We start from the raw sequence: 277,418 nt of genomic DNA on the forward strand, positions 1-277,418 counted from the left end.
ATATTCAATCAGCGGCTAAGCCAAATAGATTCTTCTTACCTTCAAGGTGCCTATCAAGTCTGTCTTATGCTTTTCTTTCCCATTAGAAAAAAAAATTCCCTGATCATTTCTTCATTGTTTAGAATGATACAATTACACGTTTGAAAGCAATAAAGCAATATTGATTTTACAGATCCAAGCCAAATCACTCATTTTACAGATGAGGTAAATGAAGCCAAGAAAAATTAAATAACTTGCTGAACGTTGCATGTACAACTAGCTTGGTGACAGAAATAGGATTAAAATAGGTATCTCCTTGTTCTCTTACCCCCAAATCTTTTCACTGTAAAATGATTATCCCTTTTTTCACCTGGCCCTATCATTTATCTTCTGCTTCTCCCCCACTTCAATCCATCCTACACTCTGTGACCAGATTAATCCATGTAAAATGTTACGTTTCTCAAAATATTTTATTGTTCCACCTTGTTTTGTAAGGGAAGCACAAATTCCTTTTTCAATGACACAACATGGTTGCAATCTACCTTTCTAATATAGTTTAAAAACAGAAAATATATCAATGTAATTTTCCACAGTAATGAAAGAGAAAAATTATGTTTATATGAAGCATTTCAGAAAAATATTTGCTAAGTTTTAATATTTATATATATAAAAGATAACCAACTGAACTCAATAATTTTTCTCAGAGCAATGAAAATTTATGTTCACACAAAAACCTGTGCCCTAATATTTAAAGCAGTTTTCTTAATAATAACTAGAAACTGATATCAATCCAGATATCCTTTAATAGGTGAATGGTTAAATAAACTGTGGTGCATCCATACAATGAGATGACACTCAGCAATAAAAAGTAACACTATTGATTCTTGTAACAATCTAGATGAATTCCGGGGGAATTACATGGAGTGAAAAAGTAAATCCAAAATATCACATACTGTATGATTCTATTTAAATAATATTACTAAGGTAACAAAATTAGAAATGGAGAACAAATTAGTGATTGCTAGAGATTAGGGTGAAGGATATGGATGTGACTATAAAGGGGTACCATGATGGAGCTCTGGGAAAAGTTCTGTATCTTGACTAAGGTGGTGGTCGTGTAAATCTATACATGTAATAAAGTCGCATAGGACTACACACATGCATATGCACACATAAACACACACACAAAGGAGTACATGAAAAATTGGTGGAATTTGAATAATTTCTGTGGGTTGTACCATTGATATCCTGGTTTGATATTGTACTATAGTTACACAGAATGATACCACTGGGAGAAAGTGGATAACGGGTACACAGACAGGAATTCCCTGTACATTTTTTTGCAACTTTTTGTCAAAGTATAATTATTCCCAAATAAGAATCTTAAAAGCGTTAAATTAGATTTTAAGCAAAAAAGGTCTGACTTGTTGATGTCCTTTTGTGTTAATCACTAAAAGTCGAATCCTGCTCAGTGTGAGGAAAGTTTAACTCAGAAGATAATTTAATGTCATATTGTCAATTAACGTGCAGGTAGTTAAAGCTTCCTCAATGATAGAAAGAGCAGACATTGACAGAAGAGCTCAGTGGACAGTAGAATAAAACTTGTCAAGTAAACCAGAAGACGCCGTCATCCTTGAGGATGCTGACTCACGTATGAAGATACTCAGTTAATAAAAAAGAAAGAAATAAGGACCAAATGAGATAATTGCAAAAAATTAGGGCTTAATAAAAAAGTACTTAATGATGCCTCATGATAGCATTTCATTAAAATTCTATCTTTGCAATTGGACCAACCAAGCTTTGAGTACCAACTTTCCATCATTCTTTGGATAATGTATTAAAATTTAACTTCTCTTGAACCTTCGTTTCCTCATAGATAAAATGGAGATTAATAATAGTCTTTATTTCCTAGAGGTGGCTCTGAAAATAAAAAGGAACAATATATTTAAAATGCATAGTATAGTTTCTGAACCATAAGCACTAAGTAAAAGATATATATTATTAAGCTATCAGTCTTCTATAAAAAATAAAAATAAAAAAGGTAAGCAATAAAAAAGGAAGGAAACAAGAAACTCAGAAAACTAAAAATAAAAGGAAAATTTCTTAATATTAAAGGTTATACATTTTTAAATATATATTTTTTCAATTAAAGTTGTTATACAATATTATATTGGTTTCAAGTGTACAACATATTAGACACTTCTTTAATTTACAAGGTGATCCCCCAATAAATCTAATACCCATATGACACCTTAAATAGTTATTACAATATTATTTACTACATCCCCCATTCTATACTTTACATCCTCATGACTATTTTGTAACTACCAATTTGTACTTCTTAATCCCTTCCACTTTTCACTAACCTCTCCAAACTCCAACCCATCTGGCAACCATCAAATGTTCTCTGTCTCGATTACATTGTTTCTGTTTTGTTTGTTCACTTATTTTGCTTTTTAAATTCTACATATAAAGGAAATCCTTTAGTATTTGTATTTTTCTGTCTGATTTATTTGACTTAGCATAATATCCTCTAGGTCCATCTATGTTGTTGTAGATGGCAAGATTTCATTCTTATTTATCCCTCGGTAAGTATGTGTGTGTGAGTGTGTGTGTGTGTGTGTGTGTATAATCACTTTTTTATTCATTTACCCACTGATGGGAGACCCAGGTTGCCTTTATATCTTGGCCATTCTAAATAATGCTACAATGAACATATGAATTCACATTTCTCTTTGAAGTAGTGTTTTGAGTTTCTTAGAATAAATATCTAAAAGTGGTTTCACTGGGGCCCTCCTTGTCCCTTGTTACAGTCTCTTATAAAGTCAGTCTTATCAGAGGTAAGCATTGCTACCTCAGTTTTATTTCCATTTTTATTTTCATTAAATATATTATTATTTATTTTTAATTAAGTTTATTAGGTTAACATTAGTTAATACAATTCTATAATTTTCAGGCATATGTTATCATTTGACATCTGTATATTCTATTGTATGTTTACCACCCAAAGCCCAGTTTCCTTCAGCTACCATATATTTGATCCCATTTACCCGCCTCTCCCTCCCCCTACTTCCCTATATTTGACCCCCTTTATCACATCGACCTCCCATCTCCTCTCCTGCCCCACTAGTAACCAATACTCTATAGTCCTATGTAACCACTAATCTTTAGTCCATGTCCATGAGTCTCTGTTTGCCCTGTTCATTTTCAGTCTGGCTTATTTAACTTAGCATGATTATCTCAAGGTCCATCCAGGTTGTCACGAATGACAGTATTTCATCTCTTCTTATGACTGAGTAATATTCCATTGTACATATATACCACAGCTTCTTTAGCCAATCATCTATTGTAGGACATTTCAGTCGCTTCCATGTCCTGGCGACTGGGAATAATGCTGCTATGAACATCGGTGTGCAAATACCTTTTTGGATATGGGTTTTCAAGACTTTGGGGTAAATATTCAGTAGAGGGATTGCTGGATCATACATTAGATCAATCATTAGTTCTTTGAGGAACCTCCATACTGTTTTCCATAGTGTATGTACCACCAATAAGCTGTGACACCAGCAGTGTATAAGGGTTCCTTTTTCTCTGCAATCTCTCCAACATTTGTTATTAATTGTCCTGTTAATGATAAATATTCTAACAAGCGTGAAGTGGTATATCATTGTGGTTTTGATTTCCATTTGCCTAAGAGCTAGCAATGTTGAATGATATTTCTTGGCTATTTGTATGTCCTCTAGGGAGAAGTGTCTGTTCAGGTCCACTGCCCATTTTTTGATTGGATCATTTGTTTTCTTGTTGAGTCATATGACTTCTTTGTATATTTTGGATATTAAGCCCTTATCAGAGGCATTGCTTGCAAATATATTTTCCCATTCAGATGATTGTCTCTTTACCTTGTTGACAATTTCTTTTGCTGAGCAGAAGCTTTATAGTTTGATGTAGCCCCATTCATTTACTTTTGCTTTTACTTCTCTTGCTTTTGAGGTCCAATTCATAAAATATTCTTCAAATCCAAGGTCCTTGAGTTTATTTCCAATGTTTTCTTCTATGCATTTTATTGTTTCAGGTCTTAAATTTAGGTCCTTAATTCATTGTGAGTTAATTTTGGTATGTGGTGATATACAACAGTCTAGTTTCATTCTTTTCCAGGTGGCTAACCAGTTTTCTCAGCACCATTTATTAAAGAGTCTTTAATTTTTCCACTATATGTTTTTGGTGTTTTCGTTGAAAATTATTTGTGTGTGTGTGTGTGTGTGTGTGTGTATTTACTTCCAGACTCTCGATTGTGTTCCACTGGTTTGTGTGTGTGTGTGTGTTGCCATCAATACCACACTGTTGTGATTACTGGCAGTTTAGTATAATTTGAAGTGGGACAGAGTGATGCTTCCAGCCTCATTCTTTTTTCTCAGCATGACTTTGGCAATTCAGGGTCTATTGTGCTTCCATACAAATCTGATGATTTTTTGTTCTATTTCTTTAAAAACTGCCGATGGGATTTTGATGGGGATTGCATTAAATCTATATAATGCTTTAGGTAATACGGTCATTTCAACTATGGTGATTTTCCAATCTAATAACACAAAATATATTTCCATTTATTTTTATCATCTTCTATTTCTTTTAATAGAGTCTTATATTTTCATTTTATAGGTCCTTCACTTGTTTCATTAAATTTATTCCTAGGTATTTTATTCTTTTTGTTGCAATTGAAAAAGGAATTATTTCTTCCACTTTTTTTTTCTGACACTTCATTGTTAGAGTATAGGGATGCTATTGATTTTCGAATGTTGATTTTCTGTCCAGAGATTTACTGTATTTGCTTATTGTTTCTAGTAGTGTTCTTGTGGAGTCTTTAGGATTTTCTATATAGAGAACCATGTCATCCACAAATAGTGACAGTTTGACTTCTTCATTTTCTATTTGGATGCCTTTTATATCTTTCTCTTGTCTGATTGCACTCGCTAGGACCTCCAATGTTATATTGAATAACAGTGGCAATAGCGGACAGCCTTGCTTTGTTCTTGCTCTTAAAGGGATGGTTTTTAGTTTTTTACCATTAAGTGTAATGTTGGCTGAGGGTTTGTCATAGATGACCTTTATTATATTAAGGTATTTCCTTCTATACCTATTTTAAGTGTTTTGTTCATAAATGGATGCTGTATCTTGATGAAGGCTTTTTCTGCATCTGTCGATATGATCATATGATTCTTATTTTTTAATTTGTTTATGTGGTGTATTGCATTAATCAATTCGTGCATGTTAATCCATTCCTGTGCCCCTGGGATGAAGCCCACTTGATCGTGTTGTGTAACCTTCTTAATATGTTGCTGTATTTGGTTCAGTAATATCTTATTTAGGATTTTTGCATCTGTGTTCATGAGAGATATTAATCTGTAGTTTTCTTTTTTTATGTTATCTTTACCAGGTTTTGGTATCAGGGTAATATTGACCTTATAGAATGAGTTGGGAAGTTTAAGTGTTCTTAGATTTTTTGGAAGAGTTTAAGGAGAATAGCTATTAAATGTTCTTTGAATGTTTGATAGAATTCACTGGTGAAGCCATCTGTCCTGGAATTTTACGTTTTGGTGATTGTTTCAATTTCTATAATGCTGATCGGTCTATTGAGATTTTCCAGTTCTTGATTCAGTCTGGGAAGGTTGTATTTTTCTAAGTATTGGTCCATTTCTTCTAGGTTATTCAATTTGGTATTATGTACTTTTTTGTAGTATTCTTGCATGATCCTTTCTGCAATGACTGTCATAATTTTCCCTCTTTCATCCCTGATTTTGTTTATTTGTGTCCTTTCTCTTTTCTCTTTATTGAATCTAACCAGGGGTTTGTCAATTTTATCATCCTTCTCAAAGAACCAGCTCTTTGTTGCATTTATTTTTTTATCATTTTTTTTGTTTTCAATTTAATTGATTTCTGCTCTAATTTTGACACTTTTTTCCTTCTGCTGACTTTATGCTTCATTTATTTTTCCTGTTCTAGTTTTTTAAGATGAAGCATTAGGTTGTGTTTCTGGGCTTGTTCCTGATTTGGAGATAAGCCTGTAATGATATGAACTTTCCTTTTATGACCACTTTTGCCATGACCCAAAAGTTTTGATATGTTGTACTATCATTATGATTTGTTTCTATGTATCTTTTGATCTCTCTTTTTATTTTCTGTGACACAGTTATTCTTCAGTAACATGTTGTTTAATCTCCATGTGTTTGTGATTCTTCCTGATTTCTTTTTGCAGTTGATCTCTAGTTTCAAAGCATTATGATCAGAGAATGTGGCTGGTATGATTTCAAAACTCTTATATTTGTTGAGGCTATCTCTGTGTCCCAGTATGTTGATTCTTGGAATTTTCCATGTGCAGTAGAGAAGAATGTACAAGCAGTTGTTTTCGGATGGAAGGCTCCGTAAATGCCAAATACCAGTTGGGCTAATGTGTCATTTAAGTATGTTACTTCCTTATTGATGTTCTGTTTGGATGATCTGTCTATAGCTGACAGTGGGGTTTTTAGGTCCCCTACTATGTATGATACTGTTTTTGTCTGTCTCTCCCTTTAGTTCTGTTAGCAATTGCTTTACATATTTCGGGGCTTCCTGATTGGGAGCATAGATATTAATAATTGTTATGTCTTCTTGGTGCATGAGTCCCTTTATCATTGTAAAGTATCTTTCTTTACTTTTTATTTTGAAGTCTATTTTGTCTGATATTAGTACCGCTCCTCATATTTTTTCTCTGAATGTCATTTGCTTGAAATATTATTTTCTACACTTTCAATGAGTCTACATTTGTCTTTGGAGCTGAGATGTGTCTCCTGGAGGCAGCATATGGTGGGGTTTTGATTTTTGATCCAATCTGCAATTCTGCACCTTTTTATTGGTTAGTTCGGTCTATTTAAATTGAGGGTGATTATTGAAATATGAGATCTCCTTATAGCCATTTTATCTTTTGCTTTCTGGTACCTCGGTTTTTTTAGTGCTTTCTAATACTTGTGTTTCTGTTTACTTTATTTTGGTTGTCTTTTCTGAGTTTTGCCTCTAGTTCATCTTGTTTTATGATATATACTTTGTTTCTGAATCTTTGGTGTTTGGTTATCATTATGAATATGAAAATTATACGCACGCACATACAGTCGTGTATTTTCTTCTGCACATGCCTTATCTCCATTCTCCTTTGCAAATTTGGATCTTTGAATCTCCCCCTATTCAGTCATTGCTATCTCAATTTGTCCCTATTTATGCTGAACTTTCATTACTGTCTTTCAGTAATTCTCTTCTTATTATTTAAGCTTATAATGCCCTGTTCTTAGTAAAGGTTTTACTCTTCTGTCTCTATTTGCCTGATAATTACTTTACTCCTAATTATGTATTTTTTTTGTTTTCTTATTTTGTTTTAGATGAGCTGACACCTTTCAGTATTTCCTATAGTGCAGGTGTCATAAGTGGAGAATTCCCTCAATTTTTGTATGTCTGGAAGGTCTTAACTTTTCCTTTATATGGAAAGGAGAGCTTAGCTGGATATATTATTCTAGGCTGGTAGTTCCTTTTAGTAGTAGTTGAAATATCTGATTCCATTCCATTCTGACTTTTAACGTTTACACTGAGAAGACCGAGGATAATCTAATCGGTTTTCCTTTATAAGTTACTGTATTTTTCTCCCTGGCTACCTTGAGAATTCTATCTTTGTCATTGATTTTTGATAACTTTAATACAATGTGTCTTGGTGAAGGCCTTTTTAGGTTGAGATAATTGGGTATTCTGTTGTCTTCTTGAATTCCAAGCTCCAGCTAATTCCTTAGATTCAGGAAATTCTCTTCAATTATTTGTTTGAAAATGCTTTCTAGTCCCTGCTACTTTTCCTCATCTTCAATAATGCCCATTATTCTTATGGTTCCTCTCCTCATAGTATCAGCTAGTTCTTGTATTTCTCTTTCACTATTTTTCATTTTTCGGTTTCTCTCTTATTTTTTCTGATTTATTTCTAGATTTCTGTCTTTGATATCACTGATTCTTTTCTCCATTTGGGTGACTCTACTTCTCAAGCTTGCTATTTTATTTTTCAACTCTTGCAGTGTGTTCTTCCTCTCCAGAAGTTCTATTTGGTTCCTTTTGAGGGTTTCAATCACCTTTCTCTGCTCACCTAGTTGTTTTTTCAGTTCCTGAAATTGTTGATATGACTTGTTTCGGAACTCACTGAGTTTTTTCAGAAGTACTATCCTGAAATCTCTGTCATTAAGTTACATATTTCTATGTCTGTAAGCTTATTTTCTGGAGATTTTTCTCTTTCCTTCTAAGATGCCTTTTTATCTTGGTTGTTCATGATGTTTAATAGACTATTTCTTCTCCTGGACATTAATGGATTTCTATTCTACCTTTTTCCAGAAAGATGGTTTATTATATAAAGTACTCTCTTTAGCCTGTTGCAAAGAAACTTCTTTTCTTTTGGTTTCTGGTAGGTGGCATGTAAGCCTCTTGTATATCTGCTTTATATAAACCTTAAAATGCCTTTTTAAAAAAACTTTTGTATATATTTAATGATGCTTACTACCCTCGGTTTCAGTCCCTGTCAGTGACAGCAACAGTCTCAGCATTGTTTGCTCACATTCCCCTGGGGCTATGTGGTGATTGTTCTCGCAGGCTATGTGGGGAGTGGCCCTCTGGGTTGAGGTTGGGGGCTGTGGCTCTGCCTTGGTTTTGCAACCATGGCCGGTAAAACCAACTGTTGTTTCTCTGTGATTCCATCTCACTTCTCTGTCTTCTGCCCTTTTGACAAGGCCGTTCCACCCAGCACAGTGATCTCGCAGCAGTTCCAGGCAAGGGTGTTCAGGGAATTTCCCTCACCTTCACCCCTCCCCTTCCTCCTGCAGGGAGCTCGGCAGCTGCGAGAAGCAGCCACTTAATTTCTCCCAGTCCACTGCCTGACATCTGGGGTTCTGACCTGTGGTAGTTCTTATGCTCAGATGCCATTCTCAGATGAGTGGATGTGCAATTTGGGTGTTTTTTGTTGAGTTTTAGATGCTCAACTTATTGTTGTTTCAAGGGGAGAGATCTTGGGACATCTTTCACTTTGCCATGTTTCTGCCCAAATCCCTCATTAAATATATTATTATTATTTATTTTTTTAATTTTAATGTCTTAATTAAGTTGACGTTTAATATTATTCTATATTTCAAGTGTTCAGAATAGTGGTTTGATATTTACATAATTTGCAAAGTGATCATCCTGAGTAATTTTGTACCCATCTGTCAATATACATGTACTTACATTTTTATTGACTCTATTCCCTACGTTATACTTAACATCCTGTGACTATGCTGTAACTTCCAATCTGTACTTCTCAATCCCTTCGCCTTTTTCACTCAGCCCTGGAACCTCCTCCTCATCTGGCAATCACCAATTTGTTCTCTGTATCTATGAGTCTGTTTTCTTTTTGTTTGTTCATTTACATTATTTCTTAGATGCCACATATAAGTGAAATCACAAGGCATTTGCCTTTCTCTATCTTACTTATTTCCTTAGCATTGTACTCCCTAAGTACATCTATGTCATCGCAAATGGTAAGATTTGTTTTATGGCTGAGTAATATTTCATTATATATATATATATCACCACCTTTTTTTTACCAGTCACCTATTGATGAGCGCTTAGGTTGCTTCCATACCTTGGCTATTGTAAATAGTGCTGCAGTGAATATAGGGGTGCATATATCTTTTTGAATTAGTGTTTTGGGGGTTTTTTTGTGTGTGTAAATACCCAGAAGCGGAATTGCTGGGTCATAAGGTAGTCTTATTTTTAATTTTTCAAGGAAACTCTAAACTTTTTTACATAGTGCCTGTACCAACTTGCAATCCCACCAACAATGTTCGAGGGTTCCTTTTTCTCAACATCCTTGGCAACACTTGTTGTTTGTTGATTTATTGATGATTACCATTCTGTTAGGTGTGAGATGATTTTTCATTGTGATATAATTTGCATTTGTCTGATGATTAATGATGTTGAACATCTTCTCACCTGCTTATTGTCCATCTCTATGTCCTCTTTGGAGAAATGCCTATTCGGGCCTTCTGCCGTTTTTTTAATTGAATTTTTTTTCGGGGTTTAGTTGTAGGAGTTCTTTATAAATTTTAGATACTAACCCCTTATCAGATGTATCATTGGTACATATATTCTCTCATTCAGTAGTTTGTCTTTTCGTTTCATTGATGGTTTCCTTTGCTGGGCAAAAATATTTTAATATGATGTAGTCCTATTTGTTTATTTTTGCTTTCGTTTCCCTTGCCCAAGGTGATGTAGCAGAAAAAAAATATTACTAAGAACAATTTCAGAGAGTTTACTGCCTATGTTTTATTGTAGGAGTTTTTTGGGTTCAGGTCTTATATTTAATTCCTTAATCCATTTTTAGTTTATTCTTGTATATAGTGTAAGTCTAGTTTCCATTTTTTCATGTATCTGTCCAGTTTTACCAACACTATTTATTGACAAGGCTGTCTTTACCTTATTGCATATTCTTGTCTCCTTTGTCATAGATTTATTGACCATATAGGTGTGGGTTTATTTCTGGGCTCTCTATTCTGGTCCATTGATCTATGTGTCTGTTTTTATGCCAGTACCATGCTGATTTTATTATAATATCCTTGTAGTATAGTTTGATATCAGGTAATGTAATACCTCCAACTTTGTTCTTGTTTCTCAAGATTGCCATGGCTCTTGAAGATCCTTTATGGCTCCATGTAAATTTTTAAATTGTTCATTGTAGTTCTATGATAAACACCATTGAAATTACGATGATAATTGCATTGAGGACTTTGAGCCTCTCTTCTCTTGCTCAGAACCACTTTCACATCTGGAAGTGTACTATCACTTCTAATAAAGCTATTCATTTCTACTGTAAAAAAAAAGAATTAAATTGAATCTAAAGATTACCTTGTGTAATAGAGAAATTTTAACAACGTTGATTCTTCCTATCCATGAGTACAGTATATGTTTCCATTTATTTGTATCTTCAATTGCTTTATTCAATGACCTATAATTTTATGAGTACAGGTCTTTTACCCTATAGTTAAATTTATTCCTAGGCATTTTTTTTCAATGCAATTGTAAATGAGATTGGTTTCTTAATTTCTCTTTCTGACAGTTTATGATTGGTTATAAGGTGTATAAGTACTTATATACTTATACACCTTATTTAAAAAATTTTCAAAATTTTTAAAAAATTGTATTTGTTTCAGGAATACAGCACAATGGTTAAACATTTATATCATTTATAAAGTTATCACACTGATTACTCTAGCATCCATCTGGCTCCACAAAAGCTATTACAATAATATTGACTATATTCCTATGCCACACTTTATAACTGTTTTGTAATGACTGAATTGTACTTCTTCATCCTTTAACCTTTTTCACACAGCCCTCCGCCACACCTCCCCTCTGGCAATCACCAGATTGTCTTTTGTATCTGTTAGTCTGCTTTTGTTTAGTTTCTTCCTTTTGTTTCTTAGATTTTGCACATATATGAAATCATATGGTATTTATCTTTCTCTGTCTGACTTATTTAAATCAACATACCTTCTAGGTCTATCCATGTTGTCACTTCTACTTTTTTGTTTCTGATTTTATTTATTTGGGAACTCTTTGTTTTTTTCCTGATGAGTCCGATCTAAGGTTTATCTATTTTGTTTGTCTTTTTAAAGAACCAGCTCTTGGTTTTATTAATCTTTTCTATTTTTTTTACTCTATTTTGTTTATTTTCACTCTGATTTTTATTATTTCCTTCCTTCTACTCACTTTGGACTTTTTTTGCTGCTATTTTCTAGTTTCTATAAGTGTAAGGTTAGATTGTTTATTTGAGATTTTTCTTGTTTCTTGAGGTAGACCTGTATTATTATGAATGTCCCTATAAGGATTGCTTTTGCTGTGTCCCATAAATTTCAATTATTGAGTTTTCATTTTCATTTGTTTCAAGGCATCTTTTGATTTCTTCCTTGATCTCATTGTTGCCGTTAATTGTTTAATAGGATGTTATTTAGCCTACATGTGTTTGCGTGATTTTCAATTTTTCCCCTGTAATTGATATCTGGTTCCACACAATTGTGATCAAAGAAAAGACTTGATATGATTTAAATCTTCTTAAATTTATTAAGATTTGTTTTGTGGCCTAACATGTGGTCTGTTTTGGAAAATGTTCCATGTGCACTTGAGAAGAATGTATATTCTGCTGCTTTGGGATGAAATGCCTTAAAAATATCAATTAAATCCATCTGGTCTAGTGTCTTATTTAAGGCCATATTTTTCTTATTGATTTTCTGTCTGGACAATCTGTCCATTGGTGTCAATGTGGTGTTAAAATCTCCAACTATGAGTGTATTACTGTCAATCATTTTTTTATGTCAGTCAATAATTGCTTTATATATGTAGGTGCTTCTATGTTGGGTGTGTATATGTTTACTAGGGTTCTGTCTTCTTGTACTGTTCCCTTTATCATTATGTAATGTTTTTCTTTTATTCTTATTATAGCACTTGTTTTAAAGTCAATTGCTACTCCTGCTTTATTTTGTTTCCATTTGCATGAAATATTTTTATTCATCCTTTTACTTTCAGTCTGTTTGTGTAATTTGATCTGAAGTGATCCTCTTATAGACAGCATATGTCTGCGTCTTGCACTGTTATCCAGCTACCTTATGTCCTTTGATTGGAACATTTAACCCATTTACATTTAAAGAGACAACGGATAGTAATTTAGTTATTACCATTTTATTATTTATATATTTTATATTTTTTCCACCTCCTTTTCTTAAAGAGCCTTTTTAAAAAATATTTCATGTAATACTGGTTTAGTGATGATGTACACCTTTAGCTTTTTCTTGTCAGGGAAGCTCTTTATCTATCTTTCAATTTTAAATGAGAGCCTTTTAGGGTAGAGTAGTCTTGGTTATAGGTCATCACTTCATCTCTTTGAATATATCATACCAATCCCTTTGGCCTGCAAAGTTTCTGTTGAGAAATCAGCTGACCATCTATGGAAGCAACCTTGTAGTTAACAAATTGCTTTTCTCTTGCTGCTTTTACAATTCCCTCTCTGTCCTTAACATTTGGCATTTTAATTATGATGTATCTTGGTGTGGGCTTCCTTGGGTTTATTTTCTTTTGGAATCTCTGTGATTCCTGGGTTTGTATGTCTACTTCTTTTGCCAGATTAGGGATATTTTCTGTCATTATTTTTTTCAAATAGGTTCTCAATCCCTTGCATTCTCTATTCTCTTTCTGGTACTCCTACGATGCAAATATTGGTATGCTTGGTATTCTTCCTTTTAAAAAACTTCTTCTTTACTGTTTTGATTCTATGTTTTCTGCTACTTTGTTTTACAAACTGTTGTTTTGATCCTCTGTTTCATTTAATTTGCTTTTCATTCCCTTTAAAATATTCTTCATTTCAGTTATTTTATTCTTCATTTTTGACTAGTTCTTTTTATGGTTTCTATGTCCTTTTTTAATACTTATTATCTCTGTGTTGATATTCTCACTACGTTCCTTGAGCATTCTTTTAACCACTGTTTGAACTCTGTCTGGTAGGTTGCTTGCCTCCATTTCATTTAATGCTTTGCGGTGGGCAGTTCTTTTGTTCTTTCATTTGGGACATGTTCCTTTTTTTCTCATTTCGACTGCCTCTCTGTTTTGTTTCTATGTATTAGGCAAGGTAGCCTTATTTAGAAGGTGTCCCGTGAGGATCAGTGACACAGTCTCTTAGATCATCTGAGCCAGGAAATCCATGGGTATCCTTTGTTGTAGGTTGTGTGTTCACTCCTATTCTAATTGAGCTTTAGTTTCTGTTGGCACATAAATGGGTGGGATTACCCTTCAAGCTGAATGGCCTTAAGATTGGCGATACCTACCTTGAAAGAGCTTTTGTTCAGGGGCTGACCCTATGCAGCAGTGCTTATTTTAGAGGAGCTCTGGTTCTATCAGGTGTGTTTTTTGAGTGTGTCATTTGTGGGGATGTTTGGATGGTGTACTATTGTGGTCTTAAGTTGGCCACTGGGTGTGAAGATTCTGGAGCCTCTTGGCAAGTGGTCCCATGCAGGCCCAGGCACTTCCTGTGACTAGAATAGGACTACTTGGTAGGAGGTACAAAGTGATCTGTAGTTAGTTGCTAACTTTGACAACTAACTCTGACAATCTTGTCAGAGAGGACATTATAACCAAGGGTGGCTACCACATATACTTGGCCTGCATTAGCTTACCATCATATACAGGGTGCACCAAGGCCTGTTGCCAACTGCTGGCTCACAGTAAGACTCAGCCAATGAAAAAACATTGGGAGTACTTGAGTTGGGTTGTGTGGGATCCCAGGGAATCATTCAGTGGAGTGAGCAATTTCACCAGGCAAATGCAAATTCATATTTGGCTATGTGGTGTGTGGGCTTAACAATGGAAGAATGGTGTATGCCTTCTAGCTGTGCAGAAAGAGGGCTCAAAACAATGATTATGGAGGCTGTCCCTCTGGCCTCTGCCCTGAAACCACACAACTCAGGCTCTCCCTGTACATCTCTGGCAATTCACAAGCCACTGTGCATCCAACAGAGCTCAGGGTGAGTGCCTGGGAGAGAGTAAGTCTGTGTGCAGGCCCTTTAACAAGACATCTGGATTTGTAGCAGCCTTCCAGCTCACCCGGGCAGATAGAATCCCTACTGATTTGCACAGCTAGATGTCGCAGGGTTTCCAGTTCTCGAAACCGGTTCTCTGGGCAGGGGATGCTAATGTGGGACAGGGACCCCTCACTAATCAGGGGTCTATCTGCAGCTGAAATAGCTATACTCTTGATTTTCAACTGCCACATGTGGGTATAGGGCCAGTTGGTTTCACATTTCCTCCCCACTTACTATTCTCAACTTGGTTTCTTCTGTATACCCTTAGTTTTAAGACTTTTATTCAGCTAGCCTTTAGATGGTTCTCCATGCTGATTTTATATAATCTAGTTGTATTTTCAATGTGGTCAAAGGAGGAGGGAAGCACAGCATGTACCTAGTCTGCCATCTTGATCAGAACCATGCAGGAGGGCTTTTAAATTATTCCTGGATGTAAGTTTTAAAACAAACATTTTCTAAAAAGGAAAATTCAAAAACAAAGACACCCAAATGGCAAATAAACCTATGAAAAGTTATTCAGAGGAATTTCGGAAGCATGGCGGAGTGAAAGACGTCCCCAGATCTCTCCCCTTAAAACTAAATAAGCTGAATAACTAAAACTGAACAGAAAACAGCTAAACTGCACACCAACACATAGGAGCCTGGGATTTACATATAAGAGCTACCATGGGTCAGAACCCCAAGTATTGGGTGGTGGACTTGGAGAAACAAAGAAGCTGCCTCTTGCTGCTGCCAGAGTTACCTATAGGAGTACAGGGAGGGGAGAAGGAGCTGCAAGTTCCTTGGACACCCTGCCTGGGAGGGTTGTGAGTACCACAGAGCCAGCACCAGGGCCCAATAATCAGGGCAGAAAGCAGAGAAACTGGACAGCAGAAAAACAATACTTGATTTTTACAGGCCAAGCTTGCGAAATCGAGGCTGAGCAGCAGTCCCTATCTCCCAATTCAAGGGTCCCTTACTCCACCCTACAAGACTGAATGTCGTAGACTCCAGGGGAATCTGAGCAAATGCTACCGAAACTGTTGCTAACACTGACAGGCACTAAAACTGAGGGTAGCAAGCGTAATTAAATATCAACAACAAAAAATAAACATCGTTAACATTTTATATAAGCAGGGATCCAAGAGGTTTAGACACCACCTACTGGAAACCAGAGGAAAAGTGCCTTCCTTGCAATGGGCTAGAGAGACCATTACATAAAAAGTCTTCTTCTGGAAAAAAAGAGCAAAATATTTCCATTATTACCCAATCAGAGAAATAGTCGATTAAACACCATGAACAACCAAGAAGAAAAGGCATCTTAGAAGGAAAGAGAAAAATCTCCAGAAAATAAGCTTACAGATATAGAAATATGTAACTTAATGACATAGATTTCAGGATAATACTTCTGAAAAAACTCAGTAAGTTCCAAAATGAGTCATATCAACAATTTTAGGAACTGAAAAAACAACTATATGAGTAGAATGAGCTCTTTAGCAAGGAGATTAAAACCCTCTAAAGGAACCAAATAGAACTTCTGGAGAGGAAGAACACACTGCAAGAGTTGAAAAATGAAATAGCAAGCTTGGGAAATAGAGTCAACCAAGTGGAGAAAAGAATCAGTGATATCAAAGACATAAATCTAGAAATAAATCAGAAGGAATAAGAGAGAAACCGAAAAATGAAAAATAGTGAAAGAGAAATACAAGAACTAGCTGATACTATGAGGAGAGGAACCATAAGAATAATGGGCATTATTGAAGATGAGGAAAAGTAGCAGGGACTAGAAAGCATTTTCAGACAAATAGTGCATGAGAAGTTCACAAATATAAGAAATGAGCAGGAGCCTAGAATTCAAGAAGTCAACATAACACACAATTATCTCAGCCTAAAAAGGCCTTCACCAAGACACACTGTATTAAAGTTATCAAAAAACAATAACGGAGATAGAATTCTCAAGGAAGCCAGGGAGAAAAATACAGTAACTTATAAAGGTAAACCCATGAGAATATCTTCAGACTTCTCAGCGAAAACCTTACAAGCCAGAACGGAATGGAATAAAATACTTGAACTATTAAATGAAACGAACTACCAGCCTAGAATAATGTATCCAGCTAAGCTCTCCTTTAGATATGAAGGAGAAATTAAAACCTTTCCGGTCATATAAAAATTGAGGGAATTCTCTACTACAAGGCCTACACCATAGGAAATACTGAAAGGGGTCAGCTCATTGAAAATAAAATTTTAAAAAGCACATAATTAGAAGTAAAGTGACTATAAGGCAAATAGATGCAGAGGAGGGCCAACCTTACTAAGAACAGTGCATTATAAGCTTAAATAATAAGAAGAGAATTGCTATAGCAAGATAATAATGAATACTCAGCATACATAGGGACAAACTGAGATAACATGACTGAAAAGGGGAAGATTCAAAGTTACAATTTCACAATAGGAAATGGAGATAAGGCACATGCAGAAGAAAATGTACGACTATATATATGTATATCTATGTGTATGTATGTATATATACACACATATATTATATATATATATACATATAACTATCTTTTCCATATTCATAATGGTAACCACACACCAAAGATTCAGAACCAAAGTATATAACATAAAACAAGAAGAAGCAGAGGCAAAATCCACAAAAGCCAAACAGAATAAAGAAATCAGAAACACAAGGACAAGGAAGCAATGGAAACACCAAGCTACCAGAAAGCAAAAGATAAAATGGCTATAAGAAGACCTCATATTTCAATCGTCACCCTAAATGTAAATGGATTGAGCTCACCAATAAAAAGGCACAGAGGCGCAGAATGGATCAACAACAACAACAACAACAATACCCTATCTGTATGCTGTCTCCTGGAGACACATCTCAACTTCAAAGACAAATATAAACTCAAAGTGAAAGGGTGGAAAATGGTATTTCAATCAAATGGCATTCAGAGAAAAGTGAGAGTAGTGGTGCTAATATCAGACAAAATAGACTTCAGATAAAAAAGGTACAGAAAGATACTGAGAGACACTTCATAATGATAAAAGGAATCATGCACCAAGAAGACATAACACTCATTAATATCTAAGCAATTCCTAATAGAACTAAAGGTAGAAACAGACAAAAACACTATCGTAGTAAGAGATCTAAATACCCCACTATCAGATATGGATAGATCATCCAAACAGAAAACCTATAAGGAAATAACATCCTTAAATGATACATTAGTCCAACTGGACATAATGGACATTTACAGAACCTTTCATCCCAAAACAGCTGCTTACATTCTTCTCTAGTGCACATGGAACATTCTCAAGGATCGACCACATACTGGGACACATAAATAGCCTCAACAGATATAAGAGGGTTGAAATCATATCAACTATATTCTCTGATCATAATGCTTTCAAACTAGAAATCAACTACAAAAAGAAAGCTGGAAGAACCACAAATACATAGAGATTAAACAGAATGCTACTGAAAAATGACTGGGTCAAAGAAGAAATTAAAAGAGAGATGAAACGATACATAGAAATGAATCATAACGAGAGTACAACATATCAAAACTTTGGGACATGGAAAAAGCGATCATAAGAGAAAAGTTCATATCATTACAGGCCTATCTCCAAAAACAAGAATGACCCCAGAAACACAACCTAATGCTTCATCTTAAAAAACTAGAAAAGGAAAATCGAATGACGCCTAAAGTCAGCAGAAGGAAAGAAATAATCAAAAATAGAGCTGAAATATATGAAATTGAAAACAAAACAAACAATAGGATAAACAAATGCAACAAAGAGCTGCTTCTTTGAGCTTAATAAAATTGACAAACCCTTGGATAGAATCACCAAAAAAAAAAAAGAGAGAAAGGACACAAATAAACAAAAAAGAAAAGGATGAAAGAAGGGAAAATACAACTGACAATGCAGAAATACAAAGTATCATACAAGAATATTATGGAAAAGTATATAACACCAAATTTATTCACTTAGAAGAAATGAACCAGTACTTAGAAAAATACAACCTTTTAGACTGAATCAAGAAGAGATAGAAAATCTAAATAGATTGATCAGCAGTACGGATATTGAAACTATCATCAAAAACCTACCAAAAAGTAAAAGTTCAGGACCAGATGATTTTATCAGTGAATTCTACCAAACTTTCAAAGAAGATTTAATACCTATTCTCCTCACGCTCTTCCAAAAAATCAAAGAGGACTCAAACTTCCCAACTCATTCCATAAGGCCAATATTACCCTGATAACAAAACCTGGTAAAGATAACACAAAAAAAGAAAACTACAGGCCAATATCTCTCATGAACACATATGCAAAAATCCTAAATTAGATACTAGAGCACCTAATACAGCAGCACATTAAGAAGATTATACACCTCGATCGAGTGGGATTCATCCCAGGGGCACAGGGATGGTTTAACATACACAATCAACTTAATTTGATACACAACATAAACAAATTAAAAATTAATAATCATATGATCATATCAATAGATGGATAAAAAACCTTCAACAAGATACAGCACCCATTTATGATCAAAACACTTAACAAAATCGGTATAGAAGGAAAGTACCTTAACATAATAAAGGGCACCTATGACAAACTCTTCATGGTGAACAACTAAGAATCTTCCCTCTAAGATCAGGAACAAGGCAAGGCTGTCCACAATTGCCACTGTTATTCAATATAACATTGGAGGTCCTAGCAAATGCAATCAGGCCAGAGAAATATATAAAACCATCCAAATAAAAGACGAAGAAGTCAAACTGTCATTATTTGTGGATGACATGATTCTCTATATAGAAAACCCTAAAGACTCCACAAGAACACTACGGGAAACAAGAAGCAAATACAGTAAAGTCTCTAGACACAAAATCAATATTCAAAAATCTATAGTGCTCCTATACTCTAATAATGAAGTGTCAGAAAAAGAAGTGAAAAAAATAATTCCTTTTGCAATTGAAGCAAAAAGAATAAAATGCCTAGGAATAAATTTAATGAAACAATTGAAGGAATTGTATAATGAGAACTACATAGAAACTAAACTCAGGGTCCCTGGACTTAAAGCGGATTTTATGAATTTGACCTTAAATGCAAGTACAGTAAAAGCAAAAAAAAAAAAAATGAATGGGACTACATCAAACTAAAAAGCTTCTGCTCAGCAAAAGAAATCATCAACAAGGTAAAGAGACACCCATCCAAATGAGAAAATATATTTACAATCAACGCCTCCAACAAGGGCTTGATATCCAAAATATACAAAGAACTGATACGACTCAATAACAACAACAAAAAAACAAACAGCCCAATCAAAAAATGGGCAGAGGACCTGAACAAACACTTCTCCCTAGAGGACATACAAATGGCCAACGAATATGTAAAAACATGCTCAACATCACTAGCTATCAGGGAAATGCAAACCAAAACTATAATGAGATGCCATCTCACACCTGTTAGAATGGCTTATAATCAGCAGGACTAGTAATAAAAAATGTTGGAGAGGATGTGGAGAAAAAGGAACACTCATACACTGCTGGTGGGACTGCAAATTGGTACAGCCACTATAGAAAACAGTATGGAGGTTCCTCAGAAAACTAAGAATTGATCTACCACATGATCCAGCAATTCCTCTACTGAGTATTTACCTCAAAGACTTGAAAACCCATATTCGTAAAGATATTTACACACCGATGTTAATATCAGTGTTATTCATAGTGGCCAGGACACAAAAGCAACTAAAGTGTCCTATGATAGGTGATTGGCTAAGGAAGCTGTGGTACATGTATGCAATGGAATATTACTCAGCCATAAGAAGAGACAAAATACTGCCATTTGCGACAATCTGGATGGACATCAAGATAATCATGTTAAGTGAAATAAGCTAGGCAGAGAAAGTTGAAAATCACATGATATCACTTAAATGTGGTATATAAACCTAAAAGTAGCAAATGGTCAGGACAAACAAACAGAGACTCATGGACATGGACGAGTGGTTATCAGAGGGTAGGGTGTGATGGAGGAGAGGGGAGGTGGATGCGTAAAATAGGTCAAGTATAGGGGTCTAGGGGGAGAGTGAAGTTGATAAAGGGGATCAAATATATGGTGACTGAAAGAAACTGGACTTTGGGTAGTAAATACACAATAGAATATAGAAATGTTAAATTATAATGTACACCTGAAAATTATATAATCGTATTAGCCAATGTTACCACGATAAGCTTAATTTTTAAAAAAGGAAAAGATATTCAATCTTACTAATATCTGGAAATGCAAATTAAAAAGAAAAAACAAAATAACATTTTCTGTACCCAATGTTGGCAGAAAATAAAAAGTTTGTTGAGGATTTTTAGAAAAGAGAATTCTTATAAATTATAAAGTTTGCATGTAAATTGATACATATTAAAAAGCATTTCTGTAATATTTTGTAAAGTTGAAAATACATATACACTATGTCCTAGCAACTTTGCTTTGTGGTTTGTATCTCAGAAATATTTTAGCACATGCTCACAAGTAGACATGCACAGAAATGCTAAATGCAGAATTATTTGTAATATCAGGCATTGGAAGTAATTTATATGTCAGTAAAGAGGAGAATGTATAAATAAATCTCACATTGATACAGTGGAATGGTCTACAGAACTTAAAGTGCAAAAATAAAGGCAATGTACATCAAATAAATTTCAATAACAAAATGTTGAGTGAACAAAACAAGCTGCAAAATAACATACATAATATTCTATTTATATAAAGTTTGAGAACAAGCAAAACAATACTATATGTTGTATATTGATAAATATGTACTTAGCAGTAGTTTCAAAGCCTGTAAAGGAATGTTAATCACTAAATTTAGGATAGTGGTTACTTTTGAGGAGAGTTGGAGAGTAATGAGATCTGGGAGGGCAACAAAGTGGTCTTCAACTATGTATATAATGTATTGTTTCTTCAAAATAAAAATATGTAGCAAATTTGGTAAAATGCTAAGGATTGATTTGGTTTTGTATTTCTTGTATGTTTCACAAAAATGAATAACTAGAAAATTATTCATGTTAAGATGTTCATTCATCATCTTAAATCATCTCTCATGGTAGCAATGGTTTATGTGGCAATTTTGCGAAACAGTGCCATAAGAGTCTTAGTATTTAGACCACAGAACATGGGTTTGAATCTTGCCTCTACCATGTACTAGCTGTATAGTGTTAAGAACGTTACATATTTTTTTTAGCTGCAGTTTCCTCTTTGGTTGATTGGGTTAATATCTACCTCATGATGTAGTTACAAGGATTAAATAATGACTTGGGAATAGTCGTGAAAGATAATGACTTCGAAAAAGTATATTTTCTAATAAGTAGTGCTACACAATGGGAGTTGTTATTGAATCATTTATTACCTATAGGGAGATGTCAAGGAAGACATTCTAGAATAAGCGACACTTGATTTTAATCTCAACGGACTTTGAAGAATTAACCAGTTGTGCAAGGAAATCGAGGGATGTTTAATACAAAAAGGACGGAATAGCATGTGGCAGAAACATGAATATACATAATTGAATTAGAGAAACATCTATGAACGAAGTCAAACATTTCATTTTTGTGTTCAGTCTCATAATATTTCACCTCCAACCTTGGATATATCCTTTCGAAGTGCAGTATAAGTCAAAACACACTTTGGGTATGATGATTAATGGCTTTGAGATGAGCACAAAGAATGATGATGACCTGTGGGAAGCAATAATTTATCGGGACTTGAACAGATTGTGCAGTCAAATGCTAAAAACAGAAATGAAGGCAAACATGGTAAATACATCTGAAGATGATCCTCCTTTTCCTTACTTTTATTTCTGTTTTCAATAATATCTCCATTTTCCAGACACACTTTCCAGATGCACACTGGAAAACTAGTCTGTTAGAAAAGCATTATTCAAATTATAAACCTTTAAACAAAATTGCTATAACTGATTAAATTGGTTTTTTGTTGGGGTTCAGTTGCTGAGCAATGGACTGAATCTGTGCCTGACTGGAGGAATTACATTAATAACCAGACTGGAAATTTGTATGTCTGGCTATTTTGTTGTAGTGAGGAGAAAAACTAGTAGGAATGATTCATATAAGTGCATTAAAGCTTGGACTTTATGAGAGTCAAAAATTAAATTTGAATAGAAAATAATTGTTAATGTGGTGGTGCCATATAGCTATAACCTTCCTGCAACAATTTTCTTTTTACAAATAAAAAAATCAACCTGAATAGGGAAAGTAATAGTATAGCAATAGGGCCTGTGGAATAAATCAAAATTCTGTGGCTGCGCTGGCACAACCTCATACCCAAGCTGTCTTGTTAATCATATCATATTAGCAACCATATGTCAGATGGGTAAGACCAATTAGCTTGAACAAATTCTTTTTTCAGTACCTATGTTCTCAGGGAGAAAAGGAGAACCAAGACTCTAGTAGAGATCACATGCTCAGTACTACAAAAGAAACTAATATTGGAACCAAGGCATTTTTTCTCCCTTCTCCAAATCTCTGAAAATGGTAATTGTTCAAAAGCATCAGAAATCAACAAGAGGCAAGGAGGGAGATGGTTACTCAAACTCCAGTATAGTAGAAAACTTAGCAGAACAGCTGTGCAGCTTGTTTTAGCAAGTCACACATACTAGCATCCCCAATAATACAGGGTACAATTTCATGGTTTGGCTTGTCCCTTTTCCTGAATGCTGCCATAAATTGGTTTCCTAAGTATATTTGTTTGGCAACCCATGAAAACATTCATAGAGTTGTTCTTTTAGGAAACATAAAATAAAATTGTTGGTTTTTAACAGGTAAAAATTTTCATGAAATACATTTTTTTAAGGTTGAGAAGCAAATTTTACTAAAATACATTAGTTTTTTTAATTTTTAATAAAACTTCAAAGATTAATTTTTATTTCATTTAATCCTTAAAGCATACCCTCTTCTTGAAATAAATAAGCAATTTCCCATTTTAGATAGAAAGACTAGAACAGAGTCCCCTTGACTAATCAAGGTCATGCAGCCAGGGTCTAAAGTCCAAGTCGACCAGGCAGCCTGAGCCCAGGGATGACCTTGGCCCATATTGAAGTTCTGTCGTCCACAGCCATGCTGGTAGGACTGATTCTTCTCCTAGGGGGCTGCATATGCAATATTTCTGCTATTCTATCTGCTAGAGAGCCAGAGTACTTACTTCAAAAGGTGAACACTGTGGCCAGATTTGCCACCAAAATGCTTCTGTTGGGACAGCAGGGAAGTGAGGTACATTGCAGAGCAGTGTCTGGATCCTTGTTTGAAAGTGATGATTGTGGGTCTCTTCCAGCAGAAGCAAAGGAAGTCCCTGCTCTCTTGCAGATGTAGGAGCCTCAGATTCTCTTCAGTCACTACCCACCAAAAGTCCAGCATTATGCAGATGACAAAGGGGGCTGGGCCAGCTCAGAAATGTAGGATCAGAACCCCAGGCTTGGGCCTTTCTTGACAATACTTTGGCAGTGGAAGTCCTTCTTTTCTTAAATTTTAATAAATTTATTGGGGTGATATCGGTTAATAAAATCATATAGGATTAAAGCATAAGATTCAATATTACATTATCTGTATGTTGCATTGTATGTTCACCATTGAAAGTCAAATCTCCCTTCAAGATATTATCCTCAGTGACCAGGCAAAATGGTGCAGATGATAGAAGATTCGTTTATCCCCTCTTGTGACCACATTAAAGTTGAGATGGAAACACAGAGCAAACAACAAGCAGAGTCACCTGGGGGTCTAGACAAACAGAAGCACTAAGATTAGAGAGAGAAATAATCAATCAACCTGAAACAGTAGAAGTTAGGAGGGAGTGAAGATGCAATGCTGCCCGGTCTCCAGCTGCTGAGTGGGACAGAGGCTACAGCAGCTGCAGCTGGCAGCTGTGGACATTCCTTTTAAAAGGGTCATGACTGGGACCAGGATTTCGCCATGATGGACCTGCTCACTCTGAGCAACAGCACCAGGTCGGCTGCATAAGGGGCACCAGGAACTTACAGGAGAACACTGAGTTGACTGAGTGAGGGCAGAAGTGCTAGCAGTATCGATTATTTCACTGCCGAGCCCTGCCCCCTCCCAGTGTGCTTACCCAGTGCTGCCATAGTTGAGATTTCATCAGACTAGATAACAGAGGTAGCTCAGCCCAGAAGATTCCCTGAAACTCCGCCTCCCTCAACTCATGGCTCTGACCAAGCAACATCCAGGTGTGTCCTCTGAGCATTCTGTGCCGCTTGTGGAACAAGCTCCAAGACCCACACTGGTGGCAGCTGACTTCTGTTATTGTCATGGCTTCTTAAGGCAACTATAAGCACAGCATCTGTGGATTGCTTGCTGAATCTAAACAGGTAGCCCCAGAGGGACAGAGGCTAGGGCTAAACTTTGCCTGCAGCTGAACCCTTCTAAGGACTGTGCTGCTGGCCGCCTAATACACAAAGCCACACTAATAAGATCGAGAGACTTAGGAACTTTGCTTAGTACATATAAACAGACACAGAAAGGCAGCCAAAGTGGGAAGACAAAGAAGCAGAAAATATATGAGAAAAGAGAACAGAGATCTAGATATAATGGTGTTAAGAAATCTAACGGATGCACATCTCAGAACACTGGTTAAAAAAATGCTCAATGGAGATGGCAAGGAAACATGGTGGAGGGAGAGATGTCCTCAGATTTCTCCCCCTGAGACAACAATAAGCTGAACATCTAAAACTCAACAAAAAAAAACACTCAACTAGACAACAGCACATCTGAGCATGGGATCTGCGCATAAATAAGAGCTACCACAGGTCAGAACCCTAGGTGTCAGGCAGTAGACTCGGAGAAATAAAGAAGCTGCCTCTTGTAGCCATCGAACCTCCTTGCAGGAGGAGGAGGAGGGGTGAAGGTGCAGCGACTTCCCTGATCAGCCTGCCTGGAAGTACCCAAACTTTTTACACAGCCTGCAGCAGGGTTCAGTCATCAGGGAAAGCAGAGAAGTGGGATGGGACAGCAGAAAAACAACAACTAATTTTTTTACTGTCTCTGGTTGCAAAACTGAGGCTGAGCTGCAGCCCCTAACCCCCAACCCAGAGGTCTCTTCCCCCGATACGCATCGAGACTGATCACTACAGAGCCACAGGGAAATCTAAGCAAACGCTACAGAAACTGTTGCTAACACTGACAGGGACTGACACCGAGAGTGGCAAGTGTGATTAAATATCTGTAAGAAAATTAAAAAGGCATTTAAGCTTTATATAAAGCTGGGATCAAGAGGCTTAGGCGCCACACACTGGAAACCAAAAGAAAAGTGCCTTCTTCACAGCAGGCTAAAGAGAGACTTATATATAATAAATATTCTTTCTGGAAAAACACAGAATACTCTTCCATTAATTCCCATGAGAAGAAATATTTCATTAAACACCATGAACAACCATGGTGACAAGGCAGCTTAGAAAGAAAGAGAAAAATCTCCAGAAAATAAGCTTAAAGACATAGAAATATGTGACTTAAATGACAGAGAATTCAGGATGGTACTTCTGAAAAAACTCAATGAGATTCAAAACAACTCAAATCAACAATTTCATAATTGAAAAAGCAACTAGATGAGCAGAGCAAGGAGGTAGAAATCCTTAAAAGCGACCAAATACGACTTCTGGAGATGAAGAACATACTGCAAGAGTTGAAAAATGAAATAGCGAGATTGAAAAATAGAGTTGATGAAATGGCAGAAAGGATCAGTGATATTGAAGACAGAAATCTAGAAATAAATCAGAAGGAAGAAGAGAGAAAATGAAGAATGAAAAATAATGAAAGAAAAATACAAGAACTGGCTGATACCATCAGAAGAGGAAACATAAGAATAATGGGTATTTTCAAAGGGGAGAAAAAGGAGCATGGATATAAAAGAATTTCAGACAAACAGTAAATGAGAATTTCCCAAATATAAGGAATGAGCGAGAGCTTCGAATTTCAGAAGTAAACATAACACCCAATTAGCCTTTTCCAAGACACATTGTATTAAAATTATGAAAAATCAAAGACAAGGAAAGAATTCTCATGGTAGTTAGGGAAAAGAAGATGGAAAACTATAATAAAAAACCCATTAGATTATCGTCAGACTCCTCAGCACAAACTTTACAAGTCAGAGAAGAGTGGATGAAATATTCAAACTATTAAATGAAAGGAAATACCAGCTAAGAATAATGTACCCAGCAAAGCTCTCCTTTTGATATGAAGGAGAAATAAAGACATTTTGAGACATACAAAACTTGAGGGAATTCTCCACTACGACACCTGCAGTACAGGAAATACTGAAAACTGTCAGCTCATTGAAAAAAAATAACAAAACAAAACAAAAATACATAATTAGGAGTAAAGTGACTATCAGGCAAACAGAAGCAGAGGAGGGCAACCCTAACTAAGCACAGGGCACTATAATTTTAAATAATAGAAGAGAATTGCCATAGCAAGATAGTAATGAATGTTCCGAATATATAGAAACAAACCGAGATGACAATGACTGAAAAGGGGAGGATTCAAAGATCCAAATTCACAAAAAGAAAAGGAGATAAGCCACATGCAGAAGAAAATGGATGATTCTGTGTGTGTGTGTCCTTTTCATATTCATAATGGTAACCACACACCAAGATTAAGAACCAAAGTATATAAAATAAAACAAGAAGAACCAGAGGCAAAATCCACAAAACCCCCCAAAAATAAAGAAAACAGAAACACAAGAACAAGGAAGCAATGGAAACACCAAGCTACCAGAGAGCGAAAGATAAAATAGCTACAAGAAGACTTCATATTTCAATAATCACCACAAATGTAAATGGATTGAGCTCACCAATAAAAAGGCACAGAGGTGCAGAATGGATCAACAAATAAAACCCCAAATGTATGCTGTCACCAGGAGACATATCTCAGTTCCAAAGACAAATACAGACTCAAAGTGAAAGGGTGGAAAATAATATTTGAGCAAATGAAATTCAGAGAAAAACAGGAGTAGTGGTACTACTATCAGAAGAAATCGTCTTCAAACTAAAAAAGAAAAAGAAAGATGCAGAAGGAGACTTCGTGATGATAAAGGGAATCATGCACCAAGAAGACATAACACGTATTAATATCTATACTCCCAATAAGGAGCCTTGAAATATGTAAAGCAATTGCTAACAGAACTAAAGGGAGAGACAGAACAAAACACTACCGTAGTAAGGGATCTAAATACCCCACTGTCGGATATGGACATATCATCCAAGTAGAAAATCAATAAAGAATTAATATTCTTAAATGACACATTCGACTAACTGGACATAATTGACATTTACAAAGCCTTTCATCCCCAAACAGCTGTTTATACATTCTTCTCTACTGCACATGGAACACTCTCAAAAAATAGACCACATACTGGGACCCATAAATAGCCTCAAAAATGTAAGAGGGTTGAAATCAAACCAATCATATTCTCTAATCATAATGCTTTGAAAGTAGAGATCAACTGCAAAAAGAAATCAGGAAGAATCACAAATACGTGGAGATTAAACAACATGCTACTGAAGAATAACTGGGTCACAGAAGAAATAAAAAGAGATTAAAAGATACATAGAAATGAAACATAATGATAGTGCAACATATCAAAACTTTTGGGACATAGAAAAAGCAAACATAAGAGAAAAGTTCATATTATTATTACAGGCCTATCTCTAAAAACAAGGACAAGCTCAGAAACACAACCTAACACTTGATCTTTAAAAACTAGAAAAGGAAGAACAAATGAGGCCTAAAGTCAGCAGAAGGAAAGAAACTGTCAAAATTAGAGCAGAAATAAATGAAATTAAAATAAACGAACAATAGAAAAAATAAATACAACAAGAAGCTGGTTCATTGAGGTTAATAAAATTGCCAAAACCCTGGCTCGACTCACCAAAGAAAAAAGAAAAAGGACACAAATAAAGAAAGTAAGGGATGAAGGAGGTGAAATTATGACTGACAATGCAGAAATACAAAGGCTCATGCAAGAATAATATGAAAAAGTATATAACAAGTTTAATAATCTAGAATAAATGGACCAGTACTTAGAAAAATACAATCTTCCTGGACAGATTGAAGAACTGAAAAATCTAAATTGACCAATCATCAATATGGAAATTGAAACAATCATCAAGAATCTACCAAAAAGTAAAGTCCATGACCAGATGGCTTCACCTGTGAATTCTACTAAACATTCAAAGAAAATTTAATCCCTAGTCTCCTCAAACTCTTCCAAAAAATTGAAGAGAAGTCAAAACCCCCTAACTCATTTTATGAGGTCAATATTACTCTGATACCAAAACTTGGTAAAGATAACACAAAAAAGAAAACTACAGATTAATATCTCTCATGAACACAAATGCAAAAATCCTAAATTAGATACTAGAGAACCGAATACAGCAACATATTAAAAAGATTATTCGCCATGATCAAATGGGCTTCATCACAGGGGCACAGGCATGGTTCACCATATGCAATTTGATTAATGTGATACACCAGATAAGCAAATTAGAAAGTAAAAATCATGTGATCATATAATAGATGGAGAAAAAGCCTTCAACAACATACAGCACCCACTTATGATCAAAACACTTAACAAAATCAGTATAGAAGGAAAGTACCTTAATATAATAAAGGCCATCTATGACAAACCCTCAGCCAACATTATACTTAATGGTGAAAAACTAAAAACTTTCCCTCTAAGATTAGGAACAAGGCAAGGCTGTCCACTGTTACTCCTCTTATTCAGTATAACATTGGAGGAGCTAGCAAGTGCAATCAAGCAAGAGAAAGATATTAAAGGCATCCAAAAGGGAAATGAAGAGGTCAAACAATCACTATTTGAAGATGACATGATTATCTATATAGAAAACCCTGAAGACTACACAAGAACACTACTAGAAACAAGAAGCAAATACAGTAAAGTCTCTAGACACAAAATCAACAGTCAAAAATCCATAGTGTCCCAATATTGTAATAATGAAGTGTCAGAAAAAGAAGTGGAAAAAATAATTCCTTTTGCAATTGCAACAAAAAGAATAAAATACCTAGGAATAAATTTAATGAAACATGTGAAGGACTTATGTAATGAAAGCTGCAAGATCCTATTAAAAGAAATCAAAGAAGATACAAATAAATGGAAAGCTATTCCGTGTTCTTGGATTGGAAGAATCAACATAGTGAAAAATGACCATGTTACCTATAGCATTATACAAATTTAATGCTATCCCCATCAAAATCCCATTGGTATTTTATAAAGAAATAAAACAAAAAAATCATCAGATTTGTATGGAAGCACAAAAGATCCTGAATTGCCAAAGCCATCCTGAGAAAAACGAATGAGGCTGGAGGTATCACTCTGCCCAAATTCAAATTACACTACAAAGCAACAGTGATCAAAATGGCATGGTATTGGCAGCAAAACAGACACACAGACCAGTGGAACAGAATTGAGCATCCAGAAGTAAGCCCATATTTATATGGGCAAATAATTTTTGACAAAGAAGCTACAAACATACAGTGGAATAAGGAAAGCCTCTTCGATAAATGGTACCGGGAAAATTGGCAGGCCACCTGCAAAAGATGAAACTAGACTGTTGTCTATCACCACATATCAAAATTAACTCAAAATAGATTAAGGACCTGAATATAAGATTGGAATCAATAAAATGCATAGAAGAAAACATAGGAACTAAACTCAAGAACCTTGGACTTAAAGAGAATTATATGAATTTGACTTTAAATATAAGTACAGTAAAAGCAAAAAAAAAATGAATGGGACTACATCAAAGTAAAAAAAAATTGTGCTCAGCAAAAGAAACCGTCAACAAAGTAAAGAGACAGTCATCCTAATGGGAAAATATGTTTGCAAGCAATGCCTCCGATATTGGCCTAATATCCAAAATATATAAAAAAAACTCATACAAATCAATAACAGTAATAAAAACAAACTGTTCAATCAAAAAATGGGCAGAGGACCCGAACAGACATTTCTCCCTAAGAATACATACAAACGGTCAACACATATATGAAAAGATGGTCAACGCTGCTAGCTATTAGGGAAATGCAAATCAAAATCACAATGAGATACCATCTCATATCTGTTAGAATAGCTATAATCGGCAAGACAAGTAATAACAAATGTTGGAGAGAATGCGGAGAAAAGGAACTCTCATACACTGCTGGCGGGACTGCAGATTGGTACAACCACTATGGAAAACAGTATGGAGGTTCCTCGAAAAACTAAGAATTGATCTACAATATGATCCAGCAATCACTCTACTAGGTATTTACCCCCAAAACTTTAAATCTCATATCCGTAAAGATATTTGCTTGCCGATGTTCATAGCAGCATTATTCACAGTGGCCAGGACATGAGAGCAACTGAAGTGTCCTACGATAGATGATTGCCTAAAGAAGCAGTGGTACACATAAACAATGGAATATTATTCAGCCGTAAGAAGATATGAAATACTGCCATTTGCAACAACATGGATGGACCTCAAGATAATCATACTGTGCAGAATAAGCCAGACAGAATAAGTTGAAAATCACATGATATCACTTCTGTGTGGGATATAAACCTAAAAGCAGCAAATGAACAGGACAAACAAGCTGAGACTTATGGACATGGACTATATACTTGTGGTTACCAGAGAGTAGGGAATAGGAAGGAGGGGGGTGGTAGACAGGGTACAGGGGGTCAAATATAGGCAGGTAGGTGGAGGGATAAGTGAATAAAGTGGACCAAACATATGGTAGCTGAAGGAAACTGGACTTTGGGTGGTAAACACACAATAGCATATACAGATGTCAAATTATAATGTACACCTGAAAATTACATAATTGTATTAACCAATGTTCCCCCCAATAAACTTTTAAAAAATGAAGAAAAAGAAAAAAAAATAAGCTTAACAAAATTCGTGTCATAAGGATACCTGAAGACAGACAAGTAGTTGAATATATATTTGAAGAAATGATCGAAAACTTTTCTAATCTGGTGAAGGAAATAAACATAGAACCACAGGAAGTGCAGAGTCTCAAAAAACATGAACCCAAAGAGGCCAACACCAAGACACATCATAATAAGCATGCCAAAGTTTAAATACAAAGAAAGAATCTTAACAGCAGCAAGAGAAAAGCAATGAGTTACCTACAAAGGAGCACTCAAAGACTGGCAGCTGGTTTCTCAAAAGAAACTGCAGAACAGAAGAGCATGACACAAAATATTCAAAGTGATAAAAACCCAGGATCTAAAACTAAGTATGCTTTACCCAGCAAAGCTATCATTCAGAATCAAAGGACAGATCAAGATCTTCCCAGAAAAAAATAAGCTAAAGGAATTCATCAATACTAAGCCAGTAGTAATACAGGAAATGTTGGAGGGACTTCTTTAAGAAGAAAAATCATGTATCCAAAACAGGAATAAAGAATGGTAATAACTACATATTTACCAACAAGTACCTAAAATGGAAAAGGATTAAGTGCTCCAATCAAAAGATAGGGAAGATTAATGGATAAGAAAACAACACCCCTGTGTATGCTGCCGACAAATGACTAACTTCAGATTAAAAGACATATGCAGACTAAAAGGATGGGGATGAAAAGATATTTTCTTGATGGACCTAGAGGGTATTGTGCTGAGTGAAGTAAGTCAGATGGAGAAAGACAAATGCCACATTATTTCACAAGCATGTGGAGTCTAAAGAACAAAGTAAACAACAACAACAATGGAAACAGACTCATAGATACAGAGAATATTTTCAGGGCTACTAGATGGGGGAGTTGAAGGGATAGTGAAAAGGTACAAAGGGATTACATATGAATGGATAGATAGAGAATAGTCATGGAGATATAAAGTGTAGCATAAGGAAAATAGTCAACAATGTTGTAAAAAAATATGTAAGGGGAAGAGGGGTACTAGGTTTGGTAGGGTGACCACTTTGTGAGTTACATAGATCTCTAATCACTGTGCTGTACAACTTAAAATAATCTATTATTGTATGCCAAATATAATTGAAAAAAATAACTCATTGAATTGTACAATAAATAGGAGCAACTAATTGTCTATTATACTTCAATAAAGCTGAAGAAGAAGAGATCTTATTCTCATCCATGTTGCAGAAGCACAACTTGTGCCACTTGGTGGCTGTCAGGCTGCCAGCCATACAGCCTTGCACTCCTGCTTGCCCAAGTTCCAACTTGTGAGCATTGTCCAGTCTAGGATAACCCTTTATTCCAGAAAGTGAATGTGGTGGGTCTAGATAGATGGTGGTGTTGAGGACAGAGTGGGTGGCCACATACTGATTGCGGCAGAATAGAAGCTCCACTCAGATTTCCCCACTGACCTTTCTGAGATGATGATATGAGAATAGCAAGTCCTCTGGCACACTCTGAATGAAAGAAAGAGAAGCATCAACTGTTGCTGGCATGTTGAGAATTTTTCATCCCTATTGTTGAATCTAAAGGCAAGCCATTTCAACATTAACTAGAGCCCAGAACACCCTAGATGATTTCCAGAAGAATATACACAGATATAATATGAAAATGTATACTTCATTGCCCACATCGTTAATGATCTCCCAAACATTTTGCATATATATTCATTAATTTCCATATCTGATTCTGAGTTGGCCAAAGAAATAACAGAAAATGAAATAAGTAATATACATTTTCACTCTCCCATTGTGAGCTAGCATTAGGGGAAAGAGAGAAGTTAAGCGAGCCACTTTTAGATTTCTCTGAGATATTAGAAGAAGCAGATAGAGAAATCCTTGAGGCCTGGATATCAGGAATCAGTATATGGGAAAGAATTTAAATGGAAAATTCTTTATACTTTTAATTAAACAAACCATATAAATAAGAAGTGTAAATAGAGCTACCAAAAGGAGAATGTTCTGTCTTAGGAGTAGAAGCTGCTTGTTTTACTTTGCTGCCTTACAAAGAAGAAAAAAAGGATAGTTTGGCAGAAATGCTAAAAGCTCAGTGTTTTCAGTTGAAACATTTTTTCCAGAACCACCCCCAACAATAGCTTCTATGCATAAAATGTCTTACATTCTTCAGTGTCTTAGGCATATAAACCAGAGAAACAGGAAAAAATCATTTTAGAATAGCGGTCCAATTGCCCCTTGTCATGTGCCTTTTCCATGCCGTGTACAGCTAAGATTGCATTTGTATCTAAGGGGTGATCATGGGCCTTCTGATTACAGAAAGAGAACAGGGACCATGTGCACTGTGCTCCAAAATGTCATCTGTCACTATCTCCCAGGAAAGAAAGATAGCCTGTGTAAGGCTGTAAACAGCTTGCAGTACCACAATAGGAGTATTTTTGGCAATCAAGATCTAAAGCAAATATCCAAGACCACCAAGTTAAAGGATCTGACTGTTGCTTCCTGAAGGCTTATCTTCTGGTGTTTAAAGCTTGGAGTTGCCTTTTTAATGCAATCCATCTTTTGGTCTGCTATCAACCTGCCTACTATGCTATAGTCTTGAATCTCTTTTTTCACTGATATCCATGTGATAGATCAACTCAATGTGCTGAGTACAGCACATTTCTGAAGTCGTGGAGGGCAACATCTCATACATCAATATACCTTGCAAATGCTCCACTCTACCTAAAAGGAACAAAAGTTCTTGTCTCAAAACCACAGTTTTGGAACATTAAACTCTACAACCCTTTATTGAACTAATTTGAATATTTGTTTATCATTAATATCTTTAGATTGAATGATATACATATTCTTCTGGTAAAGAGTTCAAATAATAGCAAATGTATTGATTTTAAAAAAATAATAACGAGTACATATTCCCTCCATAGATACTGCTTCCCCAAGAAAACAGTTAATAGTTTGGGGACTAGTTTTTTAAAATAACTTTTTATTTTTCAATTACAGTTGACATATAATATTATATTAGTTTAAGGTGTATGACATAGTGATTACACATTTATGTAACTTATGAAGTGGTCATCCTGATGAACCTAGCCCCATCTGACACCATAGATAGTTATCACATGATTATTATGCATATTCCCTATGTTATACTTTATTTCCCTGTGACTGTTGTTATAACTGGAAATTCGTACATCTTAATCCCTTCTCCTTTTTCACCTATCCTCCAACTTCCCTCCTGTCTGGCAACTATCAAGTGTTCTCTGTATCTATGACTTAGTTTCTGTTTTGTTTATTTTGTTTTGTTTTTTAGATTCCACATTAAGTGAAATCATATGGCATTTCCCTTCTCTGTCTGACTTATTTCACTTAGCATAATACCCTATAAGTCCATCCATGTTGTCACAAATGTCAAGATTTTTTTTTTATGGCAGAGTAGTATATATTTTGTATATGTAGTACCTCTTCTTTATCCAATTGTCTATTGACGAACACTTAATGTTGCTTCCATATATTTGGTTATTGTAAATAATGCTGCAATGAATATATGGATTCATATGCCTTTTCATATTAATGTTTTGGATTTCTTCGGATAAATATCCAGAAGTGGAATTGTTGGGTCATAAGTAATTCCATTAATAATTTTTGGAGGAAACTCTAGACTGTTTTCTATAGCAGCTGCACCAGTTTAAATCCCACCAACAGTGCACAAGGGTTTCTTTCTCTTTATGTCCTCACGAACACATGTTGTTTGTTGACTTTTTGATAATAGTCAATCTGAATGGTGTGAGGTGGTATCTCATTTTGGTTTTGATTTGCATTTCCCTGATGATTACTGATGTTGAGAATCTTTGTGTATGTCTGTTGGCCATCTATATGGCTGTATAATATGTCTGTATGGGAGTATCATTATCCATTCAACTGTTGAAATTTTAGATTATTTCTCATTTTTAATTTAAATTTATAATAAAATTTATATGGATAAATATTCATTTCGGTTACATATTTGTTTTCTTAAGGTATCTTTCCAGGACTGGGATTATGATGTCAAAGATAAAAACAATTTTTCAACACTTTAACAAGTATTGTGTCCCTGGAATATTTTTCTCAAGTTAATTCTTCAAACAGCAGCAGTGTGTTAGAAAAGCATTTCAAAACATATTCACCAACACATAGAATTTTTTTAGTCATTAACAATCAGAGAATAATGGTATTTAATTTTTCACTTACTAATTATATGGAATATTTTGTCTCCTTCATTTTAATCTCTTCTTAACACATTATAAAAGCACAAACACATTGTGAAGTCTCTGACCATGTTACATCTTTTAAACACACTACTATTAAAATTTATTACAGCATCTAATAAACCCATGGTTTCCCTGAATGTTTAACAAGTGAATAAGTGATTACCGCAGTTCCTAGGTAATTACTGGATTTGTTTTGATGTCCGTTAATCTTCACATACACATTTATCTTCTCTGAATATGTCACTAGGATATTTCCCCAGATAAAGATAATTTCATAATAACAACTAAAATATAGTGCCTGCTGGGAGCCAAGTACTATCTTAAGTAGTTTTTTATATTAGTCCTTTCAAACTTCATAACAATCCCATGAGGTAGGTACTATTAGTATTCTCATCTCATAGATGAGGAAACTAAAACAGAGGAAAAGTAACAAGACCCAGGGTTAACACTTTATAAGTGGTAGAACTAGCTTAAGGAACTCTGGCAGGCAGGTTCTAGAGCCCAAGCCGACAATCATGATGCTACACTGTCTAATCAATCAGTACTACTATTTTATTAGAGTTACCAAACAGCTGGAAAGCCTTTTGTAGTGTATTTGAATGTTATCGCAACTCTGCACTTAGTGGTAGCCCACAGAGGTGGCCTTAAATCACATTCTTCCATTCATAATCTTGCTGTATAAACTGAGACAAACTCTTTAATCTCTCTGAATCCATTTTTTTTTCTTTCCAGTACAACATGTCTGGCCATTTTACTGGTCTTGTGTCTGAAAATTATTTACTTTATTGTGGTTCAAATACCTACTCTATAATCAGTACCAATGATAATTAGAAAAACCCCAAATCTATCTGAAAATTATTGATTGTGTAGCTCCTCATAGACATGGCCCTTAGTCTCACTGGAGACCTTAGTCTCACAGCTAGCTCAGGAGAGCTGGTTGCTCCCTAGAGCGGAAGAACTATCAGGAGGGAACAATAGGAAGGGGGAGCTTGAGCAGGACCAAGAGAGGGGGCAGTCCTACTGCTGTTTTATGATGAGAAATAGACATTGAAACTCTCATAAGAGCATCCTTTTCTTTAGCACCATGGCCCCATTTCTCATTGTGGGCCTTTTAGGAACTTGGATTTTATAGGGTTAAACTAATTTTTATGGAAGTCACTATATCACAGTTCTTTCTGTACTTCAAATTAAAGTTCATTAAATTCTGAGGAAACTTCACAAAAAAGCAACTTACTGGTTCTAACAGATAAGATGATTGGATAATAAATTGAGATTTTAACTAATTTTTTTCTCAGTATATCCCCACTTTCTCTTCTTTCTCTCCAAGTGGGTAGCTGACTCTGTTCTCATTGCCTTGGGGGAAAAGTTAGGGTAGATCAGCAAAAAACAGAAGTAGCTTGCAAATTAATGATTCATAAAGTCTAAACTCACAGAAGAAAAAATTCCACAGAGATAGAGAACTTTTAAAGATAGAAAGAGAGAAGGATTTTCCTTACACTAAAAATGAGTTCTTCCAAGCTTGGGGAGAGGAGTGGAGCCAAAATATAAGAGATTCTTGAAGAGAATCAAGGACCTTTCCTTCATTTCATGACTGTTGCAGAGATGGTTAGGAAGAAGAGTCGGAGTCTGGAAATGCTTTTACTAACACGGATAAGGGAGAGGAGGGATGGCAATGCTAGCATTCCCCACCCCTGCCTCCATGGCCTTTTATTAAGTTTCACAACAATGCTGGCTTTGTAATTAAATAATACTTACTCTAAGGTCAGCAGATACAAGCTGTATACAAGTTACAGCTAACTCCCAGATTCAGCCTTAAAGCCGCCTCTGTGTTCTCAGCTATCTCCTCTTAAGTATCTTTTTTCTAGTCCCTACCACCATGTTATCAGCTATCTCTTTTTATTATCCTTGTCCCTAGAGCAAGAAGTCCCAGAATAGGTCAGGTGTGTGCGCCCTCCATGCAATGTGTCCTTGTGTGCAAGTCCACATCTGCTTCTGATGACCATGTTGCTCCAAGCACCAGGCATCCTGCTAGGACTGCAGACGTTTCTCACAACACATGACATCTCTAGTAGGGAAGCATCAAGACCCTAGAAAGCAAGGCCTATAATGTGGTCTTAGGCAGGCAGGTCTGTGTGTAGAGTTAGCAAAGGTTCCTGAGCCCCAAGAGCAGTAGGAAAGCAGCCAGGGACTTCTGAATTGAAGGGACAAAGTGGGCCAAGAGAGTGTACATCTCAGCAGTTATCTATATAGAGCTCTGATTAATAATGATGCCTCTTCTCCCATTACTGTTCCTCACCCAGATTCCTCCCAATACCTTGGCACCGCATAAGATGTTAACAGTATAATGTTTACAACCTTGTGGTGAAGATTCTAAGATCTGAGGTTTTTTTTTTTACCACCACTCCCCCATCATTAAGCTCGTGGGGTTCAATGTCTGAAATATAGTTGTTATAAAAAAATAGTTATTTTTTTGTATGACAGTGAAGTCTGAGAGTCATACATGGTATAAAAGTTTTAAGGGTCAATTCTCCTAAATCTACTTGTTTTTATCATTCAATGATGCACTATGATGTTTTCTGATCTGGTCAAGGAGAAAAATACATTCTGACAGAAAGAAATTTATTTTATACTTATGAAAAGGCTTAAATATCTGTGTCTTAAGATTTTGGCATTAACTTCTACCCCTAACTCAGACCCACATTCAGGGATACACAAAGCTATACCCAAACAAAAGTCAATTTCAGATTGCTCAACTTATTATCAGCTGGCTCCACCAAAGTTCGACATTATGTTGCCAGGAAGTCTAGATATTTCCAATATGAAAAAGAATATCACCAAGTCACACATTTTAAAAAATATATTATTAACATGTAATTCTTTGCTAAACAAGGAAGAGGCGAGATGTAGTTGAATTCACAAAGAATGTATGGAGACTGCTAAAAAGCAAATAATTTTTGGAAGGCATCTTTATTTGCAAATTTTCTAATCATAGAACTATGGTTGTTTAAACAAAAGCATTTACCATTACGCCTTTTGAAAACACATAAAACCAAAATATAAAGAAAGAATTGAATACTATATTACTCAGTTCTTCTATGATTTACTTGAAAACAGTTAAGGTTTTAAAAAAAACTACCAAGAACTGCAAGTTTCTTCCTGCAAGTATTGCAATGTAGCGGAAAAACCATAGCCTCTGCAGTGGGACAGACATACATTTGAAACTGCGGAGGCCTCCCTGAAGAAACATAAAGAAACATGAAGCCCCATACAGGGGTTTCCCAGCCCAGGGTTCCCATCCTAGGAAGAGGAATTCCTACAAAATCTGACTGCAAAATCAGTGGGGATTCTGGCCATCTAGATGAGAAAGAAGGAACCTGAAAACCCAAACGTCCCCTTTCAAGGGCTTGCGCATAGACTCGCTCACTCACAGGCACACAACATGGCCATCAGAGGACAGTCAGCAGCTGAGAAGGCACAAAAGATATAAGAGGAAAGACTGAGTTGTGGTACCGGGGCAAATACTAGAGGGACAGCCACTATCTTTCCTTTATCAGGCCCTCCCCTGGGGCAGTCTGCAGATGGGTACCATCATGCTTGTGTTGACCCTCCCCCTGCATGGTCAATTCTGAAGCCACATCGGCCCAGTGACATCAGCCCCTATACCCTATTTCTCCCTGACACCCAGCCCCACCCAAACCACAAATTACCCACAGCATAACCATAGCCAGGCAGCCAACTTAGTCCTGCATTTGTTTCAGGCAACAGCCCTTGGGCTTGCATGGCCTGCACATTTCAGGGAAGACCTTCAGTGGTGGCACATTGATGGCAGCTCAAAATTCAGTGTCTCTTAGGAGGATCATGGGGTCTGCAGGCCCTACCCTGATGGCAGCTCAACTCACTGTGATCCATGACTTTTGCTGGAGCCCTTGAGCTCAGCACAGGCAATAATTCTGATTCTGCATTAGCATGATAAGAATGGCCCACTCTACCTCATGTCTCCCTGAGACCTTGTACCACCCTTTACCAGATAATGGTACATGAGATTTACCAAGCCCATAACCAGGTATCCAGACCCACCCTGTGCTTTCCCTCCACTCTGAATTTGACAACAAACAACAGCTCTCACTTCGTGTACCCACATGCAGCCCATGCTTCTTGGGAGAGCCTTTTAGTGTTGGGACACAAACCCCACCCAGAACTACACTATTTTTTTTCAACATATCTCAGGTGTCTGCAGGCCTGAGGTAAGAAGCGGCTGGCCTTGCTGCAATCTGAGACTTTTACAGGAAACCACAGATTTAGCACTGGCATGAAAACTGACTCCGCATGCTCTGAGGAAAATCTGCTTGCTTTACTCCAGTGACTCCATTGGTCCCTGCACCACCCAGAATGAGTACCACCGGAAGGCTCTTACAGCTGTGGAGTCTAAGAGGCATCTGGCAGGCAGCCTCTGGCCTTAAGGCACACTAGACCTTTAGTTAAGCCACCCCAGGCCTGGTATGGAAGGTAACTGACTTCGGCTCACACTGTGGTCTCTTCCACTTGCCTTAAAATTCAGCACAGGCAGCAACTATCTGTAGAATGCTTTGTAGCTCCTGCCATGTGGCCACAAGCAATCGAAGGCAGCAGCTGAACTTGGCCTACATGGGAGCCCCTCCCAAGGGGCCACAGGACCAACATATCTAAAGACCAGAGTCAAACTACAACAGAGCAACTCCTGACTAGTCCCATAAGCACCTCACTCAAAGAGTGGTCTCAAAAGGTAAATGAGACTTCTGGAGTGGATCCCACTCTGTGGGGTCAGCCCCAACACAGCAGCTCATACCATGTGGGTGTGGCTAACCCCCATAACCAGTCAGCTCAAGAGTCAATTCCATCCACTGATATGCTAACAGCAATCAAGGCTTAGCTAGAATAGGAGAACACAAAGAACAACACAAGGAACACACACAGAGCCCCCAGTGAAACTGTGCCACTGGGCCACACAAGACACCTACTACATAAAGCCACCTGGCCGAGGCTGGGAGATGTAACAAATCTTCCTAATACATAGAAATAAACACAAGAAAGCAACTAAAATGAGAAATCAAAGACATATGCTGCAAATGAAACAACAGGAGAGAACTCCAGGGAGACAAGCAATGTACGAGAGACAGAGTTCAAAACACTGATTATAAGGATACTTAATGACCTTAGAGGAAGAATGATGATCTCAGTGAGGACTTCAACAGAGATATAGTAAGCATAAAAAAGGACATAGAAATCACAAAAAAAGAACCAGTCAGAAGTGAAGAATGAAATAACTGAAATGAAGAATACACTAGAAGGACTCGACAGTAAATTGGATGAAACAGAAGATAGAATCAGTGAACTGGAAGAAAAGGTAGCAGAAAACACCCAATCAGAATGACAAAAAGAAAAAATAATTTTTTAAAATAAGGATATTTTAAGAGACTTCTGGGACAACAATAAGCATAAAAATATTCACATCATAGCAGTACCCAAAAGAGAAGAGAGAGAGCAAGGGATTGAGAATCTATTTGAAGAAATAACGACAGAATATTTCCCTAACCTGGCAAAGGAATTGGACATACAAGTCCAAGAAGCACAAAGAGACCTAAACAAGAGGAATTCAAGCAGACCCACACCAAGCCTCATCATAATTAAAATGCCAGAGGTAAAAATCAGAGAGAGAATCTTGAAAGCAGGAAGAGAAAGGCAGCTAGTTACTTACAAGGGTACTCCCATAAGAATGTCTGCTGATTTTTCAAAAGAAACTTTGCAGCCCAGAAGAGACTGGAAAGAAATATTCAAAGTAATGAAAAACAGAACCTAAAACCAAGACTACTCTAACCAGTAAGGCTAACAATGAAAATGGAAGGTGCGATAAATAGCTTTCCAGACAGGAGAAACCTTATGGAATTAATGACCAACAAGCCAGTAAATGTTAGAAATGTTAAAGGGTCTTCTGAAAAAATAAGGAGGAGGAAAAACCCATAAATATGAATAATAAAATGGCATTAACTATGTATCTATCAATAATCACTTTATATGTAAATGGATTAAATGCTCCAATCAAAAGCCATAAAATAGCTGAATGAATAAGAAAACAAGACCCATACATATCCTGTCTACAAGAGATGCACTTCAGATGAAATGACATGCACAGTCTGAAAGTTAAGGAATGGAAAACGATAGTTCACACAAATGGTAATGAAAAAGAAAAAGCTGGGGTAGCAATATATAGACAAAATCAGCTTTGAAACAAAGGCTATAAAAGAGATGAAGGACCCAGTAATCCCACTTCTGGGGATTTATCCAAAGAAACTCAAAACACTACTTCTAATGGACATATGCACTCATATGTTCATTGCAGCATTATTTACAACAGTCAAGATATGGAGGCAACCTGGGTGTCCATCAATGGATGAATGAATAAAAAGAGGTGGTACCTAAATGCAATAGAATATTATTCAGTCATAAAAAATGAAATCTTGCCATCTGCTGCTCAGGAGACACAAGGGACTTATAGTAGGACACTGAGTTGTCAGAGTGAGGGCTGGAGATAAGGATCTCTCCCAGACAGGATTGCAAGTGGTATCCATTGCTCCCCTTTTGAGCCCTCCACACACCCAGTGTGTGGACCCAGAGCCACCATGGCTGAGATGTCATCTAACTTGATAACAGAGGTCACTCCTCCCAGAGAACTTCCTGAAACTCCTCCTCCCCAACTTGCGGCCCCACACAGACCCAGCTGTGTCCTCGTGAGTCAGATGCTCCTTGCTGAGCAGAGCCAAGACTCATACTAATGACAGCTGGCCTCGGTTTCTGGTGTGGTTTCTTGAGGCAACTATAAGCACAGCATCTGTGGATTGCTTGCTGAATCTTAACAGGTGGTCCAAGAGGGACACAGGCTAGGGCTAAATTTTGCCTGCAGCTAAACCCCTCTCAGGACTGTGCCTCTGGACACCTACTACACAAAGCAACACTAATAAGGCTGGGAGACTTAGGAGCTTTGCTTAGTACATAGTAACATACAAGAAAGGGAGCCAAAATTGGAAGACAAAGAAGCATAAACCATATGAAAGAACAGAGCAGAGATCCAGGAAAGGAGTCAAACAATCTAACAGATGCAGAGTTCAAAGCACAGGTTATAATGATGCTCAATGAACTTAGGGGAAGTGTAGATGAATTCAAGGAGAAATTTAACAAAAAAATAAAAAACATAAAAATGGAAATGGAACCAGTCAGAAATGAAGAACACTTTATCTGAGATAAAGAGTATACTAAATGGAATCAACAGAGTGGATAAAGAAGAGGATCTAACCACTGATATAGAGGATAGGGAAGCCAAGGACACTCAATAAGAATGACAGGAAAAAAGAAGCCAAGACTATAATAACAATTTAAGGGTGCTATAGGGCACTTTTAAATGTAAAAATATTGTGTCATCGGGATACCTGAAGGAAAACAAGATATCAAAGAGCTATTTGAAGAAATAATGATGGAAAACTTTCCTCATTTGGTGAAAGAAATAGACATACAAACACAGGAAGCTCAGAGAGTCCTAAGAAAGAGGAACCCAAAGAGGCCCACACCAAGATACATCATAATTAAAATGTCAAATTTTAAATACAATGAGAGAATCTTAAAAGCAGCAAGAGAAAAGCTGCTCTAAGGGAGCACCACTAAGACTGGCAGCTGATTTCTCAAAATAAACCATGCAGGACAGAAGGGCTTGACACAAAATATTTGACATAATGAAAACCCAGGATGTAGAAGCAAGAATACTTTATTCGGCAAAGCTATCATTTAGAGTTAAAGGACAAATAAAGAACTTCCCAAACAAAAGTAAGCTAAAGGAATTCATCAATGCCAAGCCAGTATTACAAGAAATGTTGAAGGGACTTCTTTAAGAAGAAAAAAAATATGTATTAAAAACAGGAATAAAGAATGGTAATGACTGCATATCTATCAATGAGTACCTCAAATGGAAAAAAATTAAGTGCTCCAACCAAAAGATAGAGTGGCTGAAAGGATAAGAAAACAAGACCCCTACATATGCTGTCTACAAAAGATTCACTTTCAATTAAAAGACACACAGAGACTAAAAAGAAGGGGATGGAAAAGATCTTGCCGTGATGGACCAAGAGGGTATTGCGGTGAATGAAATAGGTTTGACAGAAAAAGAGAAATATCACATGATTTCACATACATGTGGAATCTAAAGAACAAAATAAACAACAACAACAACAACAAAAGTGGAAATAAACTCATAGATACAGGGACTATTTTGAGGTTTACTAGATGAAAGGGGGGTGGAGGAGGACAGTGAAAACAGGCAAAGGGATTAAGAAGTACAAATGGATAGTTACAAAACAGACATGGAAATGTAGAGTGTAGCATGAGGAAGATGGTTAACAATGTTGTAATAAATATGTAAGGGGGAGAAGGGGGTAACTAGATTTAGTGGGGTGATTGCTTTGCAAATTATGTGGATCTCTGATCACTATGTTGGATGACTGAAACTGGCATATTATTATATGCCAACTACAAATGAAAAAAAAACTCATCGAATTATACAATGTAAATGTGAACAACTAATTGTCTATTATATTTCAATAAAGCCTGAAAAAAAATCTAAAAAAAAATAACAAAGCAATGTTAGTTTTGGTAATTTAGTTTCATTATGCCTACAACAAAAATAAAGCACTATCCATATTTTTCCCAATATGTTGAAGGTTTTAAATATATTTTCAAATAAAATTAGTATAGGGGAGCTTTTTAATAAAATGGGATCTAAATAAATGCCAGTAAACTGTGGAGTCTGAGCATTGACAAAGGGGAATTTTAAATGACAAATTAGTATATCTTTAGCAACAAAGCAACACACAACGACATAGTTTCATACATTTCATAGATAGCTCTTACTTAATTTTGAATCTGATGCTGCCATTAGGTTGGTGAAAATCTTTACTTCTCAGTTTTCCTCTGAGAGAGAAAAAAAAAGAATGAAAGCTATTCCTAGGATAACATGGTACTTTGAGGACTCTTAAATTCTAAATTGTGTTATGAGCATACCCAGGTATTCATTTATCTTTTGGGAGGAAAATAAAGAGATACTTTTACCATAGTCCCTGTGAGGTTATTTGCAAATATGCTTTGACACAGAGGTCTCAGAGCAAGGCAATAGGACAAGTCTCAGGGTACCAGGAATTCCATCATTGGGTCAATACTTATTTTAGAGCACCCAAAAAATGAAATGCCACCAGGTTAACAGTGACGGAGTGACACATATATCCTACTCGTAGACTTAGGAACAGGAAGAACTAGAGTTGCAGAATTGGCATGTGTACATAAAGATAAGTAGGCTACTTTCAGCCAGACACTGATGAAGGGACTTGTTTCATGTCCACCAGAAAGGAAGACATGAACAGTAAAACACTAAAGGCAGAGAACTGGAATACTACTGAATTTTCCTGAGGTCTGCACTTAAGGTAACTTCGCCCAAAATAAGAAGACTTAGGTCTTTTCAGGAGGTAATGTCAACTCATTATCAGGAATTGGGGGGCCATTTTAACCTGTCAACAGACAGGAGCAAGCAGAGAAGTGTGTGTATGTGTGTGTGTGTGTGTGTGCACGTGTGTGCGTGTGTGTGTGTGTGTGTGTGTGTGTGAGAGAGAGAGAGAGAGATGACTTCTGTTCCACCACATTTGCTCATTAGTTGCTTATGTGGTCAATGTGAACAGTAAACCGAGCATTTTTTTTAATTTATTAAATTTATTGGGGTGACCTTGGTTAATAAAATTATATAGGTTTCAAGTATACAATTCGATAATGTATCATCTGTATATTGCATTGCCAGAAAGAGGTTTGACTTGGGGTAGAGAACACATAATACAGAGGACCTTTCAATTGTAAATCAGATTATTTAAACCAACCCCCTGTTCAATCTTTTTAATGGATTCTAATCACTTTTAGAATCAAATCTGATATCAAATCTGGGCCAATTTAACCCTACATGTTTTTTATTCTGTTCAACTATATGACCTCATGTCTCACTGCTTTGAACAGCTTATTCCAGCCACACACTTCTCCTTGCCATTTCTAGAACATACCAAACTCATTCTCACCTCAGAACCTTTAGATTTACCACTCTCATAGCCCAGAATGGTCTTCCTTTGGACCTTCACAAAACTTATTCCCTCACTACCTTAATGTCTTTACTCAAACATCACCACCTAAGAGTGGCTGCTGCCCCTGACGACCTGATATAAAATTCCCCCAGTCACTCTATGTTCTCTTATCTTGAATTATTTTCCTTCTAATAATTATCACCAAGTGATGATAGTACATATTTATTGATTAATTATCTAATCCTCACAAGACTGCAAGTTCTGGGAGGGCAGGGATTTGGGTTTATTTCTTATCCTTGAGGATTAGAATAGAGCCTGGCATAAAATGAGTACTCAGCTAATATTTGTTGAATGAATAGGTGAATTGAAACAGATATTCATATAAAATCAACTTTTGTAGAAATTTGGCTTCCAGATTGTGCTAGACTTAAAATATTTCAAACAGTTAAACATATTAAAACCAAGTTTTTAAAGACTTTTGGAAAAGGTAACTCCCTAAGTGACCTTTGCCATTCCACGATTTAACTTAAATTGCTCACATTTCAACTTTGTCCTACATGTGGCCATTTAAGCTTTGGTTGAGCTTTAGTAGCAAGACATAGGGTTGGTATAATGATGATTATTGGTGTCAGAATATCCAGACACACTTCATTTTGCAAGGTTGGAGAAAGATTTAAATATCTTTTGTCCAGAAGAATCCCAGAAATAGAAAACATAATCATTTTTTATTACCAATATGTATAGATTTTGATTTATTTATTGTTAATTAAGTTTATTTGGGTAACATTGGTTAATACAATTAAATAATTTTCAGGTATACATTATAAATTAAAATCTGTATATTCTATTGCGTCTTTACCATCCAAAGTCCAGTTTCCTTCAGCTACCACATATTTGATCCCTTTTACCTACTTCGCCCTCTCCCTACCTCCCTATATTTGACTCCCTTTACCCCATCTACCTCCCCCCTCCTCCCCTACTCTCTATTACTCTTTTGGAATATTTGACCCACAGAGATTGTTTATCTATTTAAACAAACTCTAGTCCCAACTTATTATTATCCTCACCTAGAAAGAACTACATAATTGCATACTCTTGTATCTGAAGCAACTTGTGCCACTTAATCAGTAGGACACCCTCATACTGTTTATAGAGTATCTGAGATGGACTGAACTAATCCAAGCACTTACTCTGGAGCACCTTGGAGAGAAATTTTGCAGATTCTGTATGCTATGTGGGGCCATGGGGCAAAGATTTTATCTGCATCAATAAAACTCAACAGCTCAGCCAAGTATAGACAGTGACACCATTATAGGTTCCACTGTGTGCCTAAGTGAACAAATGTTTTCTGCTTTATTTTATGTTACTCCCTTCTGGCATTCTATATTCTACTCTGGTCAAACTGGATACTTCATTTTACTGATTGTGCCCTGTGTTTTTCTGTCTTAATAACTTTGCTTCTACAATTCTCTATCTTGAATTGTAGTTTTTTTCATGTGTCTAACGTAACTATTCTAGTAAACTATAAGCCCATTCATTCATTCAAGTGCAACCTCGCATAAAAGAAGAAAAGAAAATAAGTAATCTAAAGATCAAAACAGGTTTTATTGCTAAAACTTGTAGTAGAAATATGGTAGTAGGAAGTTTTGATGTCAGATTGAGTTGCTGAGAGTCTTAGATTCACAGTCAAGTTCCAAGAGGTTCTGTCTCCAGTATTAGAGATCAAGGTGACTTAGTTCTACTAAATCTGGATTAGCCAAAAACATAGTTCAACAAATAATTTTAACACTTATATACAAAGTCAAAGAAGGCACATTTCATGCCACAAGGAGTGAAAAAATACACATGAACCAGAAAATATGATAAATGGGATACATGATAAAATATAATATGTCCTCAGCTAGGAACATGTCATATTGTTCCTCTAACTCCACCGCAGTGTGTAACAATGTCTTGCACATAATAGATACTTAATAAAAATTTATGAAATTTATGGAATTCAATTTTCCAAAGTAGAAGGCACAGACAAATTATATCTTGATATATATATTCTTTTTTCAACAGATTTGCTATAGAGTATATGAAACATGGGAAGCTGTTAAACATTACTTTCAGGTGCTAGGTCAAAAAATTATGTTGAAAAATCAGCCCAACATAGACTTTTGTGCAAACCTCTACACTAAAATGGAAATTGAAAAATAAGTTAATATGTACTTAAGATACAAAGTGTCAAATGAAATATACCTTAAACTATATTTTTCACCTCTAATGTTTTCAAAAACCTTTAAAAAATTTTCACAGATTAAAGGCAAATAGGACATCTTTCACAATTCACAGTTATTCTTTTTTAAAGATTTTTATTAACATATAACTAACATAAAATATTGTATTAATTTCAAGTGTACACCATAGTTATTCAACATTTATATACCTATAGAAGTGATCACCATGATAAGTTCAACAACCATCTGACGCCATACACTGCTATCACAATATTATTGACTATATTCCCTAGGCTATACACCACATCCTCATGAGTTATTTGTTTTATACCTGGAAATTTAAACCTCTTATTCCACTTCACCATTTATTCTCACTCTTTTGGTAATTTATTTATAGGAGACAGTCGATATTATTTCATATTGGTTTTAGGTGTATAGCATAGTGGTTAGACATTTACATACTTTACAAAGTGGTGCCCCTGACTCACCGGGCCCTATACATAGTTATTATCATATTATTGACTATATTCCCTATCCTTATGTTACACCCCCATAACTATTTCAGAACTATCAATTAGTACTTAATTCCTTTACCTTTTAAACCATGCTCCCTAACTCCCCTCCCCTTCGGCAACCATCGGATTGTTCCCTGCACCTATAAGTCTGTTTGTTTTGTTCTTTAGATTCCACATATTAGTGAAATCAAATGGTATTTGTCTTTCTCTGTCTGATTTATTTCACTTAGTGCAATACCTTCCAAGAGCATCCATACTGTTGCAAATAGTAGAATTTCATTTTTTATGGTCAAGTAATATTCCACTGTATATATGTACCACCTCTTCTTTATTTAATCGTCTATTGATGGACACATAAGTTGCTTCCATATCTTGGCCATTGTAAATAATGCTGCAATAAACGTAGAAGTGCATATATCTTTTTCAATTAGTGTTTTGGTTTTCTTCAGATAAACACCCAGAAGTGGAATTGCTGAGTCATAAGGTAGTTCTATGTTTACTTTTTTGAGAAACCTCCAGATTGTTTTCCCATAGTGGCTGCACTAATTTGAAATCCCACCAACAGTGCATGATGGTCTGCTTTTCTCCACATTCTTACCACACATGTTTTTTGATTTATTGGTGAAATCCATCCTGACAGGTGGGAGATATCTCATTGTGTTGTTTTAATATACATTTGTCTGATGAGTAGCCCTGTTGAGCATCTTTTCATGTCTACTGCATATCTGTATGTCCTCTTTGGAGAAATGCTTGTTTAGGTCCTCTGTCCATTTTTAAATTGGATTGTTTACTTTTTGTTATTAAATTGTATGAATTATAATTTTGAATATTAATCCCGTACCAGATTTATTATTGGCAAAATTTTCTCCTATTCATCAGGTATTTTTTTGTTTTGTTTTCTTGATGGTTTCCTTTGCTGTGCAAAAAAAAATTTAGTTTGATGTAGTCCATTTGTTTATATTTTCATTTGTCTCCCTGACCTAAGGAGGTACATCAGAAAAAAATATTACTAAGAGCAATGTGAGAGAGTTTACTACCTATGTTTTCTTACAGTAGTTTTATGGTTTTAAGTCTTACATTTAAGTCTTTAATACATTTTAAGTTTATTCCTGTATATGGTTTAAGAATGTAGTCTCTATTCATTTTCATTTTTTTCTTTACTTTTTTATATTTTTAATTAAAAATTATTGGGGTGGCATTAATCAACAAAATTCAATAAGTTTCAAGTGCACTATTCAACGGTATGTTGTATAAATATTGCATTGTATGTTTACTACCAATAGTTAGATATCCTTCCATCATGAAATGTTTGACTCTTTCTACACTTATCTACCTTTCTCCTTTCCCCTTTCCTTCTGGGAACCACTAATCACTGTCTATGTTCAAGGATCTCTTAATTGCTTTTAAATTTATATCCCACATATGAGTGATATCATGTGGTTTTCAACTTTTTCTATCTGACTTATTTTGCTTAGCATGATTATCTCAAGACCCAACCAAGTTGACGCAAAGGGCAGTATTTCATCTCTTCCTATAGCTGAGTATTCCATTGTATATATGTACCACAGCTTCTTTATCCAAGCATCTATCATGGGACACTTCACGTGCTTCCATTCCTGGCCAGCTTGAATAATGCTGCTATGAACATTACTGTGCATATGCCTATTCAAATAAATGTTTTCAAGTCTTCAGGGTAAATACAGTATAGAGGGATTGCTAGATCATGTAATAGCTCAATTCTTAGAGGAAAGTACATACTGTTTTCCACAGAGGTTGTTCCAACTGGCAGTCCTACCAACAGTGTCTGAGGGTTCCCTTTTCTCCACAGCCTCTCCAACACTCCTTATTACTTGTTCTTTTGATAATAGCCATTCTTACAGGTGTGAGATGGTATCTCACTGTGATTTTGATTTCGATTTCCCTAATAGCTACTAAAGTAGAGTATCATTTCATATGCTTATTGGCTATTCATAAGTATTCTTTGGAGAAGTGTCTATTCAGAATCTCTCCATATTTCTAATTAAATTGTTTTCTTTTATTTTGTTGTTGTTATTGACACATGAGATTTTTGTTTTGTTTTGGTTTTGGTTTTGTTTTTTTTTTCATATTTTGGATATTAGGCCCTTAACAGAAGAACTGTTAGCAAATATATTCTACCATTTGGATGGTTGCCCCTTTACCTTATTGACAGTTTCTTTTGCTGTGCAGAGGCTTTTTAATTTGATATAGTCCTACTCATTTATTTTTGCTTTCATTTCTCTTGCCTATGAGGTCAAATTCATAAAATCCACTCTAAGTACAAGGTCCATGAGTTTAGTAACTATGTTTTCTTCTGTGCGATTTTTTCTTTCAGGTCTTATATTCAGGACCTTGATTCATTTTAACTTAATTTTGGTGTGTGATGAAAGACAACATTCTAGTTTCATTCTTTTGCAAAAGACATTCCACTTTACCCGCACCATATATTGAAGAGGCTTTTTTTTCTCCATTGTATGCTTTTGGTTTCATCATTGAAAATTATTTGCCCATATGTGTGGGGGTTTATTTCTGGATCCTTGATTCTTTCCACTGGTTTGTTTTACTGCCAATACCATGACATTTTGATTATCATCACTTTACATTATAATTTGAAGTTGGGAGAGTGATGACTCCAGGCTTGTTCTTTTTCCCCAGGATTGCTTTGGCTATTCAGGACCTTTGTGTTTCCATACAAATATGATTTTTTTCTCCTATTTATTTAAAAAGTGCCAATGGGATTTTAATGGGGATTGCATTGAATCTATATAAAGCTTTAGGTAATAAGGTCATTTTAACTATGTTCATTCTTCCTATACGAAAACACAACACAAGGAATCCAATAGGAAACGAAGACGTCAAACTGTCACTATTTGCAGATGACGGGATTCTCTATATAGAAAACCCTAAGGTCTCCACAAGAACACTACTAGAAACAACAAGCAAATAAAGTAAAGTTTCAGGATACAAAATCAACATTCAAAAATCTATAGCATTCCTATAAAATAATAATGAAGTGTCAGAAAAAGAAATGGGGAAAAAATTCCTTTTGCAATTGATACAAAAACAAAAAAATACCTAGGAATAAATTTAAAGAAACTCGTGAAGGACCTATATAATGAAAACTGCAAAACCCTATTAAAAGAAATTGAAGAAGATAAAAAGGAATGGAAAGATGTTCTGTGTTCTCTTAGGTCCCCTATTACAATAGTGTTTCGGACTGTTTCTCCCTTTAGCTATGATTGCAATTGCTTTACATATTTCGGGGATCCCTGAATGGGAGCATAGATATTAATAAGTGTTATGTTTTCTTGATGCATGATTCTCTTTATCATCATGAAGTGTCCCTCAGCATCTTTCTTTACCTTTTTTATTTTGAAGTCTCTTTCATTGACATTAGTACCACTACTCCCGCTTTTCTCAGAATACCATTTGCTTGGAATATCATTTTCCACTCTTTCACTCTAAGTCTATATTTGTCTTCAGAGCTGAGATGTGTCTCCTGGAAGCAGCATATGCTTTGGTTTTGATTTTTGATTTGTTCTGCAACTCTGTGCTTCTTTATCAATGAGTTCAATCCATTTATATTTAGGGCGATTATTGAAATATGAGATTTACTTATAGTCATTTTATCTTTGCTTTCTGGTAGCTCATTGTTTCCCTTGCTTCCTTGTCCTTGTGTTTCTGTTTTCCTTATTTTGGTTGGTTTTTGTGGGTTTTGCCTCTGGTCCTTCTTATTTTATGTTGTATGCCTCAGTTCTGAATCTTTGTTGTTCGATTACCATAACGAATATGTAAAGGATAGTTATATATATATGTATATATATAGTAGTCCATTTTCTTCTGCACGTGTCTTATCTCCATCCACCTTTGCGAATTTGGATCTTTGAATTCTCACCTTTTCATTCATTGTTATCTCAATTTGTCCCTATGTATGCTGAATGTTCATTATTATCTTGCTATAACAATTCTCTTATTATTTAAGCTTACAATACCCTGTTCTTAGTAAGGGTTGCACTCTTCTGTTTCTATCTGCCTAATAGTCACCTTACCCCAATTATGTATTTTTTGGTCATTTTTTAGAGGAGCTGATCCCTTTCAGTATTTCCTGTAATGCAGGCCCCGTAGTGGGGAATCCCCTCAATTTTTATATGTCTGGAAAGGTCTTAATTTCTCCTTCATATCTAAAGGAGAGCTTAGCTGGATACATTATTCTATTCTGACAGTTCATTTCACTCAATAGTTTAAATATTTTATTCCATTCCTTTCTGGCTAGTAAAGTTTGTGCTGAGAAATCTGAGGATAATTTAAAGTGTTTACCTTTATAAGTTACTGTTTTCTTCTCCCTGGCTGCTTGGAGAATTCTATCTTTGTCGTTGATTTTTGATCATTTTAATACAACATATCTTGGTGAAGTCCTTTTTAGGTTGAGATAACTGGGTGTTCTGTTGACTTCTTGAATTCCAGGCTCCAACTCATTCCTTTGATTTGGGAAATTCTCATCCACTATTTGTCTGAAAGTGCTTTCTAGTCCCTGCTCCTTTTCCTCACCTTCTACAATGCCCATTATTCTTATGTTTCCTCTCCTGATGGTATCAGCTAGTTCTTGAATTTCTCTTTCATTATTTTTCATTCTTTGGTTTCTCTCTTCTTCCTTCTGGTTTATTTCTAGATTTCTGTCTTTGATATCACTGATCCTTTCCTTTCCTCCATTTGTTCGACTCTATTTCCCAAGCTTGCTATTTCATTTTTCAACTCTTGCAGTGTCCTTTTTATCTCCTGAAGATCTATTCTGTTCTTTTTGAGGGTTTCAATCTCTTTGCTCTGTTCATCTAGTTGTTTTTTCAGTTCCTGAAATTGTTGATATGACTTGTTTCAGATCTCACTGAGTTTTTTCAGAGGTACCCTCCTGAAATCTCTATCATTTAAGTTGCATATTTCTATGTCTGTAAGCTTATTTTCTGGAGATTTTTCTCTTTGTTTCTGACATGCCTTGTCATCTTGGTTGTTCAAGGTGTTTAATGGACTATTCCTCCACCTGGGCATTAATGGAAGTGTATTCTGTTGTTTTTCAGAAAAAAAAATATTTACAAAGGTCTCTCTTTACCTTGTTGCAAAGAAGGCACTTTCTTTTGGTTTCCAGTAGGTAGAGTCTAAGCCTCTTGGATCCCTGCTTTATATAAAGCCTTTAAAATGCCTTTTTATTTTCTAATACTTAATCACACTCACTATCCTCAGTTTCAGTCCCTGTCAGTGTTATCAATAGATTCTGTAGCCATTTGTTCAGATTCCCCTAGGACTCCGCAGTGTCCATCTCGGAGGGTATTGGGGGAGGAGCCCTCTGGGTTGGGGAATCGGGGCAGTAGCTCAGCCTCTGATTTGCAACCGCGGTCAGAAAAAATCAACTGTTGTTGTCTGCCTTCCTGCTTCTCTGCTTTATGCCCGGATGACCTGGTCCTGCCGCCAGCCTCAGGGAGCTCACAGCTTTCCCAGTCAGGGCTGTGAAGGGAATCCACTCCTCCATCTCCCCTCTCCCTCTCTCTCCTCCTACAGGTTGATCCTGTGGCTGTGAGAGGCATCTTCTTTATTTCTCTTAGTCCACCACCTGACACCCAGGATTCTGACCCATGGTAGCTTTTATTTGCAGGTCCCATGCTCAGACATGCTGGTGTGCAGTTTGGGTGTTTTTTGATTGTTTGTTTGTTTTGAGTTTTAGATGTTCAGCTTATTGTTGTTTCAAGGGGAGAGAGCTGGGGACATCTCTTACTCTGTCATGTTTCCAAAGATCCTCCAAGACTGTTTCTATGGTTTGTACCATTTAGAGTAGGATCTTCTATTCATACAGCTGAAAATATACTTAGAAAGAGATTTCAAAACACATATGGACAAGTCAGTTACTGGTTCTTTAAACTCAGGGAGCTTAGCTTAACTGTCATGTGAGCTACAGAATGCAATTTTATATACATATCTATCCTCATTTGTGAGTCATCTGCTGGGTTCACATCGCTGGTCTCTGATTCCCAGAACTGTGCCTCATCTTCTAATATTTGGTTTTGTCTCCTCTTTGTCTTTTGCAATTTAGCTTCATGTTCAACTTTCAGCTTCCATTAGCCCCTTGAATTCAACTGCTCTCACAGTTTCTTAAGAAACCCCCAGATCCCCCTGAACCCCAAGTAATACCAGGCCAGTATTTCTCAGCACCTTCTCTGATAACTAACTGGCTCCTCCTCCTTTATTTCTTGTTTTAAAATACAATACCCACTTCTATGCATATGCCCAATGTAGAAATTGTCATAGCTTCTTCCTTTTTTCCATCCTAATATCTATTCATCAAAGACCTACTTGTTTTAACTCTGTAATGTTTCTTCAATTCTTCTCTCTATTCTCACTGTCATCACCCTAGTTCATATAACCATCATCTCTCCTAACTACTTCCCTACTGTTGCTCCTGTCTCCAGTCTTATCATTTCAATGAACTCTGCATTTTCAGTGAGAGGAAACATTCTGAAATGCTTACCTGTTACTTCCATGCTCAAAACCCTTGGCCCCTGCTCCCACCCATTATCAACAGGAGAAAGTCTTTAAGTTAGAATATAGGGCCTCCATGATCAGGCACCCTCTTACTTCTCCAACTTCATGCCTCATCACTCCTTGACTCAAACTTCATTATCCAGTTACTGTGAATGCTTCATTTTTCTTTGTAATATACCATGTTATTATTCATTTCAATTTCTTTGCTCATAGTCTTCTCTGACTAAAGTGCCCCTTCTCCTTCTATACTATTTTTTCTACTTATTTTGGGGGCCTCCTGAAAGATTTATTTGATCCTACTCAATCTAGGTTTCCCTCCTTGATGTTCTTTAGTAGCACCCTGTATTTCATTTTTCCCTTAACACATATTATTGTCTATGTATATGACCATATCTCCCCACCCCAATTCTCACTAGAGTTTGAACTCTTTGAGTGCAGAGGTTATCTTTTATTCATTGCTATATCCACAGCACCTGTCTTAAATGAGTTTATTAGTCTCATCATCTGAAAATAGAACCTTTGGCCTCCTACCTCCCTAATCTTCTTTGCAATGATATTAGACTTTTTCCCTTGAACCCAACATTCTTGAGGATTGCTACCATTCACTTAGAGACAGTAAATGAGGTGTTAGGTACTTAAGGAATCTAGTAGTGTGGGGCCAAGATTAAGTCACACCGAACAAGCTGGTTGTACTTACCACTCAGTTGGTGGAAGAGAGATTATTGTTTAGCCTGGATTCAAACATCTATCAATCAAATAGCACCTCCTTGACCATTGAATTTGCACTTGGAAATATTTGTATGATTTCCTACTTAATTATTATTCTTTCTGAAAATGGAAATTTTCCAAGGCTCTGAATTAAAAAAAAATCAAAAGTGGTATGATTTCTCTACTTACTGAGCAATGGAATCATGAGAGACCCTTTCTATCCTCTGTAACTTTTTCAGTGGCTCCACCAACCAAGAACTCACAACTACTAAACTGCATGGTAGGAGAGTCCCATTCTTCAATCCTATGCAACTAATAGTAGGAAACCCTCATGTCCAAGAGGGTGTTGTGATATGTTCCCAGACATCTTGTAACTTAATCAGTACATTCCTGGTTCCTCACAGCTGTTAATCTGGACCACACTCATTCCAGTGAAGGCTCATATCAACAAAATGCACCACAGACTTAAGAATATGATAACTGATAGCCTGCCCTTCCCTTTGTTCCTCTACTTCTTATCCTTGGAATCTCATTCTGTTATTTCCTTAGTTCCAAGGGGTTTTTTGGTTGTTTTAAAAGCAGCATTGCTCTTCCTAGAATTCAGATAAGTGTGTTACATTTTAGAACATGAGGAATTGTCTACGGGAGGGGGCATTATGCAGAAATAATATATCTAACAAAAAGTATTGAGCACCTACTATATGCTGGGTTCTGTTCTAGGTCCTACATTTATGACAATGAACAAATCAGGCAAAATTTTTGTCTCATGAACTTACATTACAACTGGGGGGCAGACATTAAACAACATAAATAAGTAAAATATATGTTAAATGGTGATAAAAAATAATTCAGGAAAAGTATGATTAAAATGGTGAGTATTCTATTTAGGTAAGATAGTCAGATAAAGTCACATTAAAAGATTTGAAAGAAGTGAGGGAATGAGTCATGTGGATGTCTCTGGGAAAATATTACAAGTAGAGAGAACAGCAAGTGAAGAGGCTCTGAAATAGGAAAATAACTGAAGGGTTTCAGAAATAAGAGGCCAGTGTGGCTAACCTAAATTCAGGGTTGAATTTAGAGAAGAAACAGAATGGGCTCTGATAGGAACTTATGGGTCTTGTAACAACTTTGGATTTTACTCTGAGAATTTGGCTTTTGAAAAAACAAGCTATGGGTTCTGACTTACATTTAACAGACTCTCTCTGGTTGTTGTGTTGAGAGTAGACTCTGTGGAAAGATGATCAAAAATGGAAGCAGGGAGACCAGTTTGGAGAATATTGTTGTAATACAGACATAAATGATAATAGTTTGGATCAGAACAGTGGCAGTGGAGGTGGTAAGAGTGGTTGCATTTTAGATATGCTTTGAACGTATTTTTGACAGGACTTGTAGATGGATAATACATAGGTAATGGGGAAAAGAAAGAAATAAGGTTGACAGAATTTTAGCTTAGATAACTGGAAAGATGGAGTTGTGCTTTGCTAAGATAAAAAAAATGTGGGAAAGACAGGTTTAAAGGCAATATCAGGAATTGATTTTCAGTCTGTTATTCAAATAGAGATGTGAGTAAACAATTGGATATGTGAGTCTGGATGGAGTTCAGGGGAGAAGTCTGATTATATATATTTGCAAATCATCAGCGTACGGATAATATTTAAAGAGTGGATGAGATTACCAGAGAGTGACTCATGGTTCAATAGATAAAGAAGAGACTAAAACCAAGGACTGAGTCCTAGGGCACTCTAGGAACTGGGTTAATAAGAAGAATCAGCAAAGGAGAGAACAAGAGGCCAGTGAAAAGGAAAAGTGTGGGGTCCTAGAAGTCAAGCAGGAAGGAGTGATCAAATATAGCAATTACTATAAGTGAGGTTAATAAGGTTGGAACTGAACATTGGATTTATTAACGTGGAGGCCATTTGCAATCCTGAAACAAATAGTTTTTGTGGAACAATGGTGGCAAAAACCTGACTATGGCTAACTCAACAGAGAATGTAAGTATGGCCAGTTTTATTTTTCAGGGGCTTTGCTATAAAGTAGAGAGTAAAAATGAGAGGAGATGGTAGAAGAAGATGTGGAATAAAGAATTTTTCAGATAGGAGAAATCATAGTATTTTTAAAATACTATTAGCACTATTAAAATGCTGATGGCAATCATCCAGTAGAAAAAAGAAAATGGATGATTCAGGAGAGAGATGGGTGAATTTCTGGGGTTATGTCTTTGAATAGGTGAAGGGATTATGAGATCTAGAGGACAAGTGGAAGTGTTGGCATTAGATAGGAAGATGGCAAACAGGCATAGTTCCATGGTATGTAGTTAGAATGATGTGGTGATGGGGATTGTGGGACTTTTTTCTCTTTTCCTTTTTCTTTCAGGTGAGATTACCAATGAGAAGAGGACATGTTGAAAGTTCGAAGAGAGTAGAAATGTGAAATACTAATTGATGAGAGTGGAAGAATGAACGGATTAAGAAAATGTAGTGTGACTCTTGACCAGCATTAAGGATCTATTTGAAGTGGGTGGTTGTGTTTTTTCCCCTTCATCTACATTCAGCTGTAGAAATGCAGATATGGAAATAGGCAAAAAGATTTAACAAGAGTTGGGGTTTTGCCAAGTGTGTAAGATGAAACAAGGGATAAGCTAGTTGAGCTTGATGTGAGGGGGTAATTATAATGATTGGTCACCACAATAGACTATTTGGGAAGTCGAACTGTGAAATGATTGTTAGAGTGTGAAGGCTAAAAGGCTGCTCTTGAATTAGTGTACACAACAAACTTGTTAGAACACAATATACTTAGTGTCTGAAACCCATGTTATTAATAAAAGTTGTATCATCGCAGACAAATGAATTAATTCTCACAGTGACTGCTTTGACTATAACAACATTTATTTGAAAATATAAGTCCTCGCATATGTGTTTTTAAAAATCCAATAACATCACTAAAGTAATGTACTAGTCTCACCTCATTTATTTATAAACTACTTTTCCTCTCAAGGGCTTTAGCTGCTGAACAAGAATCTATCAAAAACACACATTCCTCCAAGGCTATAATTCCTAGAAGAGTCAAGGTTTGAGAAAAAGTAGATGAAAGATTAGAGATAATAGAACAGGGAATGAAAAGAAAGGTGGACTAGAAAGGAAGTAGTAGCCCTTGAGGATAAAAATGCCATTGGTAAATCAAACTAGTAAAGAAATAATACATTAAAAAGAATTAAGAGGATGAACAAGAATAATAAAGGAGACAGTACACTGAAAAGTATAAAAGATATGGATGTATGATAAAAAGAATATATAAATATTAACTAAATTCTTCAGTGATGCTTCTGATAGAATGAAGATGAATTTACTTATAAATGAGGCATTCGAAAAGAATATCTATTCAGTAGTTACTATGTACCAAGCATTTTATTATTTTCTTACTTATTTTATTTTATATTAGTTTAATGTATATAGTAAAATGGTTAGACAGTTAGATAATTTATGAAGTGATCTCCCCAATTACTTTTGTACCTATAGCATAAGGAATACAGTCAGTAATACTGTGAAAAAAAAGAAAAAAAATATTTTAAAAAAGTAGAGCTGCTGTGAACAGCACTATTATTTTTAAAATAATTTTTTCTCTTGCTTTTTTCCCACGATATTATTGACTATATTCTTCATAGTATATTTTACATCCCCATGGCTATTTTGTAACTACCAATTTGCACTTCTTAATCCCTTTGCCCTTTTCAGCCCCCTAACCCCCCTCCCATCTGGCAATGATGGTCCCTATGAGTTTGTTTCTGTTTTGTTTGTTCATTTATTTTATTCTTTATAATTTACATATAAGTGAAACTATATGGCATTTTTCTTACCCTTTCTGACTACTTCAGTCAGCACAATACCCTCTTGGTCCAACCAGGTCACTGCAAATGGTCGAGTTTCAATTTTGATGGCTAATATTTCATTGTATATATGAACTAGAAATTCGTTATCCAATTGTCTATTGATGGGTATGTAGGTGGCTTCCATATCTTGACTATTGTAAATAGAGCTGACATGAATATAGGAGTGCATAAATATTTATGAATTAGTGCTTTTGTATTTTTAGGTAAATACCCAAAAGTGCAGTTTCTGGGTCAAAAGGTATATCCATTTTTAATTCTTTGAGGAACCTTAAAACTGTTTCCATAGTGACCGTACCAATTTGGAATCCCACCAACAACGTACAAAGGTTCTCTTTTCTCCACATCCTCCCCAATACTTGTTGTTCGGTTTACTGATAATGGCCATTCTGAGAAGTGAGAGGTGATATCTCATTGTGGTTTTAATTTGCATTTATCTGATGATTAGTGACCTTGAGCATCTCTTCATATGTCTTTTGGCCATCTGTATTATCTCTTTGGAGAGATCTTCTGACCATGTTATAATTTGATTGTTTGGTCTTTTATTGTTGTGTGGTTCTTTAATCTCTTTACAAATTTTGGATATTAACTAATTATCATATTTATCAAAGACAAATATATTCATTGTCTTTTTATTTTGGTAATGGTTTCCTTTGCTGCACAAAAACTTTTTAGATTTTTTCTGTTTCTATTGCACAAGGAGGTATAACAGAAAAAAAAATATTACTAAGAGCAATGTTAAAGATTTTACTGCCTATATTTTCTTCTAGAAGTTTTATGGTTTTAGGTTTTACATTTAAGGCTTTAATCCATTTTGAGATTACTTTTGTATATGGTGTAAGAAGGTAGTACAGTTCCATTTTTCTGCATGTATCTGTCCAGCTTTCACAATACCATTTCTTGAAGAGAATGTCTTTACATTGTATATTCTTACCTACCTTGTGATATATTAAGTGAGCATATAGGCATGAATTTATTTCTGGGCTCTCTATTTTGTTCCATTGATCAATGTATCTGTTTTTTATGCCAGTACCATGCTGTTTTGATTACTGTAGTCTTACAGTTTACTTTGATATCAGGTAGTGTGATACTTCCAACTTTGTTCTTCTTTCTCAAGATTGCCGTGGCTATTCAAGGTCTTTTATGGTTACATATAAATTTTAGGGTTATTTGTTTTGGCTCTCTGAAAAATGCCACTGGTATTTTGATAGGGCTCACATTGAATATAGAGATTGCTTTAGGTAGTTTGGCCAATTTAATGATATTGATTCTTCCTAACCATGAGCATAGTATATGTTTCCATTTATTTCTATCTTCTTCAATTTCTTTTTTCAATGACATAATTTTCTTAGAACAGGTCTTTTACCATCTTGGTTAATTTGATTCCCAGGTATTTTATTGTTTTTGATGCAACTATAAATGAGATTGTTTTCTTAATTTGTCTTTCCAAAAGTTCATCATTGGTGTATAAAAATGCCAGTGACTTCTGAATATTAATTTTGTATCCTACTACTTTCCTGAATTCATTGATCAGTAGTTATTTTGGTAGAATCTTTAGGGTTTTCTATATATGGTATCATGTCCTCGCCAAATATCAAGAGTTTTACTTCTTCCTTTCCAATTCGGATACCTTTTATTTCTCTTCCTTGTCTAATTGTGGTGGCTGAGACTTCCAATACAATGTTGAAGAAGAATGGCGAAAGTCAGCATCCTTGTCTTGTTCCTGATCTTAAGGAAAATACTTTTATCCATTCCCCTTTGAGTATGATGTTAGCAGTAGGTTTGTCATATATGGCCTTTATTATGTTGAAGTATGTTCCTTCTATTCCCACTTGGCTGAGTTTTTATCATAATGAATGCTGGATTTTCTCGAACAGTTTTTCTGCATCTATTGATATGATTATATGATTTTTACCTTTTGATTTGTTACTGTGTTGTATCATATTAAATGACTCGTGGATACTGTACCAATCTTGCATCCCAGGAGTAAATCCAACTTGATCGTAATGTATGATATATTTAATGTATTGCTGAATTCAGTTTGCAAACATTTTGCTTAGGATTTTCGCATCAATGTTTGTAAGAGATATCGGCCTATAGATTTCTGCTTCTGCTGCTGCTGCTGCTGCTGCTGCTGCTGCTGCTGCTGCTGCTGCTTCTTCTTCTTCTTCTTCTTCTTCTTCTTCTTTTTCTTCTTACTTCTGCTGCTGCTGATGCGATGCTGTTCCTCCTTCTCTTCTTCTTCTTATTCTTTATTTCTTTCTTCTTCTTCTTCTTCTTCTCCTTTTCTTCTTATTTTTCTCTTCTTTTCTTCTTACTTCTTATTCTCCTCCTCCTCCTCCTCTCCTCCTCTCCTCCTCCTCCTCCTTTTCCCCCTTCTTCTTCTTCATTTTTTTTTTTGTAATATCTTGGTTTGGTTTTGGAATCGAGGTAATGGTGGCCTCATAAAAGGAGTTAGAGAGCCTTCCCTCTTCTTGAATTCTTTGGAATAGTTTGAGAAGAATAGGTGTTAATTCATCTTTGAATGTTTGGTAAAATTCAGCTATGAAGTCATCAGGGCCAGGACTTTTGTTTCTTGGCGATTTTTGATTACTAATTCAATTTAGTTGATTCAGAATGTCTGTTTCTTCTCGATTCAGTCTTGGGAGATCATACATTCCTAGGAAAGCATCCATTTCTTCCAGATTGTCCAATTTGTTGGCATATAATTGCTCATAGTATCTTCTTATGATCCTTTGTAATTCTGTGGAGTCTGTAGTTATTTCTCCTCTTTCATTTCTGATTTTATTTATTTGAATCCTTTCTCTTTTTTCTTAATGAGTCTGCTTAAGGGTTTGTTAGTTTTGTTTATTCTTTCAAAGAACGTGCTTTTGGTTTTATTAATCTTTCATATTGTTTCTCTAGACTTTATTTCATTTATTTCTGCTCTGATCTTTATTATTTACTTCTTTATACTCACTTTGTGCTTGGTTTGCTGTTCTTTTTCTAGTCCTTTTAAGTGTAATGTGAGTTTGTTTATTTTAGCTTTTTCTTGTTTCTTGAGATAGGCCTGTATTGCTATGAATTTCCTTCTTGGAACTGCTTTCACTGTATCTCATAGATTTTGAGTAGTGTTTTCATTTTAATTTGTCTCTAAGTATCTTTGACTTTTACTTTGACCTCATTATTAACTCATTCATTGTTTAGTAGTGTGTTATTTAGCCTCCATGTGTTTTGTATATTTCCAGTTTTTTCCTGTAGTTGATTTATAGTTTTATACCATTGAGTTCACAGAAGATGGTTGATATGATTTCAAACTTCTTAAATTCGTTGGGACTTTTTTTCTGTTCTAACATGTGGTCTATCCTAGAAAATATTCCATGTGCACTTGAGAAGAATGTATATTTTGCTGCTTTGGGATGATGTGATCTGATCATATCTATTAAATCCATCTGGTCTTGTGTATATGTTAGGTCCATTGTTTCCTTGTCAATTCTTTGCCTGGAAGGTATGTCCATTGGTGTCCATGGGATGTTAAAGTCTCCTACTATGAGTATATTACTGTTGATCTATTCTTTTATGTCAGTCAATAATTGCTTTATGTATGTAGGTGCTCCTATGTTGGGTACATATACGTTTATTTACTAGGTAACCCTTGTCTTCTTGGTTTATTGATCCCTTTATCATTCTGTAATGCCCTTCTTTGTCTCATACTGTAGCCTTTGCCTTAAAGTCAGTATTACAAGAAATGCTAAAGGGACTTCAGTAAAAAGACAAGGGGTAAAAAAGACAATAGAAAAAACAAATACAAATAATATAATGGCAGTAACTATGTACCTATGAGTAATCACTTTAAATTAAATGAATTACGTGCTCCAATTGAAAGACATAGGGTACATGAATAGATTATCCAAACAAGACCCAAACTCATGAGCTCTACAAGAGAACCACTTCAGAGCAAATGATATACACAGACTGAAAGGAGAGTTGGAAAAAGATATTTCATGCAAAGGGAAATGAAAAAAAAAAGCCAGGGTAGCAATACTTATATCAGACAAAATGGACTTTAAATACAAGTTGCTGTCTACCTTGGGCCTACAAACACCGGAGCTCTGTTTAAGAATTACTGAAGCCTGGGGTTGTGAGTTTGTGGCCTGCCACCAAATGCTTCACCCAGATAAACAGGTTTTGCATGTGCTGCGTGAATTGAGTGCTATTGTTTGCTGTTCAGTTCACGACCCACAGAAAGCACAGGATGGGACTGGGTTGCCTGGGAGCAGGCTTGCCACTAGTAATTTGTGGGTTAGGTGGGGAATCGTCTCAGTGAGGCACGGGGCCGTCAGGTCTACACATCACCAGCTACAGCACTGCGAGCTCCCACCAAAGTCAGATACCATTATGTGACCTATTGTCTTCTGTGATGGGCCTACAAACCCTTGAGATCTCTTTAAGCGATACTGTATCTTGGGCTGGCAGCAGTGATCTTGTCACTGCATTCCCTGAACTTTACTCACTTCTCTATTTGAGATCTGTTGACCCTATCGGTGTGCCCATAAGTGTGCCCTGGGCACTTAGTGTATTAAATGGAGCAGGATTTCAGGGAATCAAGAGCCGTCAGGCCAATTTTCTCTAATTTGTGTGTCTGCATGTTCTCATAGTTGTCATAGATGAGAGGGAGGCAAGCTACTGTCTGGAGCAGTCACACAGACCCCTGTGATATCCCCAAGAGATGTTGCAGCTCGTACAAGCAGCAGTGGTCTATCCTCAGCTGTTTTCCCCGAAATGCACTCACTACTCTAGCCAAGGTCTGTCGCCTGTGCAGAACGCACAATCCTAGAGCCAAACAGGGCAAGGGAAGCTGTCTGTTAAGGGGTTGCAAACACTTTGTGGCTTGGGCGAAGTGGAATCTCAGGGAGACAAGGGTTATCAGGCCAATATGGCCTCAATTTCACTCCAACTTCTGTGCTTTCATGTTCTTGCTGTATTCAGATCACAGTGAGACCAGCTGCTATCTGGGGCTGGATCACAGACCTCTGTGATCCCCCCACATAATATTGCAGCTCTTGCAGGTAGCAGAAGTCTACCTGCACCTGATTATTCAGCAAAGCCTGCACTATGATAGCCAAAGTTTGTGGCCCCTGGGAATTGCAAGGGGGAGGAGCTGTGCTGTGGTGGTTGACTGTCAATGGATCACCTGGAGCGATTTCTAGGTTGGGTGGTGTGGGTTCTCAGGGAGATAACGGCCTTCAGGTCAATACAGCCTCAGTCTTGTTTCAACTTCAGTAACCAGTCATGCATTACCATGAAAATCCCAGATCACAGCAAGACCAGGTGCAGTCTGGGACTGGCCCATAGATTTCTGAGATCTGCCCAAGTTCATGTTGGCAGTAGTGATCTGTCTGAAACTGCCCCCGAAAGGCACGCTCACAGTGCTGGCTGCCTGCTGCCAATGCTTGTCCCTGAAAAGATGAAGGGTGTGGTATCCACCATGCAACAAAACTCCAGGCAATCTACAGGTTTGGTGGGGCAGTCCATTCTCCTCAAGGAGTGCAGCTTCCTAGTTGGTCCTGTGGGAGGGATCTGCACCAGTAAGCTGGCCTATAGGGAGCCCCAAGAAAGGCACAATGGCAGCTGCTTGTCCAGTCCTCCTTCTGGTGCTAGGTAATGCAGTCTTTCCCCATATGAATCTTGCATGAGCTTCTGACCTAACAGGTGAGTATTCATGGGTGAGAGACCCTGTGCATGGACCCTTTAAAGGGGCATCTAAGATTTCAGTCTCCTTCTGTATCACTCGGACAGCCAGAATCCCCTCTAACTATACAGAGTTTTCGGGAACTCCTCTTCCGTGACGGAGAGTAGGTGTCATCACAGGGGCACAGGGATGATTCAACGTATGCAAATCAATTCATGTGATACACCGCATAAACAAATTTAAAAAAATGAGAATCATATGATCATATCAATAGATGCAGTAAAAGCCTCCAACAAGATACAGCATCCATTTATGATCAAAACACTTTAGTAAATCAGTATAGAAGGAAAGTACCTTAACATGATAAAGGCCATCTATGACAAACCCTCAGCCAACATTATACTTAATGGTGAAAACTCAAAACCTTCCCTCTAAGACTAGGAACAAGGCTAGGCTGTCCATTATCACCACTGTATTCAACATAATATTGGAGATCCTAGCCTATGCAATCAGGCAAGAGAAAGATATAAAAGGCATCCAAATAGGAAATGAAGAATTCAAACTGTCACTATTTGTGGATGACATGATTCTCTATAAAGAAAACCCTTAAGACTCTACAAGAAGACTACTAGAAACAATAAGCAAATACAGTAAAGTCTCTGGATACAAAATCAACATTCAAAAATCCATAGCATTCCTATACTCTTAACTACAAAGTGTCAGAAAAAAAGTGGAAGAAATAACTCCTTTTGTAATTGCAACAAAAAGGAAAAAACACGTAGGAATAAATCTAATGAAACATGTGAAGGACCTATAAAATAAAAACTAGAAGATCCTGTTTAAAAAAATTGAAGAAGATACAAAACATAATAAGGTATTCCATGTTCTTGAACTGGAAGAATGAATACAGTTAAAATGACCATATTACCTAAAGGAATATAATGCAATCCCCATCAAAATCCCATCGGCATTTTTAAAAGAAATAGAACAAAAAAATCATCACATTTGTATTGAAGCACAAAAGAACCTGAATTGCCAAAGCCATCCTGAGAAAAAAGACTGAAGCTTGAGGCATCACTCTTCCTGACTTCAAATTATACTACAAAGCAACAGTAATAAAAATGGCATGGTACTGGCAGCAAAACAGACACACGGACCGGTGGAACAGAATGAAGATTCCAGAAGTAAACCCATATATACATGGGTAAATAATTGTCGGCAAAAAAAGCCAAAAACATATAGTAGAGAAAGGAAAACCTCTTCAATAAATGGTGCTGGCAAAACTGGAAAGCCACCTGCAAAAGAATGAAACTAGATTGCTGTCTATCACCACACACCAAAATTAACTCAATATGGATTAAGGACCTGAATATAAGACTTGAAACAATAAAATGCATAGAAGAAAACATAGGAACTAAACTCAAGAACCTTGGACTTAAAGAGTTTTTTATTAATTTGACCTCAAAAGCAAGAGAAGTAAAAGCAAAAATAAATTAATGGGACTATATCAAATGAAAAAGCTTCTGCTCAGCAAAAGAAACTGTCAACAAGGTAAAGAGAAAACCATCAAAATGGGAAAAATATATTTGCAAGTAATGCCTCTGATAAGAGCCTAATATCCAAAATATACAAAGAACTCATACAACTCAATAACAACAAAAAAGCAAACTGTCCAATCACAAAATGGACAGAGGCCCTGAACAGACACTTCTCCCTAGAGGACATACAAATAGCCAATAGATAAATGAAAAGATGCTCAACATTACTAGCTATTAGGGAAATGCAAATCAAAACCACAATGAGATACCATCTCACACCTGTTAGATTAGCTATAATCAACAGGATAAGTAATAACAAATGCTCAAGACTATGCAAAGAAAAAGGAACACTCATACACTGCTGGTGGGACTGCAAATTGGTATAGCCGCTATGGAAAACAGTATGGAGGTTCCTCAAAAAACTAAGAATTTTTCTACCATATGATCCAGCAATCGTTTTAGTGGGTACCCTAAAGACTTGAAAACCCATATCTAAAAATATATTTGCACACCAATATTCATACTAGCATTATTCACAGTGGCAAGGATATGGAAGCAATGGAAGTGTCCTTTGATAGATAATTGGATAAAGAAGCAGTGGTACATATATACAATGGAATATTACCTAGCCATAAGAAGAGATGAAATACTGCCATTTGAGACAACATGGATAGACCTCAGGATAATCATGCTAAGTGAAATAAGCCTGATAGAAAAAGTTGAAAATTACATGATATCACTTATATGTGGTATATAAACCTAAAAGCAAGAAATAAACAGGACAAACAAGCAAATACTCATGGACATGGATAATGGACTAGTGGTTACCAGAGTGTAGGGGGGTGGAGCATGATGGGAGATTTAGATGGTGTGAAGGGGGTCAATTATAGGGGGATAAGGGAAGGGTGAAGTGGTCTTTGGGTGGTAAACACACAGTAGAATATACAGATATCAAATTATATTGTACACCTGAAATTTATATAATTGTATTAACCAATATTACCTCAACAAATTTAATTTTTAAAAACAAAAAATAATAAAATAAATAAAATAAAATGCAGCGCTCAAATTGTCATGCAAGTGCAAAAACAACCAGCAGAGTTGGAAAATATATTAGCTAACCATATATCTGATAAGAAGTTTGCATCTAGACTATTTAAAGAACTATTACAACTCAATTATAAAAAGACCAATCACCCAATTTTAACACAGACAATGGATCTGAATAAAAATTTCTCCAAAGAAGATATGTAAATGTGTAATGAGCATGTGGCCAAGTGCTCAACATTGTTAGTTATTAGGTAAACAAATGTAAATTAAAATCACGATAACACTGATATAGAAGCTCAGTAAATATTGGTTGAAAGGAAATATAAAAAATTAATTCATCAAAAAAAGCTATCAAACTGGGAAAAGACATGGAGGAAACTTGAATGCATACTGCTAAGGGAAAGAATCTAGTCTGAAAAATCTACATACTCTATGTTTCCAGTTGTATGTCATTCTGGAAAAGTCAAAACTATAGAGATAGTAAAAGATCCGAGATTGTCAGGTGTTCTGGGGGAGAGGTTGATAAATAGTTAAAGCTCAGGGGAGTATTAGGGTTGTGAAACTATCTTCTTTGATACTGTAATTGTGGATACATAATATTATACATTTTTCAAAACCCATAAAACTTTACAACACAAAGAACCAATCTGTACGTTAACTATGAACTTTAATTATTATTTATATTCAATATTGACTAATTAATTGTAACAAATGTACCACATTGATGCAAGATTTCAATAATGGGAAGTCGTGTATTTGTGGGGTATATATGGAAACTATCTGTACTATCCGCTCAATATTTCTGTTTCACACCCACCAAGATGGCTATAATTTAAAAGACATAATAATAGGTGTTGATGAGGATGTGTAAAAATCAGATCCCTCATGTATTATTGGTGGGAATGTAAGGTTGTACAGCTGCTTTAGAAAAGTTCATCAGTTCCTCATAATGTGAAACAGATATAATATGACCCAACAATTCAACTCCTATAGCTATATCCAAGAAAACAGGAAACACATCAACTAAAAAACTTGTTCCCAAATACTCATAGCAGCATTATCCATAATAGCCAATGGTGAAATCAACCCAAATATTTATCAGCTGATGACAAACGTATATCCATACAATAGAATATTATGTGGCCATGAAAAGTAATAAAGTACTAATACTACAACATGCTTAATCTTGTGAAAGAAGCCACTGACAAAAGACCACATATTATATGATTCTATTTATATGAAATGTCCAGAATAGGTAAATCCATAGAGACAGACAGTAGATTAGTGATTGTGAGAGTCTGAGGTTAAGGGGAGAATATGGAGTGACTGCTAATGGAACAGTTTTTTTTTGGAGGGGGTGATTAAAATATTCCAAAATCAAATAACGGTGATGATTGTACAACTCTATGAATATACTAAAAATCATTGAAATAACACTTTAAAGGCATAAATTTTACTGTATGTAAGTTATATCTCAAAAGTAATATAAAAATGCAGCGCTAGCTACCTCTGCTGTAAGTTCAAGTTGTCTCTCAGTACTTCATCGTACAGTATCTAGATAACATGTGGATGATAGTTATCTGTTTTGAATTTTTTATTAAGTTTATCGGGGTAACATTGGTTAATACAATTATATAGTTTTTAGGTGTACATTATCATTGACACCTGTATATTCTGTATTTACCACCCAAAGTCCAGTTTCCTTCAGCTACCATATATTTGATCCCCTTTACCCACTTCACCTTCCGCCTAAATCCTATATTTGACCCCCTTTACCTCATCCACCTCTCCCCTCCTCCCAACCCCCTACCCTCTGATAACCCCTAGTCGATAGTCCAAGTCCATGAGTCTCTGTTTGCTTGTCCTGCTCATTTGTTACTTTTAGTTTTATATCCTACATTTAAGTGATATCATGTGATTTTCAACTTTTTCTGTCTGGCTTATTTAGCTTAGCATGATTATCTCACACCATTTTTCACAGTGGCCTGGACATGGAAGCAACCGAAGTGTCCTACGATAGATGATTGGCTAAAGTAGCTGTGGTACATATATACAATGGAATGTTATTCTGTCTTGAATATTTTTAAGTGAAACCATGTGAAATATTTGTATTGCTTAATGTTCTGTTGATATCTGGAATTTGATTATTCCATTTCCTCAAGCAAATTTTAGTTCTGTGTGTATATATACATATATAATTTATTTTGATGAAAAATAAATAAAAAGCATATATAAATAACTATGTATCAACCAGCATGCATTTTCAGTAAATTATGATGTAACCTAGATCTTAACTGGAAAATTTGAGAGATTTGGTTAACAATTTTAAGTGCTCAGAGGCTTATGTATTAAATCATTGATACAGTAACAATGCACTAAGTGGCATTCTATTTGTGGGATATAAATAACGAAATAAACAAATAAAACAGAAACAAACTCATAGATACAGAGAATATTTTGAGGGCTGTCAGACGGGAGGGAGGTTTAGGAAGTGGGCGAATAGTGTAAGGCAGGGGTCCCCTGCCCCTAGGCCATGGACCAGTATTGGTCTGTGGCCTGTTAGGAACCAGGCCACGTAGCAGGAGGTGAGTAGCAGGCAAGCCAGTGAAGCTTCATCTGTATTAGTAGCTACTCCCTAGCACTGGCATCACAGCCTCAGCTCACCTCAGACCATCAGGCATTAGGTTCTCATAGGAGCATTGGTCGTTGGTCCAGAAAAGTTTGGGGACTGCTGATATAAGGGATTAAGAACTACAAATTGGTAGTTACAAAACAGACATTAGATATAAAGTATAGCATAAGGAATATAGTCAATAACATGGTGTTAACTATATACGGTGTCAAATGGGTACTAGATTTATCAAGGTTATCACTTCATAACTTATATAAATGCCTAAAAACCATGTTGTACACCTGAAACATATAATATTGTATGCCAAGTGTAATAAAAAAAATTTAGTTATCTGAAAAAAGTACAAATTGATAGTTACAAAATAGTCACAGGGATGTAAAGTATAGCATAGGAAATATAGTCAATAATATTGTAATAACTATGTATCATGCCAGGTGGGCAGAAGACTTATTGGGGGAATCACACTGTAAATTATATAAATGTCTAACCATTATTCTATACACCTGAAACTAATATAAAATAATGTTTAACATTAATTTTAACTAAAAAATAAAAATTAAAAAAAATAATGTGTTCAGTGATAATCACTGTAATTTCCTCATTATAGCAAAAAAAAAAACACTAGAAACACTATGCACGTTTAATAATAAATTAGTAAAATAAATTGTGATACACCTTTAAAATGTATTACTATGTAGAGATAAAAATAGTATAGTGAGTGAATATTTATTGTGATGAAAAGTATATAAAATATCATTAAATGGAAATTAAAATTGATTAAAATACAGTAACTGCATATATATAACTGTTCATGCATAGAAAAAGATCTTACAGGATGTACTCTGAGTTGTTAATTGTGACTCTCTTTGATGGTGGTGATGTTTGTACTTTTATTTTCTTCTTTTTGTTTATATTTATTTTCTAAAATTATTTATAGAATAAACAATTATTGCTTTTTAATTTTTTTAAAGTTATTGGGTTTTTTTTAGTAATAAGTAGTCTTCTTTTTCTTAAAGGTCAGAAATTATTGTTTTAGTCTGTTTAAGTCTCCAGTACCAATCTGTCTATCCTGTTAGCTGACTTCCCTGTCCTTGACATCTTGCCTCTCTATCTCTAATTTCTCTCTGGTACTTCTCATTAAAGTGGGCTACACTTTCAAATCAAATGATTCTACCACACAACTCTTGCCTATTGAATATATCCATCAAAGGAGGTGCGGGGGTGGGACATGACTGTCGCAGTGATCATTTTTCAGCCTAGATTAGTCCTCATTTCTGTTATAAGTCTCTGGTTAAGTTAATCAGATAATTAGTCTTTATTTTGAGCATATATTCCAAAACTGTGTAATTTTGACTAGTGACTTATGGAGGCATTGCAGAAAGTTGAATATGCTGAGAGGTAAGATCAGAAGTGAGGAATAAATGCCCTACCAAGATCTTTGTTTCTGGTTAAAAACAATGTATGAGATCCAACATATGTAGTAGTAGCAGTTGCTCTCTAACCTAGCAAACTTCTGTTCTTATTAGTTTTATGAGTGCTGATTATGAAATTGTATTGCTGGATATGATCGCCCTTAAACAGTTATGCTCAAATCTTTGGATATGGCATGCTGATATGCAACCAACATTTAGATATTTTTCTCCTTCTTTGTATTTAATGGATTCCAGGAGGCCTGATCTCTTGCCAATGTTGTCTTTGTGATTCCATCCAATGACTAAGAAGCAGACACAGAGTCAATTTCTCAGAATCTCATTCTCTCTCTCTCTCTCTCTCTCTCTCTCTCCCTCCCCCAATCTTTCCCCTCTCCAACCTCCTCTCTCAAAAAACTATTATTAACTGTGGGGCTTATAAATTGAAGAGTGTCTAATTTTTCTTTATTAAAATATATTTGTTTTTCCAAAATGATAACTCTACTATTTGAATTAATAGTTGGGATGAAATTCAGTCAAAGTTATCAGTAGTTTGTATCTATTCAGCTAATTTTTACTATTTTTCCATCTGGACTGCCACTGAGTTCTTCTCCCTATTATTCTCATCTGTCAGAATCTTAGTCACAATGCTAGTTTTTCTTTTTAGCTTAAGCTGTTTTCAGCCAGTTTCCAGATAATCATTTGAAGTAAGTAAGATCATTTTTAATATCTGATCTGGATTGAACTCAAACTTTGTGTACACTTCATTCAAAGGGCTTTCCATTCCCAGAAATCCACAAAGTTTAGGGAGTTTTAGCTTAGTAATAATTTTTCAGTGTTTTCTACTCTTTGATCTTTCTCCTGTGCCTGTTTGACAAACATGAACATACTATCTGTACTCCCGTGGACATTTCCTCCCCAAATTGCATTTCTTTCTCCCTTAGAAAGAATCTAATTCTTTTTGTTGAGTTCAGTGTGTTTAGCAAATATAGGTGCTAATAAATCATAAAAAGGAAGGCTGATTCTCATGTCAAAGAAAGATAGTTTATCATATGCCTGTGGAAAAATGCCCAGGGCATTTCTTTATCAGTTTATTAGTTTCAAAAAGAGAATAATTTGTCTACATATGTACTAGTCCTATAGATATAGTGGATGTAGTGCCAGTGTATCTGTACCATATAATTCATGTAGAAGAGTGACGGCATGAGAGGACTCCTCTCACTCATCCAAATAAAGAGAATCTTACATGTGGCACTCTTTCATTCTTCATCTTAGAAGGTAAAATCCTCCTTCTAGAAACAGTTTTCCCTTGATTTCTATGACACCACTTTCTTATAGTGTTCTTCCTTTTATCTTGTCACTCCTATGGCATCTTTGTTGGTTTTTCCATTTTTAACAAAATTTTAAATATTAGAGTTATTCACGGTATGATTTTTTTCTCAGATGGTTTTAATCATTCCCAGTGTTTCAGTTATGTGCCAGTGATATTGTACTAAATTTTTTATTAGTATTATTTTATATTAAGTTCAGATGCCCAGCATATTGGTTAGATATTCATGTAATTTACAAAGTGATCTCCCACTTAATCTAGTAACCATCTGGCACTATACATAGCTAAGACAATTATTATTGACTATATTCCCTATGGTGTATTTCACAACCCATAACTGTTTTATAACTACCAATTCGTACTTCTTAATTCCTTCAATTTTGCACACAGCCTCCCAACTCCCCTTCCACCTGGCAATCACCAGTTTGTTCTTGGATTTGTGAGTCTATTGATGTTTTATTCATATATTGTGTTCCTTACATTCCACATATAAGTGAAATCATACCGTATTTGTCTTTCTCTGTATGATTTATTTCACTTACCATAATGCTTTCTAAGTTTATCCATGTCATTGAAATAAGATTTTATTTTTTTATGCCAAGTAATATACCATCGTATATATGTGCCATAAACTTTTTACCAATTGTCTATTTAACATATCTTGGCTATTATAAGTAGTGCTGCAGTGAACATAGGGGTGTATATATCTTTCCAAATTAGTGTTTTTGTTTTATTTGGATAAATACCCAGAAGTGCAATTGCTAGATCAAAAGGTAGTTCTATTTTTAAATTTTTTTTTTTTGAGGAAACTCCAAACTGCTTTCCATACTGGCTATACACTTTTGCAATCCCACCAACAATGTACAAGGGTACCCTTTTCTCCACATCTTTGCCAATAATTGTTGTGTTTTGATTTGTCGAGGATAGCCAATTTGACAGGCGTGAGGTGATATCTCACTGTGGTTTTAATTTACATTTCTCTAATGATTAGTGACCTTGAACATCTTTTCTTGTCTTTGGCCATCTGTATGTCTTCTTTGGAGAAATACCTATTCAGGTCTTCTACTCATTTTTAATTGGATTGTTTGCTTTTCTGATGCTGAGTTCTTTGAGTTCTTTTAAATTGTGGATATTAACCCCTTATAAGATGTATCATAGACAAATATCTTCTATTCAGTAAGTTCTCTTTTAGTTTTGTTGGTGGCTTCCTTTGCTGAGCAAAAACTTTTTGTTTTGATGTAATCCTATTTGTTTATTTCTGCTTTTATTTCGTTGTCCAAGGAGATATATCAGAAAAAAATATTACTAAAAGCAATGTCAGAGAGTTTACTTTCTATGTTTTCTTTCTAGAAGTTTTATGATTTAAGATCTTACAAATAAGTCTTTAATACACTTTGAGTTTATTCTTGTATATGGTGTAAGAACATAGCCAAGTTTCACTTTTTTGCATGTATCTGTCCAGTTTTTGATAAATAGGCTGTCTTAATCCCATTATATATTCTTTACTCATTTGTCATAGATTAAATGACCATATACGCATGGGTTAATTTCTGTGCTCTCTATTTTGGTCCACTGATCTATATGTCTGTTTTTTATGGCAGTACCATGTTGTTTTGATGACTACAGACTTGTAGTAGAGTATTATATGAGGTAGCATGATACCTCCAACTTTGTTCTTCTTTCTCAAGATAGCCATGGCTATTCGAGACCTTTTATGGTTCCATATAAATTTTTTGATTATTTGTTCTAGTTCTCTGGAAAAAAAGATGCCATTGGCATTTTGATAGAGATTGCATCAAATTTATAAATTGCTTTGGATAGTATGGATATTTTAACAATGTTAATTTTTCCTATCCATGACTACATTATATTCTTCCATTTATTTGTATCTTCATCATGTTCTTTCTTCAATGAGTTATAGTTTTCCAAAAACAGGTCTTTTACCTCCATGGTTAAATTTATTCCTAGTTATTTTATTGTTTTTCATGCAATTGTAAATGGAATTGTTTTCTTAATTTCTCTTTCTGATAGTTCCTCATTGGAGTATTAAAATGCAACCAACTTCTTAATATTAATTTTGTATTTGCTACTTTACTGAATTCATTATTCAGTTCTAACGCTTTTTTGGTGGAATCTTTAGGGTTTTCTGTATACAGTATCACGTCATCTGCAAATAATGACAGTTTTACTACTTCCTTTCCAATTCAGATGCCTTTTATTTCTCTTTTTTGTCTCATTGCTGTGGCTAGGACTTCCAATACTATGTTGAAGAAGAATGGCAAAAGTGAGCATCCTTGTCTTGTTCCTGATCTTAAGGAAAATGCTTTTAACTTTTACCAATGGAATATGATGTTAGCTGTGGATTTGTCATATACAGCCTTTATTATATGGAGATATGCTCCCTCTCTTTCCATTTTGCTGAGTGTTTTTATCATAAATGGATGTCACATTTTGCTGAACACTTATGGCATCTGTTGATAGGATTATATGATTTTTATCTTTCAGTTTGTTAGTGTGGTGTGTCATATTAATTTATTTGCAGGTATTGAACCATTGATCATGATGTATGATCTTTTCAATGTATTGCTGAATTCGATTTGCTTATATTCTGTTTAGAATTTTTGTATTTATGTTCATCAGGAGTATCAGCCTATAATTTTTTTTATAATGTCTTTCTGATTTTGCAATTGGTAATGATGGCCTATAAAATGGTCTTGGAAGTCTTCTCGAATTTTTTGAAATGCTTTAAGAATAATAGATGATATTCTTCTTTAAAAGTTTGGTAAAATTCACCTGTGAAGTCTTCTCATTCCAGACTTTTGTTTGTTGAGTTTTTTAATTAGCGATTCAATTTTATTAGTAGTAATCAGTCAGTTCAGATTTTCTTTTTCTATTTGACTCAGTCGTGGGAGATTGTATGTTTCTAGGAATGTATCCTTTTCTTCCAGATCATTCAATTTGTTAGCATATAATTTTTTATAGTATTTTCTTACAATCCTTTATTTCTATAGCGAAGTCAGTAGTCACTTCTCTTCAATTTCTGATTTTATTTACTTGAATCCTCTGTGGTTTTTTTTCTTGATGAGTCTGTTTAAAGGTTTATCAATATTGTTTATCTTTTCAAAAAACTAGCTCTTGGTTTTACTGATGTTTTGTATGGTTTTTGTTTGTTCGTTTGTTTTTTTAATCTGTTTCATTGATTTCTTCTCTGATCTTCATTATTTCCTCCTACTCACTTTGGGGTCGTTTGCTGTTCTTTTTCTAGTTCTTTTAAGTGTAAGGTTAGATTGTTTATTTGACTTTTTGTTTGTTTCTTGAGGTAGGCCTGTATTGCTATGAAATTCCCTTACAGGACTGTTTTTGCTGTGTCCCATAGATTTCGAGTTGTTGTGTTTTCATTTTCATTTGTATACAGGTATCATTTGACTTCTTCTTTGATCTTATTGTTACCCCATTCATTGCTTAGTAGCATGTTATTTAGCCTCCATGTGTTTCAGTGTTTTGTAGTTTTTTTCTTGTAATTAATTTCTAGTTTTATACCACTGTGGTTGGAGAAGGCGCTTGATACGATTTCAATATTCTTAAATTTATAAAGACTTGTTTTGTGGACTAAAATGTGGTTTATCCTGAAAAATGTTCCATGTGCACTTGAGAAGAATAGATATTCTGCTTCTTGAGGGTGAAATGCTCTGAAACCATCAATTAAATCCATCTGGTCTAGTGTATCACTTAAGGCCACTGTTTCCTTGTTGATTTTTTGTCTGAGAGATCTGTCCATTGGCATAAATAGGGTGATAGAGTCCTTTACTATACTGTGTTGCTGTCTATCTCTCCCTTTATGTCAGTCAATATTTGCTTTATATATGTAGGTATTGGGTACATAAATATTTACTAGTGTTATGTCCTCTTGTTGTAGTGGTCCCTTTATCATTATGTAATGTCCTTCTTTGTCTCTTATTATAATCTTTGTTTTAAAGTCTGTTTTGTCTGATATAAATATTGCTATTCTTCTATCCATCTACTTTCACTCCGTATGTGTCTTTTGATATGAAGTGGGTATCTTGTAGACAGCATATGTATGTATGGGTCTTGTTTTCTTATCTGTTCAGTAACCCTATGTCTTTTGATTAGATCATCTAATCCATTTACATTTAAAGTATTATTGATAGGTACATAGTGCTATTTTATTATTCACAGTTATGTTCTTTTTTTTCCACCTCTTTTTCCTAAAGAAGTCTCTTAAACATTTCCTATGATACTGTCTTGGTAGTGATGAACTCCTTTAGCTTTTTCTCATCTGCGAAGCTCTTTATCTCACCTTCAATTTTAATTAATAGCCTTCTGAGTAGAGTCTTGCTTGTAGGTCCTTGCTTTTCATCACTGTGAATATTTTGTGACAATCCCTTCTGGCTTGCAAAGTTTCTATTAAGAAATCAGCTGACAATCTTATGGGGGGTTTCTCATAAGTAACTAGCTGAGTTTCTCTTGCTGCTTTTAGGATTCTCTGTCTTTAGCCTTTCACATTTTAATTTTGAAGTGTCTTGGTGTGGGCCTATTTGAGTTCATCTTGTTTGAGACTTTTGTTCTTCCTGGGCTTATATGTCTATTTTTTTTTTTCACCAAATTAGGAAATTTTTTTTTGTCATTATTTCTTCAAACAAGTTCTTGATCCCTTGCTCTCTCTCTATCTCTCTCTTTTCCTGGTACCCCTATGATGTGAATACTGTTGCCCTTAATGTTTTCCCAGAGGTATCTTATACTTTCCTCATTTAAATTTTTTTCTTTTTGCCATTCAATTGAGTTTTTTCTACCTTGTCTTCCAAATCACTGTTTTGATCCTCTGTTTCATCAAATCTACTGTTGATTTCTTCTAGTGTATTCTTCATTTCAATTATTGTATTCTTTATTTCTGACTGGATCTTTTTTATGGTTCGTATGCCTTTTTTATGCTTACTATCTCTAGTTGAAGTCCTCACTGAGATCATCTATTCTCCCCCTAAGGACATGAGCATCTTCATAATCAGTGTTTTGAATTCTGTCTCTGGTTGGTTGCTTACCTTCATTTTGTTTAGTTTTTTTTTCTGGAGTTTCCTTCTATTGTTTTATTTGAAGCATGTCTTTCTATTTTCTCAATTTAGTTGCCTCTCTGTGTTTGTTTCTATGTATTAGATTTGCTACATCTCCCAGTCTCGGCCAGGTGGCCTTATGTAATAGGTACTCTGTGTGGCCTACTGGTGTAGTCTCCCTGATCACCTGTGCTGGGTACTCCAGAAGTGTCGCTTGTGTGAGTTGAGTGTGCTCTCCTATCGTAGTTGAGTTTTATTGATGTTAGCATGTTGTTGGATGGGACTGACTCTCAGGCTGACTGGTTGTGAGGATTAGCCACACCCACTGGGTATGAGTTTTTGTGGGGGCTGACCCCATGGAGTGGAATTTGCCCCAGCAAGCTCATTCATCTGTTGAGACCATGCTTTGGGTGTGCTGCTTGTAGGGTTAATCAGGTGGTGCACTATAGAGGTCAATGCCAGCTTCCAAGTGTGTTGGTTCATACCATATATTCATGCTGAACTTAAAACTGGCCTATTGTACGTACTTGATAGGCACAAAAAAATTCAACAAGACAAAAGTGTATTCACAATTTATACCACCTTCCCCAAGTTCCTGTTTTTCCTTCAGTGCTTTGCATTTCAGTTAAAGGCACCACTATCCGCCCAATTACTCAAGTTAGAAAACCAGGAGTCAACTTCAACATTAGAATTTCCTTTCTGCCATCAATTAATTATTAAACTCTATTGATTCCACCTTTAATATATTCCTGCATCTTCATTGCCAGTACTCTAGGGCAAGTCGAAAGGTTTCAATGCCTCTAGCTCTAGCCTTATTCAGCCCTCTTTTTCATTTTGCACACTGTATACCTAGCGACCTTTTAAACACACAAATCAGATTATGTCATTCTTAAAGATAAAAACCATTAAGTAATTTCCTGAGGTTCTTAGGATAAAGCCCAAACTCTTGCCCTTACCCATTGTCCTTGAACTAGCTGTCCTTTTTTTATATCCTCCGCCATGTAAGTTCCTTACCATCTAAGATCCTCTGCACATTCTATTCTATTTGGAATGTCCTTCATCACCATCTCCCTCCACTCCCAGTTTCATTTTCAAATGAATGAATAAAGGAATCAATGCTGCTAGAACTGACACTATGTAAACTATGTATTGTAGCAGTTAGGAAGTTATTTTGTTCACTTAATAGCAAACACTCAAAACAGAAAAATATAGAAGTCTTATATGAACTTCTTGTTCCTGTCAGGCCCACCTACCCGAAATAATATAAATAGAACTGTGTTTGTTATTCCTGTTGGTACAGCAATAACCTCTTCTATACAAAGAAATTAATAACAAAAAAAATGTTTTTGCAGTGTCCACATGGTTATGGCTAAAATTTTACATGAAAAATGGAAGTTTTACTCTGTCATCATGTAGATGTAAGTCCAGATTTTTGACTAAATGTTTCCATTTTTATGTAAATATTCATGGCTGTCTATACATATTATCTGCTTTATAAGCTATCATTTATTTTTCATGAATCTTTAAAATATGGTACTTATGATATTAAACGAGATTCCTGTGGATCTAAGCCATCTGTAAGACTGAAGATGAAAGAATTGTTTTAATAACAATTAAAGATAGTATGTTAGAAAAGGTTAACAGTGAGATTACATTCATGTAGGATGGTTAGTAACTCAATAATTTTCTTTTTCTTATATTATTTACATTTGATTCATGTATTTTAAAAGACAAATCACCTTTTCTTGGTATTTTGACTACACACACACACACACACATAATTTCTTTGTCTCATAATACAGAAAGGATATTGCCAATAGGAAATGTTAGAGCAATACCCCATCTTAGTCCAATTTTATCCCTAGATCACTCAGAGTTTAAAAGAAATAAAAGGCAAATTGCCCTAGGCATGTAACTGAATACTGTCCAAGGCCTGTTTTCTAAGATAACAGGTGTGCTTTCGATAGCCACTTATTGCTCTTTTTATCCCACTCATGTTCTGTTGTCCCCTAGAGTCAACAGCTGTGACTACTGTTTGGTCTCTACAACACCCAGATTCTGTTCTCCTTTAGTCTTTTAGCAATTTCATTTTCTAATGTCTTTGTTTTACTGCTACTGATTATGCTGTAGTTATATTGTAGATATTAGAATCTGAAGGTCTATTTAATCTAGTTTTAGTGCAAATAACTACAAAAGTTTGTATAAATTATACAAAGCTAACTCTTTCTGAGCATAGCTTAGAAACACCCAGCCTCCTTATGTCATGGCGAAAGCTTCATGGCCTCTTAGTTGGGAATGATCCAGAACCAAAAAGTAGATACACTAAGTCTGACCTAGGCCAGAAGTGCATTCTCGTCCCTAACTTTCATTGTTCACTCAATTGAAAACTTTATGCAAGGCATTATACTAGGAAGTGGAGATATAGAGATAATTAAGACAACGTCCCTGCCCTTAAGACTTATAAGTCTTATGGTTGAGACAGACACAAACACAGATCATTACTAAGAAATATGATAAATAAGACTGGAGGAGAATTGTGGGATCACAAAAGAAAGATATTTTCAAGTGCAGCATCTGTGGAATGCTTGCTGAATCTTAACAGGTGGCCTCGGAGGGGTACAAGCAGGAGCTAAATTTCACCAGCAACTAAAGCCCTCTCAAGATTGTGTCACTGGACACCTACTACGCAAAGCCATGTTAATAAGACTGGGAGACTTAGGAACTTTGCTTATACATAGAACAGACACAGAAAGGCAGCCAAAATGAAAGACAAGAAGCAGAAACCATATGAGAGAACAGAACAGAGATCCAGGAATAATGGAGCAAAGCAATCTAACAGATGCAGAGTTCATAACACTGGTTACAAAGATGTTCAATGAACTTAGGGGAAGTGTAAATGAAATCAGTGAGAATTTTAACAATGAGATTTTTAAAAAACATAAAAATTGAAATGGAAATTATAAAAGGGAACCAGTCAGAAATGAATAACATGTTATCTGAGATGAAGAGTATACTAAATATAATAAACAGAGTGGATAAAGAAGAGGAATGAACCACCAATATAGAGGATGGGGAAGCCAAGGAACTCAATCAGAACAGAAAGAAAAAAGAAGCCAAGACTATAATAATAATTTAAGGAGCCTCTGAGACACTGTTAAATGTAAACATGTCCATGTCATAGCGGAACCAGAAGGAAAACAAGATATCAAAGAACTACTTGAAGAAATAATGATGGAGAAGAAAGAGGGAAGCTGTCAGACTAGGTAAAAGCAGGGTTTTCCTCCTCCCAGATATGCAGTGAAATTACAACCAGATTACAAAATAATCAACATAGAGAATCAGCTAAAGTCCAGCTGATCGTAACACCTACGTCTGATAATATAAAGGAGCCACATCAAAGCTGGTAGGAGGGGCAAAGTCACAGATCAGGCTGGACCCACACCCGTGAGTGGTGGACGATCACTGGGAGAGACAGCGAGGCTGCAGTGGCTCCCCTAAAGGAGTTAGAGTTCTGGCCTCATGTGGGGCCTCCCCATCCTAGGGTCCCAGCCCAGGAAAGAGGAGATTCCAATAACTATGATTGTATAAACCATAGGGCATATTGGCCATCTGAGTGAGATGGAAAGGGACTGAACTCCTAGACGTCCCTTCAAAGAGCCCACGCACAGGCATTCTGACCTTCAGACACTCACCCAGGACGCTAGTGATGGGTTAGAGGCTTGTGCAGGATTCATACTGAGACAGTCTGCATTATCTGGCACCAGAATGAGGGCTGGATGGGCAGCCAGCATTGTACCTTATTCCCACCCCCCTACCGGGCAATCTACAGACCATGCCAGCTTGACTGTGCAGACCCTTCCAACAGAGCCATTAGGAAGCACTGGCCTGAGGAGATCAACCCTCCCACCCAACCTGCAGATTGCCCAGGGCTTTTGTTGCTGGATGGATGCAACGACCTAAATAGATTTTGAGCCAAGCATTCGCAGCTGGTGCCCAGCTCTGTGAGCACTTATTTCCGAGATAGTTTCAGGCAGATCACTGCTGTGAACATGAACTTGGGTCAATCTCAAAGAACTGTGGTACAGTCCCAAACAGTAGCTGGTCTTACTGTGATCTGGGTCTGCTGCAGGAACACACAAATGGTTACCAAAGTTGCAGCAAGACTGAGGCTGTATTGATCTGATTGACATTGTCTACCTGACACCCTGCCTCATCCTACCCACAAATTGTCCCAGGTGGCCTATTGACAGTGAACCACCACTGCCCTGCCTGTCCCACTGGGGTTTCCTAATCCACATAGGCAACAAACTTTGGCTAGCACAGGACACACACTGCACGAAAATCAGTTACACACAGACCTCTGCTCCCTGCAAGAGTTGCAATATTGCTTCTGGGAAGTGCAGAGGTCTTTGCGACTGCCCCAGATGGCAGCCAATCTCACTGTGATCTCCAAATACAGCAAGAATGCCTGGGCACAGAAGTTGAAGCAAAACTGAGGCTGTATTGTCTAGATGGCCCTTATTTCCCTGAGATCCAGCTTCCCTCAAACTACAAAGTGCCTGCAGCCTATTGACAAGCAGCCTCTTGTACCCTGCTTGGCTTCGAGACTGCACACTCTGCACAGGGAACAGACTTTGGCTAGCACCACAAGCATTTTTTGGGGAAAACAGTTGTGGGAAGGCCACTTCTGCCTGTACGAGTTGCAATATCTCTTGAAGGAATTGCAGGGCTCTGTATTGGCCCTTGACTCCTGAGCTCCTGCCCCATCCAATACACAAAGTGCACCCCACACATTGATAGGAAGCTGCCCCTGGTCTGAGGTGGTGCATTCAGGCCCAAGGTGGGCAACAGCTCCCCTTGCTATGATTGAAACCTTGTCCAGGGAGCCACAGAGACAGTGCTGACATGTAAACTGACACTGCAGCGGCAGGGGGAAATTTGCTCAATAGACCCAGGAAACTCCCGAGGTCCCTGTACCACTCAATACGCATATCACCCAGAGGCTTTTCAGTTTCAGAGACTAAATGGCAAATAACAGTGTCAGACCTGGAAGTGCACTTATCCCTCTGCTAAACTTCCCTAGGTCAGGGACAGTGGATAACCAGACCACTACTACAGCATTATCTCTTCCACTTACCTATAGAGCCAACATAGGCAATAACCATCTGCAGATTATTTTGTAATTCCCACCGTGAAGCGTTGAGCAATGAAAAGCAGTGGCTGACTTCAGCATACTGGGGACCCCTCCCAAGGGGCAACAAAACCAATGCAAATGAAGGTTTGCACCAAACTACAGCAGAGCAACTCCTGACTACCCCATTAGTGGTACACACAAGGTGGCTGGAACAAGTACACAAGCCTGCCAGGGCAAATCCCACTCAGCGGGGGCAGCCCCCAAACAGCAACTCTTACCCTGTGGGTGCAGCCAAGTCCCATAAGTAGTCACTCTGAGAGTTAGTACCATCCTTGGATTTACTAACAACAATAAATGCTTGGCGACAACAGAAGATCACACACGACCCACACAAAGATCATGTTTAGAGCCCCTGACCTACAGGATCTGGGAGGGTTCGCTACTGGGCCACACAGGACCCCTTCCACATTAGGCCATCTGGCCAAGGCTGAGAGATGAAAGAAATATTTCTGACACATAGAAATGAAGACAGAGGCTAATCAGAGGATAAAACAAAGAAAAATGCCACATATAAAACAACAGGAGAAAACACCAGGGGTATTGTGACATGGCAGCTTGTGCTTGTGTCCACGTCAACAATAACCCCCATCATTTCACTATATTCCATGGTATGAGCCATCTGTGTACCAAGCATCCTCGGGGATGGGAGTCTGACCCTCTACATAGGGACTCGGTATGTCTCACATCTCAGCAGGCTCCACTAGGAGGTCTACTTGAACAGTGTAAGGGTCTGTGAAATTCCTGTACAAGGAGTCTTCCTTAAGGCCGCAGCCACCCCTCCACAGGTTAAATGGACTGCATCATTACAGAATTATGGCCATTGACGGCCTCACTGGCCAATAGGGCTGTATATATAGCAGCCAGTTGCTTCTCTATCAGAGAATACTACGCTTCCATGCCTTTCCATAACTGGGACCAGAATCCTATTGGTACCTTCTGAGACCTATGCTTATGCCACAAGCCCCATCCAAACCCCGCATTATCCACCAGCACCATAAGCAGGAATAGGAGGGCTGGATCTACAACACGTAGAGTTTGGGCTTGTGCTACAGCTTGCTTTGTAGCCTTAAAGGCCTCCTCTATCTTGGGGGTCTAATCCCTCTATGCACTCCATCGCACTAGATGGTACAGGGGTCACATCAAGGAGGCCAAATGGGGAATAAACACTCTCCAAAACCCCAGCAGTCCCAAATAGGTTTGGAGCTACTTCAGTCTCAGGTTGGGGATATGCCTGTATCTTATCAATCACCATCTCCGGCATTACTTTTGTCCTACCTGACCAGACAACTCCCAAAAATTTAACAGAGAACCTAGGTCCCTGAACCCTGTCCTCATTGACTACCCAACCCCAGTCAGCAAGAGCTTCTCCCAGGCCGGTCGCTGCTGCTTCTATTTCTGTAAGAGAATCAGAGGTTAGAATTATGTCATCAATGTAATGATAGAAGTGCACTGTGGGCAGTCATTTCCACGTGGCTAAATTTTGAGCCATGAGACCATGGCACAGGGCAGAGCTAGAGAAAAAGGCATGTACCAAGTCCATCGCATAATGGTATCGTCCAACTTCATGTGACAACCTGTCCATGATGTAGTGACATTCAGCACGGCAGCATTCAGGGGTGTCTTAACCTTATTCAGCTCCTGCAGCTTCAGGTCAACCAGCTCCCCCACTAACCAGGTGTCCCGGCCCAATCCCTAATCAGAGAGATAATCAGCCAGCTGCACCTCATGGATTGTGGCCTTCCTGGGAATAGGAGTGAATTGCTGGTCAGGGAGCAGCTGATTCCACAGCACCAGCAGCACTTCATTAGGTTGCTGCTCAATCTTTTCTGCAGTGACCCCTACCGGGAGGAGGTCAAACCACATTTGCCTGCGGCTCACTCTCACAGCCCAATGGACTGAACACTGCTCCACTCCCACTTTTCGGCCACACCTCCAACTGTGCACTAGTAGATCTGGGAGTGCGTCTGGAAGTAGGGCGCGCACTTAAATGGAACGCTCCTTGCATTTCACTTTCACATCCTTCAACCTAGCCATAGCGAACATCACCTACCTCATGGATCCGCCTACCCACGTAAGGGGGAACAGTGCCGCCATGACGCCTAAAGTCCCAGCCAGGCTAGAAGTTAAAATCAAGTCCTTCATATGGATTGTAAATACCTTTTCTTTGGGACTTGTATACTGGGTGCGAAACATCATCTGTCACATGCCTATTTCCCGAATTATCTGGATCAGATCTAAGTACGTGATCCATCTGCGCACTGTCTCTGGCAGCTCCCCCTGGCCAGCCCACACTGTGCAGCAGACATGAGCCAGTTGATGAGGACTGGTTGCCTACACCCTGTGCCGTAGATGCCACATTCTGGAGGTGCTGCTGGAGGGATGGTATCATCGTTATGTAGGCCAGCTGAGCCATCTCTTCTGGAGAGAGTTTAGTCCCTTCGACCCCATCATTCCACAGGCGAAGTAGCCATGCCGGAATTGTTTCCCCAGCTCTCTGCCAGACCTATTTTGTCAGGTCCCAGAGTTCCACAGGGTTTTACTGGATCAGGTAATTTGTTTTTAATCTGGAGTGTGCCATCTACTTGACCTTTGAGGCCAAATGCCATCCCACTTTAACCTGCTGCCGTAACACCCAGCAGTGTCTGCTGTGGTACCAGTGGTGGGCTCCCAGACTGGGACAATGGCAGTGACTATTCGGGGTCCACAGCTTACATTCCGCTGCCATCAGCCACCTTTCAAGCACTTCTTCCTGGTGCTGTAGCTGCTACACCCACTAAGCCTGACCCTGAACCTCCAGGCTGCTCAGGAACATACAGGCCACCTGACCCACTGGGTCCCAGTAAGTAGTCAGGACATTTGGCTCCAACATCTCCAGGGATTTCCAGATGTCCTCCTGACAGGGCTTCACTCCATCCCCAATCCTCCATGGCCTTCCATGTAGCCATATTTGTGGCCACAGGGTACCACTGGGAGGCAAGGGAGAAGGCAGGAGGGTCACATGTCTTCCACCTGAGTCTCCTTCACCTGGGAACCATCTGGAGTTCCAGGGACTATACAACCCTCATCCTGCCAACTGCACCAAGTGTCAGTGCTGAGCTTATAGAGAAGGAAAGATTTGATGATGAGATGCCCAGTTAGAAGAATGCACAATAGATGGACACCAACTTTATTGTGGAGAGCACAGTATTACACACACTTCTCCTGTTCTTCTACTTGTGCTCCCCTTCTGCTTTCCAGAGGACTGCATGGCTCCACAGATAACAGAGTACAATAGTGGCATTCAGCCACACATGCATAATACAATAAGCTGAAGTATGTTTATATATTATAAGCACAAGAACCCTACTACACCAATGTAACATTCTAAATATGCAGTCCTATTCCTAGCTATGAGCCTGGATTATAACCAGACCTGGGACTCACCAGGCCTGGGACCCACACAGAAAGAGAAAAGAGAGAGTAAGGGATTCAGAATCTATTTGAAGAAATAATGACAGAAAAATTCCCTAATCTAACAAAGGAATTAGACATACAAGTTTAGGAAGCAAAAAGAGTTCTAAACAAGAGGAATTCAAATAGACCTACACTAAGACACATCATAATTAAAATGCCAAAGGTCAAAAACAGACAGAGAATCTTAAAAACAGCAAGAGAAAGACAGTAAGTTACTTACAAGGGTACCCTCATAAGATAATCTTCTGATTTTTCAATGGAAATTGCAGGCCAGAAGGGACTGGCAAGAAACATTCAAAGTTATAAAAAAGAAGAATCTACAATAACGAATATTGTACCCAACAAGACTTTTAATTAAAATGGAAGGTGAGATAAAAAGCTTCCCAGACCCACCCCCCCCCCAAAAAAAAAGTCAGTATAACAAAAAATGTTAAAGAGACTTCGGTAAAATGAGAAGAGGTAAAATAGAATATAAAAAAATCAAATAAAGAATAATAAAAAGGCAGTAACTATGTACCTATCAATAATCGCTTTAAATGTAAATGGATTAAATACTTCAATCAAAAGATATAGGATAGCTGAATGGATAAGAAAACAAGACCCATACATATGTTGTCTATAAGAGACCCATTTCACATCAAATGACACTCACGGACTGAAAGTAAAGGGATGGCAAAAGAGATTTCATGCAAATGGAAATGAAAAAACAGTGGGGATAGCAATACTTATATCACATAGACTTTGAAACAAAGGCTATAATATGAGACAAAGAAGAGCATTACAGAATGATAAAAGGATTGATAAATCAAGAAGACATAACCCTAATAAACATATACACACCCCACATAGGAGCACTTACATACATAAAGCAATTGTTGACTGACATAAAAAGAAAGATTAACAGTAATACACTCATGATAGGAGATTTTAACTCACCATTGACACCAATGGACAGATCTTCCAGACAAAGAATCATCAAGGAAACAATGGGCCTAAAAGATACACTAGACCAGATGGATTTAATAGATATTTTCAGAGCATTTTACCCCAAAGCAGCAAAATATACATTCTTCTCAAGTGCACATGAAACATTTTCCAGGATAGACCACATATTAGGACACAAAACAAATCCCAATGAATTTAAGAAGATTGAAATATTATCAACCGTCTTCTCCAATCACAATAGTATGAAATTAGAAATCAACTACAAGAGGAAAATTGGAAAATACACAAATTCATGGAGCTAAATAACATGCTACTAAACAATAAATGAGTAATTAATGAGATCAAGGAAGAAATAAAAAGAAACCTAGACACAAATGCAAATGAAAACACAACAACTCTAAATCTCTGTATGGAGCACAGTGAAAGCGGTCCTAAGAGGGAAATTCATAGCAATACGGGCCTACATCAAGAAACAAGAAAAAGTTCAAATAAACAATCTAAACTTACATATAAAAGAACTAGAAAAATAACAGGAAACCAAGCTCAAAGTGAGTAGAAGTAAGGAAATAATAAAGGTCAGAGTGGAAATAAACAAAATAGAGTCTAGAAAAATGATATAAAATATTAATGAAACCAAGAGCTGGTTCTTTGAAAGGATAAACAAAATTGACAAACCTTTAGCCAGATGCATCAAGGAAAAACAGAGAGGACTCTAATAAATAAAATTAGAAATGAGAGAGGAGAAATAACTATAGACTGCACAGAAATACAAAGGATTATAAGAAAATACTATAAGCAATTATATGCTAACAAATTGGATAATCTGGAAGAAATGGACATATTCCTAGAAAATTACAATCTCCCAAGACTGAGTGAAGAAGAAACAGAAAATTTGAACTGACCTATTACTATCAAGGAATAGAATCAGTAATCAAAAACCTCCCCCAAAACAAAAGTTCTGATATAGATGTCTTCATAAACAAATTTTACCAAACATTCAAAGAAGAATCGATATCTATTCTTCTCAAACTCTTCCAAAAAATTCAAGAAGAGGGAAGGCTCCCTAACTTTTTTTATGAGGTCACCATTACCTTGATTCCAAAACCAGACAAAGACATTACAAAAAAAAGAGAGAGAGAAAGAGAGAAAACTATAGGCCAATATCTCTTATGAAAATCGATGCAGAAATCCTCAACAAAGTATTAGCAAACTGAATCCAGCAATACATTAAAAATATCATATACCATAATCAAGATGGACTTAATCCTGGGGTGCAATAACGTCCTCAAATCAATTAATGTGATACACCACATTAACAAATCGAAAGATAAAAACAATATGATCATATTGATAGATGCAGAAAAAATGTTTGGCAAAAACCAGCATCCATTTATGAGAAAAATTCTCAGAAAAGTGGAAAGAGGAAACATACCTCAACATAATAAAGGCCATATATGATAAAGCTACAGCTAACATCATATGCAATGGGAAAAGGCTCAAAGCATTTTCTTAAGATCAGGAACAAGACAAGGTTGGCCACTTCCACCACTCCTCTTCAACATTGTATTGTAAATCTTAGCCACAGAAATAAGACAAGAAATGGAAGTAAAAGGCATCCAAATAGAATAGGAAGAAGTAAAACTCTCATTATTTGCTGATGACGTGACATAATATGTAGAGAACCCTAAAGAGTCCACCTAAAAACTGTAAGAACTGATTAATGAATTCAGTAAAGTAGCAGGTTACAAAATAAATATTCAGAAGTCAGTGGCATTGTTATACACTAATGATGAACTTTTGGAAAGACAAATTGAGAAAACAATCCAATTTACGATTGCATTGGAAACAATAAAATGCCTGGGAATCGAATTAGCCAAGGTGGTAAAAAAACCTTTTCTCAGAAAATTATAAGTCATTGAAAAAAGAAATTGAAGAAGATAAAAATAAATGGAAGCATATACCATGCTCATAGGTAGGAAGAAACATCATTAAAATGGCCATACTACCCGGTGTAATCCATATCAAAATACCAATGGTATTTTTCAGATAGCAAGAACAAATAATCCTAAATTTTACATGGAACCATAAAAGACCCCGAACAGCCATGGCAATCTTGAGAAAGAAGAACAAAGTTGGAGGTATCACACTACCTGATGGCAAAGTGTACAATGAGGCTACAGTAATCAAAACAGCATGGTACTAGCATTAAAACTGATACATTGGTCAATGGAACAGAGTAGAGCCCAGAAATAAACTCATGCCTATACATTCACTTACTATATGACAAATGAGGTAAGAAATACAATGGAGTAAAGACAGTCTCTTCAGCAAATGGTGTTGGGAAAATTGGACGGATACATGCAATAAAAAGAAACTGGACCATCTTCTTACACTGTATACAAGAATACACTCAAAATGGATTAAAGACTTAAATGTAAGATCTTAAATCATAAAACTTCTAGAAGAAAATATAGGCAGTAAACTCTCTGATATTACTAATAGGAATTTGTTTTTAGATATATCTCCCCAGGCAAGGGAAACAAAAGGAAAAATAAACAAATGGGACTGCATCAAACTAAAAAGTTTTGTACAGCAAAGGAAATCACTAACAAAACAAAGACATCCAGCTGATTGGGACAAGATATTTGCATATGATACAACTGATAAGAGGTTAATATCCAAAATATATAAAGAACTCATACAACTCAACAACAAAAAACAAACAATCCAATTAAAATATGGGCAGAAGACTTGAACAGATACTCTCCAAAGAGGAAACACAGATGGCCAATAGACCTATGAAATGATGCTCAAGGTCACTAACCATCAGAGAAATGTAAATTAAAACCACAATGAGATATCACCTGATACCTATCAGAATTGCTCTCATCAATAAATCAAAGAGCAAGTATCGACAAGGATGCAGAAAAAAGGACACCCTCATACATGGTTGGTGGGGTTGCAAATTGGTACAGCTGCTATGAAAATAGTCTGGAGGTTTCTCAAAAAAAATTAAAAAGGGATATACCTTTTAACCCAGCAGTTGCACTTCTGGGTATTTATCCAAAGAAAAACAAAACAATAATACATAAAGATCTATCTACTCCGACATTCATGGCAGTACAATTTACAATGACTGAGATATGAAAGCAACCTAAAGCCCATCAACAGATGATTGGATAAAGAAGTTATGGTTCGTATATACAATGCAATATTACTCAGCCATTAAAAAATGAAATATTACAATTTACAATGATATGGATGTACCTAGAGGATATTATGCTGTAAAAAATAAGTCAGACAGGGATAGATAAATATCATATGATATCACTTACTTACGGAATCTAAGGAACAAAAAGAACAAACTCATCAAAAACTCACACAAATATAGAGGACAATTTGGTGACAGACAGAGGGGATGGAGGGTTGGGGGATGGAATAATGGGGTGAAGGGTTTAAGAAGTACAAATTAGTAGCCGATGGTTGGTCACAGGGATTCAGAGCATGGCATAGAGAATGCAGTTAGCATTAATATATTGACTGGATGTAAAACCAGAGGAGAAAGAATGATGGAAAACTTCCCTAACCTGGTGAAAGACATAGACATAAAACCTAGGAAGCTCAGAGAGTTCCAAAAACCAGGAACTCCAAAGGCTTACACCATGAACCATCAGGATGAAAATGCCAAAGGTTAAATCCAAAGAGATAAACTTAAAAGCAGCAAGAAAAAAGCAGTTAGTTACCTACATGGGAGCACCCCTAAGACTGGCAGCTGATTTCTCAAAAGAAACTATGCAGAACAGAAGGGCTCCCCACAAAATATTCATTGTGATGAAAACCCAGGATATACAACCAAGAATACTTTACTCAGCAAATTTGTCATTTAGAGTTGGACAGACGAAGAGCTTCTCAGACAAAAATAAGCTAAAGGAATTCATCAACACCAAGCCATTATTGTAGGAAATGTTGGAGGGACTTCTTGAAGAAGAAAAAACATCAAAAATATGAACAAAGAATAGTAATAACTATATTTCTATCAAAGAGTACCTCAAATGGAAAAGAATTAAGTGCTCCAACCAAAAGATAGAGTGGCTGAATGGATAAGAAAATAAGACCCCTACATATGCTGACTTCAAGAGACACACTTCAGATTAAAAGACACATAGACTAAAAGAAAGGGGATGGAAAAAGTTATCGCCTTGACGGAACTAGAGGGTATTGCGCTGAATGAATTGAGTCGGATAGAGAATGACAAATATTGCACGATTTCATGTACGTGTGAAAACTAAAGAATGAAATAAACAACAACAAAAAAAATAAAAATAAATTTATAGATTCAGAGAATATTGGAGAGCTACTATATGGGAGGGGTGTTAGAGGGACAGCAAAAAAAGCAAAGGGATTAAAAAGTACAAATGGATAGATATGCAGAATAGATATGGAGATGTATAATGTAGCATAGGGGAGTTGGTCAGTGATATAATAAATATGTAGGGGGAAGGGGGGAACTAGATTTAGAGGAGTGATCACTTTGTTAATAATGTGGATCTCTGATTACACCTGAAACTGGTATACTATTGTATGGTAACTATAATTGAAAAAAAAAACCTCATTGAAGTGTATAATATAAATATGAACAACTAATTTTCCATTACATTTCAATTAAGCTGAAATAAAAAAGAAAATAATAGAAAGATACTTTCATGTCAAGAAAGCTTCCTGGAAGAAAGTGACATCTAAATGAAGATCTAAAAGAGTTGTGGGAATTAACTTCACTAAGTACTAGAGAACAGTTATCTCAGGTAGAAGAAAAACCATTTACGAAGGCACAAAATCTTGAAATAACATTGCTTATTAGGTACTCCTTCATGATTGGAATATAGGATGCAAGGGCAGGGTGAGGGTGTTGGGGAATGTCATCAAGAAGATGTGATTGCCAATTTGACTTTCAAACAGGACATGAGGAATTGGAGGCTCCCCACTCTTTCCTTGTCTTTGCAGTGTGTGCCTAGCTTGCCTTCCCTGCACTAGAAGCTACCCAAGGACACAGCCTTGAGATAGAAATGTGATGTTAGACTATCTGTACTGTGTATGTGACTAAATCCAATTAAGGTCCCCCGTGTACATGGCTGACCCCAGTTAAAGCCTCTATAAACTTTTAAGATTTGGCCAGTGGGTGTGAGAAACTACTATGTAGTTGCCTAAGAGAAGCCTTATAAGTTCCCTTGCTTATTAAACCTGCTACCTATCAATCTGAAGTCTCTCTCTACCTTTTTTACTTGGGATCAGTTTTAGATTATACCTGGAAAGCTCCCAAAGAGGTTGCAACCCCACAGAAGCACATAGTAAATAAAGCCTAAGGAGGAAAACAGGGACAAGTTAGCTAGACTATGAATAATAGGCTTGATCATTTGGAGAAATGGGGAGCCACAAAATGTTGTATGTAGGGGCATAATATAACAAGAATAGCATCTTAGATGGGTCACCTTGGTGGCAGTATGCAAAAATAGATATTAAAGAGTCACAACTGAATGCTGTTGCAATAATCCAGATGAAAGATGATGGTAAACTAAATTAAAGCATTGGTAGAGGGGATGGAGAAGAGAAGACATACTCAAGTGATATTTGGAAAGTTGAATTGCTAGTACATGTAATAATATAGTCATAATATAACATGAGAAGCATTATAATAACAATTAGTACAAAATACGATCTAGAAGAAAAAGCAAATATTCTTTCTGTGGAAGTGCTGGGCGAGACTCTTCTGAGAAGAGCTGTGATTATCCAAGCTAGAAGATACGCGTACAAGAACACAAATGAGTGAAAGTAATTATTTGTTCAGTGAATGGCTTGAGTGATGTCTGTGTGTTTTCAGCAACAGAGGACTTTTTACCAACTAAATTTTTCTCTAAACCTTAATGTTTAAAATGAACAGAAGTGATGAACCAATTCCCCTGGCAGTTTAAAAATTTTGGCAAAGTATGTCATTGTTTGCAGAACGCTGGAGTAACCCCTGTGAATCCCTGTGAAGTCCAGTTGAAAACTTGTTAGGGTAGAACTCTCTCTACTGGAGTCCAAATCACCAAGCTAAGATATAAGTAGACCATTAAACTACTTAAAGAGAAGTTGTATGAGGTTCATTATTCCCTTGATCTAAGCTGTGTGCAATATACTACCTAAAGCACTTCAAAGATTCACTTCATCTCTGAAGTTAAGGAGAATCTGAAAACCCAGGTGAATGGGTAACTTTATTTGTGGTTCTCATCCTTTCTTTTCAGTACTGAGTTTCCTTGTCCAAAGGCCAGTTGCATTTCTACACCACCCCCCAATCTCTGTACCAGTCTTCTATACTTCGTTATGAATATAAGTAAATGAATATGTAGACTGAGTATAGTATATGGGTTTTGGGGTCTAATAGCAAGATGATTCAACACTGACTCTTTTAAAAATCATATTATAGTGTCTGTATGGGATCAATAAGGATAATGTCTTCCTCCCTACTCCAATCTCCTGCTTTTCACATTATTCCATTCTATAGGTGAATGTTGTTCAAATTGTATATTCGTAGGACACATGAAGATTTTAGAGATATGTCAACAGGTTTTATTTGTGTGGCTTTTCGTTTTTAACCAATCTCCAGGTTTTTAACTTCCATGAGCACTGTTTCCTAAACTTGATCTCATGAAAATATACCTGATGTTTCTACTTTCCCACCTTCCTTTCTGAAATTTATAAAAAGAAAGGTATGTCTCTAACTCTTCTCAAGGTTTGATGCCTGGCCCCAAGGTATGAAAGCCTGGTGGACACCAAAGAGACCATTGGAAACATTGGTGCTGACACTGAGAAAGTGCATTGCATTAATAGTGAGATGATAAATCTTTTTGTAAAGGCAAATAGGTTTTCATGCCTTCATTTCAATAAAATTGGAGGAAGGCCTAACCAATTTGTCATTAAATCAATCATTAGATATAATTTTGATGATAGCTTGTTATGTAATTTTTTGAGATATTATACAGCAAGTGATCAGTTGGATGATATTGTTTTCCCCAAAGTTTTACTGATCTATAATAGACAATTAGTTGTTCATATTTACATTATACTATTCAATGAGCTTTTTATTAATTATAGTAGGCATACAATAATATATTAGTTTCCCTCATATAGCATAGTGATTAGAGCTCAAGTGTTCACCCCACTAAAGCTAGTACCCCTCTTTCCCCTTATATATTTATTAAAACATTGTTGACTGTTTTCCTTATGCTACAGGATAAATCACCATTACTATTTTGTAACTATCCATTTGTATTTCTTTATCACTTCTCCCTGCTTCACCATCCTTCGAACTCCCTCCTGTCTAGTAGCTCTCAGAATCCTCCATATCTATGAGTTTCCTTGCATTTTTGTTGTTATTGTTATTTTTTTTCTTTAGATTCTGGATGTACATGAAATCGTGTGATATTTGTCTTCCTCTATCAGACTTACTTCATTTAGTACAATACCTTCTAGGGCCATCAAGGCAATATCTTTTCCTATCGACTTGTTTTTAATCGGGGTGTATATTTCAATCTGAAGTGAGTCTCTGGTAATGAGCATATGTAGGGGTCTTGTTTTCTTATTCATTCGGCTACCCTATCTTTTGGTTGGAGCATTTAATTCTTTTCCATTTGAAGTAGTTGTTGACAGATATGTATTTATTACCATTTTTATTAATGATTTTGATATATATTTGTTTTTTTCTTAAAGTAGTTCCTCCAATATTATTTGTAATATTGGATTGGTGTTGATGAATTTCTTTAGCTTATTTTTCTCTGGGAAGCTCTTTATCTGTCCTTCAACTCTAAATGATAACTTTGCTGGATAAAGTATTCTTGGTTGCAGATTCTGGGTTTTCATCACATTGAATAGTGTGCCAAGCCCTTCAGTCCTGCATGGTCTTTATCTTTCTTTTTCTTTTTAATTGGGGTAACAATGGTTGATACAATTATATAATTTTCAGGTGTACATTATAATTTAAAATCAGTATATTCTATTGTGTGTTTACCACCCAAAGTCCAGTTTCCTTCAGCTAACATATATTTGATCCCCTTTACCTCTTCACCCTCTACTACTCCTCTATATTTAAACCCATTTACCCCATCTACCTCCCCCCTCCTGCCCAACCCTCTACCCTCTGGTATCCACTACTATATAGTCCATGTCCATGAGTCTCTCATTGTTTGTCCTGTTCCTTTGTTGCTTTTAGGTTTATATCCCACATAGAAGTGATTTCATGTGATTTTCAACTTATTTTGTCTGGCTTATTTCGCTTAGCATGATTATCTTGAGGTCCGTCCCTGTTATTGCAAAAGCAGTCTTTCATCTCTTCTTATAGCTAAGTAATATTCCATTGTATACATGTACCACAGCTTCTTTATACAATCATCTATCACAGGACACTTCTGTTGCTTCTATGTCCTGGCCGTTGCTATGAAAATTGCTGTGCAAATATCTTAATGGACATGATTTTTTAAGTCTTTGGCATAAATACCCAGGAGAGGGATTGCTGGATCATATGGTAGATCAATTCTCAGTTTTTTGAGGAACCGCCATATTGTTTTCCATAGTGGCTGTACCAATTTGCAGTCCCACCAGCAGTGAATGAAGGTACCTTTTTTTCTGCATCCTCTTTAGCATTTGTTATCACTTGTCCTATTGATCATAGCTATTCTAAGAGGTATAAGATGGTATCTCATTGTGGTTTTGATTTGCATTTCCCTAATAGCTACCGATGTTGACCATCTTTTCATATCTTTGTTGGCCATTTGTATGTCCTCTGGGGAGAAGTCTCTGTTCGGATCTTCTGCCCATTTTTTGATCGCATCGTTTGTTGTTGTTGTTGTTGTTGTTGTTGTTGTTGTTGTTGAGTTGTATGAGCTCTTCGTATATTTTGGATATTATGCCCTTATTGGAGGCATTGCTTGCAAATATATTTTCCCATTGAGATGATTGTCTCTTTACTTTGCTGATGGTTTCTTCTGCTGAGCAGAAGTTTTTACTTTGATGTACTCCTATTCATTTATTTTTGCTTTAACTTCCCTTGCCTCTGAGGTCAAATTCATAAAATCCTCTTTAAGTCCAAAGTCCTTGAGTTTCATTCCTATATTTTCTTTTATATGTTTTATTGTTTCAGGTCTTATATTCAGGTCCTTAATCCATTTTGGGTTAATTTTAGTGTGTGGTGATAGACAAGAGTCTAGTTTTATTCATTTGCATGTGGCTTTCCAGTTTTCCCACCATCTTTTATTAAAGAGGCTTTCCTTTCTCCACTGTATGTTTTTCACTTCTTTGTCAAAAATTATTTGCCCATAAAAATATGGGTTTACTTCTGGACTCACAATTGTGTTCCACTGCTCTGTGTGTCTGTTTTTCTGCCAAGACCATGCCGTTTTGATTACTGTCACTTTGTAATATAATTCGAAGTTGGGCAGAGTGATGCCTCCAGACTCGTTCTTTTTTCTCAGCATGGCTTTGGCAATTTGGGGTCTTTTGTGCTTCCATGTGAATCTAATGATTTTTTTGTTCTATTTCTTTAAAAACTGCTGCTGGGATTTTGATGGGGATTACATAAATTTGTATAATGTTTTAGGTAATATGGTCATTTTAACTCTGTTGAGCTTCCGATCCAAGAACATGGAATAACTTTCCATTTCTTTGCATCGGCTTTGATTTCTTTCAATAGAGTCTTGAAGTTTTTACTATATAGGTCCTTCACATATTTCATTAAATTGATTTCTAAATATTTAATTCTTTGTTACAATTGTGAAAGGAATTATTTTTTTCCAATTCTTGTTCTGAAACTTCATTGTTAGAGTATAGGAATGCTATAAATTTTTGAACATTGATTTGTAACCAGAAACATTACTGTATTTCCTTACTGCTTCTAGTGTTCTTGTGGAATCTTTAGGGATTTCTATATAAAGAATCATGTCGTCCACAAATAGTGACAGTTTGAATTCTTCATTTCCTATTTGGAAAAAGCAGACATAAGAGTAAATTTCATAGCATTACAAGCTTACCTCCAAAAAAAAAAAAAAGAATGAGCCCAAATAAACAACCTAACACTTACTTCATCATAAAAAAACTAGAAAAGGAAAAACAAATGAAGCCTAAAGTCAGTAGAAGGAAAGAAATCATCAAAATTAGAGCAGAAATAAATGAAATTGAAATAAATAAATAAGCAAACAAACAAATAAATAAATAAAATGCAACAAAGATCTGGTTCTTTGAGAAGGTTAATGAAATCGAGAAAGCCCTGGCTAGACTAATAAAAAAAACAGAAAGGACACAAACAAACAAAATCATAGATAAATGAGGGGAAATTATGACTGATATGGCAGAAATACAAAGGATCATACAACAATACTATAAAAAGTATATAACAGCAAATATAATAACCTAGAAGAAATGGAGAAGTACTTAGAAAAATACGACCTTCCTAGACTAAATCAAGAAGAACTGGAAAATCTAAATAGACCACTCAGCATATGAAAATTGAAATAATCATCAAAACCTACCAAAAAGTAAAAGTCCAGGACCAGGTGCCTTTACCAGTGAATTCTACCAAACATTCAAAGAAGATTTAATACATATTCTCCTCAAACTCTTCCAAAAAATTGAAGATGAAGTAATAATTCCCAACTAATTTTATGAGGCCAATATTACTCTGAAGAAGTCAAACTGTCACTATTTGTGGACGACATGATTCTCTATGTAGAAAACCCTAAAGACTCCACAAGAACATTACAATAATCAAATAAAGTTGCTGGATACAAAAATCAATGTTCAAGAATCCATAGCATTCTGATGCTCTAACAATGCAGTGTCAGAAAAAGAAGTGGAAAAAATAATTCCTTTTGCAATTGCAACAAAAAGATTAAAATACCCAGGAATAAATCTAACGATACATGTGAATGACCTACGTAATGAAAACAATAAGACCCTATTAAAAGAAATCAAAGAAGATACAAAGAAATTCAAAGATATTTAGTGTTCTTGTATTGGAAGTATCAATATAGTTAAAATGAGCATAGTACCTAAAACCATGTACATATTTAATGAAATCCCCATCAAAATCCCATCAGCATTTTTTAAATAAATTGAACAAAAAAAAATCAAATGTATATGGAAGCACAAAAGACCCCAAATTGCCCATGCTAAAGCCATCCTGAGAAAAAAGAATGAGGCTGGAGGCATCACTCTGCCAGACTTCAAATTATACTACAAAGTGACAGTAATCAAAATGGCATGGTATAGGAAGCAAAACAGACACACAGACCAGTGGAACACAATCAAGAGTCCAGATGTTAACTCATATTTATATGAGTACATAATTTTTGAAAGGAAAGCCAGAAACATACAGTGGAGAAAAGTAAGCCTCTTCTATAAACAGTGCTGGGAAACTGGAAAGCTACCTGCAAAAGCATGAATCTAGAGTGTTGTCTATAACTAACTACACACCAAATTTAACTTGAATTCGATTAAGGACCTGAACATAAGACCTGAAACAATAAAACACATTAAAAAAAAACTTAGGAAGTAAACTCAAGATCCTTGAACTTAAAGAGGGATTTTATGAATTTGACATCAAAGGCAATGAAAGAAAAGCAAAAATAAATGAATTGGACTACATCAAACTAAAAGCTCTACACAGCAAAAGAAACCATACAACATAAAGAGACAGCCATCCGAATGGGAAATATATATTGGCAGGCAACGCCTCCGATAAGGGAATATCCAAAATATACAAAGAACTCACACAATTCAAAAACAACAAAAAAAGTCAAAAAATGGACAAGGACCTGAACAAACACTTCTCCCTAGAGGACATACAAATGGCCAACAAACATATAAAAAAATGCTCAACATCGCTAGCTATTAGGGAAATGCAAATCAAAACCACAATAAGATATCATCTCACACCTGTAAAATAGCTATAATCAACAGGACAAGTAATGACAAATGTTGGAAAGGATGCAGAGAAAAAGAAACCCTCATAAACTGCTGGTGGGGCTGCAAATTGGTACAGCCACTATGGAAAACAGTAGGGAGGTTCCTAAAAAAAACTGAGAATTGATCTACCATATGATCCATGAATCCCTCTAATTGGTATTTAGCCCCAAAGACTTGAAAACTCATATCCAAAAAGATATTTGCACACTGATGTTCATAGCAGCATTATTCATGACGGCCAGGAAATGCCAGCAACCGAAGTATCCTACGATATACAATTGGATAAAGAAGCAGTGGTACATATATATATACAATGGGATATTATTCTGCCATAAAAGAGATGAAATACTGCCATTTGCAACAACATGGATGAACCTCGAGATAATCATGCTAAACAAAATAAAGCAGAGAAAGTTGAAAATCACCTGAAATCACTTATATGTGGAATATAAACCTAAAAGCAACACACGAGAAGGACAAGCAAATGGAGACTCATGGATATGGACAATAGACTAGTGGTTCCCAGAGGGTAGGTAGGAGGGAGGAGGTAGGAGGGTTAAAAGGGGTTAAATGTGTTGTGACAGAAAGAAATTTAACTATGGTAGGTGAACACACAATGTAAATATGTATATATGCCTTACTGTTAAAATGTACAGCTGAAAATGTACAGCTAAAGCTTACCATATTTCCTTAATAATGTTAGCATAAAAAATAAATTAATTAATTTAAAAAATTCCTGAACTTGGTTTTATTCTAAGAATAACTTTCATCTACAAATAAATGAATTACACTTTCTAAAAAATTCCCCTTCTCATCACATTGAGAGACATGTTTCCAATAATACTGTACATTTAATTGTAAGTTTTGGTAATATAGTTGCATTACTTCAATCAGTTGTATACTAATAATTATAATAAAAACAGTCCCAAAGGCTCAGAGTCTTACAGTCACAGGAAATAAGTATTTTGTATAATGTGAGTTTAGGCATGCTTTTATGATAGATATTAGGATGTGATGATCAATGATTTTTAAGAATAAAAATATATTACAATAAGACAATTCTTTGGAGTCAGTAGAATGAAAATAAAAGTTTAAGAGAAAAATATGGGGTATAAAATTTCTGACTACTCAAAAAGAGTTTGTTCATGTATATTTTAAATGGATAATAGTGAATATTGAACTGCTGTGGTATTTGGTTCCAAATAATACCTTTAAAAGAGGAATGTAACAATTTTATTTTTATATATCAATATTTGTATGCCAGAAATTACATCATTTCCAATATTTAAACTTTCATACATCTTGCCATAAAAAGTTGTTAGGTGTCAACTTTAAGATGTGTTATGGGACATACAGTTTTTCAAAAATTCTTTTAAAAGCTATGCAAGTAAAAATATTTGAAAACTACTGTCATAGGTGGAGAATTAAGTAGGGGCTGTTTAAGCCTACCTGCAGCTTCAGGGTTCTTGCGAGCTATCAAGGATGAAGCAAATTGGAGCCATTATGTTACTAATTTATTCACTTTGCAAGCCAGAAACAGGGACTCTTCCTAAGCCAAACACGGAACCATTTTTCCCCTCTCACTTTTCCAGTCTCTTCCTTTATCCCCCTCTTTCCTACATGCACCTTCACTCCCATTCAGTTCTCTTTTAGCTAGCTTTGTCTCCCGTATCTTAACTCAAACTTTCATCAGGGCTTCTCGCCTCCCACTGCTTAAATACAAATACTCCTGTAATTAAGGAGAGGATAAAATCAAAAGAGCTATAAGTCGATTTGATCAGATGTCAAAAGAGAGGTTTAAGACAAACAGCTGCTGTGTCATCTGCTGAGGGCTAATAGCTGCCCCTCTTCTCTGGAGAACTGCCTTGGGCTGATAGAAGCTGCCCACCACAGAGTTTATACCTCAGTCTGGAAGCAGCACTTTACCTGATTAACTGATTAACTGATTCAAAAAGCTGTTCCCTAGTCTCAACAGGGAGCAACACTGCTGTGTGGTTTATGCTCAAGAATCTTCTACCATAGATCAAGTCAGTTTGGGGCTGCCCTTCCCAGCTCTGAAACCAAGTACACGGGTCTCCTTGTTAATATGTTCTATCAGGCATCTTTCCCCCAAACAGACCAGTTCTGATCAAATTGAAAATCTGTTACAGTGAATTCCTCCTCTTAATGCCAGCCTCTATGATCTCATGTAGTAGCTGGTGTCTTAGAGACCTCTGTAGAAAGTTAGCCCTTCACCACCTGATCTCACTTTCATGTGTAGATTCAAATGACCTTAAACTCAGGGAACCTAGAGCATAGGGAAAAATCCATTGCTTGTGAAAAAGTCTTTATTAATTAATTTATTCAAAAATGTGTTACAAATGCAAATTCTTGAGCTCACCGCAGCAAACCAAATGAATCAGAAACTCTGGGATTGGGGCACAGAAATCTGTTTTAACACGCCCATCAGGTGATTCTGATACATACTAAAGTTTGAAAAAGACTGATACAGAAAGCTCTGTTAATGTCACGCCTAGATCTCACCAGAGCACCCATCATGCAGCTGCTAAAGAGTTGGCTGCTGAAGTCTCACAGTTGTCCCCTTTCTCTGGGGAATTGCCCTCAGCTGTCAGAGCTGCTACAGCGCAGCTGTGTCCCAGATTGAGGGTGGCCCTTTACTTTTGAGTCACTGAAAGAGATACAAAAGCCTGACTTCTTGACAAAAATGAGGACAACTCTGAAGTGTGCTTTATGTTCCAGACCCATAACCCTATATGTCAGACCAAGGCTAGACTTTATTTGAGACTACATCTTTTCCTGGTACGTTTTCTTTCTCTGCACTGCTTCTCTCACTCATTTACAGATGTTTCCTAAAGTATTACCTCGACACATCATCTGCAACCAAATCCCTGCTTCTGCAGAATCTGACCTTATAAGGATGGACCTCAAAATGTTCATAAAATACTCTAAACACAGCAAATTCAGCAAGCCAACTAAATAACCAGACTAAACTGTAACCACTGATGTTCTTTGAAGACAAGAAAAACTGCTGCAATATTTTAAGCATCTTTTTTTCTTATTTATTTTTTTGACATTCAACTTTATTTTATCAGTTTAAGCTGCACAGCATAGTGGTTAGACATTTACATAATTTATACTGTGATCCCCCCAATTAGTCTAGAACCCACCTGGCACTATACACAGTCATGACAATATTATGGACTATATAATCTATGCTGTACTTTACATCCATGTGAATATTTTTAACAACCAATTTGTATTTCTTAATCCCTTCTCCTTATTCACCAAGCCTCCCAAACCCCCATCTGCTGTGAACATAGGGGTGCATAGATATTTATAAATTATTGTTTTGGTTTTCTTTGGATAAATATCCAGAAGTGTAATTGCTGGGCCAAAAGTGATTCTATTTTTAATTTTTTGAGTTATCTCCAGGCTGTTTCCCATAGTGGCTGCACCAACTCGAAATCCAACCAACAGTGCACAAGAGTTCCCATTCTTTCACATCCTCTCAAACACTTGTTTTTTTTTAAATTCCTTGATAACAGCCATTATTGCACATAGTATAAGAAGGTAGACCAGTTTAAACTTTTGTCTTTTTCTTTTTCTTTCTTTCTTTCTTTCTTTCTTTCTTTCTTTCTTTCTTTCTTTCTTTCTTTCTTTCTTTCTTTCTTTCTTTTTTAGGATGACTCATAATTTTATAAACTAAAGGCCAGGCATTGCAGATAAAAACAGTAGAGAGTATGAATATGACATATTTTCTTTAATGTTTTTAAAAATTGATTTAATTATTTTAATTAGTTTCAAGTATGCAGGACATTGGTAAGACATTTGTATAGTTTATAAAATGATCCCCCTAATTGCTCCTTATCTCCTCTGGTTTTCCACCTAATCATTATATTAATGCCAACTACATTCCCTAAACCATGCTCCCCATCCCTATGACCATCTATCAACTACTAATTTGTGCTTCTTTAACCCTTCACTCCATTCTCTCAGGCCCACAACCCCCCTCCCCTCTGTCCATCACCAAATTGTCCACTATATTTATGAGTCTGTTTTTGATTAGTGATTTCTTTTTGTTCCTTATTCTGAATATAAGTGACATCATACAGTATTTATCTTTCTCTGTCTGACTAATTTCACTCGGCATAATAACCTCTAGGTCTATTCATGTCGTTGCAAATGGTAGGATTTCATTCTTTTAATGGCTGAGTAATATTCCATTGTATATATGAACCAAAACTTCTTTATCCAATCATCTGTTGATGGGCATTTAGGTTGCTTCCATATCTTGGCTATTGTAAATTGTGCTGCCATAAATATAAGAGAGCATAGATCTTTACATATTATTGTTTTGTTTTTCTTTGTATAAATACCCAGAAGTGCAATTGCTAGGTCAAAAGGTATTTCCCTCTCTAAATTTTTTAGAAACCTCCCAACTGTTTTTCTGGTGACTGTACCAATTTGCAATCCCACCAACAGTGTATGAGGGTTTCCTTTTTTCTGCATCCTTGTCAATACTTGTTCTTTAATTTACTGATCAGAGCCATTCTGACAGGTATCAGGTGATAACTTATTGTGGTTTTAATTTGCATTTCTCTAATGGTTAGTGACCTTGAGCATCATTTCATAGGTCTATTGGCCATCTGGGTTTTCTTTTTGGAGAGTATCTGTTCAGGTCTTCTGTCCATATTTTAATTGGATTGTTTGTTTTTTTTGTTGAGTAGTATGAGTTGTTTATATATTTTGGATGTTAACCTCTTATCAGATGCATCATACATGAATATCTTCTCCCAATCAGTTGGTTGTATTTTTGTTTGGTTGATGTTTTCCTTTGTTATACAAAACTTTTTAGTTTGATATAGTCCCACTTGTTTAATTTTTTCTTTTGTTTCCCTTGCCTGAAGAGATACATCTGAAAAGAAATTACTCTTAGTAATATCAGAGTTAACTGCCTATGTTTTCTTCTGGTTTTAGGGTTTCGGGTCTTACATTTGAGTCTTTAATTCATTTTGAGTCCATTCTTCTATATGGTGTAAGAAGATGATCTAGTTTCTTTTTTCTTTTTTCTTTTCTTGCATGTATCTGTCCAATTTTCCCAACACTATTTATTGAAGAGACTGTCTTTACCCCATTGTATATTCTTACCTCATTTGTCATATATTAAGTGAGCATATAGGCATGGATTTGTGTCTGGACTCTCTATTCTGTTCCATTGACCAATGTATCTGTTTTTATGCCAGTACTATGCTGCTTTGATTACTGTAGCCTTGTTGTACACTTTGATATTAGGTAGTGTGATGCCTCCAATTTTGTTCTTCTTTCTCAAGATTATCATAACTATTTGGGGTCTTTAATGGCTCCATATAAATTTTAGGCTCTCTGAAAAATGTCATTGGTATTTTGATAGGGATCACATTGAATCTAGAGATTGCTTTAGGTAGTATGGCCATTTTAATGATGTTGATTCTTCCTACTCATGAGCATGGTATATACTTCCATTTATTTTTATCTTCTACAATTTCTTTTTTCAATGACTTATAATTTTCTGAATACAGGTCTTTTACTGCCTTGATTAATTTGATTCCCAGATATTTTATTGTTTTCGATGCAATTGTAAATGGGATTGTTTTCTTAATTTGTCTTTCCAAAAGTTCATCATTGGTGTATAAAAATGCCAGTGACTTCTGAATATTAATTTTGTATCCTGCTACTTTCCTGAATTCATTGATCAGTTCTAACAGTATTCGGGTGAACTCTTTAAGGTTTCCTATATATAGTATCATGTCATCAGTAAATAATGAGAGTTCTACTTCTTCCTTTCCAATTTGGATACCTTTTATTTCACTTTCTTGTCTTATTGCAGTGACTAAGACTTCCGATACAATATTGAAGAGGAGTGATGAAAGTGGGCATCCTTGCCTTGTTCCTGATCTTAAGAAAATGCTTTGAGCCTTTTCCCATTGAGCATGATATTAGCTGTAGCTTTGTCATATGTGGCCTTTATTCTGTTGAGGTATGGTCCCTCTATTCCCACTTTGCTGAGAGTTATTATCATAAACAAATGCTGGTTTTTGTCAAACACTTTTTCTGTATCTATCAATTGATCATATGGTTTTTATCTTTTGATTTGTTAATGTGGTGTATCACATTAATTGATTTGAGGATGTTATTGCACCCCAGGATTAAGTCCACCTTGATCATGGTGTATGATATTTTTAATGTATTGCTGAATTCGGTTTGCTAATATTTTGTTGAGGATTTTTGCATCAATGTTCATAAGAGATGTCAGCCTATAGCTTTCTTTTTTTGTAATGTTTTTGTCTGGTTTTGAAATCAAGGTAATGGTGGCCTCATAAAAGGAGTTAGGGAGCCTTCCCTCTTCTAGAATGTTTTGATATAGTTTGAGAAGAATAAGTGATAATTCTTCTTTAAATCTTTGGAAAATTTCCCTACAAAGCCATGTGGTCAAAACTTTTCTTTTCGTGGAGGTTTTTGATTACTGATTCTATTTCATTGGTGACAATAGGTCAGTTTTGATTTTTTGCTTCTTCTTGACCCAGTCTTGGGAGATTGTAATTTTCTAGGAATGTATCCATTCAAGACAATTCTTCCAGATTGTCCAATTTGTTGGCCTATAATTGCTCCTAGTATTTTCTTACGATCCTTTGTATTTCTGTAAATTTTGTAGTTACTTCTCTTTTGCTTCTGATTTTATTTATTTGGCTTCTTTACCTTTTTGCCTTCATGAGTATGGTTAAGGGCTTATCGATTTTGTTTATCCTGTCAATGAACCAATTCTTGGTGTTCTTAATCTTTTGTATTGTTTTTCTATACTTTATTTCATTTATTTCCTTTCTGATCTTTATTATTTCCTTCTTTCTACTTACTTTGAGCTTCATTTACTGTTCCTTTTCTAGTTCACTTAAGTGTAGGTCAGATTGTTATTCTAGGGGTTTTATTGTTTGTTTCTTGATGTAGGCGCGTATTGCTATAATTTTCCCTCTTAGGATTGCTTTCTCTGTGCCCCATATATAGATTTAGAGTTGCTGTGTTTTCATTTTCATTTGTCTTTAGATTTCTTTTGATTTCTTCCTTGATCTCATTGTTAACCCATTCATTGTTTAGTAACCTGTCATTTAGCTTCCATATGTTTATGTATTTCTAGTATTTTTTTTCTTGTATTTCATTTTTACTTTATACCACTATGATCATAGAAGACAGTTGATATGATTTCACTCTTCTTAAATCTATTGATACTTCTTTTGTAGCCTAACAAATTCTACCCTGAAAAATGTTCCATGTGCACTTGAGAAGAATATACATTTTCCTGCTTTGGGATGAAACTTTCAGAAAACATCAATTAAATCCATCTGCTCTACAGTGTACTTTAAGCCTGCTGTTTCTTTGTTGATTTTCTTCCTGGAAAATCTTTGCATGGAATTCAATTAGGTGTTAAAATCTATTTTGAATGTGTTTCTGTCAATTTCTCCCCTTATTTCTGTCAATAATTACTTTTTATAGTAGGTGCAATTGTGTCAGGTGTGTATATGTTTACTAGGGTTATGTCCTCTTGACTTGTTGATCCCTTTATCATTATGTAATGCCCTTCTTTATCTCTTATTATAGCCTTTGTTTCAAAGTCTATGTGATAAAAGTATCACTACTCCCACTTTTTATTTATTTATATTGCGTGAAATATCTTTGACCATCTCTTTACTTTCAGTCTGTGAGTGTCATTTAATATGAAGTAGGACTCTTGCGGACAGTATGAATGAGTTTTGTTTTCTTATCCATTAGTTACCCTATATTTTTTGATTTGAGATTTTAATCAATTTACATTTAAAGTGATTATTGATAGGTACATAGTTACTGCCAGTTTTATTATTTATGTTTATGGCTTCCCCTTTTCTTTATAGAAGTCCCTTTAACATTTGTAATAATACTGGGTGTTTGATGATAAATTTCTTAAAATTTTCCTACCTGGGAAACTCTTTATCTCAGCTTCAGTTTATTTTTTACATTAATTTACTATTTTAATGGTTACAACTTTTCTTTTGTCTTATTAAATGTAACCCTTTGTTTTATTATTTTAGCGGTTGTTTTATCTATGTCGATTCTTCCAATCGAAGAACATGGAATATCTTTCCATTTCTTTGTATCTTCTTTGATTACTTTTAATAAAGTCTTGTAGCTTTCATTATATAGGTCTTTCACATGTTTCGTCAAATTTATTCCTATGCATTTTATTCTTTTTGTTGCAATTGAAAAAGGAATTATTTTTTTCTACTTTTTTTCTGGTGCTTCATTATTATAGTATAGGAATGCTATGGATTTTTAAATGCTGATTTTGTATCCAGAAACTTTACTGTATTTGCTTACTGTTTCTAGTAGTGTTCTTGTGGAGTCTTCAGGGTTTTCTATATAGAGAACCATGTAATCTGCAAATATTGACAATTTCACTTCTTTGTTTCCTATTTGGATGCACTTTATATCTTTCTCTTGCCTGGTTGCACTTGCTAAGACCTCCATTGAATAAGAGTGGTGATAGTGGACAGCCTTACCTTGTTCCTGATCTTAGAGAGAAAGTTTTTAGTTTTTTACCATTAATTATAATGTTGGCTGAGAGTTTGTCATAGATGGCCTTTATTATGTTAAGGTACTTTACTTCTATACCGATTCTGTGAAGTATTTTGACCATAAGTGGATGCTATATCTTGTCGAAGGCTTTTTCTGCATTTGTTGATATGATCATATGACTCTGATTTTTTAATTTGTTTATATGGTGTATCACATAAATTGATTTGCATATGTTGAACCATCATTGTGCCCCTGGGGTGAAGCTCACTTGATCGTGGTGTATGATCTTTTTAATATGTTCTTGTATTCGGTTCACTAGGATCTTATTTAGGATTTTTGTATCTGTGTTCATAAGAGATTTTGTTGTGTAGTTTTTGGTAAGTGTGTTATCTTTACCAGACTTTGGTACCAGGGTAATATTGGCCTCATAAAATGAGTTAGGAAGTATTGCCTGCTTTTGGATTTTTTGGAAGAGTTTGAGAAGAATAGGTTTTATGTCTTCTTTGAATGTTTCATAGAATTCCCTGGTGAAGCCATCTGGTCCTGATCTTTTACTTTTTAGTAGGATTTTAATGATTGTTACAATTTCCATACTGCTGATTGACTCTTTAGATTACCCAGTTATTGATTCAGTCTAGGAAGGTTGATCTGGTCCATTTCTTCTAGATTATTAAATTTGATGTTATATACTTTTTCATAGTGTTCTTGCATATTCTTTTGTATTTCTGAGGTGTCTGTCATCATTTCTCTTCTTTCATCACTGATTTGTTTATTTGTGTTTTTTTTTGCTTCAGTAAGTCTAGCCAGGGGTTTGTCAATTTTATTAACCTCTCAAAGAACCAAATCTTTGTTGCAGTTATTTTCTTGTTGTTGTTTTTAATTTCATTTAATTCTGTTCTAATTTTGATTATTTCTTTCTCTCTGCTCACTTCAAGCTTCATTTGTTCTTCCTTTTCTAGTTTTTTGAAATGAGATATTACATTGTTTATTTGGACTCATTCTTGTTTTTGGAGATAGGCCTTTAATGATATGAACTTTCCTCTTATGACAACTTTTGCCGTGTCTCAAAAGTTTTGATATGTTGTCCTATCATTATCATATGTTTCTATGTATGTCTTCATCTCTCTTTTTATTTCTACTCTGACACGGTCATTCTTCATAGCGTGTTGTTTAACTTCCACGTATTCGTGGTTCTTCCCACTTTCTTTTTACAGTTGATCTCCAGCTTCAAAACATTATGTTCAGAGAATATCTTTGGCATAAATTCAACCCTGTTATATTTGTTGAGGCTATCTCTGTGTCCCAGTATATAGTTAAACCTTGAGAATGATTCATGTGCACTAGAGAAGAATGGGATGAAAGGCTCCATAAATGTCAATTATGTCCAGTTGGTCTAATGTGTTATTTAAGGATGTTATTTTCTTATTGATTTTCTGTTTGGATAATCTGTCCATATCCAGCAGTGGGATATTTAGGCCCTTACTATGATAGTATTGGAATGTTTCTCCCTTTAGTTTTGTTAGTAATTGCTTCATATATTTTGGAACTCCTTGATCGGGAGCATAGATGTTAAGAAGTGTATGTCTTCTTGGTGCATAATTCCCTTTATCATTACAAAGCGTCCCTCAGCATCTTTATTTACCTTTTCGATTTTGAAGTCTAATTCATCCAATATTAGTACTGCTACTCATGCTTTTCTCTGAAAGCCATTTGCTTGAAATATCATTTTCCTCCCTTTCACTTTTAAACTACATTTGTCTTTGGAACTGAGATGTGTCTCTGGGAAGCAGCGTTTGGTTGGGTTTTGTTTTTTGATTCAATCTGCAAATCTCTGCCTTTTATTGTTGAGCTCAGTCCATTTACATTTAGGCTGATTATGGAAACGAGGTTTTCCTATAACTATTTTATGTATTGCTTTCTGGTAGCTGGTGTTTCCATTGCTTCCTTGTCCTTATGTATCTTTTTTTGTTTTGGCTTTTTTTGTTTGTTGGTTGATTGGCTTTTGTGGTTTTTCCCTCTGGTTCTTCTTATTGTATGATATATATATATATGTGTGTGTGTGTGTGTGTGTGTGTGTGTGTGTGTGTAAACAATCCTCTACGTATTTATAATGGTAAGCACAAGCCAGAGATTCAGAACTGAAATATATATATATATATATATATATATATATATATATATATACACATATATATATACATACACATACACATACACATACACAGCCATCCATTTTCTTCTGTGTATACGCCTTATCTCCATTCCTCTTTGCAAATTTGGATCTTTAATTCCTCCCCTTCTGTCATTGTTGTCTCAATTTGCCCCTATATATGTTGATCTTTCATCACTATCTTGCTATAACAAATCTCTTTTTATTGTTCAAACTTGTAATGCCCTGTTCTTAGTAAGATTGCACTCCACTGTTTCTATCTACCTACTAGTAGCCTTGCTCCTAGTTATGTATTTTTTTTGTCATTTTATTTTAGATGAGCTGACCCTTTCCATATTTCCTGTAATGCAGGCCTCATAGTGGAGAATTCCCTCAATATTTGTATGTATGTCTGGAAAGGTCTTTATTTCTCCTTCATATCTAAAGGAGAGCTTTGCTTGGTACATTATTCTTGGCTGGTAGTTCCTTTCATTTTATAGTTTGAATATTTGAGTCCACTTCTTTCTGGCTTGCAAGGTTTGTGCTGAGAAGTCCAATGATAATCTAATGGAGGTTCCTTTATAGGTTATCATCTTCTTTACCCTGGCTGCCTTGAGAATTCTATCTCTGTTGTTGAGTTTCGATAACTTTAATATAATGTGTCTTGGTGAAGTCCTTTTGGGGTGAGATAATTGAATGTTCTGTTGACTTCTCGAATTCCAAGCTCCAGCTTATTCCTTAGATTTGGGAAATTCTCATACGTTATTTGTCCAAAAATGCTTCTAGTCCCTGCTCCTTTACCTCGCCTTCGATGATGCCCATTATTCTTATGGTTCTTCTCCTGATGGTATCAGCTAGTTCTTGTATTTCTCTTTCATTATTTTTAATTCTTCGGTTTCTCTCTTCTTCCTTCTGATTTATTTCTAGATTTCTGTCTCGATATCACTGCTCTTTTCCTTCATTTGGACGACTCTACTTCCCAAGCTTGCTATTTCATTTTTCAGCTGTTGCAGTGTGTTCTTCATCTTTGGAAGTTCTATTTGGTTCTTTTTGAGAGCTTCATTCTCCTTGCTAAAGAACTCATTCTGCTCATCTAGTTGGTTTTTTTTTTCAATTTCTATGATAGTTCTTATGCACAGATCCCACACTCAGACAGGCTGTTGTACAGTTTTAGTGTTTTTTCTTGAGTTTTAGATGTTCACCTTATTGTTTTTTCAAGGTATGAGATCTGGGGACTTCTCTCACTCTGCCATGTTTCTGACTTCACTCTATTCTTTTCCTTTGTTTAACTCTCCTCTCCCACTTCACAAGATCCTTAAAATAAATATGTGTCTTTCCATGTTCACTCTCGGGCTCTGTATTCTTTTGCTAACTACCAAAAGATAGGTTTGAATTAGATAATTTTATCTCTGGCTAATGCATTATTAGTTAATTACTTACTATCTCTCACAGTATGGTAAATGTCCTGGCAAATAATGGTCTATCAGGCTTCAGGGCAGCTTCTGTGTAAAGTGTGGGTGGGGTGGGGGGAAGGAGGAGATTTAAAATACCTTTCAAATTTCATTGTGTACAGTGACCACCTAGTGAGTTAGTAAGTATGATAAGTTAGATATAATACATCAAGCTGTAAAATCCCTTAGTTTTAAACCTGTCCTTTTAAATATGGCAAATTAAACCCAACAATTCTAATCCATTCTCTGCTTTGAGCTTGGGAATGTTCAAGTAATGACCTCCTATGGAGCTGGGAAATGTCTCCACTCTTCCTACCTCCCAGATTACATGAAGTGGCCCCCACTTTGTTTCTGTTTACCCATCAATAAAGAAGGGACCATTTCCATGCTGATTTTAATATGGAGAAATTTGGGTTCTAGGTGGGTATTCAGCTATCAAGTAGTGTAATAGAATTATCTCTGTCCAATCGGTCTATCAATCATATTCAACGCAAAATTAATATGGATGCCTAAGATTCTTTGGTATTTTTTCGAGCTAGGTTCATTTTTATTGGGGTGGGTCAGGTATTCCAGTATGTGCCTCTTTCCTTTTCAGTCTTTTAATTACCAAAATTAACCCCTTCCAAGCCATCAAACAGTTAAGGAAGGAATAAAAAATTTGTATTATGATTACAATTTAAAATTTTTCAAAAAAAAACCCTTTCTGTTAAAAAAATTCACAAATAATAATGGTGCTGTGTTGATCAATTGGTGATCAGATGGTACAATAAGAAATGTTCTAATCTAAGAGTCCTAAATTAAAATGTAGTTAGACTAAAAAATGTTAGTAAAATATTTCTTTTACTTTATTCTGATACTGGATTTAACTACCTTCAAATATCTATGTTCCTAGATATTGTTGTCTTTACTCTGTATCCCCTTCTTTCAATTAGGGAGACAGATAAGCAGTATTCTTGAGAATATAAGGTCACCATCATTCCATAAATGGATTCCAGTGGCTGCTACAGAAACAAGTGGTGAGTGTTCCCTGTTACATGCAAACTATAAATTAATTAAGTTGACGACTTTTCTTTCTTTACGTTATATTTTCAGAGTGACTTTTGAAATACCATGTGTTGCATTTTCTGATTATAAAAGTAACATATGGTCATTGTAGAGAATTGATAGTACAGAAAGGTGCTAACAGGAGAATAAAATTCTCAGCATCTAGAGATAATAGCTGGTAGTATGATGTATTTATTTATAAGTTTTAATGTGTATATAAAATATTTTTAATTGAAATAATATTATATATAAAATGCTGTACATTGGCTTTTCAAAGTGTCCTTAAATTTGAAACATTTTAAAGTATCAGCAAGTATTCGAAAACAATTTAAAAGTTATATAACATTTTGTTTTATGAATATACCATGGGTTATTTATTAAAAATAACATGCTTTCATTGTTGGAAATACAGTTTGATTCTAACTTTTCCATCTTAAAAATAATTCTATACTTAAACTTCATCTGAATTTCTGATTGTTTTATTATACTATAATCTACAAAGGGAATTACTGGGTCTAAGTGTGTGATTTTTTTCAAAAAACATTCATGATAAGAATTTTTAAATTATTTTAAATATTTGTACCAATTTACCATTGTCAGTGTTTGAGTGTGTCCATTTCTCCCTAATAATCATTTAATAGTGCTTAATTTGATTGACAAAAATCACTGGTGCTTAATTTGATTGACAAATATCACTGGTATTTTAAAAGATTGAACATTTAATAAATATGTTCATTAGGTTCTTGAACTTGTTCATGCATATTTATCTCTATTCTTCGTTATCCATTTTCTTTTTTTATTTTATGAGCTTTTTAATCTTTCAAATCTATTGTCCCTTTTTAATGTTTGTTGCAAATATTTTTTTTCAGGTTTTCTTATTTAGTAATGGCTTTTGAGCTTCACATTTTTTTTCGTTTTCATATAGTCGAAATCTATTGATTTTTCCATATGTAATTTCTTCCATTGCTTATATGCTTTAAAAAATATATTCTTATTTAGTAGAATTTTTGTTACTTTTAATTAGTTAGACTTATAATTTTGAAGGCAGTGGATTTCTTCTACGCAACTGAAAATATAACTATAGCTGTACTTTGTTCATTTTAAGTATTTTATAGACAGATTTGGAAGTGTGAGTTACAAAAGTAGGAGCAGCTGTAATTCCTTTTACACAGGACCATGTGTGGAGAAGAGAATCTTAAGAAGTCTTTTTTGAAAAGACTTGAAATGTTGACGTTTTATTGCACTGAACAACTGTGTTGATTGAATGTTTCACATTATTCACTTCGCACTGTGTAAGAGCTCTGTAACTCAAGGCAACACAATACTCACGCTGAAGAATACCCCAGCAATTTTCACTTTGAGGCTTATTCAACTGTAGTCTTATCTCAGAACAGCTAAAACAGTATTTCTCAAAGGGTGGTCCTTAGACTCCTTGCAACATAATCACTTAGATTACTTGTTAAAGTGGAGATTCCTGTATCCTCCCTCCAAACATAATAATTTAAATGGCTTGGGGTTGGGATCTCAGAATGCACATTTTAACATGAATCACAGATGATTCTAGTATACTCTAAAGTTTGAGAATCTCTGGGCTAGAAAGGAATATTACTTTAAGAAGTGGATCTTGGAGGTAAAGAACAAAAAGCAAGCATGTGAGACCTTGTGATCAAAGACAGATCTGAAACCAGTATATCGGCCAACAGGCAGAAGGGACAGTCAGAATGCAACAGGGTATAGGTGGAAGAACACTGGCCTATTAATGAGGAAAAGGAACTCTGCTACTTAATATCTTGTGTCCTAGGGGAAGTCACAACTCTTCAGGCTTCTTATCCTTAAAAATAAGAAATACTTGTACCCAAGTATAGTTATGAGTCATTTAACAACAGAGATACATTCTAAGGAATGTGTTGCTATGTAATTTCATTGCCGTGTGAACATCATGGAGTGCATTTACATACACCTAGATGCAATAGCCTACTACACACCTAGGCTATATGATATAGCCTATTGCTCCCAGATAAAAAAAACCTATATAGCATGTTGCTATACTGAATACTATAGGCAATTGTAACACAATGGTAATGTAAACATATCTAAACATAGAAAAGGTACAGTAAAAATACAATATAAAAGATAAAATTCATACAGTTGTATAGGCCACTTACCATGAATGGAGCTTGCAGGATTGGAAGCTGCTCTGGGTGAGTCAGTGAATGAGTGGTGACTGAGTGTGAAGGCCTAGGCCATTACTGTATGCTGCTGTAGACTTTATAAATCCCACAACCTCTCCCTCTGCTTCCTTGTGACAGGGTTAGAAATAAACTTCAAAGTTGTCAATGCTGCTCCATGAACAGGGATGAGGGCCAGATTGATTGGAAATATTGAGGAGAAACTGACTGAGTGAGGCATAGATCTCCATAATAGTGACTTTCAGGAGGAAGTGAAAGTTGGCCTGAGGATCAGTAGGAATAAGGAATCAAGATGGAGACATAAAGGAATATAGAGATTGCCATGGCAATGTGGTTTTGGCTATTGCATGTTGGAGCTGTGGTCAGATTAAGGAACTTTGTGGTATTCATTTAAAAAAAGAAGGTATTTAATGTGGAGAGGATATAGAACTGAGGACTCAATATTTTGACTTCAGATATTTGATTTTGGTTCCATGACCTTACCTGGCTCTCTCTGGCATGAAATTGATGAAAGAAACAAAACTCATCTATGCTTTACATCATTATAACCTGAACATGTTTTTAAAGTACAGGGACAGGCTGGCTTAACACTACTACAGAAAGCTCTTACTGGAGCGGCAGTGGCACTTAATACATCTTAAGGTGGCTCTTGTAGACCTGTGTCCTTGTACAGGATCTTAAGTCCTCAACAAAGAATTTACAGCAACATACTCTGAAGACCATGAAGCTAGATCTGGGAGGGCTATAGCATACTCTGAATATGTAGTGATGGGGGGCAAGATTCCCTGTGCTGACTGGTGAGGATATAATCTGTGCACTCAAAATTGAGGTGCTACGAGTGAAAAGGACTCTATTTACAAGCCCCCACAGATATTGCTCCCATCTGAGAAAAAAATTCTCCTAAATTACATATTCTTCCATTTCTTACAAGAAATTCAGCTCTATTATAATCTTATGGGACCATCATCGTATATGCAATCCACTGTTAACTGAAACATCATTATATGATGAATAACTGTATACAGGATTATAAGGATTGAGTGAAATAACAAATTTAACTGTGCTTTGTAAAGTTCACAGTTTTATTGTTAATAATAGAATCAAAGGAATTTCTAGTGCTAATCAGTACCATGTGGCTCCAGGTACCAATGACTCAGTGTTGACAAGTTTCAGAGTTCAGTGTCAAGAAATGCAGTCCCTGGGAGGACTTGAAGTGTAGCTAAGGGTAAAGGAAAGGAGAAGTTAGTGTATCAATTGAAGGACTATAGTAGAAAGACCGCTAGTTATTAAAAGACCTATATCAGACAAAACAAAGCTGTAAGTGATCTCAGTCTTACTGAGTGATGTGAATAACAGCCACCAAGTTCCTTTATCAGGCTTTATATTCCCCCTCTCCTCCTCATTTGGAAGCAGAATTGGGTCTGAGTATGAGGTGAAAGCACAGCTGTAAGAGGTGGTAAGTTAAACTGGTTCATAGAATTAGAAGACTGATAGCTATGAAAATTGAGTGGAGGTGGAAGGAGTCCAAGCATATACCTTTTCTGTTGTCATAACTTCAGGATATGAGAAATATGCCTTTTAAACAGTCTAATTTCCCTTTAACTTCTTTATAATATTTCAGTGGCATTTATGTATTACAAAATTAATATATTCCAATGTTATGAAATCTTACAAGGTAAAAATAGATTATAAAGCAGTAGATAGAGATGTGCATATTATTTGAACCAGGCTGATGCAAGGTCTATTCATTAAGTATAGTGGAAAGAACATGGGTTTTGGTCTATTAAGAACCATCTGAATTATTCCTGAATTGAAATTCCCTTTAAATTTCTTATGATCTGTGTAATCTTGAATATGTTATATATGACCCACCATTTTTAAAATTTGGAAAATGGAGATAATAATTTCTACTCGAATAGTTATTTGAGGATTAAATCAGTTATAATTGTAAAAGAACCTGGTACAATGACTGGTACATAGTAAGTGCCTGGTATCCTTTTTTAATTAATTAATAAAATTTCAAGAGTTTTTATCTGATTTTCTAATATAGTGCCTAAGCTCATTGTTTTATCTCTGATCCTACGGAGTCTGTTATTCTTCCTCCCTTAGTTTTAACCTTTTTTGCTTGATCCATCTTTTTGATCCATTTCTCTTTCATGTTTTCTCACTCCTTCCCACCTTTATTTCTAAGAAAGTGAGGTTTCATTGTTCTGGAATTTAGGACCACTTCTCTCTTGATGAAAAATTTTGTCCTTAGCTTCCTGAATACTGAATAGTTTCCCCTAGTCTTCTACTCAGATGTATCTCTCTGAACTAGCCTTCCACTTTGTGAGCCCTTCCGAAATTTTTATTCTGCATCATTTACCTGCTACTGTATTCAAGGTTTTATTTATTTGTTTTTTAATTTTTAATTTTTCCAATTAGAGTTGACATTCAATATTTTATATTAGTTTCAGGTATATACTATAGTGGTTAGTTTAGTACCCACCTGGTACCATACATAGCTATTACAATATTATAGACCATATTCCTTAGTCTGTACTTTATATCCCTATGATTATTTTGTAACTACCAGTTTGTACTACGTAATTCCTTCACCTTTTTTCATCCAGCCTTCCAACCCCCCTCCTATCTGGAAACCATCAAAATAGTCCCTGTATCTATGACTTTGTTTCTGTTTTGTTTGTTCATTAATTTTGTTCTTTAGTTTCTACATATAAGTGAGATCAAATGATATTTGCCTTTTTCTATCTGACTTATTTTACTTAGCATAATACTCTCTAGGTCCATCCATGTTGTCACAAATGGTAAGATTTCGTTCTTTTTATGGCCAAGTAATATTCCATTGTATGTATGTACCACCTCTTCTTTATCTTGGCTATTGTAAATAATGCTGCAATGAACATAGGAATGCATATATCTTTTCAAAATTTTTTTTTGATTTCTTTATGTAAATACTCAGAAGTGGAATTGCTGGGTCATACGGTAGTCCTATTTTTCATTTTTAAGGAATCTCCATGCTGTTTTCTATAGTAGTTGCACCAATTTGCAATCCCACCAACAGTGTTTGAGGTTTACCTTTTCTTCAAACACTCACCAACACTTGTTTGTTGATTTTGATGATAGCTACCCTGACAAGTGTGAGGTAATATCTCATTGTGTTTTTAATTTGCACTTCACTGATGATTAGTGACATTGAGCATCTTTTTATATGTCTGTGGCCATCTATATGTCTTCTTTGGAGAACTGCCTATTAAGTTTCTTTAAAGTTTTTTTAATATCCCTTTCCTTTATTCTAGGGTAATTTTTCTAGCTCTTCAATGTTTATCATTCCTTTCCAGCCACATTCAAGTCTTCCCAGAGATACGCAAAAACACAGTGACATAAATTCCAACTAGTAATAGATGATATCCCAACCAGGCTGGAATTTTCACCAGTTGGCTTTGCAAGTATGACAAAAGACCTCTTTTAAGACTCTAGAATATACTGTACTTAGAGCAAATATTCACTTCAGCTAAACCCCTATTTACCTAAAAGGGCCCAGTAAGTTATTCTAGTTACTGCATTATCAATATTTTGGATTTTTTTTCAGTGGGGAAAAAAAACCCTTTCTCTTCTTTCTCTCTGCATCTAAGTAGCTCTGGATAACAGAATTGCAAAGTTTTTTTTTTAGTTTGAGTTTACGAAAGGGAACAAGCTTCTTTCTGAGATATTTGTTTGGAAGCCCCACACATCTGGGTATGGTCAGTGCTATAGTTGGTAGAAAATAAAAATAATTCGCCCACTTATTCATTCAACAAATTGTTATCAAGAACTATATAAATATGTAAAGCTCTAGATGAAGGAATTAAGATGGATAAACATAGACCCTGCTGAAATCTCACAGAGTTTATCATTGAATAGGAGACATAAACCACAAACAAATATAATACATGGCATAAAAGGATAAATATCATGTGAGTGGTAAAGTGGAAAAGAATGTATTTTCCGAGAAGGAAAAGATTTCTCCAGGCATAAAACCTCATGTGATTAGTTTCCCTCTGTGACTGACCAGATGGTATGTCAGGCTCATAAAGAATGCTTCAGCAACAAGAATTTTTTCAATATTTCCTCTTTTTTTATGCCTACAGCACCCGGTCTTCCTAGGTTGTCTCCCATCCAAGTACTAACCAGGCCTGACTCTGCTTAGCTTCTGAGATCAGATGGGATCAAGTGTGTTCAGGGTGGCATGGCCACAGACTCAATATTTCAACTCAGTATAAAGAAAAAATGAAATTCAATTGTCTCAACAATAAGAAGAGTGTCATTGGATGAAGGCAGCCCATGAGCACCAAATACCCTGACAATTGCAGTGCTCCATCTGTAAAGGCTTCTTTCTTTTCCTCAGGTTGTGGAAATAAAATAAAACGGTACTCAAAAAAAGCAAAGTGGAGAATTTCCAATTTTAGCCTTTAAGAAATGGTTTGTTGACATACAATAGAATGAAAATAATGATAGACCTTTTGTTACCAGAGTATAATGACCCTCGTGGCCTTTCGCCTCACTCCGTATCCTGTACTTTAGATGGTAAACAGCTATTTGAGTGGCAATATTGAAAACGATTTTAACTCTCTCCACAAGTGTGAAGCAGGGACAGAACCCACATTTATTCACTGACCTAAGACTACTAGCAAAAGAATGTTCCTGAATTTTCCCTTTCCCCCAAGCTCGCCCAAACAGAAAGTCTGGTATTAATAAATAAAGGGCCTCAACTGAGAAGGCAGAGAATCCATGGATAGCTAGAAAACTTATCAACTTGGAACTTACTCTTACATTGATATTGATATTGCATAGGAACTTAGATTTTAAATTCTGTAGATTAAATTGCCACCATCCCAAGCCATTAGAAAAGTAATGGTCAAGGAAAAAAAGCTTTTTTTTCTTCATATAGTACTGTAAAAATTCTGACTGTTTTTTAAAAAATGTTGGGTTACAAAACCTGACTCTGAGTTTTAAATGACACCGATGTGATGGAGAAATACCTTGCCAGATTTAGAAAATAAAATTACAGGATGTCTAGTTGAATTTTAATTTGAGATAAACAACAAACAAATTTTTTAGTATAAGTATGACCCATGCAATATCGCACAACCCTAACTTTAGAGAACATTGTTTGATTATATAATATTCTTATGAACTGGATAAAGTTTAGGAGGTAGGTTTGCTTTTAGTTCCAGAGTTTTCATCATTCTCCATGCCTGCATGTCTTCTCAGTATACAAGATTTCTTTGAATAAATGCAAAGATCTTCTGTGAAGAAGACAATTCATTTCATGAATGAATTACTTTAAAGCCCACCACCCTTCTGCAAAAAAAAAAAGTGAACAAAAAGCCTTTTTTTAGTCCCCTCAATTGCTCTTCACTTGCTGATCTGGGTTGAATCATTCACACAAATGTCTCAACTATAAATGCCTCAACACTCTGCTGTTCTTGCTATGAAGACTCAACCAGAATGAGGTGGGGTGGAGCGGGGTGGAGGATGGGGAGAGTCTAGGAACTGAATAAAAAAAAAACAGTAATATTTTAAATGAGAATTTGGAGAGCATCCAAAATGAATATGTAATAAACTAAAATGTAGACTTTGCAAGATTTTCCCTTAAATAAAGAATATCACCTCCCCAAATATAATTCAGATGCTTTACCTTTTTTGATAATTTCAGTGGATATTCAATTTACTTTTCCATCAGAGGGTTCAAAAATGTCTGAAAAGCTGATGATTCTGCATGTAGTTCTTAACCAGTTTTACAAGAAAAAAATACATCTTTATATTTGAATACCTTGATGTCTGCTTCCAGGATTACTTAATTACTCCTTATCTCAAAAAGAGATTAGTTTCCTCCACCTCAGACCATCCTGAAAACAGATACTAAGTATAACAAATAGAACAAATGAATATAAATGATATAGGCTGTTTCCTTAAATTTATAACAATCTTAGAAGGGCATCAAGTTATGCAAAAAAAAATACTGTAAGAAATATTATTGATTTTCAGTATTTCCTTTATTGTATTATAAAAAAACATTTTCATGAAACTCTGAGACAGATTATCAAGATTTTCACTCTAGTAGGACAGGTATCCTGGGTGATTAAATAACATTAAACATCATATTTAATTTTAAAAATTATTGCTTTTCAAACAAGTCTCATAAATTCTTTAACTTTTTAATTAAAAATGTGATTTACACACTCTTGTTTTTTGTTTATATGCTTTGTTAAAATAGACAGTATTTTTGTGTACTGTACTTACTTGAAACCCTATGAGTTATTGAGTTACATAGGTAACATTATTTTACTGATGAAAAATATTGAGGTTCAGAGAGGTTAGGTGATTTGCAGAAGGATACACAGAAATGATTGCCTAAGCTGCCTTTAGAAATGAGTAAGAACTCTATTTAGGCACTTTCACATATAATATCTGCCCTCTCAGGATATGGAATAATAATGGAAAAATATTGGTATGCTTCTGTTATGATGACTATAAAAGCTTTTGTTCAGCCCCAAAACCTACAAAGGTTCAAAAAGATACCATACTCCTAGATGCTGACATAAGAAAAGGCACAACTTTGGATAAAGTTTCCATGTTGATTGAGAAAATATTTTTCTATATCTGACTTTATACCGTATACATTATATAGTATGTCTTTTGTGCAAGGAAGCTTCAATTACAGCAACTAAATTAAAATAAAAGCCTATATGCAGACAAAAAATATTTTTAAAGTAATTAAAAATTTTTTCCACATCATGAATTACATATATTTGACAATAATGTTGGCATGCAAATATGTACAGTAAAACTGCATTAACTGAGATTCTAATAATATAAAATATATAATAATCAAGTTATATGTTAGCCTTAAATATATTTTTTCACTGTAATTAAAAAAAATTGCCAAGCAAATTGATTAAGTCCACAATTCTTAATACATGTACTCTGAGAACTTTCAAGCACACATACACATACATATGCACATATATATTAGTATGCTAATTTAGAATATTCTTTTCAATAAAAAATCTTGATAGGTTTACATAAAAACTTCATTAGTTTGGCTTAACTTAATGTACATCCTCAAACAAAAATTTCATATTTTAACATACTTGAAGTTCTAGACAGGGCAATTGGGCAACAGAAGAAATAAAAGGCATTCAAACTGGAAAAGTAGAAGTAAAGCTATCCATATTTGCATATGTGAGTGTATGTATAGAAAATACTAAAAAATGCACAAAAACATTACAACTAGTAAATGAATTCAACAAATTTAAAGGATACAATATCAACATGCCAAAATTAATTCTATTTCTATACACTAGCAGTGAACAATTCAAAAACGAAATTTTTAAAGAATTTTAAAGAACTCTTACAACTTTACAAAAAAAGTTTATTCCTTGTTAAAGTTTCAGAATACTAGTAATAGAAAAAACTTTCTCAATTTGACAAAAGGCACCTACAAAAACTCTGTAGATAATATCACACTTAATGGTAAAATAAAAAATAAAATAAATTTAAAAAAAAACACCTGAACACTTCGCTTTTAAGATCAGGAACAAAATGAGAAATTCTGTTCTTTCCACTTCTTTTCAACATCATACTGGATGTTCTAGCAAGTATGACAAGGCAAGAAATAAAAGGCATACAGATTGGAAAGGAAGAAGTAAGACTCTTCACACATGATAAGATCATCTATATAGAAAATCTTAAATCTACAAAAAAAAACTATAAGTGAGTTTAACAAGGTTATAGGATACAAGATAAAAATAGAAACATCAATGTTCTTTTTATGTACTAGCAACTAACAATTGGAAATTTTACTTAAAACAATACCGTTGACAACAGCACAAAAAATAACCATGAAGTACTTAGGTGAAAATCTAACAAAAGATGTTCAAGACCAGTATACTGAAAACTACAAAACACTACTAAAAGAGGTTAAGGAAATTATAAATAAATAGAGAGATATATGGTGTCCATAGATCATAAGACTCAATTTTGTTATTTTGTCAATTTTCTCCAAGTTGATGTATAAATCCATATTTATTCAAATTGATATGGAAATACAAAGTATCTAGAATAGCTAAAACAACTTTAAAAAAGAGTACAAAGTTGTAGAAGAGTATCTGTTTTGAAAACTTTATAGAAATCAAAACCTTGTAGCATTAGTGTCTTTACACGAGTTTATCTTTATAAACATGTAGAATAATGAAACAGAATTAGAGAGTTCAGAAATAAACCCACACGTATATGGACAGCTGATTTTCAACAATGGATTAAATACAATTAAATGAAGAAAGGATAGTATTTGCTACAAATTGTGCTGAAAAAATTAGATATCTGTACGTAAAAACACTAATGTGGGTCTACACCTTTTATCATATATGAAAATTAACTCAAAATGTATCATGGATTTAAATGTAAAACCTGAATATATAAAGCCTCTAGAAAAAAAATATAGGAGAGTTTTTCATCCTTGGATTGGCAAAGACTTCTTAGATATGACACCAAGGTACAATCCATAAGAGCAAAAATTGATAAAATAGACCATCAAAATTTTAAAATTCTGCCCTTTGAAAGACACTATTAAAATAATGTAAAGACAAGCCATTGACTGGGTGAAAATTTCACATATAGATGATAAAGACTTATATAGAGATGATCTAAAGCACTTTCAACCCAATTTAATATGGGCAAGATTTGAATAGACACTTTACTAAATAAAATATATGAATGGCAAATAGACCCATGAAAAAGATGATTATCATTAGTCATTGAAGAAATGAACATTAAAACTACAATAAGATACCACTACACATCAATTAGCATTGCTAAAATAAAAATAACTGGCCATACCAAGGATTAATGAGGAAGTGAAGGGACTGGAACACTCATATACTGCCACATACTATGGGAATGTAAAATGATACAACCACTTTGGAAACCAGTTTAGCAGCTTCTTAGAATGTTAAACATACACATAGCATATGATACACCCATTTGACTCCTAAGTAATTCAAGAAAAATTAGAGCATATGTTCATACGAATACTTGAACACGAATGATCATAACATCTTTATTTGTAAAATAACCCCAAATAAGAAACATCCCAAGTATCTACCAGCAAATAAAAGGATAAACAAATTGTAATATATCCTTACAATAGAATATTACTGACTACTACAAAGAAACAAACTTTTGATACAGGCAAAAACTTGGATGAATCTCAAAATGATTATGCTGAGTGGCATAATCTAGTGAAAAGAGTTCAGACTGAATGATTCCACGTATATATAAAATATAATATGCAAACTAATCTATAGTGACAGAATGCAGATCAGCGGTTGCCTGGGAATGCAAGAGGCAGGGATTGAGCATGAGGAAAGGATTTCAGAAGGGCACAAGGGAAATTTTGAGGGGTGATAGATTCGTTCAGTATATTGATTGTGGTAATGATTTTATGTGTATATGCATATGTCAAAATTTATTAAATTGTACAATTTAAATTGTACTCAGTTTATTGAATTATATCCTAATAAAGCTATTAAAAATTAAATATTAACTTATAATATTTTTTCCTGGAAAGCTTTCATAGTAAGTCATATAACTGTCTCACTCTCACTGGCATTTCTGTGTTAATTTGGAGCCAAATAACAGGACTTCCCTGAATGAATACATTAAACTTTCACGAATTTAACTGGTTATTTAATCCTAAAAAAAAAAAAATGAGAGCAGAATGGCCTAGCAACTGTTCTGAAAAACTGAAATAAGTTGAGGCCAAGAACAGTGTTATCACAGAGAATTGATTTTACCTAACTAGTAAAAGAAACCAAGTATTGTCTAAAAACATAAACGGAGAGATATACAGCACTCATTGGTTCGAAGACTCATATCATGATATCAATTCTCCCGAATAATATAACTAACACTGAGGAGGGCACCTACCAGGCACTCAGTAAATTGTTACTTTTGTTGTCACTTTAATATCAGAAATTTCTATAAAACATAAATCATACTTTTGATAGTAACCAATTAAAACTTGAGACAGTCTCTTGAAGACAGAAACTACGCTAGATTAGAAAACTGGAGACCTAGTTGTACTTCAGCTGTGCCAACATTTAGTTTTGCAATATTGTGACAAGTCATTTCACCTTGCTGGGCTTGAGTTCTTCACTTATGAAATCAGGTGATTAATAGATGCTTACTCCCATTCTACTTCTCATACTTATCTAAAACATAGAGAGTTTAACAATAAATTTATAATTATCACTGCTGCAACTTGAGCATTAAGGAGCAGAGTAAAATGTTATATAAATGCAAGCTAGAGTGAGCTTTTTGTCTGAATTATTTCAAATAATTGCCTTAACTATCAATTGTCATTATAGATATATCCATGCTGTGTTAGTAATGTCCAAAAAATAATAATAATAAATGCTCAGAATTTTGTACTTTCTCAAATCAGATGACTAAGAGAAAGCAAAGAATTAGTTTTTATGGTCTTCTGATTTAGACTTTCAAGGCATTCACAATGCAAACTGATAACTGATAACCGAAAAGCCTTTAAAGTAGCATTTTTTAAAAAGTCCTTGTTGTTTTATTCTTATGCTAAATATTTGGGCACTGTTTTGAGGATACATACAATTTTACACTCAACCAATTAGACAGGAAAGTTGTCAGTTTACATGTCTTATCAACAGTGTTATTTTTATTTCCCTACAATGGTTTCTTTAGCACACTCAGGTGTTACAATCCAAAATCATTAATAGCTTACTTTTTCTTTGGGTACGTTAATATTTCTCAAAAGAACAAAAAATGATGTAGTATGCACTGTTCTAAATAAAACATGAACCTTAGAATTGTCCTTCTTTTCCTTTAGGATGAACCTCTTTTCCTATTCACTCATACCAGTTCATTTGTTCTAGTCACCTACTCATATCCAATAATAAAGTTTTGTTTATATTTAGTTTGCTAAATGACTGCTAAGGGATTTTATATTCATCAATATATATAGATAGAAATATTGTTCTTCTACCTATGTTCTGAGAGTTCAAACTCTCTTGGATAGTTAAAATTTTAAGAAATATGAAATGCTTTGCTTCATTTTCATGTTTTTAGTGAATTTTAATATTTCACTAAGATTGAGAGCCTTGAATGTATCAAGGTCTCTTCAGAGTTTTCAATGGGTAACAGACTTCTTTATATCCATATATATTCTGCTTTACAATTTCTACAGTGTCACATTTAAACTATGGGTTAATGTTTCTGCATTCTAGTTTGACAATGAGCCCTAACATGGTACCATTTCATTCCATTAAAAGAGAAAAAAACACCTATTTGCAAAGCAAGTGGCTCATATAAAGTAATCTGACTGATAGAGAAAGAACAGTTCCCAGCACGTAATGAAAATATCTTTCACCACAGGTGAAGTAGAATCGTAGAAGTCTTCCATCTGTAGCTGCTTTTGACAGTGCCGATCTTACTTAAATAAAATTTCTCTTGGATCCCCCATAGTATTTTGACCACTAAGATTTTAGAGGCTGAAACATGATTACATTTACAATATGGGCTATCACAAAGAGAGCCCTACACTTTTTCAAATTTGAATGGGATGGGCATTCTATCATGCCTATTCTATTGGTTACCTTGTCTCATAAAAATTCTTTATAAATTTACCATCCAAATGTCTAGATATGTTTCTTTCAAATAAAAACTTCTCTGAAATATATAATTTGTCTTGTGTTTTCAAGATTGTTTAGGTGATCCTAACAAATAATTAAGCAGTCTAGCATTAAATAAGGAGTCAGACTTCTGTTCTCATACCAGCTTCATTGCATATTTACTGTGTAGCATTAGAAAAGTCCACTCACTTTTCTCATCAGAGTTATTGTGAGAGTCTATGGTCATACCACCCTGAATGCACCTGCTCCTGTCTGATCTCAGAAACTAAGCAGGGTTGGGCCTGGATAGTACTTGGATGGGAGATCACCTGGGAATACTGGGTGCTGTAGGCTAAAAAAAAGAGAAAGAAAGAAATGACCAATTCCAGAATTGGGCCAGGGAGAGAGTTACTGTGAGGGTTAAATGCAGATATATGTGAAAGACCCTTTTAAACCATAAAGTATTACGTGTATATGAGGTGTTTTCTCTAAATAACTACCCAAACGAACATTTCCATCAACTTATCTCTATTCAATTTTTTTCTCAAATTACATCCATATTTTCCCCTCTGCAATGTCCTCACTGATCCATCTCTTCAAGCATGTTTTAAAATGATGAGTTCTGAGCTGTTACATCCTAAGAAAAGGAGCCAAGTCCTTATAGATTGTTCCTGAGGATAGCTGCCCAAGTGTTGCTTTGGCTAAAATAATCAGGAAAATGTTTAATATCATTATGAAAAACAAGAGAAAAAAAACAATAAGTAGTCATCTCACACTTCCAAAATCCTTGAGGTCTCTGCAGCTGGCCTGTTTTATTATAGTTCCGGTCTGCGTACAAGACAGAAATAATAGAGTTGGAGAAGATGCAGAAAAAAGTAACTCAAATGATGAAGAGGATTATAGAAAGCAGGGAAGGTGGCAGTAGGTAAGGCTATACATCAAATGACAACTCTTCTTAATGAAACTGGCTAAGGGTAAGTCTTATTGAAGAGTTCTGTGGTTGGCAGTCTTTGTTACTGGTATCTTATCAGAGCATGTGTGCTAAACAGTTTCTTCTCCAAATGGCCTCAGCCTTACAGCTGAAGTTTTACTCTTCTTTCTCTGTTCAATTGAAATTACTATATTCCAATATATCCTCATGTAGCAGGAGCTTCTCCTGGGGAATGTCAGGATGTCCTTATATACCAGTAAGGGGCAGATAAAGAGTCTTATTTACTGAGCTTGAAAGGTCATTCATAATAGTTCTGGTTTGATGCCCCCTCCAGGCCAGTCAACTTACTCTTAAGGCTCCATGTGTCTCGACAAGTTATGTACATTAGAATCACCTGGGGAATTGTGGTGCTATTAATCACTTAGCACTTAATTTATCTATTGTGTGACATTAGAATGTCATATGTGCATTTTTTAATACAGAACATAACTAAACAGACAGTAAGAATGCATCAGTAAATAGAAAACTGCTCTTGGTTTTATGTTATATTTAAATTTCTCAAACAGAAAGGCATCCAAGGTTGAATCTGCTCAGAAGCCAAGGTTGGCTTTAGTTGTCAAAAGGTAAGAGGCAAATAACCACTTACATAAGCATCTCCATTAGGCAAGGCTAACCCCCATTCTTTAAAATCCTGCTTCTACAGCTTTCTACTTACAACACCTATCTCAAACCACTTTCACATATCATACAAATCATTGCCTATTTAAAATAGGAAGGAAAAAAGCCAAATCTTAGCAAGTCTTCAAAAATGAACGCTTCAATTCATTTCCCTCTCCCTCTCCCTCTCTCTCATCTAAATATTCTCTTATTACTTGCATCAATTATACCAAGTGACCCCCTGCTGATTCCCCTAGAACAGACAGGGCTGCTGCCGGTCCATACAGTGTCTTTGCATAATTTAGAAAACAACACTCTCAGAACACAGACCTAGCCCACTGCTCTTCATGGGTTATATATCAACCCCATTTCATTCTCTCATGCAGATGCCCTTGTGCAATGAGTAATGTGACAGCTGTGAGACGAGTGATGCTAAACGGGTTTAATTTTTGGTGTCCATTCTAATGAATCAATAATAGCTGTCTAAAAAACATGATGTTGAGAAAAATTCTATAGCTGTTTTCAGGGTCAACAGATAAATTGTATTGTAAGTAATGATGATTTGCCTGGGTTGGGAGAATGGCACTAGATGTGACAGGAATTTGCTATCTAAGGACTAGAGGCTTCTAGCCTGTCCTAAAGAGGTAGGAGGCTTAAGATAGGCAGAAGTTGATGTAAAACGTAGCCTCAGACAAGTTATATAATTTATAGACTATTAGTTTGCAATACCCTTGTAATGCAGTGCAAGGATCCTACTTCTTCATGTCTGTAACACAACATCTAGCTGAGCTAACATTTTTCATGAATACTAAGTCTAAGGGTAGTGGTCACATTTGGTTTAAGGGAACAGGGAGAAAACAGAGGCTAAGAACCTCTCAGTAATCTAAAATTACAAGTAGATTCACATATTCAGGGGATGACCTGATTCTAGGAGATGGTCCATATGCACCATTTTACAAATAAGAAAAGAGAAGTTCCAAGAGTTTAACTAATTGGTCAAAATCAGACAGCCGGTCAGCGTCTGAGATGTAACTTAAACCCATGTTTGTCTGACAATAATTAAATCAGTGATTTTTTAATTATTTTTGATATGATAAAAGCAATGGATTGTCTCCCCAGAAAAATAAACTTGTGCAAATGCAAACCAGACCCTGCACTTTGGTACTGTTCTTTAACATGACCTAGGGCTCTGTAGGTGATTTTGGTAGATAATTTTACCCCAAACACAGGACTAGATCTTCTTCAGACTCCTGATGGTTCTAGAGGGGGTGAGGGCAGGGAATATTATTTGCTAATGAAGGCATCTCCAGAACCCAATGTAGCATTTCGAAGGGTTAGCAGGTTTTGCCAAACATTTTCTTAGAGGGTCAGAAAACAAACATTTTAGGCTTGTAGGTATATGGTCTCTGTGACAACTACTTATTTCCTCAGTTGTAGACCATACGCATGGCTATGTTCCAATAAAACTTTATTTACAATATGAGGTTGTAGGCCTTCAGGCCATAGTTTGCTGACCCCCAGATTAGAAAGTGGCTACGCTCTGTTGTAATGATATAATGCTATAGAATCTAATGTGTGCTTTTGTCCTCTTATATATCTCTCCCTAATTCCCGGGAGCCAAATATAATTATTCCTAGTGAAAAAAGTACAAAATATTACTTAGGTAAGGACAATTGGAATAGGAAGACTTGGTTTCAAATCCTAACTCTCATTTACTTGTCTATGTAGCCTTGATCCTGCTACTTTAACTGCTTGAGCATTAACAAAATAGAGTATAATACCAGTAAAATGAGTATAATAATGGCAACTTTGCAAGGTTGTTGTGAAGCACGCAGTGGGTATTCAGTAATGCATTATAAACTAAACTGTTCAATGAATTTCACCTCCCTGTCCTTATTCCTTTCTTCTGACCACCCTATCATAATAAAGAACCCCATCATCAACTTAAGTTGTGTTTATTCTAAAAGTAAGGCACAATATTTACTCTTTCTGAAGATACTATATTTCATAATCCTCTGAACTTTGGATGTGGATTTTTCCCCCAGCAGCATCATTCTTCATGTGGTTTTCCTCCCTTAAAGCTCCTCTTCATGTCTTTTGTTTATCTAAAGTTTCACTTTTAGGCCAATTTTCTTCTAAATTGTAGTTTATTGGATTCAGGCACAGGTATGCTATACTAGGGAAGTCTTTCTCAAACTTGCTCAAGTATCACAGAGTATACTTGGAAGTCATAGTGCTCTTTGCGGGACTTCAACAAACAATATTTTTTCCTTTAATTCCATCACTTAATAGTGAGAAGAATGAAATAATAGCAGTATCACAGCACCTGCCACTTGGGAGCAACTTATTATGTACCAAACATTCTGCTGATCCCTTTACGTGCATGTCTTTGTTCCCCTCTCACTATAAACCCGTGTAATGTGTGCTATGTGAAGATGGAGGCTCAGAGACTCTCAGAGGCTTGCCCAAGGTCACACAATCAAGAAGTAATGAAAACCAGATTTGCACCCTGGACTTCAAAGTTTATAATCTTAATCACTGCACGTACTGCCTTTCCTTATCAACAATTGTGCTAATAGAAAACATAACTATATGACAAGAGGGCACTATTAAATACAAATCTTAGAATGTGCATTCAAGCACACACAAAATAAGATGACAAATACATATGTTCCACTGAGTATTTCATGAATATTTCTTTGCACATCATAGTAACGCAGTCTTTTTGTCCCCTTGAGCTTGTTTACAGTAATTAGCTGTACTTCTTTATCTCTCTGAGGTTCATTTAGAAGCATCAGTTGATACCAAATGATGTTTGTTTGTAATTAGCAACTAATACAAGGAAAGAGAATTATTGGTCTTAAGGGTGCATTTCTGATTACTTCAAGAAACTGTTCTGAAAGCAACGAACAAGCAAGACAAACAAACAAAAACTCATAGACACAGACAACTGTTTAGTGGTTACCAGAGGGAAAGGGGAAGGGAAGAAGGTAGAAAAGGATAAAGGGGGTCAAATATATGGTGACAGAAGGAGATTTAACTTTGGGTAGTGAACACACAATACAATATACAGATGGTGTATTACAGAATTGTACATTTGCAACTTATATTATTAACCAATGTCAACCCAGTAAATTTAATGAAAAAAACCCTATTCTTTGAATAGTAAATTTGTTTTCATACTTCTTTTTCAATTTCCTTCACATAACTGAGATCACAGTTTTAAAGATCAAAGTACTGAAGACGATCACTAGAACAGCGATTCTCAAACTTTTTGGCACCAGGGACTGGTGCTCCTATGAGAATCTAATTCCTGATGATCTGAAGTGGAACTGAGGCAGTAATGCTAGCGCTGGTGAGCGGTTGCAAATACAGATGAAGCTTTACTCGCTTGCCAGCCACTCACCTCCTGATGTGCAGCCCAATTTCTAACAGGCCATAGACCAATACCAGTCTGCAGCCCGGAGGTTAGGGACCCTTGCACTAGAAAGTTGTCTGAGACATTTTGCAATCTTTCTTTGGCCAAAAATACCAGGACTACTCAAGTAACAGAATAGTCTCTGTTTTTGTCATCAGTCTCTTATCACCATTCTTCAGAGGATGAAGATTTTCTCCTTCTGGATATCAGTAACCTCCTCAGAACTAACCCAACCGTGAAGGATGCACATGGACAGCCACACTGAAAAATCTCAGGTTACAAAACATACTCAGGAAAACAAATGATAATTACCTGGGTAAGTCTAGAGCCGAGGTTAGGTTTATCTTCTTAGTTTCAACCTTCTTCACTCTGAAGCCAACCAGAACGACTATTAAGACCCTAGTAACTATAGGAAAATAGGATTTTGTGACTGAACCTTAGGATTAAGCCTAAGCGTCTAGACCTTATAATATAACAATTGCCCTGATGGCCAGATTGGACTGCTCTCCTCCAAATCCTCTGAATAAACCTTAACCTGGATACTTGACCTAGGGCAGGTTACATGAATTGCTTTTGAGTCAATTGCCTAGCTTCTCCATCTTACTTTTGACAGTCTTTTCTTCATGTTACTTGAGTCTTTTATCTTCTTGTCTTCTTAAGGTTTCTACATGACTCAGTCATTGGTTGTCTGTATATTTGAATTTATCTCTCATGAGCCAACACCACATTGCCTACATTTTCTCCAGAACACATAGAATTGCTTTTCTTAGAATAAAAAGGCTACATAGACAATACAGATGGTTCTTGGGAGGCATAAGTCATCCCATCCTCAGTATATAACATAATTGGTGCATAATATAAAGAAATATGCCTCTGAAGTCTCAGACCATTATATGTGCACCAAAACCTGATAGGAGAGAAGGGACAGTTATAGGGAATGAATTTTTTTAACTTAGCCTTAAAGATAGCACTTTAAAAAAATCTTAAGCAGTGAATTAGAAATCTTATTTTTCAGTGCAAAGATTCATGTGTAGCTGATTCATAAAGTATCAGTTCAAATCACTTTTGGTGAAACCTAAGTTGTCAAAAAATATGTGAAAACCCACAGACTAACTGAAATACAAAGCTCTTCCAAGGGAAAAGTTAAAGACCAATGGCTTTTTATCTTGATGGGTCTAATCTTCTCAAAGTTGTTGCCTGGTGAGAATAACTTTCTTCCATAATTGCTTACTACACATAAACATCTTTTGTTAAATTGAAAGTCCATTACCAAAAAATTTCCTTAAATAAAATTTCTAGAAGATCATTCAGAAGAAAAAGCAGCTACACATTTGTGTTTAGCAATTTTATTTTTCAATTTTTAAAACTGTGATCAGATGCCTAAGCTTCATGCCAAATTATGAAGACTGAGTTTATGTGAATGACATTGCAATCATGGAAAACCGCCTCTCACCTTTTTTGGCACACCCTTTCAGCTATCTATAGACATCTTCATTTGAGTTTCTGAGATTTGGATCACATCAAACACTTTATTTAAAAATAAATTCATCATCTTCCCAGCTTTTTATATTCCCGAATGTATTTTATCAATGAGTACAACCTAGAAATCTTGACATCACTTTCTTCCAATAACAGACATTTATCGAGTACTGTGAGCCAGTAACCATGCAAAGTGCTGGGTATATGGTGAAAGCTCTCAAGGGGCTCTATCTTAAGATTGTAACTGAGGTAATATCTATGCTCCCAATCATAATTGGTGCATAATATAAAGAAACATACAGTGGAGAAAGGAAAGCTTCAATAAATGGTGCTGGGAATGCTGGAAAGCCACCTGCAAAAGAATGAAACTAGATTGTTGTCTATCACTACACATCAAAATTAACTCAAAATGGATTAATGACCCCAATATAAGACCTAAGACAATAAAGTGCAAAAAAGAAAATATAGGAACTAAACTCACGGAACTTAGAATTATAGAGTATTTTATTAACTTGACCTCAAAGCAAGAGAAGTGAATACAAAAATAAATGAATAGGACTACATCAAACTAAAAAGCTCTGCATAGCAAAAGAAACCATCAACAAGGTAAAGATATAATCATCCGAATGGGAAAATATATTTGCAAGCAACACCTCTGATAAGGACCTAATATCCAAAATATACAAAGAACTCATACAACTCAATAACAACAACAACAAAAAAAACAATCCAAGCAAAAAATGGGCAGAGGACCTAAAGAGACACTTCTCCCAAGAAGACATACGAATGTCCAACAAACATTTAAAAAGATGCTCATCATCGCAAGCTATTACATAAATGCAAATCAAAACCACAATGAGATACCATCTCATACTTGTTAGAATAGCTATAATCAACAGGACCAATAATAACAAGTGCTGGAGAGGATGCTGAGTAAAAGGAACCCTCATACACTACTGGTGGGACTGCAAATTGGTACAGCCATTATGGAAAACAGTATGACGGCTCCTCAAAAAACTAAGAATCGATCTACTATGTGATCCAGCAATCCCTCTACTGGGTATTTACCCCCAAAGGCTTGAAAACTTCTATCTATAAAAATATTTGCACACCAATGTTCATAGCAGCTTTGTTCACAGTGGCCAGGACATGGAAGCAACCGAAGTGTCCTACAATAGATGATTGACTAAAGAAGCTGTGGCACATATATACAATGGAATATTATTCAGCCATAAGAAGAGATTAAATACTGCCATTTACGACAACGTGGACTGATCTCGAGATAATCATATTACGTAAAATAAGCCAGACAGAAAAATTGAAAATCACATGATATCACTTATATGTTTGATATAAACCTAAAAGCAACAAATGATCAGGACAAACGAACAGAGACTCGTGGACATGGACAGTAGTTACTAGAGGGTGAACGAAGTGAGGTAGATGGGGAGGTAGATGAGGTAAAAGGGGTCAAATATGTGGTATCATTAAAGAATTAAAAATAAATAATTATTTTAAAAAGCAAAGAATGCGTGTAAGAACCCTAAAGTCAGATTTTGCCTACATTAATTTAACAGACATTTATTGAGACAAGCACTGAGTTGGTGTTACAAATGCAAAGAAAGAGGCCTTCCCTTAAAGATTTCATGGTCTAATGAGGAAGATAAATATGTGAATTTAAAATATAGTCAATTCCTACATTCTAGTCAAAACTGTGTTAGACAACTACCAGAAAGAAGAAAGAATCTTGGACAACTGGCTCTAGTCCTGCACATCCTTTCTGTGCATCTGAGGAGCTGCGACACAACCATATGTTTTGGGGAGATAGGAGAGGCTAATGTTCATATTTGAGTTTAAAGAAGGTACTGCAAATACTTTGCACTCTGTTACTCTCTCTGTTACTCTGTTGCACTCTCTCTTCTTCGTGAGTTTTCTGTTCTACTAAAGTTATAGCTTAAACCGATTCAGAATTGTCATACCATTTTAATGTGCAGTATCTGCTTCAATCAAGGTAAAAAAGTTTGGAAAGGATTTGAAGAGAAAAGGCTTCCTTAGCCTTTAACAGAAGAGAAAGAATTTTGTATACTCAATAATATAATAAGGAAGAAAGGAGAATTAAAGAAGCAAACTAGATAGTTATTCTATTGTGTGGCAGAATGACCTGACAAGTGACTTCTTTGCAGACACTGAATTGTTCCTAATGATGTGAATAATTTACTCCAGCTTCCCAAGGAATGACTTTTATGCTTCTTAGAATCCAAGCAAATGATTAGAGAGCCAACACAAAGAGCAGTCCAAATAAGGGGTCTTTGCCTTGTATGATCTGTAGGGGGCACTGTCTCAAAACTAGCAAATAGTCACTCTACTGAGTTTCAGGATTCCCTTGACGTCCCTTGCATCTTGTCAAGCCCTCACCTAAAAGCTTGAATTTTGCGTTTCATTAGGTTGACAGAATTCCTGATCTTGGTCAGTCCTTGCCCTACTTTTACTCTCTAGATGTGACTTTGGAGACCAACTTACACATTATCTGCTATTTGACCTTAGCCAGCACCCTTTTGTTGATTTCCATTCTCCAGGAAACTGACAGCTAGAATGGATTCCACCCTACTACAGGGCACATTATGGCTATGTCACTGGAATGCATCATTATCTAGCATATTTGCAAATCCACACGTAAAAACCGAATTACATAGAAACAAATTATAATCCCCCAGATGAAACCTGGTAAAGTAACTTTATAAAATGATTTTGAAAGTACCAAAAGATTAGGGCAAGTCATTTCACTCTTGTGGGCCTCAGTTTTACTAATCTGTAATGTGAGGAAGATGATTTATAATGTTCCTTCTAGTACAAGAATTCTACAATTTTTATTATCAAATTATTTTAGTTTTTAAATTTGATGTTTCGGGAGACCCTATTATTAAATGAAATTAAAGAAAATGTCAGCCATATGCTATAGGTTTTTTTGGTTACCAAGACATTTATTTTAAAACATATTTAATTTGCTTAAAACAATGATTTATATGACCCATAATTGAGAGTTCATCAGGTGGAACAATTTGTGCTATAATAGTGTATCTTTTGGAAAATTTGATAAATTTTGTCTTTGTCTATGTCCTACCTAGAGGATAAAATGAAAATCAAAAATTATCCTATAATTTAATAGCCTATAGAATAGTGGTCCCCAACCTATTTGGCAGCAGGCGCTGGTGCTCCTATGAGAATCTAATGCCTGGTGATCTGAGATGGAGCTGAGGCGATGATTCTAGTGCTGAGGAGCAGCTGCAAACATCGCCACAATCTATTTTAGAACATTTCCACGACCCCAAAAGGGAATCTTGTTAGCAGTAATACCATTTTCCTCCAAATCTGTCCCCTCTGCCCCAAGCCCTAGGCAACAACTAATGTACTTTCTGTCTCTACATTTTCCCCTTTTGTACATTTCATATAAATGGTATCCTACAATATAAGGTTTTATGTAACTGACTTCTTTCACTTAACACAATGTTTTCAAAGTTCATCCATGTTATAACACTGTCAATCTCCTTTTAAGGTCACAGTTTACATATTTAGTAAATAGAAACGCAAATATTTGTAACATTTTTAAATTATATATTCTTTAGCTCTCCGTCTCTGGTTCACCCTCTCTCTTTCTCACACACACATATGCACATATACACTCACAATGCAGGAACCTCCTAAATTCGCCAAAATCTGGCCTGACATATTTGAGAATCAAACAAACATAACAGGCTAGACATGACTATTACTTTAGGAGCATGACTAGAGGTGTGAAAAATTATGAATAATCCTTATAAATTTTGAAATATGCTCTATAATTTATTTTGAAGAGCTTTTAGTATAATTTTAACAGAACTTTTCATAGGAAAACTCTAATATATTTTTAAATTTTTAATTAAGTTTATTGGGGATAACATTGGTTAATACAATTATATAATATTCATGTGTACATTATAATTTGACATCTGTATATTCTATTGTGTGTTTACCACCCAAAGTCCAGTTTCCTTCAGCTACCATATATTTGATCACCTTTACCCACTTCACCCTCCCCTAAACCTTATATTTAACCACCTTTACCTTGTATACCTCCCCCCTTCTCATCCTTTTCCACTAGTAACCATTGGTCTATAGTCCTCTGATAAACACTAGCCTATATTCCATGTGCGTGACTCTCTGTTTATTTCTCCTGCTCATTAGTTACTTTCAGGTTTATATCCTACATATAAGTGATATCATGTGATTTTTAACTTTTTCTATCTGGCTTATTACTCTTAGCATAATTATCTCGAGATCCATCCATGTTGTCGCAAATGGCAGTATTTCATCTCTACTTATGGCTGAGGAATATTCCATTGTACATATGTATCACTGTTTCTTTAGTCATTCATCTATCGTAGGACACTTTGGTTGCTTCCATGTCCAGGCCACTGTGAATAATGCTGCTATGAACATTGGTGTGCAAATATATTTTTGGATATACGTTTTCAAGTCCTTGGGGTAAATACCCAGTAGAGGGATCACCAGATCATTTCGTAGTTTTTTGAGGAACCTCCATACTGTTTTCCATAATGGCTGTACCAATTTGCAGTCCCACCAGCAGTGTTTGAGGGTTTCTTTTTCTCTGCATCCTCTCCAACATTTGTTATTACTTGTCCTGTTGATTATAGCTATTCTAACAGGTGTGAGATGGTATTTCATTGTGGTTTTGATTTACATTTCCCTAATAGCTAGCCATGTTGAGCATCTTTTCAAATATGTGTTGGCCATTTGTAGGTCTTCTAGGGAGGAGTGTCTATTCAAGTCCTATGCCCATTTTTAATTTTTTTGTTGTTATTCAGTAGTATGAGTTCTTTGAATATTATAAATATTAGACCCTTACTGGAGGCATTGCTTGCAAATATATTTTCCCATTCAGATGGTTCTCTCTTTACCTTGTTGACAACACCTTTTGCTGAGTAGAAGCTTTTATGTTTGAGGTGCTCCCATTCATTTATTTTTGCTTTTACTTTTCTCGCTTTTGAGGTCAAATTAATAAAATCCTCTTGAAGTCTAAAGTCCTTGAGTTTAGTTCCTATATTTCTTCTATGCACTTTATTGTTTCAGGTCTTATATGTGGGTCCATAGTCCATTTTGAGCTAATTTTGGCATGTGGTGATAGACAACAGTCTAATTTCATTCTTTTGCAAGTGGCTTTCCAGTATTCCCAACACCATTTATTGAAGAGGCTTTCCTTTCTCCACTGTATGTTTTTGGCTTCTTTGTCAAAAATTATTTGCCCATATAAATATGGGTTTCCTTCTGGACTCTCGGTTTTGTTCTGCTGGTCCGTGGGTCTGTTTTGCTGCCAATACCATGCAATTTTGATTACTGTCACTTTGTAGTATAATTTGAAGTCAGGCAGAATGATGCCTCCAGGCTCATTCTTTTTTCTCAGGATGGCTTTGACAATCCGGGGTCTTTTGTGCTTCCATACGAATCTGATGATTTTTTGTTCTAATTTTTCAAAAAATGCCAATGGGATTTTGATGGGGATTGAATTAAATCTGTATAATGCATTAGGTAATATGGTCATTTTAACTACGTTGATTCTTCCAATCCAAGAACACAGAATATCTTTCCATTTCTTTGTATCTTCTTCAATTTCTTTTAAAAGGGTCTTACAGTTTTCATTATATAGGTCTTTCACTTGTTTTGTTAAATTTATTCCTAAGTATTTTATTCTTTTTGTTGCAATTGCGAAAGGAATTATTTTTTCCACTTCTTTTTTTAACACTTCATTATTAGAGTATAGGAACACTATGGATTTTTGAATGTTGATTTTGTGTCCAGAGACTTTACTGTATTTGCTTCTTGTTTCTAGTAGCGTTCTTGTGGAGTCTTTAGGGTTTTCTATATAGAGAATCATGTCATCCATACATAGTTACAGTTTGACTTCTTCATTTCCTATTTGGATGCCTTTTATATCTTTCTCTTGTCTGATTGCACTCACTAGGATCTCCAATGTTATATTGAATAATAGTGGCAATAGTGGACAGCCTTGCCTTGTTCATGATCTTAGAGGGAAGGTTTTTAGTTTTTTACCATTAAGTATAATGTTGGCTGAGGGTTTGTCATAGATGGACTTTTTTATGTTAATTTACTTTCTTTCTATACCAATTTACTTAAGTGTTTTGATCATAAAGGGATGCTGTATATTGTTGAATGCTTTTTCTGCATCTATTGATATGATCATGTGTCTTATTTTTTAATTTGTTCAAGTGGTGTATCACATTATTTGATTTACTTATGTTGAAACATCCCTATGCCTCTAGGATGAAGCACACTTGATCATGGTGTATCTTTGTAATATGTTGCTGTATTCAGTTTGCTAGTATCTTATTTAGGATTTTTGCATCTGCGTTCATGAGAGATATTGGTCTGTAGTCTTGTTTACTTGTGTTTTCTTTACCAGGTTTTGGCATCAGAGTAATATTGGCCTCATAAAATGAGTTGGAAATTATTGCTTCCTCTTCAATTTTTTGGAAGAGTTTGAGGAGAATAGGTATTAAATCTTTGAATGTTTGGTAGAACTCAGTGATGAAGCCATCTGGTCCTGGACTTTTACTTTTTTATAGGTTTTTGATAATTGTTTCAATTTCCATACTGTTGATCAGTCTATTTCGATTTTCCAGTTCTTCTTGATTCAGTCTTGGAAAATTATATTTTTCTAAATACTGGTCCATTTCTTTTAGGTTATTAAATTTGGTGTTATATACTTTTTCATAGTATTCTTCTATGATCCCCTGTATTTCTGTGATATCAGTCATAATTTCCCCTTTCATCCCTGATTTTGTTTATTTGTGCTCTTTCTCTTTTTTCTTTAGTGAGTCTAGCCAGTAGGTTGTCAATTTTATTAGCCTTCTCAAGGAACCAGCCCTTGGTTGCATTTATTTATTCTATAGATTTTTTTTGTTTGTTTTTAATTTCATTTATTTCTGCTCTAATTTTGATGATTTCTTTCCTTCTGCTGACTTTAGGCTTCATTTATTCTTCCTTTTCAAGTTTTTTAAGATGAAGCATTAGGTTGTTTATTTGGGCTTGTTCTTGTTTTTAGAAATATGACTGTAATGATATAAACTTTCTTCTTATGACCGCTTTTGACATGTCCCAAAAGTTTCGATATGTTGTCCTATCATAATCATTCATTTCTGTGTATCTTTTGATCTCTCTTTTCATTTCTTCTGTGACCCAGTTATTCTTCAGTAGCACGTTGTTTAATCTCCATGTATTTGTGGTTCTTCCTGATTTCCTTCTGCGGTTGATCTCTAGTTTCAAAGCCTTATCATCAGAGAATATGGTTGGTATAGTTTCAATCCTCATATTTGTTGAGGTTATCTCTGTGTCACAGTATGTGGTCAATTCTTGAGAATGTTCCATTTGCACAAGAGATGAATGTATAAGCAGCTGTTTTGAGATAGAAGGTTCTGTAAATGTCAATTATGTCCAGTTGGTCTAATTTGTCATTTAAAGATGTGATTTCCTTATTGATTTTCTGCTTGGATGATCTGTCCATATCCAACAGTGGGGTATTTAGGTCCCATACTATGATAGTGAGGAAACCTCTAATATTTGAAATTACATTCTAATAAAGATTTAAGTTGAATATTTCCTCCAAATAAATGCATTTATAACCCAGACACACAAAATGGTGAAGTCAAAATATGTATGTAGGCAAATGCACTCACTTACCTTGCCCTGTAGTTTACAGTCATGTTCTTTTTTCCTCTAAAAACAAAGTGACGTGTATCAGTGTATAAACCTCATGGGGGGAGATTAATATGGCTATATCTCAAGTAACTGTCAGAATTGCTGTAACCAAAAGAAAGACCTTCTGTAACTTGCAGTTTAATCATTATAAATCAAGGTTTAGAAGTCTTTTCAATATCTAAAGTAAGTATAACAAATATTTTATTTTAAATAGATTAAATAGATGAGATCAAAGCAACCTTAATGTCTTTTTTGATTATTTCAGCGTAAAATCCTCATTCTTTTCAGAATTCCTACAGTTTCCTTTATATATTACCTTGAATTGTTTTATCATTATTTTATATATGTTGGTTTTGCTATTGAATTGTTATTAGACTATTAATTCCATGTGTGTTAAAATGATACTTTTTCTATGTTGCATATAATACCTAATTCAATGCTGAAAACATAATAGGCACTTAAAAGAATATTGTCGACTAATCACATATTTAACAGACAGAAAAAGGGGAAAACATTTTAATTTTGAGTATTTACAGTGAAGATACATGACCTTCATTGGCTGTACATAATAGAAGGTTAACATTAATCAACTATATCTTAATCCCAGTAAAGACATCATTTGATTTTTTTTGTCTTTTATTTATTTTTTTACCAAGTAAAAATCTGAAAGCACACTTAGACATGTCACAATAATTTCTTTATTAAAATGTGTTTGTTAAATAACTGGAATACTTTTGCAGACATTTAGATTGATAGTAACATCTGAGGTTTGAAAAATATTCAAAAGAACCTATTCAAGAAATTACTATTCATGTGTTAATACATGTGTATATTTTGAGTCGAAAACATTTCTCACTCAGTAAACAATGGAAATAACCATCCGAATGTTCACATTCTGGATCTAAAAATTTTAAGAATTTTCCAAGTCTACCAAGATTTCCTCCATGCCCAATATTTTAAGGATAAAAGAAACATTTAAAATCGCATTTAATTTTTTAAAAAAATTCTGTTACTATTTTCTGTGGCTAGTAAATTGTATTTTTAACAAAATATAACATATTAAATAAAAAAGAGAATAGAAGTCCCAGAATCTAAAATATTATAACATGAAATAGAATTATCATATAAACCATAAGAGAAAAGAAAACTAGATTGGTTCCTAGAAAGCTGACAAATTAAGAAACAATTAATTAAAATAGATTAGCACACAATAGATTAGACATTGAGGAAACGGGCGAACTAGAAGAAATTATTTAGTATTGAATTAATCAAGATTCTTGATTTCTTATAATGGTTGTGTAGCTAAATCACATTTAATAGACAATAAATAGGAGGATCTAAAATGAACAAAAGAAAAAAATTAATTTACCTTAGAAAATTTTCAAGAAAAAAAACTCACACTATGTGCACATGATAAATTGTGAACTGAGCTGGATAGAGTATTGGGTGGAGCTACAAGCAAAAAAGCCAATAAAGGGAGGATGTGTTTATTAAAAGAAGGAAAAAAGGTAGATTGGACAGAGGTAAAACCTAAGGGGAAAACGGGAGCCTCCTATGATATCAAGGAAGTACAGGAAGAAGAAATGGTTTTCAAATTTTTGTAATATTTATTTAAATTTATTTATTACAAAGGCCCATGGAATTCAAATTTGGAGATGGAAGTAATGGGCAAAAACTTTTAGGCTATTGATTCACAGCATTTGTGAGAGACCTATATATATATAGGTTTTTTGGTTTTTATTTTTACAAGAATAGAACCATAAAATAACCATTAGATCAACATTTACCTAATTCTTAGGTGCCAGGTGCTATGCAAGTTGCTATTCAAATGAATTAGAGCCTATAATCTGCCTATAAGCAAGTGGAAGAGACCCTGAAGATCACCTGTGCAAGCCTTTTTTATATTGATGGGAAAACTACTAAATCTGGGTTTACTTTGTGAGTGATCCTGTATGAGTTAAATTTGACAGTATGAAAGATCAGAAAGAAAATGCAGTTTGAAAAGAGGTTCAGTCTGTGGCTCCTTTCTTTGAGAAAATACTAATCTTTGGAAAGGCCTTTTAAAATATAGGCAGCACAAAGGTGGCCTAGTTACATCAAAATGCCTATCTTAATAGTAATCATTAAAATAAAGTTCTACCTAGATTATATTTGTCAAGCTTGTTAAATAGGAATCTCAACTAGCACCTCAATAGGTGCTTCTGTGTTTAAAGTGTCTTTTATTTGTTGGAAACTACTGAGGCTATGAGAAGTAGTTCCACCACTTGGGCACCCTGCAGCTTTGAAACTATGGACCACTGCACTTTCATAAAAGTGACATTTCTTGACAAAAAAAAAAAAACTCTTCCTGAATTCTGACATCTTCAGTGTTAGTGGTGAATGAAGCTTTTACGTAAGCTTTTTCCAAATAAGAAACAGGAAAGTATAAACAGCACATGTATAAAATTCTTAATATTTTGATTTATTAAATTCTACAACTTGAAAACTAAACTATAATATCAAATTAAGTATTTGGGACAAATATATCTGCACTTGAAAACTTAGCTTGCAGAGTCCCTTTATGCTATTGCTAAATCTGTAAATTTAAATTTAAAAGTAGATGGAAACTCTTCAGTAGTGACTTACAGACACCATAAAAGGTAGAAAACTGAAGTACCATATTTAGTGTAGCTAGAAATTTTGTGTAAAGAGTTCTGGAAAACACCCCCGGGGCCAGTAATTGAAAACCAGAAATCTCATTTTGGAACCTATTGTAAATGTATGTGGCAAGAACTGTATGGTCAACCTAACAAGTTGAAATTGGTATTTTTGTGCTGACCTGAACCTGGCCTAGTACAAAATGTCATAACAGAAATTTAATGTTTCTGAAAGCATGATTGCCCTCTCATTTCTTTTTCACCTTCCTGTGCCTTTCTTAAGTTCTTCCAGTTGGTTAATCATTAATCAGTATTTAACGAGGCTTTTTCCCAGTGCCAAGCTCTTCTCTGCTTGTCTAGCCTTTAGGCAGTATATGAACTCCCCAACTTCTTCCCATTTAAAAAGTCCTGGCACTGACTACAGGTTAATTTCTCTAAAGAAATTTATAACAGTAGATGAAGTGTGTGTGTTGGGGGGGGAGAGGTTATTTTACAAGAGCACTTAATTTTTCAGGCCACTCTTAATTTCGCATTTTTTCTAAAATAAATGTAAAATGGGATGTAATTGAAACAATTTTAAATTCTTTTTAAAAATTTCCAAGCACACATTTCCTGAACAAAATGGTTCCAATTGGAACAGGAAAGGCCTCAGACGTTGTTTTCTACAGCTGTTCCAGAAGCCAATGTCTTGACCTGACCCTAGAGAATCCCTCAAATTCTGGCCTTCGGAGATGATTTTGGACCTGGAGTGAGCAAAAGGATTGGAATGCAGATAAGGAGGGGGCATCTCCACGAATGCTAATGAAAAATGTCAGCTATGACTTAGAGGCAATCTCGTGGGCAAGAGAAGTGAAGGTACTCTGGGAAGCAGAAGCATGTCTCCCAATTTTCTCTGCCGAAGGGAAACCGATGTCCATTTCTAGTCGAGTGGAAATACGTCACTTCCGCATGGACAAACATATCAAACAGGTGATTTTGGTCAACATTTTACTTGGCACGAAGCCTAAAGCATTGGAGCCTCTTCCTGTTGGTATTCTGATCCCCGAATTTACTAAGGGAAGATTGCTTCAGTTTTCCCTCTGCGTCGTCCAGCACCTGGGCCGATTGGAGCAGACGAAACTACTAAAAATGTCCTTTCCCAGGATGAGATTCTCTTCACAATTCCAGGGAAAAAACGTACCCTCAATATACTTAAATAGGGGCTTGGTGGAGTTCAAACTCTCGTTCCCGACATCCCCATCTTTTCATTTATTCCACAAGATTTTTTTGAACAGGTATTCTGAGCCAGGCACTGTGAACTTTTCTAATCTCTTAGCCAGGGAGAGAGAGAAGAAGGCGCAGGGAATCTATCTCCGCTCCCAGACGCACAATTCCAACCCCCAAACCTCCTCGGCGCCCATCTGGATGATTATCTCCCATCTCCCCATCCAGTTGATGTGACAGGCTCGTGGCCCAATCCCCTTCCTGGTTCCCAGGCCGCCTGCAAGCACCACCGGAGCCAATGGTGGCAGCCGAGGGGCGGAGGGCTGCGGGGAGGGGAGGGAGTCCTGGCTTTAGAACCACAGCCGCAAAGATTCCGAGAGACAGAAGTTGTTTGAGCGCGTCGGTCAGAGGTTGTCGGGCCAGATCCGGTACCCAGAGATTTTATGTAAGTGCTTTATCGGCATGGGAGAGTATGAAGGTAGTGGGGTGCCTGGACGTGGGCAGGATTGGGTCCAGGGCAGAGCATCTCTGAGAACCTCTGCTTGAACGTGCCTTGGAACGGGGGAGCAAAAAGGTGGGCTGGAGAAAGGTCAGCCTTAGCCCTTGGGCGCCAAAGCGATCATTCCTATCCCGGATGGGTGGAGGGGACAGTGTTCCCCAAGGCTAGCACTCGCCACAAGCATGTTTTCTACTCTTTGCTATAGAGATGGTGCTTTTTTAGTGGCCCTTAACTTGTTGCCAACTTGAGCTGAAGTCCTTGACGCCCAAGGACTTCTTCCCTTCCGTGGCCGTGGCCCCGAAGTGGAAATTGAGCGCCTAACTTCCCTCTGTCGTCCTTCTCCAGCTGCTGCCACCTCCCACCCCACCCCCCACCCCCACCCTCCGCCACACTGCCGCCCCGCTCCGGATTCAGGAAATCCCAGAGCCTACAGCCTGCGACGCCTCCAGCCCCTGCTCGCTCGCCTCTGGTGACCTCGCGAGCTCGCGCTGGCCCCGGGACTCTGAGGGGTGCCATGGCCCCCGGAGGGAACGAGGCTCCAGTGACCCGCTTTCTGCTTCTTTCCCTTTCCCTTAACGAGAGCGTCGCGATCGCACCGCATCTCCCTATGAGTAAGCACTTTTTTCCTTTCTGTAGCCTAACATCTCCTGGGCCATTCTGGCAGTACAGTACCTTTCCATTCTCTTCTCCCCCGACCCCTGCCATCCGTCGGCTTCCTTCTCAACTTCTCTGGCTCTGCAGCCCCGAGCGCGCTGTCGGGGCGGCGGCAGCTGGAGACCTCTTGGGGCGCTCCCGGAGCCAGAGCAGAAGGGGCGGTGTGTGTAGGGAGGTACTAGCCCCCTCTTCCCACATAACTGCACTTGCCAGTGTTTACTATTCTCCACCCACAGTACTTGATGCGCTCTTATGAGAGGCCGGGGGACGCCTACCATCCCCTCCCTAGCTTCTCGCCATTCCCAAAGTTGCCACCGCTGCTGTTGCCACTGCTCTAGTGTATGGGTGGCTCCCACGGCCCCATTCCAGGGCAGATGATCCCATCCTGGGAGGTGGATTGGGGTTAATGTGATCTGACACTTTGCCGTACGCGATGCTTCCTGTTCTTCCTCTGATCTGCACCACATCCCTAGTTGTGCAGAAGGTTGAGCTTAGAACCGACTGAATTGGAGAGCCTCGCCATTTAGGATCAGATAGGCAGTATGTTGAGGGTGCCTGGCCAGCTACGAGGGACAGGGGTTGGGGAAGAGAGCCTGGCTGGCCGCACAGTAAGTAGAAACGTAGGTGAAATTAAAAACTACTGAGAAGTAAGCATGTACTCCACTTGATTGGATGTCACGATGTGTTTGGAAGCCTAAATTTGAACCTGGAGATGCAATTTACAGTGAATTCCAGCGAAGTGGCCAATTCCCACACATACCAGTGGGCATCACGTGTTCCAAGTCTCTGATGCCCCTAGGGTAATGGTCACATGATTTCTTTTGACTTTAAAACTGGAATGTAATGGCTGAAGCCCACATTCCAAAAAACTACAGCGACAGAAAAAGGGAGAGGAGTGTGAACTAGGTTCTACTCAAGAGAAGTCTACTTCGATTTGGATGAGGGAAACAGGGAATTTGGTGTTCAAATTTTATCCAAAATAAAAACAAGAGTTGTTTTTATAATTAAGGTTTGAAATATGTTTGTGCTGGGACATATATCTTCCCTATAGGCCTTCAATCTAGTGATGTCTTTTCTAAAATTTATAAATATCTTGCTAATCGTTTTCTAGTAAAATTGTCCCTTTATTCACACCCCATTTTTATCCCTAAATGATAGATTTGAAGCCATATCCCATAATATAGTGTTTAAAGAGTTGAAGCTTTGTTTATAGTCCATGGTCTGGCCTATATTCTAATTGCAGTATTTTCTACATTAGGCATCTGTTTGAAGGTGGTGGATCAAATCTTGACTAAAATTAACCCTTAGTTATTTCTGACTTGGAATTAATTGGATAAGAAATCAAGCACAAAAACAGTGGACACTAAATTTGACAAATAGAGCTAGTTGGGTTTTTGCCTGTCAAAAGTTTGGTAGAATAATGAGAGGACACTGAAACAACTCCTATCTTGATCAATACCCGCCCTTGTGACCCAAATAAAGGTTGCTGTTGGAAACATGGGGCAGTTTTGCTATTCAGATTATATATTGCTGAGTATAGAAATGGGCAGAGAAATCTCTGAGGTTGGGAGTTTAAAACCTTTACTTATTTACTATAATGGCACAGTTGATACATGAATTCAGCCTAAAAAACAACTAGGTCAGCTAAAAATGAAACTGGGAACGTTTAAGAGATTTTAGCTTTTATATGCCTTAGCCAGAAACACTTTGTCTACTGCAACAACCTCTGAATAACTCGAGCACTCCATTTTCCTGCTGAACCTAAAAACTTAAACTACTTTAAAGCACATAGTTCTGACCCAAGACTAGCCTTGGGGCACACATTAGCTGGAAAGAGATTTAAACTGCACCTTAGTTATTGGAGTTAAGGACACTGATAGATAGACCCTCCCCTAGTGGAGGTGAGGTGGTAATTTTAGATTGAACTCCTAATAAATATTTAACCTCAAAAAAAGAGTACAACTATTCAACTAGGTTAAGGTGGTAGAAAGATAAGCTCTTTAAAATATTATTGACTCATGTCAAAACAGGATCATCATTCGGCTCGCAGTCCACATCATTTCTTTGTCTTGGGATGTCTACTCATTTAAAACCACTGACTATATCGCTCCCTTCATTTATGCTCTCCTTTGATTTAATACAGTCGGCATTGAAGTCCAAGATCTCTGATCTGATGCCATCATTGACATTCAATTCCTAAAAAATGTGTAGGCTTAAGAAATTTTAATTATAGAAAGATTAATTATAACTAATACATATTATTTGGTTGAAATTAAGTTTTCTATAAGTGGTTACATGCACATTAGATTTGACTGTGACTATACTAGCAGAATGTCAGTATTCAGGGCACTATCAGAAATCAAATGAAATTTTGTTCCTAGGCAAACAGCATGACTTTTACTGAAAAGAAAGGGGTAGCTTGGCCACGATGCTTCAGCACAAAGCGATCAGTTTTGGTGAAACTGACAGGAAAAAGGAAGAAAGTTCACTTGCCATTATTCCATCTTCTGATTTAGGCATTATTTCTGCTTGCCTTTCCAAGAAATTTACTGGCATAATATTCTTAGCACATATGATGAATTCATGAATATGTTATTGTGTTTGACATAGTGTAATCTAGGTGGAATGTGTATACCAAACTTTGTTTTTCCTATTTAGTACATATTCCAAAAGTAGCTAATATAAAATTGAAAACGTACATCTCTCAATACATGACAACTTGGGTATCTGTTTTTAGAATCATTTTGTACTTGCTCATATGGTAATTTTCCTTTTGGTGAAAAGTAATTTAGAGGGTCGAAAATCTGTCAAAATAATAAAACTCGGTTTATAAGAAAACAGCTAGATCATGTTTTGAGTCTGTATAATTATTCTAGAAAGTGATATAACATGTAATGTATGTTAAATGTATTGGAAGTTTCAAAAGTATTTTGGATACATTACACTGTTGGAAGCTCTTTTAGATACCAAAGTCATAACTACCTTTTTTTAGTTATAAGAGAGCTTTGGTCAAATTATTGCTTATAAATACAAAAAAAAAAAACCTGTCTAATCAGGAAATGTCGGTCTCAGGAGAACTGATGATACTTGGGCCAACTTGTAGGTAGTTATGGACGTGAGGTGGTTTCAGAAACTTCAATATGTTTAATAATATTGAATTAGCCTAATTTTTAGCAACTAGAAGAAAAATATTATTGAGTATAAACTGGTTTAGGGATGAAAAAGCATTTATGGTTAAATAAAAATTAAAATACTAAGGGGAAAGTGTATTGACTTGGTTTCAGAAGAACTAGATTCTAGACATTGCTCTGCCATTGACTCATAGTTTGACCTTGAAAAAGCCACTTAAAATTATTATATCGATAACTAACATTGAGTATATACATGTGCCAGACATCATGCATTTTCTCATTTGTAAAATGAGAACATGGCTCAAGGTTTTTGGTTTGCTAGGATTGTTTTCCCCAAATAGTTGTAGGCTGGGTTATTTCAGTTATATTTATTAGCTCATTTTTTAACTTTTAATGCAACTATATTGAACCAAGCTAAATACTTTGTTGGCTAATTGATGATCACCAGTGGCTTATTCCATGACTAATGTTAATTCTTTAAAATATATAGGTTCCATTTATATAGTTCCTTAAGAAGGATTTTGGGCACATTAAACCTACTAATTTTATATTTTGAGAAAGCTTAATTTTTCTTAACAGTTTAGAAATTTGTTTGATGGTAAGGAGGTAGTGTTGTTTATTGGAAAATGCATTGAGAGGAATTCAGGGCCTTTTAGTTCTCTATAGTTTTGACAGATCTGCCATGCTAAGTATCATGGAAGTTCTATGTTCATAGCTGGATTTTACTTTATTTGTTAGCCATCTGTTTCCAATCTATGTATTTTACAGGCATGTAGAAAGGAAAGTAAGCTATGTAAGCCTTGGCTCTTCAGCATACAGGTGCTATATAAATTCAAAGTATTATAGTAGTATATCATAGAAACACTAGAGCTTTAACAAGAATTTGCAGAAATGGTAGAATTCTCATCACTTAAATCTTGCCACATTTTTACTTGTCTGTAACATTACTCTGCCATCCAATTTTACAAGCAACGGAGTAATAAAGTCAGACATAATATAATGAAAAATAAGAGAAATGGTTGATGATAAGAAAATAAAAATCTATATGTAATACTTTCTTACATAGCCTGTTAAAGCCATTAATGTGGTGGTTGTTTGTTTGTTTGTTTGTTTGTTTATTTGTTTGTTACCCTTTTCAAGTAACTACTGAGCAGTATTTTGATGTTCGTTGGTAATTATTACAAAATCGTTGGCTTATCTACCATACATACTTCATTCTTAGTTTTGTGATTACCACTAACAGGGGTTCTGTGTAAATTGCTGTTGAAAAATCAGGTGTTTCTCCTTACTTTTGCACTCTAAGAGAGGACAATATACAGGTGTGGAAAAGTGCATAATGAAGGAGATAATCTGCATATTTAAGTGGTATGCCATCATAATACAGAAAAGGTGAAACGTTAATGTAGTTCTTCATTTGGAAAACAAATATGTGAAGCTAGATGTGTCATTTTCTTTTTTTTAATGGGTTGTTTTCAGCCCCCACCCTCAAAACTATTAACTTGGAATTAGTTGTCAATGTTTATTGTCATCCTGCCAATTATATGATGGTTCTTTAACTGTCATTCTTTGAATTCATCATGCATTTTTATTCTGTTGGTTAAAATTATGTCTGATGACATTTGTTAAAATATCATTTGTACAGTGATAGTACTTAATTAAAATGAAATAACCCCAGTTAAAAGACTTAACATAACCTGATAGCATGGGACTAGTTCTATGAAGTGTGAGTATTTTTTTGCTACTAGAAATAATTTTCTTTTGTAAAGTCTGAGCTCTTATTTTTGCCATCTCTGGTTTAATCTCTGGTTTAAAAGATTAATAGCAAATTATTTTTTTGTAATCTTGTAACCCTTTCATAGAAAATATAACTGATTCTCTTAAGCTGTTTTACATATATAATATTTATATACAAAGTATATACATTCAGTTTTTACTTTCTATAAAATAAAATTTGTGAGAGCAGTAAATAGCTTTGAATATTGATATTACTGCATTGTATACCATATGCTCTGATTCCACATTGTGCACTCAGATTGACATTCTGCTATTGACACTATATGATATGCTGTCTTTCATAGACTAATGTAATTTTTTAAGCCTTTTTCCCCATATTCCATAATTTGCCCACATATTCCCATTTTGCCAGTTCTTATAGTTTTTGTTTGTTTGTTTTTTGTTTTTGATAATTTGGGGCTTGTATTTCCGGTCAGGGAGAATTACCAATATGAACTAAGTGTTTCTCAGAGGGGAAAATGACAGGAAATGGTTTCTAGTGTATATCTTATTGCTATAAAAGTGAATATGTATGATTTAGTAATCTACTAGAAAAGTGTCTTAAGTAGTGCATACTTAAGATGTTTTTAATCACTTTACTTTAGATTAAAGAAATAAAAGATCATTGTAAAAATCTTAGAAGAAAACATGAAAGGGTTTATAAAGAAGAAAATAAAAACTACTCATAATTGTACCACCTACCACTTGTTCATATTTTCATCCATTTCTTGGGATCATGTAGTATATGCAGTTTGTATCCCATTCTTTTCACTTACTACATTATGAATATGTTTTCATGTAATCAAATATTGTTGAAAATCACTGTATGATATTCCACATAATGGATATTTCATAATTTATTTCACTAATTCCAGGTTATTGGAAATTTATGTTCTTTCCATATATTATAGATAATGCTTCAGGTAACATCCTTGGGCAAGAACCATTTTGTCACTCCAGTTATTTCTTTGAGATAAATATGTAGAAAAGAAGTTGCAAGGATTTTTGTTTTTAAAGGTGAATTCCTTTGACAATCTGAAATTTAAATGTTGGCTTAAGCAAAAAGGACCTTAATTTCAAAAAGTGGCACTCAAAAAGAAAGAAAGAAAGAAAACCATTCTTATATAGTGCATCATACAGGACTCGCTGGAGCTGGTTTAGGTAAAGTATATATCTTGGAAATATTTTGGTTTCCACCAATCTAGTTAACAGTTGCAAAGCAGGATGAAGTAGAATCCTGTGCAGTATATAACCATAGGAAGTTCTATATTTCAAACGGAACTGTTAGCAGAGGAAGAGAAACAGGTCAGTTTTCAAGTAGCCTATAGATTTTGGGTTGCTATAAAACTCGGTTCAACTATACAGAGCTTATTTGTGACCATTATCTTCAGTGTCCTAAAGAAATTTTTAATACTGAAGTTGATTAAATGACTATGTTTGTTGATAAGTTTTTTAAATCTCAGGCTATTGGTCTCTTAAATTACATTGACATCACTCAATAAACTCAAAATTTTATATTTCATTCAGATCGCTTAAATAATTTGTGCCTGGTTTTCAGTATATGTTGATTCCCCAAATTACAAACACTTGACTCAACAAATATTTCATATACTTGAATGGCTCATTGTACACTGCATATCCCTCTCTAAACTTATCCCATGCTGCTTCACAGACCCTTCCCTGATGTTTTTCTCCTTCCTGTAGTTCACCAGTCTCACTAAGGACCACATTAGTCTGGGCATTCCATGACAACCCAGAAACAATGTGAAAAGTTTGTCTGACCTGACAGCTTTTTCTCACCACTTTATTTTTTGTTTGTTTGTTTCCTTTTCAGAGGGATCATGTACATGCTATGCTTAATAATCAGAATAGATTTTAGCATGAAATAGGAGTTCCAATGGTTTTGTTATTTTATATCTCTGATATTTGGAAAGTTATGTAAGTCCTCTAAATCTCAATTTTTCCATCTACAAAACAGTGATAATACAGGACAAACAAACAGAGACTCATGGTCATGGACAATAGACTAGTGGTTACCAGAGGATGGGAGGGAGAGGAAGGGGGAATTAGACGGGGTAAAGGGGGCCAAATATGTGATGACAGAAATAAATCTAACTATAGGAGATGAACACACAGTGTAAACATATATGTGCCTTACTGTTAAAGTTACAGCTGAAACTTATTGGATTTTGTTAACCAATGTGACCATAAAAAATTTTTTAAAAATCAGCGATAATACCTCTTAGTTGCAGTGTTGGCCTTAAAATTATTTATAAAGAAACTAGCATATAGTAGATACTTAATAAATGCTCCCATTTACAAATCAGTTAATGTTGCCTTAGGTGATCTTTCTCAGGTCTATATCTTTCTTTTTACCTCTTCATTTTCTTATAATTCAAACCTTTTTTCCTTAAGCATCACCACTCATGATAAATAAGATAGTTTGTTTTTGCTTTTTATTTAATGGCATTGTGAAAATATATTTTTTCAATTGTTTTTCATTGTGAATGTGGAGGAATTTAACAAAGTTCCAGGTTGGTTTAGCTAAGAAACCTGTTTAGCATTTAATTTACTGTTTTGTGAAGATATGCTATCCAACAGTATAAAGAACTGGCCCTCAAAGGAAAATTGGAAACATGACTCTTTTAATACATTATAGACACCATTATAAACTCATTCCTACTAACAAATATAGTTTAGATCAGCATGAAAGGTAATAGATAATGCTGATGCCTGATTTTGGGGGGAGGAAAAAATGCTTCAAGTTCTTTAGTGTTTCTACAATAGTAGAATAGTAGAAATATGAATGTTAGAAAGTTTTACCTTAGAAAATAGAAGAAATAAATTAGTGAAAACTTAAAATGCTGGAGAAGGCAGAAGGTTATAAATTAAATCAATGTTTTTCCAAGATGGCATGTAGCCTTTAAAAATGGGTGAGTCCAAAACATATTTATCTTAAATTTATGATGTCCATTATTTCCTCTTGTAGAAGTTTTCGAAAGGAAAAACCACGGAACAGTCAAGGACATTGACACAGTCAACACATATTTTGAGCAGTTCGTGGGTCTCTAGTTTAAAGCTACAGTTGAATCATTTTTGCAAGTGTTTACAAATAACTAAACTTTTATATTTTGTCTTATAATAAAAAAGCTATCATTAAGTATAGATAACAAAAAAGTAATGTTGATATATTTACATATTTAAATATGTAAATATATAAGTCAACCCATATATTTGGTATCGTAACCTAAGTCAAAGTGTTTCAGCATTAGTTGGCCCTCTGGAAGAAAAAAAACTAGAATATAAGTACTAGTGGAAGGGGGAACACTTCCCTAATGACAGAAGATTTCTATAAAGCCAAAGAGAAGGTTGACATGTCAAGTGAAGTACCTTGAAATATGTAAATATAATGTAAAGAAAGGCCTACAGACCATTTATAAATAGATGTAAAACTCACGGAAACTTTAAAATGTGCCCAAAGTTCTCAAGTATATATTGAGATAGTACAAACTACAGATGGAGTAATAGTTAGCCCAGGACAGTAATATGGACAATACCATAATTACTCTATTTGTGGAATGGTTTCATCATTCATTCAACTAAAAAAAAGTTTAATGAAAACTGTTAGTTGCTAGAGCTACAAAGATGAAAAGGATACTCCTGCAGTCTAGTAAAAGAGAAAAACATAAAAGTAATACTGGATTTCATAAAATCTAAAAATATTCTCACATGTAGAAAATGAATTTAAATATGGCCTTTTTCTCAACATAAAATAATTTCTAAATTTAAACCTTATGCAAATAAAGACATTCATTTATAACCCAGTATAATCAAATCTAAATTAAGAACAAATCAAGTTTAAACATTATTATTTCTTTGCAATAATTATTGCATCCTAAAAAAAGTGCTCACTATGAGTTAATTTTACTCAAATAGAACATTGCTCAGCCTATAAATGAAGGTCAGCAGACACCAGTGTCTTGGAATAAAACAACCCTTTGGCAAGAAAATGAGCCACACCCCATTTAGTTTTTACAAAAATAAAATTCTTTCCAGCTTTACTAAATTGTAGATGTTGTGCTCAGCATGCACTTCTGCAGTAGTTGATTCTGCAGCTGTGGAAATATCTATGTATGCAGAAGCCCTAAAAACATTGATTCACTGCTACTTGTACATGCGGCTCTCATACTTTCTGTAGTACAGTAGTCTATTAAGTTTTACTTGATGCAAGAGTAATAGCAAGTAACTACAGGTATTGCTGATACCTTAATTTCCTGCCTTGAACTTCTTGATTGTCAGGCTTTAAAATGAGCAGGGAAACTCAGGATTCCAAATCTGATCATTATTTCATTTTGGCAGGAGAGAATCAAATGGATATACTATGCCTGGATGTACTATATTTGCTATTCTATATGGTTTTATTAAAAGACAGTAGTACTAAATTTCTGCCATGTACCATAGAAAGAACCTTACTTCTGAGGAGAAAGGAAAATTAACCCCAAGTGGAGGCTCCATTCTTCTAGTTCTTTCACAGTATGCTTGACACAGACAGCAAGTCTCCATATATACAATTGAAAGAGTGAAAAATAAATTACCATGAATTGTCCTTGCTGAATAATACACTTCATTCCTTTTTATGGATGAATAATATTCATTAGATAAAGATTAAATTGTGAAATCTTAATCAGCAAATAAGTAACTTATGAATCACATTGAATACAACACATAGTAATGGAAACCTATAAGAAGACTAAGCAAATGGCTTCCTTGGTTTTATTTCTCTTTTAGTTTTAAAAGAATGATCATGAGTGAATGTTATGGATCTCACCTGCATTATGAGAAATAACTTGACTTTAGAGGCAAAGGGGAAATTGGAGCATATAAATATTTTTTGCATTTTAAATCAGTTTTATTGAGATATAATCCACATTACATACTACACATGTAAAATGTCCAATTTAGTGGATTTCAGTATATTCACAGATATGTGATACCATCACCACAGTCAATGTTAAAAAATTATCATCACCTCAGAAAGAAACTCTATACTCTTGAGCTACCACTCTCTGGAGTCCCCCACCTCCTCAGCCTTGACCAACCACTAATCTACTATAGATTTACTGATTCTGGACTTTTTGTATGAATGGAACATAAAGCTCTTTTGTATCTGGTTTCTTTCACTTAGCATGTTTTCAAGGTTTATTTACATTATAGTAAATGAATACTTTATATAGTATCAATAACTTTATTCCTCTTATGGCTGAATAATATTCCATTGTATGTATATACCATGTTTCTTTATTCATCCATTGATGGACTTTTGGGTTATTTTCACTTTTGGGCTATTATGACTAATGGGACATATTAATATTAAATGTCTAACTACAGGTCAGCTAATGAGTTAGAGGTGGTACTGACAAGATAACATTTCATTTATCACTACTCTGCTGTTAATGTAAATCCTTGCTTTGATTGACTCTGAGCGATATTGATTTTTACATCAAAGTATAGCTATTTTTTCTTGTTTCCTGGTGCTTACTACCTTATTATCATCAACCTGTTCCCAGTACCTTTGTCCTTAGTAGTATTTTTACTTGAATAATAGAAAGCCTTTTAAAGTTGTAAAATCGCCTTTTGTAAAATATTGTATAGATACAGACTTCCTTGTTTAAATACATCTTGAACACCTACTCTAAGGAGCAAAGTTAAGCAGTATTAAGAATTGCAGAAGTAAATGATAATTTAAATCCTTTGAAATATAATAGTTTCAGTCAATATAAAGCATTATTTACCACTTCTAATATATTTATTTTTAAATGTACTTTTCAAATATGAAATATATTCACAGAACAAAATTCAAAAGTCATAAAGGCACATAAAGAAAAAATAAGCCTCCTGCCACTGACCCTAAACCCTTACTTTCCTTCCTAGGAGGTGAACATTAGCCCTAGTTTCTTGTGTATCCATCCAGAAATGATACTGAGTACATTTAACATTTGACGTTTTCAGAAGAGCTTGGTGTTGTATGCTTAGGAAGCATGACATTAAGTTTGAAGGCGTCTTTACCTTTTAACTTTTTAGGGGTGAGTATGAGAATGAGGAATTATCAAAGGATGATAAAATGAATCACCTTCGGTTTCAAATCAGAGCTTTTCTTTCAAGTACCCTTGACCCCAGATTCATCTGCATGGCATTAGGTCAAAACCCAACTCTGCCATTATCTTCTGAATTGAACACACAGAGAAATTCTTGGCCTCAGTCTCCTTGTTTTTATGGGCAGTTAGTACCTTGCAGGCCCATTAGGAAAGGAGAATCTTCCCTGAGAGGAGGGTTGTATTCCATCAAGAAAAGATACAATTTCTAGGAGACTGATTTGGAATTTTTAATATAATTAATTCATTTAATAAGCCTATATTAATTTATCAATAGAATACCAGGCACTAGTATCACTAAGATTAAAAAAAACAATATGTCATCATTTGAAGAACTCAGAGTCTAATCCAGCCACTATTTTTTAGAAATGTGGCAACAGAGGTCTAAATAATTTTGATTTGCCTCAGCTGATAGTGGTCAAGGACAGTGATGGAGGACGGAGTCTCCCGATACCTAATCCATCACTCTTCTCAGCATAAATTTAAACACTACACCCAAGGTCTGACTTGTTTAATAGGAATGCCTCTTCCTCTCTGAATCAGTTTGCACTAACTGGTGTTTACCAAGCTGCAGATGCCATGTTTCTAAAGTTGACATGAACTCTGAAATTCACTTCACCTGTAAGTGAATTACAGCTTCCACCTCTTACATAGCTAATGGAAATTCATTAGCAATAGCTCTCCAATGGTAAATTATTTTTCTAGGTCATATGTTTAATCCAAAGTACTCCTTATGCTAACAAAACTGCAGTCCTAATTACTGCTCTTCAAGAGTTTCCTGTATTGGAATGCATCCAAAAGATTTTGAAAACTATAATTTCAATACAGTATATTGGGTATACATTATAGGGTTTATCACTCTTGATCTCTTCTAAGAGATCAAAGAGCCAGTATTTGTATTCTCACCAAGAAAAAAATTCCATCATTCACTTATTCACTTCACTTTTTCAAATATTTACTGAGTGCCTTCTATAGGTCAGGTGCTATTCCAGGCACTGGAGATAATACCTATGAATGAAACAAACAAAAATGAGCACCTTTGTGAAGTTTACATCCTACTAAGGAAAGATAGAAAATAAAACAATGATACAATAGTATATTTGATGGTATGTATTATTAGAGAAAATGAAAACAGAATTGAAGAAAACATGTGGTCACAAAAAGCTTCACTGACAGGGAGATATTTAGGGCAAGACATGAAAGAGATCAAGGAGTGTGCCATGTGAGCATCTGAGAAGTGTCACTTGAACAAGTAAAATATAATTCTAATAATAGACACATAAATTGTTATGCATTGATGGGTTTTAGCCCTGAAATTCTCCTTTATATAAGCTTTTTATTTTGGTATCGAACAGAAAGAAATATCTTTTACCCACTTTAGTGGAGTCACGAATTGACTGTATTTGCTAAGGATATCATGTTATGTCAATAATGTTTTGGAAAGATTAGCAGAAATAATGTTTAAAACAATATGGAAATAATGCAAGTAGATTTTCTTCCCTTTTCTCTATTAATTTAATTGTACTATATTCTGTATTTAATTCCAAATTAGATTCTTTCATTAAACTTTTTACTTTGCAGCCATGATGGAAAAGAGTATGGAGGTTCCTCAAAAAATTAAGAATAGAATTACCATATGACTCAGCAATCCCTCTTCTGGGTATTTACCCAAAAAACTTGAAGATATTTGTTTGAAAAGATATATTCACCCTGATGTTCATAGCAGCATTATTCATGATGGCTAAGACATGAAAATAACTGAAATTCCTTCAATAGGTGATTGGATAAAGAAGAAGTGGTACGTATACACCACAATGGAATATTACTCAGCCATAAGAAAAAAATGAAATACTGCCATTTGCGACAACATAGATCTCAAGATGATCATGCTAAGCAAAATATGTCATACAGAAAAGGTGAAAACCACATGATATCACTCATATGTGGGATTTAAAATTGAAAGCAAAAAATGAACAGGACAAATGAACAGAGGCTCATGGACATGACAATGGATTAGTGGTTACCAGAGGAAAGCAGGGAAAGGAGGAGGGATTGGGGTCAAATATTTGGTGGTGGAAGGAAATTTAACTTTGGGTGGTGAACACACAAATAGAATATGCATATGATGTATTGTTGATTTGTACATTTAAAACTTATTTGATTTTATTAACCAATGTCACCTCAAAAATTTTAATTAAAAAATTTTAAGAAAAGAAAATAAGTGTGTGTGTTTAGTGTGTGAAATTTGGTAAGCACTAAATAAACATCATCTGCTCAAAGGTAAACTTGAATACAGAGAAACATTTAATAATTGTAATATCGAATCACTAATAAAGTAGTTGTACATAATTTTAAATTATTTTTGAAAAAACAAGTAAAGCTGCTGTAAACATTTGTATACAGGGTTTTTTTTGTGAATGTAAGTTTTCATTTCTTTGGGATTAATGCCCAAAGTGTGCAATTGCTGGATCATATGAGAGTTGCATGTTTAGTTTTATAAGAAACTGCCAAAATGTTTTTCCACAGTGACTGTACCATTTAATCTCCCACCAGCAATGTATGAGTGGTCTAGTTTTTGCATGTCCTTGTCAGCATCGATATTATTGTTTTTTTTCTTTTAGTCATTTTGATAGGTACACAGTGATATTTCATTGTAGTTTCATTTTGAATTTCCCAGTGCTTAATGATGTTGAAGATATTTTCATGTTTTTATTGTCCATCTGTATATCCTCTTTGGTGAAATTTCTGTTCATTTCTTTTCCTTAATTTCTAATTGGATTGTTTTTTTTTAATGTCGAGGTCTTTATATATTCTAGATAAAAATCCTTTTGTCAGCAATGTGGTATACAACCATTTTCTCCTAGTCTGTAGCTTGTCTTTTCATCCTCTGAACAAAGTCTTTCACAGAACAAAAGTATTCATTTTGACAAGGCCAAATTTATGTGTATTTATGTGTATTTCCTTTTATGGATTGTCTTTTTGATGTCATGTCTAAGACTGCATCACTAAACCTGGTTCCTGAAGAATTTCTCAAATTTTTTTCCTAAAGTTTTATGGTTTTATTTTTTACAATTTGAGTTCATGACCCATTTTTGAGTTCATTTTTGTGTAAAGGTATGAGGTTTAGGTCTAAGTTTCTTTTTGTTGTTGTTTTTAATTTTTTATCTTGCAGTTGTCCACTTGTTCCGTCACCATTTTTCCACTGATGTGCTTTTTGCATCCTTGTCAAAAAACAGTTGAGCATATTTGTATAGATCTGTTTCTGGGTTCTCTGGTCTGTTCCACTGTTCTGGATCTATTGCTCCACCAATACTACACTGTCTTGATTGCTGTAGCTACAATGTATGACTTAATAATAGGCAGAGTGATTCCACCTACTTTATTTTTCAACATATTTTACCTGTTCTAGGATCTGTTTTTCGCCACATAAATTTTTTAGAATTAACAGGTCTATGACTACAGAAAACTGTACCAGGATGTTGATAGGAATTGTACTAATAAATTGGAATTTTGAGATTGTATATATAATATTAAATAAGTTGAAATGGTAATTCCATTAAGGAAGACAATTTAATTTCTTCTATAGTCTCATGCTAGGTCATACTTTCTAAAGTGGTACTTACCTTGATGACTTTCAAATCATTAAATATTAACTGGTCATTTTTCTTCAGAAATAACTTGGATGTCTTTTTTTTAATTGAGAAAATTGAAGCTCCTCCTACTAAAGAGTGACACGTTCTTGATTTAGGTATATAACTTTCAAGTTCTAAATCATTGATCTGCTTTTTTGTATAGACTAAATCTAGTTTTATTTTTGTTTTTTATATTTCTAACTTTTTAAAAATTAAATTTATTGGGGTAACAGGTGTGCATTATAATTTGACATCTGTACATTCTATTGAGTGTTTACCACCCAAAGTCCAGTTTCCTTCATCTACCATATAATTGATCCCCCTTACCCACTTCACCCTCTCCTTAACCCAATATATATGACCCCCTTTACCCCATCTACCTCACCTCTGCTTCCCTACCCCGTACCTTCTGGTAACCACTAGTCTATAGTCCATACCCATGAGTCTTTCTTTGTTTTTCCTATTCATTTCTTGCTTTTAGGTTTATATCCCACATATAAGTGATATCAGGTGATTTTCAACATTTTCTATCTCATTTATCCACTCAGCATGATTAACTCGAGTTCCATCCATGTTGTCGCACATGGCGATATTTCATCTCTTCTTATGGCTGAGTAATATTCCATTGTGTATATGTAACACAGCTTCTTTATCCAGTTGTCTATCATAGGACATTTTGGTTGCTTCCACGTCCTGGCCACCATAAATACTGCTGCTATGAACATTGCTGTGCAAATATGTTTTCGGATATGGGTTTTCAAGACTTTGAGGTAAATGCCCAGTAGAAAGATTGATGGATGATATGGTAGATCACTTCTTAGTTTTTTGAGGAATCTCCATACTGTTTTCTATAGCGGCTATACCAATTTGCAGTCCCACCAGCAGTGTATGAGGGTTCCTTTTTTCCGTATTCTCTCCAACATTTGTTATTACTTGTCCTGTTGATTATAGCTATTCTAATAGGTGTGAGATGGTATTTTGTGGTTTTGATTGGCATTTCCCTAATAGCTACCAATGTTGAGCATCTTTTCAAATATTTGTTCGCCATTCGTATATCCTCTAGGGAGAAGTGTCTGTCCAGGTCTTCCACCCATTTGGGGATTTTTTGTTGTTATTGATTTGCCTGAGTTCTTTTGATATTTGGGATATCGGCCCATTTCAGAGGCCATTCATTTATTTTTGCTTTTACTTCCCTTGCCTTTGAGGTCAAATTCATAAAATCTTTGTTAATTCCAAGGTCCTTGAGTTTAGTTCCTATGTTTCCTTCTATGCATTTTAATGTTTCAAGTCTTATATTCAGGTGCTTAATCCATTTTGAATTAAATTTGGTGTGTGATAATAGACAACAATGTAGTTTCATTCTTTTGCAGGTGGTTTTCCAGTTTTCCCAGCACGACTTATTGAAGAGGCTTTCCTTTCTGCAATGTATGTTTTTGGGTTCTTCGTCAAAAATTATTTGCCCACATAAATATGGGTTTACTTCTGGACTCTTGATTCTGTTCCACTGGTCCGTGTATCTGTTTTGCTGCCAATACCATGCCGTTTTGATTACTGTCACTTTGTAGTATAATTTGAAGTCGGGCACAGTGATACCTCTGGCTTCGTTTTTTTTTTTTTTTCCCCAGCATGGCTTTGGCAATTTGGGGTCTTTTGTGCTTCCATACAGATCCAATGATTTTTTGTTCTATGTCATTAAAAAAAAAGCAGATGATATTTTGACGGGTATTTCGTTAAATCTGTATAATCCTTTAGATAAGTCATTTTGGTTATGTTGATTCTTCCAACCCAAGAACACAGAATATCTTTCCATTTCTTTGTATAATCGTCGATTTCTTTTAGTAGGATCTCATAGTTTTCATTATATAGGTCCTTCACATGTTTCATTAGACTTATTCCTAGGTATTTTATTCTTTTTGTTGCAATTTCAAAAAGAATTATTTTTTCTACTTCTTTTTCTGACACTTCATTATTAGAGTATAGGAATGTTATGGATTTTTGAATGTTGATTTTTTATCCAGACTTTACTGTATTTGCTTATTTTTTCTAGGAGTGTTCTTGCAGAGTCTTGAGGATTTTCTATATAGAGAATCATATTATCTGCACAGAGTGACAGTTTGATGTCTTCATTTCCTATTTGGATGCCTTTATGTCATTCTCTTGCCTGATTGCACTCACTAGGACCTCCAATGTTATATTGAATAAGAGTAGCAATAGTGCACAGCCTTGCCTAGTTTCTGATTTTGGAGGGAAGGTTTTTAGTTTTTTACCATTAAGTATAATGTTGGCTAAGGGTTTTTCATATATGGCCTTTATTATGTTAAGGTACTTTCCTTCTATACCGATTTACTTAATTGTTTTGATCATGAATGGATGCTGTATCTTGTTGAAGGCTTTTTCTGCATCTATTGATATGATCATATGATTCTTATTTTTTTAATTTGTTTATGTGGTGTATCACATAAATCAGTTTCTGTATGTTGAACCATCCCTGTGCCACTGGGGTTAAGCCCACTTGATCGTGTTGTATAATCTTTTTAATATGTTGCTCTATTCGATTCTCTAGTATTTTATTTAGGATTTTTGCACCTGTGTTCATGAGAGATATTGGTCTGTAGTTTTTTTTTTTCTGTTATCCTTTCCAGGTTTGGTATCAGAGTAATATGGACCTCATAAAATGAGTTGGGAGGTGTTGCCTCCCCTTCGATTTTTTTGAAAGAGTTTGAGAAGAATAGGTATTAAATCTTTGAACGTTTGGTAGAATTCAGTGGTGAAGCCATCTGGTCCGGGACATTTAATTTTTGGTAGGTTTTTGATGATTATTTCATTTTCCATACTGCTGATTGGTTTATTTAGATTTTCCAGATCTTCTTGATTCAGTCTAGGAAGATTATATTTTTCTAAGTACTGGTCCATTTTCTAGGTTATTAAATTTGTTAATATATACTTTTTATAGTATTTTCGCACGATCCTTTGTAATTCTGTGATGTCAGTCGTAATTCCCCCTCTTTCATCCCTCATTTTGTTTGTGTTCATTCTCTGTTTTCTTTAGTGAGTGTAGCCAGGGGTTTGTCAATTTAATTAACTTTCGCAAAGAACCGGCTTCTTATTGTTTTTATTTTTTTCATTTATTTCTGCTCTAATTTTGGTGATTTCTTTCCTTCTGCTGACTTGAGGCATCATTTGTTCTTCCTTTTTTAGTTTTTTAAGATGAAGTGTTAGGTTCTTTTTTGACTCATTCTTGTTTTTGGAGATAGGCCTGTAATGATATGAACTTTCATCTTATGAACGCTTTTGACATGTCCCAAAAGTTGTGATATGTTTTCCTATCATTATCATTTGTTTCTATGTATCTCTTGATCTCTGTTTTTATTTCTACTCTGACCCGGTTATTCTCTAGTAGCATGTTGTTTAATTCTCACGTATTTGCGGTTCTTCCTGATTACTTATTGCAGTTGATCTCTACTTTCAAAGCATTATGATCAGAGAATATGGTTGATATGATTTCAACTCTCTTCTATTTGTTGAAGCTGTCTCTGTGTCCCAGTATGCGGTCGATTCTTGAGAATGTATAAGCAGCTGCTTTGGGATGGAAGGCTCTGTAAATGTCAATTATGTCCAGTTGGTCTAATATGTCATTTAAGGATGTGATTTCCTGATTGATTTTCTGTTTGGATAATCTGTCCATATCCAACAGTTGGGTATTTAGGTCCCCTTCTAAGATAGTGTTTTGGTCTGTTTCTCCTTTCAGTTCTGTTACTAATTGCTTTACATATTTCAGGGCTCCCTGATAGGAATCATAGATATTAATAAGTTATATGTCCTCTTGGTGCACGATTCCATGTATCATTATGAAGTGTCCCTCAGCATCTTTCTTTACCTTTTTTATTTTGAAGTCTATTTCATCTGATATTAGTACCACTACTCCCACTTTTCTCTGAATGCCATTGCTTGAAATATCATTTTTCACTCTTTCGCTCTTAGTCTATATTTGTCTTTGGAGCTGAGATATGTCTCTTGGAGATAGCATATAGTTCAGTCTTGATTTTTGATCCATTCTGCAACTCTGTGCCTTTTTATTGGAGAGTTCAGTCGATTTACATTTTGGGTGATTATTGAAATATGAGGTCTTCTTATAGCCCTTTTATCTTTTGCTTTCTGGGAGCTCTGTGTTTACATTGGATCCTTGTCCTTGTGTTTCTGTTTTCTTTATTTTGGTTCGTGTGTTTCTGTTTTCTTTATTTTGGTTCGCTTTTGTGAATTTTGCCTCTAGTTCCTCTTCTTTTATATTCTATACTTCAGTTCTGAATCTTTGATGTGAGGTTACCATTATTAATATATAAAGGATATATATATATATATATGTGTGTGTGTGTGTGTATATATATACATATATATATATATATATATATATATTCATCCATTTTCTCCTGCTTGTGCTTTATTCCATTCCCCATTGTGAAATTGGATCTTTGAATCCTCCTCTTTTTAGTTATTGTCTCAATTTGTCCCTATGTGTGCTGAACTTTCATTACTATCATGCTATAGCAACTCCCTTTTTATCATTTAAGCTTATAATGCCTTGTTCTTAGTAAGGGTTGCACTCGTCTGGATACATTATTTTTGGCTGGTAGTTCATTTCATTTAATTGTTTGAATATTTGAGTCCACTCCTTTCTGGTTGTAAGGTTTTTGCTTAGATGTCCAATGATAATCTATTGGTTTTTCCTTTTAGGTTACCATCGTCTTTTTCCTGGCTGCCCTGAGAATATTTTCTTTGTTGTTGATTTTTAATAATTTTAATACAGTATACCTTGGTGAAGGCCTTTTTGGATTAAGATAATTGGATGTTCTGTTGACTTCCCGAATTCCAAGCTCCAGCTCATTCATTAGATTTGGGAAATTCACTATTTGTCTGAAAATGCTTTTTAGCCCTGCTCCTTTTCCACCCCTTTGAGAATGCTCAGTATTCTTATGTGTCCTCTCCTGATAGTATCAGCTAGTTCTTGAATTTCTCTTTCATTATTTTTCATTCTTCAGTTTCTCTCTTCTTCCTTCTGATTTATTTCTAGGTTTCTGTCTTCAATATCACTGATCCTTTCCTCCATTTGCTCTACTCTATTTCCCAAGCTTGCTAATTCATTTTTCAACTCTCGAAGTGCGTTTTGTGTTTTTTTATCTCCAGATCTATTCTGTTCTTTTTGAGCGTTTCCATCTCCTTGCTCTGCTCATATAGTTGTTTTTTCAATTCCTGAAATTGTTGATATGACCTGTTTCAGAACTCACTGAGTTTTTTTCAGAAGTACCATCCTGAATTCTCTGTCATTTAAGTTGCATATTTCTATGTATGTAAGCTTATTTTCTGGAGATTTTTCTCTTTCTTTCTGAGATGCCTTGTCACCTTGGTTGTTCATGGTGTTTAATGGACTATTTCTCCACCTGGGCATTAATGGAAGTGTATTCTGCTGTTGTTCCAGAAAGATTTATTATATAAAGGTATCTCTTTAGCCTGTTGCAAAGAAGGCACTTTTCTTTTGGTTTCCAGTAGATAGTGTCTAAGCCTCTTGGATCCCTGCTTTATATAAAGCCTTCATAATGCCTTTTTTATTTTCTTGTAGATATTTAATCATGCTCACTACCCTCGGTCCATCACTGTCAGCAACAGTCTCAGCACCATTGTGTCAGATTCCCTTGGGGCTCCACAGTGATTGGAGCCCCTGCCCATTAGTCACTTAGTAGCTGTTTCAATTATCAGATCTACTATCACAGTATCACAGTGCTCGTATTCAAGTAACCCATATAATAAGTAGCCTAATGCTATGTCATAATGCCAGTGTCATTCACCTCACTTCATTTCATTCATTACATAGGCATCATGTCATTTCACTACGTAGGCACTGTGTCATCTCCCATCATCACAAGAAGAGTGAGTATAGTACAGTAAGGTATTTTGAGAGAGAAAGACCACATTAACATAAATAACTTTTATTATAGTACACTGTTATAATTGCTCTATTTAATTATTGGTAATTGTCTATCTCTTACTGTGCTTAATTTATAAATTAAACTTTATCATAGGTATGTGTGTGTATAGGAGCAAAAACCCTAATATGTATTGGATTCGATACTATCCACTGTTTCAGGCATCCACTGGGGCATCTTGGAATGTTACTGTACCAGGTAACAGAGTGCCAAATAAAATACTGAACAAGAAACACTAGTCAGTTACAATTTAGTCGCTAAAAATCTGAACCAGCATAGTGTTATGTTTATGGATTCAACTCTGTCCTCAAAGAAATACAAAGAAATGCAATTTATCATCTCAAAATAAAATAAAATAAAATAAAATAAAATCCAGGGGCATCTCCCATACACTTGAATAGTAGGAGCATAATGAGACCATGGTATTTTTGCAGCCAATTTTAAGAATAAATCTATATTGTGTTCAGGATTTTGTGTTAGGCCAACCTTAACAATGATCATTATGTGTAGAAAATAGCAACCATTGTTGTTGAATTAAACTCTCTCTGGAGATTTAAATTTTTTTTTAATTAAGCTAATAAAATCTTAATGGAAACATAACCCAGGAAATTGACATAACCAGAGAAGAACGGGTAGAAGTAGAAAACAGTGTAATTGTTGAATTATACCCGAGGAACCCTAAACTGTCTAAAGCTGGTGGCTGTTTACTTGTATACACAAACAAAAATTTGGATTTTTCAGCTATACCTTTAAGCAGACTGTTTACAACAAATTCTCAATGAAATGAAATTAATTTGTGTTGTGTTTTAAAAGTGTATATGTGTGTTTGCAAGAATTACATGGAAGAATTAGACTGACACAGAGTACTTGGTGGTTCTTGAAGTGAATATTGGCAAACTTAAGGACATTTTATTAGACAATGAGGCAACAATTTTTTCTGGGAACATGGCTTCACAATAACAATGGAAGTCAGAAAATATTTCACATGCAAACATATTTGAACCTTTTCATGAATGTATTTAACACTTTGAAGTGATGGTAACAAGTAGAAACCAGCATCTTATAAACTATGGTTTCATGTTACCACTTCATCTGAATTAGTCATTAAAGGGGTTTTATATGTCTTCCTAAGAAATGACAAGGTTAATCTTGAACTAGGGCAGGCAGGCAGGAAATGCTAAAGAGGCTCTTTCTTTTGAAAGTTTGGTTATTCCTTGCAAGGTTAGAATAAGTCCCAAAATTCAGAAAAGTAAAGTAGTGATATCTTGACAGCTAAGGGAGATTTTTCTTTCTTTTTATGTGTTGCATGTTTGAGGTAAAACTGAATAAAATGCAAAGTTATTTATACTTTCCATTCCATTTCTTCCCTCTGAAATGTCTTTATTTTCTAAAAGTGGAGAATTTTTAAAAGCATTTCAATTGCCAAATATGATCATGGATTCAGTGCCACTAGAAAGACGTAACCTATCTATTGTTTGGCCATATTAGCTCTCCGGAATCATCCTGTTTTATAGAGTTACCCAGTGGGACAAGAGTAGATGCCTTTTATGTTTATTTATTTGATTTGCATTTAAAAAGCTAAAAGTTTGCTCTTGATTGTGTAATAAACAACTGTAGCAAATAGCAGCGCGTTTAATTCCTTTAGGATGCAACGTAGTTATATTCTTTTAACAGATACTTATTCAGTGTCTACTGTGTGACAGGCACTCTTCTGGATGCTTGAGATAGATTGGCGAACAAATCAGACAAATAAATCACTGCCCTCATAGAGCTTAAAAATATTAAAACAGTAGAACAATTTAAAATCATTTAGTCTACGGCCATGCCACCTTGAACACACCCGATTTCATCTGATTTTGAAAGCTAAGCAGGGTCGGGCCTAGAATGAATGAATGAACAAATAATTTACTGCTCACCCAGCTGTTAAAGACCTTCATTGAATGAGTTTTGAGAACTCCCACACATTTTATCTTAAGTTCGAAAAGGGAAAAATTGACTATTTGTAGTATGTGGCAATAAGCTAGAAACTAATAAATAATTAAAGTAAAAGTGTGATTTTTTGATTCACACTTTTATTTTTTGTTTATCAGTGTTATAATTAGACCCCTTAAGTAACTGAAAAATGTTATGACTTTAACTTGTGAATTTATTTTTATGGCTTAATTTTGGGAAGGAGTGGTGGTGAAAAGACATAGTAGCCTTGGAAATTAATGTTAAAGAATGGCATTTGTAAATGTCTTCTGTCATTTGAAGAATTATAGAGTACTTAATGTATTTAATATTCACTGTGGGAAATGAATGTACTGCTCAGTTATTTTTGTCTATATGAGTAGTAGTACAAGAGCTGACTCAAAGGAGATGATGACATGATAGTTCCTGTCCTGATGTGAAATAAGATGATGGGTTGTGGTGGAAAAGTGATCTGGCCATGCCCATATTTGCTCACATCTCTTGTTCGTTTCCTTTTATAGAGGAAAACCAAAGAGAGTCGCATTTCTTATTTTTTAAGTTTCCTCTTTGTATTTTGTTGTCTTGCCAATTTTCATTTCTTTCCTCTTAAAATTGCATTATAATGATTTGTAATACAATTGCTTCAAGTTGTGTTTTTCAATAATAAAAGTACCCCTTAGAATGGTCATGGTGGATACATTATTCCCTTTTTAGGAAATTGATTACATGTATGGGCAGAGACCTTCTGAGCCCCTTGGGTGTGAAAGACAAGTTTCATAAATCTTTATATTTCCTGATACCATCTCTAGTACGATGCCTTTTACAGACTGTATGCTCTTTCACTGTGTGTCTAGTGAAAGAACATGTACCAGGAATTTTATTTTTGCTTTCCAAAATACCAAATAATTCCTTATAAGCCTACTAATTTTTTAAAACTTATTTTTATGGAAAATTTGAAACAAATTAAAATAGCATGATGAACACTGCAGCTTCAACAATTATCAATATTTGATGTTCTCATTTCATCCTATCTTTCCCTTCGTTTTTCATTTATTGTTTGGGTTTGCTTTAAAATATCCCACATATTATTATTTTACCCATAAGTACTATACTTCACTTAGTTTTTAATATTTTAAAATAATAATAATTTCTGTATTTCCTGTAGAGTTTAACTTTCATATTCTTTCTGTTCTAGTTTATGTCAAAGAAGGAAAATCTTACTCTATCAGGAGAAAATCTGATTGCTGCATATGAACTGGGTATTTTTGAGAAGTTTTTTGTAACAAATATATTATCTCTCTTAATCTTTTTTTTAATGTTTTAAAAGATTCTAAACAACACTCCTGATAAATTCATGTCTCGTGGACATGAACCTGATTCTGCAAAATGTGCTTTGGAGTAGATAATCTATAGATCAGTCTCCTCAGAATCAATATTAATGAATTAATTTACTTTCAAAACTCAACAGCACCGAACTCACATTAAAAACCTATTCTAGTAATTGTGTTCTCAGTTTTGAAATTTCTTGTTAAAACCTATGTCATTATGTTTTTTGACTCTCTAAAATTGGATGACTCCATCATCAATATTACTTATTTAAGCACCAGTTTTCGAAAAAAGTATGGCATATGCGCCCTTGGCAGTCAAAATTTCTTGCATAAAAACACTAAGATATTATTTGCTTTTTCACTGTGTTGGTTTTTGCATTGGGGGGTAAAACTGCTAATGTTTTAGCACCAAGGCAGTGGCACCACACTATATTAGTAGTCACTGTATTCAACACCATACTCTACCTGTTGGAAAAAGACCTACAAAATGCATCGCATTTACAAATGTCCTTTATAAAGCAGGAAAAATTAATTTATTAAGTCTCCACTCTTGGATATACTTTTTTAAATATTCCGTGTGATGAGATGGGAAGTACATTAAAAACATTTCTGCTGCATATGGGTGTACAATGTTTGTCTTGAGGAAAAGCACTTTTGCAGTTGTTTGAGTCGCAAGCTAAACTAACTGCATTTTTAAAAATAGAGAACTGTTTTTATTTGAAAGATGAAATGACAATTAACTAATTATTCAGACCTGGATATTTGGCAAACATTTCATCAAAAATGAACTAAGTGTGCCTGTCACTGCCAGAAAAATAGCCGACAGTATTTGTTCCCAATGACAAAGTTAGAGCTTTCAAGCAAAAATTCAAATTTTTGAAAATTTACATCAGCCACCAAGTATCAACACTTAGACTTTTCTAATGAGATCAGTGGTGTTTTAAATGAAAGTGATTTGCTAGATACTGTAAAATGCAGTGTAACAACATTTGGAAGATCTGCATTAGTCAAACGATTTGTTCCAAGTGAACAGTGCATGATGTTACAAATTCAAGCATGGGTAAAGGTCAATTTATTTATTTATTTTTAACCAAGAAACTAAATGTTTAATTTTATTTAATTGCAATTAATTTAAATTTAAATAACAGACAATATTAGACAGCACGGTTCTATATGGCTCCTAATGTGAGTAAACATTAAATGCATCCAACTGTTTTTCATTAAGCACATCTCAATGTGTTGCCGCAGATGATAATGCAGTATAGCTTCCTGACTTGTGATGGGCCGTATTTTAGTACATTTCTTTGTCTAATGACACAAAAATAGACTATGAATGGACAGAAGTTTAGCTTTATTATGAGAAACTTTTATTCTGTAGCCAGAATTTAATGCTACATTTACCAATATCTTTAATTCTCTGATGCCACTGAATAGCACCCTTGATTTGATAGCAGCTTTAAAAAAAGGGAAAAAAAGAAAAAATCCTTGCCATTTCTCAATGACTTTTAAAATTATTATTATTATTATTATTATTATTATTATATTTATTATTTATGCCTACAGCACTTGGTCTTCCTAAGTGATTTCCCATCCAAGTACAAAACAGGCCCAACCCTGCTTACTTTCCGATATCAGACATTGGGCTTGTTCAGGGTGCCACGGCCATAGACCATGGACTGTGGCTCCACTGGGGTGCGAACCCAGGACCTTCTGTGTAGAAAGCAGACATGCTAACCACTATGCTATGAAACCACGTCCACAATTAGTTTTTTTTTTTTTATTTCAGAAATTTCATAATATAAAATACATAGGAGCCAGGTGTAAAAGCAGAGAGAATGGCAGGTTAAAAAGGATAGTGATAAAGGCAGAGAATAACACTAATGCTTCCAGAAATTCTGAGTGTTAAAAATCATGCACATTTAATAAAATTTCCAATTAGTTTAAAGCTTAAAAAGTGCAAGTATTTGAAGCATACATGGTTTTGAAAACTTCATTGTTTTTTGAAGAGGAATAAAACTCTCTATTCAAGAATATAGTAGTTGTTGCAATTCATTTTTTAGACAAACTGTAAACACCAGTGGTATCATCTTGTTTTCTATATTAGAAGCCTAAATTATGTTTTATTTTAAAAGGTCCATTTAGAATACAAAGTAGACCGATAGATTTTTTCTTTTCTTTTTTATTTTTTCTCTCTTTTTTACCCCATCTACCACCCTCTACCCCTACCCCCACGATCTTGTAACCACTAGTCTACTGTCCATGTCCATGAGTCTCTGTTTGTCATGTTTGCTGCTTTTAGATTTATATCCCACATATAAGTGATATCATGTGTTTTCAACTTTTTCTGTCTGATTTATTCCGCTTAGCATGATTATCTCAAAGTCCATCCATGTTGTCGCACATTGCAATATTTCATTTCTTCTTAAAACTGAGTAATATTCTGTTTTATATAGGTACCACATCTTCTTTATCCAGTCATCTATTATAGGACATTTTAGTTGCTTCCATGTCCTGGCCACTGTGAATAATGCTGTTATGAACATCAGTGTGTATATATCTTTTCAGATATGTATTTTTAAGTCTTTGAGGTAAATACTCAGTAGAGGGATTACTAGATCACCTGGTAGATCAATTCTTAGTTTGCGAGGAACTGCCATACTGTTTCCATAGTGGCTATACCAATTTGCAGTCCCACCAGCAGTATATGAGAGTTTTTTCTCACCATCCTCTCCAACACTTATTACTTGTCCTGTGGGTAATAGCCACTCTAACAGGTAGACCAATAGATTTTAATATCAGAGTATGAAAAATTCGTTGATATGATATCCAATTCCACACTGTAATTAACATTAAATAAATGTCAACTTCTTGAGTTTTGGCATGTATTATAAAGAATATCCACAATTATCTGGAAACTCTTAAAATATTTCCTTTTCAACAACTTATCAGTGAGAGACCATATTTTCTTCATATACTTGAACCAAACAACATACTGAAGCAGGTTGAATGCAGAAGCAGATATTAAAATCTAGCTGTCATTGTATTAAGTTAAACAAAAAGCAACTGCAAAAAATGTAAACAAAATACTCTTCTCACTAATTTTTTTAAATATAGCTACATTTTTCATTTAAAAATGTTATTTATATTAACATGTAATGGATTTATTTTTGTTTTTAAATAAGTATCTTTGAAATTTCCTAGTTGTAATTTCTAATGTGATAAATACATTGATAGATCTAACCCACATATCAAAAGCCTTTTGGGGGTCCTCAGGTCCTGAGGCCGAAAAGTTTAGGAACTACCGAGTTAGTTACATGGTTTTTGTTTTTTTTGTTGTTGTCGTTGCTGCTGCTTTCCTTTTTACTTTCTTGTTTCCTTTCCTTTCCTATCCTGCTTTTGTTGAATGAGAGGAAAACCTCAGGATAGAAAGGTTTAGAACATATAAGTTATTCCTTTGTATGATTTTATTAGCTATAAACAGAACACAATTTTTTTCTAGTTTCATTTAGATATAATTGACATACAATATTGTGCTAGTTTAAGGTGTACAACATAATTTGATATTTGTATATATTGTGAAGTGATGACCACAATAAATCTAGTTAACATCCACCACTTCACACATATTTTTTTTCTTATAATGAGAACTTTTAAGATCTATTCTCTCAGCAACTTTCAAATACACAATTCAGTATTGTTAACTGTAATCACTATAGATGTCTTTCAAATCACTTCCTTGACTCATATATAGTTCAGTTGATAATTTTTGGATGATTCATACTTAAAACTACCATCTATTTATTTCAGCCTTTTGTTTTTATGATTAAGACAAGGTACATAATTTAGTATATAATAACATATCCTATTCTAAAATTTCGACATATTTAATTACTCGTTATGAAAATACGGAGCTAACAAAGACTTATTGGGGAGACAGCTCTTGGAAATTGAAATTAGGATATTTTAATGGTTTATTTTCCCCCAAAATATTAAAAAATGATTACATCAACCAGATCTACTTGATTGTTAAAACTGACAAATCCATACAACAAGAAGTTTGTATACCTGATATTGTTCCTACTATAAATTTCCTAAACATTCTAATATAGTCCAAAATTACAGTAGTAATTTCCTGCATATTAACTTGGTACCTGTTACATGGTCAATTCCTTTGCTTCAGTGCTTCTTTGCTCACTGCGAGTGTTATCTATTTGTTTGCTTTATAAGTAATGAAGGTAGGTAAAATCCCATTTCATTAAAGGACAGTAGATCAGTATTACTGAGGTAAGTCTTTAAATACAGTTGGGAGAGGCCTCCAGTGTACATGTCACACATGGCAAAAATATACCTGGTACTAGATGTGGTGGAGAGCATGATGTTTGAGTGAAAGTTAGAAGAGGCTTTAAAAATACTATGTCTAGATTTTGTGTTCTAACTGTATATTACACTGTTATGACCATGAAGCTCTCATGCAGCTTTGGGTGTGACTCTTTTTTTCCTTTCCACCCTGAGGTGTATGTGTCCACAGGTGCATGTGTGTAGACTTTTAACTTTTGGGATTTGTTTGTATCATCTGAGAGAGAGAGAGGGAGAGAGCTCTTATGTGTATAGATAAAACATAGGTTTGTTTCCATTGGCTTTCCTCAGCATTCATCATGATGAATTTGAAATGCAGTGTAAAAGTTTTTTTGTTCTGTGGTCTGCTTATAAAAAATATAAAATATATTACCAACCTTTGCCACCATCTTCTATTCCCAAACCAATTTTCATTACCTGCAATAAAAATAGAAATTCTGTTCACACATATGCACATACACAAACATACTCCTCCCTTCCACCCCCCGCACCCACACATGGTACAGATGATGAATGGGACATTTAGAATGTTACAAAATGGGCTACAGATTAAAACTGTATGAACTATCAATGTGATAGAACAGTCTTTTAGGAAATGTCCTAGTAGTTACTAAGTAGAAGATATGCATTTTTGAAGGGAATATCCATTCCTAGAATTTTAACCACAATGTTTCACCCTTTAAATGAATTCTATTATGTTTTGGTGAATAAACTCTAAAATCGGTGACCTGGTGTTGACAAATTTCAGTCATCAAAAATTAGCCTTAGAAATCAGAAAGCTAGAAAGCATATACATTCCAGATAACCAAGAAAGGGAAAGTCAAGGAAGGCATTTCTAGGTAGTGTTATCATTGAAGAAGTCGATAGCACTTGGGTAAGATCCATCTGAATGGTATGAAAAGACAAGTTTGGCTGAAGAAAAAGTAAGGCTGGAAAAAACACATTTCTGGCCTAATACTGATACTGTCTCCTTATCTGAGGCAATTGCCTGTGCCCCAATTTTCTCTGTTTGTAAAATGTGTGGTAATACATATGTGTATATTTTTTCTTCCAGTTACCTCAAAGTGCTTGAGAGGTATGTACTACCTCATATATTCCCTGACAGGCCACAGGCAGATAGTGTTATGCTTATTTTACAAAATGGCAAAATTGAGAATTGGGAAAGTTAAAGAGGCTTCACATAGTGGTGAGTCAGCAATGAAGACATGGAAAAACATGTCCTTTGGCTCCTGCTGCTTTATTCCTTCTGTTCTGGATTATATTACCTTTTGGAATTTTATGTGGTTTTTGTGATTGATGAATTAAAGTGCTTGCATTAAGGAGACAAAATGTAATCCAGTGTCTGCTAATGATGGTTGGTGATGAAGACAGGAGAACACTCTGCCTCATAGCTGGGACTCTCCTGATCCCTTTTTCAAGTGAGTGCATTGTGAGTTGCCTCCTTATTCTGAGACTTCAATATATTATCATAAAATGCTCCACTGTTTTTCTTTTATATTCTTTATGAAGGACTGGAGAAGCTATTATCTCATTTTCATTCTTATTAGGTAGATAGAGCAGATATTATGCCTGTTGTATCTCAGACAGAATATAATAATGGCTGTCATTTACTGAGCACTTTGCTGGAGCCAGATTCTCTTATATATTTATATTGTCTCATTTAATCATCATAGCAACCCTGTGAAGTATGTGGAATTGGCTCCACGTTTATATATATAAATGTGGAGCCCAGAAAAGCTAAGTAATTTGTTCAAGGTCACACAGACTTAAAATTTGTTATACTCCTAAGACCCTGACGCTCCCATTGCACTCCATTTTCTTTCAAACGATTGTCAGTATTAGTAATGGTCTCCTGAGCCTAGAACATTACTCCTATTTTTTGTTCTCTCTCATAAAGCATACTCACAACAAACCAGTTGTTTAATTTACTAATTAACTGATTGGAATTGCTAGGCCAGTTAAAAAGTAAATTTCAATAATAAGAATGTAACTATCACATATCTAATGCTTACCATGTATCAGGCTATGATCTAAATTTTGAACACATTAAATAACTTATGCATCACAACCATATACAAAGTAGTTACTCTTATGTGGAGTAGTTACTATTGTCATCCCTAGATGAGAAAACAGAGGCACAAGAGCTTAAGCAACTTGTCTAAGGACACGCACAGCTAAAAAATTGTGGAGCCAGGATTTGAACCCACGTTTGAGAGCTCTTAATGACTCTGTAGTCCTGCCTTTCAATAGAAAATTCACTTCAGCTAATATTGGCTTAGTACCTATACGCTATGCTGGTAGAAAATATAGTTTCTACACTTAGCTTACATTTCAACAGAAAACAAGGTATAGCAGATACTCGCAATAAATGCTACAACACATAGCCCATGGAGGGTAAATGTTGTATGAAGGTATGAATAAGTTTGGATTGAAATGAATAATAAAGAAAAAAATTGTATGAGTGTTGATTCACCGTTCTAAATAATGTACTTTATTGTGGATGGGTGACTTGGCCACCGGGGAGAAGCTGGTTCCATGTGTTCTAAAATGAGCAGGTTACTTGGCTAATGTTCAAACTCTAAATAGGTATGTGGGTTGTCGCTATTTGACCTGAACCAACTTTAAATTCCCAGGTGTTCTTGCATGATTTCAGTCACTCTAAGATGAAAAAATTAACTTTTCTCTAAATGTTGTGAAGTTAGAATTTAATACTTGGCAAAATACTGTGAGGCTGACAGGAAGGAGATTCGTAAGTATTATATCATTCTTTTGTCAGGGTGTTCTCTTTTTCTAGCAGGAAGTGTTATGACTTGCTCTCTGAAGTTGCAATTGTAAGAAGAATGTTGGGTTTCCAGATCAGTGTTCTGGGCGTGGGAGAGGAAAAAAAAACAGGTTTGCTCTTGCTGTTGAAGAAGGGTAATTATTTTAATATTATTTTGTTAAGCTCTAACTTAGATTACTGCATATTTAAGCAGAAATTTATTTTAAAAGGCTTGAAATTATTATTTGTTTGTGTAGTTAAACATTCGGAGACTCTTTCTGAATCTTACTTATTCAAGTAGCATCAAATTTAAGAGAAATTTTGAAAGTTTACAATCTAAGTTGTTCTCTATATGTTGTCTTTTCTTTATTTTGAGACGAAGGGACTTTGTACATTTTAATAATTGCTTTTGAAATCCTAATTTATATCTGTATGTATCTATCAAGTAAGATGACCAAAGGTTTAAAAGACAGAAACTATTATTCTATATTTTTGGAGTTAGGGTGGGATTTCCAATGCCCTTAGTCCCTGTTAAATAGGTTTTCTATATTCTGTGAAATAGAAGATTAGGAATTGTCATGACATGTCCTGATTAGACTGGTATTCTACTCTTACAGAATGACATATGACAAACTGTTGTCCTAGTGTTTATTTATACTTTACAAAGTAAATGAAAATCATTGGTGATGAAATTTTGGTAGCATTATTTTATAACGTGGTAGTGATAGTGATTTTTGGTGCTCACAAACTCACCAGTGTTTTCAACCATATAGTAATCCTATAAGTCTAATTTCTTCTTACTTCAATATAGTTAGTTACATAAATACTGACCCAGAGTTAAGGGTAACCTTTCAGTGTGGTTGTACTTCATATACCTGTATGAAGTAAAAAGTGAAATATGAGACAAAAGAATCTAGTTTTCAATTAACAAGTACTATATTTGAGAACATACATATGTTAATACATAAGCTTTTGACTTAGTTCAAAGTCTAAGCTAAAACTGTATCTCTAGTGATTCTTGAGTTGTACATCATGTTTGGTTGGAGTTAAAGTGTGTTAACTAGTTTGATCTTGCCTTAAGATCTGATGTGATGTAACGTGATGTGATGTGATGTGATGTGATGTGATGTGATGTGATGTGATGTGATATGATGTGTGTGTAGGTTGCCCTTAGCATCAATGTTAATTTTCTAAGGAAGGGAGAATGGAAATACCCATCAGGTGTGAAGGGAGAATAGAAATACCCATCAGGTATAATTTCATTAAGAGAACACTTTTTTTCATAAATTATTCAGATATTTTTGAAAAGTGTCAAGGTTTACTTAGGAAATATGGAAAGGATTGGACTTTTTAAAAGGATGGTGTACTATTTCAATCTAAGCAGTTAATACAACTTAGCTTTGTAAAGATGGGAGAAGGAGTAGTGTCATTTTGTTGTGTCTGGGTTTGATAAAATATTCTTCATCACAAACAAAGGGGCTTTTAAAATATAATTAAGATTGGGCACCTTTTTGGATTTCAGTGACCTATAAGTATCAGTGTTTGAAATAAAGAAAGATCAATTAAAATCTAGACTAGAATAGTATTTCCAGAAAATTAAATCCTGAGATGTCTGGGGCTTGCTTTAAAATAATTCAGAAAAGAGAGGAGGGAGAGTAGGAACTGAGAGTAGAAGGGAGGGGAAGAAAGGAGAGAAAGGATAGGAAGGAAGAATAGATGAAGCAATTGTGGGGAAATCTTGATACATGTGGAATCTGGATGATGAGTTTATGGGTGTTTCTTGTACTGTTTTCTCTTACCTTTGTATATATTGAAATTTTTCATAATAAAACTTAAATAAAGCTTTAGTTTGAGGCAATTTACATTTATTTATAGATGTTACTTTTATCTATAAATTGCAGGTTTGTCAAAACATAATTTGTACATAATGTGTATTACTGTAAAGGTGAAATGTGCTGCCTGATTGCAAAATTGTTGCAAGTAAAAACTGTTTCTGAAAAAAAAAAAAACTTTCCGTTTGACTTTCAGCTAAATTCAAAAGACAGAAAACATCTTGAAGAGTTTTGTAGTATCTTGACGTATTAAACAAGAGTATAGATAGTTAAAGCATGCTTACAGGCCAATTGCATGTGAAGAATGTGGGAACATTATTATGTCTTGACTATTTTGTTCATAGCTTCCTCTAATAGAGTATGCATTTTAAAAAACCTATTTAGTCTGCGTTGTTTAAGTTTGTTCACTTTCCCTACTGGCCTCCATCAGAGTTTATTCAACAAACATTTAGTAGGTGCATTTTATTGTAAGCCAAGATACAGTCAAATAAGGTACCAACCCTGCTTTCAAGGAGCTCACAGACTCATGGAGGAAATAGAGAAGTAGATGGTCATCATACACTGAAGAAAGGGAGTTACTGGTTAACAACTATGACTCTATGGTGCATCTCCTTTTAAACAAACAGAAAATTTGAGATGACTTAGTTGTAGGTATTAGAGAAGTAGAAAGAGAGCTAAGGTAGCCTAGTTTAACTGTGTAGTCTCCCACGTTAATTTGCAAATAACAGCCATCTCTGCTCCCCTGTTCTCTTAATAACCCTTCATACTTCTCTCATGTATCTGCAGGGGTTGTTAGAGCAGCCTACATGCGAGATACCAGTCTCTTTTTCACACTAAATAGTAAGCTAATGTTTACCTCTCCTTAAAGTTTTTGTATAAATCCAGGACAAAATTCCAGTTACAGATAGGCTGCTACTTGGGGTTGGATAAAGCGTAGAGGAAGCCTTCAGTCACTGATAGAGACTTCCAAAGTTTGCTTCTCAATTGATTTGGAATTTGAAACATATTTTATCATGGAAATAGTAGGTAAGGTTTTCCAGATCACGTAACAAGTGTCTCCGCAATGGTATACCATATTACCAGAAATGTTACATTTTAGTGTGCATATTTTTTTAACCTAAATGAGTTGTAGAAGCGTAGTTGCTAAATATATCTAGATTTCTGTTCCATCACCAGTTGTTTTATTCTCTAGTCCTGAATACTGTATAACCTAACAGCATATATAACAGTGCCTCATGGTAAAATACTGTCAGTATTATTTGGCGTCATCTAGTAATGTCCCCTATTTAGTTTTACCAATTTGCAGCTGAAATGTCAAGTAGAATTACTGAAATATCTAGGCTTGAAAAACAACCTCGCTAAGTAAAAGTATGCTGTATGTGTTGTCATAAAAGTTTGCTCTCCACATTGACTATAATCAGGAATTTTTAAATAACGCTGAGGTGCTAGAATAATGAACAGAAAAATTTTTTATAGCTTCCTTCTTTCTTCTACTTTAATCTCTCCTAAACTTTCAAGACTAGGAACCTGTGACATGTGTGAGGGTGTTTAGAATTTGACTAATTTGTTTTGACTTTCGGAATAAGAAATCATTAAATTAAGAAAGATGCATATAACCTCTTAAGCTATTACAATTACTCCTTTATCAATATTCCATTAAAGTTTTCTAGAAGGAAGCAAGCAAAACTTCAAACCGCTTGCTCCTTAAGAAAAAGCAATTATAAGTTTACAAACAAATCAATAAAAAACTATGAGTACCATAGTGATGGCTTAGGAATGAAAAAAAAAATCCTAAAATGAAAAGTAAATTACATAGATACTTCAGTGTTTGGTTATGTTTATACTAACACTAAGTTATTAGCACTGATACAGTAGGAGTAATTATTCACAGTACCTATCTTTTAAGAGGCTAAACTTAAGCAATATTAAATACTGTGAAGACATGTGTCATATGTAGGAATGAATATGCCAGAAGAGAATGTAAGCTTTTTTGTCCTTATTTTTTTAAAGTATGGTCTTTTTGAGGAGACCAGGCAAAATGGCATAGATGGTAGTGGCATTGTACATCTCCTCTTGCAACCACATCAAAGTTGTGACGGAACATGGAGCAAACAGCAAGCAGAGCTGCCTAGGGTCTAGATAAACAGAAGCCCTACAACTGGGGAGAGAAATAAAAAATCACCCTGAAACAGTCGGAAGTAGGAGAGAGCGAAGATGTGAGGCTACTCAGTCTCTAGGTGCTAAGTAGGACAGAGGCTACAGCAGGTGCAGACACTCCTCTTAAAGGTGCCGTGTCTGCAAATGGACTTTCCTGGTGATGGATTCACTTGCTCTGAGCACCAGTGCCAGGTCAGCTACTGGGAGGGAGTGCAGAGAGAAGATGCCAGGGACTTATAAAGGGACAATGAGTTATAGAAGTGAGGGCTGGAGGCAAGGCTTTCTCCCAGGCAGAAGTGCCAGTGGTATCCATTGTTCCTCTGTTGAGCCCTCCCACCTCCCAGTGCTTGGACTCAGTGCCACCATAGCTGATAACAGAGGTCACTCTACCCATAAGATACCCTGAAACTCCACATCCTCCAATTCGTGGCCCTACCCAAGCCACATCCATTTGTGTCCTCAGCAAGTCTTGTGCAACTTGCTAAGCAGCTCCAAGATCTGCAATGATGGCAGCTAACCTCATGTTCTGCATTGGCTTCTTGAGACACTGATAAGCACAGCATTGCTTGCTGAATCTTAACAGGTGGCTCCAGAGGGCACAGGCTGGGGCTAAACTTGATTTGCAGCTGAACCCCTCTCAGGACTGTGCCACTGGACACCTATTACACAAAGCCACGCTAATAAGACCAGGAGACTTAAGAGCTTTGATTAGTATATAGAAACAGACACAGAAAGGCAGCCATAACTGGGAGATCAAGAAGCAGAAATCATATGAAATAACAGGACAGATATCTAAGTATAATGGAGTCAAGCAATCTAACAGATGCAGAGTTCAAAACACTAGTTATAAAGATGCTCAATGAACTTAGGGTAAGTGTAAATGAAATCAGTGAGAACTTTAACAAAGAGATTTTTTAAAAAACATGAAAATGGAAATTATAAAAGGGAACCAGTCAGAAATGAAGAATACATTATCTGAGATTAAGAATATATTAGAGTGGAGAAAGAAGAGGATCGAACCATCAATATAGAGGATGGGGAAGCCAAGGACACCCAATCAGAATGGCAAGAAAAAAGAAGCCAAGAATATAATAATAGTCTAAAAAGCCCATGGGACAAGATTAAATGTAAAACCATCCATGTCATAGGGGTAAATGAAGGAGAAGAGAGAGAACGAGAATTTGAAAATTTATTCAAAGAAATAATGATGAAGAATTTCACTCATGTGAGGAATCTAAGGAGCAAAAAGAACAAATTATTCAAAAACAGACTCACAAATGTAGAAGACAATCTGGTGTAGCCAGAGGGAAGTGGGGTTGGGGGACTGGGAGAATGGAGTGAAGGGTTAAAGAGGTCAAATTTGTAATTGATAGATGTTCACGGTAATGGGGAACATGGCATAGGGAATGCAGTCAGCATTAATTTAATGGCTAAGTGTAGAGCCAGAAGAGAGAAAGAACAATCAGGGGATTGTTTCATAAACTATATAAATGTCTAACCTATGTACTGTATACTTAAAACTAATAATAAAATTAAATTTTTAAAAAAAGAAATAATGATGGTAAACTTCCCTAACCTGGTGAAATAAATATACATACAACCCAGGAAGCTCATAGATTCCCAAAAAATATGAACCCAAAGAGGCCCACACCAAGATACATCATAATTAAAATGCCAGAGGTTAAATACAAGGAGAGAATCTTAAAAGCAGCAAGAGAAAAGCAGTCAGTTACCTACAGGGGAGCATCCATAAGATTGGCAGCTGATTTCTCAAAAGAAACTTTGTGGGACAGAAGGGCTTGGCACAAAATACTCAACGTGCTGAAAACCTAAGATCTGAATCCAAAAATACTTTAACCAGCAAAGCTATCATTTAGAGTTGAAAGACAGATAAAGAGCTTCCCAGACAAAAATAAGCTAAAGGAATTCATCAACACCAAGCCAGTATTACAGGAAAAATGTTGGAGGGACTTCTTTAAGAAGAAAAAATATGTATCAAAAATGTGAATAAAGAAGGTTTATAACTACATATCTATCAACAAGTACCTCGAATGGAAAAGAATTAAGTGCTCCAACCAAAAGATAAGATGGCTGAATGGATAAGAAAACAAGACCCCTACATATTCTGATTACAAAAGGCTCACTTCAGGAGCCACTGCTGTCTTTGTCTACACCACAACCATGCTGCCCTACACCATTGTCTACTTCCCTGTTGGAGGGTGCTGCAAAGCCATGCTCATGCTGCTGGCTAAAGAGGGCCAGAGCCGGAAAGAGGAGGTGGTGACCAAGGTGACCTGGCTACAGGGCCCTCTCAAGGCCTCCTGACTGTACAGGCAGCTCCCCAAGTTCCAAGATGGAGACCTCACGCTGTACCCGTCCAATGCCATCCTGTGCCACCTAGGCTGCTCCCTCAGGCTGTATGGGAAAGACCAGCAGAAAGCTGCCCTGGTGGACATTGTGAATGAAGGCAAGGAGGACCTCTGCTGCAAATATGTCACCCTTATCTACACCAACTACTAAGCGGGCAAGGAGGACTATTTGAAGGAGCTGCCGGAGCACCAAAAGCCTTTTGAGACCCAGCTGTCCCAGAAGGGGGTTTAGGGGCGGGGGTGGGGGGGGGCGGCAGGCCTTCGCCATGGCAACCAGATCGTGGCCAACCAGATATCCTTCACTGAGTACAACCTGCTGGACTTGCTGCTGAATCACCAGGTCCTGGCCTCCAGGCTGCCTGGACTCCTTCTCCCTGCTCTCAACCTACATGGCTTACCTCAGCGCCCAGCCCAAGCTCAAGGCCTTCCTGGCCTCCCCCGAGCACGTGAACCTGCCCATCAATGGGACAGTGAGAGCTTGTGGCACCCCCAGAAGGAGGCAGGGGCTGCCTGCCAACCAACCCTTCCCCAGAAGAAATAAAATTCCCAAGAGAGGAAAATAAAAAAAGAGAATCACTTCAGATTAAAAGACACACTCAGACTAAAAGGAAAGGGATGGAAAAAGATATTGCATTGATGGACGTAGAGGGTATTTTGCTGAATGAAGTCAGATAGAGAAAGACAAATGCCACATGATTTCACATACATGTGGAATCTAAAGAACAAAATAAACAATGACAAAAACAGAAACAAACTCATAGATACAGGGAATATTTTGAGAGCTACTAGATGTGAGGGGAGTTGTGGAGATGGTGAAAAAGGGCAAAGGGATTAAGAAATACAAATGAATAGTTACAAAATAGTCATGGAGATATAAAGTGTTAGCATATGGGAAAATGTCCCAGCTGGACTGTCCTCACATCCACTTATATAACTACAGGCAAAAGTCTATAATTAAATTGCTAAATTTTGTGGCTATATTTTTTAAATGCTGTGAGAGTTGAAGAGAAAGAGTAAGGGTGTGGAGTCATTGGGAAACATGGTTTGGGAGAGGAGGAAGCATCTACTGAACCTTGAAGGGGTGAGTAGAATTTGAATAGAGAAAGAAAAATAAAGGGGAAGGTGTTAAAAGTATGAGAAGTAGATACAGAGAGAGGAAGTTCTTACTAGGAGAGAGAGAAAGAAGGAGGGACAGGATAAAACAAAAGATACTGATATAACAGTTAACAGAACATATTTGAGAGGATGGTTGTGATGAAAAAGCTAATTTTGAGCATTGGCGAAAGGTAAAACTGATTAGATGTGACTAGTAAGATCACTCTAGAGGATCTTGGAATATCAGTCAGAGATTAGATAATCTTTTAAGGTATAGGCAATTATAGCTTTCTACAAGAAGACTGACATGATGTAAATGGTTGTAGGTATTAGTTTTGTGGCACCGTCAAAATGCATTTGGTGTAATATTAAGAATTGACTGTGCCCGTGCATTATACCAAATTCTATGGTGAATATAGAGATAAGTAAGCTGTATTTTTACTCTAATAAAGTTATATTCTTGTTGGGGAAATAAATTCATTCAATAAGTCTTTGTTGAGGAGGCTATATAACATTAACAGTTGAGGATATTGACTTTGGTGTTAGACAGACCTGGGTTTGAGACCTGACTCTACCTTTTTGTGAGACTTTATGCAAGTTATTCAAATTCTCGAAATCTATTTACTTTTCTGTAAGATGGGAATAACAGTATCACCTGGTTCATAGAAGTTTTCTGAGAAGTAACTTACATAATGTATATAAAGCATTTAGTACAGTCCATGTAAATAATAACTCCTCTAATCACAATATTTAGTTCCAGACACTAATGTCTATGTTAATTAAATGTCATTTTCAAACCAATAAAATAAAAATAAATAATCAGTCTTCCATAGATGTAAAACTTACAGTGATGTTATTATATTGTCTTATTATTATTACCTACTCTGTAGACACAGTAATGGGGCTGGGAATATGAGGATGAATGGGATGTGGTATCTTCTACCACATAATTTTGTATAATAGTATTAAATGCTGTCATTGTGGCAATTATATTTTCCCATTTGAAAACTGGTTCATATGATCTGAGAATTAAAAAAAAAAGATATTTTAAATTGGAGTTGTCTAAAGGAATCCAGCACCAGCTGTAATAGAAGAAAACACAGTTCTGTGAGAGTACTGGGAGGAGAGAATTTTTTATCTCTAGTGGCATCAATCTGAAAAGACTTCCCTAAAGATGTTCTTGAAGAGTAGATAGGAGATGGGTAAATAACATTGCATAAAGGACTGGAGGTGAAAAAATATATGGCCTGCTTGGGGAATGGGGTTTTTTTTTTTTTAGTTAAATAGGTTTTATTATGAAACAATATTGGACTGGTAGAAAGTTTTCTTCTGATTATATTTATATAGAAATAGAAAAACTCAAGGTATTTAACAGAAATAATATTTGTGATGAGATAAAACAACTTCATTAAGTAGAAAATAAGACAGGTGAGGGAGGAAGGATAAATACAATGGTTATAACATTAAGCAGTAATCAGCTATATTCAGCTTCTAGTGTTTTTTTTTTTCAATTACAGTTGACATTCAATATTATACATAGTGGTTACATAGTGGTTAGACATTTATGTAATTTATGAAGTGATTCCCCCCAATTAGTCTAGTACCCACCTTGGCACTACACACATAGTACAATATTATTGACTACAGGGAATGGGGTATCTTTATATAGAGTGTGATTCAGGGTGTAGTGTATGTAATAGGATGTAACATTGGAAAGATAAGCATGCATCAATACAGAAAACTGTTAGGCCTTAAACGTTGTGCTTAAAAGTTGGGGCTTCTTTCAGCATGGAATAAATCATAGATCTATCTGCACTTTAGGAAGTTAGCAGTGTTAAGATTACACTGGAGAGAAAGACGAGACTATAGATAGATCAGCTAAAAGGTTTTTGGAATAAAGACAGCTATGAAGTGATAAAAGGGCATGATGAAAGAATCCATAATGCTTAGTGATTTACTTCACTAAATAAACCTCTTTGTTTCTTGTGGCCAAACTTCAGTCTTAAATTGGTAAATCTGGAGACTGAGAGAAAGTGAGTAAGTTGAAGAGGAGAACTGATTTAGCAGGAAAAATAGTTGAAAGGAAGTGGGGAAAATAATATGGCTATAAATTCAATTGTAGACTCTCGGATTTCCCTGACTGGAATCCTCCACTGACCTTCATTCTCCCTTGGCCAGTGGGTCAAGTCCACATTCTGACTGTTCCAATTGTCTTTGTCACAAACCCTACACACAATGCTCCAACCACACTGTCTTTCTCCAGCTCCAGAACGCCTTTACTAAAGTCTGACATCTGTCTGAGGAATTCCTACTTATTTCTAAGATAAAGTTCAAAAGTTACTTTCTCTGGAAAACCCTTTCTGATGCCCACCACTCAGTAAATATGACGATAGTAGCATGATAACACTAATATTGTGTGTTCATTTTTCCACCTCTTTACCCCACTAGACAGTATACTCCTTGAGAAAAGACAATTTTGGGTCCTGATTCTCTATATCTGCAGCACCCAATTGGCACTGCCTGGTACATACTAAGCCTTCAATTAAGGCTTGACTATACATGAATGAGTGGGTGAATATAGTAGATATTCAAGTTGAAATCTTCTAAAGTCATTCGAAAACACAGGACTGGAAGAGCTTGAGTACTCATAGTAAGAGTAGGTGAGCTGTAGCTCACAGAGTGTTACACACCCATCTGACCTGGAGACTAGTGCTGTTGACTTGCCTAACTAGGGAGGAGCTAGGATGGTGGTTTCTGTTGGTAGAGGTAGGTATGTGAAGTGTGGGTGTTCCAAAGCCCTGCCTGTTTTGGATGGAAGAATGGGATAAACACATACCTTTTTGTTGACTACCATTGAATTGTTCATATATAGCAGTGACTGTGGTGGGTTTTTTTCACATTTATAGTAAAATAATATACTCGTCCATGTTTTGTCCACTCTTTGTTGCTCTCTTCAGGATACAAGCTTAAGTATACGTTGCCAAAGCTCTAATTTAAATAATGAGCCTTGCTTTCCCAGTTCTGATTACCTGGCATACTAGTAGCTGGGAGTCTTTGGTGAATATATCCTGCTATTTTCTTTTAGTTGCCTTTCAATTTCAAGAAAATAAAAACATAAAGTTCATTATCAACTCTCGATTATCCTGGGGAGAATTTCCCAATGTGTGTGCCCTGCATCCTAGTTCAAATGGTACTGATTGATATAGATTAGTAAATAGATTATTCAGTCGGCTGCATTTCTATAGTGAATTCCCCTTAGGGGATGAAAAAGGGCACCCCTCCTCATCTCTGTCAAATAACTTTCAGAATTTGAGTAATAGTTTCAGGTAATTATTTGCAGGTACACCTTTCTCAACAAAGATTTGTGTTCAGAGTTTAAAGTGTAGTTAAATAAGCCAGAGGAGTGGTTGCATAATTGCCATATTGTTAGTCAAACTCCATAATTAGGGATGACTTCATAGGCATAAGATTCCTCTATGGGTGACGCCCTGAATTCAGACCGTGTTGTACACCATATCCTTTTATGAATAAACAAACAAGGTTTTGTTTGCTTTTGTTTTATTCCCTTATTTGAAAATCTGTTTTCCTGTGTCTCATATGTTTAGGGAGAGGGTGTGCTTTTTTTCTGCTACTTTTCCCTTTATAGAGGATGCAGGCATAGGAGCTAGAGACAGATCAAACTGTTTTACAGATGAGAGCTCTGAAAAATGCAGAGACCCTGGAAGCATTTATTGTTTGTTAGTAAATTTAAATGTTAATATCAGCTCTCTGTCAATCTCTGTGTCTCTGTGTAAATAAAATTCACTTTTATGGGAAGACGGAGGAGGGGAAGTCAGACTTTCTTTTTGCTTCTCAATCACATAATATGAGTTGAGGTTAAACTTTTATTCAGCAAGTTTTATTTATTTTTCACTTCTTCACATTTTTTAGCGTCAATTTTTAAAATATACTTTTTTCCTGTATTGAAATAGGCAATTAGTTGCTTGTATTTACATTGTACAATTCGATGAGTTCCTTTTTCAATTATACTTGGCATACAATCATAAACCAGTTTCAGTTGTATAGCATAGTGATCAGAGATCCACAAAACTCACAAAGTGATCACCCCACCAAATCTAGTACTCTTCTTCCCCCTTACATATTTATTACATACAACATTATTAACCATCTTCCCCATGCTACCAGCCTACATCTCCATATCTATTCTGCAACTATCCATTTGGACCTCTTAAACCCTTTGCCTCTCTTTGCCCCCTACAACAGCCCTCCCATCTAGTATCCCTCTAAATATTCTCTGTATCTATGAGTTTATTTTTGCTGTTGTTGTTGTTGTTGTTGATTTTGTTCTTTAGATTCCACATGTGTGAGAAATCATGCGATATTTGTCTTTCTCTGTCTGACCCATTTTATTTAGTGCAATACCCTCTAGGTCCATCACGGCAATATCTATTTCCATCCCCTTCCTTTAAGTATCTGTGTGTCTTTTAGTCTGAAGTGAGTCTCTTGTAGGCAGCATATGTAGGGGTCGTGTTTTCTTATCCATTCAGCCATTCTATCTTTTGGTTGGAACACTCAATTCTTTTCCATTTGAGGTAACTTGATAGAAATGTAGTTGTTACCATTCTTTATTCCTGCTTTTGATGCATTTTTTTTTCTCTTAAGAATTCCTTCCAAAATTTCCTGTAATACTGGCTTGGTGTTGATAATTCCTTTAGCTTATTTTTTTTTTGTCTGGGAAGCTCTTCATCTGTCCTTCGACTCTAAATGATAGCTTTGCTGGATAAAGTATTCTTGGTTGTAGATCCTGGGTTTTCCTCACGTCAAATATTTTGTGCCAAGCCCTTCCGTCCTGCATAGTTTCTTTTGAGAAATCAACTGCCAGTCTTATGGGTGCTCCCTTGTAGGTAACTGACTGCTTTTCTCTTGCTGCTTTTAAGATTCTCTCTTTGTATTCAACCTCTGGCATATTAGTTATGATGTGTCTTGGCGTGGGACTCTTTGGGTTCATTTTGGGGGGGCTCTCTGAGTTTCCTGGGGATTTATGTGTATTTCCTTCACCAGGTTAGGAAAGTTCTCCACCATTATTTCTTCAAATAGCTCTTCAACATCTTGTTTTCCTTCAGGTACCCTTATGGCACGGATATTTTTACCTTGAATAGTGTCCCATAGGCTCCTTAAATTATTATTATAGTCTTGGGTTCTTTTTCTTGCCATTCTGATTGAGTGTCCTTGGCTTTCCCATCCTCTGTATAGGTCGTTTGCTCCTCTTCTTTATTCACTTTGTTTATTCCATTTAATATACTTCTCATCTCAGATAATGTGTTCTTCATTTCTGACTGGTTCCCTTTTATAATTTCCATTTCCATTTTTATGTTTTTAAAATCTATTTGTTGAAGTTCTCACTGAATTCATCTATACTTCCCGTAAGTTCATAAAGCATCTTTATAATCAGTGTTTTGAATTCTGCATCTGTTAGGTTGCTTGACTTCATTATTCCTGGATCTCTGTTCCGTTCTTTCATATGGTTTCTGCTTCTTTGTCTTCCCATTTTTGCTGCCTTTCTATGTCTGTTTCTATGTACTAAGCAAAGCTCTCAAGTCTCTCACTCTTGTTAGGGCTTTTTGTGTGGTAGGTGTCCAGTGGCACAGTCCTGAGAGGGATTCAGCTGCAGGCCAAACTTAGCCCAAGCCTCTACCCGACCCGGGCCACCTGTTCAGTTCAGCAAGTAATCCACAGATGCTGCGCTTATAGCTGCCTCAAAAGGCCACGCCAGAAACTGAAGTCAGCCACCGCCAGCGTGAGTCTAGGTGCTGCTCAGCAAGGGGCACCTGAGTAAGTGAGGACACACCTGGGTGTGGCTTGGGTGTCGCTGTGAGTTGGGGGAGGTGGAGTTTCAGTGAATTTTTTGGGCAGAGCGACCTCTGTTATCCAGTTTGATGAAGTCTCCCCTACGGCAGCGCTGAGTCCGCACACTGGGAGTGTGTGGGGGGGCGGGGCAGGGGACGGGGGGGGGGGGGGGAGGCTCAACAGAGGAACGATAGATACCGCCAGAACTTCTGTACACACAAGTCTCGCCTCGGCCCTCACTCCGACAACTTGGTGTCTCTCCGTAAGTCCCTGGTGCCTCCTGCGCATGGCTGAATCATACTGGTGCTCAGAGGGCGCAGGTCCAGCAGTGCGAAAGCCTGCTTGCAGACGCGGCCCCTTTAAGAGGCCACCGCTGCTGCTATAGTCTCTGCCCCACTTAGCGGCTCAGGACCGGGCAGATTCGCGTCCTTGCTCCGCCTACCTTCTGTCCGTTGCTGGGCGATTTCTTAGTTTTCTCCCTAATTGTATGGCTTGTTCATCTAGATCCCAGGTGATTTTCCCTGCTGTTTGCTCCTTGTTTCTGTCACAGCTTTGATTTGGTCGCCAGAGGGATAAACAGAGTCTCTGTCATCTATGCCATTTTCCCCCTTCCGTCTTCACCTTTTTGAATTGCTCAAGAAAAATATGTAAATTACAAGGAATGTAACAACATTGACAAATTGTTGGCTATTTTTAAAAGTGGTCCTGAAGTACTTAAAGTAAAATTTGTAGTTTCAAAAAATATCTCTTGGCCTCTCTTCAGGGTGTTTTGAAACTGGCCTTATGAAGGAGCCTGATTAAGTCATGGGTAAAAGTGGCTGATGGGTTTTTTTAGGCTTATCCTCAAATTACTTTGACTAAAGGCTTACAATTTTTATATGTGAAGGAGCTCTATTATATTCTGTAGTCAATAATTATAAGGCAAGTGAGATAACTGCATATATCTCAATTAAAAGTTTCTTAGTAGAACTTATACCTTATATTTATATAGTCTCTCACAATTACTTAGGCATTCATTTATTCCCATTTTCTTTCATTGAGGATTTGAAGTTGCTGTATAACACTTTATAGTTTACAATGCGCCTTCATATATGCCATTTTTAATCTTCGCAGGACCCCAGGAAAGTAGGTATTACTTATCACTATTTTCAAATGAGGAAACGGAGGCTCAGTGAGATTAAATAAAAGGAAATAACAGAGCTGGTACTAAGTCATGTTTTCTGATTCCACACCCAAAAGTCTTTCCATTACAACATATGTCCTTTGGTGAGAAACAACAGCTTGTCGCAAGGATTTGGGATTGAATTAAGTGTCTACAGTGCAATAATGATGCCAAATCCTCTGTTTTGCTTCATAAGCCCCAGTCTGGGATGTTTTATTTGCTGTGAGGAGTACAATGCCCCATGAATAGTAACAGATCGTAAGATTTTAATTTTAAAAAATCTGTTCATGCTACCTTCCTGATGATCTTTCCTAAATTATTATGTATGATATTTTCTCCCAAGATAGTACTTAATTGCTCAGTTTCCTTAAGATACTATGAATACTGTGAGTAGTCTTAAGGACAAGACTTTTTTATTCATAGTGGGAAAAAATCTGCATTAAATAGCTTAATTAGCTACCGGTCAAGATGGAAGAGTAGGTAAATGTGCCTGCCTCCTCTTACAACTACATCAAAATGACAACTAAACTACAGAATATCCATCATTAGGAGTCACCTGAAGTCCACCTTAACAAAAGTCCTACAACTGGGGACACACAGAAGAGGCCACCTCAGGACTGGTAGGAGGGGCAGAGGCGAGAACAGGCTGATCCCACACCTACATGTGGCAGATGAGAATTGGGAGGGATAGCTCAGTTGTGGAAGGTCTACCTGGTGGAAGGAGGGGTCCTGGACTCACGCCAGGTTCCCTAAGCCAGAGTTCCAGTGCCAAAAAGTCTCCAAAATTTGTGGCTGTGAAAACCAGCTGATATTGTGGCTGAGCGAGACGGAGGGCTGGTTGAGTTGCAGACATTCCCCTCTTATGTGGCCCAGAGGCAGACATACTCACTGACAGATTCACTCAGTCTGAGTTCTGGTGTAGGAGCAGGAGCTGGCAAGCCACCAGAGACATACAGGGTGGAACTGAGTTGTCTGATTCAGGGCAAAGCCTGGAAGGGCAGATTTCTCCCAGACAGAAGTGCTGGCAAAATCCATTGTTTCTTTGTTGAGCCCTCCCCTCTCCCAGCGTGCAGACACTGGTGGGCACCATATCTAAGTCCCCATCAACCTGGCTAATGCTGGTTGCCCCGCTCTGGTGATCCCCTGAAATTGCATGCTACTTAACTTGGAGGCTGCCTTCAAGAGACTCACTTCAGATCAAAGACACACTCAGACTGAAAGTAAAGGGATGGAAAAAGATATTTCATGAAAATGAAAACAAATAAAGAAAAACAGCAAGAGCAGCAATACTTGTACACGATAAAATAGATTTTTCAAAAAGGCTATACCAGGAGACAAAGAAAGACCCAGCAATCCTACTTCTGAGTATTTATCCAAACAAACCCAAAACACTACCTCAAAGGTACATATGAATCTACGTGTTCATTGCTGCACTATTTACAATAGCCAAGATATGGAGGCAACCTTGGTGTCCTTCAGTAGATTAATGGATTTAAAAGAGGTGATACATATTTACAATAGAATATTACCCAGCCGTAGAAAAAATGAAATCTTGCCATCAGCAATATGGATGGTCCTAGAGGATATTGTGCTGAGTGGAGTATCTCAAACAGAGAAAGACAAATGCCTTGTGACTTCATCCACATGTGAAATCTAAACAACTAAATAAAGAAAGAAATAAACCAAAAACAAACTCATAGGTACAATGGACATTTTTATGCCTGCCAGATGGAATGGGGTTAGGAGGTGGGTAAAAAAGTGGAAGAGATTAAGAAATACAAATTGGTAGTTACAAAATAGTCATTGGATATGAAGTATCGCATAAGAAATATAGTCAATAATATTGTAATAACTATGTATGGTGTTAGATGGGTACTAAATTTATCAGGGTAATCACTTTGTTAGTTATATAAATGTATAATCACCATGTTGTATACCTGAAACTAATATACTATTGTATGCCAACTATCATTGAAAAATAAAAAAAAAATTTAAATAGCTCACTTAAAAATTGTGATTTTTATTACCTAAAACTTATATTGTAAGCCTTTTAAATTTGATTTTGTATTTCTTAGTTTTAGCTCAGGTACTTCAGGGTAATATTTATTTATTTATTTTATTTCAAATAATTATAAATGAAATCGAGTTAGACTCCTAAATTAAACTATTCTATTATCCTGAACCAAACTTGCCTGGAAATGTTGTTTTGGTGATATTTGTATGTTGCAATTATTTTTATTCTTATTCAGGTATACCTCAATGTCTCCTATAAATGAAAAATCTGAGTTATATGTGTAGGAAAAGTCATTTTAGGCTTTCATTAAGACAATTAGACAGGAATAAGAAATTAGAAAACTTGAAAGTATATTTTGGGTTTTTTAACACTGTCGTATTAATATATTTTTAATCATATTAAATTAAAAATATATTAAAATAAGTGCATTGAAATCATTTCTATGAGATCTAAGTATTTCCTACTTTTGTAGAACAAAAGGACTGCATTCCTGGCCTATCTTAGAAGGAATTAATAATCCTTACTGTCTCCAGAGTCTTTTTGCTTCTATATCTTTTATTGCAGCCAGTAATTCACTTTGTGTTGAATTATGATTATTTACATTTGCCGTCCCAAGATTGTAAATACTTTGAGAGTAGGAACTAGGCATCTAATAGATGCCTAAAATATTGGTAAAATCTTGTGAGGATAGAGGTGTATATGTATTGGGAGGGGTATGAAGAAGAAGGAAAGAAATTTCTACCTTGTTCAGCCCTGCTGCCTGTAAAGGGGAGAAGTGGAAGGACTTAATCAGAACTCATTGGTCAGCAGGAATGAAGTGGGGATGGCAAGGGGATGTGATGATTTTGTCCAGAATCATCTTTGTCTAATTTTATTCTGAATAGAAATGATATGGTAGTATGAGAATAAAATCAAATGTCTTTTTTTTTTAACTCACATATTTTAGATTATTCCTAACTCACAAACTGCCCAAAATGGAAAGGGACCTTTAGATATAAAGGAGAGGCCACATCTTTGGATTTTCTGAGGCAATTTCACCTTCAAACTTTCTGTACCATTGTTCATGGAGATGGGTAATAATTTCATATCAAAAACATCATTACTTAAAATATGCATAAAGAAAATGAGAATAAATTTTATATAGTATTTATATAGTCAGAAGTGCTGAACATCATATTACTAAAATACAGAATACTTTTAAAATACTACCATTGGGTTGCAGCTTATTTATGAAAAATCATTTTTTATGCTTAATGTTTAAAATGCCTGACTTCATATCTAACTAAAGATTTTCATTTTATAGATTCTAAGACTATTCAGAAAATTGTTTTTTTCCACCTTATCTACTGAAAAGTTGTAGTGGCACCTTAATATCTTAGGTAAGAAAAGTTTATGAATGGGCATTTTTTAAATACCAGTCATAATAAATATGTATTACATTATGGTGGAAACTTAGTTAATAGTACAATATGGTCATTTTAAAACTTCCCAGGGATTTGAGAAACCTGGGTTTGAATTCCAGTTCCATGTCCTTCTGAGCCTAAGATATCTAATAAGAAACAAAGAGGTTAAGAATATTTATCTCAGAAGGCTCTTGTGAGTGTTCAGGGAATTAATATGAATATGAATTATCTAATGTAGTGCTTGGTACATAGTTGTAGAGTGGATGAATTTATTAAAGTACTATTTTATTGCGTGTCTTACTATGTGCCTGGGACTGTGATAAGTTCTAGAAATGACAACTATGGCTGTGAAAAAGACAAATGTGGTCTAGCTTTCCCTTGAGAGCTACTCTCTACTGAGTATTAATTAAGCTTAATGGCAAAAAGATGAGTTAGTGAGTACTTTTTTTTAACTTTTAATAAGAATGTCTAAAAGCAATACATATAAGATCCCAAATTTGCATTTTGTATTGTATAGTTAGTGAAATTTAACACACAGAATACTGTTTGAAAAGCTAACACATTCAGGGCAGTGAAACTTTTTTTTTTGATACATTACTGGTGGATATATGTCATTATGTAATATTTGTCAATACCTATAGCATATACAAAACCAAGAGTGAACCTAATGTAAACTATGGACCTTGTGGGATTATTATGTGTTAATGTAGGTTCATCAATTATAACAAATGTACCAGTCTCGTGCAGGATGTTGATAATGGGAGAAGCTTATATGTGAGGGCAAGGGCATACATGGAAACTGAACTCTGTACTTTCTGTTCAATTTTGCTGTGAATCTAAAACTGTTCTAAAAAACAAAGTCCTTTAAAAAAGATGTTTTTAAAGCCAAAAAAAGGTCACACGTAATTGTTTTCATTTCCTTGTCTCCAAAATTGTTAATAGGTTTGTATATGGGGATTGTCCATTGTGATACAGACCTCCTTTCTCTATTGCAGAGCTCAGTAAGGTCCAGATCATAAATATTGTGTGCCAAGAGGCAAAATCAAGAATATTATATTATTAATAACAAAGATATAATATATTATTTCCACAAATTTTTACCAATGAAATTCAAATTACAATAATAACTGAGTGCATTTTTTAGTAATATAGATCTATTTATGAGAAGAATGGAATTTGTGAGGGGAGGATAACATTTCACTGGGGTTCAAAAGTTAATGTGCCTTTTCATCAAAATTTACTGCAAATGTTTGTTTATCTATAAAAAAAATACTTACTTGTAAGGCAATACAAAAACAGGTGGTGGTCCAGATTTGGCCCATAGGCCATAGTTTATCTACCCTGTTCTATTGGTGAAATTGGTTTAAAAAAATCAGAAAGGATGTAAACTCAATAAGGTATGTGTACAAGGATATGTTTTTTACCACACACTTGTGTGTACTTCTATATCAAATCCAAGCATAATTTGTTTTAATTGACTCCTCCTTTAATGGGAGTGATTGGTAGGAGATAGTATGCTATTTAAAAATCAGTGTTTTCACAATTATTTTAAAGTGGCTTATTCAGAAACATTTTTTTCTGAGTAACTTTTGGTAAATGCTGACTTCTCATTTATTTTTTTTTCAGCTGTAGCTACTAATATGGGAACCTATTTAGATGGTTTTGGTAGTTTGCAAGTCTCTTTAAATTATTACTTAGATGAGCATTTTGCAGAATTGCTTATAATATACATATTCATCACAAAAAGTTTTTATTTTTAAAGTCTGAAACGTTTTAAATTTTTCCTTAGATCTTCTATAAATGGACGAGATGTCTACCACTCAGATTTCCAAAGATGAGCTTGATGAACTCAAAGAGGCCTTTGCAAAAGTTGGTAAGTATTGTTTTATAGTGTAACTTTGGAAAAGCTATCTTTATTTGGCCCTAACCAAAGTTATTTCTCTACATATTTACAGGAATAGTTAATCTCGAGCCTTAGGGCAAGATAGTTAAAATCAACGGGATAAAGTTTTAGAAGCTACACTTTAAACTGTATTATTCCTAATTATCTAATATGGCATCTAATATGGTCCAAGGTTTTTAGTCAAGGGTCCCAGTCCTTAATTGGGTCTGCTGTGAATCCCAAAATTTTTAGACAAATTTTGTGTTGTTATCATATTTAGTCTATCATATTTTTCTTAGAAGAAGATTTAGAGCTTTCACTATATTCTCAAAGGGATGTGTGACCTCGGAAAATGTTAAGAACCATTAAATACTATTTTAGTCTTCCCTATTTAGCTTGGCTTTATTTATTGCCTTTTTCATATATCTTCAGTGTCTTCACATAATGCAGACTGTTCTACCTTTTGATGTTAAATTAAAACATCAGTGTACGGTGGCAAGTCATGGCATGCCATTTGGTTTATCCTTTAACATCATATAACTGTCTTAGAATTTAGCAGACATGGAAGTAGTTTATAATATTTATATTCCAAATTTCAGTACCCATGTAAAGTCAGTAGAAGATAATGATAAAATGGTAAAAACTGATATTGATGCATTTACTCACATGAGTCAACATAATGCATATAGAGGTAACTATTACTATTTAGTATCTCCTTAATTAAAGGATATAAAGTTAGAGTATAATGATTCATTATTTAAATCAGAATCTATTCTTTGACCTATATTGAAAATCCCATTAGTGAAAAGTTAAGACAAGTACATCTTTATTCCCATATATTTATGATCAACATTTTCCACGAAGGCATTTAATAGTAATGTTATGCCTTGGGAAGAATAATGAGCCCCAAACAGAGTGACTATTCATAATCCCATGAGAATTCTAACCAGAAAAAAAATCAAGTAGTCCACAATCTAACAAGATTTTTGTATGCATATGTATAGAAAAAAGAGGCAATCAATAGATACCACTTACTTACTATAAGACTACTACCCCTGATATTAGATTGATCATGAAAAAAAAAAAAAAACGGCAGGTGAATTCTTGGCTGCAGAGTTTTAAAAATCTCATTATTTTGTAGAAATAGTCTTATAATTGTTTTAGGATTGCATTTCCCTTGGACCTTCTGTTTTATCTATAGTCATATTTCAGTGTTGGAGATAGACTAATTTGTTTTTTATGAATAGAATTTTGGGGTAGGGATCATGACTTCTTATTGCTATTGTTTAATCTTCAAGGCCTTGCCTCCTCAAATATATGTTCATTGTTCTCATGTGTAGCATCTTGGAAATATTTGTGTGAATAATATTTTTTAAAAATTTAAAGATAATTCAGATATGTTTACCTGATGGGACTAGAATACGTTTATCAGTAAAAGAACTTAATTGCTCCTAAAAAGCCTAATGATATAAAGAGGGTAGATCAATTATCTCCATGGAGGAAACAGAATTAAATTGCACTGAGGGATCAATTAGAGCTTGGGCTGCAAGAAAAGCTTATTGTTGGACTTATTGTCTTATTTTAAATCATACATCTTGGAGGATTTAGGTTTGGCAAACAGCATCCCAAAGGCAGGAGACTGGACTATAATGTCTCCTTGGAGTCTCTATCAGGCATATATTCCTAATATATTAGTCTATATGCTATAAATAGAAATTCTGGAATCCAAAATTTCTGCCTGTTCTGCATTTTATTCTTTTTTAAAATAAATTTATTTAAATTAGTTTCAAGTATACAGTACATTGGTTAGACATCTATATTGTTCATAAAATGATCCCCCAATTGCTCCCTCTCTCCCCTGGCCCTCCACTTAACCATCATATTAATGGTAACTGCATCCCTCTGTCATACTCCCCACCCCCCACTGAACTATCAACAACAAATTTGTACTTCTTTAACCCTTCACCCCATTCTCCCAGCCCCCAACAACTCCTCTCCTCTGTTGGTCACCAAATTGTCCACTATATTTGTGAGTATGTTTTTGATTAGTTTGTTCTTTTTGTTCCTTAGATACTGCATACAAGTGAAATCATATGGTATTTATCTTTCTCTGACTCAGCATAATACCCTCTAGGTCCATCCATGTCATTGCAAATGGTAGGATTTCATTTTTTAATGGCTGAGTAATATTCCATTGTATATATGAACCATAATTTCTTTATCCAATCATCTGTTGATGGGCATTTAGGTTGCTTCCATATCTTGGCTATTGTAAATTATGCTGCCATGAATATTGGAATACATAGATCTTTATGAATTATTGTTTTGGTTTTCTTTGGATAAAGACCCAGAAGTGCAATTGTTGGGTCAAAAGGTATACCCATTTTTAATTTTTTGAGAAATCTCTATACTGTTTTCCATAGCAGCTGTACCAATTTGCAATCCCACCAACAATGTATGAGGGTTCCCTTTACTCTGCAACCTCGCCAACACTTGCTGTTTTTTGATTTATTGATGATAGCCATCCTGACAGGTGTGAGGTGATATCTCATTGTGGTTTTAATTTGCGTTTCTCTGATGATTAGCAACTTTGAGCATCTTTTCATATGTCTGTTAGTCATCTGTATTTCCGCTTTGGAGAAGTCTCTCTTCAGGACTTCTGCCCATTTTTTAATTGGATTGTTTGGTTTTTTGTTGTTGAGTTGTATAAGTTCTTTATAAATATTGGATATTAACCCCTTATCAGACGTATCATTAACAAATATCTTCTCTCAGTTGGTTGTCTTTTTGTTTTGTTGATGGTTTCCTTTGCTGTGCAAAAACTTTTTAGTTTGATGTAGCCCCATTTGTTTTTTTTTTCTCTTGCTTCCCTTGCTCAAGGAGATATATCTGAAAAGAAATTCCTGTTAGTAATATCAGAGAGTTTACTGCCTATGTTTTCTTCTAAAAGTTTTATGGTTTTGGGTCTTACATTTAAGTCTTTAACCCATTTTCAGTGTATTCTTGTATACAGTGTAAGAAGATGGTCTAGCTTCTTCGTCTTTTTTTTTTATTGTATCTGTCCAATTTTTCCAACACCATTTGTTGAAAAGACTATCTTTACCCCATTGTATATTCTTACTCCTTTATCATATATTAAGTGAACGTATAGGTGTGGATTTATTTCTGGGCTCTCTATTCTGTTCCATTGATCAATGTATCTATTTTTATGCCGGTACCATGCTGTTTTAATTACTGTAGCCTTGTAGTATACTTTGCCATCAGGTAGTGTGATACCTCCAACTTTGTTCTTCTTTCTCAAGATTGCTGTGGCTGTTCAGGGTCTTTTATGGTTCCATGTAAAATTTAGGATTATTTGTTTTAGCTATATGAAAAATGCCATTGGTATTTTGATAGGGATCACATTGAGTCTAGAGATTGCTTTAGGTAGTATGGCTTTTTTAATGATGTTGATTCTTCCTACCCATGAGCACGGTATATACCTCCATTTATTTGTATTAACTTCAATTTCTTTTTCAATGACATAATTTTTTGAGAATTAGTATTAGTCTATATGCTATAAATAGAAATTCTGGAGTCCAAAATTTCTGCCTGTTCTGCATTTTATTCTTTTGTATTACCCCCTCAGTATGTAACTCAGTATTACACACATATTAAGTTCTCAATAAATGTTTAATAGAACAAATCCCAAGGAATTATACATAGGTTTTTTCATGTACTGTGATTTTGTTGTTATCAACTATAAATTCAAAAGGCCATTATTATGAAGATGAAAATCATGGTGGAATTCATCGCTGAAGGTGTTGGCCATTGCAAGGTAGCACATAAAATTTATATATACTTTTCAACATAATAAAGGCCTGTTCATAGCCTTTTAGAAAAGACCCTGCTGAATCTTTTAGTTTTCCTTTAAAATCTTTGTAGTTTTTAGTTGATAGTTATGGAGCCCTCGGGCAACTGTCAAAGGTGTTATGGAAATTCAATTTTTCTTCATTCAGGGGAACTTGATTTTAAAAATAAGCTCTACATTTTATTTTCCTGTCAAGGACAATTCCTATTTGGAAGGGAGGGATTGACTATTTTGTCTCAGTTCAATTTTGACAAAATGTGGAAATCATTATGTGATTTTTCCCATCCATTAACAATAATAGCCTTGATTATCTCTTCGGAAATTCAGCAATATCATAGTGTGTGGAGAAAATCTCTCTAATTACCACTAATCATAAGTTTTGTTCGATCATTTAATAGTGCTTTGAAACTCTTTACTAGCAATAAGTTGAGTATTAGAATTCTTTCACTTACTTTCTGCACCTGCTTAGTGTTAAGCTCCAAGCAGTATATTTTTATTTAATCATTTTAATTTTCTCAACATTTGTTTCCAGTATTTCCCAGTGTGATAGCAGAAGCCTTGGCTCTCATTTTTTTCCTACTTCACAGTGTTTCTGCTTTAATTCAGATGCTGCAATGCTACATAGGTTCTTTCTAAAGAAGAATAAATAAAACTTTCAGAATACTTAGGAAGTCAATATTTACCAACTAGAAAATGTCTTTTACATTCTGAGACTTTAATCTTGTTATAGAAGCTAGAGGTCATTTGAATGATTACTTATAATAAAGATTACATGTAATGTAAATCTTCAGATTGGCCTTTAGTCCTGCAAACATTTACATCTGACTTTTTTCTCTCCTATGGAATCGCTACTGAGATTTAAAGAAAACATGAATTCAGCAGTTTGGAAATAAAAGAATAATAGGGTTTCTTAAATGACTAGGAAGAGTATGGGTATATTCCTCTGAGGTTACCCCCAAACTAAGCCAAAAACTGTTGATTATGGTGACTGTAGCTGTACCAGATTTTCTCATCTCAGGAAGTTGAGTTGTTTCAAATTACTTGACATTCTCTAGTATATAAAAACCACATCAGGATGATGCCACAAAAAGCATGGTGGTTTAGTTTGATTTACTCTCAGTATTCAATAAAACTACACCAGTGTATATTTGTTTACTTATGACTTAAAAATAAAAACTATAGCCCAACTGAAAAAATAAACTAACCAGTGCTCTTTCCCTGTGCCATCTGCTTAATTATCAATGGAATATTAGAAATGAAGGTCCTGGGATACTCTGCAAACCATGTTTTGATGATGTAGAAGATAGGAGAAGTATAAATGTGTGCAGGAGTGGGGACAGAGCAAGAGCCACACATGTGTGTGAGAATGTGCTCATCTGAATACATGAGAAGTTGTGCATATATTGTTAAAGTAGGAGAATGGCAGCAGGTGGAAAATGATGGACAAACTGATAGAAATTTTAAGTTAAGTAATTTTAAGAATTGCCAGACAACATTTTTGATTGCCTGATCTCAGCTCTCTAACTTTTTTTTTAAGCCTACAGTATTCCTAGGTGGTCTCCCATCCAAGTACTAGCCAGGCCTGACCCTGCTTAGCTTCTGAGATCAGAAGAGATCAGGTGTGTTGAGAGTGGCATGGAGGTAGACAACAGCTCTAACTTTGTCAAGCTTTCAGCTATACTTGACCTCCACCTTAGGGGATCCACTATTAGTACGAATTTTTGGGTAGTGACCTTTATTCTACCTTTAACTGTGACCCAGTAAACTGCCTCTTATATATGCTGGAATGAGCTACCTCAAAAGGTATAAGGTGGGAAAGGCAAAAACCAATGTTTAAGCATCTGGAGATGTTTAGCAGCTGCCTTTTCTAAAGTTTTAATGACAATGAAAGTTCAACTTTACTGCTTAGCTCTTAGGATGGAATATAATCTAAATTTTTATGCACAAGACTTTTGGCTGAGTCTTTTAAATCAAGATATCGTGTGCTTTCATGGGCATTCAAAGTCGTGTGTGTGTGTGTGTGTGTGTGTAGATCCATTATTGTTAGACATAAAAGATTCCTTTTGTCATTTTTTTAGTGCAAAAAATCATGGAATATATTGGTAAAGAAAATGGAACTTCTAAACCCAGCTCTTCTGAAAAGAAGTGCATCTGCACTTAATTGGTTTTCTCCTTTAAGTCCTAATGAGCACTGTCCGGAGTAGGTTAGTAAAGAGGTTGCATCTGTGTTGCAGATGAGACACACATATGTGACATCTTTACAAAGAAAGATATTAGATTTAGACAGCTTCAAGGATGGTTAAAACAACACACACACACACACACACACAACCTGGTGGTCAAATGAAATTCTAGTCTTTCTTACTGTCAGATTTATAAGACCAAGTAGCACCCCAAAAGATGTGTTTGAAATGGTAGATTGCTCCACATACCACCTGGACAAGGGCAGTGTAAAAACAGCAGCTAAAATCAAAACCACTTGAATTCTGGCTCAGCTTTCTCCAGACAAGTACTTAAAATAGCTTAAATAACAGGATGCAAGGGGAGGGAAAACATTTCCTTTTAAGGATATGCATTCTTAGTGTGATTCAAACTTCTGCAGGAACATGGCTGCAAAATAACTTTATTTACTTTAAGGTTACTTGGAGGAGGGTGTTGGGAGAGTTAACTGGCAGTTAAAATAATTCTTGGTAAAAGAGAATAACAAGGTTTTTTTTTTAAAACAGAATGCAAATATGAACCTGCATGTGTCATTAGAGACAGAGGAGAGGGAGAGGGAGAGAGAAGGAGGGGTGGGGGAAAGAGAGAGAGAATCTGTTGTTGTAAGCAGTTGGTTCCTTTCTGATGAATTCAGTAGCCATTATGAAAGACAGGCCTCCTTGAGCAGCATTGGGTGTGTCTTAGTTATTACTTTTTAAGTATAGTGATTTTTCTTTAAAATAGAACACTCGATCAATTCATTGAATTTAGCTCTTTTTGTGGGAACTTAGGTGGGTAGTGGAGTTTCTTTGTTCCAACTACCTGTTAATGTCTATCCATACTGACCATATTTTCTGGATAACAAGTTGAGACATGTGCTTGCAGAAACATTGAGAATGCTCTAGCTAATATAGGCTGTATGATAAGATCTGCTTTATCAGGTGGTTGAAAATATGATACTGCAACAGAAGTCCTCGAAATACAGAACCTGTTCCATCCCATGCCAATGTATAGTTAATGAAGTGTCAGATGAAACAGAAAGGGGTTCCAGAATATTGGCAGCTTTAATGAGAAAATCAAGGACTGTCATCATGCCAGGAGATCGTGATTTTAGTTTTCAGTTGTTAAAAGTGTTTTCAATCTAGGTATATATTTTCGGGTCAGTGTGTTATTAAATTCTCATGTTTATGTCAAAACTCAGGAAAGGAAAAAAATTTACTCTCAATGATAGTTTTTAGCTCTGCTTAATAATGTCACTGATGAGATGGAAGCTTTCAAAAATGTCGCCATACTATCTCATTTTCTGGCCTTTCAAAGCATAGCACATTAGATCTCTGATATTGTTTAAGGGTGTGTGTGTGTGTGTGTGTGTGTGTGTGTGTGTGTGTGTGTGTGTGTATTTTGGCTGGGGATTGGAAATAAAATTAGCATAAAACTCTTTTAAAATAATTGCACACGATTTTATCTTTCAAGTTCTTTACCAGCTGGGAAATTTTGTAAAATTAATTGTAAGCTGCCTTGTTAGGTTCCCTCTGCCTTTTTATTGAAATTGTTTTCTTCCAAAGATATGATGTAGGAGCTCTAAGAAAAGCCTTCTATAATTTGCTAGTACTAATGCTAAAATGCCTTTAATTACAGGAGGTAGTAAAATCTAGATCTACCAATAGAGAAAAATAGCAGAATAGGTAAAATTGTTTAAATATGTAAAACTAGATAACATGTTCAATGATTCTTTTTCCACCCCAGGAAAGATATAGGATAGATATTCCAAGTGACCTCAAAGTCTTACAAGAATTTTGAAGCTATGGTTTCAAGTAAAAACCAGAATGTTCTGGTTAATTTCTGTATATGGTAACTAGCTCAGTGCCTTCTACAAAGTAGGTACTCAGTTTTCTCTGGACGTTGACTCATGCTAAACAAGTGTACATGATATTTCTTAATAAAGTAAAGCAGGTTTCTACATTTAGAACGAGAGAGAGGTCCTGACATGACAACCATCATTGGTTTTCTACTTGGGTACTCCTTGGTGGGTGTGTTCACTTAGAAACCCCAAATTACAGATCTGAAGGCTGCTGGGTGGGGACAGGATTAGAACAAAGGGAATGAGATTGAATGTTATTTAAAGGGTATTTCTGTCATTATGGTTTCCTGATGGAATTGCCATTCAGTCTCGAAATGCTATTTCTGTATTTTTGTCATTGTCGTTTGTTTAATTTTGTTTTCAAAATGCTTATTATATTGGAGTATTCTTTTCCTGGTTAATACTTGAGAATCAGTATTTCTACAAAAAGAACTTTTCCTATTGCTTATTATATGCAAGGTACTGTACTACATATAGGGGTGGGAGATGAAAAGATTTAGAAGACTCTTTATCAAGGGATTTGCAACCTAATAAGGTTGTCATGTAATGAAAAATTCTTATTCCTTATTTCTCTAATCCTCCTTTAAAATGTTCCTATCAGTTAATAAAAACATCTGTTATTACTACTCTTTGAAATGGATTTTCCACATGTGGTCATTTTATGTTAGTTATATTTTAGGGTGGCTACTTCCTGGCAGCTTTTAATCACATCAGTGAGCTTCTAATTAATGGTCAAGAGAGGTTATTTCAAGAGAGGGTATACACAAGTGGTAGTTCTCTCCATTGTCTATACCTCTATTCTGCCTAATTCAAATAAACTGCTGGGTAGACTAGACTTTCAGGGATTGATTAGTTTTCTGTAGCTTTGAATTCATCATAATTCTACAATGTTTATTTTTAACCACCTTTACCTTTCATTTCTATTATATCACTGAGGATACAAAAGAACAATTAAGTACCTGTATACACTAGGTCTAAAATGTAGTCAATAACATTATACTCAGATATGTTATTTCAGAAGTCAGAAAAGTAGAATACATTTAAAAATATTTTCTATCATAAATTACTAAAGTGGACAAAGTTTTGACAATTGCAAGGAATAAACTATCTCCTTCAATAAAGGTGTCACAAAAATGAAGAACTATTATATTTAGGTAATGAGGTATAGAAGTGATCAAAATGTAATTACTCCATATTTGTTTTGTTTTTAATATATGTTATGATTTTATCTCCAGTTTCGTGTGTGTGTGTGTGTTTGTGTGTGTGTGGCTTGTGAGTCCTGTGTATTTAAATTTAAAATCAGAGTGTATTAGAGCCAAAAAGGGACTTTAGAGATCATTTGATCCAAAGCATTTCTTTTACAAATGAGAAAACTAAGACCTGGAGAGGTGAATTGTGCAAATTAGTAGCCAAAGTGAAATTCGATCTTGTGTCACATTACTCTCACTTATTGTGTCCCTTTGACTAGGCTATGTATCTTTCACTATGCCACAGTAGCACTGAGTTCTATTTTAACTTTTTAAAGAAATGAGAGAAACAGATCCATATATGCATGGGAGGTGTATTTAAACCCAAGAATTACATTCATCGAAAATTGCTAAAATCCTGCCACAGTGCTCTAAGTATTAATTTGTTCTTTTTAGTGACTGCCAATGTTGTTGCTGGATTGATTTCTACATATAAACAGTTTACTAATAAAGTGTTTGATATATGACCTTTAATAAATCTAAAGCAAAGAAAGCGAAGACGTGCCCTAGAGGAATTAGGTGCTTTATCTTAAAGGAAATATAAGTGATTTTCAGAAGTCTTGGGTAGTTTGGGGATGGCGTTTTAAAAGCTTAGAGATTTTAACTGATGGATTTTAAATGTAGTCACTTACATTTAAGAATATGTTTGACTTTAGAAGTACACTTCATTAAAACTAAAGATAGAATTCATCAGCCTTCAAATCATTGGGGAAATGGTTTCATATAGGATAGTTAATATTTTAATAAATGGCAAAAACTGGCCAATATGAATTACACTTAGATCACACTTGGGATAAAATCCAAAGTATGTTCTATAGCCTATACGAGCTTTTATGATCAGCTCTTTAACCTCATCTCTCACTTTCTCCTTCGCTGTCTCTATACAAGTCATACTGGATCATTGCTATTCCAAAAGACACTGGATACTACTCCACATCATAGACTTTGCATTTGCTATTTCCTTTACTTGCAGTCTCTTACCCCAGAGAGCCACATAATTTGCTCCCTTACCTCATGTAAGTCTTCATTCAAATATAACCTCCTCAAATGAAAATCAAAAATATCTCCAGAAGTTTCTGAATGTCTCCTGGGGGACAAATCAGCCCACAGTCGAACCCTTTACTGTGCTTTATTTTTCTTCATAACGATTATGTTATATTACATTATATTTTATCATCATACCTCATGTTATATTTGCTTATCAGTTGTCATTAGAGTGTGAGCTCTTTGACAGCAAGACTTTTTTTCATTGGTTGCAGTATCCCCAATCCCAAGAGCAGTACATGGTATACAGTTTATAATGCATCAAATAGATTAACTGTTCACAATATGTTTTCCTGAATTGTGCCGTGAACATCTTGGGTCATTTCTCTATTCAAGTCATTTCCTTTTATTATGATTTATTATTATAATAAGGAATAAAAAGCATTGTTGAAGAGTAGGTATTTGAAATTGCTGATGAAAGTTAAACTTTCTTTACTAAAAAATATGCTCAAGTTATTACACTCCTCTGTACATTAGCCCTCTTTACAAATAAATTAATTGTTGATCTTTGGTAAGGTTTTTGTTTTCATTTTTAACAGTTTTAGAATAGGCATCATCGTCACGTAGACACATACTCTGTTAAAACCCTAGTAGCACAAACATTTTTTTTAAGTTATTTATAAAGTCATGTAAAACATTTGCTTACCCAGGATGGCAATTCTATTTTATTAACTATATTTATCTTGAACTAATATGTATTTATATTAACTCTTGAGAAAGCAGCAGTAGGGAGGGAAAAAATGGCGTAGAAGATGAAGGCTCTATTCGTCCCTCTGGCGACCAAATCAAAGCTGTGACAGAAACAAGGAGCAAACAGCAGGGAAAATCACCTGGGATCTAGATGAACAAGCCATACAATTAGGGAGAAAACTAAGAAATCGCCCAGCAACGGACAGAAGGTAGGCGGAGCAAGGACGCGAATCTGCCCAGTCCTGAGCCGCTGAGTGGGGCAGAGACTATAGCAGCAGCGGACGCCTCTTAAAGGGGCCGCGTCTGCAAGCAGGCTTTCGCACTGCTGGACCTGCGCCCTCTGAGCACCAGTACGATTCAGCCATGCGCAGGAGGCACCAGGGACTTACGGAGAGACACCAAGTTGTCGGAGTGAGGGCCGAGGCAAGACTTGTGTGTACAGAAGTTCTGGCGGTATCTATCGTTCCTCTGTTGAGCCTCCCTTCCCCCCACCCTACCCCCCCCCGCCCCCCGCCCCGCCCCCCACACACACTCCCAGTGTGCGGACTCAGCGCTGCCGTAGGGGAGACTTCATCAAACTGGATAACAGAGGTCGCTCTGCCCAAAAAATTCACTGAAACTCCACCTCCCCCAACTCACAGCGACACCCAAGCCACACCCAGGTGTGTCCTCACTTACTCAGGTGCCCCTTGCTGAGCAGCACCTAGACTCACGCTGGCGGTGGCTGACTTCAGTTTCTGGCGTGGCCTTTTGAGGCAGCTATAAGCGCAGCATCTGTGGATTACTTGCTGAACTGAACAGGTGGCCCGGGTCGGGTAGAGGCTTGGGCTAAGTTTGGCCTGCAGCTGAATCCCTCTCAGGACTGTGCCACTGGACACCTACCACACAAAAAGCCCTAACAAGAGTGAGAGACTTGAGAGCTTTGCTTAGTACATAGAAACAGACATAGAAAGGCAGCAAAAATGGGAAGACAAAGAAGCAGAAACCATATGAAAGAACGGAACAGAGATCCAGGAATAATGAAGTCAAGCAACCTAACAGATGCAGAATTCAAAACACTGATTATAAAGATGCTTTATGAACTTACGGTAAGTATACATGAACTCAGTGAGAACTTTAACAAAGAGATTTAAAAAAAGCATAAAAATGGAAATGGAAATTATAAAAGGGAACCAGTCAGAAATGAAGAACACATTATCTGAGATGAGAAGTATATTAAATGGAATAAACAAAGTGAATAAAGAAGAGGAGCAAACGACCTATACAGAGGATGGGAAAGCCAAGGACACTCAATCAGAACATCAAGAAAAAAGAAGCCAAGGCTATAATAATAATTTAAAGAGCCTATGGGACACTATTAAGTGTAAAAATATCTGTGTCAGAAGGGTACCTGAAGGAAAACAAGATGTTAAGGAGCTATATGGAGAAATAATGGTGGAGAACTTTCCTAACCTGGTGAAGGAAATACACATAAATCCCCAGGAAACTCAGAGAGCCCCCCCAAAATGAACCCAAAGAGTCCCACGCCAAGACACATCATAACTAATATGCCAGAGGTTGAATACAAAGAGAGAATCTTAAAAGCAGCAAGAGAAAAGCAGTCAGTTACCTACAAGGGAGCACCCATAAGACTGGCAGTTGATTTCTCAAAAGAAACTATGCAGGACGGAAGGGCTTGGCACAAAATATTTGACGTGAGGAAAACCCAGGATCTACAACCAAGAATACTTTATCCAGCAAAGCTATCATTTAGAGTCGAAGGACAGATGAAGAGCTTCCCAGACAAAAAAAAATAAGCTAAAGGAATTATCAACACCAAGCCAGTATTACAGGAAATTTTGGAAGGAATTCTTAAGAGAAAAAAAAATGCATCAAAAGCAGGAATAAAGAATGGTAACAACTACATTTCTATCAAGTTACCTCAAATGGAAAAGAATTAAGTGTTCCAACCAAAAGATAGAATGGCTGAATGGATAAGAAAACACGACCCCTACATATGCTGCCTACAAGAGACTCACTTCAGACTAAAAGACACACAGATACTTAAAGGAAGGGGATGGAAATAGATATTGTCGTGATGGACCTAGAGGGTATTGCACTAAATAAAATGGGTCAGACAGAGAAAGACAAATATCGCATGATTTCTCACACATGTGGAATCTAAAGAACAAAATCAACAACAACAACAACAGCAGCAAAAATAAACTCATAGATACAGAGAATATTTAGAGGGATACTAGATGGGAGGGCTGTTGTAGGGGGCAAAGAGAGGCAAAGGGTTTAAGAGGTCCAAATGGATAGTTGCAGAATAGATATGGAGATGTAGGCTGGTAGCATGGGGAAGATGGTTAATAATGTTGTATGTAATAAATATGTAAGGGGGAAGAAGAGTACTAGATTTGGTGGGGTGATCACTTTGTGAGTTATGTGGATCTCTGATCACTATGCTATACAACTGAAACTGGTTTATGATTGTATGCCAAGTATAATTGAAAAAGGAACTCATTGAATTGTACAATGTAAATACAAGCAACTAATTGTCTATTATATTTCAATAAAGACGAAAAACAAAGTGGCACTCAAAATGATAGCTTAATTTCAGTTGTGCTTTGTAATATAATCAGCATTAATTCATAAAACTATGAAAGTAATGGAAGAATAAGGAACATAAAATACCAAATAGCTGTAGTTGAATTTGTTTTATACTATGGCAGTGCTCTATTGTTGTACAATCTATTAATTTTTTAACTAGCTTCATGATTTAATACTGATTTCATTAAACAACTATGCTTTCTTAATATTTGGGTCACTATTTTTAAGCGAAGTTACTTATACACTGTTTAGTATACAGGATATATGATGTAAACCTTGCCCTTTCTGTTAAAATTTGCATTTTTCCTTTCAAAAACTTCAGGTACCACACAATAAGAAAGGAAAAAAATTATATTCAGGTGAACTTTTGAACTGAGCCTCAAATGAAGAAAAATAATAGGTTTATTTATTTCTCCTAAAACTTTTTTCCTTTTTTTGCTTGCTCTTCTTTTTTATGAAGATCTCAACAGCAATGGATTCATTTGTGACTATGAGCTTCACGAGCTTTTCAAAGAAGCTAATATGCCATTACCAGGATATAAAGTGAGAGAAATTATTCAAAAACTCATGCTGGATGGTGACAGGAATAAAGATGGGAAGATAAGTTTCGATGAATTTGTTTATGTAAGTATATGAAAATCCACCATTTTTAGAGGTAATGATTGTTCCTTTGTCTAAAGGGATCCTATAGTCATAAGTACCATTATATTAAGTTCCTAAATATATTGTATTAGTACTGTTATAACTAATAACATTTTGCTCATTTCACCCACTAAATTTAGTTAGTTCTTTAGAATATCTTAAGAAAAGAATTTAGAAAAAGAGCACTGACATAATCAAAGATATAACACATTGTTCACTGTGTAAGGTGGAAAATCTCCTTTGGGCCTTCATTAAAGGGCATTTTTCAAGGTGCTAAATGACATCCTGGAAGTGCTTTTTCTCCCTCCCTTGGTGAACAGTATGCTCCCAAAATTTAATGATACACCCTGACTCACAGTGTTGGAAGCTTCCTTAGTTAAACTTTCTGATTAAAAAGATGTTTGCTATTCTGTGGTAGTCATATTTAACCATACCATTTTCTCTAGGATGATAATTTTGATAATTAAAAGTTAAAATATATATTCTTAGTCCATTAGAAGACGGATTTAAAATTTTTGTATACTTCTCTAATGTAATAAAATACTCTATAAGGTTAGAGGCCGATTTCTTAATTCTTTGATCGCCAGGCACCTGGTTTATTGTTCTATACTCAGTGCTTAGAGAGTGTATGTGTAGTACTTCCTATTAAATCCTAATGCTTTCAGCTGCTGGTAAGTGAGGTCTAGATTTTCTAGACATATGCCATTTTCAATCCATATTAATTGACAAAGTATTTGAAATGTATGTTAAAGAATAGCTGTTGCCACTTTCCTCAATTAAGAACACCCTTAAGTTAAGATTTTATTGTTTTTATTTATTATTAATTTAATACCAATTTTGACTAGATCTGATTAGGCTTTTCTTACAGTATATATTGCAAATAGGTAATTAGTGCCTAATATTTATCATACTTCCTAGCACTCCTGTCCTTTTTCATGGTTTCCCCCCCCTCTTTAATTCACCCCCTTCCACCCCTGACCCATGGATGTTGCCATTTCCCCTTAAGAACTGGATCTCTGAAGGCAGGGCATCTCCTCCCACATGCTTGCAGCATGCACCCGGGGCCTGGCACACCCAGGGTATGGTTCATGGCTCCAACTGGGGCACGGACCCAGGACCTTCCACATGTAAAGCAGTCATACTAACCACTACACTATGGAGCTACCTCCTTCATGGTTTATTTTTGTCCCAAGACACCTAAAATGATAACATATTCCCTGTCATTTACTGCAGCAACTGAAATTCTGATATGTTCTCTCCGATTAGAATTAACCCCTTTAAGAATACCATAAGAGTTCAAAGAAGCAAATTAAGTAATGATGTCTGTCTACTCAGCTGATAGCATTTGGGGGTGGGGGAGGTCGTTACTGTTTTTAAAATGCAGGCATATGTCGTAATTATAATGATATCGTTCTTGCTATCTTCTTTTGAAATTTCTTCCTCACAATTTTTATCTCCAGTTATTGCCAAAGCCTTTTGTTTTGAATTCTGTGTTCAATAGTAAGTTGCAGTTGACTTGCAATATAAGCATTTGCATGTCCTCTGATGTATAACTTGCTCACCTTGTAACTGCATGTTTAATTATGAATTTAAATCAGCTTAGAGGAGTAGTTAACAATGACTGGTTTTTAAAATATAATTTGATGCTCAGAATTTTTTAATCTAGAAAAAACAGACTTAAATCGTTAAAATTTGCAGCATGCTGGTATTGTTAAGGACAAAATTATGAAAGCGTCTTTGAGAAAAATATTCTTAGGGAAATACTTAATTTTGTATATTTTGAAATGTTGCAGATTCCACATAGCTGTTTGTAGCCTCTAAGTGAGGAGATGTGATTACCTTAGTATATTCTTAAAAAGTAACATGCATAACAATTTTGGCATCGCCAGGGATTTTTAAAATAAAATATTAATAAAGACATTTTAAGTTAAAGTGTACATTTTAGAATAGGAAGGAATCAATACATTTACACTTCATTTTTCAAATTAAAATTTTTTAAAAATGCCCTAGTTTTCTGAAAAAGGAAGTGATATGCCTGACATTATACAGGGAATTAGTGGCTTTTTCCAGTTACCTCCCTTTTATTTGAGAAATTTGAAATATGAAGGACAGTAAAATAACCTGCCTAAAGTTTCAAAATGATATCATCATGACTATACCGAAAGAAAGATGGGTGTCTAACCAAATGTCCGTCCACTCCAATCTGCTTTATCATCAGTGGAACAGCTTACAAATTGTCAAACAACACATGAGCAGATCTTAGTTACCTGAGAAAGAGGAAGCACATTATTTTTGTCAGGTATTAACATAAGGAAATAGAAATAAAATAAACATGTTCTTGCATGTTAGTTTTTTGTTTTTCATTTAAATTTCTGCTTACAAGTTGTTAATTGTAAACCAGGCTACAAACAACATTTTGTTAATTTTGGAGAAGAAAAGAGTCCCCAAATTATATGTAAACTTCAAATGTTAAAATTAAATTTCATACCCTGATTTTGTTTCTTCAGAGTATTTTAAAACTAAATTACCAAGTTTTTATACTTACAAAATAATAAGTGTTTTTTTTTCCCTACATCTGTAAAAGGACTGGTATGGCAATAAGTTCTTTCATCAAAGATGTGTGCATTAAACTCTTAGGTTTCACAACAAAAAATTTGCTCTTGCTTGAAGGAAATAAGTTGTTAACCTGTTTTAGGATTTTTATTAATAGTATCGACCTGATGGGATTAAATAACTTCATATAAGTAAAGTGCTAAGAACAATGCCAAGCATATAAAGTACCATATGTGTTAGTTGTTGATAGTTATTTCTATTTTTTTAAAAGAGCAGTGTTCTCTTCCTATTATTAAGTTTAGACCTATGAGAGATTCCAATAAAAGTAAAAATCTAAACCTGCTACCTTTGAAACAAGCCTCAAACACTGGAAGCCAGTCAACATGTTTTTGCAGTTCTTTCTGAAATCTTTCCTTCTTAAGTCCTATGCCTCTGGATTTCTTAGGTTTGGCCACTAGTTCTGTGCTGAGCTAGAAAGGAGATAGATAGAACTTTTAAAAGTAGTAAGAAGCATATATATATTTCATTAAAGAGACTAGAAAAGATCTATAGAATCAGAGTGAGCAGTACACACCAGGAGTCAGTTCACATGTGATAAAGCAAGTCCTTCCTCTTTGAGGGAAAACAGCGCTAAACAGTGAGCTCATTAGTATCACAATGGGTGGCTTTGAAAAGATTCATTGAGAAGTCTCCAACACAGTAGTTGGCCTTGTATTATCTCTGATTTCGGAGATTCTTGTTAAGCCAAGGCTTATGATACTCAAATAGCTTTTATCATCCACTGGAGCAATTTCTTTTCTAAAGTAGAAAATAAAATGTAAATTCTCATGTAGCGAATCAATTTAATGGATACATAAATCTTCAATTATCTCTTAATTTTTTAAATCTAAGGAACAAAGAAAAATACTGCAAAACTGAAAAATTTGAGCTTGGCTGCAATAATTCCAAAAAAATATTGAGAAAATGAAGGTCATGTAACTTCTAAGACAATTGAAAATTTATAACTACTACTACTATTTGTAGGCCTCTTTTCCACGATATATATAAATTTGGATTTATTTTTCAGCTGAAATTGTGATCATGGAAAGGACCTAATTTTTAGAAGCAAATGATTCTTGAGGCAAAAAATATAGTAAGAAAAATAACTTTTCATATGTCATAGTAACATTTTGGACACTTTTTTGTCATTCTAGTGATTTATGGTATGTCGGTCATGACAAAATGTACACATTTTAGGTTTTAATTTACTGGATGATATTTTCCTAAATGAAATAGAGTTCAGAATGAGGTAGAATAGTGAATATTGTTTTTTCACTGAGCAGATGCATAGTTATCAAATGAGGATTTATTGGAACAAAATGCATCACAGTTAAGACTGCTGCATTAGCAGGTCACAGTTTTGTTGTATAGTCTTGGCTAGGAAGTTAAGATAAATTAAACGAAATTACAGTTGGACTAAAAAAATCAGAGTATAAATAAAATTTTAATAATTTGAAAATTACCCAGAGTGCATGAATCAGCTTCACACTACGATATTTAACAGGAGTTAAGGATTTAAGGAAGCCAGAGAGGAGTTTTCATTGGCTGTGTGCAATATTTAGAGTAGTCACTGTGTATGTGTGTCTATATACATAGACAGACATAGACACATGCACACACACATCCATTCTAAAATTCTACCTCTGAAAATACAGGTATAACATGAAATACCAGCTATAGAGATTGAGTAAACTTGATTTTGTAAAAGTTGCTGCTTACTATTTTCCTAAGTTAATTTGGGTTTGTAAGTGCAAATAAAGTCAGGATTTCAGAAAGGTAACAGGAAAAGATGACTTTGTGGTAGGGCTGCTTATAACACCTACAGCACCTTTTCTACCATTTATAAAAAGTCACTTTCTAGGTGGATTAATTATGAAAAGGTGGAAAGACTAAATGTAAAAAGGCACTCCTGTTTTCTGCCTGACACAGTCTTGTGCAAGATATAAGGCAGGCCTGGTTAGTGGAGCATGGGCTAGATTTCAACTTCTTTTCATGGTTACTCTCCCAAATATAACCTGTTCTATGAACTTAAGATGTAGGCTGCACCTTCTGAGATATGTATGTGTGTGAGTATGTACTTATCAATAATGCTAAAAGTCTCTGAGTTATTTCCTATTTGCTCAACAACTTTTTCATTAGGGTCGTAAGTTTCTTTTGATAAGTGTGCACTTATGTGGTCTAAATACCTTTTAAAGAAATTTTTATGAAGATGCTACACCTTGCTCTTGTTTTACTATCAGTGGCTAATTTAGCCATGCACATTGGTAGATCAGGAACAAATTTGGGGTTACATAAATTCCAGTATTTAAGAAATATGTAGACACTTCTTTAGAGTGTCTGTCTGTTCGTTCAACCAAGTTGTTAGAGTAGAGTGAAATTTGCTTTACTACAACCTGCTCTCGAACAGTTAGAATTTACAAGTTAATTTAGTTAGCCATGTTCCTTGCTGTGAAGAGAAGCTGGATTTCATAACTGCACACACGACAATCACTAAAAAGCCTCTTTTTTTGTTTTTATTCCCAAAAGTCATCCATTGCTACCAACTTAACACATTCTTTTCACTTTTTATCTTATACATTTTGACTGAACAAACTCTTACTGAGCTACGCCATTATACCAATAAATAGGTTTTTTGGTTGAGTCATAAATTTTCATCTTTCTTTGCTCTGAATTGTGGTTAAAGAAGGGGTATCCTTCAACCTTTTCTCTCCAGTAAAAGAATAAAGGCTTCCTTGCTCATAGAAAATTAACAGATTTACCTATGCCTTTGAACCACACTAGTCTTAGGCTTAAAGCGGATTCAGTGCATGTGGCACTTAATGTTTTTGACAAGTGTGTGCAATTGACCTCATTTTCAGTAGCAGTATTGTTGCACTTGCTTAGCATTTTAAAATCTCAAGCCTAGTTTTCCATATCTTTTAATGCTCATAATCTATGGGGAAATTTTTAAGTAATCAGAGTATAAAAGAAGATAAATATGCTTTATTCTACATAATTAATTGTGGATCAACAATATATTTTGATTAATAGATTTTCCAAGAAGTAAAAAGCAGTGATATTGCCAAAACTTTCCGCAAAGCAATCAACAGGAAAGAAGGGATTTGTGCTCTGGGAGGAACTTCAGAGCTGTCCAGTGAAGGAACACAGCATTCTTACTCAGGTAATAGTTTCATGTGTGTTAAGTTAACATAATGAACTAAGTAGGGTGTATTCTATAATATCAAGGAGGGGTTCTAGATAAATATTGCCTCCCGATTAAGAATATAATAGAGATCTCTTGCAACATGTATTTGGACTTGTGACTAATACTTGTCATAAAGGCATTTTAAGTTTTTATCATATGGCTTTGTTAACTTTTAAGAGACGTGATACAACAATATATGCAATGACTAGCTTTATTATAGTAGAGTTCTACAGTAATATAAAAATAATTTTTAAATAATTTTGTAACTAAATTCTCTAAGAATCAGTTAACTCTGCCCTGCCCTTTTTGTTAATTTTGTAATTCCTAATAGCTACTGGGTTGCATTCAAGTGTCTGGGTTTCCAAAGAGGATAACCACATATTTGTGACACATTAATGTTCAACATTACTAAACTATTTTAGGATTTAAAGTCAAATATTTAACCTAGAGTATGAACTGATTTCTTGTGATTCAACATAATTTTAGAGGAAGAAAAATATGCTTTTGTTAACTGGATAAACAAAGCTTTGGAAAATGATCCTGACTGCCGACATGTTATACCAATGAACCCAAATACTGATGACCTGTTCAAAGCTGTTGGTGATGGAATTGTGCTGTGGTAAGATGCTGGCTTATTTTATACTCAGATTTCCAAAGGTGGTGTTCCACATAATTGATGTATTTGTTTCTGGGTACTTGACAACTTCATCTTGGGAAATCGAATTGAAAATTGGTTCTACCCACTTAATTTCATCTCTAGGTCTGTCCATGAAAGTGCCACCAAAACATGGATCTAAAACTCAGTCATTTAGTCTGGGAGCCTCATTATAGGGAAGCTTTGAGCTTCCAATTTCTTCTTACCACCTGAGCTAGTAGAGTATTACAGCTTCATTGAACATAAGTATGCCAGTATCTCTTTATTCTAAAGTATGATAGTTTCCCAAAAGGAAACAGGCTGCTTTTTAATGCTCACTCTCCAAGTACTTATTTCTGAAAAATGCATTTGTCACTGCTGCTGTCCCAGAGCCACTAGTATCTTGGTAGAAATGAAATAAGATTATCAGTATTTTGTCAGCTGATGCTTCTATTGATAGAGGCCATGTAGCACAGGAGTTAAAAGCATGCCCCATAATCAGTCTGCCTGGGTTCATATTCAGGCCCTGCTACTTGGTAGCTGTGTGACTGTAATCAAGATTTCAGCCCCTTTGCATTTTACTTTCCATCTACTATGATCCCTGAATTATTGTACTTCCCTCACAGGGCTGTTGTGAACAGTATTTGACTACATACATGTAAAGTGCTTAGAACGGTGCAATAGATATATTTTAGATTACAGTGTGCAATACATAAAATTCCCCTTTTTTGCAATAAGGTCATGTTGCCTTGTTTGAAAAGCTGATTTAAAAAATGTAAGATATCCCCTATTTTATCATTTATAGACACTAAAGAAATAATTCCCCATGTGTTTTAATAAAGATAATAATATGATACTATTGATTTAATATTTAAATTTTGCATGAAAAGCAGCATGGTTTTTTCCTATGCAGAATAACATGTTTTAGGGCATTATTATAAATATCTAAAATGTTAGAGCCTAACACCAAATTTTAACCAAATGAAAATCTTCCTAATAAGTCACAGATTCTGGCCTAATTAACATAACCTTTTTTTCTCTCACCACTACCTCATAATTTGGGCACGCAATAAATATTTGGTGAATGAAAGAATCTCATGCTTAACTAATTGTACCTCTTTGTGGATAAATGGCAATTTTTAATCATGAATTATATAATCTAGAAGAGACTCAACTTCAGTGTGGGATTTTGTCTGTTTTTAACATTTATTCAAGGTTTTTTTTCAAATATTCAAATTATTCATCCTTATAAAAGAATGCAGAAAATAAAAAAATAAAATAAAATGAGAAAATATGCCCCAATCCTCAACTCAGAAGTACTCAACTACTATAAACATTTTAGTCTTTTTTTATTTTGCACTTTTCATATATATATAATTTTTTAAATCAACATGATAAAAGTCATATACTGCATTTATTTTTTCAAATTACATGTGACATAAACCTTAAAATGTTTGCGAACATTCGCAGACTCTTTGTGAATAAGTCAACTCATTTTTAAATTTTTGTTTCAGTAAAATGATCAATCTTTCCGTTCCTGACACAATTGACGAAAGAGCAATCAACAAGAAGAAACTTACACCCTTCATCATTCAGGTATGCATTGTTCTCCTTTTCCTCTTCCATGAAACTACTAATTGAGGACCTGTTCTACAGACCATAGGCTCTGCACTTGTATCGTATCATTTAATTCTTACAACAACTCTGAGTTTCAGATTATTATCTAGATCTTACAGAGAAGAGAGCTGGATCACAAAAGTTTCTGAGCTTGCCCGAGGTTAATGTCAGAACGGAGTTCAAATCCAGGTCTAATTCCAAAGCTCTATGTTCTTTTCAATACACATTGTATTCAAACATATAGAAATAAGCAAATATATTTAAGCTCTTGATTAATTAGCATATTTAAGGATGGAACACTTTTCCATATAGTGGGTATTAAACTGACAGCAAAACTCCCTCTGGCAAGAACACCTCTTAGGATGTGGAGATTGAGAACTTCTGAACCTCCTTCAGCTATGTGCAATAGACCTCTCATTAGGCATTTTAAGAAATATGACACTTAACCCACATGGAGATACTTACTCTAGTTACTCAGCCTTTTCCTTTAGTACTTCCAAAAGGACTGAATAAAAATACCAAGTTCCCATGGAATTCTGAAAAGAACAGTAGCAATAAGGTTGAGATTTGTTGAGCCATGCTTTTAATAGCAATGTCTGAAATTTGTTTTCTGTGGATCATGTATGGCTGAAATTAATACAGGTTTTAATTTCCTCATTGAGTGTTATTTTCAGTGAAGGAAGAAGTACACTCCTAAAAAAATTTAAAGGTCAATAAGCAGGTGCTTAAATTGACTGTCTTGCAGGAAAACTTGAATTTGGCACTGAACTCTGCTTCTGCCATTGGGTGTCACGTTGTGAACATTGGTGCAGAGGATTTGCGGGCTGGGAAACCTCATCTGGTTTTAGGACTGCTTTGGCAGATCATTAAGATCGGTTTGTTCGCTGACATTGAATTAAGCAGGAATGAAGGTAATGGAACACAGTTGTTAATTTGAAAGTTGTTCATTGGTTATTTTCTTCTAGTCATGCAGACTATCATGCTTTCACTTAATTGAGGTAATTAGGTGATAACAAGAATTAACATAAGGTAATGCTATAGTGTTATTGAGGAAAATAGCCTAGTTATAACTTTCTTCTTTAGTAGTAATTAACATTTGTCTGACACTTTAGAATTCATTTTGCAATAAAGACACAAAAGCACAGAGAGTTTAAGGAACTTTCCCAAGGTCCCAAACCTACTATCTATTCTTTTCTGCTTTGTCCACCAAACCCCCACCCCATCACCACCCTTGGCTCTACCACTGTGCACCATCTCCTATTATTTTTTATTCTTTTTATATTCTATCATAGATTTACAACTCTTAAAAATATTCTAACCTGCCCTTAATGGTCTCATATTTTCTGAACCAGCAAAACATTATCCCACTTACAACATAGGTTTGTAAATCACAACATGGAAAGAATTTTGAGGTTCTCAGTACTTTCAAGGTCTCGGAGTATCTGTCAGCAGTCTTATTTTGCCCATTTTTATCCATTATAAGATTTTTTTTGCACTTTCAAGAATATATTGCACTTATGCTTTCAATCCACTCAAAGGTACCTATACTTGAACAAGTACAGTTTTTATAATTGCTGGCCTTCTTCACAGTGGTATTTGTCTTGTTAAAGGAGTTTAAGTCCATTGAAAAAGGAAAGGGAGGCAACATAGAAAAATTAAATTGGCTCATGTAAAAAATCAAGTGATTTATCTTTGACAAGGTCTCGGGTACATAGATGTCAGGCTCTTTGACCTTTTAAAGCCTTTGACTTGGCAGAGATGAGGAGCAGAAGTAGGATTCTGTACAATTGAACATGCTGCCTCTGTCCTCACTTAAATCCCTCAGTGCCAAAGTCACATGGTGTGAAGCGCAGTCTATTAAAGATGAAATTTTCCTGATATAGGTATTTCATAGACCTCTTCAGAAATCAGGTGGCTTCAGTCTTCTTGCTCAATATAAATCTTTTTTATAAGGTAATTATTGCATAAGGACTACACAACTTCTTCATAAAACAATGCTTAAATTTAAATAATTCTCTATGCAAGCACCCAGCCTCTACTTATCATTTATGAGAATATTTACAAAAAAAAATCCCTCAGCTTCTTCCACACATCCAATTCAGCAACAAAAACTTATTGAGCAACCTGTACATATTAGACGCTATGGAAAATGTGAAGTTGAATTATATTTCTTTTAAAAATGTGTTAATTATACGTAAATATAACTGTCATAGTATTTCTACGCTCCTTTGGTCAAAAAATTAAGTAAAAGTTTCTACAATTTTAAACGTCATTCCTCAATCTCTGATTATAATATTATTAAACAAGGGCAATTTATGTAAATATATGACATGTTCATCTTAAAAGCTGTAATTTATTTGTTATTTAGAATGTGGAGAATAACAAAGAAAAGAATAAATTATAGTATTGTATAGTTGCTGTGTACTCTTATCAGATTATCTACTTATATTTATCTTTTATTAGACTATGAGTACATGAAAACCAAAAACTAGGTCATTCTGGTTTTTGCACCTCTATTACTAACAGTGTCAAAAGACTGAATGAACTTATAATGGCCATTATCATATAATTTATTAGTCATGCATTTCTTTTTTTCTTACAGCCTTGGCTGCTTTACTTAGAGATGGTGAGACTTTGGAGGAGCTTATGAAATTGTCTCCAGAAGAGCTACTGCTTAGATGGGCCAACTTTCATTTGGAAAACTCTGGCTGGCAAAAAATCAACAACTTTAGTGCTGACATCAAGGTAACTATGCAAAGAACAGTATCACTTCAGGTGGTATGTAATAATTTGGGAGATTTCATCCCAGCTTAATAGAGGGAAAATCCTACCAGTATATTACCAAGCCATGTTTCTTCTTGCCCAGATGGTAGATTTAAGTAGAGAGATAGAGCTAAGTAAGTAAGGAGCACGCACACCAAGTCTAGCTTTCATTTTGTGAAAAAGAGTGAAAACATACAATCCCAACATTTTATATTCTGCTTATTTTTAAATATGGAGTATAAAATGATGGTCCATGACTATTCTATTCCTAACTCCCTTTCCTAGGCTTCAGTGTACCTGTTAGTAAATATCTAGGAGAGAGAAGGAGCCTCAAGATTCCCCTTCCACTTTCCTATTTGCCTTCTCTCCTGTCATATGTTCCCACCTTTAGACATTGAGTTCTTCAGGGTACTGATGTCCCTCTCTGCTATCGCAGCCCTTGCCACAGTCCCCTCCTACTAAGCCCACCTCTAACACAATACCTGGCACATAAAAGACCCACAAAGATTCCTTGTGTTGAATTGGATTCTGGAGCTTACTGCTCACCATGAGCAGTAGGGAAAAACTAGCAAAAGAGGGAGACATTGGTAGCATTCTTATACCACATGTTACCCTTGGTTCCAGAGAGAGAGGGCCAAAATTATCATAGCAAATATTGTAGAAGTCTCATTAACTGACTGGACTCTCAAAATCCAGATGTTGGGATATAGGGAACAACCTCAAAAATCTTTACCAGATGTCACTGACCAGCAGGGCTATGAAAACAATAGACTGTGATAATATCAATTTATTCAGGAGTGAGAGGGAGTAATGAGATATCTACACTACTGATTTCATGGATAACCCTAAAATTATGAGACAAATTGGCCTTGCCCCTTCTTTTAACTTGCACAACATGTTTGGCCTGCCATATTTTGCTTTATATATTAGATATGTTCTTGAAAACCATTTGTAAGTGAATTTTAAGTTCTGGGATATATTTTAATTGTAAAAAAGGAAACTTTACTTGGAAATTAAGCCTGCTTTGAATATTTTTAAAAAGCAAAGTATTGTTCAGTAATGTGAAAAGGAACATCCAATTTATCTGTATTCAAGTTCAAATTTTCACCTGCAAAGCCCTTTTCAAGGTAGTAAATACAAACTATGCTGGGTTTGCTCTTTACCTGTTCTTCTCCAATGCATAGGATTAGATTATGAATTATTTCTGCACCTTCAGTAGGTAATTGATAATGAAAGCATAATCACAACTGTCATGCACTATTAGGAGGAAGTAAATCCTGTGACCATGAATGGTAGGATCTAGGTTTGCATTTCATGAATTGCTTTGAAATGGCCTCTACTCACCTGATTTCCTCCATACTTAGAATAATTTAGGGCACTGTGTATCAAACTCACTTGGGTAGCTTGTTTAAGATGCAACTTTCTGGGCAGCTCCCAAAGAGTCATCATATTTGGTAGGTATGAGGTTGGATTCAGTAATCCGCATTTTGAGCCACATCCCAGGGGATCAGGATGCACATAATCTCTAGAGTTCACTGTGAGAAACATTCTTTCATAGCCCGTCTGGACTATCAAGGCCCAGTAATACCAAACTATCATATCTGGGAAGGTAATCTTCAGATATAGCAGGATTAAACAATTTTGACTCCGGCTCCTATCCTCTGATCTTTCAGAGAGACAGAATTTTACTTGATATGGATGTTGAAGACCCTTATTAACTATTTGCACTAGTATAATGATTTTCAAACTGTGTTCTGTGGAGTGCCTACACAGCCAGAATTCATGAAGCCCACCCTTGATATGAGCAACACCACTTTATTTTAGGAATTAGGATTCCAAGTAAAAATGTTCAATTGATGAAAGAGTTCAGGGGCATAAAACAAAAAGGGATGCTTGTTTTTAATTAAGTATATTCATATCATAAAGAGTTAAATGTTATGTCACCAGCTCGAAAATTTTTGTCATTTAAACTTACAATTAAATACATCTTTAACACAGCTAATCTCTTCTCCATAGGTTATAATATATATTGTGCTTTGTAATAATGTAACCTGTTTATTTTCTCTTTCCCTATGCTTCCTGGATTTCTACTCTCTCACTTGTTTTTGCTTGCTTGTTTTATCTACCAAGCTTATTGACTTCAGTAATTCAGTGAAGGTACAGAACTAGTTACGTGTTTACTAGCATTATTGTATTGATGACTCCAATAAATTGTAAAGTTATGACAAAATCCAGTTCATACGTACTCAAGGCAGATAAAGCCAGATAGATGAACTTTTCTGGGGAAAATGTCTGTTAATTTAGAAGACAAAGGTTTATGCCATATATTCTCATAAAATCCAATGCAAATATCCTTCCAAACATGAGACAAATATACATTCATTCTTTATAAATGTGATCTCACTGACATTTTCAATTCATTTGTAGGACTCCAAAGCTTATTTCCATCTTCTCAATCAAATTGCACCAAAAGGACAGAAGGAAGGTGAACCACGGATAGATATTAGCATGTCGGGTTTCAATGTAAGTATAGGTGGTACTTTTGAATTTTACAATCTTATAAAATTGTTGTCAGTTTCTTATAAATACAAGAATTCTTATAATTGCATGTAGTAGAATTGACAGTTTTAAGTATTCTTTTAAAATTTATTGCTGTAGGTATCATTCTGAGGCAGAAAGACAAACTTTGATTTATTTTGAGAGTTCATTAGTGAGTTTCATATTTATGGTTGTATTGGTTTTTATGGATGTCATAAAATATTCAAAGCAAGTTTGGGGAAATATGCACCAGAGACTAACCTTCCTGAAGCATTTGGATTATAACCACAGAGATATATTTAATGACTACATATTCATATAAGCATCTGTAATACTCCCATATTGAGAATAATGTGAATATGTATATAAACTCCTGATCTATGCAATCCAATTTGGGTAATCAGTGTCATGGACCATGTTCCCTGGTTACATCATCAATTTGTTCAATGATCTAGGATAAGTTGCTTTCCAAAATTGGATCTCATTTTCCTCATCCATAATGTCAGCAGTTGGACTAAACTGTTTAGTCTCAAGTTTCTAGGATCCTCTGGTTCTTTCCACCCATTAGATATGGACTGCATTCTACTAATTTTAAAAATCTACATTTCTAGCCTATAATGCAATAGGATTGAATGGATTATAATGGCTAAACCTTTTATATTGCCCTTACCAGAAATGACTTTGTAACTGACTTGTTGGCTTAAATTTCTGTTGGTATGTTAAATGTGAAACTCTTCAGCTCAGGTCACTCTTGGTAAGAATGAATCACAGTCCTTTGCACACTCAGGGAGCTGTCTGGCATGGCTAGCCAGGTGCCTGGGTAAATGGTACCAGTATATTAACCAATTCTGATTCTGATAAAGCTCTTCAGTAAGACCTCCCTGACTGATCTCCTATACTCCTTTCTTTGTCTTGTTTTTTCTTAGAATCCTTTAAGGATTCCCCATTGACACTAGAGTTTAGTCTGAAATGTCCTGCTTAGCATTTAAGGGAGGCCCTATACAGTGTTGCTCCATCTCTCCTAGCCAGTGTTATTTCCCACTGGTCTGGACCCCACCCCCGCCCCCACCAAACTCATTGTATTTACCTCGGAGCCTTTGCTCACACTTTTCCCTTGTTTTTCAATATCCTTCATCTTTTTAAGCCTTATATCTTCTTTACAACCTAATTTAGAAATCCAAAAAATTTTAGCTTTTTTCTTTTTTAAATTAAGTTTATTGGGGTTACATTGGTTAATACGATTATATAATTTTCAGGTGTACATTATCATTTGACATCTGTATATTCTATTGAGTGTTTATCACACAAAGTCCAGCTTCCTTCAACTACCATATATTTGATCCTCTTTACCCACTTCACCCTCTCCGTAACCCCCTATATTTGACCCATTTTACTCTGTCTACCTCCCCCGTCCTCCCCTACCCCCTACTCTCTGGTAGCCACTAGTCTATAGTCCATGTCTATGAGTCTCTGTTGGTTTGTCCTGTTCATTTGTTGCTTTTAGGTTTATATCCCACCTATAAGTGATATCATGTGATTTTCAACTTTTCTGTCTGGCTTATTTCAATTAGCATGATTATCTTGAGGTCCATCCATGTTGTCGCAAATGGCAATATTTCGTCTCTTCTTATGGCTGAGTAATATTCCATTGTATATATGTACCACAGCTTCTTTAGCCAATCAGGCATCATAGGAGATTTTGGTTTCTTCCATGTCCTGACTACTGTGAATAATGCTACTATGAACATCGATGTGCAAATACCTTTTCAGATATGGGTTTTCAAGTCTTTAGTGTAAATGCCCAGTAGAGGGATTGCTGGATCATATGGTAGATCAATTCTTGATGAGCTTTGGTGTATGAGATAAAATTCCAGCTGAGTTTAATACACTGTGTTCTAAGATCTACAATCTGGTGCCATCTAGGGTGTTTTCAAGGTACTGCATATCCAGCACTGCCAACTTTTTTTTTTTTTTGCATTCAGAACAGTTTTATAATAAGTACCATATGTTGGCTAAGAGAAAGTAGAATTGTATACCCAGCCTATCATTGTAGGGAAATATGTCTATATTTTTAGTATGGCCTCTTAAAAATGTCTTCTTTTACTTCAACAGGAAACAGATGATTTGAAGAGAGCTGAGAGTATGCTTCAACAAGCAGACAAATTAGGTTGCAGACAGTTTGTTACTCCGGCTGATGTTGTCAGTGGAAACCCCAAACTCAACTTAGCCTTTGTGGCTAACTTGTTTAATAAGTACCCGGCGCTAACTAAACCAGAGAACCAGGATATTGACTGGACTCTATTAGAAGGTAATTAAAGGTTTTTCAAATTCTAATGGGTGAGACTACAGAGCAGAAATATACAGGCCATGATGATTTCATAATCTTGACTTGATAAATTTCCTTATCTACTTTCTTTTAGCAAATGTCTGCTAGAAGTAGACCCAAGGGCTGAGTGAAAAATGGCAGCTGACAGAAAAAGATGATGCAAGTGAAAAGGAATGCTACTTTTAAAGTAGCCTAGGGCCACTTCATTTAAGGCCACATAGTAAACCAATGTTTTATTTGACTATTTTAGAGTTAGATCACTTTTTAAATGTCTCACCAGAAAAATGCACAACTGCGTAAAATTTGACATGTAAATTTACCATATTTATGTTTTATTCTTCCACAATCAGACTAACTAGAACTAGCCTCAGCTCCTTTCACACTCACCTACTCAGAAAATAATATTAATGTATGGTAATTATTTAAGTTTGGGAAAGCAGAATTTACCTTTTCCAGATTATACATGCATGAAATATAGTATTTAAAAATTAACAAATGTAAATAGTAGTTGTTGAGTATCCACTGGAATTGCTATAAAATTTTTAAATTTGATGCTTTTAAAGTTTAAACTAGTTTGTTGCTGTAATATAAGAATGTAAAAGGTTTATGGCTATGCCACGCTGAATGTGCCTGATCTCGTCAGATCTCAGAAGCTAAGCAGGGTCAGGCCTGGTTAGCACTTGGATGGGAAACCACCTAAGAATACCAAGTGCTGTAGGCATTTAAAAAAAAGAATGTAAAAGATGTACTTATGTGTAGCTTAAAATGGGTAGTTTGAAAATGGGTAGAGGGAAGACATAAGGTTCATATGACCATAGCACATTTTTTAAATAGAAACTAAATTTGATTACATTAGTTACTTTCAAGTATGGAGACTTGTGGAGATATTGGAGAAGTATTAAAATGGGGTAGAAGATTATAAAAAGTTCCTAAACCTCTGAGTTGCTTAACTGGTTATATAAGGTTATATTCTTTAATTTTAAAATAAATTCAACAAATAAAAATTAAATATGTATCTAGAGAATGCATTTAGAAAGAATGTTTGGAAGTTAATATTGGAGAAAACCTCTGAATCTGTACAAAGGAAATAAAATAATCATATATGGGTTAATATAGGCACATATACAAGATATTTAATGAATATATAAATTTGTGAATATTTTTAATAGGAGAAACTCGCGAAGAAAGAACCTTCCGTAACTGGATGAATTCTCTTGGTGTTAATCCCCATGTAAACCATCTCTATGCGTAAGCCTTTCTACTGCTATGTAAACGGCTGTGCAACATCATGAATGGGTTCTACACAAATAATTACAGCTGTAAACATTTTCTAAATGTTAGTTTGTAGTGAATAATATTTGAAAGTGTTGAATTGTGACTTCTGTTATCATTTTCCAAATACACAAAAGCCCCAATTATTTCTTTACACTGTTATCAACTATCAGTGATATAATGCATAAATGTCTTTCTAGGGTGCAAATACCCTAGAAATTTGAGGCAAAGATCAGGAAATGCTTTAAGCAGACTATCCATGATGCCTGGGGGGGTCTTTGTGCTCACTGTCCTCTCAACCTGGAATGTTCTTTTCCACATCTAATGCCTCAGTCTCTTATTCAAGCCACTGATTCAGATCCTGACCACCACCTGCCACTCTCTAACCCTAACCCTAGTTCTTTTTTTCTTCATAATACTCATATGCACCCCAAAATCATATCTGTTTATCCGTGTGCTTGTTTATTGTCTCTCTCTGGCTCTGATGTGAGGCCAAGGATTTTTCTCCTCTGTGCCCAGCTTTTAGAACATTTCCTTGCAAACTATAAGCTCTCAATACTTTTAAGTGAATCAGATGGTCTTGGCTCAATTTTCAGCATAGGTTGATAGAAAATATGGATATTTATATATTATTTGACAGCATAGTGTTATTGTTTTTAAGGAAACAAAAACCCAGCTGTCTAAAAACACTGATTAAATTATTTTTAAATTGTTAGTGACCTGCAAGATGCCCTGGTAATCTTACAGTTATATGAACGAATTAAAGTTCCTGTTGACTGGAGTAAGGTTAATAAACCTCCATACCCGAAACTTGGAGCCAACATGAAAAAGGTAGATAATTAAGTTGCCACATATCTTTTTTACAGACTATTTTTATTTTATTTTAAATGTGTTTCTTGTGTTTGAAAATCTCTTAACTCTAAGCTTCTTGAGGACAGGAACTGTGTCTTGTTTATTTTTGTGTGCTAAGCATCTAGCACCACACATGTGTATACAGATTAAACAAATTAAAATCTTTAACCATTTACTTTTGTGTGTTTGCAGCTAGAAAACTGCAACTATGCTATTGAATTAGGGAAGCATCCTGCCAAATTCTCCCTGGTTGGCATTGGAGGGCAAGACCTAAATGATGGAAACCAAACCCTGACTTTAGCTTTAGTCTGGCAGCTGATGAGAAGGTATGATACACAATTTTAGCTGTTTAAGGTTTACTCTAATACAGGTCTGTAATCTAGTCCTTATTATTATTATTATTTTAATTTTTCCATCACAGTTGAAATTCAATCAATAATATTATAATAACTAGACCACTCATTAATTTTAAGCAAACATGTCAATGAATACATCTTTGGAATTTTTGTAATTAGACTCTAAAATGAGCTTAAGTAATGAGTATATGTTGGATGTTCCCTGGGAGATGCCATCTTGAAAGTTAGGCAGCAGAACTGTGACTATTTCCTTTTTTTCATAGGAAACCTGACCTGTGGACTTGAGCCTCATTTAGTATCAGTGAATAGAAATATAAATATAGTTAGTAAAAATTATGAACATCTCATGTATCTATTTGAAAAAGAAGATCACTTAACTATAATACTGAAAAAATATTTATTATGACTGTGGGCACCAGCCAAAACATAGCTTATTTTAAGTCATTAACACTGTTGGAATAGTACAAAATGTGCCTGGTGTAGAGTGGTAGGCTTGCTCATTAAAGCGCTGAAAATCTCCCTCCCCACATACACACTACTGCAAAGGGTAAATCAGTGGCAAGCCACTTCTACTTGAAATATTTTTTTTATATAGCATGACTCTCTTGCCATGAAATCTTTAGATTTTTTAAATCTAAAGAACTAAAAAAATGGAAGATAAAGCAGCTTCCAAATGTATGCATTTTATTTCTCATTAAGTAGATTGGGACATTTTCTTCTGCTTTTTTCTTTTAGATATACCCTCAATGTCCTGGAAGATCTTGGAGATGGTCAGAAAGCTAATGATGACATCATTGTAAGCTGGGTGAACAGAACATTGAGTGAAGCTGGAAAATCAACGTCCATTCAGAGTTTTAAAGTAAGAATTCCACGTATGACTAGCACTATGTTTACTAGAAAGTATCTATAACTTGGCATGTCTATAATTTGGAAGAACAACCTTTGGTTTCTTTGTGAGTCAGAATTATTGTCGGCCCAATGACAAGATTCTCTTTCAATTCACTTGACTTTGTTTTTGGGGCAACTTTATATAAGCAATCATATGTTGATTTGTACATATTGAAATTCTCTGATTTTTCTTTTATACTAGGACAAGACAATCAGCTCCAGTTTGGCAGTTGTGGATTTAATTGATGCCATCCAGCCAGGCTGCATAAACTATGACCTTGTTAAGAACGGCAATTTAACAGAAGATGACAAGCACAATAATGCCAAGTAAGGAATGCTGCATGATATCCTAGCAAGAGCACAGGCTTTGTAGTCAGGCAGATTTGCATTCTCATTTAGGTTACGCCACTTAAGAATGGTGTCTGTCACCTGGGGAAAATCTCTTTGAGCCTCAGATGCCTCATCAGTAAATGGCAGCAAAAATACTTACCTTAGAGATTTCAAAATGAATAAAATATATAAGAACTTAGCATTGTGCCTGACCTAGTATTTACTCAATTGGTTGTTGCTTTAGTAGCTTACAGAAATAATGTAGTGTATGTTTCAGTGCAACTCAGTTACAAACTTACAACAAGGTAAAAATGGACTAAGGATAAGAGGGTTCTATCTCACTCCTTTTTTAAACCACATTATTCTCTGATGTCTCTGTTACTGTGCATAGAACACTCTTATGAAATATGTAGAGCTTATTATCTTAGTCCCTAAATGGGAAGGATGTTTAGCCTTCATCTGAAAATATGCCTTGGGAGATTCTTGCATTTCAGCAATATTCAGAAGACATTTCCCACCCGTCTCTTCCCTGCACCAAAGACCTTGACTGCGACCTGGTTTCACAGGCAACCCATGAAAGCTTTAATAGTACACACTGAAAATCAGCCCAGAGCAGAGCTTCATAGGATAGCTAAGAAGCATTACTGCAAAACTTTGGAGTGAAGCACCATTATTTCTTCCTTCCTTGAAAAATATTTGTAGCATATGTGATAAATATTTAATATCCATAATATATAGAGAATAGAGAACTCTCAAAACTTCTTTTAGCAGAAACTTGACCATCTTTAAAGATTCCTGTTACAGAACACCTAGAAATGCCTCATATATTAATTGAGGTGTGCTTCTGCAAATTACCCTAGCTGGACAGGGCAGGTCTTCCTTTCCTTCCTTTGCCTATCTTTTCTATTCCTTGCTCTGGCCATTCTGGCCATGTGCCATTGTAGACCCTCTACCCTCCCTTGAATATTTGGAAGTATTCACTGCATCTACCAAAGCAATTTGGATTTTTCATCTAGCATAATTTTTCACCACATATTTCTAAGGTAGATCACATGAGAGTGTCTGTTATCTTACTACATGCTTAATGAGAATATCAACATTTATTGTATAGCTAATCTGAGTGATTTATATATACATACGTATATGTATGTATGCATGTATGTATATAAGTAATATTTATTTTCATATCATCAGGGCTCTAAAATTAATTCTCATTTAATATTGGAGAAAAAGAGTGAATAAATACTGTCCCAAATAGTAGAGCTTATAAAAACCTAGTGTCCCTTAAGAGTGACTGCAAAAACGATAAAACAGAAAACAAAATAACAAAGTGAAATCGTTCCAATTTGAACTTTAAATATGGAAGCTTTATATCCCAGCCAAATGATTATATAAGAGAAAATAGATCTCATATTGTATCCCTGACTGATAAGAATTTCATCTTAATTTTTGTTTCCTCAAAAATAGGTATGCAGTGTCAATGGCTAGAAGAATTGGAGCCAGGGTATATGCTCTCCCTGAAGACCTCGTGGAAGTAAAGCCCAAGATGGTCATGACTGTGTTTGCATGCTTGATGGGTAGGGGAATGAAGAGAGTGTAAAGTAACCAATCTGAATAAAAACAGCCTTGTTCCCAGGTGCATGATTAGTAGGTCAGCTATTTCCAGGTGAAGCGCTCATGGCTTAAGGAACTGTTGGTCACTTAAAGGACCTTTAATTTTGATTGATTAACAGACTAGCTCCTCATGAGAGTCCTTGGGGAAAGAGTTTTTGTTAAAACACCTCCTCTTTCCCATAGTCAAAGTTGGATTTATCAGGCATACCGGAAATGTGCTCCTAGCCAAATCATTTACTCTCCTAGATTACTGCCCTTGACATTGCCCATTGCTGTACGCTATTTCTATATATCTTTTTCCCTCTTGGGATGTCCAGCTCTTGGGAATTGCTTAGATGATTGGATAGGAATATTAGACAATAATTTTGCTTTCTGTTCAATATGCTAGTTCTTATTCGAGAACTGTGGTCAGAGGGCATTTAGATATGAGTATCCTTTGCTTTATAGTACTGAAAATTTGTGGAAGTAACTAGCTGTGCAGAATGTAATAGAAGCTTTTCATATTCTTTTATTCTTAAATTCCTTATCTTTTTACAGTATTCTTTCTACATGATCCTTTTTTTGTACATTTAAGAATATTTTGATTACATTAAATAAGACTGCTGATTTTGCTACTTTTTTAAGGGGTTTTCAAGTAAGTAAAAAAAAACACATTACAGATAGAGGAAAATGTACCTTAAATTTACATCTTCCCTCTCACACCCAAGCTATAAATGGTTGATATATTTTGTCTTAAAAACTTAGTTCAATATCTGTTTATTTGTTTTAAAACCTATATCATCAAACTCTCTCTAGATTTAAAATGCTATTGAATATGCCACTTCTGAGGAGAGAGTGTGCTCAGAACTTAGGATATGGTAGGCCAAATATACTAAGTGTAAAATAGATTTTCTAATTTTACACCTAAGACAAGAAGATGTGGTCACTAAAAAAAATAAAATAAAAATATATGTAGGACTTGCGTACTCTTGCTTTGTCAAGCTGTTTGCTATAGTTTCCAAGATCATAATATTACTCTAACTCTGAAAAGTGATGTAATCTGAAAGCAATGTATTAGTTCAAATAAAGGCATTTAAATACTAATTAGTCTCTTAGTGGTCCCTTGGTGGTGTGCCAATTATGTCTTCCAGGTCTTTTTCTCCAATATTTTGACTCTTTCTGGTGTACTATATAAAATAATGCTTGTAAAATTTAAGCTTTTGGAGCTGAATTACAAGGACTGAATTAAAGATATTACCAATGAGGAAAGGCGGCTTTCTCCAACTTACCAAAATTTCCTTATCCAGTTCTTCCCTTTTCTTTCTTTCCCATTTCACTCAATCTTTTCAATGTTCTATGGTAGGCAGAAGACCAAAACAGTGGGGATCTGAACGACCAAGAAAAAGAGTTGGTTTATGGCAGATTTTCTCAACCTCATCACTATTAACATTTGGGGCTGATTTTTTTACTAGATATGGGGGGAGGGGGTTGTTCTGTGCATTGCAGGAGATTTAGCTGCATCCCTGCCTCTACCCACTAAATGTCAGAAGCACACCCCCAGTGTGTATACCAAATATGTCTTCAGACATGGGGATGGGGGGGGGCAAAATCATCCCTAGTTGACAATCAGTGGTTAACGGTACCATTTTAAGACTTCGTGTGAATGAGTAATATGAAATTCAGTCTTTTGAAGAACTGCATGGTGATATAAAATATTTGTATTTATAGTCTAAGGATAAGAAAGACCTTCCTAAGTGTGATATAAATCGTAAAGACATAATAAAAGAACAATAAATTTGACAATTCTACTTTTATAAACGTGTATAAATAAATATAATAAGTAGTCAAAATATAGGTGACCAAGGCAAAAAAAAATAATCCTATATTGTCTAAGCCCATTTGGGCTGCTATAACAAAATATCGTAAACTAGGTAGCTTATAAACAAATTTATTTCTCACAGTTATATAATTTAGGAAGTTTGAGATCAAGGTGCTGGCAGATTCGGTGTCTGATGAGGGCCTGCTTCCTAGTTCATTAATGGCAGAAGGGGCAAAGGGGCTCTCCAGGGTCTCTTTAAGGACGACACTAATCTCATTTATGAGGGCTCCATCACAAGGAAGATTTGGTTTCAACATACAAATTTTGGGGTAGACACATTTAGTCTATAGTGCCCATATGGTAGATTTTCCCTTATTAGGAAAAAAAAATCATTATACAAAGTCTTTATATATTTTTAAAACTTACACCTAAGTATTTCATTTTATTTGGAGTTTTTTTTTAATTTTTGTGAATTCCTTGGAATATTCCATATAGGCCAGCTGCAAACAAAAAAAATGTTATTTCTTCCCTTCCAATGTAAAAATTTGTTAGGAGATTAGACCTCATGTTAAACTTTCTTACCACAATAAATATTTTTTAGACTTTATTTATTTGTTTGTTTGCCTTTTCAAAAACTAAATCTATTTATATATTTATTTATCTATTTATCTATTTATTTATGGTGACATTGGTTGATGAAATCCAGTGAGTTTCAGGTGTACAATTTAAGACTTAGGCATATATATGTTGCATTGTGTGTTCCACTCCCATACTTAGATTTCTTTCTGTCTCCATATATTTGCCCCCTTTTACCCTTTCTACTTCCCCTCTTCCACCTCCCTGCTACGCTCTGGTAACTACTAGTCTATACTCCATGTCCATGAGTCTCTGTTTCTTCTCTTTGTTGCTTTTAGGTTTATATCCCACATAAGGGTGATACCTGGTGATTTTCAACTTTTTCTGTCTGGCTTGTTTCGCTTAGCATGATTTTCTCAAGGTCCATCCATATTGTCGCCAATGGCAGTATTTCATCTCAGGGCTGAGTAATATTCCATTGCATATATGTACCACAGGTTCTTTATCCAATCATATATCGCAGGACACTGCAGTTGCTTCCATGTCCTGGCCACCGTGAATAATGCTGCTATGAACATCAAAGTGCAGATATCTTTTCTAAAATGGGTTTTTAAGTCTTTAGGTTAAATACCCAGTAGAGGGATTGCTGGATTATATGATAGATAAATTCTTATTTTTGAGGAAACTCCGTACTGTTTTTCATAGTGGCTGTACTATTTTTGCAGTCCCACCAGTAGTGTATGAGGGTTCCTCTCCAACATTTGTTATTACTTGTCCCGTTGATTATAGCTATTCTAACAAGTGTGAGATGGTATCTCGTTGTGGTTTGAATTTGCATTTCCCTAATAGCTAGCGATGTTGAGCATCTTTTCATATATTTGTTGGCCATTTGTATGTCCTCTGGGGAGAACTGTCTGTTCAGGTTCTCCGCCCATTTTTTGATTGGATCATTTCTTATTTTGTTATTGAGTCGTATGAGTTCTTTGCATATTTTTGATATTAAGTACTTACCCGGAGGTGTTGCTTGCAAATGTATTTTCCCATTTGAATGGTAGTCTCTTTACCTTGTTAATGTGTTTTTGTTTTTGTTTTTGTTTTGTTTTTGTTTTTTAGTTTGATGTAGTCCCATTCCTTTATTTTTGCTTTTACTCCTCTTACCTTCAAGGTCAAATTTAAAAAATCCTCTTTATGTGTAAGGTCCTTCAGTTTAGTTCCTGTATTTTCTTCTATGCATTTTATTGTTTCAGATTTTATATTCAGGTCCTTAATCTATGTTGAGTTTATTTTGGTGTGTGGTGATAGACAATAGTCTATTTTCATTTGTTTGTAGGTAGCTTTCCAGTTTTCCCAGCACCATTTATTGAAGAGGCTTTCCTTTCTCTACTGTATGTTTTTGGCTTCTTTGTCAAAAATTATTTGCCCACATAAACTTGGGTTTACTTTTGGACTCTGGATTCTGTTCCATTGGTTCGGCTCTGTTTTTCTGCCAATACCATGCCGTTTTCATTATTGTCGCTGTGTAGTATAATTTGAAGTCGGGTAGAGTGATGCCTCCAGCCTCATTCTTTTTTCTCAGGATGGCTTTGACAATTCGGGGTCTTTTGTGCTTCCATACAAATCTGATGATTTTCTGTTCCATTTCTTGAAAAAAATGCCAATTTTAATGGGAATTACATTAAATCTGTACAATGCTTTAGGTAATGAGGTCATTATAATTATGTTGATTCTTCCAATAGAAGGAAACAGAATATCTTTCCATTTATTTGTAACTTCTTCTATTTCTTTTAATAGAGTCTTGTAGTTTTCATTATATAGGTCCTTCAAATATCTCAATAGATTTACTCCTAGGTATTTTATTCTTTTTGTTGCAATTGTGAAAGGAATTATTTTTCCACTTCTTTTTCTGACACTTCATTATTAGAGTATAGGAACGCTATGGATTTTGAACGTTGATTTTGTATCCAGAGACTTTATTGTATTTGCTTCTTGTTTCTAGTAGTGTTCTTGTGGAGTCTTTCGGGTTTTCTATATAGAGAATCATGTCATCTGCAAATAGTGATGGTTTGACGTCTTCATTTCCTATTTGGATGCCTTTTATATCTTTCTCTTGCCTGATTGCACTTGCTAGGCTCTTAAACGTTATTTTCAATAACGGTGGTGATAATGGACAGCCTTGCTTTGTTCCTGATCTTAGAGGGTAGGTTTTTAGTTTTTCACCATTTTGTATAATGTTGGCTGAGGGTTTCTCATATATGCCCTTTATTATGTTAAGATACTTTCCTTCTATACTGATTTTTAAGTGTTTTGATCATAAATGGATGCCATATCTTGTTGAAGGCTTTTTCAGCATCGATATGATCATATGGTTCTCATTTTTTAATTTGTTCATTTTGTATATCACATTAATTGACTCACATATGCTGAACCATAGAGATACATAGAAACAAACGATAATAATAGTACAACATATTAAAACATTTGAGACAAGACAAAAGGGGTCATAAGAGGAAAGATCATATCATTATAGGCCTATCTCCAAAAACAAGAATGAGCCAAAATAAAAAAAACAAATGCTTCATCTTAAAAAACTAGGAAAAGAGAACAAAGAAGCCTAAAGTCAGCAGAAAGAAAGAAATAATCAAAATCATAGCAGAAAAGAATGAAACTTAAAAAAACAAACAAACAAAAAACAATAGAAAAAATGAATGCAACAAAGAGCTGCTTCTTTGAGAAATAATAATATTGACAAACCCTGGCTAGACTCACTAAAGAAAAAAGAGAAAGGACACAAATAAAATCAGGAATGAAAGGGGGGAAATTACGACAGACACTGCAGTATTACAAAGGATCATACAAGAATGCTATGAAAACTATATAACACCAAATTTTACAACCTAGGAAAAATTCACCAGTACTTAGAAAAACACATCTTTCCTAGGCAGATTCAAGCAGAATTGGAAAATTTAAATAAACCGATCAGCAGTATGGAAATTGAAACAATCGTCAAAAACCTACCAAAAAGTAAAATTCCAGGACCAGATGGCTTCACCAGTGAATTCTACCAAACATTCAAAGATTTAATACCTATTCTCCTGAAATTCTTTCAAAAAATCTAAGAGGAGGCAATACTTCACAACACATTTTATGAGGCCAATATTACCCTGATACCAAAACCTCGTAAAGATAGCACACACAAAAAAACTACAGAACGATATCTCTCATGAACACAGATGTAAAAATCCTAAATAAGATACTAGCGAACCAAATCCAACGACATATTAAAAAGATTATACACCAAATGGGCTTCATCCCAGACGCACAGGAATGGTTCAACATATGCAAATCAATTAATGTGATACACCATATAAACAATTTAAAATATAAGAATCATATGATCGTATCAATAGATGCAGAAAAAGCCTTTGACAATATACAGCATTCATTTATGATCAAAACACTTGACTAAATTGGTATAGAAGGAAAGTATGTTAACATAATAAAGGCCATATATGACAAACCCTTAGCCAACATTATATTTAATGGTGAAAAACTAAAAACCTTCTCTCTAAGTTTAGGAACAAGGCAAGGCTGTCCAGTATCACCACTGTTATTCAATATAAGATTGGAGGTCCTAGTGAGTGCAATCAGACAAGAGAAAGATATTAAAGGCATCCAAATAAGAAATGAAGAAGTCAAACTGTCACTATGTATGGATGATATGATTCTCTATATAGAAAACCCTAAAGACTCCACAAGAACACTACTAGAAGCAATAAGCAAACACAGTAAAGTTTCTGGACACAAAAATCAATGTTCAAAAATCCATAGAGTTCTTACACTCTAATAATGAAATGTCAGAAAAAGAAGTGGAAAAAAATAATTCCTTTCACAATTGCAATAAAAAGAATAAAATACCTAGGAATAAATTGAACTAAACATGTGAAGGATCTATATAATGAAAACGATAAGGCCTGTCAAAAGAAATCAAATAGGACACAAAGAAATGGAAAGATATTTCATGTCCTTGGATTGGAAGAATCAACATAGTTAAAATGTCCTTATTACCTAAAGCGTTATACAGATTTAATGTAATTCCCATCAAAATTGGCATTTTTTTAAAGAAATAGAACAGAAAATCATCAGATTTGTATGGAAGCACAAAAGACCTTGAATTGCCTAAGCCATTCTGAGAAAAAAGAACAAGGCTGGAGGCATCACTCTACCCGACCTCAAATTATACTACACAGTGACAATAATCAAAATGGCATTGTATTGGCAGCAAAACAGACACACGGACCAGTGGAACAGAATTCAGAGTACAGAAATAAACCCTTATTTAAATGGGCAAATAATTTTTGACAAAGAAGCTGAAAACGCAGTGGAGAAAGGAAAGCCTCTTCAATAAATGGTTCTGGGAAAACTAGAAAGCCACCTGCAAAAGAATGAAAATAGACTGTTGTCTGTCACCACTCAACAAAAATTACTCAAAATGGATTAAGGACCTGAATATAAGATCTGAAACAATAAAATACATATAAGAAAACATAGGAACTAAACTCAAGGATATTGGACTTAAAGAGGATTTTTTAATTTGACCTCAAAGATAAGGGAAGTAAAAACTAAAATAAATTAATAGGACTACATCAAACTATAAAGCTTCTGCTCAGCAAAAGAAATCATCAACAAGGTTAAGAGACAACCATCCGAATGGGAAATACATATTTGCAAGCAATGCCTCTGATAAGGGAATATCCAAAATATACAAAGAACTCATACAATTCAAAAAGAACAAAAAAGTCAAAAAATGGACAAGGACCTGAACATACACTTCTCCCTATATGGCATATAAATGGCCAACAAACATATAAAAAGATGCTCAACATTGCTAGCTATTAGGGAAATGCAAATCAAAACCACAATGAGATATCATCTCACACCTGTAAAACAGCTATAATCAAGAGGATAAGTAATAACAAATGTTGGAGAGTATGCAGAGAAAAAGAAACTCTCATACACTGCTGGTGGAACTGAAAATTGGTACCACCACTATGTAAAACAGTATGGAGGTTCCTCAGAAAACTAAGAATTGCATGAAAAGATAAAAGCTATATTTGGAGCATTAGAATTTCATAGAAGGGTGGGTGTGATAAGTAACAAAATGTCTAAAAATGCCCCTGAGGGTTGATAATGAAAAAAAAAGTTGGGAAATTCTGCTTTATATCTAGGAGTGAAATTGCAATGCATGTGTTTATTCAACTTTATATATAATTCCAAAGAGTTTTCCAGAATGGTTATATTTTAAAAGTACCAGAGTTGTTTCTAATATATATCCAGGGTTGAGAACAACAACAGTCTACAATAAAGTTCACAGTAGGCAAAATAAACAGCATCATCAGTCCAAATATGTGGTTGGACAAGATCCTAGCTCCCTGTCTCCCATCTTCCTTCTTCATCATTACAATCTCTAATCAGTAGCCTCTACCCCAGGTTCTGATACTAATTGTGTCAAGAAGGATATAAAGAGCTCTAGGTGATGTTATCAATGAATAAATGTCAGGTCACCCTAACTACATATACTAACTCTGACTCTCTGCCCCAGTGATAAACAGCTGCTCTAAGATTCCTTGTTTTTCTCTGTCCACCCTTTGGGACAGCTTTTGCTGAAGCCAAGCTTTCCATGTCAACAGCCTGCCTTGACTACAGCATTCTGTCACTGCCTATTCTGAATACCACACTCCTAGAAACTTAGCTAAGGAAAAGGAAAGAACAAGAGAAAAGCATTCTTTAATAAAAGTGGTATTCTCTGTTAGAATAGCTATAAGCAACAGGACAAGTAATAACAAATGCTCGAGAGGATGCGGAGAAAAATGAACCCTCATACACTGCTGCCGGGTCTGCAAATTGGTACAGCCAATTTGCTATGGAGGCTCCTCAAAAAACTAAGAATTGATCTACCATATGATCCAGCAATCCCTCTACTGGGTATTTACCTCAAAGCCTTGAAAATCCATATCCCAAAAGGTATTTGCACACCGATGTTCATAGCAGTATTATTCACAGGGGCCAGGACATGGAAGCAACCGAAGTGTCCTATGATAGATGATTGGCTAAAGAAGCTGTGGTACATATGTACAATGCAATATTACTCAGCCATAAGAAGAGACGAAACGCTGCCATTTGTGACAACATGGATGGACCTCGATATAATCGTGCTAAGCGAAATAAGCCAGACTGAAAAAGTTGAGAGTCACATGATATCATTATATGTGGGATATACACCTAAAAGCAACAAATGAACAAACAGAGACTCATGGACATGGACTATAGATTAGTGGTTACCAGAGGGTAGGGAGTAGGAGTAAAGAGGGTCAAATATGTGGTGACAGAAAGGAATCTAACTATGCGAGGTGAACACACAGTGTAAATCTATATATGACTTACTGTTAAAGTGTACAGACGAAACTTGTTGGATTTGGTTAACCAATGTCACCATAAAAAAAATAAATTAATTTTAAAAACTGAAACATAAGAAGAAAAAGTGGTTCTTTCAACAATATTTTCAAGGTGATATATTGGCATGATTGTTTTTGAGATGTAACATAAGAGATGGCAGTCGACAAGTGATGCCTTTAAAAACAACAGCAGCAAACATGCTTATTCCCCTACCAGCCAACACCACACGCATTCCCACGCGAGTCCGTTCTTTGGCACCCTCTCTTTGATGTTAGAAACAAGGCAGGCCTCTGCACCTCTGCCTTCTCAGGTGGGCTTATTTTTATCACCTTAAGTGAGTCTTTCTTCGAGCATCTGCCCCATTCCAGATATCTCAGATTGAAGCCTCACCTATGTGTAGTGAATCTCTTTTGTGCCCTAAGGGGTCTTATTGGTAAAGAGATCAAAGGCTCCCTGTACTTTCCAAGTCTCAGACCAGTTCTGCATGTACAACGCCCTTACTGAATTCTAATTTAATTCTTAATTTGAAGGTTATGCGCGTTTCTTTTGGACCTCCTATGCTCTTTATCTTCGAGACATGGCTACATTTAGCAAATCAAATAATACCCTCTAGTAGAGACAAAATAATTTTACAGTTGTAAAATCCTTATTTAAAAAAGGAATTAGTCTTTGCTCTCCCACTGAATTTAGATAACCGAACTTTGACAGACTCTGAACTGAAACAGTATTTGGGGGGCAGTAACTGGAAAAATCACTTTTCTTCGCTTCTGGTTCCCTCACTAAATCCAGGCTCAATCACCTACAATAATTGTGTGTGTGTGTGTGTGTGTGTGTGTGTGTGTGTGTGTGTGTGTGTAAGAGGGTAGGTCAGATAGACCAATAGCACTTCCATTGCTTGAAGCTTAGCAGGACTCTAGCTACATTTAGCGTCTCTGGTAACTAATCACCATATGAAGGAATGTAATCTTTGATAGGTTCCATTATGTCTTCCAGCACAGATTAATCCTCTCAAACATTTCTAGACTTCCAGAGGCTCTGGACCAAGTAGAAGAACAGTGATCCCCTGGAAAGAAAATATTGGCTCAGTATAAGAAGGGTGGAAAAAACAGGTCCACTTCTTTAAAAAGTTGGTTATTTTCAATTGTGTAAAGATGAACCATGATCTCCCTCTAGTGACCAAAAGGAGAGTAGCCACCAGACTTTTAAATTCCCTTTTTTGTTTGTGTTTAACAGGCTAAGTTTTCAAATGTAAAAAATATTTATATTTTTATTAAATGTAAAAAAAATTTATATTTATTCTTAGCAACAAAACACACACACACAACGTGTATATATGTCTCTCTTTGTTTCTCTATAAAAGAACACAGACAAATTATGGATGCCATAATTTGGATACCAGATACATATATACAAATTGTTTATTGCTAAGTGCAGGCTGCCTTGTAAAATATTAAAATCTTGGGACATGTTTGGTAAACTGGTATCTGAAAGAAGAGGAAATCCGACCTGAGAATTCGACCGAATGAATTTACATTGGTGGATGAGTTTTATGAAATGCCTAGAATCAGATTATTCTAGAGATTTTCTTTTTGTTTCTCCTGTGTCCACAAAGAGCTTTCTACTGGACAGTATGTTCTTCTCTCTATTGTTTTAAAAGTTATGATTTTTAAAAAATATTCTACGTTGTTTGCTGGTAAGATCATACCATGTTTATTTATTTTTCTAATTTCTTCAAGATATTAATACCTGTTACTTCTCCCTAATAAAACAAGAAGTTCAGTATGCTCTCAAATTAATTTGGTTGCCTCTCATCCCCATTGTTAATATGGTCTATAATTTTAGTTACGGATTATAATGATATGCGTTCACTTTTTCTTCTCTTTAGTCCTGAAATTACTTTTATTTTATTTTTAAGGCATCAATAAATTTAGCAAAGAAATTCGATCATCCCAACTTGTTGTGTTTCTAGAATTATTGCTTGGATTTGTTTCTATTATGATCGTGTACTTTTTTAAAAATATATTTACTTTAATTAGTTTCACGTATACAGTACATTAGGTAGACATCTATATAGTTTGTAAAACGATTCCCCAATTTATCTGTCCTTCAACTCCAAATGATAGATTTGATGAATAAATTATTCCTGGTTGTAGATCCGGGGTCTCCCGCCTATCGAATATTTTTTGCCAAGCCCTTCTGTCCTGCATAATTTCTTGGAGAAATCAGCTGCCAGTCTTACAGGCGTTCCTTTATAAATAACTGTTTTTCTCTTGCTGCTTTTAATAGTCTTTCTTTGTATTTAACCTTTAGCATTTTAATTAGGATGTCTTGGTGTGGGCTTCTTTGGATCCCTGATTTTTGGAATTCTCTGAGCTTCCTGGAATCTTATGTACATTTCCTTCACCAGATTCGGGAAGTTTTCCATCATTATTTCTTCAAACAGCTGTTCAACATCTTGATTTTCTTCAGGCATGCTGATCAGACGGATATTTGGACCCTTGATAGTGTCCCCTATGCTCCTTAAATTATTTTTATAGTCTTGGCATCTTCTCTCTTGCCATTCTGATTGTGTATCCTTGGCTTTCACATCCCCTAGATAGGGCATTTGATCCTTTTCTTTATGCATTTCGTTCATTCCTTCGTTTATTCCGTTTAATATACTTCTCATCTCAGATAATGTGTTCTTCATTTCAGACTGGTTCTCTTTTATAATTTTCATTTTTATTTTTATGTTTTTATCTCTTTGTTGAACTTCTCACTGAATTTATCTACACTTCCACAAAGTTCATTGAGCATCTTTATAACTAGTGTTTTGAACTCTGCATCTGTTAGATTACTTGACTCCATTATACCTGGATGTCTGTTCTGTTCTCTCATATGGTTTCTGCTTCTTTGTCCTCCCATTTTGACTGCCTTTCCATGTCTGATTCTATGTACTAAGCAAAGCTCCTAATTCTCCCGGTCTTATTAGTGTGGATTTGTGAAGTAGGCGTCCAGTGGCACAGTCCTGAGAGGGGTTCAACTGCAGGCCAATTTTAGCCCAAGCCACTGCCTCTCCGGGGCCACCCGTTGAGATTTGGCAAGCACTCCACAAATGCTGTGCTTATAGTTGACTCAAAAGGCCACACCAGAAACCGAGGCCAGCTGCCTCCATTGTGAGTCCAGGTGCTGCTCAGAAAAGGGGCACCTGACTCGCTGAGGATATACCTGGATGTGGCTTGAGTTGGGGGAGGAGTCAGGGAATCCTCTGGGTGGTGCAACCTCTTATCCACTTTGATGACGTCATTGCTATGGCGGTGCTATGTCTGGCGAACTGGTATGGCAGAGGGCTCAACAGGGAACAATGGATACCGCCAGCACTTCTGTGCCAAGCGAGGCTCTCCTCGGCCCTCACTCCAACAATGTCTCCCTGTAAGTCCCTGGTGCCCCCTGCGTGCAGCTGAATCGGCACTGGTGCTCAGAGCGAGCAGGTCTGTCACCGCGAAAATCCTCTCACAGAAACGGCCCCTTGAAGAGGCATAAGGCGCCTGCTGCCTCTGCTGCTGTCGCCGCTGCAGCCTCCATCTCAGCCGCTGGAGACTGGGCAGCCCCATGTCCTCACTTCATCCTACCTTCTGCCGTTGCAGGGTGAGTTCTTGGATTTCTCTTAGTTGTATGACTTGTTCATCTAGATCCCAGGTGATTTTTCCTTGCTGCTGCTCCTTTTTTCCGTCACAACTTTGATTTGGTCGCCAGAGAGATGAACAGAGCCTCTATCATCTACGCCATTTTGTTTTTGATTGTGTACTTCCGATTGAGTTTTCGGTGTGAGTTTTGTGTTGCAAACCTCCAAGGACAAGTATCCCAAAGAATATTTGTATTATTCACTCACATTTGAATAACTATTCTGCTGGATAAAAATTCGTGGCTCAAAGTTATTTTCCTTAATATTTAAAAAATGGTTGCTACATGGCTTTGTTATATCCAGAATACTATTAAAAAGTCAGATATCAGTCTAAATCCCAATTCCTTTATTGTTCTATTCCTTTTGAATGGCTCATTTAGGCTGGTTGAATTTTTTAAATCACTACAAATTACTTTTAGAGCAGCTTTAGATTTATCTAAAAATTGAGTTCAAAGTAGAATTCTCATATATCCCACATGCCACTCCCCACACACAGGTTCCCCACTATTATTAACATCTTAAAATAGTGCAGTACCTTCGTTATAATTTATGAGGCAACATTGGTGCATTATTATCGGCTCAAGTTCATTGTTTACATTAGGGCTATCTCTTGGGTTATGTATTCTATGGGTTTTGACAAATGTATATTACCCACCATTATAGCGCCATGCAGAATAGTTTCACAGCCCTAAAAATACCATGCTCCACCTATTTGTCTCTGCTTCTCTCTCCCCATTGCCATCGTCATCACTATCACCATTATTATCAACATCGTCATCCTCATCAACACTGCCATCATCATTATCATCACCATAAACATGATCTTCATCATCACTGTTACCATCACCATCGCAATTATCCACATCATCATCTTCTTCATGATCCAGAGTCTTCATAATAACCACAATCGCCATCAGCCACAGCAGGTCACCTTGATCATTCACATCATGATCCTCACCATCGTTATCATGATCATCAACATCATCATCATCTTCATCGTAACCACCATCATCCTTATCATCAGTGCCCCTCACCATAATCTTCATAATTATTATCACTATCTGTTATGGGACTGAATTGTGCTCCCCTGAATATATACGTTGAAGAACTAATCCTAAATGAGACTGTAGTTAGAGATTGGGCCTTTAAGGAGGTGATTAGGTTAAATGAGATCATAGAGGCGGGACTCTTTTTATTGGACTTGTGCCCTGATGAGAAAAGGAAGAGAAACCAGAGCTCACTCTTCTCTCCTGACACACAGAGAAAAGGTCATGTGAGAAAATAGTGAAAAGCCTCCATCTGCAAGCTGAGGAGAGAGGCCTGACTAGGAACTAGCCCTGCTGGCACTTTAGTCTTGGGCTTCTAGCCTCCCAAACTGTTAGAAAATAAATTTCTGTTTTTTAAGTCACCCAGTCTGTGGCCCAAGCAAACAAATATGATCATGATCATTTTTTTTCATCTACACAACCACAATTGTCACTTTCATCAGCAGCACCATCACCATTTTCATCTTCACCACACTAATAATCACCATCCTCATCATCACCCTTATCATATCATCTTCATTACCACCACCATCATATTCAGAACCATGATCACATTTATCATTACATTATTACCATTTCTTGACCATCACATTATCGTCGCCATCATCCACCATCATTTTCATATTTATTATTACCATCGACCTCCTCACCATTATCACCATAGTCATCATCATCACAATCAGCATTAACTTCATCATCTCCATAGTTATCACCATTATCATCGTGATTATTGCAAATATCATCAAAATCAACATCATCATCATTATCATCATCACCAACATTATTTTCCCCATATTTCTCACCATCATGGCTATCATCATCACTAATGTATACATTGGCATCATTTCATCATCATTATTGTCACCATAATCTTTATTATTTTCACATTCATTTTCACATTCCTATCATTATTCCTACCAGTGAAATCGCCATCGTCATCAACAGATTCATCATCATCATTATGATTATCAACATGTCCATCATCATCTTCAACATCATTGCCATCTTCCCGTCACCATCATCATAAACTTCATCATCAGTATGATCCTCACTATTAACTCATCAGTGTGCTCCTCACCATTCTAACCACACTCATCTTCATCATTATCATCACTACCATCATTGTTATCAGCTTCATTATCAGAAACATTATCCTCACCATCTCCACAAACAATCTCACCATCACTATCACCGATCATCATCTTTATAAACATCATTAACCATTATCATCACCGCGATATCACTAATATCAACATAATTGGCACCTTCGTTGTTACCATCGTCATCAGGCTAATTAATCTCATCATCGTTTGCATCATCGCCGTCATCATTAGTTATTATTACTATCTTTATAACATCATCATTCTCAACATCACCATCATCATCAACACCATTATCATGACCACCATTAATGTCATGGTCATCATCATCATCACCATTCTCATCACAATTATCATCATTCCATTATCATCTATAATATCTCCAGAATCACTATTATTGCCCTCACCATGATGAAAGTCATTATCCTCATGTCATCACCACCATCATCATTATTTTCATCATCTCTGTATTCCTCACATTAGCATCACTGTTACCTTCCTATTTAGCATCACCATCATTTTCATCACCTTTGCACTCTTTGTCACCATCATCATCAACAAAATTCAAGTCGTCATTTCTCAGGTGAGTGCTGTGCTTGCCTCCTCTCACAACTACTTAAAAAGTACAACTAAACTACAGAACGGCCATCATTGGGAGTCTCCTTAAGTCTAGCTGAACAGAAATCCTACAACTGTGGACACATAGAAGAAGCCACCTGGATAATGGTAAGAGGAGCGGAGATGCAGAATGAGCTGGTCCCACTCCAGTGTGTGATGGTTGAGGATCAGGAGGGATAGCTTAGCTGCCCACATACCCCCAGGGGAGAAAGGGGTCCCACCCCACATTGAGATCCCCAACCCAGAGTTCCACTGCCAGGAAGAGAAGTCCTCACAATTTCTGGCTGTGGAAACCAGCGGAGATTGTGGCTGAGTGAGAAAGAAGGAGGGTGGCTGGAGTTGTACATGTTCCTCTGAAGGGGTCTGCGTGCACGGACTTACTCGCTGATGGACTCGCTCACTCTGATCTCCAGCGCTGTGGCAGCACTCAAAAAACACCAGGGACGTGTGGAGAGGAACCGATTGGTCTGACTTCACGGCAAGGGCTGGAGGGGTAGCTTTTGCCCAGACAGAAGTGCTGGCAGATGGCATTGTCCTTTCTTGAGCAGTTGGCCACCATATCAGAGTTCCATCAACCAAGCTAAAACTGGTGGTGAAAACCTAGATGATTCCCAGAGTCTCTGTCCCACCCAAATTGTGGCCCACCCAAGCCACTTCCAGTGGCTTTTCCATAAAAATTGCCTGCTGTGGCTCCTGCTACTAACTTTCCTAAAATTTCTCACAGTTTCACAAAACCTAAAGAGCAGCATCTGACCTCAGCATGCACGGTTATTCTTGCTGAACATCCCCAAGCCTGGCACTAGTGGAAGCTGGCCTTGTTCACAGCTCGGCCTTTTGAGGCACATCCGAGCCCAGCATGGGTGGCACATATCTGCAGCTTGCTTGGTACTTTATGCCACGTGGCCCCGGGTAGGACACAGGCTGCAGCTGAACTTGGAAGGGAGTACCAAAACATATAGAAAGAAAAAAGGAAAGAAACTTTATTTAAAGAAACAATGTCTAAAACCTCCCCAAATCTAGAAAGAGAAATGGGCATCAATTTCATAAAGCTCTGATACTGGAGTAATCTAAAAAGGTCTACATTGAGACACATTGACACCCATTATAAAAAGTCAAAGACTATGAGAGAATGTTGAAAGGAGCCAGAGAAAAGTGACTTGTTACATACAGGGGTATTCCCATAAGACAATTAGTAAATTACTCAGAAGGAACATTAAAAGTAGAGAAAGAGAAAAAACTTCCTACAAATAATAATTTAACTGGCAAACTATCATTTAAGAATGAAGGAGAGACCTAAATACCCCACGGTCAGATATGGACAGATCATCCAAACAGAAAATCAATCAGGAAATAACATCCTTAAATGATACATTAGACCAACTGGACATAATTGACATTTACAGAGCCTTTCATCCCCAAAAAGCTGCTTATACAGGGACACAGAGATAGCCTCAACAAATATAAGAGGGTTGAAATCATACCAACCATATTCTCTGATCATAATGCTTTGAAGTTGGAGATCAACTGTAAAGAGAAAGCAGGAAGAACCACAAATACATGGTGACTAAACAACATGCTACTGAAGAATTACTCAGACAGAGAAGAAATAAAAAGAGAGATCAAGAGATACACAGAAATGAGTGATGATGATAGTACAACATATCGAAACATTTGAGACAAGGCAAAAGCGGTCATGAGGAAAGTTCAAATCATTATAGGCTTATCTCCAGAAACAAGAACGAGCCCATACAAACAACCTAACGCTCCATCTTAAAAAACTAGAAAAGGAAGAACAAACGAAGACTAAAAGAAAGAAGTAATCAAAATCAAAGCAGAATTGAATGAAATTGAAAAGAAAGAAAAATAACTGCAATAAAGAGCTGGTTATTGAGAAGGTTAAAAAATTAACAAACCCCTGGCTAGACTCGCTAAAGGGAAAAGAGAAAGGACACAAATAAACAAAATCAGGAATGAAAGAAGAGAAATGACGACAGACACAGCAAAAACAAAAGGTAATACAAAAATACTATGAAAAAGTATATAATACCAAATTTAAAAACCTCGCAAAAATGAACCAGTACTTAGAAAAATACAACTTTCCTAGACCGAATCAAGAAGAACCGAAAAACCTAAAACACCGATCATCAGTATGGAAATTGAAACAATTATCAAAAACCTACCAAAAGATAAAAGTCGAGGACCAGATGGCTTCACCAGTGAATTCTACCAAACATTCAAAGAAGATTAAATACCTATTCTCCTCAAACTCTTCCAAAAAATCGAAGCAGAGGAAATACTTCCTGAATCGTTTCATGAGCCCAATATTACCCTGATACCAAAACCTGGTAAAGATAGCACACAAAAAGAAAACTACACACCAATATCTCTCGTGAACATAGATGCTAAAATCCTAAAAGAGATATTAGAGCACCTAATACAGCAACAAATTAAAAACATTATAAACCGTGATCGAACGGGCTTCATGCGAGGGGCAAGGGGATGGTTAAACGTATGCAAATCGATTCGTGTGATGCGTCACATAAACTAAATAAAAATTAAGAATCATGTGATCATACCAATAGATGCGGAAAAAGCCTTCAGCAAGAATCAAGAAGAACTGAAAAATCTAAATAGATCGATCAACAGTATGGAAATTGAAACAATGGAAAAAATCTACCAAAAAGTAAATGTCCAGGAAAAGACTGCTTCACCAGTGAATTCTACCAAACATTCAAAGAAGATTTAATACCTATTATTCTCAAACTCTGCCAAAAAATCAGAAGCAATACTTTCTAACACGTTTTATGGGGCCAATATTACCCTGATACCCAAACCTGTTAAAGATAGCACGCGCATGCACTCTCACACACACACACACACACACACACACATACACACACACACACAAAGCTACAGACGGATATCTGTCATGAACACAGATGCAAAAATTCTAAATACTAGCAAACAGAATACAGTAACATATTTAAAAGATTATACACCACGTCAAGTGGGCTTCATTTGATAAACCACATAAACTAATTAAAAAATAAGAATCATATGACCATAGCAATAGATGCAGAAAAAGCCTTCGACAGGACACAGCAACCCTTTCTAATCAAAATACTTAACAAAATCCGTATAGAAGGAAAGTACCTCAGCGAAATAAAGGCCATAAATGAAAATCCCTCAACCAGCATTATAGTGAACAGTAAGAAACGAAAAACCTTCCCTTTAAGATCGGGAACAAGGCAAGGCTGTCCACTATCGCCACTGTTATTCAGTGTAACATTGGCAGTCCTAACAAGTGCAATCGGGCAAGAGAAAGATATAAAAGTAATCCAAACAGGGAACAAGGAAGTCAAACCGAAACTATTTTCAGATGACGTGAATCTCTATATAGAAAACCCCAAATACTCCACAAGAACACTATTAGAAACAACAAGCAAATACAGTAAAGGTTCTGGATACAAAATCATGTTCAAAAATTCATAGCATTCCTATACTCTAATAATGAAGTGTCAGAAAAGGAAATGAAAAAAATAATTCCTTTTTCAATTGCAACAAAAAGAATAAAATACCTAGGAATAAATTTAACAAAACGAGTGAAGAACCTATATAATAAAAACTGCAAGACCCTATTAAAAGAAGTCAAAGAAGATACAAAGAAATTGAAAGATATACCGTGTTCTTGGATTAGAAGCTCAACGTAGTTAAAATGACAACATTACCTAAAGCATTATACAGATTCAATGCCATCCCCATCAAAGTCCCATCGGCATTTTTTAAAGAAATGGAACAACAAATCATCAGATTTGTGTGGAAGTACAAAAGACCCCGAAGCACCAAAGCCATCCTGAGAAAAAAAGAATGAGGCTGGAGGCATCACTCTGCCCGACTTCAAATTATACTACACAGCGACAGCAATCAAAACGACATGGTATTGGCAGCAAAACAGACACACGGACCAGTGGAACAGAATTCAGAGTCCAGAAGTAATTCTTTATTTAAATGGGCAAATAATTTTTGACAAAGAGGCCAAACACATACAGTGGAGAAAAGAAAGCCTCCACAATAAAAGGTGCTGGGAAAATTGGAAAGCCACCTGCAAAACAAAGAAACTAGATTGTTGTCTATCAGCACACACCAAAATTAACTCAGAATGGATTAAGGACCTCAATATAAGACGTAAAACAATAAAATGCATAGAAGAAAACATAGGAACGAAACTCAAGGACCTTGGACATAAAGAGGATTTTTTGAATTTGGCCTCAAAGGCAAGGGCAGTAAAAGCAAAAATAAAGAAATGGGACTACATCAAACTAAAAAGCTTCTGCGCAGCAAAAGAAATCACCAACAAGGTAAAGAGACAGCCATCCGAATGGGAAATATATATTTGCAAGCAACGCCTCCTGGTAAGGGCCTAATACCCCAAATATACAAAGAACTCATACAACTCAATAACAACAAAACATCAAACAATCCAATCAAAAAACGGGCAGAGGACCTGAACAGACACCTCTCCCTAGAGGACATACGAATGGCCAACAGATGTTTGAGAAGATGCTCAACATCACTAGCTATTAGGGAAATGCAAATCAAAACCACATTGAGATACCATCTCGCACCTGTTAGAATAGGACGAGTAAGCAATAGGACAAGTAATAACAAATGCTCAAGAGGATGCGGAGAAAAAGGAACCCTCATGCACTGCTGGTGGGACTCCAAATTGGTACAGCCACTATGGAAAACAGTATGGAGGTTTCCCAAAAAACTAAGAATTGATCTACCACATGATCCAGCAATCTCTCTACTGGGTATTTACCCCAAAGTCTTGAAAACCCATATCCCAAAAGGTATTTGCACACCGATGTTCATAGCAGTGTCGGGAGCCATTAAGAGACACTGAAGAAGTCACGTAGCTGATAGCCATGAAGCAGCTGCTGCTGCCGCTGAGACTGCTCAAACAAAGGTTCTAGGGAGCAGGGTGTGGAGTTAAACATTACTGACCCTGGAGGGGAGGTTCGCCTCCTAAAGACATCTTCTTGAGATAGTGGAATGTTTTACAGCCCAGAAAAGAATAGGAACTTATGTAAGTGTCAGCATTGCTATGGTAATGTACATTGTGCTTTGCCATTGTACTCTGTACCTTACTATTGTTCCCTGTGCTTTACTATATTGTACCCTGTGCTTTGCTATTGTATCCAAAAACTTATATAAAGGCTGTGATAAATAAACTCGGGGCTGCAGCAGTGACTGTATGCCCTCCCGAAGCGCTTTCCTATCTTCTTCTTTTTTCTTAGGCTTCACCCCCCTCTTTCAGGTATTGATCGACTTTAGCCATAGCAGCATATTCACAGTGGCCAGGACACGGAAGCAACCGAAGTGTCCTACGATAGATGATTGGATAAAGTGGTGGTATGTATATAAAGTGGAATATTACTCAGTCATAAGAAGAGATGAAATGTTGCCATGTACGACAACACGGATGGACCTCGAGATAATCATGCTAAGTGAAATAAGCCTGACAGAAGTCAAAAATCACATGATATCACTTATATGTGAGCTATAAACCTAAAAGCAACAAATGAGCAGGACAAACAATCAGAGACTCATGGACATGGACTATAGACTAGTGGTTACCAGAGTGTTGGGGGTGGGGGGAGAAGGGAGGTAGACGAGGTAAAGGGGGTCAAATATGTAGTGACAAAAAGAAATCTAACTGTGATAAGTAAACACACAGTGGAAATAAATATATGCCTTACTGTTAAAGTGTACAGCTGAAACTTATAGGATTCTTTAACCAATGTCACCATGAAAAAATAAATAATATTAAATTAAATTAAATTAAATTATAAAACCATATTGAGATACCACCTCACACCTGTCAGAATGGCTATCATCAATAAATCAAAAAACAATAATGTTGGCGAGGATGCAGAGAAAAAGGAACCCTCGTACAATGTTGGTGGGATTGCAAAATGGCACATCTGCTATGGAAAACTGTATAAAGATTTCTCAAAAAATTAAAAGTGGATCTACCTTTTGACCCAGTAATTGCACTTCTGAGTATTTATCCAAAGAAAAACAAAACAATTTGTAAAGATCTACGCACTTCAGTATTCATGGCAGCACAATTTACAGTAGCCGAGATATGGAAGCAACCTAAATGTCCATCAACGGATGATTGGATAAAGAAATTATGGTTCATATATACAATGGAATACTACTCAACCAATTAAAAAGGTGAAATCCTGCCATTTGCAATGACATCGATGGACCTAGAGGTTATTATGTTGAGTGAAATAAGTCAGACAGAGAAAGATAAGTAGTATACGATTTCACTTATATGCAGAAGCTAAGGTACAAAAAGAACAAACTAATCAAAATAAGACTCACAAAAATAGTGGACAATTTGATGATGGGCAGAGGGGAGGGGTTGGGGGGCTGAGACAATGGGGTAGAGAGTTAAAGAAGTACAAATTAGTAGTTGACAGTTGGTCACGGGGATGGGGAGCACGGCAGAAGGATGCAGTTAGCATTAATATGATGGCTAGGTGGAGGGCCAGGGGAGGGGGAGGAGCAATTGGGGGCATCATTTTATGAACTATGTAGATGTCTAATCAGTATACTGTATACTTGAAACTACTTTAAATAAATAAATTTTAAAAAGAAAGAAAGAAAGAAATCCAACTATAGGAGGTGAACACGCAATGTAGATATATATATATATATATGCCATGCTGGTAAAATGTACAGCTGAAACTTACCGGCTTTTGTTAACCATAAAAGGAAAAACAATTTTTTTAAAGAAACATGCAAAAGGCAGTTTAAATATTCATAAAGCTGGCAATTGTTCAAAAGCATTTATGTAAGACATTAACGTGAATAGAAAAGACAAACTTAAATTTCACCAAACCTCTGTGAGGGAGGAGTATCATTTTTTAAATGTGAATTAGAAAATTTGAAGAAGCTCATTTAGCTCACTCTAAGCAGAGAGGGTGGGAACGTTGTTATTTGGTTTTTTTGTTGCTATCAAGAAGACTGACTTTTGAAATCGCAGAACATGGAACTAGATGGCCATTTCACAGTTCTCCAATAAACTACTGCTTTTAAAGAAGTGAAAGCTGAAGGAATTCGAAGAGGATTTATTGAGGTTGATTGCTTTTAACCATATCCTTTCAGCAACATAATTTTATTTCATGCATCGCTTTAAGATAATAAGGCTAGTGTTTTTCTTCTATATATACTAAAGGTGATGAGGAAGAAATGGTAGATTATAGTAGAGCTTATTTTATTAGGAAAAACAAATCCATACTTTCTGGTTATGCTTTACATCAGAAATATCAAGTACTGTAAAACTGACCCAATATTTAAAAAGGTCTTGCAAAGAGAAAGAAAAGGATACGTAATATGATTTAATCATTATTCAGTGAAACTGTTATATCTAATATAGAATAGGCTTTAAACTTTTGAAATTTACAGTTATTTTTGGTTTATTTTCTTCACTTTTGGCTAGTCCACTCAAAATCAATTAAGATTAAAGAGGAGTGAATAGAAATTTTCACATCCCAGGCAAAAGGTGCCTGCCAGCCCATAAATCTACTATGTAGATTATCATTTCTTTATTGTGGTAAACTATAAATAGTAGAAAATATACCATTTGGTAGGCTCTCATTTTTATATCAATTGCAATTACAGAGAAATTGGCCTACATCACAGATAAATCATAAGCTACCATGTATTCTTTCCTTAGCACGCTTACTGAATTCAGCAGTTGGCTTGGCAAGGCCAATGACCAACCATCCATAAATATATTTGACCCAATTATCACCATTTTTTAAAAAATCCAAATACTTTTCATATTGATGATGATAGAATACTTCTAAATTTCTTACATGATTTATTCTTGGTAGAAAAATGTCAGAGGCTATGTTGAAAATATCTAAGACTCAAAATGACGCTTAAACCAAAAGCAGCCATAGCAGGATAACGTGTTAATTCAAGATTCCTAGTGAAAGGCTTTACTTAATTAGTGTTTAATCTGGGGCAGAAAGTATCAAATACATGAGGAAAGAAATTTCTCAGGTACGTTCAAGTACACCAGGTGCCTATTTGTTAAAATACATTTATCCCTAGTTAAGCATGAAATAAATAATGAAAGAACCTCTTTTGAACAGCAACCTAGTTCTCATTGCTACACGTTCCAAGGGCAACCCAAAACTTTGGGGTGTGATGAATATGCTTGTTGTTTTGATTGTGGTAATCATTTCTCGGGCATAATATATTTACCAAATTGTACACTTAAAATAGGGCAGTTGATCTTCTGTCAATTATACCTCTTTTAATAAAGCTTGAAAAAAAACACCTTGTGTGGCTGAGGCAAAACAACCAAGGGGAAAATGATTAAATGATCGTGGCTAACAAGAGCCAGATCTTGTTCATTGCTGGCCATGCTTGGTAATTATTTCGATTCTAATTTCAGTGGGAAATCATTGGAGCATTTCAGGCAGGGAACTGATCTGATTTGCGTGATGGAAGACACTAGAATCACAAATATGTGAAATTGAAGGAGACATCCACCTAAGTCCAGGTGCTCTTAAGAGAGGGGTCCATGGGTTTCCTTAAAGTTCCAGAAGTATCTGCTAATTGGTGAATGTGCACATGTATGTATTTTTAAAAATTAATTTCCATACTATTCGTCAGTTTCTCAAAAAGGTCTTTGACTACAAAATTTTAGGAAACTCTCATTTATTTGACCCACAAAGTAGTTGAAGAAATAGAAACGCCGAGAAGTAAAATGATTTGTTCAAAATCAGAGGTGGCAGATTGATGAGGTCATAAGGGTTTTATGGTGCTGACTACCCTCTCTCCCCTGTTCCCACCTCCCTCCCGCCCCCCACAACTGGGGATTCACAAAACATAGTCATGAGGAGCTGGCACACAGCACACTAAGCCAATGTCTGCTGAATCCTGATCTGCTCACTCACATCAACACGAGAGTGTGTGCCAAGGATATGGTTCATAAAAGGTGATAAGCCAGTATAACTATTGGAAAACGGTCCCTTCTAATTCTTTCTTTAAACATGTGGAACTTTCTAAATCACCTACATGTTTATTACTATTAAAGTCACAAAAAAACAATACATCATTAATAATAATAAACTATTCATCTCTGAATATTACTCCGAGCCTGCTCTGAACGATAGACTGAAAAAATAATATAGAATTGGCCTTTGAGAGCTGTGGTTTTCTTCTGTGAAGAGACGACAAATGTGTTCATGCTTGGTCCTTCCCAACAGATTTCAATTAGGTATAAATAAAACTGCTGAACTAGAAGGCCCTACAGCAAAGTATCTTTCACAAAGGAAGTTGCACGGCATCCTTTAGAGATTCTGATGTAGGATAATAGAAGGTCCATTCCTCAGCAATCTAGGCAGACAAACAGGATCACCTCAGAGTTCTTTGCTAGCTCTAGCGTTTGTGAAAATACCCGGCTTTAGAACGCCTCAGGTTACTGAAATAATTCTGCCTTCCTTTGCTCAATCTTGAGCACTAAGAACATAGCTATAATACCAACCGGAGCCTAATGTACCCATGATTTCTACCAAACCTCCTTGGCACCAGTATAAACTGGATGAACATTTCAGAAAGTCATGCTTGTAGAAATCAAGGGGGTAAAACACAAAGTACAGTTACAATCCATACCTGTCAGACGCGTGAAATCAGCTCCAGTAAAAAACGGCCTTTTTTTGTGCTGAGTTTGGTGGTGTTGAAACTTACCAAATAGGCTAATATTTCCAAGGGCGCAGGCAGAAAACCCTCATGATCATCGTAATGAACAACTGCAGTGACAGAGTAGACACAGACACGGTGCCTAACCAGATCTTAACAGGAAGCTCAGTGAGAGACCTACCTTGAAAAAGGCACCTATCGTACAGAGGTGGGTAACACAGAATCAAAGTACAACTGAGAAGTTGTATTACATACCTAACAGATGCAAAATCAGCGTCTGATCTTCATCTATGCTTGAACTCTGGATCCACTCCACTGCAGCGCCACACACTCTTCAGTTTTCTTACAAAACTGTGGTCTGAAAAGGAAAGAAAGTGTTGTTGGATACCTTTGCCACAAACACAAATCAATTTCTCTAAAGATTCATCATATATGGTCATGGGGAAGGAGAGCATGGCATAGGAAATGTAGTCAGCAGAAATATAATGTCTATGTGTGGAGCCAGAGAGGTGATAGAGTAATTGGGGTAATCATTTCAAAAACTATATAAATGTATAACTAATGTACTGTATACTTGAAACTAATAATAAAATAAAATGCTAAAAAAAAAAGAATTATCATTTAAAACAGAAAAAGACACCAGTCTTTTTCTAGCTCTGTAAAAGAAACCCTCCCGACCACTACACACCTTTGGTAGAAATAAGCCTCAGGCTCAAGACGGTCTGGATGTTATCCTGCAGACCCGCTGTGATGTAATCGACTGACCATTTAGTGACATCACATGGTAAATTGCTGGGATTCGGGCTGCAGCCAAAGATACTGCTCGGCCTCTCTGCTTACTTTGTCGACTGTCCCCAAGGTTAATGAAATAAACAAGCCGTCAGCCCCACATCCAGGGATACAGAAACCCTGTCACTCAGTGATTCTGATGAGGGATGAGTATCCTGACACTAGGTGCCAAATGACAGTTTGGGTTTTGTTTGTTTGTTTGTTCATGGTGACATTGGTTAAAGAAATCCGATAAGTTTCAGTTGTACATTTTATTTTATTTTTTAGTTGCAATAGTTTTTTAAAATATTTTTTATAGTGACATTGGTTAACGAAATCCAGTAAGTTTCAGCTGTATACTTTAACAATAAGGCATGTGTATGTATGTGTGTATACACACACATGCGCGCATGCGCGCGCACACACACACACATACACACAAACACTGTGTTCACCTCTCATAGTTAGATTTCTTTCTGTCACCACATATTTGACCCCCTTTACCCCGTCTACCTCCCCCTTGCCCTCCCCCTACCCTCTGGTAACCACTAGTCTGTTGTTGATGTCCATGAGTCTCTGTTTGTTTGTCCTGCTCATTTGTTGCTTTTAGGTTTATAGCTCACATATAAGTGATATCATGTGATTTTCAACTTTTTCTGTCTGGCTTATTTCACTTCGCTTGATTATCTCAAGGTCCATCCATGTTGTCGCAAATGGCTGTATTTCATCTCTTCTTATAGCTGAGTAATATTTCATTGTACATATGTACCACAGCTTCTTTAGCCAAACATCTATTGTAGGACACTTCGGTTGCTTCCATGCCCTGGCCACCGTGAATAATGCTGCTATGAACATCAAGTGTGCGAATATCTTTTCGGAAATGAGTTTCAAGTCAGTTTGGGTTTTGTACATCACTAGCACTCAAGTAGCTATGCGCAGCTTACAAAACTGGGCAGAGACAGTTAACACGATGTGCAAGGACCAATTTATACACGTATTCCAAAAAGATCCATTTTCTAGAGGCATGCGCACTTAGTATGTGTGGCTAGAGACCTATTTGTTCAAAGGGCAAAGGTCTTAAACCATATCCTGATTACATAAAGCGCCGAGATAATTCTGACCTTAAACCTGGATGATTCCACACTGCCAAAATATAGCAATGACACAGCACCACCTGCATCAGAACTGGAGGGGAAATGACTATTTCTCAGCAGCTAAAGATTTAACAGAGTAACATCAGTGAGAAGCACAGGATATTCCCTTTCATTGCAACTTTCATCCCCCAGATTCCCAGAGGGCTCTTGTCACTTCCTTCAGGTCTTTGTCACCTTCTCGGTGAGTCCTTTGTTGCATGATCCACCCAAGTGTGCAAATCCCCACACCCTCTCCATACCCTGTTCTCCACCCTGCTTTGGTTTGCTACATAACACTTATCATTACCTAGCAGACGTTTGTGCCGTATTTTTTTTTTTTTTAGTCTCCCCCTCTAGAATGTGAGCCCCATCTGAACAGGCACTTTTTTGCCTTTTTTCATGGCTGTATTTCCAGCATTAAGAACAGTGTCTGGCACATAGGAGGTGCTCTGCAAATCATGAAAGTCATCACCAGCCACCAGCCCTAATGTTCACGCCATGACCACAGGTTACCCCGCAGGGTGATTGTTTAGCGTGTGTCTTTCGGAATTTTATTCCACATATTTACATTTTCATAAAAGGGATCATTAAAAATAGATCCACTACAGTTTAATTAAGCTGTTAAATATTTCTACAATACTTAAAACAAAATCACCTGTCTCTAGTCCTGAATAGAGATGCAACCAATTACAGGTCTGTGAACGTAACCATAATCAACACTTTTAGTTTGGTATTTTCATCCGTAATCTCAATAACATACTCAAAATGGAATTATTTTATCTGCTTTGCTCAGCATAGTTGTTTGGGGCGATCTTTTTAGCTCTTTAACATGGACCATTTTAAACAAAGCAAGTAGAACAATATAACAAAAATCTACGTATCAACCACCTTCCATAACAATCAACATTTCGTCAGTCGTTTTTATTTGTATTTTTTGATGGCATATTTCAAGGCATATTCCAGACATCGTATGACTTCACACGTAAACAAATCCACAGAAGTTATTTCCGCCATATGCTCTACTGTACCATAAATGCCAGCAAATAGGACATTTTTTAAAAATCACTAAAATACCATCATTACATCTAACAAAAATTACAATTATTCCCTAACGCCACATGAAAAAATCCATGTCCAATGAAACTGTTTCACCTATACATAGATGTCTCTTAGATTTGATTTGTTCTTATTGGGATCCAAACAAGTGTCGTACACAGAACTGGCTGAAATATGACTTCATCCTCTTTTAATCAATACAGCCCTCCTCCCCCTTTCTTTCTTGGCCATTTTTTCCCTTTGATGAAAAGTCTGGATTATTTGTCCCATAGAATTACCAACATTCTGGATGGCTCTGTATGCATCTTTCTGCTGGCCATGTTCCAATAAGAAACAGAACGTCCTGTAGTGAGATCTATGGACTTGGGTATATTCAGGCTCAAGTACGTCAGCAAGAACATGACATAGTTGATGCTCTGTACTCCTATTGTTGCAGGAAGCGACACCCGACAGAGGAATTTGGACTCTCAGACAACTTTGTTAGAGGACGGAGAATTTATTAGGCCGGCGGAGCGCGCGAGGCTTAACAGCCCTAAAGCACGGAGCTCCCCTTGGTTAGATTTACTACATCTTATATGCCTCTGCAATGTCCATGCAAGCGGCGCGTGATTCCTTTGTCTGAGGTTCTACACGCACTTCGTGACTCAGGATGGGGAGGGGGAGCTTCGGGTGGGGGCTGCAAGGGGAGAGGAATTTGCAGACCACTGGTCTTATCTATTTACAGGTCATTTTGCCTCGTGGAACCCGCGACCTTGGCGTTATCAACACTGTTATAGGATTCTTGGAGAGACGGGACACTGAGGCTATAAGCAGAAAGTAGCACTTACTGATATCGGCACTGGCTCAGCGGATTCCTATCCAACGGCTGAGCCCCAATTGTAACATAATAAGCAGTTTTACACAGTCTTGTTATTCCTACACCGCTACAGAGGTTCGGAAGAACATTAGTTGGATAGCAAGCTATGAATCAACAGATGTGAGCTGGAGAGTCCTTGAAGTGGGGGAGGTAGCTATGGGAAAACATGTTAGCTGGAGAGCACTGGAGGTGGGGAGAGGGCAGTCGGGAATGGGCTTTAACCGGTCGAGTCAGTCATTTCCGTAAGCCCTTTCCTTTGCATTTTTCGTATGCCTCCTCTCCTCTCTTACTATGACATCATATCAAATTACACATCATATCTGTTGCTCACACTTTTGGTGATGTAAAGATTGATCAGTTGGTTGCAGTATTCTTAACTTCATCGCCCACACTGTGAAATTTCTCATTCATCTTTTACCTAAATTGTATTAAATTCATGTGCTGGTTTATGTTTTTTATTGATATGCTATTCAAGTACCATATAATTCACCATATTAAAGTGTACGGGTCACTATTTTTTAGTAAATTCAGAAAATTGTAGGCCCATCATCATAATATATTTCAGGACATTTTCATCAACCATAAAAGAAAGTCCATACTTATCAGTCATTCCCCAGTCTCCTAATGGGACTGATAACCCACCTGAATGGTACAGAGATGCTTTGCAAACCCCCGAGCTACAACGGAGGCAGAAATATGTCTTTTACTAAACTTCCCTTACCTGACTGAAGCAGAACTTTATTAGAGACATCTACTCACCGCCGCCCCCACCCCCAATTCAGGAGGTCTCTGATGCGGGAGGGAGGGACTTGATCTTGGACATTAAAACATTCCAAAAGATGGTGTAAACAGACCTCATCAGATCCTTCCATCCTTTAGAGTTCTATCCCAGCAACCCTCCTGTGAAGTTGGTATAAAAACCTCTATCTCTCCCTGTTTAGGGAGCCTCTTCATCTGAAAGCTCCCACATAGTAAATAAACTTTACTCCTGTTAATTTACTGTTAATTAATTTGCAGGCTCCTAGTCATTCGAACCTGAGATGGTAGAGGAAACATTTTCCTCCCAACATACCCCTCTCACTAACCCCTGGCAACCACTGATTGACTCTCTCTATCTCTGTAGATTTGCCTGTTCTAGACATTTCATACGAATGAAATCTTACGATGTGTGTTCCTTGGTGCCTGGCTTTTTCAGGTATCATGTTTTCAAGGTTCATCCATGCTTTAGCATGTATCAGTACTTTATTCCATATTATAGCTAAATAAAAGTCCATGGTATGGATATGGCACATTTTGTTTCCACATTCATCACTTGATGGGCATTTAGGATGTTTCCCCTCTCGGCTATATGAGTAATGCTGCCATATACATTCGTGTACATGTTTTTGTTTGGATGTCTGTTTCAATTCTCTGAGCCATATGCCTAGGAGTGGAACTGCTGATCATGTGGTCACTCTATGGTTAACTTTATGTGAAAGTGCCAAACCGTTTTCCATGTCGCATTGTCGGCACCAGACAACATTCTCACCAGCAGTGTATGAGGGTTCCAATTTCTCCACATCTTTATCTCACTTGTTATTTTCCATGTTTTCGTATTAGCTGTCCTGTGATTTTGATTTCCCAATGACTAATGATGTTGAGCATCTATTTTTTGCCTGCTTATTGGCCATTTGCAAGGAGAGGACGATGGATTGGCAGAATGAGAGCGCCGTGTGTGATTCGGTTCTGTGTGCCGCCGTGCTTCACAAAGGCAACGCCATTAGACCCTCGGGTTTCCCGGCACAATGAGTAGTTATTGAATCTGTGTCTGTTTAAGGAATGGGGACAGAAAAAAGGCTTTGACCTGGATCGCTGCACACGGGGAAATGGCCACTAATCCTTAAAGTGACGGACAAGAAACAGACAAGAAACCTGGCGAGGAATCCAGTGGGGCAGCTGAGATCCAGAGCCCCGGGATTGGTTAGGGGATTCCACTTGGGGAGGAGGTGGGAACTCTTTTGGTTTCTACAATTCAGCCCTCCCTCCACTCCCTAGGAGTTGAAGGCAGCTGGCTTTTGTGAGATTTCCTGTGTTGACCTGAAATACATAAAGGCAGCTGCCTGGCGAGGACAAAACACCTCAGGGTCCTCATTGTCCTCCTCCCTCTTACCCTGGAAATTCCCACCCACCTCTGCCCAAACAGCCGGGGGGGAAATGGGTGAGAAAAGGGACTGCTAGCAGCTGGACAGCAGGTGGTCTGGGGAAACCTGAGCCTGTGCAGGTCTTCTGGGTGGAGTGGAACAGAGGCAGGAAACTCTGAGGCGGTAGGGGCAGTCAGCGGGCCAGTCGATAATGGGCCCATGCATTTCTTTTAAAAAGTGTTTCTCTTAAGGGTGGTTACAGTGGGGAGCGGATCTGGCCAGGGGAGACTTCAGTTCTCCCTTGAATCACTGCTGTCTTTGCGAGGATGTTTTCCCTTAAAAAAAAAAAATCAGTGAAAGATTTCATTTGTCAAGGGAATTAAAGAGTTGACAAACATATCTTCGCAGTCAATTGTTTATTACCAAATAGGCGGAGGTAACCCATGGGCCTAGCGAGCTCCTTAGACTGTTTTCCAAGATCTTTATTTGCATCTCTCCTCTCTCGAACCACGCCTCCAAATTAACACCGCTCGTCTGAGTGGCGGCGTCACCTGTCATCTTTCCTTTCCTCTCTGCACTACATGTCTCTCTTATGTGGACATGATTTTGCAACAGGAGTGTGTTCCTTTTTTCGCTAGGAAGGAAGAAATTAATCAAGGCACCGGTCAGGCAGGAGACACCTGCGAGTCGCTGTGACTCCTTCGGACCCAGCGCATCCCCATCCATCTAGGCGGTGTGTACGCTACCTGCAGCAGCCCCGGGAAGACGGAGAAAGGGGGCGCTGGCTCTCTAGCAGGTCTTTGGCAAAGAGCGGGAGGTGACCGGGCGCAGGGAGTACCTGCTCTTGGGAATCTGCCGCTCACCTGAGGAGGGAGCAATGAAAGTTTCGATAACCTCGGGCATATGAATGATGCAAACTTGTAACATCGTTTGAAAGTATTACTTGTTTGAACTCTCTCCTCTAGTTTTGCGACCGTTGACGGTAAATTTTCCGTTTATTGTTCATCACATTCACCGTTTGCCCTCTTGCAGGCAGGGAACCTACAAGGGAGACAAAACTGGTCTTGATTTCTGAGCCAACCGCAGTGGACAGGTTTCTCCTCAGACTTTCCCGAGCCCACCTCTCCCCGCCCCTTCTGGCACCTGGAACCGTCTGAGGCGGTCCCACCCCTCCCCTGGGTGGAGCCAACGCTGCGGAACCCGGATACCCGCACCCGTACCTGCAGTCCCTACCCCCAAAGAGCTGGAGGAGACGCCGAGGTAGGGGAGGGGTGGCGGCCGCTGCTTTAGGGCAGGGCTCGGCGAGCGACACAGTCGATTCCTGCCGCCCCCGGGCCAGGAGCAGAGCGGACCGGGGCTTTCTCTCTGGCACTGCCTCAGCCAGGTAGGTCCCCCCAGCCTTCCTTGCTTCGTCTTTTCGTGACCTTTCCGTGACGCGGGGCGAGGCGGGGGGACACGGGGCGGGGTGTGAGTTTGGGCGAGACCTTGCCGGTGCTGCAGCGAGTGGGCGGCCCGTGCCCGCCGTGCGACCTGGGCCGGTGGTGGCTGCAGCATTGCCGGTCCGGGGGGCCGGGCCGCGGTCTGGCGTTTCGGCGAGGCTGGCTGAGTTCTGAGCCCTGGCGCGTGTTGGGAGGGCCCCCCCAAGTAGAGCCCCTCGGGCCTCCCCCGTCGTGGGCGTTTCCCTGTGGCCGAAGGGCGCGGCAGACAGCGGGAAAGTGTGGGCCCGCGGATCACCTCTCTCCCCCCTCCCCTTCCCACTTGCGGGCTGCGGAAGGGTCTGGGTGGTGGGCTTGCATGGAGTGCGCTGCCCGCAGGGACTGGGCCCCCCAGAGTGTATCCCTAGAGAAGGACCATTTCCTTTAATAAATTTTTGAGTTAAAACATTTCCTCGCATGCATTTGACCACATGGTAGAACAAGCCCCCAAATCTTCAGAGGCTCTCCCCATGTGATGGGAATACTGGTGGGTTACGTTTTCAAATAGTTAGAGTTCTGTGCAATAGGAGGATCTGAAGGGAGGATGATTGTTAATGAAAGAAACAATGAAGTAATTTCGGGTTATCAGAGATGATGAAAGACAGTGGTAATAATACAAAAATGTGTGTAAGGCGAACCAATTAGATGTACCCAGAAAAGTCCAGAAGGAAAGAAAACAGTTATGGTATTTGTCGAGGCTGTCGTTAAGGGCATTTGTGTGTGCGCGACGCACGCGGGCATTTGTTTCTTGTTATCGATAGTGAGGCAGAAGATTGGCCTTATTTCCAAAAATTTAAAACTCAACTTGTGCAGAGGTTTAATGGCATGAGAAGGCAATTGAGATGCAAGAGTCAGGGATTTTCATATAAAGGACACTACTATGTTTACCGTGGGATTATAACCATTTCATGGGTAAAGGGGTTTTGGGGGCCACTTGAGAAAAGCCAGACCCAAGAGAGGTCAGGAAAGGGCAGATAATACAGGCCCCTCAGATGGGAACACATAACATGTAAGAAATTATACAGTAGTGTAGTTTTTGTTTGTATTTCCCTTACATGAGTGTCTGGGGAATCTTTCAGGATATTTAAAAGCCATTTGTGTTTTTCTGTGAACTGTTAATGTCTTTTTCTGTGGGGTTGCTGCTCTTTCTCTGAAATGATATCTCGAAGCTTGCCATATGTATATATATATATATATATATATATATATATATATATATATGAATGAAAGACTAGTGATGTGAACTGAGAACATCTTTTCCCATTTAGCATTGCTTTTGTAACTTTTTTTTTAACATGGTGAGTTTTATGTGTTCACATCCATTTTTAATGGATTTTTTAGTCAAATGTACAAAAAGCGTTTCCTTTCCTGCTCCATGGTTATAAAGGGATCTACCCGGTATTTCTTCTAGCAGTGGCATGGTTTCGTTCAATGAACATTCAAGTCTTCAATCCAGGTTAGAGTTTATCCGGTTTCTTGTGAGAGGTATAGAACTAAGAGCCTACTTAGGCAGCTACGCTTTTGTCCCAAGGCCAACTTTACTGCCACTGGTTTGGGAGGCTGCCAAAGTGTATACTAAATTCTGTATGTCCTCATGTCTGTTCTTGGACTTTGTGTTCTACTATGTCATTTTTTAAATTTATTGTTTTCTTTTTCTTTTAATTTTTTTTTGAGACATTGCTTAGCGAAATCCAGGGAGATTCGGGTGTACAATTTCACAGTAAGGCATATATATATATATATATATATATATATATATATATATATATATATCGCATTGCGTGTTCCCCTCCCAGAGTAAGATTTCTTTCTGTCACCACATATTTAACCCCTTTTACCCCATCTACCTCCCTCTCCCCTCCTCCCTCCTCCCTCTCTCGCCCTCTGGTAACCACTAGTCTATTGTTTATGTCCATGAGTCTCTGTTTGTCCTTCTTGTTTGTTGCTTTTAGGTTTATATCCCACATATAAAGGACAGAATGTGGTTTTCAACATTTTTTTCTATCTGGCTCTTTTCGCTTAGCATGATTATTTCGAGGTCCATCCATGTTGGCGCAAATGATAGTACTTCATCTCTTCTTATGACTGAGTAATATTGCATTGTACATTTGTACCACAGCTTCTTTATCCAGTCATCTGCTGCAGGACACTTCGGTAGCTTCCACGTCCTGGCCACCGTGAATAATGCTAAGAACATCAGTGTATAAATGTCTTTTCAGATATGAGTTTTCAAGTCTTTGGGGTAAATACCCAGTAGAGGGATTGATGGACCGTATGGTAGATCAATTCTTAGTTTTTCGAGGAACCTCCATACTGTTTTCCATAGTGGCTGTACTAATTTGCAGTCCCACCAGCAGTGTACGAGGGTTCTTTTTTCTCCACGTCCTCTCGAGCATTTGTTATTACTTGTCCTGTTGATTATAGCTATTCTAACAGGTGTGAGATATCTCATTGTGGTTTTGATTTGCATTTCCCTAATAGCTAGTGATGTTGAGCATCTTTTCAAATATTTGTTGGCCCATTTGTATGTCTCGTGAAGAGTGTCTATTCAAGTCCTCTGCCCATTTTTTGATTTTTTTGTTGTTATTGAGTTGTATGAGTTCTTTGTATATTGTGGATATTAGGCCCTTATCGGAGGTGTCGCTTGCAAATGTATTTTCCCATTCAGATGGCTGTCTCTTTACTTTGTTGACGATTTCTTTTGCTGTGCAGAAACTTTTTAGTTTGATGTAGTCCTATTCATTTATTTTAGCTTTTATTTCCCTTGGTTTTTGGGGCCAAATTAGAAAAAAAATCCTCTTTACGTCCAAGGTCCTTGAGTTTTGTTCCTATGTTTTCTTCTATATGTTTTATTGTTTCAGGTCTTATATTCAGGTCCTTAATCCATTTTGAATTAATTTTGGTGTGTGGTGATAGACAACAGTCCAGTTTCGTTCTTTTGCAGGTGGCTTTCCAGCTTTCCCAGCACCATTTATTGAAGAGGCTTTCCTTTGTCCACTGCATGTTTTTGGCCTCTTTGCCAAAAGTTATTTGTCCATATAAATATGGGTTTACTTCTGGACTCTCGATTCTGTTCCACTGGTGTGCATGTCTGCTTTGCTGCCAATACCTTGCCGTTTTGATTACTGTCGCTTTGTAGTATAATTTGAGATAGGGCAGAGTGAAGCTTCCAGCCTCGTTCTTTTTACTCAGGATAGCTTTGATGATTCGGGGTCTTTTGTGCTTCCATACAAATCTGATGGTTTTTTGTTCCATTTCTTTAAAAAATGCCGATGGGATTTTGATGGGGATTGCATTAAATCCGTATAATGCTTTAGGTAATAAGGACATTTTAACTATGTTGATTCTTCCAATCCAAGGACATGAAATACCTTTCCATTTCTTTGTATCTTCTTCGATTTCTTTCCATAGGGTCTTATAGTTCTCATTATATAGGTCCTTCACATGTTTCGTTCGATTTATTCCTAGGCGTTTTATTCTTTTTGTTGCAATTGTGAAAAGAATTATTTTTTCCATTTCTTTTTTTGACACTTCATTATTAGAGTATAGGAACGCTATGGATTTTTGAACGTTGATTTGTGTCCAGAACTTTTACTGTATTTGCTTATTGTTTCTCGTAGTGTTCCTATGGAGGCTTTAGGATTTTGTATATGTCATCCGCAAATAGTGACAGGTTGACTTCTTCGTTTCCTATTTGGATGCCTTTTATGTCTTTCTCTTGCCTGATTGCACTCGCTAGGACCACTAGTGTTATCCTGCATAAGCGTGGCGATAGCGGACAGCCATGCCCTGTTCCTGACCTCAGAGGGAAGGTTTTTAGTTTTTTACCATTAAGTATAACGTTTGCTGAGGGTTTGTCATATATGGCCTTTACTACGTTAAGGTACTTCTATACTTATTTTTTTTAGTGTTTTGATCATAAAGGGATGCTGTATCTTGTCGAAGGCTCTTTCCGCATCTATCAATATGATCATATGACCTTATCTTTTATTTCGTTTTCGTGGCGTATCACATTAATTGATTTGCGCATTTTGGACCATCCCTGTGCCCCTGGGATGAAGCCCTCTTGATCGTGGCGTATAATCTTTTTAATATGTTGCTGTATTCAGTTCGATAGTATCTTATTTACGAGTTTTGCATCTGTGTTCATGAGAGATATTGGTCTGTAGTTTTCCTTTTTTGTGTTATCTTTACCAGGTTTTGGTATCAGGGCAATATTGGCCCCATAAAATGAGATAGGAAATATTGCCTCCTCTTCGATTTTTTTGGCAGAGTTTGAGGAAAATTGGTATTAAATATTCTTCGAATGCTTGGTAGAATTCACTGGTGAAGCCATCTGGTCCTGGACTTTTACTTTTTGGTAGGTTTTTGATGATTGTTTCAATTTCCATACTGCTGATTGGTCTCTTGAGATTACCTCATTCTTCTTGATTCAGTCTAGGAAGGTTGTATTTTTCTAAGTGGTGGTCCATGTCTTACAGGTTATTAAATTTGGTGTTATATACTTTTTTCTTAGTATTCTTGTACGATCCTTTGTATTTCTGCAGTGTCTGTCATCGTTTCTCCTCCTTCATCCCTGATTTTGCTTATGTGTATCCTTTCTCTTTTTTCTTTACTAAGTCTAGCCAGGGGTTTGTCAATTTTAATAACCTTCTCAAAGAACTAAGTCTTTGTTGTAGTTATTTTCTCCATTGTTTTTTTCTTTTGTTTTCAATTTCATTTATTTCTGCTCTAATTTCGATTATTTTCTCTCCTTCTGCTGACTTTAGGCTGTATTAGTTCTTCTTTTTCTAGTTTTTTAGATGAGGCGTTAGGTTGTTTCTTTCGGCTCGTTCTTATTTTGGAAGTAGGCCCATAATGGTACACACTTTCCTCTTATGACCGCTTTTGCCATGTCCCAAAAGTGTGGATATGTTGCGCTATCATTATCAATCGTTTCTATGTATCTCTTGATCTCCCTTTTTATTTCTTCCCTGATGACGCAGTCATTCTTCAGTAGCGTGTTGTTTAACCTGCACTATTTGTGGCTCTTTCCGTTCTCTTTTATAGTTGATCTCCAGCTTCAAAGCATTATGATCAGAGAATATGGTTGGTATGATTTCAACCCTCTTATATTTGTTGAGGGTATCTCTGTGTCCCTGTATGTGGTCAATCCTTCAGAATGATCCATGTGCCCTAAAGAAGAATGTATACGTGGCTGTTTTTGGATGAAAGGCTCTGTAAATGTCAATTATGTTCAGTTGGCCTAATGTGTCATCTAAGGATGTTATTTCCGTATTGATTTTCTGTTTGGATGATCTGTCCATATCCAACAGTTGGCTATTTAATGGTTTTGGTCAGTTTTCTCCCTTTAGTTCTGATAGTAAATGCTTTATATATATCGGGGCTACCTGATTGGAAGCATAGATATTAGTAAGTATTATGTTCTTGGTCCATGATTCCCTTTATCATTATGAAGTGTCCCTCAGTATCTTTCTTTACCTTTTAATTTTGAAGTCTATTTCGTCCAGTATTCATACCGCTACTCCCGCTTTTCTGTGATTGCCATTTGCTTGAAATATCATTTTCCAACCTTTTGCTTTGAGTATATTTGTCTTTTGAACTGAGATGTATCTCCTGGAGGCAGCATATGTTTGGGTTTTGTTTTTTTGATCCAATCTGAAGCTCTGTACCTTTTTATTGCTGGGACCTGTCCATTTACATTTAAGGTGATTATTGAAATATGAGGTTTTCCTGTAACCATTTTACATTTTGCTTTCTGGTAGCTCAATGTTTCCATTGCTTCCTTGTCCTTGTGTGTCTGTTTTGTTGTTGTTGTTGTTGTTGTTGGGTTTTGTGGGTTTTCCCTCTGGTCCTTCTTGTTTATGTTGTATATTTCAGTTATGAGTCTTTTGCGTGTGGTTACCATTACAAATATGCAGAGGAGATACACACACACACACACACACACACGTCCTCCCCTTTTCAATCACTGTTGTCTCGATTTGTCCCTATATATGTTGAACGTTCATTATTATCTTGCTATAGCATATCTCTTGTTCTTTAAGCTTATAATGCCATGTTCTTGGTAAGGGTTGCACTCCTCTGTTTCTATTTGCCTGCTAGTCGTTTTCCTACTAGTTATGTATGTTTTTTGTCATTTTGTTTTAGGTGAGCTGACCCTTTTCAGTATTTCCTGCAATGTAGGCTTCGTAGTGGAAAAGTCCCTCAATTTTTCTATGTCTGGAGAGGTCTTTATTTCTCCTTCATATCTAAAAGTGTTCTTTGCTGGTAGTTCATTTAATGTTTTGAATATTTGATTCCACTCCTTTATGGCTTGTAAGGTTTGTGCTGAGAAGTCCGATGATAATCTTACGTGTTTTCCTTTATAGGTTACCATCTTCTTTTCCCTGGCTGCCCTGAGAATTCTTTCTTTGTCGTTGATTTTGATAATTTTAATACAATGTGTGCTGGAGAAGGCCTTTTTTGGGTTGAGATATTTGGGTGTTCTGTTGACTTCTTGAATTCCAAGTTCCAGCTCATTCGTTAGATCTGGGAAATTCTCGTCAGCTGTTTGCAATTGCCTTCTAGTCCCTGCTCTTTTTCCTACCCTTCAAAAATGCACATTATTCTTATGTGTTTTCTCCTGATGTTATCAGCTAGTTCTTGAATTTCTCTTCATTATTTTCCATCCTTCGGTTTCTCTCCTCCTTCTTATTTATTTCTAGACTTCTGTCTTCTATATCATTGATCCTTTCCTCTATTTGGTTGACTCTACTTTCCCAAGCTTGCTATTCATTTAACTCTTGCAATTTTTTTTTTATCTCCAGAAGATCTATTCTATTCTTTTTGAGGGTTTCAATCTCCTTGCTCTGCTCATCTCATTGTTTTTTACAATTCACGAAATTGTTGATACGACTCGTTTCGCAACTCGTTGAGTTTTTTTTCCAGAAGTACCATCCTGAATTCTCTGTCATTTAAGTTGCACATTTCTATATACGTAAGCTTATTTTCTGGAGATTTTTCTCTTTCTTTCTGAGTCGCCTTGTCACTTGGGTTGTTCATGGTGTTTAATGGACTACTTTCGCCTGGGAATTAATGGAAATGTATTCTGATTTTTTTTCCAGAAAGAAGATTTATCACATAAAGGTGTCTCTTTAGCCTGTCGCAAAGAAGGTGTTTTTTCTTTCGGTTTCCAGTAGGTCGCATCTAAGTATCTTGGATACCTGCTTTCAATAAAGTCTTAATAATGTCCTTTTTTTCTTATAGATATTCAACCGTGCTCGCTATCTTCAGTCTCGTCCCTGTCAGTGTTAGCGGCAGTCTTGGTAGCATTTGCTCAGGTTCCCCTGGGGCTCCGCGGTGCTAGATCCTGGAGAATATGGGAGGAGGGACCCTCTGAGTTTGGGGATGGTGTCTGCGGCTCAGCCTCTCCTCTTCCAACCTCGGCTGGTAACAGTCAACTGTTGTGTCTCTGCCATCCCCGCTTCTCTGCTGTCCCCCACTTCTCTGTTTGCTACCCTGATCCCTGGGTACTGCCGCCCGTTGCGTGCAGCTCACAGCTCTCCCAGGCAGGGTTGTTCAGGAATCCTGCCACACCGTCTCCCCTCCCCCTCCTCCTCCAGGGATCTCCGGCTGCGAGATACAGCTTCTTTGTTTCTCCTAGTCTACTGCCTGACTCCCCGGGATTCTGACCTGTGGTAGCTCTTCTGCTCAGATCCCGTGCTCAGACATACTGGTGTGCAGTTTAGGTGTTTCTTGTTGAGAATTACATGTTCAGCTTATTGTTGTTTCAAGGGGAGAGATCTGGGGATGTCTCTCACTCCACCATGTTTCTGATGTTAAAATCTACTATGTATTTTCACCTGTGATAAGTAAAACTAGTTCTCTCACAGCATGGCTATTCATTGTCATTACTTTCCTGGATATTCCTGCCTGTTTGTTTTCCCTTATGAACAATGGAAAATAACAAAGGCTTCAAAAGCCTTTGTTATTTTCTTTGGGGTTAAGTGTCTTTATTTGAGACTATAGCACATCTTTACTCTTGCTTAAGCCTACTTTTATGTCCTTCAGTAATTTAAACGTTTTCCTCATGTAGATTTCATGTGGTTTTTTTTTTTAGATTACTCCTAAGCATGTAATCTTTCATTATTGACATTTAAAATCATGTCTGTTTTATTTCTAACTGGATATTTATTCATGGAATTGGCTTGTAAAAAATACTGTTAAAGCCCTTGATTGTCAAGAATTTCTTTAACTTTCTCAGTATCAATCAATGGTACTTTTCTCTATTATAATCAACTCTTCGAAAGGTTAAAACATTTTGTAGCAGACCCCTGTAAGCGTTGGGTGTTTGAGCAATGAGTGGATAAAGAGAAATAGCTCAGAAATGTTTCCCCACTTATGTGCACTCTTGCACAGTACACATGTCACTACTTTTTTCAATGCCTTATTGGAAGGGTAGTGAAACCCTGGACTTTCCCAAATTTTCTTTTGCCTTTTTTTTTTTTTTTTACAAACGGCTAAGATACTAAACATTTTGGAAGTTAATATTGAGTGGGAAAGATGCCGTCTGAGACCTTATTTATTAAGCCAGCAGCGACTAGGTCCTGATCCACACAAACATATGGTAGGGCTCTGCACCAGGTGATCTCAGTGTGCCCTTTGACCAACGGTAAACACTGGGACATGAGGAAGATAGGGAGCATAAACCCACCTGCTTGAATTCCCATGTATATCTTTCCCAGGCAGGAGGAAACTTGACATCAACCGGAAGCCAGGGAAATAGGGGCTCAATTGACTATTATGGACAAGCAGTTTGGACAACAGACTTTGATGCAGTGACTCCAGAAAGTGATGCATACCTCAGTTAATTCATAATGAAAAGGTATAGACACATTTACTAATACACAAGATGTGCTTATATGCAGACATGAAAGAGAGGATTAAAGGACAAGATTGTGTAATACACTTGCATTACCCTTCCTTGTCATGGGACTACTAAAATGGATAAACATCACTGTAAAACCAAAGGTTATCAAATGCCAATCATTTCCTTCCTGGAGGGCTTCCATTGAGATTATTGGCCCTTTTATGATACACTGAGCTTTAACTGGTAATTAAAATTAAAATACACATACATAAAATGTTTTAAGAAGAGAGAGGCTAGTTCTAATGTTGCCTACAGGATATGTACTTGTTTAGAGCTATTAATGTTTAATTAATGGTCATGTGTTAAAAGTAAAAAAAACAGTGGCAGAGGCCACCCTCCAGAAGGATCCCCGCTAGGGTCTGTGGGCATTTGGCTGTGTGCCTCTTCCCCTCACAGCAAGAGAAGGTTCAGCTCTGAGGTGGGGCTCATCTCTCCTTCAATGTCTTCTGTCACCCCTGCTTGTGCTTTGAGGGTACGCGGGCCTAAGATTTGGGGTCAGGACTGAATAAATGAAGAATGGTGGCAAACTCTGCGGGAATTGAGACTGGGGTTCAGCTGGGCAGGGAAGGGGACTGACTGTGAGCCTATTTGGGAGTCCAGGCAGCCAAGAGTGTCCAAAGTGACTCTGGACTGGGGTTCTGCCAAGGCCTACCTGTGTGTCAGCAGAGACTGCATGGGTATGAGAAACCTAGACAGGGGCAGTAGACACCAGTGCTTTCATGCCCCCACGCTCTTCCTCCCTTCACATGGGCCCGGAGGTATGCAGACTGGTGAGCGCATGGGCTGGTAGGATGAGACAGTCCACCCTGGCCCGTGTTGAGCTGTCTCTGGGAGGATGCATCTCTTTGCGGGAACACTCGGCAGCCACCCATCTCGAAGTTCCAGGGACAGGGCCTTTTCAGTACGTCTTCTTGCAAGAGTGTGCGTGTACACACACACACACACACCACACACACACACACACAGCAACTAGGGGAGCAGAGGAGTGTGGTCAAAGGCAGTGTCATTCAGCCAGGATTGCAGAGGGTCTGTGTTGCTTTTCGGATGTGGCACGGAATGTACACTCCCTGCCCTAAGAAGAATGAGGTTGTAGACTTCTTGGGCATGAGTCCTTGGGAGACGTGTATTGTGTTTGGACGGAAAAGAGCAGAAGGGTGTCTGAAGGGTTGGAGTTGGACGAGTCTCACGTGCTATAAAACCAGAGGATAGGCCCCTTGCGACGCACTGGGACAGGGAGTAGAAACAGACCACCACCTTCAGCCTAAACGGGGTGCCTGCTGTTGTGGGTGGGCTGACCTCCTGAAGATGAAAGAATGACATCCAACTGTGACCCCACCTTTTCTCAGTGAGAGGGATGTGTGGCCTTGGTCCAGCTGTGTGTGTGGTGGGGGGACTTTCTTTTGGAGTTCGCTTGATACTTCTCGGCCTACTTGATCTTTTGCTAAAGGACTGCTTCATGTCTGTTGTATTTCTGGAATGCCGTGTCATGTCTGGCGCTGTAGGAAAAAGAATTTAAAACCAACTAGCCACCCTACCTCAAAAGAGGAAAGAAAGCAGGTTCCTGCTGGTTATTCCCGAAGGGGAGTATTTGTGGGGCTGCGGGGTAAGGTGTGGCATGGAGTCTGGGGTGGTGGTCTATGTTCCTTTCTTGTCTTCAGGCCACTGTGCCTGGCCAGTCGGTGTGTTCCTGCAGTGCAGACACTTGTGCATGTGTGGATATGTGTGGTTCATCTCCCTTGTCATCTTGCTCCAAGCATAAGAGGAGGGTTTTTCCAGGTGCACTTGATATGATGGTGAGGAGTTTGTCATTGAATATAGGAAAGAAGACCACAAGCCTTCAGCATTCACCCTCTGCTGCTCCACCATAAAACGCACGAGTCTTCACAAGCACACATACACCTGGGTGTTTGCCCACCGCAGGCCTTCTCAGTGGGAGCTGTCAAGAGATGACCCAAGGGGCAGACACCAGGCCAAAATTTGTCCATGCCTGACACCCCCTGGGCCCCGTGGGAGAGAAGCCAGGTCCTCGTCGGGGCTGTTTGTGGTCTGGCCGTGGGAGTTCAACATTACTCTTGAACCCTCAGCCAGTGCCTGTGGACCACCGCCCTTTGTGTCAGGCTGCTTGAGGCCTCATGGAACAGCTGGCCGTCCGTCCGGTGGTAGCACCTTGGTGAGCAGGCCGTAGTGAGAATGTGCCTCCCCCTGGAGCCCTGGCTGGCGGGCGGCTCAGATTTTTGTGCCCGCCAGCTCAGTGTGTTTCTTGAGTTCTCTCGCAAACCTCCAGTGCTAAAGATGTAGCTGCACATAGATTCAGGCCCACTCACTGCTAGGTGACTCGATGAGGAGCCATCGTCGCTTTTCGAGTCAGGAAGGCTGGCTAGGAGGACCCACCAGGGTCGAGCCCTAGAGGTTGGAGTTCTCCCCCAAAAGTGGCCAGATGCTGGTTCGGCCACGATGGAGCAAGGTTGGACACAGGTCAGCGTTTTTTTCCCTGCGCAAAGGGCAGAGGGAGAGGACTTGCGGGGAAGGGTAGGTTGGCATTTCTGGTGCAACCACTGCCATCAAGAGGAACTTTGGTCTGGATCCTGTGAGCCCTGCGCCGTGGCTTCTGGGGAAGGAGCCACAGGAGAGTGAAGTCAGAGGCTCAGGGAGAACAAGGGACGGGCCTACCCTCCACCCTTCCTCCCAGAGTCCAGAACTCTGCCAGCCCTGTGGGAATGTGCAGACCAAGGTCGGGTCTGGCCAGTTGGGCTCCAGAGACAGGTACCCAGGACAAGGCCCGAGGCCAGGGTTCCTGGTGGGTGAGGCCCAGGACCCTGCTGGCCGCCCCATGTGGGCTGCAGTGGCAGAGGCCGCCCTCCAGAAGGATCCTTGGCTAGGGTCTGTGGGCATTTGGCCGCATGCCGTTTCTTCCTGGAACAAGAGCAGATTCTTCCCCGGACGGGCCCGGAAGCCTCCCTTGGCCACAGTGCTGTCCAGCCAAAGAATGTGAGGGGCTTTCACATAAGGAATTGTGCTCTATTTACAGTGGGATTATACCCATTTTAGGAGTAAAGGGCGTAAAGGGATTGTCCCCCACGTTGTGTGTAAAAACATATGTCTGTGACATGGTATTTGGTGCTCTGTGTGTAGGACAAAATCCTTGAAAGGAAATAGCAAGTGATAATTTTGGACCACTTAAGATGAGCCAGTCCCAAGACAGGGTAAGAGATAGCCGGTAACATAGGCCCCTCGGAGGGGCAGGTCATGATATGTAAGGAATTGTACAACAGTGCAATTTTTGTTTAGATTTTCCTTATGAGTGCGTGGGGAATCTTGTTGCATGTTTAGGGTCCTTTTACTGTTCTGTCTTTTTCTGGATTATTCGTGTTTATCCATGTTTTCTTTGATAGGTTTTGAGTGAAAAGATAGAAAGGCTTTTCCCTGCTCCGGGATTATAAATGAATCAGCCCATGTTTCTTTTAGTAGTTGCATGATACTTTTTACTGTACATTCAGTTTTTGCAGTTTATCTGGTTTATTGTGTAAAGTGTGGGACGAAGAACATTTTCTAGATGGCTACCCTTTGTTCCGTTTGTCTTTACCGCCACCGATTTGGGAGGCCACTTTGTGATGTAAAACATAAATCGCTCTAGGTCTTTGGGTCTGTTTTCGAACTTTGCAGTGTACCCGAATATAATGGTAGTCGTAGTCATCTACCACCATGGCCGTTCATTGTCAACTCTCCTGGATATTCCCGCCTGTTTATTTTATTGTTCCTTTTGAAC

The 277,418-nt window shown here is 36.1% G+C and overlaps 1 protein-coding gene and 4 pseudogenes across 3 annotated transcripts; 4 read left to right on the forward strand and 1 right to left on the reverse strand.

Moving 5' to 3' along the window:
• Window positions 1-119,623: 119,623 nt before the first annotated feature.
• On the reverse strand, window positions 119,624-119,742 carry LOC118608084 (annotated as a pseudogene).
• Window positions 119,743-127,421: 7,679 nt separating this feature from the next.
• Window positions 127,422-127,540, forward strand: LOC118608492 (annotated as a pseudogene).
• An 18,055-nt stretch (window positions 127,541-145,595) lies between these two features.
• PLS3 (plastin 3) lies at window positions 145,596-233,429 on the forward strand. 3 transcript variants are annotated; one of them, XM_016135691.2, is made up of 17 exons: window positions 145,655-145,725; window positions 195,274-195,349; window positions 197,163-197,246; window positions 211,199-211,362; window positions 217,003-217,132; window positions 217,643-217,775; window positions 219,305-219,386; window positions 220,153-220,318; window positions 222,010-222,152; window positions 224,598-224,693; window positions 226,821-227,016; window positions 228,204-228,282; window positions 229,023-229,137; window positions 229,351-229,484; window positions 230,250-230,373; window positions 230,605-230,729; window positions 232,200-233,429. In XM_016135691.2, the coding sequence occupies exons 3-17, from the start codon at window positions 197,174-197,176 to the stop codon at window positions 232,330-232,332; spliced, it is 1,893 nt and encodes a 630-aa protein (XP_015991177.2). In that variant the 5' UTR covers window positions 145,655-145,725; window positions 195,274-195,349; window positions 197,163-197,173; the 3' UTR covers window positions 232,333-233,429. The 3 variants fall into 3 exon arrangements, with proteins under 3 accessions (XP_015991176.2, XP_015991177.2, XP_015991178.2); XM_016135690.2 differs by lacking the exon at window positions 195,274-195,349 and having other exon boundaries at window positions 145,596-145,725; XM_016135692.2 differs by lacking the exons at window positions 145,655-145,725; window positions 195,274-195,349 and adding an exon at window positions 146,233-146,390.
• Window positions 183,525-184,464, forward strand: LOC107505503 (annotated as a pseudogene).
• Window positions 227,637-227,755, forward strand: LOC118608505 (annotated as a pseudogene).
• Window positions 233,430-277,418: the final 43,989 nt, after the last annotated feature.

The sequence above is a fragment of the Rousettus aegyptiacus genome, unplaced genomic scaffold (assembly GCF_014176215.1).
Source record: "Rousettus aegyptiacus isolate mRouAeg1 unplaced genomic scaffold, mRouAeg1.p scaffold_m13_p_9, whole genome shotgun sequence".
In the NCBI taxonomy this organism is placed as follows: domain Eukaryota; kingdom Metazoa; phylum Chordata; class Mammalia; order Chiroptera; family Pteropodidae; genus Rousettus; species Rousettus aegyptiacus.

Coding starts and splice junctions, on each gene's coding strand:
- PLS3 (XM_016135690.2), top strand. CDS start 197,174: ATGGACGAGATGTCTACCACTCAGATTTCCAAAGATGAGCTTGATGAA. Junction 211,363..217,002: donor GTTTCGATGAATTTGTTTAT/GTAAGTATATGA, acceptor TTTGATTAATAG/ATTTTCCAAGAAGTAAAAAG. Junction 222,153..224,597: donor ACTTTAGTGCTGACATCAAG/GTAACTATGCAA, acceptor ATTCATTTGTAG/GACTCCAAAGCTTATTTCCA.